Source organism: Pelmatolapia mariae, linkage group LG7, assembly GCF_036321145.2.
Source record: "Pelmatolapia mariae isolate MD_Pm_ZW linkage group LG7, Pm_UMD_F_2, whole genome shotgun sequence".
NCBI lineage: Eukaryota > Metazoa > Chordata > Actinopteri > Cichliformes > Cichlidae > Pelmatolapia > Pelmatolapia mariae.
Window position 1 is genome coordinate 10,687,830 of NC_086233.1, and position 267,788 is coordinate 10,955,617.

Here is a 267,788-nt window from a genome sequence, read left to right on the forward strand (position 1 = left end):
CACCTGGTCCAGCCCTAACTATATGCTTTAGCAAAAAGGAAAGTTTTAAGCCTAATCTTGAAAGTAGAGATAGTGTCTGTCTCCCGAATCCAAACTGGAAGCTGGTTCCACAGAAGAGGGGCCTGAAAACTGAAGGCTCTGCCTCCCATTCTACTTTTAAATACTCTAGGAACAACAAGTACCTGCAGAGCGAGAGCGAAGTGCTCTAATAGGGTGATATGGTACTACAAGGTCATTAAGATAAGATGGGGCCTGGTTATTTAAGACCTTGTATGTGAGGAGCAGAATTTTGAATTCAATTCTGGATTTAACAGGAAGCCAATGAAGGGAAGCCAATACAGGAGAAATATGCTCTCTCTTCCTAGTCCCTGTCAGTACTCTTGCTGCAGCATTTTGGATTAGCTGAAGACTTTTCAGCGAGTTTTTAGGACATCCTGATAATAAAGAATTACAGTAGTCCAGCCTGGAAGTAATAAATGCATGAACTTGTTTTTCAGCGTCACTCTGAGACAGGATATTTCTAATTTTAGAGATGTTGCGCAAATGGAAGAAAGCGGTCTTACATATTTGTTTAATATGTGCATTGAAGGACATGTCCTGGTCAAAAATGACTCCAAGGTTCCTCACAGCATTACTGGAGGCCAAGGTAATGCCATCCAGAGTAAGAATCTGCTTAGATACCATAATTCTAAGATTTTCAGGGCCAAGTACAATAACCTCAGTTTTATCTGAATTAAGAAGCAGAAAGTTAGCGGCCATCCAGGTCTTTATGTCTTTAAGACATTCCTGCAGTTTAACTAATTGGTCTGTGATACCTGGCTTCATGGATAGATAGAGCTGCGTGTCATCTGCATAGCAGTGAAAATTTATGCTATGTCTTCTAATGATGCTGCCTAAGGGAAGCATGTATAATGTAAATAGAATTGGTCCTAGCACTGAACCCTGTGGAACGCCATAATTGACCTTAGTGTGTGAAGAGGACTCTTCATTTACTTGAACAAATTGGAGTCTATTAGATAGATATGATACAAACCACTGCAGTGCAGTACCTGTAATACCTACAGCATGTTCTAATCGCTCTAATAGGATATTATGGTCAACAGTATCAAACGCAGCACTGAGGTCTAGCAGGACAAGCACAGAGATGAGTCCACTGTCAGAGGCCATAAGAAGATCATTTGTAACCTTCACTAAAGCTGTTTCTGTACTGTGATGAGCTCTGAAACCTGACTGAAACTCTTCAAATAAGCCATTCCTCTGCAGATGATCTGTTAGCTGTTTGACAACTACTCTTTCAAGGATTTTTGATATGAAAGGAAGGTTGGAGATTGGCCTATAATTAGCTAAGACAGCTGGGTCTAGAGATGGCTTTTTAAGTAAGGGTTTAACTACAGCCACCTTGAAGGCCTGTGGTACATAGCCGATTATTAGAGATAGGTTGATCATATTTAAGATCGAAGAATTAATTAATGGCAGGACTTCTTTGAGCAGTGTTGTAGGAATGGGGTCTAAAAGACACGTTGATGGTTTGGAGGAATTAATTATTGAAGTTAACTCAGAAAGATCAATTGGAGAAAAAGAGTCTAACTTAACATCAATGGTACTAAAAGTAGCTGTAGATAATATTACATCTGTGGGATGATTATTGGTAATTTTTTCTCTAATGATAAGAATTTTATTAGTGAAGAAGTTCATGAAGTCATTACTAGTTAACATTAAAGGGATTGTTGGCTCAGTAGAGCTCTGACTTTTTGTCAGCCTGGCTACAGTGCTGAAGAGAAACCTGGGGTTGTTCTTATTTTCTTCAATCAGTGACGAATAGTAAGATGTTCTGGCTTTGCGGAGGGCTTTCTTATAAAGCAACAAACTATTTCTCCAGGCTAAATGATGATCCTCTAAATTTGTGACACGCCATTTCCTCTCCAGCTTACGAGTTATCTGCTTTAGGCTACGTGTTTGAGAATTATACCACGGAGTCAGGTACTTCGGATTTGAGGCCTTAGTTTTCACAGGAGCTACAGTATCCAGAGTTGTACGTAGTGAGGAGGTAAAATTATTAACAAGATAATCGACCTCTGTTGGAGTAGCGTTCAGATAGCTGCCCTGCTCTATGTTGGTACAGGGCATTGAAGATGATAACAGTGGGTGGATTATATTCTTAAACTTAGTTACAGCACTTTCAGAAAGACATCTACTTTGATAAAGTCTACTCTCCACTGCTGTGTAATCAATTATTGTAAATGTAAATGTTATCAGGAAATGATCAGACAGCAGAGGGTTTTCAGGAAACACTGTTAAATGTTCAGTTTCTATGCCATATGTTAAAACAAGATCTAGAGTGTGATTAAAGTGGTGGGTGGGTTCTTTTACATTTTGACAGAAGCCAATTGAGTCTAATAACAGATTAAATGCGATGTTGAGGCTGTCATTTTTAGCATCTACATGGATGTTAAAATCACCCACAATAATTATTTTATCTGAGCTGAGCACTAAATCAGATAAAAAGTCTGAGAAATCAGAGAGAAACTCTGTGTAAGGCCCAGGTGGACGATAGATAATAACAAGTAAGACTGGTTTCTGAGTTTTACAGCTGGGTTGGACAAGGCTAAGCATCAGGCTTTCAAATGAATTAAAAGTCTGTCTTGGTCTTTCGTTAATTAATAGGCTGGTGTGAAAAATTGCTGCCACACCGCCCCCTCGGCCTGTGCTTCGAGATTTCTGGTAGTTAGAATGACTCGGGGGTGTTGATTCATTTAAAACTAACATACTCATCCTGCTGCAACCAGGTTTCTGTAAGGCAGAGTAAATCGATTTGTTGATCAATTATTAAGTCATGTACTAACAGAGACTTGGAGGAGAGAGACCTAATATTTAATAATCCACATTTCACTGTTTTACTCTTTGGTTCAGATGTGGATACTGTATTGTTCTTTCTTTGTGATTTTTTATGTTTAAGTTGTTTATTGCTGGTTTTTGGTTTGTTTTTTGTCTTTTTGGGAGCTGACACAGTCTCAATGGAGATGGGTTTTTGGGGGGGTAGCAGGAGGAGAGAAGCTGCAGAGAGGCGTGTAAGACTGCAACTCTGCTTCCTGGTCCCAACTCTGGATAGTCATATTTTGGGGGGGTTTAATAAATTGGTCCATATTTCTAGAAATGAGAGCTGCTCCATCCAAAGTGGGATGGATGCCGTCTCTCCTAACAAGACCAGGTTTCCTCCAGAAGGTTTGCCAATTATCTATGAAGCCCACATCGTTTCTGGGACACCACTCAGACAGCCAGCAATTTAAGGAGAACATGCGGCTAAACATGTCACTCCTGGTCTGATTGGGGAGGGGACCAGAGAAAACTACAGAGTCCGACATTGTTTTGGCAAAGTTACACACCGATTCAATATTGATTTTAGTGACCTCCGATTGGCGTAACCGGGTGTCATTACTGCCGACGTGAATTATGATCTTACTGTATTTACGTTTACCCTTAGCCAGCAGTTTTAAATTTCCTTCAATGTCGCCTGCTCTGGCCCCTGGAAGACAATTGACTATGGTTGCCGGTGTCTCTAGCTTCACATGTCTGAGAACAGAATCACCAATTACCAGAGTTTGACCCCCGGCGGGTGTGTCGCCGAGTGGGGAAAAACGGTTAGACACATGAACAGGTTGGTGGTGTACCTGGGGCTTCTGTTTAGGACTATGCTTCCTCCTCACCGTCACCCAGCCGCCCTCTTTCCCCAGCTGCTTGGGGTCTGCCGGGGAACAGCTAGCTGGGCCTGCGCTATCTTCGGCTGCACCAGCTACAGGGGCCTGGCTAGCTACGGGTGAATGAAGGGTGCGAAGCCGAGTCTCCAATTCAGTAATCCTGGCCTCCAGAGCTGCAAATATGCTACATTTGTTACAGGTATCATTACTGCTAAAGGAGGCCGAGGAGTAACTAAACATCTGACACAATGAGCAGGAAAGTGCAGGAGGGACAGGTGAAGTAGCCATGGTGCTAACGAGTCGGCTACGAGCTAAGCTAAGCTAGCGAAACAGTAAAGAGACAGTGATTGAATACTTTGGCTATAAATTAGGTAGTGAGTACACAGAAAGGGTGATTCAGATGAAGCACGTTAAGATTATACTATGAAAAAGGGATGTATCAAAAGATTTAAATTAAATTGCTAAGCAGAAAAGCTACTCAGAAACACCACTGTGTCCTTCTATTTAAAAATTGTTATAATTTATTTATTTTAACTAGAGGTGCAGCTTCTCTCAGTGGCTGGGGGTTAAGTGATCAGGATATGGCCCAAGACTTGTATGTTCCATAACTTTGTAGATGGAAAAATATTCAACTACAGGAATAAGACAAATGAAAAAAGTGTCTAACACATATGTTTAGATTCTACGTTGTCTGTTATATGTAGAGATGACTTATTCCTTGAGTTAGATCCTTTTTCTGTGCTTGCATGATTCATACGAATGAAAAAGCAGTCAGTGCCCAAAGAAAATCTTTGAAAGATATTTGAAATCTTTGAACCTTGAAACACATCTGTTGAGTGTATCAGCTAATGGGCTGCTTTTAGATTTAAGGTGCTACTCAGGCACACTAGCCTTTTTTTCCACACTACAACACAGCTATAGGTTTGCTTTACAAACGGGTAAAGCTGATTGTATCACAGAACTGTTTAAACACAAACAACATACAACAATAAAGAAACATACACACATCATCTCTGTTGTGACACAGGACACTCCTTTAATGGAGCCAAATATTGTTTTCATTATTGGCTCCATCACAGAGGGGAAAAAAGCAACATCTGATACAATAACTGATTTTAATCATTGTTAAGATGGGAACATGAGAATACACCAGTCTTTGGCACCTCCTACTCTAAACAAACATGCTGCTTACAGATAAACATCTGTTCTTTTTTTTTTTTTAAAGAAATATTAAAAATACATTTGACATTTTGACACTGATAATCACAAGCATGTGACACATGTGGGTATAAAGGAAAAGTGCTCCCATCTTTTGGACAATTTTACAAGTAGAAAACAGTAGAAAGGACCCCTGCACATCTGGGGAGGAAATCAGAATTGATCAGTTGGCAGTTATTTGTGACGTGTTCTGCATTAGCAGGTTGCTGACGTGGAGTTGGGGCTTTGTGCGTCCATGTCAAAAACAAGTTTATTTCTTGTGCTCTGCTGGATTCTAATACTGCCTAGGCAGATTTCACCCCCATGGCTGGCCTTCAAAAATCACTACATCTTCTGTGCATTTTTACTTTGATTACTTTGAAATGGACTGATTTCGCATGGTTGCAACAAAAATATAAAGTGTTTTATGTAGCTGAGACCTGACCGTGTGAATTCTGGAAAATAAAAGAGTGAAACCTTTCAAAATAAGGCAAATTTATGTCACAAAACGCTGAACATTTGTAATCCTTGAACACCCAACATGTCAGATAATTATGACAGGAATAGCAACATGACAGCAGAAGAGAAAGAAAAAGTCTTTTGTGGTTTGAACAGAATTGGATTTCAGGGTTTAGATTTCCATTTTAGTTTACAGTAGTATTGTAATATCCTCTGTATAATCCTGCAGATTACACATTCTGATACTCATTGCAGTAATGAACAACAACATAACACACAACACATTAAATTTTGTGTCAAATGCAGAAGCAGAGGTTGAAAAAGTAGGCACACTTTAACTGCTTCAAAAGGAATTAAGATGGCAAGCAGCAGCCAGGCACTGCTAATCAAATTCACTTGATTATCTGATCATCAGCAAGTGTTAGCACCTCTATATAAGCTCAAGTTTTGGCAGTTTGCTGCTCCTGAACATTCAGGTGTGTTAACACAACGCCAAAGAGGAAAGACATCAAGAATGATCTTTAATAAGACAATGTTGCTGCCCATCAACCTGGCAAGTGTTAAACGGCCATTTCCAAACAATCTGTTGTCCACTGTTTGACGGATTATTCACAAGTGGAAAACATTCAGGACATGTGCCAATCTTTCCAAGAGTGCATGTGCCACCAAATTCAACTCACAGTGAGACCGTGCAATGCTTAGAGACACTGCAACAAACCCAAGAGCTCCATTTCAGAACACCAGCACAAACACCTCAGACCAACTGTCAGCACGGTGGTGGAGGGATGATGATTTGGGCACCTTGCGGTCACTGAGTGGAGCATGAACTGCTCTGTATACCAAAATGTTCAAGATTTAAATGTGAAGCCATCTGTCTGACAGTTAAAGCCTGGATGAAATTGGGTCATCAACAGGACATTAATCCTAAACACAGCAGCTAATCTATAACAGAATAACTAAAAAAAGAAAGAATCAGTGCTGTGGCCCAGTCAAAGTCCAGACCTCAACCCGACTAAAATGCTGTGATGGGACTTTCTGATTACTTTGAGTTATTGTTGTTAAATGTGGTTCTACGAGTTTCCGAATCATAGGGTGTACTTAGCTTGTAACACACTCTGCTTTTACATTTCGACTTGCAGTGTATAATGTGTCATTTGTTTTTGTTCATTGCTGGTAGTATTTAAATCCTCCTAAAAACACTGACCAAAGGATGTAAAACATGTACTGTGACAGTCTCTTGTTTATGCAGTGATGTGTCCCACACCAGTCATCTTGGTCATATTATGCCTGTAAAAGTTCCATCCTTCTCACAGAATCCACCTTCTTAGTAATTTGTTTGCACAACTTGCAACATGTTGTTTGCATAATTTTATAATCTGTAAATATTTCATTCTCACAAGCTACCTTATTTAAACAAATTCATACATATCATACAAGATGAGCTTGTTAATATTTTGTTCACAGAAGCTATTTTAGTGATACAATTTTAGTACCTTGTTTACACAACTTGACGTTTTATTTAACATAGCTGTTATTTTGTGTGAACTACTGATGGGGTTTTTGTTCTATTGTTTAAAAAATAATAATAATTGTGCAGTGAATTTACCTCGAGAATATTGCACCAAAAAACATTTTAACAATCTAGTCTTCACATAGCCATTAAATCATGTGACTCACGACCCATTTCCATCATACAGAATGTTATACACATGTTATCGCACCATGCTTCATATGCTGCTGGGTAGAGTAGTATAAAATTGACTGCAACATGACACCACCCCCCCCCCCCCCACCCCCACCCCCCCCCCCCCCCCAAAAAAAAAAAAAACAAGTTTCAGGAAAGAGAGGCAACTTTAAATAATACATACTGTTTGCATCAATGATCCAAGTGCTGCTACATAACAAATGTTGCATTTGCGGTGATGTTTTGAACATGAACAACAGAAACAGAAGTTCCACAAACGGTTAACAGAAGCTCAAAGTTATGTTCTTTGTTTCTTTTATTTATCAGGTTTCGTCGTTATAATTCCGATGAAAGGGCAGCAGCAGTTTGTGTTTGGGGTTATTTTCCAATAGAAAAATGCTAATTTTGTGTCAGCAGGCCAAAGTGTTGAATCTTTTCAGAGATCTTTTGAGCTCTGAGAACTGAATGTACAGTAAGAAGTTATAACAACACAGAAACAAGACTTTTGGAATAGTACCTGACAAATTTGTCAGTATGCAGTGTTTGAGGATTTACTGTGTACCATTGATACAAAGTGTTAGAAAACATCATTGGTATTGCAATCCTCACCAACAGCATTATGTTTGAGCACCACAGAAATCTTTCTCATTCTTTTTCACACATTTAATGACATGTTATTGCTGCCTACTTAATACAGCCAACTGCTATTAAAAATATGACAAAAGATGAAAAGTTTAAAATCAGTGACCCACGTAACTTTTACTCTTCAAGAGAAAGAAGGTCACCAGTGTGTAGGGCTGGTATGAAGAACAACAACATGAAAGCATTTTTCAATTTCTGGACTAAAGAACAACTAACAAGATCAGAAGAACATTAAATTTCATAAAGTGCAAGCCTACAATATTTTAAATGTCATAACTGTCAATACAGGAAACACATTACGGTAAAAAGAAAAGAAAATGTAGAAACAGCTGACTTCCATAGACAAATGTAACACTGAGAAAACACTCGTCCTCTGCCTCTCTTCACATCCTCGCAAAGCTGGAATGTAACTAGAGAAAAATGGTCAAAGAACAAACTGGCCTCTTTACCATGTTGCTCCTCCTCGCTTTAACTTCATATTTCATTATGGATTACATAGTCTGGCAAAATACTGAACAAACACATCTCTGCGCAACACTATTATACATCATGTGTGCACACTCCAATGGTGGCAATAACAAAAAAATCAACACTAAAAAGTCAAAAGTCATTTCAACCAGCTGCTTCTTGCATTGCTGTATCATTCCAACATTTCAACAAGTGCAGTTAAATTTCAGCAGCCATGTGCAGTCACTTTCCCCTGCTGCTGCCAGGAATAAATCGACAGCAGTTCCTGATAAACCTTTGGACCTTTTACATCTGCCCCGCTACATTGAAGATATGAGGCATGCATATTAGCCAATGTAATACTGAAAGTTTGAATATAAAGACAATTTTACTTTTTAGCTAATACCTCTTAGATGTTAGAGGTTTCAATGGAACTGGTTGGTGATGTTATATACTATATATATATATACACACTTCTATTCACAAATAATCACATAAAAAGACCAAATCAACAATGAATGCATTTCAGTTTGTGAATCCTTCAGGATTTTCAAAATCTACTCAAATGTGACCAAAAACATCAAACATTTTCTCTAAAAGACAATTAAATAATCAAACAAAGAAAGCTACCAATAAGTTAGAGGTAAAATTGAGCTAAAATTCCTCCAAGCCTCTGTGAGAGACAGATTGTGAATTGAGAATTAAACATTTAATGGCAAATGGGAGGCGGTTTTCCACTGCAGGAACTCGCAGGCTGGTCTAGTGCAGCCTTCTCTTTAGTATTCATTCTGAACTGCTACAGTTTTCAGGATCGCTAACAAACCTACTGCATTAGCAGCCCTTACAACCTACTGTGGACTCACTCACTGGTTAAACTCTAAGATTTCAACAACAAAAGCCAAAGTCTATAGGTAGCAGTCTAATGCTTTTAAAGCACAAACAAATGTGCAAAATTTGCAACAGACACTAATATAACTGATCGCAGATATGTCAAATTGCTCTTTTTATACATTTATGTATGCTTTTATGAAGTTTTAGTACTGTGCTATGCAAGTTCTCATATGGATTTGATATTAATGTAGGTTACTAAGATTAGCTTTCCTTTAAGACACAGCTAACAGGGATTCTAATATCTGATAAATAGGATCCTTATAAATAAACAAACAGTGACTATTTTGGTTTCCTTTACTGGCATTCATAGTAAACTTTTGGGGCAGCCCTGAATTCCTGCGGTGCAAAGTTGCCTGGAACCATCTTTGAGCTTAAAGGAGTAAAAGCCACCAGCCAGTATGGTGACAACAATGACTTAAGGACATAGCGAGAGGAGCACGACTGGTATTTCTTGTGCTTTATAAGAAAGCAGCTAAGGATGTTCTGATTAGGTGGCAGGCCACACATTAATGCTGTCATCATGAAGATAACAGATGCCTGGCCATTTCAGTAATAAAAGTAACGATCTGTGTTATCAGAAAGCACAACAATTTGAACCTCTGACAGGTCACCACCTCTCCGATCTCTCACTAGATTGTCTTCACTGATTGACTGAACTAAACTGTACAGGCCCATGCAACACATGCACTACTTCCCTTTACTTTCTCATTCCATGTCATCTGAACATCTACAATTTCTTTTGTGTGGTGGAGCATCCTCTTTGGAGCAAACAACTAACTGACACACGTCTTTGCCTTTTTTAGCATGCAAGTACAGCACAGTGAAATGGGAAAGAAAGCACTATCACGTCACACAAGGCTGAAAAAAAGTCTCCGAATTAGTTTGTTAATGATATGAAAGCAAACAACTAACTCACAACATGTGGCGAAACAAAACCTCATGCACCTTTAGCGTGCTGCAAGTTGATACACCAAGCGCTGTTTGGCAAACACAAAACTCCAGCACTAATAATATTTTTGGTGAATAATGTGCTCATATAATAACTGTTACATTTCCTGATGTATTTTTAGCTCTACCATGCTTGTCTTTTTACAGGTGGATCAAAAACCACATGAAAGCTGCCAAGAATGTTTCCTTTCTTTGTTCCTTTACGTTAATAAATGATGAAAAATCTTTTTACAACACACAACCAAGGCTGTTATCATCTTGATGATAGTCTGCTGTGATGAAAAAAGTTAGAAGCTGATAAACAAGAACTAGTAAGCTGAACGGTAATGTGGAGCGTCTCATTTGTTTTACTCTTATGTTGCTCATATTTACCAGGCAAGCCAATGAGAGTCAAAATGGGGAATTTATGAGAAGAAACAATGTGAACATCTTTCTGTTGCATGACATTAACACTTACATGGAGGACATGAACTTGCATGTTGGGTTTTTTTTTTTTTCATTACCTGTTAAAAAACAAAATGACTATGAGGGCTTTGGCAGTGGAGTCTGTATTTACATATACGCCATACTGCCCTGTGTGAAGATGTTAGTAGGCTTCCAGTGAATCATCCCAAAATAAGCTCTGCACGTCCAGCATGGTCGCCAGCTCCAAAATATGCTTCTGTAGAAGGCTGCTCTCCACTGTGTCCTGTTTGGGGAGCTCTGGATAGGATTCCGGGAAACTCTGAGATTCCTGCAAGCACACAAACATCCAAATTGTGTTTTAGCTACCTGACAAAAATTCTTTGGTGGTCACTGAAGGGTTCTCACTCTAAAGTGAGAATCAAAGGTTTAAGTGTTAAGAAGAGCTTCCTTCATTTACGAGAAATTTAAAAAATACATGATTTAAATAGCATTTAAATACATTGAGAAGGTTAAAAAATTATTGTATGCAGGTAAACTATTATAACATTTAAAAAAAAAAGCAGTTTATTTTGAAAGTCATCTGTTATTCTCATTTATTAATATTATTTGTTATTGCCCCCATAATAACATAAAAGTGTTTTTTATTGAGTTACTCGATGGAATAATCAATATTAAAATACTGATTATTAAAATAATCAATAACTGTAAACCTGTAATAATCTGGGGACTTTAGTGGATTTGCTGACATGACATGATTTCCTGATGATGCATAAATACGACTTACTGCAAGTGCTTAAGAAACACTGGTTTGTGGAAATGCATGGTGCATTTTTGGCATATAAACTTAAACAATGTGGCTCCTTAAGGAAAGCAGACTTACCCGAAAGAGTTTATGCAGTCTCAGTGCAGCGGAGCAGAACACAAAGCGGATCAACAGCAGCCGCAGGAACTCGTCACCAAAGAATTGCAAAAAGGCTTGATCTGCATTAAACAATGTGTAAATAAGTCGATCAACAGAAGATGAATGTATCACAATTTATTTCAGTGCAGCCTTAAATCCACCATAGATTTAAACTTCTCAAGAAAGAGAAGTTTATTTTCATGCAGGCACCTACAAAGCTCACCTGACGGTCACAAATACAGTACACATGGGTCGTCACAGTAACCCATTCATAGTCCATGCTAATCTCCATAACATACCTATGGTCCGCGATCGTGTTAGCATCTGCCCAATGTCACGGTACACTTTGCGAAGGAATTCTTGAGCTCTTTCCCAAAGACCTCGTTGCACACTGTTTAAGCCACACACGGAGGAGAAAGCCAAGAGCGGACTGTAGAGGAACAGAGTGAAGAGACTCCCACGCTGAGACTGATCTAAACAGGTGAAGCAGAGACATTGTAAACTGAAAGTAAATTCGATGCCTGAAAAGCTTCCACTGAAAGCAGCATCTTTACCAAACATAAAAATACTGGTAGATACCAAAGACACCCATGTTAAATGTGGATTAATCAGCTGCTAAAAATGGTCCAGAATTTACTTTTGTCTAACTAACATTAGACTAAAAGCCTCTTTCTCTTTCAACCAAAACACTCAGACAGCGGAGCCACAGAGAGGAAGTTAGGCAAACAGACGAAGATGGAGTTAGTTTAGGTCTTCTGGTTAAAGGAGTGTGGTTCTGCAGTGACACCCACCTTGTACACTCTTGGGATATACCGTAGGTGATAGTAGGCACACCAGGGGCTGGCCAAATAGATTTGTAAAATTCTAATAAAACAAAGACAGAAACAAGCATTTTAATTATGGAAATATACTTACAAACAAACAGTGACATGTTTGATATATCTGCTGTGGACACTAGTGACATTTTTATCTTGAAGACAGATTGAGGGACATTCATACAAAAGCTGAACTTTTGTATGGATGAAACTGACACAAATTTGTGCTGTGTGATGTGAACAGAGGCGAGCATCTGCTCAATTTATAAATATTTCGACTTTGGCAAAAAATTAGCTTCACATTCGGTCAGGAAACCCATGAGCAGATTCTCTCATAGACCTTCATTCTCAGCATCACTCTCTCCCCTTTAGCAGTAATATCCCCTACATTTTAATTCCCTACTCTTACCTCGACCCCCCTAGTCTAAAACTAAGAAACACTGAAATATTAATTTAAATTTATGTATGTAAATCTATGTAAGATGAGACAAGATGTTCATTAATAAAATGTAACAAATGAATAACTAAAAAACTATTCAAATGTGATTAAAGTGTGGCACATTGTGCCATGCTTTATGAATGATGCATGCACCATGACAACCACTTCAATAAAAGTTCAAATCTAAAATAACAAAACAAGTTATGCAGCCATTTTTTTCCCCGCTTATCTGAAGTCGGATCGTGGAGGGAGGAGCAGAGAAGTCCTGCCTCCACGATCCGCCACCTCCTCCAACTTATCCTGGGAAACATTGAGCCATCTCTCCAAGTGTGTCCCAGGTATACACTGGGGCCTCCTCCTAGTAGGACGTGCCCGTCTGAACACCTTGTCAAGGAGGCGACAGCATTAGCCGTCACCCTATTGCTAAGAGAGAGGCCATCGACCTTTTGGAGCACCAATTAAAACTTAAAAATTAGATTAAACCACTAGTAACTCTGGTACTGACTAGTGACAACAGTGTTGATTAGTCTGCTAGGAGACAATATGTGCACATCCCTGGAAACTCATGAATATTCGCCCCTAACATTCTACAAAAGGAATACAATTTATAAAGATTGAAAATTACCATAAATTATTTTCTCTTGCCGTCTTGGTCCAACTGCTCTCACTTTTTCCCCTATCTCAACATAAAAGTCAAGTTTAATCCTAAAGCTACATATGGCCTCAACTGGCATCAATAAGGTTGCCCTACATTGTAGATTCTTGCATTAGGAGAATACACAGTCTATGAGAGAATTCCAGCTGAGGCGTCTTTATATTGCACCACAAAGCAAATTTTTTGCCAAAGAACCGAAGAATTACTGATCTTTTCATATTGGACAACACAAGTTTTTGTCAGTTCACCTCTTTCCAAAAGACTTTGTATGTAAACTTCACGTTGCATTTTGTTTGAACACACTAGTAGTGATGCAATGTGGCGGTATCCACACAGATAAAACTATTCTCAACTTTGAGGCAAGTACTTGTTACTAATGGAGTGAAGAAAACTATTAATTGACATAAGATAGGGTGTTTGTTCATGCAATTTATAAAGGAGGCATGAGAAAGACCAAACAAACATATTCAGTTACAGGTTTCAAGTTGGCCCTGTCATCATAACTTGCACATCCCCTGAATTAGAGTATCTCCCATGCAACCATATGTCCACTAGTGTTCAGCTGCCAACTACAAGGTGATGCGTAGTGAGCGAATTTCTTTTTATGCTGATTGGGCTTAAGTTATACGGAATCTGTTCTCACCTCACCCTGTGAGGTGAGAACAGATTCCCTCATCACATTTTTCCCTCCATTTGCCCATCAACAATTCCTCACCATTTAAACGTCTCAGAAATGGAAGGTCTTAACTTACATACCTTGTAGGCCGTGCTGTTTGAAGAATCCACAATGACAAAAAGAGGCTTCCGGGTGAAAGGGAATAAGTCTCCTGGATGAAGGCTGCAATATGCCAAGCAAATGTAACTCAGCAAACCCTCAGTGAGGTTCTGCACTTTTCAAGTAACATAGATAGATTCTTAGTAAGCTCTCTCACACATTATGACTTCTGTAAACATATTTAGAGTCAGGCTTTCAGCACGAAAGCCTGAAAGTCATTTACTTATTAGTAAAAGTAATAGGTAAAATCACTTCCTCTGATTTTGGTTTAGATGCTGTCAACTGAATAAACAAAGCAAAGTTAGAAGTATTGCTAGGAAATTCTCACCAATGCATTTCCTTCTGGGCCTGATTCCTCTTCTGCACCGTCTCTCCATTCACCACATCTCGATTTGTATTCGTGAGAACTCCTCCAAAATCATATGGTCCTGTGGGAAAGGGTTAGACGCTTCTTTGGTGTAACTCGAAAAGACTGTATCGGTCATAAATATGCATTGGTAATGCTTGGTAGAAGCCACTGTCCACAACATCTTCAACTTCCACCTGAGGTACAAATTTAACAGCATTCCGAGGGAGGCTAAGTATACTGAGTCTGAACAGACCTTGCTCTGCATTAGGGATGAGACTTGAGAACCGGTTCCCAGTAGTTCAATTTCTATTAATTGTTAGTGTGCTTGCCTATCGATCCTGCTTAACGGTTTCATTTGCACTTGCTGTAAACAGCTGATTTCAATTGTATATTGTTAAATGGTAATTATAAGACAATGCATTTCAGGTCATTTTAAAGTGAAATGCAAAAGTAATGTAACGAGTAGTGTAACAAATTACTTTCTCCCGGGAGTAATTAAGTAATGCACTATATTACTTTTAATTGTAATAAACTTTAAATAATGACCCCCAACCCTGATCATAACATAGAGGGGAAATACCTATGTGTCTTTGATATACTGCTTAGCAATGGAGGTGACTCTCAAAACTGAGCCAATGGGGACTCATTGAGAATTGATAAGGAACCAACGGAATCAGAATTGCTAAATTCTTATCAATTCCCATCCATATTCTACATCTCCTTTGTTGCGGCTGCCACATGAGGATGTGGCGGCAAAGTGATTGGTGCCTGGTGTGGTGGTAATCCATGAAGGGAGCCATCAAGCTGACAAAGGAGTCCTGTTGGGCTTGATTAGCCTGTAACACATTGGAGGCAGTTGATGTCAGCAGGCCGAGCAGAACAAACTGTGGTGTGGGAGCGGTGAAGCCATGGAAAAAGATTTTTGGATGGACAAACCGTGAGGCGACTCAGGAGGGAACTATAGGGGCATCGTACTCCTCAGCCTCCCTGGGAAGGTCTATGCCAAAGGAAAGGAGAGTTTGTCTGTTAATTGAACCCAAGATTCAGGAGGAACAATGCGAGTTTTGTTCTGTGTCTGGGAACACTGAACCAGCACTTTATCCTCTTGAGGATATTGGAGTGTCTGTGGGAGTTCGCACAGCCAGTCTCCATGTGTTTTTTGGACTTGGAGAAGGCATTTGACTATAACCCTATGGTACCCTATAGGGAGTGCTGTGTGAGTCAGGGTGTTCAGCACATTGTTATGAGGAATCCAGTCCCTTGGTCTGTATTGCCGGCAATAAGTTTGACTTGTTTCTATTGGGTGCTGGACTCTCTCAGGGCTGCCCTTTGTCACGTTTCTGTTCAGACTTTTTATGGGCAGAATATCTAGGTGTAGTCAAGTGGTGAAAGGCTTCCAGCTTGGTGACCTCAGAATTTCAGCTATGTTTTTTGTGCACGATGTGTTCACAATTGAGGAAAGAGGGGAGCAGGAGATCGACAGACGGATTGGAGCCGCAGCTGCAGTGATGCAGACATTATACCGGTACATGGTGAAGAGAGAGGTGAACATGAAAGAGAAGCTGGTGATTTACCAGTTAATGAAGCCAAAGCTGACCCATGGACACAAGCTTTGGGTACTGACCAAAAGAACGAGATTGGGAATAGAATCTGGGGAAATTAGCTTTCTCCAAAAGGTGGCTGGAGTCTCCATAGGTGAGGAGTTCAGCCATCTGAGAGAGACTCAGATTAGAGCTGCTACTCCCCCCACATCGAAAGGAGCCAGTTGAAGTGGCTCGGGTATCTGACAAGGACGCCTCCTGGATGCCTTATGGTTAAAGTGTTCTGCGTATGTCCTACTCGGAGAATGCCCTGGGGTAGAACCAGTAGGACACACTGGAGAGATTATACATCTCGGCAGGTCTAGGAAACCCCGAATAAATTGCAGGTGGTGGCTGGGGAGAAAAAAATCTGGGCTTCTCTGCTCACACTGCTGCCCCCGCGATCCAGCCCCCGATAAGCAGAAGAAAATGGAAGGAAGGACACGAGTGTTGCAAACATGTTTACTATAACAAAAAACTCTTGAAATGGCAGTGTTGCATTTGCTGTTGTCTCTAATTTATTGTTATTAGTTACATCCATGACTTTGCTTGAATGGTTTTTAAAAACTTTACATCAGATAAAACCTGGAAGCCTGTCTCATGAACCAGACATTTGACTTTTTCAAGACATTTCATCAGATTTCTTTCACTTATTTTCACTTTTACTTCCTACCACAAACATGTGCTAACAGCTAATGACATTACTGATCTCCACTCCAAATTGGTCTATTATCGTATTCAGAAATTCCATGAAATTACAGACAAACAAAACAACAACAACAACAACAACAAAAGAAAAACAAAAACTTACCCTCATAATCTGAATGCCCAGTAGGGAAGACTCCAGTAGCTGACAGGTAGATGAGCAGAACACTGTTAGCAGGTAGCTCCTGGAAATAAAAGTGGTAAGATAAAAAATTAAGTCTCAAATTCAAGTATTTCATTTTACTATAACTACTAATCTTAAATAATTTACAGCGCATGATAACCGAAAAACTCTGAATCCATTCAATTCAATTGAAATTATATAGTGCCAATTCACAACCACGTCTTTCTGAGTATGATAATACAAGCTTGGCACACCCATTTTTTAGACAGTTTCTCCCATTCTTCTTTGTAGAACCTTTCAAGCTCAGGTTGGACAGGAAGGGTTGGGGCCAATGTTCCCTCTAAGCTGCGCACGTGTGCAATTGCGCACTGCTGGCACGGTCTCTGCGCAAAGAAAATCTGTGTTGCGCACAAAAAAAAATCTAACCTGAATTGAAATTAAAATAAATACGTTAACAATTCTGTTTTGCAGTGTTAGTCAGTAAGTGACTGGCTGCTCCCGTATGGGATTAGAACGATGCCACCTTATCCCATAGTCCAGCCAATGATGCGATTCACATTCGTATATACGCAGCTAATCAACGTCGTTGACAGGCTATGACAGCGTTCTTATGTGCCGACACCGGTGTTTTAGCTGGCAAAGCAGCGTGGCTGATGTGGAGTGAAGCCACGTTAATGACAACGTGTACAACCATTGGAGAGGTGAGCAGGACAGACGGAACAATTGAAAAAGGGAAAAGTGTGGACTTTATACCAGTTTTTAAATTGTGTTGATAGGCCACGTAAAACCAGAGTTACGATAAAAATATATACAATGTTTGGTTTTCTTCCTGAATACTATCGTTGTTTATATTTACTGCGGGAAGAAACAGTAAAAACGGCGTTTTATAAGGAAAACGCTCGAAAGCACTCTCCGCCTGTGAGCAAAAACAAAACCAACCCCCACCCTTTCCTATTGGTCGAAAAAAGTACCATGTCGACCAATCAAAAAATGATATGGCAATGTGGCATCTATTGTTAAGAAACGGGGGGAAGTTTTAGGAGTGACGGCGGTGTTTTGAGATGTGAGAGATTTGAGACGTTTAGCGCAAATCTTGTGTAGTTAGTGTGTAGTGTAGTCAATAGTTTTGTTGTGTGTGTCAGAACAGTGAGGCGACTGCTGAATGTTACAGGTGTTAAAGGAGTCATACATCTGTTGTCAGGCCTGCAGGTATCAGGCTGTTGTTCTCCTTTATCTCATAGTGGACAGAAATTATTTTTCGGAGTGGCACAAATAATTTGTGTGGCATCAGATTTGATGCAGAACAGCTGATTGTTCTGTAAATAGTTTGAAATGTTTATTTAAAAACGCCTTGGCTGCATTAAAAAAATAGCTGCAAAAAACTTTGTTTGCCCAACTCAGTTACTTTTTTGAAGAAGTAACTATATAATTAATTGCCCAACATTGGTCATTATATACTGTATTTGGCAGACAGAGTTACAGGACTCTCTCCCAGACCACAGACTCATAATACAAGTCAGAGCTTTATGAAAAAAAGAAAAAAAGTGTGTTTTCAAAATTGGAGTTCAAGTTATTTTTACTTCCAATAGTGTTAACATACTACACAGGTCATGAACAAGATTTTTTAAATTTTCATTTATAAGTGGGCTAAAGCAGTTAATTAAAAGTAGTCTAACATAAATGTAAATGCTGTAATTTGATTATTTTAATAAACCATGTAACTTGGATGGATTCGATGCTGGCGTGACCACAGTGCACACGTCTGATGTCGCTCACAGTGGTCCAAGGGATCGCTCAGGGAGTTTGTGTGTTCGCTCAGACACATGAAAAATTAGAGGGAACATTGGTTGGGGCAAAGCCATTTTCAGATCTTTTCAGAGACGTTCAATCGGGTTCAGGTCTAGGCTCTGGCTGGGCCGTGACTCCTTTGTTATCGTGACTGTGTGCGCAAGGTCGCTGTCCTGTTGGAAGATGAGCCTTCACCCCAGACCAAGGTTCCAGAGTGCTCTAGAGCACATTACCATCCAAGATATCTATGTACATTGCTACAATCATCTTGCCTTCAAGTCTGACTAGTCTCCCAGTTGCTGGTGCCAAAAACATCCCCATACCATGATGCTGCCACAACCATGATTCTCTATAGGTATGGTAATGACCAAGTGCTGAACAGTACCTGGTTTCCTCCAGACATGATACTCAGGCCAAAGAGTTCAATCTTTGCTTCATCAGAACAGAGAATATTGTATCTCATGGTCTAAAAGGCACCTGAAGGACTCCAGGTGGGTTGTCATGTGCCTTTTCTGAGGAAAGGCTTCCATCTAGCCACGTTACCACACAGGCCTTAATAGTTGAGTGCTACAGAAATGATTGTGCTTCTGCAAGGTTATTCTCTCTCCACAGAGCAATGTTGGAGCTCTGTCAGAGTGAGCATAGGGTTCTTGGTCACCTCCTCAACTAAGGTTCTTCTACCCCGAATGCCAGGAAGCCACAATTAGGAAGAGTTCAGGTGGTTCCAAACATTTTCTATTTGTGAGTGATAGAGGCCACTTTGCTCATTGGGACGTTCAATGCTGCAGATATTTTTCTGCACACTTTCTCAGATCTCAGAGATCTACAGATGATTCCACTCCATGAACTCCATGGATTTGTTTGGGCTCTGACATCAATCATGCCCAATCCAATCCCACCGATTTACCTGATTTACTGACTTGAGTAGATTATTATATACACACATATATACACACACACACACATATATATATATATATATATATATATCTCAAAAATACATGTTCAAGAATTTCAAGCAAACTGTTTCAATTTGTCTTTACATGGTAATATGTATATAACTTTGAAGTGAATGAATGCAATCCAATTTGGATTAAGGCTATAACATAACAAATGTTTCCCTCAACCACTGTGTAATATAAATAATTAACCTCAGTGTGTGAAGAAGACTCCGCATATATATAAACAAACTGGAGGCTAATGGAGAGACATGATTCAAACCACTGCAGCGTAGTACCTTTAATACCAAAAGTGTGTTCTGATCTCTGTAATAAAACATTGCAGGCTATGGTCAATGCTTGGTCTGCATTGGAGTACCTATGTTCCCTTTATGAGCTTAACTTGAAAACAATGCCCAGATAGCAGCGGAAAGAAGTGAGAATATAAATATTAACAATGCAAATAATGTAAATATATAATACATCTTGGAGATAAAAATCTCAACTTATTGAATATTTATTGAGGAAACCTGCGATTAAAGTTCATACTGACCTTAAAAGAGGCAGACAAGAAAGTAAAAAGCTGGCTGAAGGTTGGCTTATACAGCAAATACTTGTGAGGGTTTTCTCTCTTCGCTGGCTTTTCGTTGGGTTCCTGTGGAGAAACATCAAACAAAACATTGCATGTGTAAACAAAACATTGTAAAACCTTATGTAAATGCAAGTGAAATCAAAAGGCTTCTAGGCCAGGGGCTGAGGCACACTGCTGTGTGTACAGGTGTATTATGTGGTTTTATCATCCCATTTGTGCATTTATACATGTGGTACAGTAATAGTATCTTCATTAACAGACAAGCAGATTGGGATTGGACAGTAAATGTGTTCTTGTGCAAATATATACAGTTTATACAGAGGAACAGTTTGTCCTGTGGATAAATCCTATGCTCCAGCTCAGTCTCAGAGACCCACACGATGGACATGCGTCAACCAGCATGCAGCCTGTTTCAGTTGCTCCTGTTTTTTTAATCCATACTTTAAACTTTTTCCTTACTTTCTTTGTCTTTTACTTATTATTGTAGCATGTTAGTTTGTTTTCAATAGTTTTCTCTCAAACATGTGGGTTGAGAAAGTTTTTCTTCTCCTTGTTGCCGCAGAACTATTACTTTCATTGAGGAATGGGATTGCGGCATGGCAGTTACACACCACACGCTCTGTGGCTGAAATGGATGCAGAGGTGGGGGACAGAAGAGAACGAGGGAGACGGTAATACAGTGGAGGCTTCAAGCAATGAAGAGCTTTAAGCCGAGTCTCCCATCTAGTATAATGGGGAATGTTAGGTCGCTAGCAAACAAGCTGCACGAGCCAACAGCACTCGCCTGGAGTCAGAGAAGCCTGATGTGCTTCACTGAGTCATGGATTAACCAGGATATTCCAGATGACAATGCATCTGTGGAAGGCTTCCATACTGTTCGGGCCGACATGGACAGCACCACAAGCAGGAAGGAAGGGGGCTTGCCCATCATTACCACTACACGATGTGCCTGACACTCACCATCGTTCCTTGCTTGGAGGTCTGTGTGGCCAGGTTTACTGGTTCCCTCTCCAAAGCTTGAAGCATGCGGAACATATCTATGGTTAACTCACTGAACTTCACCTAAAATAAATGACAAAACAATATTAATATATCAAGTTACTGTTTCAGCCTTCATTGTGGTTTGAAAAATGATTCAAAGTCACACACAAACACAACTGTTTGCCATACACAGAAAAATGAGAGCCCTCAAAGATAAATCAGTGCTGCAGTTATAAAGAAAATGAAACAAAAACAACTACTGGTTATATTGTAATCTTCTCCTACAAAGTTTGACAAAGATTTTAGTTTTTTGGGTCATAACAGCCAGGAGTGAGCAGTGCAAATACTATCAGCACTTCTGAAACTGAATGTTAGTGTAAGCAGAAAAATATCAGATCAGAGGCCCAGAGAGAGGACGTATATGAAATAATAAAATAATCCATCCATCCATATTACTTGTTTTAGAGTCAGTGTCTCAAGTTTTCTCTGAAAAGAGTTGCAGCAATTGTGGAAATAGAAATATATTGCTTTTCTAGTCTTAGTACCCAGTTAAGCCACTTTAGATTACAAACAACATTTAACTAGAACATGCATACAGTATCCAAAGGAAACCCACAAAGGTACATTGAGGAACATGCAACTTCTACATCGAAAGACCCCAGCCAGGGTTCAAGCCTTCTTGCTGTGAGGCAATAGTGCTGATCATTGCACCTCCATGCTGCTCATGCTGATGTGTGTCAAGTTTGAGAAACCATGAATCAGATTTAGTGGGTTAGAACCTGGTTGTTACAGTTGCCGATGATTAGTGCGTCAGCAAGGATGAGCTGCCCAACCACCATGCCTTGTTCCAGTGGAGGCACACTTCCCTCCTGTAGCCGATTGCTGATGGTGACGACAGAATTGTTGTCGTTCAGAACTACCACAGGGTCTGCCTGTTACAGACAAACAATTGAAGAAGAGCAGTTGAAGAAATAGTGCGGATCCAGTATATCACCCAGCAGACAAGAGGAAGAACAGAGACATCTCTGTTTACCTCACTGTATGTGCACAAACATGACAATTATACCATAATGAATAAAATACTAACACAATGAAATAACATCAAACAGTATTACGCTTGGAGGGTTATTTACCTCTATAAAAGCTGCCACTTCCTGCAGAACCAGGTTCCACTCCAACTGGTCCTCTGTGTTGAAACGCTGTGTGTAGTCTTCAATTTCCTCAGATAACTCCTGCAGATGGCAGATAGGCAGGAAGAGCAATAAGTGGTGTCATGAAAAAAAATGAACAGTTTTGAATTTTTGCACAATCATAAAAGTAAATCGTGAACAAAATTCATGAAGTAGACTACCTCATTCACATTTACAGGGAGAAAACCCCCAAATATTAGCACAATTCAATACAATATCTGCAGCTCCTTAGATCTAGAAAATATTCTAACGTAAAAAAAAAAAAAAAGAGAACCTAAAAGAGAGATTTGCAAAACCTGTTAATGGTACCTCAACATGTACAAAGTGTTGATCTTTGACAACATGAGCAACATACCTGATAATGATAAGATAATTAAGATAAGATAAGATACTCTATTACAAATTAAGAAAATACACTTCTCAGCAAAAACAATAAAACCACTGACAGGTGAATGGATTTACATTGATTGTTGTGTTTTGACTTGTTTAATTGAGAAAGATAAGGCTTAATATAAGAAAACTTGGCTTATGGTATTCATGTAGATACTACTCCGACTTGCACAACCTACCTAAACATTTTGAAGACCACGCACAACCTTTTGGATGTGAGTGGCCTCATTACTAACTACTAAACTATTAGCCCAAAACCAAGACCTTTTCCTCCTCACCCAATTCAGCTTAATATTTTTTCATTACTTTGAAACGGAAACAATAATGAAAATATAAGGGGGAATTTTTTTAAGCATTATAATACAGCATCTTCAACTTTGAAGTTATCGAGTGGACTGTAGACAGGTACTACACTTGGCAAATTATAGTTTCTCCTATTACTAAATGATTTTCCCTTATAGGTACAGTTTGAATGTTTCTTCCTTTATTTAGCTGTTTTTGGCCCTTTTTTTTTTTACTCTGTCACATGCCTTTCATTCTAGTATTAATAGTCGATATACTCATTAATACAAAGTTATTACTTTGTAATTATAGTCATGTGAATGTACCTCATTATTAAAACGGTTACCTAATGACTGAAACCCTGCATACCAAGCTGTAATATAAAGTACTAACAATATGGCTTCCATACCTTCACCAAAACTTTGACAAGGTCCATCTTGTTTAAAAGTAAACAGACGACTATGTAGCGAGCATAATAACGAAGCTTCTTCACTACTAATTCAGGCCTGATGAAAGACAAGAAAAGACAATATGAGCGTGCAAACACAAACAAATCAACATAAAGCACTATCACAGTTGAAGCCATGTTTATTAAATTGACTGGAGGCACCAAATGGTTCACCCTGTGTTTCTTAAGACTCCAATAAACATTTTTGTCTTTTCAACAAATATTTGATGTAAATATCTACACTCTGGGGAGCGTGAAAAGAGAAATTTTGTTCATTTTTGGAAAAAAAAGACATCAGATCGTGCACACTCACATAAAAAGTAATATGACTCTTACACACTTAAATGATCCCCAAGAGTGCAGTCCAGTCCGCTCAGACACATTATCAAATAATGATTAAATGGAGATAAAAATCTATAAGGAATGTTATACACTTAAAAATGTAACAGTACAAGAGCAAATAGCACAAGAGTTTAATGCTGCAGAAATTCATTAATCTTGGGATTTAGCATAACGAGCAAAAAATTAGACATTTTAATTCCAGTTAATTATTTCAACGCTGAGGGAAATCTTGGTGCTGCTGTTTATATCAAATGTGATAGCTGCACGTTAGAGCTCTGAAAGCTTAAACTGGATCATTTTAAACATTCTAGGTTACTAGTAGCTGCAGTTCCAACTGTGTAAAAGAGACCTGGCAGCAGATTATAATAAATTATAACATTTATATATTTACAGCTGGGCAACAACTTGTACATTTGAGACATGTTTGTCCAGCAGGGAACCTATATTGCACTTAAAACATGGTGCAAATAAAAAATTAGTTAAATGTGGAGGTTCCAAACGACTAAACTAAAACATAACCTACTTCTAACCAGGTTATGTCTGGAGCATAAGTCACCATGGTGACCCAGCCAGGTAATAAGAAAGCCACTTTCACACATAGTTGACAAAGTAGTACACCCCTCTGAATCAGCAATCATACTAACTTCATTGGGAGTTTTTTCGCAGTATGATCTCATTTCTTAATACAGATAAATTTAAACAGGCTTGTTATACATAACAAAAAGACATCTTACAAAAACTGCAACTTACACTACTTTAACAAAAAATATCTGGAGCTTACCTGTCCTCTTTGTTGACCTGAAAGTAGTAGGAGCGCTGACGAATGGCTGAGTAGAATGAAAAGGCCTCATTCAGGTAACTTGTTTCTGAGGTACGAAGGCTGTCAACAAAGAGGAATACATATTTCAAATTTGCATCTTTTTAAACAAATCTGCAAGTGGTAATTGATAAATTGAATGAATGCAGCAGCATTCATTTGCTTTTCTGTGTTTAGTTTAGACACCAGGGACAATGAGCTGAGCTGTTTGAGGCTACCTGAGAGCTCTGAAAGTTTCATAACATACCAGATCTACCATGTATTCACTGTTTTACTTCAATGATAAAAAAACAAAAAAACATAAAGATGTGAAAACTGGACTAATGTGATCTCTTTTCTATCTTCTTACAGTAGAGCTGTCTAGAGATTCTTTGCTCTAAACCTTTTCTAGTTGGAATTTCCACAAAGCACTGATTTCTGTTTTTCCCCTAATTTTTAATTTGGATTACATTCTCTAAAGCACTTTCTGAGTTCTGTGTTTGAACAGCTCTACATAAATAAACACTGCTTGCTTGCAGTTAAGTAATGCAATACTTAAAGTTATAATGACTAGAATACTCAAAGTAGTAACAAGAAGTGGATAAATATGGGCACTTCCATTGTGGTGACAGACTAGCTTTTTCAGATGTAGTTGCCACTGAATTAAATTATCATTATTATTTTTTTTATTTTTTTGAGTTCCATGCATTTAAGGAGTTTTGTGGGCTGTAAAAACAATGTTTGGACGTTTCCTGCTTATGCAGAAGTGGCTAATTTCATCACGTCCAACACTTTGCCAGTTCTTTTTTTTCCCTTAACAGTTGCTGGAAAAAACCTAGGTGCAGTAGGGATGGGAATGATTTCAGTTTGTGTGCAGGAGGAGTAAAATAGTGGTGCAGGCTGCGGCGTGTATAAGGACATAATTTTTTTTTTTTATTGCACAAAAAGAAAATTGCGCGATGGTAAAGTGGAGACTGCATCCAGTACAGTAACAGCTGCATTGTGCTGCTAACACAACTTCAGCTCTTTGCAAGCACCTGCACAGACAGCATGCCAACGCTAAGCCAGCCAAGAACAATAATTTTATGTTAGTGTTTGATATTTTAGTGTACTGTCATTTTCTCAAAGAATGTACGTGATGCTGAAATAAAATCAGTGGCAAGTCTTCATGAAAACGGTAAAATATACTGTCGTCTTCCACCATCTGAGTTAAGGAAGGTATGCTGATACTAAACAGACATGGAATTTTCGGGACCCTATGTTGGGACCCCAATAAGCAGTCCACTTCATTCAATAGGCAACAACACATGCATCCTACCTGATGACTACCCTATCCTTAGTCATATTAATAATGTTGCAAAACATTGATACATGACTCAGGAGGCCCTGTCACTTACTAGTAGTGGTAATAAAGCTGTCCAATTTTGGATGCAACTTCACCAATCTGCCATCTCTTCAGTCCATACCGACTGTCCAGAACCTGCCTGTCAATAAGTATAAAAAGATGTCAAACTTAACATTGAGACAATGATAAAAGCAACCCTTAGAAAGAAAAAAAGAGCATTCTTCATTCAACTATTTAAACGGTACAAGAAAAAAATAACCTGTGTTGTTGCTGGAATTTCCATAGCTTAGTGTAGACGTCAAAGGTCCGTCCAAAGTAGGACTGCCACTGCTTGTGTCCATATTGAGGAAGGTCTCTGCAGCAAAAGACGGCATAAAAGAGGATAGAGAAGGCAAGAAAAGCACACATAAAATTCAACTGATTGCCTTTCAAACAAACTCCAATAAAAAGAACAGTGAAAACATTCGTGAAAGAGTTGTTAGCACTCTTGGTGCTTTTTGTGACCCCAGCTACTTTTTTTGTTCAAGGAAAAGCAATGACCTTTTTGTTCCATTACATGCAACACACATTATACAAATTTTTACATCTTTTTACGTCTTTTTACACAGAGCTCAGTAATTATTTGAAAACTATTTTTTCAATTGCAACGATGCCTTCCAGTGACTGGTTTTTGAGAAAAGTGATTATTAAGCCACATTTAGTTTTGCAAAGATGCTCTCTGTTTGTCTTGAGTTTTAAATCCAGCATATCCCTTCCTGAAAGCTCAAGGATATCTCACATGTTCAGCTTACAATTATCCTTGTCTTATCACTCGAAGGGCCACACACTGGGCAGCTTAAAGCCTTACCTTAAAATTTTAATGAATGCTATTAATTAGATTTTCCTTTCTCCATGCTCCAATATTCAACCAGTAAAATGTGCTAAACAGCTTTTTAAAGCATATTAACAATTACAGTAAAGAAAATGACACCATGCTGCACATTGTTACTAGCTATAGTTAATTTTCAAACCTTTTCAAGCTTTTAAATTTTCAAGGTAAACTTAAAATACAGTTTTTATTCTCATAAAACCACCATGCACTAAAGACAGAAAACTACAATAAATGCACATTAACTGAGAAAAAACCCCAACATGGATAGCATACATAATTAGTGTATTCTGATACACACATATGAGAATATATTGATGGTATTAAATTTGATCCGGTAATGCCTAGCTGATCTCTTCTTACAATGCTCACACGCCAACATTACTACAGTGAATGGTGAACAATCAAAATTAAACTGGATGTTTAATAATGGTGCTTCATATTTCAACATGGCTCTGAATTTGTGCGCCCTCTAAATCCTAACTTTGACCTGATGACCCGCTCCCTCTGTCAATGATTCAAATGTGACCAGAAGGCAGCGTCAGCCCTGACTAATGCATCACAAACCCAGTGCGTCACTCTCATCTCAGAACAAAACAAGCAGAAGGCACCAGGGTACAAAAGGATGGCTGGCTGATTATCTAGCTCATAAGACACTTTCACAATACTTCACTAATAATTTTTAAACATACAATATGATTATTGTATGAGTATTGCAATAACATATACTGAGATTTATCACCTTTTCTAAAAAAAAATAATAAAATAAAATAAATTATGTCCTAAAAGTTAATCTGTTTTATCCAGTAAGATGAAGTTATGATGGGCATTATTGTAAGAGCTAGGAAGCAGGCACTTTCAGTCCTGCCTGTCTGTAAAATTAACAGAAAGTATTAATTTACCAGGATAACACAATAATTTGTGTCTGAAAAGTATTGTGTTTCTCTTTTCATCTTAAAGTCCCAGATTTAAGCTGAACTAAAAAACATTCTATTAGCAACTAGACATAAACAGTGGCAGCCTACCTTACCAACATTGATCAATAACAAAAATATGGTGCCAAGCCACAGAAAAACAAACAGTAGGGCTAGGGGATGTTTTAGAAATTTCCCAACTTCCAGCCATTAACCACAATCGCTAGATCCCTGGCTGTACGAGACTGCATGCCAAAGATCCTTGGGCAAGATACAAACCCCAAGTTGCTCTCCGGTGCAACGACTGGAGTGAGCATGTCTCTTTTCACACCTTTCAGTCTTTAACTTATTAATGGGATGCTTTTGCAGACTGTTAGTACATTTGAAAATAGCAAAATGAAGCACCAACATCGGTCATGGCTTTGGTTTATATCTGTGTCAGTTTTTCATTCAGCAGAACAGAGTCACTAAGAGCTAGACTTCAAAAGGCATTATGAGCTAAAATTTTACTATTGGAAAAGTAAATGCAAGTTAACTTGATACTTTTCATAAAAACTGGGAGTACCCAACATATCCATGTCAGTCGGGGGCCTGGCCCCATTTTGTACTCAATTTCTTAGTGTCAGTTCTGGCCAGCTTGGCTTATATCAAATGACAGGTTTACCAACTCAGCAGGAAAACTCCTGCTACTCCAGATGGCCAGTCTCTGTTTATTCGACAGTTTTTCTGAAGCTTTCTGAAGCTGTGATAGCCACTCTAACAATATCGCAAGAAACAAATTCAAAAGAAATGTGATTAGGAATGCATCTGAGGACTAGATTAAGTGTAAACTACAATATCTTGCTTGGTGTATGACAAAAAGAAAACAAGCAACCTTAAGAACCAAGTAAGGCCAAGGCTTCAGTCAGGGTGATTTGTGTGTGTGTGTGTGTGTGTGTGTGTGTGTGTGTGTGTGTGTGTGTGTGTGTAGTTGCCATTTTTTGAATTGTTGTGAGCAGCATGACCCTTGTCAGTTTTTTTTTTTTTTTTTTTACAACTCCAACAGCAAACTCTAATCTTATTTTAGAATCTTTTCTAGATGTAAGGAATTGTGTACAAAAGACAAAAGTGTAAACAAACCAAAGAGCTTCTAAGCTTAAGTGCTTTAAAGCTTTGCTGTATTGATGACAGCTTTGTACATGCTTGGCAACATCTTAACATTCAGGTTCTCACCCAGAATGGGTAGTGTTATTGATAAACTTTCTTCCTTTCTTATTGTGTGTTCAGACCCAACACAAAAGGCACTTTTAGATTCAATAAAGGACTAGATGTTACAATCCCAGTTTGCAGCATAAAATCCTCTTCTGTTGTTACATTGTATTTATATTAAGTCCCATCAAAGCAAACAAACCACAGTGACAATTTTGCAAATGAAAAGCGTGAGTAGTTAATTTTGCTGTGATTTTATGCACAGGACAAAGTAACAGTAACTTTATTAAGATGTGGATTGCCATCTAATTGGGTCTGCCTGTTTTTGACATATTAATTTGTCCTCCTTTTAGTAGATTGCCTAACTCATGCCTGAAATGAACAGGCTACTTCTGTGCTTATAAATAAATTACTTAGTGAAAAATCTAGGACCAGTACTGCTTCTTGATCTCAGGAGTTCTGCTCAGAGTGTGAGGGACACTTCTTTTTCCTTCTGTAACATTCAGTAAGCTGCAGCAACCATTCAGTCTGGGCACTATATAAGTAGAAACATCGTAGAGACATCATGTTGCTTCTAGCTTTCTCTCTAAGTGATCATCTCACTTGTAAAATGTAAATAAAAGCGCAGTTGGTATCTTTGATTTATGTCCATGATCATTCTGTCAGCTGACATTGCGGACGAGAAGAAGCAGCATAACAAGAAGGTGGAACATAAAATGCAAGTGGGACAAACTCCAACAACGGGTGGAAATAAATCCACTAAAATGGCTTGCACTCTATAGCAATCACAATTAGTTTCTAAATAGTGTAAATAGGTCAGCAATGCTCAGGTGATAATTGCTTCAGTTATAAAATGTTTCAAACTCCAAATCAGGAAAGTACGACAAATAGCCATAAGTGGCACGAGTTAGTTAATTGTGTTGATGCATAAGTGTTGTCCATCTCGTTTCCAAGACCTAAGTTTATAAGAAAGATATTAAAGATTGGAGATCGCTAGTGATGTTGTCAACATTAGCCATGGCTCTCACTCTAGATGAATCACAGAGATTATATCTCTTAAAACGGGAACCTTTATTCATTTTTTCAGCAGAAGACTAATAGCAAAGACATACAGGAAAGCGCCTAAAGGACATCCCTGTTTCACCCCACTGGAAACATTAAAAGGTTCACTCAAAAAGCCATTTACTTTTACTTGCACAATGGACTTTTATGAAAATTCACATATGTCTTTAACACTGTCTACAAGTAGGAATGTGAAACATAAATGCTTTCTTTTGATGCAAACCTATATAAAGAAGCCTGTGTCATTGCCAGTATATACAATTTCTCTTAAAGTTATCTCACATCTGATGACTACACACATCATTAACTCCATTCATTATAATTTTAGCTAATATTTTATAATCCACATTCATTATAGATTGCTGCCTGTAATCATTTAAATCACATTCATTGCCATTTTTATGAAATAAACACACGACTATCTATCTTACTCGTGTGTAACACAGGTCTATCCATCCCTGCCATTGCTCAATCTGAATGAAGCCATGAAGAACATTACCAAAAAGGCGACATTCACAGATTACTGAAGCCACCAATGTGGCACATTCCAGGTCGTGCCACAATCCTATTGTCCAAGATAATACTGGTATACATTTTTATGTGATTACAAAAAAAAAAAAAAGTCATATTACGATATGAATGAAATAGCAATGCAATAGGTGGAAACTGGTCTTAGCATTTGAACCAAAATGCATCATTTAGTACAACCAGGGTTTAAAGCATGTGAGGAGGTGACAACAGCAGCTGTAGATCTGCGACCCAAAAGGAAACAAAATACTCCACTGTGCAAAGCAAAGGCAAGTGAGCCAGTGTTAGCAACTCTGCAATATGCCACTGCTAAAACCGCCAGGAAGGTTTCTTCTTCAGCTGCTGTATGTTTGATTAAACACAGTATTTTGGGTTTCGTGAGCACCAAAAATGTGTCTGTGAAGGAAAATCCTGAGCGTTCTAAATTGAAATTTATGAAAAGTATTGCTCAGAGTAAAAAGAAAGAAGTTTAATTTCCCAGAGAAAGAGCGTTTTCAAACTTTTAAGAAAAGCAGAAAAACTTGGAGAATGCTAACTAAATGTTTCATACGCATGCATTTTATTCATTTTATCTGCCTGCAGAAGTTTCAGGATATCAGATTTTATGTTTAAAACACAATTGTTTTGACTAACATGATATTCTGCTCAGTTCATTCTTAGTTATAATTTAATAAATGAATGTAAGCACCCCAAAATGTTTATGCTTTAAATTGTATTCATTTTTTTAAGCCATCAAATAACAAATTTCCAAATTTACATGAGCTACACATCAATCCACCCCTCTAACACACAGGGCACACCACTGGTACCGAATGCTGCAGAATAATCCAGTGAAAACACACTCTTGAGGGGTATCTGTTCAATGCACCCATTCACCAGAGTAATGCACTGTAAACCAATGTTAGAGTAGAAAACACAGTCCAGCAGACAGAAGAAAACAAAGTAAATTCCAACCAACCGTAGCCCATTGAAGAGTTGCTTGGACTTGTCCAGGAGATAGCAGAAGTCTGTGACAGTCTTCCTTTCACCTAATGGAATATCATCCTCAGTCTCAGCTCCAGTCATGACACTGACTTTTCACACCTGAATTTAAAGAGAAATGCAGACCGTATACGGTCGATACTCTATAGACTGATGGTGATGGATTAAAGAAAAACATTTCAGTTACAAAGAAATATTAGTACTCATTGAAACTGATGGAAACTACATGAAAGTCAGCCAATCAGAACTTGTGACTGACTAATGTATCTAAGAAGAGAAACAATTTAGACTGTTAAAATGAAGCAAAATATTGTTGTTGTTTTTTTTGTCTTGATTTCTGGAGCAAATTCCTGATACTGTCTATCCTGTAACACTTACATCATGATTTAGTAAATTCCAGTTGTTTTTAAACATCTATAAATAAATTTGATTTGACTTGAAAATAATCTAGTCATATGTAACATGTTGATATGCATGGTTGTACTACTGAACAAACACTGCTGATTGGAGTTATCCAAGCGTCTTACTGGTGCCCTACTTACTTATGAATAGAAATAAGAAACTATGGAGGAGGAAATGCATCACATGGTCACCTTTTTTTAGGTTGACCTGGGATGTCCCATATTTCATTCTCACAGTGGCTGCAGTCTCCAGTTTGCTAAGGATGTACAATCAGGTCAAGGCAGCAGACAGCTAGGGCACAATGTTCAGCTAATGCTCTGCCTGTTAAAATCATTTGCAGCTAATGACAATTTTACCGTGCTATAAACATGTCTGGCTATAGCTGTGCATGTGTGTGGATCTACATCTGTTTGGCTTTTAGGTAATGTAAATCTATAATTTCAAACTGAAGAGTTAAAAAAAGGAAATTTTTTATACATTGAAATTCAATATAAACCTCACCTTAACAGATTTTTCAGATTAATTAAGCACTGCCTAAAAGTATAATTTTCTTGTACTTGTGTGGGCATTTGATGCCATGACAGTGTATGTGGTGAGAAACAGCAATAGCAGCAAACAAAGCCCTGTCACATTGAGTAGTTATGTATGCAGCTGTACATGACAGCTACATACATAACTACAGAAATACAGTTAACAGTCCATTAATCCTTTTCTGAGTGGGCGTGCCTGCAAAGTTCAGTGTTTGCAGTAGCAGAGTCTGGATGTTAACTGAACTGTTATGTATGATGGATTATACCAACTTATTCCAGAATAGATAGAATAGCCCTTTATTGTCATTGTAAGTATTTGTACATTTCTAATATTATGATTACAGTTTAGTCCAATGCTAGACTAGCAACGTCTAGAGTTAAGTGAGTTAGTGGGATGGTGACTATCACTGTGCAAACTTGTGAACGGAACTCAAGCTATCTTTACTTAACTTATGTAATGAAGTAAATGAGTGTAATGACATGGAATAGCACGTCATTACACTCATTTACTTTGGGATGCTGCTTATATTTTTATTTAAATAAATACATTTAGGTTATGGTAAAAGTTATGCGAGATAGTTGATTGAAAAATAAGGTTTTTCATGTAAAGATTTTTCAGAATATGCTGCGAACACTTCTGTCTTGTAAGTTAGAGTGTTCTAGCTGCTTCTTAAAAAAGACATGCGAAGACGGCACGTTGGACATTTTTGTATTGTCTAATTATTTTCCTCATGAAACAACTGATGTTCTTTGTATGAAGTGTGTGAAGCCTTATTTTACTTGTAGTACCTGAAACTTCTGCTCAGTTTTAAATGAAGGCGAGAAGCTGTGAGAGAAGGTCTGCATGACAATCTCATGCTATACATCATGTGTACCATTTTTTTCTCCCGCTTTCCCTTGTGGCTTACATATCATGTTAACAGCAGCAGAGTTGGTAAAAACCTGTCTCACCTGTGAACATCTCAGTGGCGAACTGCTTTGTTCCAAACCAACACAACACGCAGCACAAGTAGTATTTGTCACTATGTTTGGAAGAAAGATCTCCAAAAATAACAATCAAGTTTGGAGAAATTCTTTTTAAAATTAGGTAAACTGAATACCAATATTATTATCACTGGTAGATGGGTGGCATTCATTTAAATGCAATTCAAATTTCTATCTTTGCCGGTAAAAATCTGTATCAAAGAGCGTGATTGTGCTGTAAGCTCTAATAACATAGCTAATTCCTGATATCTACCATCAGCATCATGAATAAAATCTCAACATAATAAGCATCTGGATATTAATAATGTGAAGCACAAAGATAACAGAGAATACCTCATATATGCAGGTGACACTGAGTGCTGGCGGTTGCAGGGCTTTAACCGCCTCTGCTTGTGTAATTGCCATTTGTTCTTACCTGTGCAGCCGGCTAACGGTGACAAACTGTACTATCTTTCACAGAGATGCTTCTCAAAAATCACAGCGAAAGCCTCGACGAGCTCTACTGCTGAAGCGCGACTTTCCTGGCATCTCAGTGCGTGGAAGTGACACCAGACCGGCTAACGAGTTCCCCCGCAGCGTTGATTGGACTGCTGTCTGTCCGAGCTTGAACGCTGCTCAAAGGCTGTGACAGGCGACGAGAAACAGAAGGCAGGGTGAGGACCGCCGCTGGCACTGCTCCACTCCAACTGGCTAGCTATTTCCGGGTCAACTATTTCAAAATAAGAGCTTCATATCGTTACAGTTTTTAATAGCCAAAACTTCAACCAGTAGCAGGATGATCCTATGATTCTTTAATGCCATTTTAGATAATGATTAAAAAATACTGGTGGCTCAAAGGTGGACTGTTTCAATATTAACATTCAATTCAGGCTTATCCATACACTGCCAATTTACAACAATAGGGTGGGAGGGTGGCTTCAGGGTCACCTGATCCAGCCCTAACTGTAAGCTTTATCAAAAAGGAAAGTTTGAAGTTGAAGAATCTTAAAAAGCAGTGGGGGTGTCTGTGTATTGAATCCAAACTGGGAGCTGTTTCCACAGAGGAGGGCCCTGAAAGCTGAACGCTCTGCCTCTCATTCAACCTTTACATATCCAACAAACCACATATAAAACTAGGGTGTCGTGGGGTGTGGTTTGTGGCTCAGTTCAGGGGAGGGGTGGAGCAGCGGATTCAGGGTGTGGTGACAGGGGAGGCTGGTTGGTGCCTAAAAGGCCCCGGGAAATGGATTTTCCAGGCGACTCATTACAACCCAATGGCCAGTCACATGGGATATGATAAAGCTCTGGAGCAGATAATGGCCTGATTTTATTGGGCGGTCATCCTAGCGGATGTGCGCCAATGGTGCGCATTCTGCCTGGAGTTTCAGCTGGTTAACCAGCCAGCCATTCCAAAAGTGCCTTTGCACTCACTGACATTAATAGAGGTCCCTTTTGAGCGCATAGGTATGGTCCTCATTGGGCCATTTCACTGGAGTGCATGGGAATAAGGCTTTGTACTAGTTGTGGTCGATTACACCACACCAGGGGTCGGCAACCCTAGGCACGCGTGCCACAGTTGGCACGGGAAGGGTTAACTGATGGCACGACCATAGCTGGACTGGCCATCGGGGTGGCCCGATGCTTTTTCTTTTCTTTTTTTTTTGTAACGGTATAAACAATGAAAGATGGTGGATTGGCCAGATGTTGGCCAGTGTGTAAAAATAACTCAATTGTTTGGTGGTGGCTATGGCGGAGCTTCCACAGATTCAGTAACATTAGCAAATGGTGGAGGCCAGCAGGCGGATGAGGGATAAGGGAGGCAGGAGGAGGAGAGACCCGAGGCGGCCGCCGGTCCGAGTGTCAGGTGAATTGAACTTAAGGTAAGAAGTTATGACCTGCAGTCTATCTGTGTCAGATATAAACCAAGTTTAGGTGGAGTTTATTTTCGTTGTGCTGACTTTTTACAGTCAGTTACAATAACTCGTACTGCCTACTAGCTAGCATGACGGAGTTTCTATACAGCTGGGTCGGTGCTATGATGTTACTGATAGTAAACTTTATTTTATTCATAAGGTTAGTTAGTAGAGTTGCCAATCGTTCCGTAAAAAGACGGAATGTCCCGCATTCAGAGAAATTATTACGCGTTTTGTGTTGAGCTGGGAAGGGACGCAGTTTGGCCCGGACTTCAGCTAGGATGGAAAAAGACACCAAGGTGGATTTATTCTGTCGTTACGCTGCACAGCTGCCTCTTCTTCTCTCATTCTCTCCCCTCTCTCTCCTGTTGCTACTTTAATCATGAAACTGATCAATGATCAGCTGATCGGCTTTTCTCTCTTGTTTGTTTATTGCCCACTTTGCGGCAGAAAGAGGACACTAGAGGATGTCGCGCTAAACAACAGCAGCACGCTTTAAGCTTGATCAACTGTTGTTAGAATTTATTTAATATTAATTTCTAGTATCAGCTGATGTTTGCTGGAGCCACAGCTGTAAAACCTGCTGGTCATGATGTCGGTTTGTATATCTGGTGAGAAGGAAACATGAAGATGAAACCAGGAGATGTTCTTACTGAATCATCAGGGCTGAACAGGTGATGGAGAAACAGGTTTACCTTTTAGGTGACATGAATGAGTTGAAGGGAAGTTATGAACTGTTTCTGAGAGACAGATAACACCAGCATCCTTTTCTAAGTAGCTGACAGCTGGTAACTGTGCAGGGGCGGATCTAGCAAAGTTTTGCCAGGGGGCCAGGTAGGGCATTAACAGGGAAAGGGGGGTGCAAAGAAATACTTTCTTATTCTCATTTAAAATGTCTGGCTGTTATTAAATAATTATCTGAAGCTTACAACCAAAGTTTTTATCTGATGTAAAATGTATAGAAATCATACATATACCAACAAGACAGTGTACATCACTGTCACAACAGCGTTTGTTTTCATTCAATGGCTTTATGGCTTTAATACCTGGTGGGCCGGTCTTTAGTCAAAATGCTGGCTGAGTTAATGCCAGTTAATGCAACATCGAAGCAGCTGGAATCCACAGCTGTGTGTGTTCATGGAGCTGCATTTTCACCTGCTGGACATCACTACCTGACAAGTTTAACTGTCTTCAGAACATTACAGAGGCCTTATTGACAGTATTTGGCTCTACATATCTGTGTGAGCAGATTTTCTCTCACATGAGTGTCCTCAGGCAGCCGTCTGAATGCTGGACACTCGGAGACCTGTGTCTCTGAGTGGGAGACCTGAGATCACATTAACATGTTTGTCTCTGTATTAACAGACATGCCATATTGGCTGAGTTAATTTTTCTTATCATTGTTGTGAGGAGACCATAAATAGCATTTGTATTTTCTGTTGTACAGTTCATTTGCTGTTATGGAGCTTTTGTTATGGATAAAAAGTGTCTTTTTTTGTTTCAAAGTAGCTGATAACTATTCGCTGATAGCTGCCAACATCTGCAAACAAATATAATTCTATAAAGTGGTTCTATATATTGTGTAACTGTTCATATAGAGCGTTATTAAATTTATTGCTAATGCAATCATATGGCACTCTGACTTCTGAGGAAATTTTAAATGGCACTCACCATCAGCAAGGTTGCCTACCCCTGCGCTACACGGTATCTCGAAGCAGTGCTGCTATGCACCATTTCTGCAATAAGTGTGGGGCAGGCGGTGTTAAAGATCCTCAAATAGATACTGAATGACCAGGGCACACCATTCTGTAAATCTGTTCGGACCAGTATGTACCACCCTCAGACTGATGGGCTGGTGGAGCAGCTGAATAACACTTTAAAGTTCATGATTTGTAAGTTTAGTCACGAGGATGAAGGCAATTGAGATCGCTGGTTAGCACATCTGTTGTTTGCGGGAGGCCTCCAAGGGATTTTCTCCCTTTGAGTCGCTGTTCCGCAGAAAGCCTCAGGGGTTTTTGGACCTAGTTAACAAAAACTGGGAGGAAGGTCCAAGCCTAGCAAAAATAAAATTTAAACACATTTAAACTTTTTTTAATCACATTGATTTTACATCCTTTCCAAGTGTCACAATGTAAAGCCGAAAAGGATATTTTTTAAAATAACAAACTTTGAGCTTGTTTTAAGAGTAAACCCACACCAAATTAATACCTATAGAAGAAACAGAAGCAAGCACTGGTGCCCTGGATGTTTGATCTGTTAAAGTGCATTTTGAGTAAATTTTGAAGGGTCACATGAGGTAAGAGAGGTGGTTGCTCTAGATACCGGTATCTTCTGTCATTTGAAACCTCTCCCTTTTACCTACATTGAGCCTCAGTAAATTTGAGTTTGGCAATCCTGGGCCAAAATTACATCATTAGTAAGGTTCAAATGACAACTACTTGCAAATATTAAGGAAGAATGTTTTATTGAAATTAAAGCAACAACAAAAAAACAAAAACAGGAAAAAAATGTTAAAGAGGCCTATGCTCTCCTAGAATTACAGCTACTGCTCAGCTATTTATTTTTCCACAATTAAAGATTCTGCTTATAAAATGCCATAATTCATCACACTGCAGAGAGGGATGGGAAATTTTAAAAAGAAAGATACCTGTGGGAACTTGCCATTTAAAAAAGAAAAAAAAAATCCATGTGCAGTAGCAAGACACTTTTTGAACTGAATAAATAAAAGGAAAACTAAACTGAAGCTAAAGTATGAAATCAGCAGTTAAGGCAAAACGCTGAGAGAATTGCTCAGGAGCTTTTTACACAGTGAATCAAAGGAAACAATATTTATCACTTCACTTATATGCATCTATTGTTGGCACGAGCTACTATAAATATTTGTCAATTACTTTTCTTGGGAGGGATACATAAGATCAAAAATTGTAATTATTTAAAATATGAAGTCATTTAACAGTATGAGTGTGGCATTGGGTGTATAAAAAGATATTTTTCCTACTTTTATGGCAGCATGTGGGTGTGGTGCAAACAGACTGTAGCCTTAAAGAAACTCCTTGCTACTCAAAACACTCTTAACTTGAGTTAATTTCCTAAAACATGTTGTGAGTTTACAAAAAAGGAAGGAAGCACGTCATGGATCTGATGGCTGACCCAACAGGTGCTCTTCAGCTGCACAGAGAGAAGTGCAAAAAACAAAATCCAGGAAGTCTTATAAGATTTCCTGCATGTAATCTTTTGCTGAATAATATTTGAGGGATGAAAAGTCCAGAGGGTAGAGCTAAGAGAAAACTTCCGCTTTATCATTAGAGGAAGTAGGGGGTGGTTGTTCGAGGAGGTATCACACGTTCAGAGTCGGGAACGGCTCGAAACAGCTTGGGCTCTCGTCTGTTGACGTCCTTGAAGACCATGATGGAGGCAATGTTCCCACAGCGGTAGCAGTAGTTGGGCGCTGACCACACGGTCACCAGTTTCTCATCAAACATGAACTTGTAGCCTTCGTGAACCAGCTGGTGTGCACGGCAGATGAGTTTCAAGTTGTTGATGTGAACAAACTAAAACACAACAGATTAGAGAAGTAAGTAAAAGGAGGTTGACACACCTGGGTTAAAGGATGCTTTCCAATGACTGGTTTTCCAACACGGATGGCTCAACATACCTCATTAGTAACCTTGGAGCCAAAAAGCCAGCCGGCACCTCGTGGACTGATAGCCCAGGTGTCCACATCCTCTGGATCTGACCACACAAGATCACAAAAAGCCCCCTTGTGAGGAATCTCCTGGTTGCGTTCGATGGTTCGGATCTGGTCCAAAGTCTTGATGTCCGGTGAGAGACCACCATGGACACACAGGATCTGCTCATCTATCAACTGGGATTAGGGTTTAAAACATATTATTATGAACAAATCAATGAATAAACCCAAGTCAATAGGCATCTCTATTAGCAACACTTCAAAGTTGCCATCTGCTTGTCTCTGTTCTAACCTTTCACAAACTGGAAAATCCTGACAGCAGAACAACTTTCAGGAAAGTTTGAAGTAGGGCTGCTCAATTAATCGAATTTTAATCGTGATTACGATCTGGGCTTTCAACGATCATTAAAAATGACTGAGCCGATTATTAGCTCCTCCTCTCGCGCTGCTCTGTGTGGCAAATCGAGCGCACCTCTCTGCGTTTCGAACACGCATCACAACAATTAAGAGGACCCGAGGGAAGCTAGGAAAGCTAAGCAGAAGTTATTTGGTGAGGAGAGGATAATGGCTGCTGAAGAAAGAACGCCGTTGGTTGAAAAAAGAGGTAAAACGACTTCAGTGGTGTGGAAACATTTTGGGTTCGCGGAGTCAGACGTGGATCAAGTAGACATAGTGTGGAAACTTTGCTACGGTGTCGTAGCTGCACCACAGAGCAACACTACAAATTTATTCAATCATTTGAAGACCACTCACAAAGTGACATATGATCAAACAATGAAGGAACATAGAGAAAAAACTCTTGACAACACCTGCTTCATCCTCACAGACTTCCATTCACGCTACCCTGTACAATGCGACTAAATATCCCACCAGCTCCCAGAGACACAAGGAGATAACAAACGCGGTAACGTTTTCCTCGCCAAAGACCATTGCTCAATTAAGACAGTGAACAACCAGTATTATGCAGTATTTTGAAGTTCACTAAACATAGATGTTTACATTTTTCATTTATTTTTTATATTGCAAACATTTGCACTGTTATCAGTATTTGCACACTATTTTATATTATTTTTTGACATCTTTAAAGCCATTATTCAATACATTGTTATTGTTAAATAAATATCGTCAAATAATCGAGATCTCAATTTCAGTGAAAATAATCGTGATTATCATTTTTGCCATAATCGAGCAGCCCTAGTTTGAAGTGCACTACATTCAGTTGCTAAAGAGTGCTCATGAGATCTGGTAGCAGAACTGAAGAGGGCAGTGTCAGAGTGTTTTCACACCTTCTGTATTTAGTCTGTTTAAAACAAAGTCTGGTTTGTTTTCCTCCTTGGCCAGATTCATTTGTGCAGATGTGAATCGCCAAACAAGCACACTGAGACCATTTGGAGGAAGTGTCCTCAGAGCAGTTCTGAATCAACTCCAGAACGGTTTTGTTTATGGAGTGAACGTGATCTGACCTCAATCTAGGGCTGCAGCTATCAATTATTTTTGAAATCAAGTAATCTATTGATTATTCCATTGATCAATCATGTAATATGCTAAGAAACACTTTCTTCTTATTAATAAGCAATAAATATTCCAAAAAGAGAAAAAAACCCAAGGCTTTCAGAATGAACTGCTCACTGGTTTTTGAGAAGATTTTAGAAATTGCAATGTTTTAAAACTTAACTGCATACAACAAATTTGTGAACAAATTTAAACTAAACTCTTCGATTGTATGTATGTGCCATATTAAAATTCTTTTAAAAGAAACATTTTCTTAAATACAAAAATACATAAATAATCCCAATACAGTCAAAAGATATATATTCAATCTAAACTAAGGCATAACAAATTACCTTTACTATGTCTTCTTTCTGGCTTCCTAACATTAATAGGAGGCAAAAAAAAAAAAAAAAGAGTTCTGAAACGAGGCAGTTCTGGTGTCCGCTCATGTTTGAGTTCAGTGTGCAAGTAAACTTGGTATCAGACTAAGTTAACAGTTCATCTGCATATTTTAATATAAATCTAGGAGGCTCATTGGTGCATTGGTTAAACGTCTCCATCGTTTAACACATTGGCAGGCTACACAGCCGTGTGTTAAACAATGCATCGAAGCAAAGAATGTGTGTCGAAGATTTTTTATAATCAAATTATTTGAATTACTCAATGGATCCTTGCAGCCCTTGATCCAAACCAACTACCAAGTGTGCATTGTAGCCATGTATGCTTTGTATTCCAGATTGTGGAAAGGTACTATAGATGCAAAAATGATCTGTATGAGCTAGCAACTAGCTGTGAACGTAAATTCTCCAACGGTCCCGGAAACAACACCTTCTTCCTGTATTTGCTCACGCCCCAGATACACCTGGCCAATAAGTGGACTGAATATTCCCACATGGTTTCTAGTGGCTCATTCTGGTTTCCTTTGAGTTCACTTGGATTTTTCTCAAACCAAATCATAGGCAAAATCTACAAGTTTACTAACTCATAAATTGATTGGGACCAGAATAAACCATCTATAGATGTGAAAACACCCTTACTCTACAAAAACGTCTGCCACACTTTACTGTTCTTACTCTTCTCTAAAAGCAAGAACACATCCAAAATCATGAGCGAGCTGAAGCCTTGGATGCATAATTGCTTGAAATCTCTCTTCCTGCTGTTGAAACAGACTAGCTTTAAGACTTGCGATGACGGTGACTGTGTCACGACCATTTTCAATGGGTTTAGCACTGATTGCATCTAGCATTTATGTATGGAGTGAGTTGTTTTCTGGCGTTCTATATTTTTGTGTTGGTAATACACCTGTTACAGAAGCTTATATGGATACTTATATATCCATAAGATCATTAAAAGAAAGAAGTAACCTCAGAGTACTTTTTAATTGAATTCCTGGAGAATTATTGCCTTGATCCTTGTGGGGCTCTGTCCGTGATGATGAATAAATATTTAATGCAAAGCTAACTGCCTGCTGGATAAAGGCACCTTTTAATATTAAAACCCCCCAAAATTAAGAAAATGTAATGTAAACCAGTGTGCTCTTTGTTTTGTTGTGATGCTAAAGACGCAATGTTTTAAATTGGAGCTTATTATGATAATGAATTAAATGAAGTAACAAGCAGTCATTTATGTGAAGATAGCATACAGGGGGTGTATAGCTACTTAAGATGTCTTTATGGTTGCACTGGTTCCAATTACGCTGCATTTAAAAAGGAACAATAGTTAAATGTTATGTAACCGGAGAGAAGGAATCAGACTTACAGCTGCCACAGTCAGCATATCAAACACTTTCGTGCAATACCGCCAGGCATTTGCATTTCCATACTTTGTCTGACACTCATCTAAAACAAACAACAGACAAACAGAAAATGTAAACCATTGTTAATAATGAATTTTGAACTTAGTAAACACACAAAAAATGTATTTCCATAAATACATGAAGTGAAGTACATACCATAAAAGCCATACACTTGAGTTATCTGTCTGCTCTCATGGTTCCCTCGAAGGAGAGTGATACGATCTGGCCACTTGGCTTTTAAAGCTAGCAGGTGTGTAAAAGTCTCCAAGCTATAATATCCTCTGTCTACAAAATCTCCCTGGGAAGAAGAACAAGAAGACATTAAAGACTCAGACACTAAAAAGGTTCTGGAAAAGGTGGATATTTGTATGAGAACACTGTTTGGTACAGAACACCTGCTTTTTATTTTAATTAGTTGCATTAAACTTGCAAATGCATACTGGTTAAAGCAACATGTAACTAGGGATGTTCCTGGTGACCAATTTCTTAGTCGACTAAATGAAGAAACAATATAAACTAACCCACTAGTCTAAAAGTAAGAAACGCTCCGATATTAAGTTAAATTTGAGAACCGTTTAATGGGAAATTTCAAAAACTAACAACAAAGGCATCTGAAACTATTAATCACGTTCTTCAATAATGAGTCCTGCCACTTAAATGTGTGGCACCTCACATCGTGCATTATCAACATTACACGTTATTCAAAAATTCTCAATGATAGGTTTTCATGGGCCGATTCAGCTGCTGAGAGGCATTACATTTTTATGTAATGGTATTACAACATGCCTAACAGCCTTCACCATTCAGATTTATTTGAATATGCTACAGCTCAGGCAAAAGTAAAGGGAGCTTACTTACCATGAAAATGTAATTTGTGTCTGGTACTTGGCCTCCAGTTCTGAAGAGCTCGCATAGATCATAAAACTAGAGAGGAACATTAAGAAGAACTCATCAATCAAAATATTAAAATTAGAACTAGCACACTTACCAATAAAGCCTGAACCAAAATGAACTAAACTGGGGTACGAAAAACCCCTTTTCCACTAGTAACTACTTGATTCAACTTGGTTTTTAGGGTTTCCCAACAGGTACCAGTACTGGTAAAAGTACCTGATACCAGGTACTTTTTTAGTACCGACTCAGCCGGGGTTCCAATGAGCCGAGTCGAGCCTGACGTCAATTGACTGCATGCCATCACTGGATAAATCAAGAGAGTGACTCCTTCACAAGAATCAAACCCGGAATTTGTGAAACCAGGCAACGAGGGAAATGGCTACACACAAACTAACACCGTGGTCCAATGACAAGGTGCAGATGTTTACTAATGGTTTAGCAGCGAGTATATTATTGTCTTGATGTTCTCAGTTGTTGTGTGCCATAACGACCTCACCCACATTAATTGCAATTAAAAATGACCGGAGCAGAGTAGAGCAGAGTCAAGTTGAGCAGAGCCAAGTAGGTGCTAGTGGAAAAGAATCCTAACTTAACTTATTTCCAAATGATATTCGTATTATAAATGCTTTTTATGACTGCAATAACATATTGTCACCGATCCTATATTGGGGTGGCTGTAGCTTTAGAGGTAGAGGTAGAGTGGGTCATTTACTGATTGGGAGGTTGCCGTTTCAATCCCTAGCTGCTCCAGTCTGCATGCCAAATATCCTTCAACAAGATACTAACCCCAAGTTGCTATCTGATGCCTCCATCAGTCTGAATGTGTGTGAATGTTAGATGGAAAGCGCTTAAAGCATAGAAAAAAGTGCTTGTGTGAATGAGGCATGTTATATAAAGCGCCCTGAGTGCTCTGGGAGAGTAGAAAAGCTCTACATAAGAGTCACTCCATTTACCATCTAAATGGAGTGATTCCATTTAGATGGTAAATGGTACGCTTTTCTTGTTAGCGGTTTCTTTCTCTCTCTTTTTTGCTACAAGTTGACTCGTGGCACAGGGTACACCACTGCTCATGATGGAATGAGACCTGTTATCCTGGAGGAGCTACAGAGTAGACAATGGTGCTGCAGAGCTGGAGCTAAACAAAGAGCTGAAGTGGAAGAGTGGGATATGAAATGTCCATTCCAGCTATCATATGGGGAATGTGAGGTCCTTGGATAATAAGATGGACAAGCTTCTAGTGGTGATTAAGACCCAGAGCGAATACTGATTGGCTTCCCAAACTTGCAAAAACAGTTGAACAAATCTGTCCACCTGAAAAAAAGTGGTGAAGTCTTGGACAACTTCACATCAACAGCACGCTAACTGAAACTGCAGACAAGAAGGGGATAAGTAAAAACTGTTTCCTAAAACAGAAGTTCTTCAGGATGTGCAGCAAATATTACAGATGCTCAATCAGTCTGTTGTGGTTTTATTGCCATTTTAAAACTCAATTTGCTTTGATGATGATTAAATATTTTACTGGTCAATAATAATAATAATAACAATAATAATATTCACTTCTGTAATCAAAGTATTATCAAAATATGGGATAAATAATGCATTTTTTTCTTCTTCTATATTTTGCCCATGGTGAAAATTGTGTATCACCCTGGGAGAAAATTATAGAAGAAGAAAAAACAAAAACGAAAATCACACAGACCTACCTGACCATGAATGTCTCCACAAACTGTAACCGGAGTAGCGACTGGCTGAACATTTGATTCTTCAAGCAGCAAATCACAAACATAATCACATAATCTCTACAAGAGGAAAAACACAACACGGTTAGTGGACACAGGCACCTGGAAACACACTAGGGCTGCCACAAACGATTATTTTGATAGTCGACTAGTCACTGATTATTTCTGCGATTAGTCGACTAATCAGATCATGCATCCATTGGACGTAAAACGTACAGCTTATTGCACCAGCATGCATCTGCTCTTATATAACTATCATTAGCTTACAGCTTGAAGTGTTTAAGGTATGTGCTAACTAAAAATAAAGACAAGATGATAGTTTATTAAATTTTAATGACATTTGCAGATTGTTTAGGCGGAGTTTAATAAACTCAGCCGTCTGCTCCTTGCTATCTAAAATATAACAGGACACTGGAGTATATTCTCGAGCATCTCACACTTCTGATAATCAGTTGTCTGCTTGACGTTTATTCAGCTGTGTAAAAACTATAACTTTAATCTCAGCCAAACCGATTTACTCAGGAACAAATAAAATACTAAAAAAAGCCAAACAATATCATTTTTAAGTTATCTAAGTGACTTATATATCATGTTTAACCTGAGTAGCGAAAGACGGCGGTGGATTTGAAAATGATTTGCTGGGAGTCCGGTGTTCTCACTTTAAATCCTACTACTTATTCCTGCGCCTTTTGGGATCTTACAAAGCTTCAAACAACGTGTCAACTATTAAATTAGTCGTCGACGATTTTAATAGTCGACGTAATCGTGGCAGCCCTAAAACACACTATATTAAAGGCAGCGTGTATATCACACAGCCCATTAAATTCTATTCTTACAGATGGACTGTAAAATGGGAAATGGGTTGGGATTTACATTCTGTGCTGTATCTTGTGCAACAATACTTTTACATGCAGACTGAAGGATCTTCCACTATCTCCCGAACCACAGCACTAGAAACTTTAGAACTCTTTAAAGGCAATTTGTAGGCATGATCTGTGACAAGGTAGGCACTCAGCTGAGTGCTGTTTCTGCAGTCATGTGACTTTCACATTTCATATTTCTGTTGTAATCTTGTAAGTAGTTTAACTGCTAGTTAGCGTTAATTAAACTAGCTGTAGTCCAGATTTCTCCCTATGTCAGATCGGGCACTAATAGAGACCATCTATTTCCAAGTATGAAGTAATTAATGTCCTACTGAATATTAACTTGTTTTTTATGTGAAACATTTTCACAGCAGTGTGACTAAAGGACTAAAATGGGGTGTAAAGAATACAGTTAGGAACTACTTTGATCTCAGTTCATTCTGAGACATTTACAAAGTCAAAATGAAGAGCTCCTTTTTCTTTACAACGCACTCAGAGTCTGATATTTAGCTCTGCTCTGATCGCCGTTTCAAGCAAAGCCTCAGAGCAGAGGGATGAATAAACGTATAGATGTTGTCTTCCTTATGCTATTTGCACCCCCAGTGCACATTTCACCGGAATATTTCGGCTACCATGATATCTTTCCACAGTTAAACCTACAGCTTATATTTAAAGTTAATACAGCTTATGGTAACGACAAACACTAACACAGCAGTGGTTCCCATTACAATGTTTTAAGTGGCACCTTCCTCACTATTCACACCGACGTGTTTAACAGAGTCAACATGCGTTATAATTCTGTGAGATTCATTTTTAAAAGCTAAAACAAACAACAGAGTATTACTTGAGCGTGAAACCCAGTTAAAACTACCGGCCACATTTGTTGAACAAACCTCGTCTAGTCGCACCATGACCTTTTACGAATACTAACAGAGCTTATCTGAAGTTAAATCCAGCAACTCCGACTCACCTTTAGATCATTTTCAGGCAGATATTTGCACTGTCTCGCTATTTCTACGTACTTATCGAGGTCTAAAGGCGCCATTATCGAAACGCTAAAAGCAGCTAAATTGCAGCTAGCTTCCTTTTCTTCTTCCTGTTCGCTCGCCGCTCCTTCATTTTCAACTTCAATTTCCTGCATCAAGTCAGCCTACCACATCCTGCCCACATTTTCAAAATAAAAGTCTTTACCAATGACACAGAGGCTAGTAATGAACAGCAACTAAATTAAACTTAGAAATGTGAAAAAAGAAAATATATAATCTACCATAAGTGCTTATTTAAGTAAATTTCCGGCTGATAACAGCGAACGTTATAATACCTTTATGTCGAACGTCGCATTGAAAGGAAACGAACTGAAGCCAACTTGACTCTCGTCAATGGGCTTTATTGTGCAACTAAACGAAACATCGCCCCCTGTTGGTACGAGCACTATGTCATCCATTTATTTACATACAGTATTATGGAAGCCACACGTGGGGCAACGAAAGCAGTCACGTTACATAACAAACTTTACTAACATTAAATAAATAATAACTTGACCCAAAAAAGAAATCAATGATTTTATTTAAAATGTTTCATCTCCTGCCTAGGACCTCTCCAAACACTTGCTGGTGTCCTTCTACTGTGGTTCAGTAGAAAGCACATTTAGTGCAGCATATGCCAGGTGCATGCCAGCTGCACTGAGGGTGACACTGCGGCTTCTGCAAGAGCTATCGTATCAGCATACAGAATCACCAAGACTCAGCTACCAGCACAGAAGCCGAAACTTCAAACATCAACGGCGCTACACATCAGTAAAGGCCCTCACCCTGCAGAAGTCATTAAAGTGTCTCATAAAGTGTCTCATATAGCTAAAAATAAAGGCTGATATTTCATTTTAATCACATTCACACTTGGAGCCACGTGAAATCATTAAAATGTGTGCAGGGCTTCTGGGAAACTCTTTTAGCCTGAATACATCAGAGGAGAAAACACAAAGATAACAAGTCAACATTACACTTATAAACTAATAAACTGTAACCTTCTTACACACAATTTTAGATAGAAGTTAAAATGTATGATATACCAGCCACCAGAAAAGACAAAATACTGATGTAAAACTAGTAACCAGGTTTACATTTGCAATAATCTATTGTTAATTTCTGGTTAAATCAACTGTAATGTGGGTTTTTACATGTAGCATTACATAAAAATCTTTTATATCTAATAGATCTGTGCACTTGGAACAAATCAAGAGAGAGAAATATCAAAAGACAGTAGATCAATAAGGATGACAACAAAAACACCACAAAACGAGTGGATGAAAATCCTTAGGTTGCACAAAACAAAACATGAAAATTTTCCTGTTTAAAATTTTCCAGATAGACTGCTTATATGAAGTGCAAATTGAGTATTCAGAAGTGATTTTACATAAAATGTGTATTTCACTTAGCTTTATAGATTGTAAAGGTTACATTTATTAAGATATTAAATTTACTTTAAAAAAGTAAAAAAAGTTTGTTTATGTCGCACATGTAAACACAGACTTCGACCAAAGTACTGCACAGCAAATAAATCTATAAACAAAAACAAAAAATATTAATTACACAATAATAAAACAATATAACAACTAAAAGATACAAATAAAGTTTTAATATAAAAGAAATAATCAAAAAAACGATAAAGAAAGAAAGACATAATGAGAGCGATACACTGCAGAAATCATCTTGAAATTAGCTATATTTGTTTTTACAACAACAACGTCCATGCTGCTTATCTGAGTGTAAACATTTACATTGTTTGCTCTTATACTGGCAGTTTGTCCTTCTTGGCCTTGTTCGAACTAACCATCCTGAATGTCTTGATGCATGCTCAATCATCCAAGTAAGTAAATCCCCAAAAGTTGATTCTGTTCATCTGGACGTTTTCAGTTTGAGAAACGTTTCGTCACTCATCCAAGTGACTTCTTCAGTCTCAGCTGACTGCAGGTTTCCCCAACCTTATAATAAACAGCACCTTTGCACAATTACTGAAACAAGCACCACTGAATGAACAATGGACTGTGAGGTCAGTGCTCAGTGACGAAAATACTTAATCTACACCAAGTTTGTGTGGTTTACTGAAGATACATAAACAGGGTTTACCTTTAAGACCAATTGTCTGTATGATCAGCTAGGTCACCTATAACATCTCAAAGTTTCTGGTTTTGTTCCTCAACCCGTTGAGGCCACCTGGCCATACCCCCCGATCTGCTCTGTCTCTGATGCCGGTCTCCCGGCCAGCCCCGAGAGTTCCATCATCACAGCCATCTGCCTGCTGGCAGACCTGCTGAACTGAGTTGCCAGCATTGGCATCTCTCCCTGGACAGTGGGACAGTGGGTGGGTGGTGGGGTACTGCATGATATTGGGTTTTGGACCTAGTGTTTTCAGTTTTGGACTTTCAGTTTCTGTTTGATATTCTCTGTTTGACCTGGTTTGTTGTAGTTTTTCAGTTTTGAGTGTATCTAATATTATATTTTAGCTTAGGTTGTGTTCTCATTCGTATTTGGTATTTCTGGTTTTTCCTTAGAGTGATCATTTATGTGTCTGTGCTTAATATCATGATTTGCTGGGTTATATTCTTGACATTTGTTGGTTTGTATTAATGCCCTTATTTCATTTATCGACCTTTCCCTGTGCTCTCCATTCCTTGCCAAGTCATCTTCCCCATTTGTGATTCTATCTTTTGTTACTTCCTGTTTTATTTTATTAGTTTTCGTCTTGTGTTGTTCAGTTTTGTGTCCCTCTGCCTTTTTCCCTGATTTTGTTCAGCTGTCTCCCCTGGTGTGTTCCATCTCCCTGATTACCACATGTCTGTATTTAAGCCCTCAGTTTTCATTTGTTGCATAATACTGTTTGTATTGTTGTCTGCCATTGTGGCCTCTTTGTACATTCTCATTTGTTGTTGTCTGGGTTTGCAGGCTCACCTTTAAATAAAGATTCATATTCATTTATTTGAATGGAGTCTGCATTTTGGGTTCAAACTCCACACACATTATGGACTGGTTCTTATAGCTACAACGCTTTTCTACTCTTCCTGAGCAATCAAAGCACTTTATACAACTTGCCTCATTCACCTATTCACATCGATTTATACAAGCACTTTTTTCTATGCTTCTCATTGTGACAATAATATAAACACCTTGAGGCAACTGTTGTTGTGATTTGGTCATATATAAATAGAATTGACTAGAGTATCTATTTGAATTTAATACAGAATGCCAGAGAGCCTCGCTTCATTAGATTCATGTATATATGAGCACCAGCTCACTCAAGTGTGAGCAGGTGCCTGCCTGACTGTTGTTTTCAACCAGACATTTCCACCTAGGCCAATAGAAAACTGTTCATTTTAACAAGAAGCTAACATATTCACGTGACAACCATTAGGTTTGTCACGTGAATATGTGACATGAATATGTAATATAATATCATGAATATGTGAAACTTCTACACCAAGTTAATAATTTAGTAGTTTGGAAATGGGTGCTTAATATTAACGTTCAGTGTGTAAATTAGCAAATGTGAGATGTAGCTGGTACAGACTGAGCCTGTCATTAAACTCCAACCAAACAGTAATTATACAATGTCCTCACTCTTTTAAACCGAACACATTCAAACGTCAGTGCATGCGTTGGTGCATGATGAACTGTTTCTGTAAATGTGCAGTTAGCAGTCAGACATTTCCAGTCCTGTAACTATGAGACAGTCTTATATTATTAGCCTACAGTGTCCCTTTCAGACAGTACACCTATATCCATAAAATGAGTCACAGATGCATCAAAGTTAGATGAGCAACACAAAGGAGACAGAATCACGTTTTCCACTCACCAGCAGTGCTGCAGGTAATTCAGCCTGCTGCAGGAAGATTTGTGATGAACAGATGGCTTGAACAGCAAATATGTTCCAGTCCTTAAAACATTTTTTTTCTTTGATCTAATCAGCTGTTCCTTAACAAATTAATAGTTTGAAACAATCTTGAATCTTGAATGTAATTTCCTTGTAGTTAAGTACAGTAGTTTTGATTTAATTCACCATTAAACCCCAGAAATATATTGAAATGTCAATGCTATTTCTAGTTTAAAGCAACTGTTAAATACGTGATTATAACAACTTAAACCAGGTTATGGTAAGATTTAAGTTTAAGGTGCACCCTCTTTATGTAAATATTCAAATCTGAAGGATTTAAATGATTATTAAATTGAGATCCTGTATATTTGTTTTACAAAAATAAAATGAATCCATAAATCCTCAAAAGACATTTTTTTCGCGATGAAAAAAACCGTAGCGAGATATATCCTTGCAAACAGGAGAAATGGTTCATGTCACTGATTTCAGTTTGTTAGTTTTACTGCTCAGATTTGGGAGAACATGCATTTGAAACATATTTGGAACGCGCATTTATTCGTTAAACTTTTTGCAGAAAGGAATATAAAGTTTTGAACATGTGCAAACATCTGAGCTATTATAGATCAATGGTTCATAATTTTAAGGGAATGCATTGCTGGTGTGAATACGTGACACACGCACATTTGCTCCTACTAACAGAGAAAAGATATCAGACCGAACAGTTACGTCCTCCTCTGGACCAAAAGAAGGCAGACAAGTAAATCATAACCATATGCGTGTTGTGTCTGAAAAGCATTAACGGAGAAGCTGAAAAAAATATCTGAGAGTAATAAAGAATGTCTTTACATAAATGATTTTCGCCAAAAGCGGGGGAAATTGCACATTTTTCCAGAGAAAATCCAAAAGAACGAAGGATTCGACGTTTCTGACGCACAAGTTTCCCTTCTTTCTGAATCTACAGCGTATAGTCCGAGTGCTACGGAAGAGGACTGGGGCGACCGGAGAGAGGAACAAATTTTTTTGGATTTTGTTTTTCTTCCAGAATTCAGGAAAAAAACCCAAATGCAGAATTTTTTTTCAGAATTCTGGAAAAAAGAATCCAAAAGACCTCCCAGTGGTCCTTATCCTCCTCTGCAGAGTGTAATACTCGCTTTGATTTATAGATTACAGCAGTTTGCGAAACCCATGAGTTGCACCGCTGGGAGTGTAAGGGGTTAAATCACGTGTGTGGTAAACCTGTTACCTGAGTAGGACAAAGACACCGGGGCCGACATTCATTCGCTCCATCCACGTAGTTCCTGCGTCCGCTCTGTTGCACGGTCGCCGTCACAGCGTTGAAAAGATGCTGCGAGGTGCCGTGTTTTACGGCAGCATCCTGCCTTTGTACCTTTTCCTCTGCGTCTGTTCTCTGCCGGTACACGACCACAGGACCGCCAAGCAGCTGCAGGTGAGTCAAAGCATCTGAAGCGTAAATGCACTTTTCAGAGATCCTTATGAATGGGAAAGTGTTCACAGATGCAATGGTGAACAAACATCCAGTAATACAGAAGTTGACATGTTAAAGTGACCTGATATTTCTAATCTCTCTCTCTCTCTCTCTCTCTCTCTCTCTCTGTGTGTGTGTTCAAAACTGTGCTGCATGTATCGTCACATCCACTCGTTTTAGGGATGCTGCTGTAAGTTCCTTTGTTGTTCTGCATACCTTAATGTTTCTGCATGCGCTGCCCTTAAAGACATCAATGGTCTCACTGAAAGCTGTTGATGGTTGAACAGCTGAGATTTGTGAGATGTGAAGTCTCTTTGAGTTTCTGTCACAACTGACTCAGGGAACTATGATTTTCATAGTTAGAACATCTTCAGAGGACCATTATGATTTTTCTGTTTTGGAATAACACGGTCCTGTTTGTGAAGGATTAAAAAGAAAAAAAGGGGGGAAAAAAAGAAGTTTTATTGTTGTTACTGTGTACTGTACCCTGGAGGGTGCCAGAGCTGCTTTCCGGTGAGTGAGAGTCAGATTATGCAGGCAGAGGCACGCACCTGGTAACTCCGGTGCAAACGCTACTTATTTGCTGACTCAGGCGAAAACCGCAGATAACTATTTAAAGACAGAAACACGAAGACGCAAGGTAAACAGGCAGTGAGCAGCAGAGTAACACCACCAAGACTTGTTTGTAAGCTTTAAGTGTCCACAGACAGGAACCGGCCCTGGCAAAAAGGACCCTGTGCAGCTGTCTGGCATTCCTATTTATTCCTTGTTTGAGTCCAGTGATTAATCATAATAGCTGAAGCAGACCTGCTGCTTGTGACAGATTCATGTTACTAACAAACAATCAGTCCCTGACATTCTTTTGTGTGGGAGGCTTCCTTCTGGACTGACAATGATGAATTAATTTGTTTATCTGCAGGTTAAGCAGCAGAACCATTAAGTCAAATACTAGCATTTTATACAAACCCTGTTACCCAGAAAAGGTGCTGTTGCTAAAGAAAAATTGTTTTAAAGATGTTTTTTTTTAGTCAAAGTTTATGAAAGTAGATTAATATACCAAAATCCACTTTAGTGATACTTATAATTGCAGTTTTTGTGTAGTTCCCTGACTATCCAACTTAACATCTTATGCTCTAATATTCTTTGGATCATGTAAACACATTAGTTTACATGTGTTTGAGTCTGGTTAATGAAAAAAGGTCTTCATCCAAATGTATACAGTTAAGTGCAAATATTTTTGGAGACTGACACAACTGTTAAAAATCCACATTGAAATAGCAACCAACCATCAGCAATCATTGTTGTTAGTAAGTGTTGTGCTGCTTCAACACTGAAGAACATGTCTTCAGGTTTAGACAGAAAGACAGCGGTGAGATGCAAGAGCGCAAACTCTCCACATTATGTTCAAATCTTCTGTTTATGAGGAACATCTAACTGATTAAAGTGAAATAAAAGAATAAAAAAAAAATGCTTCAAACAGAATAGCTACACAAATGCCTTGTATACCGGTATATGATGTCTGAGAATACAAATGAGGTAAAAGTTGAGCAGAATAGGTCATCTGAATCCTTCAAAAATGTACTTTTTCACAATATGAAAACCTGGAGAAGACAAAGACAGCTCTGTGGTTCATACTGCTCTAACAATGATGTAAAATGCAACACACAGGAAATGTCTGTGTTTTTAACTGCAGAAACTTAGCTTGTTCAGACGCGTCAGACCAGAGTGTGCATCTATAAAAACAAGCAATATTGTTGTCCATTTTATGCAGTGCATAATCTCAGTTGGCTGTACTATCATGTTGTTTTCACTCACATATTTTAAGAGGCAGTTTAAGTGGGATAATCGTGCTGTTTGGCTTGTGGCCCTTGAAGCCATATCTTGTTTGGGCCTCTTGACATGTTTTAGAGGTCTTTCACCAAAATGTTCAGAAGATGTTAGAATGTTAGAAGCTGAAAGGACAAAAGAAAACAAGAAAACATAGTTTTAAATGTAAATTTAGCTTTAAATTTATGAATTAAATTAATTTTTTCCCTCCATTCCTCTGTACTCTAGATTTATTTGAGCTTTTCAAGTAACCTCGACCAGAACCGAAATGATTTGATTTGTTGACTGTTAAAAATGGACTTGTTAATTGTTTCCTTGGTGAGAGAGGTGCGCTATTTTGGTTAGTCAAAACAAGACATTTGAACACATCAATTTGGACTCTTGGAAAAAATAAGAAAAGATGTATTTTGACATTTTCTAGCTCAAATAACTAAGTGATTGTTTCCAGAAGATATCCAGCAAATTAATCAACAATGAAAAAAATGGAGTTGCAGCTTTTGCTGAGCTGGGTATATATGGATGGAGCTTATAAAGTAGCTAAAACTAAGTCTAACTTCAAGAACTGAAAAAAGTTGCTCATTGTATTAACAGTACCGCTCATTTTAGACACTTCTAGTATTTTTGCTACTCATGATAATATATCATCTGGATGATATATTATCATGGTATTTTGAATGCAAGACATAGAGAAGTAGTTTTATTTTGGTATTGAGCCAATCACAGACCCAAATACTTTCACTGCTGGAGACAGTAGTTTTCACTGTTTCTATAATCACACTTATGCACTTTTATCTGGAAACTGTTTTCAAATGAAATCACTCTGCCCTACATCCTCAATTATGGATGGGGACTTTTATCAAAGGAAATCGGCAGGGTCTGCGTGATACGCTCACAATTTCCACCCTGAACAAAGGAGTTTGGGACTGATAAAATCTAATCAAAAAGCAAACTGTATGCCTGCTTGATTGTTTCCAAACGTCTGAGTTTTTCCCTGTCCACACATGGCCAAAAGAGTGATCTGTGTGGCATGAGGACAAAAGGTTAAAATCTGTTGAAGTTTGTTAAGGTCTATTTTACAAGAGCATCCAATATACAGACAACAGAGATTTGCAAGTACATGGGGGGAAATAAAAACAACAAGTGACTGGTTTAATGACAGGCCCTGTGTAGTGAGCCAGGAAAGTCCAGTAAAAAAAAAGAAAATCCAAAAAAGCACGGATCACACATAAGAAACAAGCACAATGGAGGGAAAAGACATGCACTAAATAGACACCGGGGAGAGAGGGGTAATAGGGCAACAATCAGGTCAATCAGACAGAAATATGTAATGATCAAAATAATTTTAAAATAATACAGGAAGTAACCTAAAATGGATTAGAGAGAAAGGCAGACGCAGGCACACAGAAAGAACAGAAGAGGGGAAAACCTTCAAAAGCACAAAGGACAGAGAAAACTAACCATTCATATTAGAAACCACAACACACAGAAACTGCAATGTTTTCAAAGGTTCCTATGGAAAAGCTGATGTTATCTAGAGTATGATGGGGCTTGTTGACTGAAGGTTTACTGATAGATGTTTACCGTGGAGAAGCAGCCTCTCATCTCTATTCATGCTAATACCCTTCATCCTGCAAACATTCCCCACACTTGGCACAGTCAGCTCTCTGTGTGCAAAACACTTACAGCCTGCTGATATTCAGGACTTTTTGTAGTTAAATATTTACCCTGGAGAAATTTCTCCCACTATGTGCATCATTTATCTAAAGTTTGGCTACTTTTTATCTGCCAAGGGATATCTGTGGGATATCTCACTGCATGTGTTTAAGAGGGAGTTGAATCAAATCCTGCATGTTTTTTGTGTCATTGTAAAAATGATAATTCTCGCTAATGTTTAGATTACCATCCTTAACAACCTCCCATAAAACACCCCCGGTATTATAGTGCAGGTGACCTGATGTCATGACTGAAGAGGGAATTTCCAGACATCTGCTCACTGTGTGTGATGCAGCTTTTTGTAGCTTTGATGAACACATTTTCATCTGTGTGTGTGCACATTTTTTCTGTGAGCAGGTTCATACTTGCACATATACGTGTAGTTGCATGTTTGAACATCATCAACAAAGAGTCCTCAGTGTAACCACCTATTAGATAAAACTATAATGCTCCTTTCTGCAGATGGGCCCAGCAGTACACTTGGATTGTATCTCAGGCACACTGATTTGGGAAGCAGGAATCACACTATCCTGTGGGGACATGTTGGCCCCATCGGCAGGATTCCCAAGCATACACAATGCTTTCTTTTAGTGGCATGTGACTCTGTGTTTATGCCTTTTAAGCAAACCTGTACTCATTGCCAACATACTTACAGAACAAACTATAGTTTTGTCACTCATCCTAAATTGAACGATCTGCTAGCTCCGCATGGCTCTGGCTTCAGCATTGTTCAAACTGTCTAAGCCTGGGGTGCCAAACTCATTTTACTTCTTAAGCAGGCCGGACCAGTGAAAATCCCCTTTTTGTTAGTATAAAGAAGTTACATATTTAACTTTTTTCTACATGATGAAGAAAACGCCGCTGTGACAAGGAAAGAAAACTGTGACCATGACTCTTTGGACTTAAAATGTAAGAAATAAATGTGTAAAATTGCAGAAAAAGTTTTGGTTGCTCATTGTTTAGATTGTCCAGTTTGTTTGTTTTTTGTAGTTGTAAAAAACTGAAATTTCCATAGTAGAAAATAGAAACTTTTCTGTTTTTCACAAAGTTACAGAGGTTTTATTAGACACATAGCTAAGCATTTTTCTAATTTACTGAAATTTGTGAAAGCTGAAATTTCTTGGGTATTGAATGGAACAAAATAGGCTTTCTCATCAGAGGGCATTTTTTGGGAAAAAAACAAAACTGTGGCCAACAACACTACACAACGATAGACTGATGTGCGAATAAGGTATGAGGTAAAAATGACTGAATTCCAAATAGGGGTAGTGAATCCTTATCTTCAGTTACTGATCACGTTACTTTTTAGTATATTAGTAATAGAAGACATGATTGCAGTCTTCAACTGTTGTTGCACTACCCACAGTTTCAGTGGATTGAACTACTGTAAAAAATTGCCTGTCAGATTAAAGTTATGATGTATGAACCTATAGCAGGAAAGCCCTAGAAGCCATTAATCTGTTAGCAAAGACAAACACCCATGCTATTTGTTCTGCAAAGCAAATAGGGACATTCTGATTTAAAAGACAAAGGGTCAGTTTAAGAATTAAGTTCAGTCAGCCTCCGTCATGTTAGTAAGTGCTCTCCACCCAGTATAAGGTAGAATTAAATGGTCTCTATTTTATTGAATGGCCTTTATTGTCACGATCCTGGGTCTTTTGACCCAGCGTTTTGAGTTTTAGTTTATGGTTTATGTTTAAGCCCTTCAGGTTTTCTAAGTTCATTTTTTATCATGCCTAGGTTGTTATAGTTCTTTGTTATTAGATTCCCCTTGTGTCTTCCACCCCTGTTAAGTCTCCCTTGCCCTTCATGTGTTTCATGTCTGTGTCTTACGTTGTCAAGCTCAGGTTGTAATGTCTGCGTCTTATGTTTCCTGTTTTATTTTGAAGAGGTCTTGTGTTCCTGTCTTCATTGTGTTTAGTTTTACTCTTCCACTGTGACGTCGTTATGTTCATGTGTGTCAGCTGTGCCCCCATGTGTTCCCACTTCTCTCATTAGCCTCCTGTGTGTATTTAGTCTGTGCCTTCTCATTCAGTCTTTGTCTGATCGTCTGCGTTGTTCCCATGCCATGTCCTGCGTTCAGGTTTTCATATATCTGCATCACATTGCCATGTATAGAGTTTTTGTTTTTCTATTTGCCAGGGTTTTTCATAGTTCATGTTTCCTTTCTAGTTTACCCAGTTTAGGTTATTGCTTAGTTTGCATTGTTTTCGCCCTTTTACTTTGTACTGTTCTGTCTGCCTTAATAAACGGCTCATCATCAGTTAAGTTTGAGTTTTAGAATGTCTGCACCTGGGTCCACTCCTCACACTCCACGCAGTTTGCCTCAGCAAACTGTGACATTTATAAGTTTAAAATCAAATAGCACAATTAAAGCTTCAAAGGTTTTGAATGTATAGTAAACGGATTAAGACCTGACATTTGATGTTGATGATTAACAGCTTTGCTTGCTGTGAGTGAGCCTCAGAAACAAGGTCTTTTGTAAAGTAAAGGTCTAAAGCAGTGGCGGTGGTTCAGCACTGCTGAACAAAACTGAACTGCTGTTCAATTCAAGATTCATACTTTTATACTTGGACTCTGCTAGAGTACCAAAAAGCAATGTAGATCAATGTAGCTTCAGAATTGACAGGGAAAGTATATTCTTGAGTCTATCTTTCCATCCATTTTCTAACCTAAGCAGAGAAGTCCATACCTCCCCATCCCCAGCCACGTCCTCCAGCTCTTCCGGGGTAGCACTGAGCCATTCCCAAGTCAGCTAAGAGGTATAATCTCTCCAATGCATCCTAGGACATCCCGGAACACCTCACCCAGGAGGCGTCCTTGTCAGATCCGCGAACCACTTCAACTGGCTCCTTGTTATGTGGAGAAACAGTAGCTCTCTGACTTAAGTCCTCACCTTGTCACTAAGAGAGAGGCCAGCCAAACGTCAGAGAATGCTCATTTATGCAGCTTGCATCTGCAATTTCATTCTTTCAGTCACTACCCACAGCTCATGACTATAGGTGAGCGCGGGGACAGATTGACTGGTATAGTAACAGCTTCTCTCAGTATCTGCAATTGATATAATCCACCTGCCAATCTCCCACTCTCTTCTCACCTTGCTTGTGAACAAGACCCTGAAATACATAAATTCCTCCACTTGAGGCAGGCACTCATCCCTGATCCGGAGTGAGCACTCCACCCTTTCACAGCTGAGGGACATGGCCTACACAGGGAGACGAGGAGCCGGATTTAAATGCAAGCATGTCAGAAGAAGTGAAAAAACAAGTGAAAACGTAAAACGAGCAGTATCTGGCTGCATTTCAGTGATATTGGGTGTCTGAGTGTCTAAATGAGTTTTACAGTGCTTGAAGAAATTTATAATTCTTGACTTGTTTGATCTGTTGCTCACCGCAAACAAGCACAAGCTGAAATGTTGGACTTTTAACTGTATTTTCATAAGTTTTGCAGTTTTTCCTACTGACAAAAACCTCCCTTATGGCCATTCATGCCACACAACATAATTAAGCAATAAACAATTAACCTGTTGAACTCCAGTGCTCCCGGTACTGGAGGCATACAGTACATACCATTAAACATCTGGTTTAATGGGATGTACTGTCAGATGTGTTTTTAAATATAGACACGTGTGGTATCCACAGAAACATCAGAATCTCAGCTAAAAGCTCACAAAGTCATTTCAACAACCACTAACAGCTGAAACGGCAAATGATTAAAAAGCAAGTAAGCGCAAGATGTAAACACAATGCGTGGATCCCACCGTTCACCCGATATACATGGACATACCTTTGGTGCTGAAAGCAAACACCTCACAGAATTTCAAACTGCAGGTTTCATCACTCCGATCAAAATTTACTGAACCAGCAGCAAAAGTAGACCAAAAGTACACTTCACGTTTGAAAAACTGAATTGCCTCTTACTTTGACTTTCATCCTTCCATTAATAATATCAATTTTCTGCCTTATTTGCAATTTTACACATTTATTTATTACATTTTATGTCCAGAGTCTTGCTGACAGATTTCTTTCCTTGTCACAGCAGCTTTTTCTTAGCATAAACTACACATGGCAGCATATTAGCACAGCTAACTGTCTTCTCAGTGAAAAACAGGCCACTCAGCAACTCTGAAACTGAACTGTACCAACAATCATTGGCTGGCCTGGACCAACTTACATCCCTCACATCAGACAACAAAAACCAACACAAGTGAGCCAGCAGCTGACGTCAGCATGTAATGAAGGAGTGTGACAGACGCCCAGCACAGCACCTTATGACACTTCAAACATCATATGGATAACTGAGCTGAAGCTCATACACTGATGCCCTTCGTGGCTGGAGCTCAGGAGGTTCATCTCGTAAGGCTGATGGTTTGATCTCTGGCTGCTCCAGTCTGCATTCCAAATATCCTTGAGAAAAATACTAACTACAAATTCCAAAAGGTTGATTCTGGACGTAACGTTTTCAGTTTGAGAAACGTTTCGTCACTCATCCAAGTGACTTCTTCAGTCTCAACTGACTGCAAGTTTCCCCAACCTTATAAACAGTACATTTGCATATTGACTGAAACTAGCACCACTGAATAAACAATGGACTGTGAGGTCAAAGACAACTGATCAAAGCGCTGTGATCAATGGCCATAAGTACCATTCACAGAGAGTTGGGGAATGGCTGCAATCGCAGCATTTTAAGGCTACGTAGACACTAGCCCGGATAGATTTGAAAACGGCGTTTTCGTCTCAAAACGCTCTGCGTCCTCACTAGCGTTTTCAGTTGTTTTCACAGAGTTGTGCGTCCACATTGAAATGGCCGAAAACGCTTACGTTGCAGTACTGCGCATGCTTGAAGCGCAAGAAGATTCGGCCTGCCTCATTTCTGTCAGCCGTTTGTTTACTTTCCAGCTCTTTGAAATGTCACAGCAAAATGCTGAGGAAAAGCACCGAGTCTTTTAAATGGACTAACAGTGAGGTGGAGTTGTTGCTGCGAGTAACACAAAAGTACAAAGTTGCAAAAGCGAGTGAGAATTAAAGAATTTGAAGAAAAGCTATCTGAAGCATGTACAAACTGATATTAATCTTTAATAGTGCTGTCAAAATTGAGAGCAAACAAAACAACTGCTGTATAATGCCCTCAGCTATCTTTGTTTAATTGGTCACATGACTAAAATGCATCATCGTTTTCGAAAGTCTCCATTTTCGCTGTCCACACTGCAACGCGAAACCACCATCTTCAAATGTGTTCAAATGTGTTCAAATGTATTCGTTTTCAAAACGCTGTGTTTTTCTTCGGGGAAAACGCTGTCTCAGTGTGGACGGGAGGCCAAAACGGAGAGAAAACGATGCGTTTTCAAACAAAAACGCATTAGTGTGGACGTAGCCTAAGACGGTGAAAGATGTACCCTTAGGCCCCCTCCTCGATTCAGAGATGGTTTTTCCCTTTTCACGTAAATGGCCTCCTTGACTCCCCACTTAAACCAGCGTTCCTCCCTGTCCAGGATGTGTACATCCTCATCATTGAAAGAGTGTCTACTGGCCTGTAGGTGTAAATAGACTGCGGAGTCTTGGCCTGACGAGTTAGCTCTTCTGTGTTGTGCCATCCACTTTGTCAGAGGTTGTTTGGTTTACCGATGTAAAAATCATGGCAGTCCTCCTGGCACTTAACAGCGTACACTGCATTACTCTGTTTGTGTCAGGGGACTCGATCCTAGGGGTGGACCAATTTTTGGTGCAGCATGTTTTGAGGTTTAAAAGCCACAGAGACATGGTGTTTAGACTGTTCAACTGTAACAACTGTTCCAATACTCCTGACACATAAGGGATCACTAAGGGTTTTCGCTTAGGCAGCAGTTGTCCTTCTCTCCTGGATCGGCTGGAGCTTTCTTTAGGTGCCTTCCCAGCTTTGACAAATGCCCAGCTGGGATAACCACATTTACTCAGGGCCTTCTTGATGTGCTGTTCTTCTGCCTCCCTGGCCGCTGTGTTTGGGGATGGTGTATGCTTTGTGTTGTAGCGTCCTGATGACACCCAGTTTGTGTTCCAGTGGATGATGAGAGTTAGACCATAAATACTGATTCGTATGCGTAGGTTTCCGGTACACATAAACTTTTAACTGTCCCCCATTACTGATGGAAATCTAACAGTCTAAGAAGGCTAACCCGCCACTTTTCATATCTCCCCTGGTGAATTTGATCTGTTGGTCCACCAAGTTAATGTGATCTGTGAATTGTGGTACATCATGAGATTTGATTTTTTCCATCTTAAAATGCTGTGATTGCAGCCATTCCTCAACTCTGTGAATGGTACTCATAGCCATTGATCAGTGATCAATGGTCTTTGGTTTTGATCAGTGGTTGTTGATCAATAGTCATGACAATTTGCATATTAATGATCAAGGAACTGACCTCACAGGCCATTGTTCATTCAGTGGGCTAGTTTCAGTTATTGTGCAAATGTACTGTTTATAAGGTTGGGGAAACCTGCAGTCAGCTGAGACTGAAGACGTCACTTGGATGAGTGACGAAATGTTTCTTCCACTGAAAATGCTACGTCCAGATCAACAGAATCAACCTTTTGGGATTTATTTACCTGGATGATTGAGCATGCATTAAGACACTAACTCCAAATTGCACTCTGATGCATCTACTGGAGTATGAATATGTGTGAATGTTAGATAGGAAGCACTTAAGCATAGAAAGACGTGCTTGTATAATAGGTGAATGCACCCATCACAAAATGAGGCATTTTGTATAAAGAAAGTACTTTGAGTTCTCCAGGAGGGTGTGAACGTTATGAACGTTATGTCATCAGCATCAGTATTTTGTGATGATTTACTTTCAAAGAAGTGTGTATAAAGTCAAAAGCCAAGGATAACCTGGAATTTACCAGTAGAAAGGTGGCAGAAATGGTACATAGCCAACATTACATCTTTATGTATCTATTAAAACTAAAAAGTACTCTGACTCTGTTTTCTTTCCCCCAGAGATGGAGCAACAGTCATGCCAGTCTGAAGAAGAGGCCAAGTCATGAACAGGACACACTAAATGAAGAGTACGATTTCAAGTCCCCAAATGACACAGATTTGTGGAATCGTCCTCGCTGTGGAGTCCCAGATTATCCTACATTAACGCAGCTCAGCACGACATACAACAATGTGAAAAAGAGGAGGGACACCCTGAGTAGACAGCAGCGCAGGAAGCGATTTGCGCTCTATGGCAGGCGATGGGAGAAGACAGACTTAACTTACAAGTAAGAAACACTAAAAAGTCTCTAAATACAGTGGCTTGTTTGTTTGTTTTACTGATGTGTTACATGGCTGCCTACATGGCCATAATTTGCCCGAGTGCAATGCAAAGCTGATGGTTTTAGTTTAGTATGGGGATCTAATGAAACAAATATGTTTGTTTAGTTTCACATTAAGACTTGTGATGTAGATTTGTTTTTAGTTTTCATTTGTCAAAAGAACTAGCAGCTATCTTATAAATGGTGGAAGCACTGGAACTTTAAGCTTAACAAATTAATTTCATCACCAACCAGTATGAGGTTTATGCCATAGCTGCCCTAAATGTACAATATTGGCAATTACCATAATAACTTGTTATGTTTCTATAGAATAGAGAATAGAATAGAATAGAATAGAATAATCCTTTAATTGTCCCACAAGGGGAAATTTGGGTGTAACAGCAGCAAGAAAGACACATATACAAACAAACAGTACACAAGACACAGAACAGAAACATACACAATTTTTGCATATTTACATCAAGGACGAAGCACCTATAATGGTTTATCCACGAATAATCACAAGCTCTTTAATCAGAATAATATTTTTATTGCTAAGAAATGTATTTTTATTGATGAATTTTCAAATTTACTGTTTGAAAAATGGGCCACAAACCAGTGCACTCTTAATATCACTCCCAACCCCGGATAAACAGGGAGGGTTGTATCAGAGAGGTGCATCTTGCATAAAATCACATAAAACATGCAGTCGGGGCCCAGGCTGTTAACAACATCCACCGTGTTTGTGAAAATTCATCCAGGTTATCTTAGCTACTCATCCGAGAAGAACTGAAGAAGTTTCTCGGATGAGAGGTGAAATGTCTTCAAGAAACTTAAAGAAGTCCAGATGCTTTTGATCTTTCCGAGCCCTTTAGACAACATCCAACAAGGTGCTGGTGGCCAAAGACAAACATAGAGGAAAGGAGGAAGGCGTGTTAGGAGGCAGCACGAGAGAAAGAAAGGCAGGAATGGGGTGTGGAGGTGAGAGTAGGGACTGGTAAAAGAAGACAACTGAAGAGAAGGAAGGTCTTTTTATATAAGACACAGTTTCTTAAGCTATTCATTTATTTATTTATTTATTTTAAACCGGAATTTACCTATTTATGACAGCTCTTTGCAGTCTTAAAGAAGTGTGGTGCTTGTACAGATTTACTAGTGCCTGTGTTTGAGCAGGGTGCCACTTCATAATTGCAAAATAAATAACAAGGGTACTAATAAAAGGAACTTGAACTTGACGTACAAGTCGTCACAGTTGGGGGTGGTGGACTAACCACCAGGTTATTCCCCAGAAAAACATGCATGCCTTTAATTGGTATTGCTAACAGAAACAAAGCTCTACTCTATTGCCCAAATACACAAAACTGACACAGAAGGACCAAAAGCAGAAGCTTAGCAACAGAGAATTCACCACAGCCGATCCTTCTCACTGCCTAACCAGAATCAAATGAAGCTCCTCCCTAGTCTTCAGGTGCTACTTATGCACTGAAACTCATAAGCCTGGAAAAAGCAACCAAAATTGCCTCGAATGTATTCCCAAGACCACTGCTTTAACCACTTTGGACACCACAATTAAAAAAATAAAAAAATAAAAAAATAAAACCACCCCCAACAGACTTCAAAGGGAATCCACTCTTAGGCCTACCAGGGACAGAACACCAGCAATCATATGCAAATCAAAAATAGACAGAGACGAGCCAAAGGCAGCGATGTTGATTAATACTATTGATCCACATAGATTTGGACCAGTTTCTTTCCAAGAGTTTAAGAAGTCTAGCATACCACATGAACATATATATTAAATTTATGTTAAAGCTTGATAAAACACGATATTAATGTGTTTGTGTCAACCAGGATCATACGTTTTCCCTGGCAGATGAGTGAGGACAAAGTGCGGAGTGTTTTCCAGGAGGCGTTTGGTGTGTGGGGTGCTGTTACTCCTCTCAGGTTCAGTGAAGTAACCAGTGAGAATGCTGACATCACCATTGATTTCAACAGGTGAGAAATGTCCACCAGTGAGTAACACAACACTGGCCTTTAAGAATAAAAATTCAGCTAAACTGAGACATTGATTTACCTAAGACAACAACCCAATGACAATTTGCTTTGTCACTCATTTATTCAACAAAAATATTAATAGGAATGAAAAATAAATACAGAGCAATCCTCGAAACCATTGCAGATCCCCCCCAGTTGCAAGATGCCTAAATGCTTTCTTGCATGCTTTACCTATTTCAAATCCACTTGCAAATTTTCAGTGAGATTCAAATCTGAGCTTTGACTAGGGCATTTCATGAACCTTAGCTTCAACTTTTCTAACTTTTCCCTGATGGAATTGCTTGTATGATTAGATATGATTATCCCGTTCAAGCTCAGCTTCAGATTTTTTTGATATATACTGTCAATAATGTGAAGATGGAAGACGAGATACAGCAGAAATAAAGCTGTGATAAAGGAACTCTGTGATTTGTTGTTTCTTGGACAAATTCTAGATGAGCCATCTTAAGCATGTGTGTCGAATGAAGCAGCTCCAAGTATTCTGATTTAAACATTTGTATAGATGAAATCTTGACCATTAACAATGTGTACAGTAATCACACATGTGTTTGCACTTTTCTTCATGCTCTAGCCCTTTGAAACCTCCAAATCGTAATCAGCATTAAGCAGTTTCAGAATTGCGATAAACAACAAAACTAGTGCATCACTATTTAGATATCAAATCACTTAAACTCTGGCCTGCCCAGATGTAGCTGTGGTGTGGAGCGGTGAGCACACATGCCAGTCTAAGCAGACAGTAGACACAGGCACACCTCCAGAGCAACTGCAAGGTAAGAAACTAGCTGGTACAATTCAACAAAAAGCAAGAAACTAAGTAACCTATGTTTTTACCAAAAGTTCATTTGCCTTAAGATGATTTTAGTTTTTATATTAAATAATATGTGGTGCCATTCTGATGTTTGAATCCGCACAACTGCAAAGATGGTGGCCAAAAACCACAGCAAAGAACAGTTTCTTTGAGCACCTGGAGCAGGATTAAGACTACCCTGTATGGTACAGGTGGGCTCCATGATCAAAAATCTTTCACTTAAGTTTTTTAAAATCATACTTCCTAAACAAATGCTGACATGTTCAGGCAGAGGCTTAGCAAGACTTGTAAAACCAGAACCCCAATACAGGAAGTCTGGATCAGCTCTCTGTCTAACTAATCCTAATCTTTGATCCTATGAATCTTACCCAGTGTGGAATTCAGAGTTTAGATTGACCCAGTATGTGCGGGGATTAGGCAGTAATAACTGCCTTGAGGCCCTCCGGGTCTCTACCCTGCTTTCTGATAAGAAAAACCGGGGACCTGACCAGCTACACCCATTAATGGCAGTTCCCCTCTAGATGGGTGCACTTGGTAACTAACTAGAGGGAATTTGGTGGCTTTGAAAACTAATTCCCAAGGGTCTGCTACTTTTAAAGTGCTGGAGTAACCCATAAGATCTAGTTATACAAATGAGGAACAATACTCAGATTTTTACCTTTACTGTTTCACAAAGGGTTGAAAAGGGAATGTCTATAATTTAGATTTTAATTGCAGGACATTTTATTAAAGCAATTTATCAAGAGCAAAGCATCAATTAATAACAATCACAAAATAATATTGAAATCGGCTGAATTATACTTTTCTAATTAACCAACTCTGAGCTAATGCTGACCTTGTTCTAATCCTTGTGAGGGAGGAGGTTAGGGGGAATGAGCCTTGAGCACTGATGCCCTTATCTCTTCCATGTAGGTATGACCCATTAGGAGACACATCAACAGGAAACAAATGAAATCCAAATCCTTTTGAATTAATATTCTAACATGGCAAAAACGAGCAGAGAAAAAGCCAAAAAAATACAAAAACAGTTTGCAGGTTCACAGTCCAGCGGTCGATCCCTCTGGGGTCTCTGCTGGAATCTTCAACATCTTAGGTCCGATCTTCTGAACTGCTCATCTTGCAGAAGACAAAAGGAAGAACCCTGTATCACTTTTCACCTCACCCCTCTCTCTATCTGACTTTTCCAGATATATTATTTAAAGAAACTTTAAAATCACTTCATTATTTTTCTTTTCTTTTCTATGCAGTACTTAATTTGTCAATAATTCCATCAATTCAATTCAATTCAATTCAATTTTATTTATATAGCGCCAAATCACAACAAAAGTCGCCTCAAGGCGCTTTATATTGTACAGTAGATAGCACAATATTAAATACAGAGAAAAACCCAACAATCATATCATATGACCCCCTATGAGCAAGCACTTTGGCGACAGTGGGAAGGAAAAACTCCCTTTTAACAGGAAGAAACCTCCGGCAGAACCAGGCTCAGGGAGGGGCGGCCATCTGCTGCGACCGGTTGGGGTGAAAGAAGGAAAACAGGATAAAGACATGCTGTGGAAGAGAGACAGAGATTAATAACAGATATGATTCAATGCAGAGAGGTCTATTAACACATAGTGAGTGAGAAGGTGACTGGAAAGGAAAAACTCGATGCATCATGGGAATCCCCGGCAGCCTACGTCTATTGCAGCATAACTAAGGGAGGATTCAGGGTCACCTGGTCCAGCCCTAACTATATGCTTTAGCAAAAAGGAAAGTTTTAAGCCTAATCTTGAAAGTAGAGATAGTGTCTGTCTCCCGAATCCAAACTGGAAGCTGGTTCCACAGAAGAGGGGCCTGAAAACTGAAGGCTCTCCCTCCCATTCTACTTTTAAATACCCTAGGGACAACAAGTAGGCCTGCAGAGCGAGAGCGAAGTGCTCTAATAGGGTGATATGGTACTACAAGGTCATTAAGATAAGATGGGGCCTGATTATTTAAGACCTTGTAAGTGAGGAGCAGGATTTTGAATTCAATTCTGGATTTAACAGGAAGCCAATGAAGGGAAGCCAAAACAGGAGAAATATGCTCTCTCTTCCTAGTCCCTGTCAGTACTCTTGCTGCAGCATTTTGGATTAGCTGAAGACTTTTCAGCGAGTTTTTAGGACATCCTGATAATAAAGAATTACAGTAGTCCAGCCTGGAAGTAATGAAGGCATGAACTAGTTTTTCAGCATCACTCTGAGACAGGATATTTCTAATTTTAGAGATGTTGCGCAAATGGAAGAAAGCAGTCTTACATATTTGTTTAATATGTGCCTTGAAGGACAAGTCCTGATCAAAAATGACTCCAAGGTTCCTCACAGCATTACTGGAGGCCAAGGTAATGCCATCCAGAGTAAGAATCTGGTTAGATACCATATTTCTAAGATTTTCAGGGCCGAGTACAATAACCTCAGTTTTATCTGAATTAAGAAGCAGAAAGTTAGCGGCCATCCAGGTCTTTATGTCTTTAAGACATTCCTGCAGTTTAACTAATTGGTGTGTGTTACCTGGCTTCATGGATAGATAGAGCTGCGTATCATCTGCATAGCAGTGAAAATTTATGCTATGTCTTCTAATGATGCTGCCTAGGGGAAGCATGTATAATGTAAATAGAATTGGTCCTAGCACTGAACCCTGAGGAACACCATAATAGACCTTAGTGTGTGAAGAGGACTCTTCATTTACTTGAACAAATTGGAGTCTATTAGATAGATATGATACAAACCACTGCAACGCAGTACCTGTAATACCTACAGCATGTTCCAATCGCTCTAATAGGATATTATGATCAACAGTATCGAACGCTGCACTAAGGTCTAGCAGGACAAGCACAGAGATGAGTCCACTGTCAGAGGCCATAAGAAGATCATTTGTAACCTTCACTAAAGCTGTTTCTGTGCTGTGATGAGCTCTGAAACCTGACTGAAACTCTTCAAATAAGCCATTCCTCTGCAGATGATCTGTTAGCTGTTTGACAACTACTCTTTCAAGGATTTTTGATATGAAAGGAAGGTTGGAGATTGGCCTATAATTAGCTAAGACAGCTGGGTCTAGAGATTGCTTTTTAAGTAAGGGTTTAACTACAGCCACCTTGAAGGCCTGTGGTACATAGCCAATTATTAGAGATAGGTTGATTATATTTAAGATTGAAGAATTAATTAATGGCAGGACTTCTTTAAGCAGTGTTGTAGGAATGGGGTCTAAAAGACACGTTGATGGTTTGGAGGAATTAATTATTGAAGTTAACTCAGAAAGATCGATTGGAGAAAAAGAGTCTAACTTAACATCAATGGTACTAAAAGTAGCTGTAGATAATATTACATCTGTGGGATGATTATTGGTAATTTTTTCTCTAATGATAAAAATTTTATTTCTGAAGAAGTTCATGAAGTCATTACTAGTTAACGGTAAAGGGATGGTTGGCTCAGTAGAGCTCTGACTTTTTGTCAGCCTGGCTACAGTGCTGAAGAGAAACCTGGGGTTGTTCTTATTTTCTTCAATCAGTGACGAATAGTAAGATGTTCTGGCTTTGCGGAGGGCTTTCTTATAAAGCAGCAAACTATTTCTCCAGGCTAAATGATGATCCTCTAAATTTGTGACACGCCATTTCCTCTCCAGCTTACGAGTTATCTGCTTTAGGCTACGTGTTTGAGAATTATACCACGGAGTCAGGGACTTCGGATTTGAGGCCTTAGTTTTCACTGGAGCTACAGTATCCAGAGTCGTACGTAGTGAGGAGGTAAAATTATTAACAAGATAATCGACCTCTGTTGGAGTAGCGTTCAGATAGCTGCTCTGCTCTATGTTGGTACAGGGCATTGAAGATGATAACAGTGGGTGGATTATATTCTTAAACTTAGTTACAGCACTTTCAGAAAGACATCTACTTTGATAAAGTCTACTCTCCATTGCTGTGTAATCAATCATTGTAAATGTAAATGTTATCAGGAAATGATCAGACAGCAGAGGGTTTTCAGGAAACACTGTTAAATGTTCAGTTTCTATGCCGTATGTTAAAACAAGATCTAGAGTGTGATTAAAGTGGTGGGTGGGTTCTTTTACATTTTGAGAGAAGCCAATTGAGTCTAATAACAGATTAAATGCAATGTTGAGGCTGTCATTTTTAGCATCTACATGGATGTTAAAATCACCCACAATAATTATTATATCTGAGCTGAGCACTAAATCAGATAAAAAGTCTGAGAAATCAGACAGAAACTCTGTGTAAGGCCCAGGTGGACGATAGATGATAACAAGTAAGACTTGTTTCTGAGTTTTACAGCTGGGTTGGGCAAGGCTAAGCATCAGGCTTTCAAATGAATTAAAAGTCTGTCTTGGTCTTTCGTTAATTAATAGACTGGTGTGAAAAATTGCTGCCACACCGCCCCCTCGGCCTGTGCTTCGAGGTTTCTGGTAGTTAGAATGACTTGGGGGTGTTGATTCATTTAAACTAACATAATCATCCTGCTGCAACCAGGTTTCTGTAAGGCAGAGTAAATCGATTTGTTGGTCAATTATTAAGTCATGTACTAACAGAGACTTGGAGGAGAGAGACCTAATATTTAATAATCCACATTTCACTGTTTTACTCTTTGGTTCAGATGTGGATACTGTATTGTTCTTTCTTTTTGATTTTTTATGTTTAAGTTTTTTATTGCTGGTTTTTGGTTTGTTTTTTGTCTTTTTGGGAGCTGACACAATCTCAATGGAGATGGGTTTTTGGGGGGGTAGCAGGAGGAGAGAAGCTGCAGAGAGGCGTGTAAGACTGCAACTCTGCTTCCTGGTCCCAACTCTGGATAGTCATATTTTGGGGGGTTTAATAAATTGGTCCATATTTCTAGAAATGAGAGCTGCTCCATCCAAAGTGGGATGGATGCCGTCTCTCCTAACAAGACCAGGTTTCCTCCAGAAGGTTTGCCAATTATCTATGAAGCCCACATCGTTTCTGGGACACCACTCAGACAGCCAGCAATTTAAGGAGAACATGCATCCATCACATATGAATGTTCAGTTGCACATGAATATGCTTCATGTCATGCCTTATTTAGGTTATGGTATTTCTCTTCAATTACATTTCTCTTACTTTATTTTATTCAGAATCATGTATAATTATGGGTTGGCAGCACATTTCTTATCTTTCACGTTTTTCCAGACACACATAAATCTTAGGCATTTTCCAGACACACACACACACACACACAGCTGCCAAGGTCAAACCTGGATCATGTCTGTGCAGACACAATCTGGACATTAGAGTAGTTTTCATTAATCAAACTGCATTTCTCATTCAACATATTAATCAAACTTATATTTGGATTATATCTTTAATTAGGAATAAAGATGATTTACTATTAGCAAATATGGATAAGGTCTGTTATAGCACTCTTTATCAGTTCAAACATAAAAGACCTTTTACTCTCTCGCACTAGCACCACTGGTGAACAATGGGCTGTGAGGTCAGTTTCTGGATCATAGCCCAGTGTTTGCCAGTGGTGCTAGTTTCAGTCATTATTTAAATGTACAGTTTAAAAGGTTGGGGAAACCTGCAGTCAGCTGAGACTAGATGTCACTTGGATGAGTGACAAAACATTTCTCCAACTGAAAACGCTACGCCCAGATGAACAGAATCAACTTTTTTTTTTTAAAGACCCAGACATAAATCTTAGGCATGACTCTTTCTGTCATAGTAAACCAGGAAACACTAAACCAGATGTCTCCCAGCCAAGACTGAGAGAAGATTATGGAACAAATGCAACATAGGACTTGTTTGGTGGGATTTTTAATAGCATGCCTCTGGCTACATATTGTATCAAATCAGAAGAGTCATTTGGCATCAGATTCATCATACTTACAATGTCATAACAGCTCTCTTGTTTTTCAGTGTCCTGCCACACTTCACTTATTCAGCAATTCAAGTTCTAACGTGTGTACAAGTTACTTTCACGAGTCATTTTTAGAACTACTGCTATATTGTATTTAACATTATGTACTCAGTTAAAAACTATCACTCTGCCTGTCACGATGAGTTGTGTGGCTGTCAGTGGCTGCACCCACGTGCAGGACTCGGAGACAAAACATTAACTTAACGGCAGCTTTATTGCTCGTGAGACACGCTTGTGACACTACCATTTTTTGTGTAACATACTTTGTACACATTAAAATAGGCTAGCCACTAGTTTACTAGGTGCAGCGTAGAAATGCATCATGTGCCTAATATATAGCTTATTGACATACTTTAATGTCAAAGCATGTCCTACATAGTTTTCTTACAGAAACATTGGTCCACTGAAATTTCAACTAGTCAACAAGTCCACATAAAAAGTGGTTTGACCATTGTATCATTTCGTCTAGCTAAATAATGCAATCCAAGTATAATTCTACAAGCAGACATTCCCTTTAACAGCTACTCACTTTTTGGCATATTTAATTATACCAGTCATGTCCTATTGTAAAAGTAAAATAAATATTTAATTTTGTTCTTACACACGTCTTCATGCCTCGCAGAATCTGTTTCAGAGTCCTGAACATGATGACTCAATAGCTGAAACCAGTCCATTTAACATTTACCAATATCACTAAAGGCAAACTAATTTAGGACACAAGCAGTTCTCATTATTACCATATGACAACAAAATGAACCTTTTCAGGGACTGGCAATACATTAAATGTTGTGCTTTTGTGTGCTTCAGATTTTGTAAATTCAAAATATTTTTGTGGATGAGCACTGCCGTTCAGCAGTTGGGTGTTTGACATGAGGTGACGTGGACCTGCTCCCTTGGGCGCCTGGGACCCTGTTCTTGGCTCGTACCAGGGTGCCCAGCCTCTAGCAGGTTCAGCTTGGCTCTAATGGATCTATCTCTGGCTGGTTCTGGCTCCTGAGGGGCATTATTGTGGCTTCTCCCACTCATTTTCAAGTACATTTCATGACCGGCTCTGAACCGGCTCTTCAGATTGTTTTGTTACTTTAATTAATTTATTATTAACAATAATATAAAATTATGTACAAAAGGAATTACTAATGTAAAAAAAAAAAAGTGGTTTTATTTATATATGTTTATATATAAATATATACGGTGGCCCCTAGAGACAAAACACGTACAAACTCCAAAACACATTTCTAGCGTTAACTGAACTTCCAAAACAGAGCTACCTAGATCACTTAAATTACACAATTGAAAGCATATGTGTATTGTTTGTGTATTTATACACAAGCACTCATATATATTCAAATAATTAAAAAAAAAAAAAAGTTCATTTACCTGTTACTACCACACACCAAATCTGGTCGTTGGTACTTGCTGGCTTGTGTAGCCACTACACTGTAAGAAGTCATCTATAGAATTTACCCAATAAATCTGAGGTAACAATTTGCATAGACTTTTTTGTGGTAGATTTAGTTCAATATATTGTGTATAAAATAGCTTCAATAAAAAACTATGAAATACTTAATTAAATTGGGTAAAATTTACCCCATATTTATATATACATTCAACAGCTACTTACTCATTGAAATTAGGTAAAATTATCTCTTGTTTGCTAGTTGGTAATACCTGATAATTACTAATAAAATTTAATTATTATCAGTTGATAAACATTACCTATTCATATAAGTTAAAATGTACCCCCCCAAAATGGATATTCAAATGGTTCATCATCTCAATGTTTTTATTCCATAAAAACACGGAATAAAGTGCAACACAACAGCTAATGCAGACAACACTTTCAAAGGCCACTTAGTCCATTTTAAAAGCCAAAAGCACATACAGAAACTCTACAAGGTTGTTTCTGTGCGTGTACGTTATCAAACATATGGATAGATAGAACAGAACACTAACACCAACATTCAATAGTTTCTGTTCTTGCTGTCAGAAGAAAAATTACAGCTCCATCAAGCTATGTCTGGACAAAAGATCCTCTGGGAACAAGAGGGGAAATGTGTGTGCATTGCATAAGCTTATTTTTGAGGCCGTGGACCTTGTTCAGTAGTTTCGCCCCGTCAAGTTCCAAAAATAGTTTTTGAAAAGTGTCAAATGTGTTCTTCAGCTCCTTCGGATATTCGAGGTTGAGGGCATATATCAGTCCCATCAGTAGTACACATGCCTTTGTTCGGCTTCCACATCCCTCCATCACTTGGTTTCCCTCAATCACAATGAACACATCTGATGGATCCTCCTCAGCCATGATGTTGTGGATCACGATCACCTTCATCATATTGTCTGTGTAATCCTCACATTCCTACGTGTTAAAAAGAAAGAAACAAAAAGCATACACACGTTTTATTTTATTTAAGATGCTTTTTCAATATATTTCAGTTGATCTAAAGAGGGGAGTGGACAGAAGATGAATGGAGAAGGGGAGAACAGGGGATAGGAGAGGACAGGAGAGAAGAACATTAGGATCCCTTGAGTTAATAAGTAATCTGTTATCAATATGACATACCTGGCAGTCATGAAAAAGATCTTCTTGTCTTTCCCCGAGGTAGCTAATGAGGCAGCAGATAACAACATCCCTTTTCTTCTCAATGCTCTGTGTCTGTAGGGAGATACAATTTAGTGAAAAGACTAAGTCGAGTGATTTACTTACATTAAGACTGAATTCAAAACAAAAACGTGGCTGATGTCTATCTCCAGCTTTCAACAGGTGAGAGGCTGGGTACACCCTGGACAGTCAATCACAAGGCAACATAGAGACAGACAGGATAAACAACCATGCACGCACACACTCAAACCTAAGGACAATTTGGAGAGACCAATTAACCTAACAGCCATGTTTTCTGACTGCGGGAAGAAGCTGGAGTACCTGGGGGGAACCCACACATGCACAGGGAGAACATGCAAACTCCATGAATAAAGACCCTGGGCCAGGATTTGAACCCAGGACCTTCTTGCTACCCACTGCAGCCCTCCATAATTACATATTTGTGAAAAAAGTCAAATAACATACGTCATTCAAAGTGTCCAGCAGAGGTCTCAACTTGGAACCAGCAGCTCCTCTTTTGGCATGCATAAGCTGCAAAAGACCTGGTGTGTACTCATCAAGTTTCAGCATGAATGTCTCCACCAAGGAAACTGTGGTGATGCGTCTGAACTCTTCGATGATCTAAGAAGTAAGGGGACAAAAACAATGAAATTTTAAATGACAGACCAGGTCTCATAGTTATAACATGAATGTTTTTTTATTTATTTGTTTTGCTGCTGAAAAATCTCCCTATAGCTGGAGTTCATGATGCTGCTGTGTCCCAGTGTTTCCACGCAGTGCGATCAGCTGAGCGGATAATGAAGCATATACGTGAGCAAAGCTGTATCTGCATGACAGAACAAGCGACTACTGCCGCGCACATTTTTAAATACAAGCAAGCTTCAGAGCTTTTTCAGAAAGTTCTGGTGCTGCTAAAACAAAGCCGCCAGTTACAGCTGGGAGAAAGCTTTCAGTGAGCTCTCGGCGATGATGAGGAGCTACAGATCAATGGGGAGACGCAGACAGATGCAACAGCTGACTGTTGGGAATGATCTGCCCAATGTTCATAGAATCTCAAAGACATATAGGATTTAAGTTTGTTTACCTGTTTTATGTGCTGACCCAGAAGCAGAGCCACCACAACTTAAGGATTGTCCCTCTCATTTCTCAAAAAAAAAATCGTCTGACGTCCATTTTCTTTTCCATCAAGGCAGGAAAGTAGTTTGCAAAGACCGCGATTGTAATTATTGGGGATGTCCAAATTCATGGGCTGCATCCTCCTGGGTACGCATTTGTAGACCGATTATGCCACAGCGACGCGCCGAAGGCTGTCCAAATTTGTGGCCTCCTCCGAATGTAGCCGACAAATGCGTCCTCCTTTTCCTCGAATTTGAAGGATGGGTCGGGTGTGTCCTTCGTGGCCCACCATATCTCAGAATTCATAGCGCGGCCCAGCCAAACTCCAGTTTCCGGCAATGGCGGCCGCTACTAAGTTTTAAAATTACTGTTATTAATCCTTCTGGGTCACAAAATAAACCTTTAACATATTTTCAGGCGAGAATGTGGGTGTGCAAACTGCAACTATCTGCTCCGTTTATCGAGACATTGCATATTTGCAAAAGTGCTTCAACGTTTTGCAAATATGCAAAGTAGCTCGATAGCTAGCCGAGAGCTCGAGGGTTACTAGAGCCGCCGAGAACGGCACAATCCCGGCACATCATTTTCAGATCACCGCGGTCTTTCGCTACTCTGGTTAAACATAGGTTTACATCCGGCCTACCCGACCTTCTGAGGACCAGCCCATGTAACCCGCGAAAGCCGGTGCACCGGGTCCTCAGGAGAATTCAGCCCATGAATTTGGACACAACCTCAGCGTTCTGATTACCAGTCCGGGACTGGTCATGCATGCTGACTGATAAAAAGCGCACCACGAACACATTTCATTGCAACTTACCGGCAGTTGTCTAGACAGTTAACAGACAGATTCAAAGTTTTATTTCAAATAATGGTGCATTACACAGACGCAAGCAATACAAGTGAAGTGTAATAGCTCATTACTTCAAAAATTACCATTTGCATGCGCTATTATATATTATTCACCCTGTTTAAATAGCTTACCTTCACTTCTGTGGTTCGCTCGGTTCGATGGCAGCCGGAGAAAGGACCCAGAATTTGCTTGCTGCCCCGCTCAGTCAAAAAGCGCGGTCTGGCGCATGCGCAATTAGGAACATAAGACTCATTATTTGGGGGTATATTTTACTGCATTTTTTAATGTAATGTTGTTACTGTTAGGAAAAGGGTATAATTAACCCATTACTTTATAATTCCTTGGCTGAGTGCAATAATGGAGTAAATTTTATATGATTTGCATAGATTATATATACCTCTCTTCAAAATAGCTTTTATCAGTGTAGGTAACAAAAGCTCAACACTGCGCCTAGCATTCTGGAGCACTTCTGTTGTCTTTTGTACGTGTTTTGGAGTTTTTACGTGCTTCTGAGTTTTTACGTGTTTTGGAGTTTTTACGTGTTTTGGAGTTTGTACGTGCTTCAGGGTTTGTACGTGCTTCAGAGTTCGTACGTGTTTTGAAGTTTGTAGTGCTTTGTCTCTAGGGGCCACCGTAAATATACTTCTTATTTATTCACTCCACATAAAATGTAATAAATAAATCATACAAAAACCAACTATTCACATTTCAACTTTTAAATATTTAAATTTTCAGCTTTTTCCTTTTAAACAAATTTAAAGTGAAACAACACAAAACACTGCAAACCACAACACAATTAAATATAAATTAAAATATGAAAACAAAAAGAAGATGCATATTCTCTGTCATATGGGCCTGCATGAATAAACTTTCTGAATCCTTTATCATCTGCAACTGAAAATAGTTGTGGATGATTACTATACCTTTCTAATGTGACGTTGTTATCCCTGGCTCTCTTTCTCTCTCTCTCCCTCCCGCTCTGTTCCTGTGCTACTGCGAGTGTAACTACCGCCCCTCCCCCCTCTTCCCAGCGCAAAGCACAAGGCTCGCGTGCGAGTGAAGCGGAAAAAAAAGTGAGAGAGAGAGGGTGAGAGAAAGAAAAAAAAAAAAACACGGCTCACGTCGTTCACGTCAAAGATCCGGCTCTAAGAGCCGTTTCGTTCGCGACCGACACATCACTAACACACACACACACACACACACACATGTCTGGTTTGCTATCCTCGTGGGGACATCCCATTGACTTAATGCTTTCCCTAGCCCCTTACCCTAACCCTAACCATTAAAAATGAATGCCTAACCCTAACCCTTACCCTAAACCTAACCATAACCTAATTGTAACCCTGACAGTAAAACCGCATTTTGAGTGTGAAAATTGCTTTCAACCCCGAGGGGACCTGGATTTTGGTCCCCACGGTGCAGAAAGTCCCCACCAGGATAGTAAAAGTCAGATTTTGGTCCCCACCAGGATAGTACGAACCCGTACACACACACACACACACACACACACACACACACACACACACACACGCACGCACGTGCACACAGGAAGATTGTTGATTTATGTATCTGCACAACACTGCCAATTGGATGTGTATAAGGGTATTAGCTGAATCACTGAATGATGTGTACTGCGATTTAGAACTAATACTTAGCATTAAGAGTTACACTGTACTCAATTTACAACATGCTTAGCATAGAGAAAGAGCATCAAAAGAATGATATGTGGTAGGTTTACCTTGTCCTCTAAAAGAAGTAATTGTGTAGGTACTGGCATGGGGACAGCTTACCATTCGATGGTCCAGGAGGAATCCTTGCTCACGCCTATTTCCCCCAGACACAGAGAGAGGGAGAAGTCCACTTTGACTATGATGAGCACTGGACAATGGGCAATAATGCTGGTAAGTACATTTGAAAAACTTTGAGCTGAATGGAACCAAAAATAACTACTCTAAGTTTGACTGCCCTCCTCTGTTTGCTTTTTTAGGCACAGACCTCCTCCAAGTGGCAGCTCATGAGTTTGGCCATGTTTTGGGCCTGCAGCACTCCCTTGAGCCCGATGCTGTGATGTGCCCATTCTATAGTGACGCTTACCCTTTGCAGCTGAGTGAGGATGACAAAAGGGGCATTCAGTATCTGTACGGATCCCCTCGGCACACACCACCTGTGATGACAGAGACCAATGAGATTGAGACTGAACTGGTGAGGCCCTTGAAAATACATGTATTTACTTAAAAAATATAAGCCATTCTGTATTTTGCTGCTTTGCATGATAGTTCATAGACAAAAATATTCAGACTAAGTTTGTTGCTGTGTTCCAGCCAAATGCTTGCAAAACAAACTTTGATGCTGTATCCATGATCAGGGGAGAGCTCTTCTTCTTTAAGTCTCAATATATTTGGCGAATACGTGATGGGCAGCTACAAGCTGGCTATCCAGCTTTATCATCACGCCACTGGAAAGGAATTCCAGAACACATTGATGCTGCATTTGAAGACAAGACTGGCAACATCTGGTTCTTCCAAGGTACAGACGCGAACTACACAATTTTTTTCTGGGAGACATGGGGGAAGGACACATTAAACAAGTATTTCCACAAAATATCCTTTGTTCCTCAAAACTAGTCAAGCAAAAGTGATTTTGATAACTTTAATGATATGTAGGGATTGCTAATTAGGAAGCTGAAAGTTAAAGTTGTTAGGCAGTCAGAATGTAAAGAAAACAGCTATCAATGACTTTGCAAATGTAGTTTACCTTAAAGGAAGATACACATGGACTGTAAAATTCTTAACTGCCATGTGGAAGTTAAAATAGTGAGTGAAAGGGAGTGAAGTCTTTATAAAATGTGTGTCTGGTGAGTTCAGTTAAGGGAGAAAGAAACTCAGGAGCCAATCAGTGATGAGAAAGTCAAGAGAGGAAATGAGGTAAATCTGGTGAAACGTGGGAACATGAGGAAAAAAGTTAAATAAAATAATAATCTTCACCACAGTGACACACGAGTTTATGGTAGAAATATGTAGCCTTGAATGTTGTTGTTACATGGTTGTACTTTTTCACAAGGATGTGCTTTACATGTATTCAGCAGGGATGATTTCTAGAAACAACATCCTGGTTACTTATTAATTGTAATTAATTAATTATTTTTAATTAATTTTAATTATTACTTATCAGGTGACAGCTACTGGGTTTTTGATGCTGAAAGGAAGATAACAGGGCCAGATTCAGTGAGACGGCTGGGTCTTCCTGTAACAGACATTGAAGCAGCTTTGAAGTGGGAAGAGGACCATACTGAGAAAGTCTACTTCTTCAAGTCGAGTTACTACTGGTCCTTCAATGTTCAGGATAATCGAATTAATGACTTACACCCTCGCAGCATTTACGAGTGGAGGGGAATGCCCAGCCACATCGATGGAGCCTTTTTGGACAGATATGGTGAGGAGTGTAATCTCTGCCTCTGTCTTAGTGACTTGTAGGTCTAGAGAAGGTTTTAACATGTACATCTGGAGTTCACTGTTGCATTCTTTTGCCCTTTGACAGGCTATGCCAATTTCCTGAGTGGAATGCACTACTGGAAGTTTGACCCTGTGGCACTGAAGGTACTGGAAGGCTATCCCCGGAGCATCGGCATGGATTTCTTTGGCTGCTCTGCCTCTCTGTCCAAATAAGTCAATATACATCTGCATTACTTTTACAGATCAATTTTTCTGTTAAATTTCCCATACAAAACACTCAAGATGTTTTGGATATATTCAATCTGATAGATTTCATGAATTTGACTATAAAGCAAGTGTCTGTATTTGCCTTTTGCAGAGCCAGAAATGTTTCTGTCAGTGTCAGAATACAATCTGGAGAAAGCTAGTTAAAATTGTTAGTGTCAGTTCAATAAAAACTTCAGATCCAAGCTTATATCCCCCCATCTCAGCTGACTGCAGGTTTCCCCAACCTTATAAACAGTACGTTTGCATAATGACTAAAACTGGCACCAGTGGCTAACAATGGGCTGTGAGGTCAGTTTCATGGTCATTAATATGCAAATTGGCATGATGTTTTGAGAAAATGCATCTCAGCTGTTCCGATACTCATGACACATAAGGGATCACTAAGGGTTTTTGCTTAGGCAGCAGTTGTCTGTCTTCTCTCCTGGATCGGTTGGAGCTTTCTTTAGGCACCTTCCCAGCTTTGACAAATGTCCAGCTGAGATAACCACATTTACTCAGGGCCTTCTTGATGTCATGTTCTTCTGTTTCCCAGGCATCATGGCTATTGATCAATGATGAAAGAAGTCACTTGGAAGATGAACAAAACTCCCACTGAAAATTCTACATCCAGATAAACAGAATTAACTTTCTGGAATTGCTTAAAATGATAACTCATAGTACTCATGCACTGAGTATTCAAAACCCACACACTCATAAACTGTTCTTTTGAGTGTTTGACTAGTTTTAATTAAGGGGTTAAGGCAAACACTTTCTTACATTAGTCTAGCATTATTGATGAGTTTCAAACTCACTTTCAAGGATTCTGAGTTATTTACACGCTTGAAACATATTTAAGAGTATTCTCCTGTTGTGTTAGCTGTTCATTAACCATACACACCTACTGGAGCCACCGACTATATTGTTTGATACAACCACAGATTGTATCTAAAAATGATAGATGTAGCTTCCTGGTTTGAAGAGGGAAGTCAGTGTGGATGTGCCTGAATCCTAAATTCTACTCCAATGTTCAGCAGGGAGCAACTCCTCTGCTTGCAGAGCCATTTTTTTTGCCATTTGATAGCAACAGTGGAGACAGATAGGAAAGCAAAGAGAGAGAGAGTGGAAGACATGCAGCAAAGAGTCCCAGGTCAGATTCAAACCCGGGCCACTGTATTCTGGTCATGCGGTATATATGTGTATATCTGACCATGTATGTTTAGGGATGGCTACATCTCGGGAGGTAGAGCAGGTAATCTACTAATTGGAAAAGTGGTTATAAGAAGTGGTTATAGCTGTTCTAATAGGATAGCTACAGATGGCAGGTTCAAGTATCTCACCAAATGCTGCATGGATTGTACAGAGGACTGGCCGCTACAAGTTCTGATATGTTTTTTGTTTTTTTTTTAATTTCTCTGAGTAGAATAAAAAATGAATAAAAATGTAAAGGTTTTCCTAAGTAGTAACTTCAACCACAGTTTAGTTCTGAGAAAAATTGCTTTAACTAAATTCCCCCTCAGCTGTCCCCAAATGTGTGTTGGCATTGTATATATACACATGTACAAATCCAGTTTTACAGAACTGTGGACACTGTGAAAAATGTAAATAAAAACAGAGAATTATGATTTGCAAATATCAAATACATTTGCAAATAAACCCAGAAATTATTCAAAGTAGAAGATACAAAACATGGTTAAACTGAGAAAATGTACCATTTTAAGAAATAGGTATTTTTAATGGGAGCAGCACATCTCAGAAAACTTGGGACAGGGCCATAATACATCTGTGTAGTGTCCCTTCCTCTTTTCACTACATTCTGTAAATGTGTGGGAGCTGAGGAGAGCGGAACGTGGTCCCGCTCTTGTCTCATAGAGGATTATAGGTGCTCAGCAGTCCTGGGTCTTCTTTGCCATATACTTCATTCCATGATGCTCCCAATGTTCTCAGTTGGTGAAAAGCCTGGACTGCAGGCATGCCAGTTCAACATCTGCACTCTTCTACCACGAGGGCATGCTGCTGAAACAGATACTGTATGTGGTTCAGCATTTTCTTACTGAAACATGCAAGGCCTTCCCTGAAAAACACGTAATCTTGGTGGAGCACACGTTACTCTAAAACCTTGATATATCTTTGAGGATTGATAGAGCATTTCCAGCTGTGCAAGATGCCAATTTCATAGGCACTGATACATATCTAGACCATCAGATATGCAGGCTTTCAACTGAGTGCTGATAAAAAGCTTGATATTCCTCCTTCCTCTTTAGTTCAGAGGACATGACGTATGTTCATGTTTCCAAAAACGTATTTCAAAGTGTTCTGAATTTTTTCACTTTACCTCAGTCCATTTTATCTTAGCTTTGGTATTTTAGGGTCACGTTCACATATGATTCCTTCTTCGCACAACAGATAATTAACTTACTGAAAATGATGAGCCATTCAAAGTTTTACACTGACAATATCTATTCTGAAATTGTTCCACAACTTGAAGACTTTTTTTTTGTAGATAGACGAACCTCTGACCATGTTTACTTGCAGCTCTAAGATGCTTCTTTTATACTCAGTCATGTTTGTAACCTGTTGCCAATTAACCCAGCTGATTTTTTTTTAAAACCACTTACTTTTCCAGCGTTTTGTTGCCTGTCCCAACCTTTTGAGACATGTTTTTGGAATCAAACTCAAAATGAGCCAACATTCTTACAGAGGTACATTTTCTGAGTTTAAAGGGCTGATATGTCCTATATTGTATTGCAAATAAAAATATGGGTTTGTAAGATGTATAAATCATTACTTTCTGTTTTATTTAGATTTAACACAATATCCTGACCTTTTGGAATTGGCTTTGTACATACATGTGTATGGCTGGCCCTGTGAAACTGGGTTAGTGGTTTTACTGCTTCACTCTCCTTTGACCTCATCCACGGGCCATTTAGCCCCTCGGAAAATGATCTGCAAGTCATTTCTTTAAAAGAAAAATCAGGACCAGCCAGGAAATGATGCATTACTATAATAATGTAATTGTTCACAAAAGCAATTTCTAGCCTTTTATTCAGCTTGAGCAGAGGTAAACTGTTGTTCTGGCGCTGGCCTGATGTGAGAAACGATTGGTTTGCTTTTGCATTGTGTGGCACTGACAGCCTGTGTTGCAAATCCAGTTTATCCATTTTTTTTTTTTAACTAAACTAAATAGTATCCAGAATAAATGAAGCTTTGTGGTTAATCTTAAATTTTTAAGGTGCTACTTAAGGTTCTGTAGACAAGACAGACACATGCCTCACATCTGCTCTTTTCAGTGTTAATGTTGTCTGCTGATTCCTCGGAAAACCACTGAGTGAAATTTTTAAAAACATAAACAAACGTAAACAAAACAAAAAGTCTGTGGTTTAGGCCTAATCAGAGACAGAATTTCACTATGGCTTCACTTACAGTAATGCATATTTTTATGGATATTACATATTTTAGTTTGTATTCAGTACTGTTTGCTATTTTTTGTAATAAACAGTGCAGGACACTGAGGATTGCAATGATTTGTAAAATACACTGGTGTGCCTGCAAAAAACAGCAGTCCATCATAGCATGGACAATTAGCTGTAATTTTAATCATTGCAAATGTGCCTTAATGATATTTTATTGGGGTATCCTTTTTAACTCTCTGTTTACCATTATATTCAGGGGTATTTCATGTGAATAAACCAGTTCTGTATTTACACAAAAACAAGCTAATTTTCCTGTTTTTGAATTCAAGCTTAATAATAGAAAAAAAGTTTGTATGGAGGTGCTGAGTGAACTGAAAGAAACACGTCGATACTGTTCAGTGAACAGCATTGTGGTAAGTTGTCTTTAGCCTGCTGCTTTGATTCATATCAAGAAACCTGATCTCATTCCCAACATTTATGGACCATTTATGGACAATTCTTGCTACATTTAACACATCCCTTTAGCACTATTCTTAAACATACATGGTGCAACCACAGAATGGCTACATATATAACAACTAACAAAAGCATAAGGAGGCAGGTGCTGTATAAGCTGACACAGTCATGAGTTAAACCCAGAACACAGAGTTGGCTGTACGGTCTTATGCCGTCTATTTGGCCTATTAGCTGCGTGTTTGAGTCTTCCCTCTACACTATCTAGTGCTATATAATATTATACCTGCGAGGCATAATCAGTCATGTGCAGCATGTCTCCTCAGACTATACATACAACATAGATGTGGACACCACGGCATCCCGCGCAGGGACATATCAAATTTTACACCATAAAAGCAAACTACTCTAATACAGCATCTCACCTTCAAAAAGCAGCACAAAAGTGTACAAGGAATAGAATTTCTGAAAGTGGATACATTTAAATCTCCAAAGCAACAGAGAGTGCATAAGAGAGAGGAAGAAGAGCATGCCGGCTAATTTTCCTGTTTTTGAATTCAAGCTTAATAATAGAAAAAAAGTTTGTATGGAGGTGCTGAGTGAACTGAAAGAAACACGTCGATACTGTTCAGTGAACAGCATTGTGGTAAGTTGTCTTTAGCCTGCTGCTTTGATTCATATCAAGAAACCTGATCTCATTCCCAACATTTATGGACCATTTATGGACAATTCTTGCTACATTTAACACATCCCTTTAGCACTATTCTTAAACATACATGGTGCAACCACAGAATGGCTACATATATAACAACTAACAAAAGCATAAGGAGGCAGGTGCTGTATAAGCTGACACAGTCATGAGTTAAACCCAGAACACAGAGTTGGCTGTACGGTCTTATGCCGTCTATTTGGCCTATTAGCTGCGTGTTTGAGTCTTCCCTCTACACTATCTAGTGCTATATAATATTATACCTGCGAGGCATAATCAGTCATGTGCAGCATGTCTCCTCAGACTATACATACAACATAGATGTGGACACCACGGCATCCCGCGCAGGGACATATCAAATTTTACACCATAAAAGCAAACTACTCTAATACAGCATCTCACCTTCAAAAAGCAGCACAAAAGTGTACAAGGAATAGAATTTCTGAAAGTGGATACATTTAAATCTCCAAAGCAACAGAGAGTGCATAAGAGAGAGGAAGAAGAGCATGCCGACAGTGTGGAGTGGGTGGAGAGGGGTTTGACAAGAGGATAGCAGCAAGAGTGAAAGGGAAGATTTCCAAGATGATAGTAAGACCTGTTATGGCATATGGTTTGGACGATGGCAGTGACCAGGAAGCGGAACTGGAGGTTGCAAAGTTGAAAATGCTAAGATTTTGATGGTGACTGATGAGAACTGACAGAAAAGAACTGAGTACATCGCAGCTCAGCATTTAGGAGACAAGGTCAGAGAGGCAAGGCTGGGGTGGTTTGGGCATCCCGAGCAGGGACAATGGATATACTGTTAGCAGGCAGGCAGGAGTAAAATAGGAACATCACAGAGAAGATTCATATGTAGTGAAGGAGGACATGCAGAGGGCTGATGTGAAAAGGAAAGCTTATAGAGACACGGTAATTTTGAGGCAGATGATCCGCTGTGGTGACCCTCAAAGGCAGCAGCCAAAAAAAAAAAAAAAAAAAGGTAGAAGGAAAAATTGCATCACAGTAATTTCTATATCATATATTTACATCTTGCCTTGAGCATTTTAATGCATATTATGATTAATGACTAAAGAGACAAATGAAATCCAGCCATTTTTTCACCTCCCATAAATCTCTTGTAAGTAGAATGATAAATGTGCTGTTCTCATTTTTAGCTTAAAAACCCCCTTGCCTTTAGGGTTAGCAGGTCTGTGCAAGATGTTTTTATAACACAGATGAATATATTTTTAGGCCCAAGTCTAAACTGTCATAGTTCTGTTCTGTGTTTGTTTATTGTTGTTTTGATCTTGATTATATTTCCTAGTTTAGTTTTCTTTGTTTCTGGCTTTGATTATGTGTTATCTCCATTGATTAAGGTTTATTTTAGGTTGTTTAGCATTTCCCTTTCTATCAAGTCCTTAGTATTTTGTCTCTATGTTATGGATCTCCTTCTGTGTCCCTGTCTAACTTTGTGTTTCGTCTCCCTTACCTTTTCCCATGTTCCTCTCTTTGTGTTTCATCCTTATCTCCGCAGCCTCTCGTGTGTTCCTGTGTTTGCTTATCCCCGTCCTAGTGTCAAGTTTGTGAAACTTCCTGTTTTATTTTGTTAATCCTTGTCTCATGTGCATTATGTCCAGTTTTGTTTCCCTTGTCTCGTTACAACTAATTCGTTCCTGCTCGGGTCCCAGGTGTTTCCACGCCCCTTGTCACCCCTCAGCGTATTTTTCTGTCTTCCTTTGTTGGAGCGTCTGTTAACCTACCCATGTGTCTCTACGTCCCAAGTGTTTAGTTGGATTTCTTATTTTGTGTTTTGTCAATCAGCCTGAATAAGCAGCTTGTCTTTTGTTAAAGTTACTTCCTGCTTCCATTGTCTGCATTTGTGCTCTCACTCTCCACTCCACACCATCTGCTGCTGCAGATCTTGACATAAACTCAGATCTGCTACATGTGTCTTAATTTGTTTAGCTAGACATCTGCTCTTTACCTGCAACTTCTGACTGTTTTCATTGAATCACAAAGCTATCAACAGGACAGGGATCAAACACATAGAAAGATATCAATCTGAGGGAATATGCAAATATAGTTATACAATTGTATCACTTAGATAACAGTGATAATTTAAATTAAAATGCTATGTCTGGGGAGCACATGTGAAGACAATAAAAATGGAGCCATTATTCTAGCTTCAGGAATTTCATTATATGAAGAAAGTTGCTGCAGTTGGATGTTACTTTCTGAATCAGGACAAGGTTTTGGCGAGAAACAACTACTTAGAAAAACCTGTCAGTTTGGAATATTCTTAAGTATGCACCAAAATTATTAACCAAACAAAGATATGTTCCAGTCTCAGAGTGTGGAACCATGTTCACAAGACTATGTAATTTGTTACATAATAGTTAGGGATAGTTGCTGCTGCTCAAACTTGATCCAATGTATTGTCTGCTGTGACTTAGGGCTACAAAATTACATTATTTTAAAAACATACTACAAATCACACAGAGATTTGTTTTTTGTAACTGAGGGCTTTTATTTTGAACATTTCACATTTTTAAAGCATACTAATCTTCCAATAAGAAAGTTTTATTTTGAAAATCTGACACACCTTGTCCCTCCTGTTAGTCATTGTCAGGGTCTGGGACTGTTACCTTTGTGCACAACTGCGTGTATGTGTGAGAACGAGGGAGAAAGGTCAAGAGTTATAAATAGCAGCTTACGCACATATGACCTGAGGTGGAATTACATCATTTTTTCCAAACTATAAATTTTTGTGCTTCCCATACTTATATATCCATACTCAAAATCACAGACAGCCTCTGAGACACTGTTAGATGGATAAATAACTTTAAATAGGTTGAAATGTGTGTGTGGAACACATTGAAATGGAGGCAAATGACATGTTGCGGCAACCCCTAAAGGGAGAAGCCGAAAGAAGGGGATTAGTGGGAGACGTGTGTATATATTTGAGCCTGTATGGTTTAGAGAAAATCCAAAATATTTCTGAAGAGCGTGTGAGAGAGTAGATTAGGCAGACATTCAGGATGGACTTCTAGCTGGCACACCAAACAGGATTCACTACAAAGAATGAGCGGTAAGCAGGTAAGCACTGGTCATCTGGCCATTAAAGGAAAACAAACAAGCAAGTAAATTAAATTGCTGAATCATAAATTGCCTGAGCAGCAATACCACTGTTGTAGATCAAAAATCTGGGAACAGGTGGTGTAGAAGACTGGGCTTAGGTACTATCACTGATTGCAGGTTAGAGAACAGGTGCACCTCCTGGGAGCTCTCTGGACCATGCTTACTCCTGAAAAACAGTGGTTAGTTCCAGCCATATATGCACTCATGTACAGAGATAGCCGAGAAAAAGAGATAGAAGAAGGGGAGATAGACAGAGGGCAGATTGCAACCTGGAGGATGTGGAAACGTGACACATGCATGGTCTCATCAGGAGAACAGTCACAGGAAGGCGCACACATACTGCTGCGATGCATCTCAGCCCACAATTTAAATTAAATTTTGGATTTATTTGTGTGAATCCAGCACTCAGAGGGATGGTGATTTTTGTTTGCACTGGCCGCAACAATTCATCGAATATTTCGAATAATTCGATTATAAAAACTTCTCGACACAAATTCTTTGCTTCAATGCTCCGTTTAATGCACGGCTCTGTAATACTGCTCCTAAATAGTGTGTGAATAAAAACTGTGACAACATTAAGCCCACACAGCCCCCAGTTTTGAACAGAAACACTGATAGCACAACAGCAGCAGTGTTGATGACGCTGGCACAGTTTAATGTGGAGCCGGAGTCAGTTTACACATCGTGGTGAGGTCGGGTAGAGCTTTACTGGGAAAAAGCTGCGGGAGTCCTTCATCTCACACCTGATCAACAAAACTCTGACATGAAGAAAAGCAAACTTTTTATAGCTGCTCCACGAACCAACATCTGTTTTACACAGAGAGAAATCTCCAGTAAGTCTCAAAAAGTTGTATTAAAATATGCAGATGAACTATTATCCCAGCCCATTGTTCCTCAGTGGGCTGGTTTCAGTCATTATGCAAATGTACTGTTTATAAGATTGGGGAAACCTGCAGTCAGCTGAAGCTGAAGAAGTCACTTGGATGAGTGACGAAACGTTTCTCCCACTGAAAACGCAACATCCAGATGAAGATAATCAACTTTTGGAAATATGGCCTAGTGTACATCATGCTCCTCTTTACTATCACCCCTGTTTGCTTCTATGTAAAATCAGACAGCTGCTGTCAGCCATGACCAAGCTGTATAATTTAAACATAGTATCAGACTAAGTTAACGCTATGTCCAGATGAACAGAATCAACTTCTGGAGATTTACTTATCTGGATGATTGAGCATGCATCAAGACACTAGACCATATTAATTTCAAGGCTTTCATAAAATGTTTCAGATTGAAAGTGAAATAATATAAATTGCATTAATATTTAAAAATAAAAGCTCTTTTACAAGCAAAAATAAAATAAAATAAAATAAAACACATGGGCAGTAAAACACTGGGCCACTGACCTGAGGGTTGTTAGGTTGGACACAGATGATTGGTGTGGAAGAATAGTGGCTCTATTCTGAACCCCTCACCCTGTCACTAAGGGGAAGCCCCCTTTAGGAAAAAGCTATTTTCTGCCATTTGTATCTGCAGTCTCATTCTAATAGGGTTAGCAAAAAGATCAGGGCTATATTAACTTATATATGGTGTTTCTCAACAACCGTCTGGTGGCAAATGGCTGATTAACATTTAGGACACAACAACTAGTAAGTTTGGTACCAACTAGTGACAATAGCGCAATTAGTCGACTAGTCGCACACATCCCTAATCTTACTTTATACGTCTTTTGACCCAGTTGGTAACACAAGTGCTTCCCTGTTTATTAAAGCACGACTAAGGAAAAAGACCTGCTAATAATCGGGACCTAATACCTACTGCCTAAAAATAGAGCTTTTCTTCTTCTTTCATTTTTAACGGCAGCTTGCATCCAACGATGTAGCACTACTGCCATCTCCTGGATTTTACTGCTACATCTCTTCCACATATTTAGATCCTCTTGATGAGTCCAGTATTTCTCAAATAACAAAGTCTTTCCTTTCCCTTCATTATGACTTAACTGTTCAACCACCATTTCAAACTTGGGTTCGGTAGTAATACCCATTTCTACCCTCAACATTCTCCTTTGACTGACATACTTCCTGCAACGAAAAAGCACATGTTCAATCGTTTTTATAGCATTACACCGATTACACAAATCAGTAAGATGTTTCCCTTTCCTAAAAAGAGTGTCATTTAGAAAACAATGACCTCTTCTTATTCTACTTATAATTATAATTACCTCCTCCTGCCTACTTATTCCTCTATTTCTTGTAACGTGAACTGTTTGTACTTTATATAAATGTCTCCCTTTTACTTCATTATCCCACGCCATTTTCCATAAATTCTTACTTTCTTTCCAAACGTTTCCCTTCAGAATTCGACAACGGTATCTGCATATCAGTATCTACTTTTTTAATAGCTTCTTTGGCCAGCCTATCTGCTCTTTCATTACCCACAATACCTATATGAGCGGGAGTCCACAATATTACTCTATTTTTGCTTTTTTCCACACACAAAATCTACGATTTTTCAATGCTTAACAATGCTTAACAATGAATCCCTATTATTACTTTTGAAATTCTGTCTACCACCCGTTCTAAAGCCAATAATATGGCACATAACATATATACTCAAAAAACTGCCACCTGGCGAAATCACTAATGCGTATGACGTAACGCGATCTACGTGCAGGCACGTCCGTGACGTAACTAAAAGAGGGCGCCCCGGTGTTGGCGGCGAATTTAAAGAGTCTCGGTTGGAGGGCTGCGATCCAAACAGTCTTGCACTTTTCGGATCGTACTTGTTTCGAGTTAAAGGAAATGCCAGGCGACAGGTATCGTCCTCAGTGGTTCTTACTTTCTGTTACTAAACATATTTGAGGTATAGCGGTGCATAAGTTATCTCTCAGATGTGTTGCACATGTGAAAACGAGCCGCCATCCCAAGGCTAGCTTGGTGCTGTTTAACTGTCCCGACTCAAAACTGTGCTTTTGAGCGGTGTGAACAAGGCGGTTTTTGTGCGAAATTGTGTGTTCGGTAGACCGTCAGCGTCTTTGCGTCGTTAGTGTAAAACTGTACCGATAGCGCGCTTTCTCCCCAGCGCTTTCCCTCCACGCCTGTCAGCGGCTCTTTTCTTCCCGGGGTACACACTGTAAGCTAACCGACGTCCTGGACCACCTGCATGTGTCTGTGTACTGAAAGACAGGAGACGGTGTCTGTCGTTTGGTTTTGCAGTCAGTTTGCGCGGTCACTCCGCTGGTAGCTACATCAATATGGCGGGCATGGAGAGGTTTTTTAGAGGAAGCTAGGCCGCTAAGTAGCCTTTCTGTGGGGTGTCCCTGTAAGACAGCATGATGAAGCCTTGTTTAACCATGCCCACATGTCTGATTAACCTCTGCTTCCAACAGTGTCCCACTGCAGGATCGTCCCTGCCTTAGTCTGCAGGACTCCATGCTGAATCAGCCCAAGAAAAGCAACAAATGCAAGTCTAGAGGCATTCTTAGCGAGGGCCTGGACACTGAGTGCACCCCAACAGATTTCATCCTGCAGTTCACACCACCGCGCAAGCAACAGCGGCTCTTCAGCAAGGGGAAGGAGAATGACAGCAATCAATTTGTTCTTGGCAGGAGATCAAGGAGGAAAGACTCCTCACCAAGTAGGAGGAGATGGTTTTCTGATGTTTAAGATGAGGACTTTCACCTGTGATCAACAACTTTTTTTTTTTTTCCCCTTTCTCCTTCCCTCTGCAGACATTTCATGGGATCAACTACCAGACGAGGTTGTTCTTAGGATTTTCTTCTGCCTTCCTCTGCAGGACCTTGTCAGAATATCTGTAGTTTGCAAGCGCTGGCAACGTTTGGTGTGAGTCATAATGATCATTAACAAAATCTCTGGCCCTGCTTCTTCCCGCTTGAAATTTTTTTTTTTTTCTCTCTTTTAAGTGCAGGGCGGATCCTAAAGATTGAGTTTGCATACTTCAAACCACTCCTCTGGTTCTTTCTCACATCTCTGTGTTTAAACTCATGACACTTATCACAGTATTCAAAAATATGGAAATCTGTGGCCCTGTGGATTCCTCATTAAAAGATAACTCGTAATTCATCCATTGAACAGCTGTCACAGCTACTCGCACACCATCACATTCAAAAGTATTAAATTCTGACAAACTGGTAGACAAACAAGTTTGTGCTGCTTGATATTCTCAGTGACACACACAATGAAACCCACATTCACATTTAACAGAACGGGTTGCTGTGTGCAGGTTATTTATTGCAGGCTGCTGTAGGGGTTTGCCTCCATGACACCTCTTTGCTTGTGCATTCATCACAGGTTTGATGAGTCTCTGTGGCACAGTGTGGATCTAGAGGGGATGACCCACACGGGTCTGGCTCTGCAGCAGGTGCTGAGGACTGGCATCCGCAGACTGCGCTGCCATCGCTCCTTTGTGGAAGAGTTGCACTTAACAGGCAGAGGGTTAGTCACATATATCATGGTGTGTCCTGATTTTCTTCTTCAGTGGAAGACTTATTCTGAGTTTTCCTTGCCTGTGAAAAATCTGATAAACTATCTAATGTCTAACTATTTAATTCTCCTCCACACCACAGAGCTCTATTAAGTATTAAGTTCTGTGGCACTTATTAAGTGGAAAAAAAATGCTCTTTTCTTTCTTTTCCATTATACAGCTCTTTGCAGGTGGTTCAGATGGATCTGTCAAGCTCAATCATACCAACGTTGGCTCTGGAAGACATCATCTGTCGCTGCAGACTGCTAGAATGTCTGAGCCTGGAGGGTCTGCAGCTCTCTGACACCATCATCAGGTGAGATCTGAACTATTTGCTACTGATTAGTGCAGCGGGGATGTCACTGATTCCCAGTGTCTTTGCAGCTGCTTTTCTCTTATCAAAAATATGTCTGAGCTTTTCCTGACTTCAGATGCTGAGGGAAACATGCCTTTGTCAGAAAAGTCAGTGATGCTGTTTGTAGCAGAGCCTCATCAGAGGTGGAAAAGTCGTGCTGTAACTGTTGATTGTAAACTGGCAAAACACTAAATTCCTCTCAGTAAATGCATTTTCTGAATCTGTTTGAGCCTTAAATCTGTACTGTGTGTTTGGAGCTCATGTTTGGGTGTATTTGTTAATCTCTCTCTTTCTCTTTTACTCAGCTGTCTGGCAAAGAACACCCGCCTACAGGAGCTCAACCTCAGCGGCTGCTCTGCCTTCTCTGCTCCTGTGCTCGCTAGGATGCTTAAATCCTGTTCCCGGTCAGCTGCTCAGTCCTTATTCACTTTGTAACCACAGTTTCAGTTTCTCCTCTGCCTCAGATTTACTCATGCTCTGATTTTGTGTTTCAGTATACAACAGCTGAACTTATCATGGTGCACCTTTGATAATAATCACATAAAGAGCGTCGTTGATAATCTGAGTTCCAGTGTTACACATCTCAACCTCAGTGGTTACAGAGAGAGCCTCACCCTAAATGGTGAGTGGTGGAGATCTTCAAGTCACTGATTTCAACACTAACAAACACAGCTGGTTTGTCCTTAATGATGTAACACAGAACAAACTGCATAATGATACAGTAATTTGATTCACTTGACAGCTTGAACAGTAACACTGAGGGTGCATACTGTGAAAACTATATATGGATCTATATCTTAAAAATTGTTTGAGTTGCATCATTCTGACAGTGTTGTCTAAAATTTGGTCTAAAATTTGAGATAACAATCTCTAAACTTTCTTTTCTCTCTAAAATTTTTTGAAAAAGTAGCTTTTATTCAGCTCCAAGCCTTTCAGGAGACTAAGGCTACGTTCACACTGCAGGTCTTAATGCTCAATTCTGATTTTTTGATCAAATCTGATTTGATTTTTTTTTTTTTTTTTTTTTTTTTTTCCACACTACAAATAAAATGTGACAGCAAACGCGCTCTAGTGTGAACCCTCAAAGCGGCCCGCATGCGCAAAAGAAGACGTCACATACAACGCGCTCTGTTTAGACCCAGACCAAACAGTATTGTTTGACTGATGGCCCTTAATATAAAGACTTGTTTCGGACTTTACGTTTCCCAATTTTGCTTTAAGTTGTAAAGTTATTTTGTTATTTACATATGGCCTAATAATTATCCTTATAATTATCCTTATTGTTTTAGAGAGGAGCGGTGCTTCAAAGGATAGTTGCAGATTTCTGTCAGAATCTGCAGATTATACACTACAAATAAAATGTTCACGTTTCTCCAACGCTGTCTTCCCAACAGTTTCACTAACATCTACACGGGATGGCCAGGAAGCGTTCACGATGTCTTCTCCGGCGCTGATAATTGGCGTCTGTCTTGTGTCAGTGACGTAAAGGACGGATTTAATGCGACATGACCATTCAAACAGCAGTCGCTTTCTAAAACATCAGATATGTATCGGATTCAGTACCACATACGAAAGTGACCCAGGTCGGATTTGAAAATATCGGATTTGTGCTGTTCACACTGTCATAGCATGATTGGATATGGGTCGCATAGGGTCAAAAAAGTCGGCTTTGATGCACTTTCGCCTGCAGTGTGAACGTAGCCAAACACTATCTTAGAATAGTTTCAGTCTGGCTTTAAAGCGCTACATAGCACTGAAACCATGCTTTTAAAAGTTCTTAATGATCTTTTATTGACTACAGATTCTGGTAATCCCGTTAGTTAGTGCTTTTAGATTTGAGTGCGGCATTTGATACAGTGGATCATGCGATTCTGCTATCAAGATTGGGAAAATTGTGTGGGCATTAAGAGTACTGCACTTAAATGGTTCAGATCCTACTTAACTGATAGGAGTCTTTCTGTCAGATTCGATGGCTCCTCTTCCGCATCCACCCCCCATACGTGTGGGGTCCCACAAGGGTCTGTCCTTGGTCCAATACTTTTCCCCCTGTATATGCTCCCTCTAGGTTCTATTTTTAGAAAATATGGATTCTCGTTTCACTGCTACGCTGACGATTCTCAAATCTATTTTCCCCTTAAAAAGAATTCTGCAGACCCTTTTAAAGTTTTACTTGACTGTCTTGATGAGATTAAATCTTGGTTTGCTTTAAATTTTTTGCATATAAATGATCAAAAAACTGAGATTATATTATTTGGACCCTTTGACCCCCGTTTTTCCCTTAATGTTGATCTTGGTCTACTGGAAAAGTTCAGAACGCCGTTTGCTAAAAATTTAGGTGTGTTTCTCGATAGCTCTCTCATTTGAGAAACAAATTCTGTTATTAAAACCAGCTTTTTCCAGTTGAGGGCCGTTGCAAAAACAAAGACTATGTTGTAGTCTGCTGATTTTGAGAGAGTGATTCATGCATTTATTTCATCTAGGCTTGACTACTGCAACAGTCCTTATTTTGGTATTACCCAGGCGTTACTCTCTCGTTTGCAGCTAGTTCAGAATGCGGCGGCCCGACACCTAACAGGCACTTGCAAATTTGAACATATTTCCCCAATACTGGCACGTTTGCACTGGTTGCCAGTACATCATAGAATCGAATTCAAGATTTTTTTTTTTTTTTTTTTTTAAATCTTTGAATGGATTAGCTCCATCTTATCTCTCGGACTTTTTAACTAAAAATACTCCAAGCAGAGCTCCTAGGTCGGCAGATAAGTTGCTTCTGGATATCCCAGAACCAGACGGAAGAACAGAGGTGACCGAGCTTTTGCGGTTGCTGCCTCCAAGCTCTGGAACAGTCTGCCCCTTAACATTAGGTTGTCGCCAACACTTGACATTTTTAAAACCCGCTTGAAAACACACTTGTATTCTTTAACTTTCAATTGTGACTAGTCTTCCATTGTTTTTCTATGAATTTTTACTATTTTCATTATGTACAGCAATTTTGGTTGAACCCGTGTTGTTTTTAAATGTGATTATAAATAAATTTGATTTGATTTGACAGTGTCTGACGTGACTTTGTCATTTCTCATTTTTAGATGTGAAGGTGCTGGTGGAAAAATGCCCGCAGATTAAAACTCTAGATTTGAGGTAAAAGTTTAGTCATTGTTCTGTGTTTGGTATTTAACTGTGGGGTTTTTCTTTAGTTGTCTCGTTTTATTTGCTATTGCAAATTAAATTGTCATGGTTGGAAAAATGTCTTTTCTGTGGCCACAGATGACTGCAGCTTAAAACCTGTGTTTCTGTGTTGCAGTGATAGCACTCTGCTGACAGCTGACTGCTTACCTGTCCTCAAACAACTCAAGCACCTGCTGCATCTGTCCCTGAGCCGCTGTTATCACATTCACCTTGCTGCTCTCACGTAAGTTTTTGTCTGCCTCCCACCTCTATCCATGTCACTGCTAGTTAGTGTGTCCCATCTGATCGGATCTTCTAGCTTATTTTTTTTGCCACAGATATGTAGATGTTTGTTTGTGATTATTATTCAGATGGAAACGCACTGTCTAAGGTACTAGTAAAGTAAAAGGATGATGATTACAGCACTAGTCTGTTTGGTAACTAGTGCTAGGTGTGGTGTTCATTTACAGTTGGATTTTGGTACAAAAACTCTGCTCTAACCTCGAGCTCTATATTTGGGACTTGTTTGCATGAGTGAATACTGAAAACTAAATGCTGGTCTAGATTTTATTTGGGGCCTAAATGGGGAAAATCTGTTAAATTTAATTTATAGTTTTCTAAAAAGAATACAAAATCATATTTGAATAGCTGAAAATCATGATTAATACTTTAGCTGGTGTGATTGCAGTGACGTGGGTGAGATGTTCCCTGTGCTGAGCCAGCTGGATGTGTTTGGGCTGGTGCAGGATAGCCAGCTGCCCTCTCTAAAGAAGGGGATGCCTCATGTGAGCATCAACTCCAGACCTTTTTCAAGCATTGCCCGGCCCACACCGGCCAGCAAGTTTGTTGGATCCACCAGCGACCACACCATGTGGAACAAGAAGTGTCGACTGCGGTTTGGACTGTAACAACCATGGCTCCTTCTTTCTTTAGTCCAGTTAGTTTGTAACGCAGAGAGTTTTGTCCTGCAAAATTCCAGTGCATTCAGGTCTGACCTGGTGTGCAGTAATGGAACAATGTTTCAGTGTTTGCTGCTAAAGAATATGCTTTCTAGCCTTGCTTGCACATTTGTGTGATCTTAAATGCAGAGCACGCAAGCTTGTGAAGAAATGTCAGGTTTGTTAAGTGAAACGTTACATTGTTTTAGGTTCTAATAATGTGTTAATTCATTTAAAAAATGTATTAAGCATGGTTTACAAGGGGGTAAAGTGATTTCATTGGCTAAATACTCTTATTAGTTTTGCTCACTAATATCTACAAATCAGTAAATACATAGTGAAGGTATGTTAATGAGGCATTTACTGTGCTGCCTAAATGATCACAGTTCTTTTGATAAGCTTAATGATTTTAAAATGGCCTCTTCTATTTTACAAAAGTCAAATATTGACTATCGTCCAAATAATTTTAACTTGTTATCCAACATTTAACAGTTGCATCCTTACCTCCAGCTGTCGACATATTTAACAGTAAGTGTTTTGTGTGTCAGCTGTAAGAATGAGAGAACATTTGATTTTATTAATTGAACCAGTTTTAATGACAATTGATATATGTGGATTTGTCTCAACACATTATTGCTAAAGAAACTACCTTGTATGGACTTCCATATAATCTGTGTTGCTTGCAGTAATCAAAGTAGCTCAATAGTGTGGATGTGTTTGCCCTCGTGTCAGCTTTAACTCTAGAGGAACATGTGAATAACTTATTTTCACCTCAGAGCCCTTGCTGATGAACCACTTTAAACTAAAAGCTATCGAATTTTTCTGTAGGATTTATTTAACTTAAGGAAACTTAAGATAAGGAAATGTACAGTTTGTGCCACAGGTTTATGTAATTTTTGCCTCTGCAGCATCAGTGGATTATTAGATCAATAAAGATGCGATTGATGTTCAAATGTTTTTTGTTTTAAGTTTTAAAAAGTATTGCTTTTCCTGTAGAGAAATGAGTTGTTATACATTGTCCACAGTTTTAAGGCTCAAAAGTAATTGGACATTTGGACAGTGAAGAAGTAAGCAGATAATTTTGATTTGAATTTGATTGCTACTTATATGTACCGACAGGAGTGAAGAGATGTGAATGTGAATAAATTGAAAACCCTGAGAAATCATAAAACACCTGTTGGAGATCCCAAAAGGTTTTCTGTTCATCTGGACAGTGTTTTCAATGGGAGAAATGTTTTATCACTCATCCGAGTAACTTCTTCAGTCTCAGCTGACTGCAGGTTTCCCCAACCTTATAAACAGTGCATTTACAACACATACATATAACAGTACATGTATGATTTATAAGGTTGGGGAAACCTGCAGTCAGCTGAGACTGAAGAAGTTACTCGGATGAGTAACAAATAGGCCTCGGCTGTTTCCCATGATGCACTAAGTATTTCTTCTTTCCCTCTCGCTGTGCTATGTTCACTCTGCTGAAACTGGTTGGGCTGAGGGAAAAAACCCGAACCAAAGAGCAAATTGCTGCCTCTCCCTAAACAGTGTCAAAGGATTCTTCCTGTTAAAAGGGGGTTTTCCTTTCCCACTGTCAAAGTGCTTACTCTGTTGGGGTTTCCTGTTTTCTCTGTAATATTGTAGGGTCTTTACTTTACAGTGTAAAGTGCCTTTAGGCGACTGTTGCTGTGTTTTAGCGCTATATAAATAAAAGTGAACAGTGTACATTTGTGGGTATGGCATCAACTGTGACATACTTGCAGTGCTGACAATGCAAGAAACGGATGATTTTCTTCTGCAGTTACAGCAGACGGACTAAAATCGTACACTTTGCAGATGATTAAATGCACTGAGCATAACCAAATGTATCAAGGGCAAGGGAAGTTGCTGCAGAGGGATAGTTTTTAGCATTTGTTCCAGCAGACAACTTCTCAAATCTGATTTTGTGTGGTTTTTTTTTTTTTTTTTTTTAAATTAAGGATGACTCCTCCCACAATTTGGACCATCATTTCAGCCTCCAGATTTTTAATTATTAAGAATCATAGATTTCCTGTTAAAGTCACAATGAAAAACAACCTGTTTGATACATTGAAGACAGGAAGGTAATAAGATGAGCTTAAGGGGGGGGGGGGGAAGCAGCACACAGAAGCACTTGTATTTCATATCACTTTATCAAGTTCCAAAACAAAACACATTCCAACAGAGTGTGTTTCCATAGGGAAATTTGCCTTTGGCATGGTGCATGTTACACTTTCCAGATAACTTTTCAAACAAAACATGGTTTTTGCAAGAACCTGACCTGGCTCCAAGTCTCTTGGATTTGTTGGGTTAAAAATAACTTTGTATCCATCAGATACTGTTTCACCTATAACTTTAGCTATGCCCACCACAGACAAAACTGATTCAGTAGTCCTTCAGTTTCCTGTCTTGGGAGGTGTCAAGAAACAGCCCCTTTAACTCTACCAGAGGGGAAAAAACCCTTTAAACATGGTAGTTCTCTTTGCTGCACTACATTTTTTTTCTCTAAAACATACCGTTCTGTGTGGCTCAGACAGCTAGAAAAAATAGACACTATATTCCAAAAATATCTTTACTCGGCAAGCCGCTGTGCTTCAAGTCCTCTGCATACATTTACAATTATAAAACTTACAGCGCAAGTGAATATATGCTTGGAAACATCAGGATTGATGAATCTAGATTTTTCTCTAGTGTTAACGAGGCCCTGAAACCAACAGAAAATGTCTCCTGGTAATAAATACTGTACCAAAGCCAGATGTAGCATATCCCACAATTGGCCACAAACTTAGGTTAAATGCATTAGTGAATGTTCTTTCATTACCATCAAGACATCCTGTAGATTATTTCCCCCTCAATTTATAGGATAGTAGATAGTAGGATGAGTAGGAAATGTGGATTAATCCACCACTGAAGACAGTTGGCTAGCTTATAGTATTGGCTGATAATAACTTAACACAACATATCCAAATATATATATTTAAAATGGAGTGCTTTGAGTGGTCTGTAGGAACAGAAAAGAACTTCCATGCTAGTTGTGCCATCCAGTACATATGTCCAGTGTTAACATAACTGTTTTGTTTTGGTGGGGTGTTACAAACCCTGTCACAGTTTGACCAGCAGGGGGCTTTGCTTCCACAGTCCTCTTAGCACTGCGCATCACATGTAACAGGAACGCATCACAGAGCCAGATGGTGGTGCAGTAAGTTACTAATCAGTTTGAAAAATTGATTCTTAAAGCTCACTCAGTAGTGTGAAACCACATCAAAATCTTTGTCCTGTTTCAGTGTGGGGCAATATTCACAAACAGTCTGCTGGATCGGTGTAGCTTTTATGTCTGACGTTTCCAAATGACTTCAGGTCTACAAAGAGTTTTTACATTCTTTCATCTTGGCCTTAGTTTCACTGCTCACTTTAAGGCTTGTGCTGATATACTGTAAATATAATCAGAAACGGTATCTAAATAATGGATCATCATCTTTGTAGCTTGGAATAGTGACAAATATTAAAAATGAAAAAGTGTAAATGGGATTTTTTTTTTTTTGGAAAAATATGTATAATAAAACAAAAGCAAAGGACAAATACTTCCCTTTGAACACATCCACTTGTGAACACTGTTAGTTTGAGAGATATTCAGACTTGTCTCAGTTTTCTAACACAACAGTCCGGAGCTGGTCCTCCTCGCTCATGCTGATTGTAGCGATAGCACCATCGTTGAATTCAAAGGAAGTCCCACCATCCACCACCATGCAAGCATCCCAACAGCGAGAACGGACACACAACCTGAAGGCAGAGAAGAAAAAAACCCAAAACGATCAAAGGCTTCAGTTACAGCACAGACTCATCGACGTTGTGCTCTGCCTGAGACTGCTGATCACCACTGACTTTGTGGCAAAGCCTCTCTGTCGACTGCTGGAGAAGACCCTGTTCACGATGGGCTCCCTGACGCTGTAGAACAAACGGCTGTCATCTGGGCTGAACACCAGAGACTTGTTGTATTCCTCTGTAACTGATCACACAGACACGAGAGCAAGATAAAAAAAGGCTATAAAGCTACACAAATCAACAATAATGACAAGTGAAATAGGAGCTCACCTTTTTCAATTAATTCTTGGTTAAGTGGGATATCCAGACCTGACTGGGATTTTCCTGGAAGAAAATAAAAAGGCATTTAGGAAACAAATTGGGTTTTATGCATGCAAGGACCAGTTACAGCTGTAATGACAGTAATCATTAGAAAAAACAACTAAATACAATCTACATTTCCATAACAGTACAACAGAGGCCAAATATTATTTAATACATTTTGGATTCCAGGTAAGTGGGATCACTGCAGTTTAACTTTTTTTTTTGAAAATTTGGGAAGTTTAGCATTAACCTTACTGGATGTGTTATAGTTTAAGTGAAAGGTCCTCAGCATAACTAATAAAATAATACCAGGTTTGATTCTTTTTCTCCCCTCTTAATCCACATACTGGTGGAAAGTGGACCTTTTGTACCTCCCCTTATTTTCTGTCATGAATGCTGTTCCAGTGGGGGACACCAGAGTTATTAGAGTCTTTCATTTTTATATTTTATTATTTGGACTTTTTGCTTTTAATTGAATTTAGTTTCAGTCAGCTGCCAGAGTGGAAAGTTTAGTTTTATTTGTTTCAGTTATTATTCTATGAAGTGGATAAGTCAGAGGCAAAATTTCTTGTAGGCAGGCAAGTCTCAATAGAATCTTTACCAGACTAACACATACTAAAACTGAGGTCTTGATGCATTCTCAATCATCCAGGAAAGTAAATCTCCAAAAGTTGATTCTGTTCATCTGGACGTAGCGTTTTGTGGGAGAAACGTTTCGTCACTCATCCAAGTGACTTCTTTAGTCTCAGCTGACTGCAGGTTTCCCCAAATCTTATAAACAGTACATTTGCATAATGACTGAAACCAGCCCACTGAAGGAACAATGGGCTGGGAGGTCAGTTCCTTAATCATAATTATGCAAATTCTCATGACCATTGATCAACAACCACTGACCAAAACCCACTGATCAAAGACCACTGATCAAAGATCACTGATCAATGGCCATGAGTACCATTCAAGCTGTACCATTCAGCTGATCACAGCCACAGAAACAGCAATTCGTAACAACAATATTGCAGAAGTGGAAGCAGAGCAACTATGGACAAAAGTTTCGGCCTGTCTCAGCAATGCAAAGCCCCCAGCATCCAACATCACCATAAAGGAGAGGAAGGCACTCACATCACTTAGTGATGACAACAACATTATCATCCTTCCGGCAAACAAGGGTAGGTGCACAGTATTGCTAAACCAGAAAGACTATCATGAGAAGATTTTGTCACTACTCAGTGATGAAAATACTTATGAGCCCCTGAAACGAGACCCAGGAAGTGGCTACAGGAAGAGGGTGATAGACTGAAGCAGTTAGAACAAGACAAGGCTATTGACCGGACCTCATACCACAGGCTATACCCAGGGGAGTCTACACCAAGCCTGTATGGTTTACCGAAGATACATAAACAGGGGGCACCTTTAAGACTGACTGTCTGCATGATCAACTCTGTCACCTATAACATCTCCAAGTTTCTGGCTTCGATCCTCAACCCGCTGGTGGGCAGCTCTGAACACCACATCCAGAACACCCTGGATTTTGTTGAGAAGGTGAGAGATGTCATTATGGAGGCAGATGAAACCATGGTCTCGTACGACGTTACATCTCTCTTCACTTGCATCCCAGTCACGGAAGCGTTGGAGGTAGTCAGTAAGAGATTACAGGATGACCCCAACCTCAGCAACAGGACCACTCTCAGCATTGACCAAGTGTGTTTGCTTTTGGAACTGTGTCTTCATTCCACCTACTTCACATACAAGGGTCAGTTCTACAGGCAGAAACATGGGTGTGCCATGGGCTCCCCAGTTTCACCCATCGTGGCCAATTTGTACATAGAAGAAGTGGAAAAGAGGGCTTTGCTATCCTACCCTGGAACACCACAAAGCCATTGGTTCAGATATGTGGATGACACCTGGGTGAAAATCAAATCTCAGGACGTACTACATTTCACAGATCACATTAACTCAGTGGACCGACACATCAAATCCACCAGGGAGGATATGAAAAGTGGCAGGCTAGCCTTCTTAGACTGTGAGATTTCCATCAGTAATGGGGGACATCTAAAAGCTGACGTGTAAATGTGGTTATCCCAGCTGGACTTTTGTCAAAGCTGGAAAGACACCTAAAGGAAGCTCCCGCCGATCCAGGAGAGATGACCTGCATCCAAGTTTCGTCACTTGGATGAGTGACGAAACGTTTCTCCCACAAAACGCTACGTCCAGATGAACAGAATCAACTTTTGGAGACTAAAACTGAGGCTCTTTCCTTTAACAACATAATTTCAGTTGGTTTTAGCGTCAGTCTAGTTTTTATTTTCATTTTGTTAACTAAAATGTTTTTTTCCATTTCTAGTTTTAGTTTTCGTTGACAATAATAATAACCTTGGGTGGATACTCAGTGTTAACCATGTCCACAGTTTTAAGTTATGAGGTAAGTGTATGTGCTTTAGCCCTAAAAAACTCCAGACAGTTTGGTATGTACGGATCTGTTTGACACTAGAATGTGCAGTATGTTTACCTCAGGCACACAGCTCTGGGTAATGTTACACCCACCTGCTGTTTAAAGCTCCTGCTTACAAGGGTCAACTATTCAGAAAAAGATGCTTAAAGGGAAGGGTGGCTTTAACAGTAGAACCGCCAAGGGGTCATTAAAAAACAAAAATCATGTAACTCTGGTAAATAAAAACTGAACTTTATATTTAATCAGTTTGTGATAAATAAATTTAAAAAATCATCAATAGATCATTACGGTTTTATTCATCACAGTGAATTTTGGGGTGTGTCAGAGCAGTGGGGGAACCATAGCTGAATTGAGGAGGTGAAGGGCTTCAGACTGAGTGGTTGACAGTGAGTAAGAGAGCGGCTGCATCGGGCAAATAAAGAAAGTCGCCTTTTTCTTTTTCACATATACACAAATTGTTTAGATTGACAACCAGGCAAATGGAACTACACATTCTTCTTGAGAGTTTAGGTGTTACTATTTTGCTGCATTTGCTGATGAGCAACATTAAGACAGACACATCTTGCAAGTCTCTGCCTGCTACTCTGCAAAGTTATGATGATATCTGCAGGTCATGCACCTCCAAATTTGTACATATACAGTACATACCAATTTTTAGAACTTCTTCCACTGCTTGCTCAGCAAGTTTATTGATGTTGTATGACCTGCGGAGCACAAGAGAGAAGATCGTGAGGGAGCTGACAAGTGTAAAGACACGATTCTTTTCATTCTTATTTGTAAGGCAATATCATCAATGGCTTTCATAATTTATAGGAAAAATAAAAGTGGCAAAAATAAAACAATATCTAAGTAAAGAATCAGCATTTTTAGTAGTAAATCACAACTGGGCCAATATAAATTTTATATCTATCTATATATCTATCTGTGTCTGTTTAAGTCTTGCTTGCATCTCCTTTCAATGTTAGGTGAAGTTTAATAATATTAATCTGAATATTAAAAGCTCTTCACGGACCAACCAAAGATGAATCAGGTGTTTGGAGCCAACTAAGAGAAATTTACTTAAGTTTGGTTGATCCACACAACATTTTTCCAGTGACTTGAAACTTTTCCCATCACATCACACTTTTTACAGTCCAGTAAGAATTTGCTCACTTATGTGAAGAGACTATGAACCTATGAGGTTCATTTGCACCTGACTCAAGCATCAAAGCTTTAAATGGTGCAGGAAGAGCTATTCCTGGTGCAGGAAGGTGATTAGGAACTACTTTTTTAAACATTTAAAGTTGTTTTGTGTACCAGGCTTTGGATCCTGTTCCTGTGCAAATGTTCAGTCCAGAACTCTTCTGTTTTTCCCATGGGCCATCATCCACGGAGATCTCGTAGTAGGAAGCCCTATGGAGCAAGAGGTTAACATGGGGTTTGAAGGATTTTAACTTCACCCTGTGGTGGACAGAGATTTTTCCTGATGAGTGCTGGGAAAGCGTGCAGCATGCCAGTGAAGGGACTGAGGATTTATGAAAATTAAAATATGCAAACATGCTTAGATGGGAGTAAGAATCTGTTTCCACGATTAAGGTACCTGGAAGACAGAGATTCTCCAATGAAGATTTCATTTAAGCTTCTAACAGGCAGAAGGCTAGGCTTGTAGAAGGTCTCATGTAGTGTTCCTGTCCCTAGAAAGAGTAATTGAATTGGGAAAAGGACGCAGGGAAAGAAATCAAGAAAACATCAATATAACTCCAATCTCACGCCATGTTTGCACAAACTCAGGGTTGAGTGACACTGGAGAAAAGAGACTGGATCAGACAAGCATGCTGAGTGGGTCGTACTGTTTAAGTTGTCCATGGAGGTGAAGCGGTGAGCTTGGTTGTGCTGCTCCAGGCTGAGCTGCTGTTCGTGGAGGTCCACTGGATTGGGATTTATTCCTGTGCCCTCTAAGTGCAGACGGATCCTCTGACGCCACAGCCACCTGAAGACAACCAGGGAAATGTAAGGGGACGAGATCTGCAGTCTCAAGAGGCGTTAGCCTTGTGTGTGCGCCATTTCTCCATTTTCTATATTTGTCTCTGAATCCTCTTTAAACCACTTTTATGAGAAGAGGAGGTCTACTTTGAAACATAACTACAGAATCTGAGGAAATAAAACGGTGACACTAAGACAGCATCCCAAATATCACCATATTCATTTTTACTGGACACTTTTACCAAAACTCTTGACAGTGGGCTGGTCGCAGCAGATGGCCGCCCCTCCCTGAGCCTGGTTCTGCCGGAGGTTTCTTCCTGTTAAAAGGGAGTTTTTCCTTCCCACTGTCGCCAAAGTGCTTGCTCATAGGGGGTCATATGATATGATTGTTGGGTTTTTCTCTGTATTTAATATTGTGCTATCTACTGTACAATATAAAGCGCCTTGAGGCGACTTTTGTTGTGATTTGGCGCTATATAAATAAAATTGAATTGAATTGAATTGAATTGGGCAGCAGTGAACTCTAGTAGCAGGCGAGTCATTTTTACAGGACAGTGTAAATGGATTTAGGATATCCGACTGAGTTTGACGACACAGCTTTGGGGTTTTAGACATCATGTGACTTTTCCCCAGACACACAGATTTAAACTCCTGAACTCTAAGCTAATGACATGTCAACAACTCCATGGTGTTCAGTACGCTATAGCCAGCAGCAAAGAGTTATGGACTATTTTCTGTACAACTTTGAACATAAAATAATCCACTGGTATTAGTTAATAACATAATGCAGTTGTCAGGGCCTTCAATACAGACACAATGATACAATTTTGCATTTTTACCTCGCAGAACCACAGTACATTTTAAATCAAACATGTTATTAAAGTGCAGAGTTTTCACTTTAACTCAAGGTACTTTACACTTTAACAAAAGGTATTGCATTAACTGTTTAACTACACTCATTTCATACACATTCCCCCATTTCCATTGGTAAGTTACCTGATTTAAAAGCAACTGTGGTTGTGCACAGAGGCAAAACTGCAAAAAATTCAGCCACTGTCCAAATACTACATACCATAACTGTAGATTGTCACTACTGAGCCAGAAAAAGCTGCTAACATTGAGGAAGGCGTGAGAGCAGTCAGCATTTGTAGATAAAAATACACACCTGAACTCACCACGGCACAGCTTCTCCAGTGCCTCTGGGAAGGCACGAGTGTATCGCACAGGCAGGCACAGATGACCTTCTGACCTTCAGTAGAAAGACAAAACTTCAATATACTCACCTGGAAATGTTAACCAGCAATTGGCTGGCTTAATCCCATGAAAATTTCAACTTATTTAAATACTTACACACCACTGCACTGAGAAATTTACATTAATGACTTATTGAGTTTTTCAATAAAACACAGACTTTATTATTGTGGACCTACTATGCTTTTCATCTACTTTCTGTTGTGTATATATACACTGTTCCAACAGTGGATGTGGCCAAAATTTCAAAGAATGAAGTCAGTGTACTTGCAAATAATTATTGCGAGGTAAAAACTCATGGCTGCTCTAAACACTCATTTTCAGACAGTTTTTCCCTTCTTCTGGCTCTGCGACAGTGAAGAACCCCAATACATGTAAGACAGAGGATGAACTAAAGGGGCGGACGAAGGTCCAGAATAACGATGGTCCAGCATAACGATAAAGATCGTCTCCAAACCATGCAGAACTAGTGCTGGAGGACAAAACGATCACGCTATTTTAAAAATGTTGATGACAATGATAAATTCAATCAATACACATGGCTTATCGGGCCAATAGATGTTCTCCCTCTCAACCATGGTACCAGGGGCAATGAGGTTCAACAGGTTAACGTGGCTCTAATACTCTGCCGCACCCAACAAGTAATGCCGAAAAGCCAGCTGCTCAGGAAGAGATAATACAGGTCGCAAAAAGTCAAAAGTGCAGAAGTCGTTCAGTTTTCTCCATTCAGACTGAGCACAGATAGACAGGTTAAAAGACACAGCGCCGACAGGTCCTGACAAAGTTCAGTAAAATGACACACCTCTTTCATTACTTTCAAAAATATGCAAAAGAATGTCTATTAAACTTGAAACCGTGAACAGGCTAGTCTTCTTAATTGGAGGTACAGGTGCAATTATTCAGATAGAATACATTAGTCTCTATGTCGTGTTTTTACTTGAAGATTTTTAGATGTAGACTTAATTTACATTTTTTATGCTTGCACTGTTAAACAGTACAGCACAGTGTTATACTGCCAGTTAATTTGAGTTAATAGTATTTTTTAATGCATGTAAACCAGTAATTTCCCCATGTTTCAGGTAATTGTATCCTATTAGTTATTAATACTTTTTCTTCAACTTTCAATTTGTATTAAAACAAACAGCTAGCTTAGAATACTAACATGTACCTAGATCTATATTAATAATTACCAAAATTGTTTAATAAAGAAAAAAAAATAACATTAATAGTGATAATAATTTTGTCTATATTGCCCAGCTCTATGCAGAACTAGCCCAACAACAAAAATATGGAGTTGTACACTATCATAATAGGTCCACTTTAATTTAACAATACAATTCATATCCAACAATGGTCTGTTCTGTGCTTTACCTTTCAGGGTCTGTGTTAACTCCAACGACTGGTTTGTCTTTGCTAAAAACCTTACTGGCCACAAGTAGCATTGTTCCATCACCTAATAAACAAAAACAAAAAAACCCCACACAATTCCAGTTATTGAACTTGGATTGTGTTAAAGAACAAAGAAAGTGAAAGACAAGGAAGAACCTTTTATTCTGTGGTTATTACATTAACAGAATATATACTGGTAATGACCATATAAGCCGTTATTGATGTTCTACATTTACAATGAATTACTGTCCCAAGCAGACAGCTTTGTTGTACAAATGATACCTAGGATGACAAAATATTCCTACCTCCAGCAGAGATAATGGTATCTGCCCACCGCACTACATCTTCATTGTATTCTCCTCTTTTTACCACTTGTACAGTAATGCCTTCTCTCCTGAAAACAAACAGAATACAAAGAGAGTCCCAGCTGCAAACACTTCCCATTTTTCTAAGAAACATTGCTGTTGGACGGTATCTTACTGCAGGCTCTTCACAATGTGTTCCACATTGCTAGTGTGGATGTTGTGTCTTTCCAGCAGGCCATTGTAGCTGGAGCCCTTCATAGCAAGCTGTAGAACACAGATTAAGTAAAACACTGAGTGAAGGGTAGAATGTAAAGTGGCGTGTTTGCTTTGTGGTAGTCACATGAATGCAGTCTTACCAACTGCTTTAGATCTTCTTCAGAAACTCCTGCATAGCGATACCGCTGCTGTTCAAACTCATACCGCGTAGTCTTTGTGACCACTGCTACCTTTTCTGGTCTGAACCCAGCTTTCGGTTGTGGTGATGCGCTGCATACTGAAGCGTGGAGGGGGCGAAGAGTGTTTCCATACAGCAGGCTGATGGCTCGACTCCCGTGGCACAGCACCGAACGGCGAGCCATCCTTATTAAATGAACCTACAACCAAAAACTTCACAAAGGTCCGGTTAGAGTTACTGAGGGTCCTGCGTAGTGCAGCTGTTAGGGAGCGCACATACTGACTCCTGTCAGTACTCGACAGATGTTTCACAGTCAAGTGAGATCCACGCGGACACAGCAGTCAAGGACGGTCACCACCACTCTCGCCCCGTGTTGCTAGATGAAAACGTTAAGATTTAACTGTCCGAGTCAAGTATCTCCTCAGAACAGCACTAAAACACCAAAAACAGCAGTAACCTTGCTGCTAACTAGTGATTCTTCTAACCATATTTGGCAGAACCGGACTTTTCCAGCTGAGCTTAACAAGCTAAAAGTAGCTAGCAGCTTGTTCACAAGTCGTTAGCCTGTCTGCCTATCACATCTTTTTCACTGGGCTAACTGTTGTCGCACGCCACATTCAAGCCGTGCCACGCTCCAAAGCTCCTTAAACACGAGATAACACCCATAAGAAGGTGAATAATACGCGACAACATAGAAAACAGTGGAAGCACAAACCATGCAACCGGGCACGTACTCAGGCTGTACGTGCATGCGTGCGTACGTTACGTAGCATCTGATTGGCTGGTCGAAGGGGCTTGGATCAGCTGGAGGCAGGCCTGGGACAAAAAACAAACAAACGGATTTCTTGGTGTAAGCGCCCCAGCATGAATGATCAGTCAAAACAAAACAGACACACACTCTAGCTATCAGCAGTGGCTCATTGTCAAAGTAGCTATTTATTTGACTTGAATCTCTCTCTAATTATGTCAATATGTAATTATGTTTAGTAATTTGATTGGGCAATTAATTGTGAGTACTGAAAATGACCAATGGTCAATGCTTGATCTGCAGGATTTATGGTCCCCCAAAATTTTCCGTCTGGGTACACTTTTCGGTCGGACAGACGGGGGAGAGGGGCTCTCACCCACATGCGACGCGCTGCAGTGCCTTGAAACAAAAATCAAGACGTGCACGACCGGGTGTTGTGCCAAAAAGTGATCGGCTGACAAAAACTGATTTCCTGTATTTGCCAAAAAGTGATTGACTGCTTTCTTACATTTGCACAATATCTCTAAAATCAGAGTGACGCTAAAAAACTAATTCATGCATTTATTACTTCTAGGCTGGACTAGTGTAATTCATTATTATCAGGAGGTCCTAAAAACTCACTGAAAAGCCTTGAGTTGACCCAAAATGCTGCAGCAAGAGTATTGATAGGGACTGGAAAGAAAGAGCATATTTCTCCTATTTTGGCTTCCCTCCATTGGCTCCCTGTTAAATCCAGAATTGAATTCAAAATCCTGCTCCTCACATACAAGGTCTTAAATAATTAGGCCCCATCTTATCTTAATGACCTTATAGTACCATATCACCCTATTAGAGCACTTCACTGTCACACTGCAGGCTTACTTGTTGTTCCTAGAGCATTTAAAAGTAGAATGGGAGGGAGAGCCTTCAGTTTTCAGGTCCCTCTTCTATGGAACCAGCTTCCAGTTTGGATTCGGGAGAAAGGCACTATCGCTACTTTTAAGATTAGGCTTAAAACTTTCCTTTTTGCTAAAGCATATAGTTAGGGCTACCCTTAGTAATGCTGAAATAGGCGTAGGCTGCTGGGGGATTCCCATGATGCACTGAGTATTTCTTTGTCAGTCACCTTTATCACTCACTATGTGTTAATATACCTCTCTGCACTGAATCACACTTGTTATCAATCTCTGGCTGTCTTCCACTGCATGTATTTTATCCTGCTTCCTTCTCTCACCCCAACTGTTTGCGGCAGATGGCCGCCCCTCCCTGAGCCTGGTTCTTCCGAATGTTTCTTCCTGTTAAAAGGGAGTTTTTCCTTTCCACTGTTGCTAAAGTGCTTGCTCATAGGGGGTCATAAGATTGTTGGGTTTTTCTCTGTATGTATTATTGCAGGGTCTACCTTACAATATAAAGCACCTTGAGGTGACAGTTGTTGTGATTTGCTGCTGCATAAATAAAATTGAATTGAATTCAATTGAATCTTGAGAGTGGAGTAAAATTTTGTTTTACACTTTTGTATAATGTATCATTTTTGTATAATTTTTCTGTATAATTTTGTATAATGATAAGTATCTTATCCGGTCTATAGATTGAGATCACTTGATGCTAGATATGAGTGGGGGTTGAGGCGTCTTGGAAGGGATTTCAAAACAGCACTGTAGGTGATGTCATTTGTTCTAGTAAGCCAAGCCCTCTGTTCATTGATTGTTCACAGTCAACATAGATCGCCTATCTCACTCTACGAAGGGGTATGATTGCCACATCAAGAAAAAAAATATTATTGATCATTTTGAGAATAATATTGATGTTCTGAAACAGCGTAGCGCATTTTTAATTGCATCAGAATAATTCATACACTGACCTGATAATAAATGGATTGTGGAGCTCCATTATGATAGAATAGAAGAATAGAATAGAATAGAATAGCCTTTATTGTCATTGTACAGGGTACAACGAAATTGGAGTGCCACTCCCTTGGTGCAAAATGCAATAATAAATATAATAAAAAAATAGTAAGATATAAAAGGTACAATAAAACAAACATAAGTACTCAAACAAAAGTAAGTATGATATTTACAGGATAGCAGCATTAATATAATGACAGTATGACAGTATGAATAGCAGCATAATAATAATAGCATAATATAATGGCAGTGACAATATGGTATGGCTAAGCAGGTTCAATTGTTTTTGTGCTTATTTGCAATGGTGATAGCTCTGGGAAAGAAGCTATCCCTGAATCTGTTTGTTCTGGTTTTATGATGCGGCGCTCAGAGAAGATATGACCCTGCTGGGTGGGGTCCACGATGTGATGTTCCTTTAACACTAATGATGTATTACGATCATTCTTTAAATGAACCTGAATGCACAAAAACACATAAAGCATGTACGTACTCATCGACAGCAACATCATATTATATCATATCTACACCTACCAGCTACACATGACTGAAGCCTCCAAGCCCCAGAGAACAAATGATTTCGAAATCACGAAGTAAAAAACTTGAGGACTCTGCTTTCGCTTGCAGTCTACAGAAGCACAAGAATGGCACCAAGCAGTTAGTCTTCTGTCAGCACTGGAAGATGAATTCAAATTGATTAGTAAAGGTAACCGAGGTAAAAGTGTATACATTCTCCATTATTAACAAAACAATTATTGCTGTAATACTATAACAAATTTAGACTAAGACTAAGACAATAAGATTCAGACTTAAAAAGTAGATAATAATGACTATAATTATTCTCTTTTTTAATTAAATTTTTTTTATAGCATTATTTGATATTGTTTTTTGTTTTGTTTTTTTACATTAAATCTGACTTATATTCAAATTCATTTTCTGTAGATAGACTATAGGGACACACTCTTTGAAATTCTATACTACTTGAGAAATACTTGAGTGAACTTGAGTGAGTGCAAATTATTTAAAAGAGCTACTTTTAATTTTTCTCAGCAATGGAAACTAAGATCAGTCCTCAATAATGGCCAAAGTTTACCATCAAACATTATCTTCAACTGATTTAATGAACATGATAGTGAGTGCAGTGAGTTCAGTGAACTTCCCAGTCACTAGATGTGATGTGATGTGTTTAAAAATGGGACATCAAGAGTGAAAATGTGCAGCGGAGAAAGCTGCAGAAACGATGCAAGCTTGTGGGGGTGGAGGAGATAGTGGATTCCAAAGTGTTTATTCAATTTTCAATTCAATTCAAATTTATTTATATAGCACCAAATAAAAAAAAAAAAACAGTTTCCTCAGAGTGTTTTGTAGACCCTATAATAACAGAGAAAACCCCAACAATCATACGGTCCCCTATCAGCATCACTCTGATGCAGGACATTTCTAATATTAGAGTTAAAATGCAAATGGAAGAAAGCAGGCCTACATATTTGTTTAATATGTGCATTGAAGGATATGTCATCTAGACCTGTAGTCAGATTGCCAGACTACAGGTCTATAGCTGGAGCCTAAGTTAGCTATCATAGGGCGAGAGGCAGGGTGCACCCTGGACAGATCACCAGTTTGGCACTACAACTATATGTTTTAAATATTTCCTCCATACTGCAGCCTCAAGGACAAAAAATAAAAAGGTTTACAGATGTGTTGCTCCCTCACTCAAAACTGAAAAAGATGCTTGGATGACTTAAGGCACGAAATCAGGAAATAGTCATGGTTAACTGGTTGGCTGCAAAACACTCTAACTGGTTTTGTAAGTTTTAGTAATCCCTGTTTTTACCTGATTGAACTAAATGAACCGAATTGAATTCAACTTGTCTACCTGGATATGGTAATCTTAAAGTGCACTCCTGGTCAAAAGTTTTAGAACACCCCAATATTTCCAATTTTTTATTGAAAATTATGCAGTTTGTCTCATTGCACTCTGAAATGAAAGCATAGTACAAATAAGCAATTGGAGTTAAAAAACAAATCATGGAATCAATTTAGAGACCGAAATGTATTCTAAACTTTTCACTCATTAAAGTAGCCAACTGTGGCATTCTTTCTACAATAGAAATCAAATATTCAAATATTCAGAAAGTTCTTCCCATATCTGTTGCAGAAGTTCCCATAAATGTGTGGCACTTGTAGGTTGCTTTGCTTTCACTCTTCTGTCCAGTTGATCCCAAACCAGCTTGATGGGGTTTAAGTCTGGAGACTGTGCTGGCCACTCTATTTTTTCAAGCTTACCATCTTGTTCTTTTTTCCTGAAGTAGTTCTACAATTGCTTGGACTTTTGGGCGATTATCTTGCTGTAGGATGAACCCTTGATCCACTAGGCGCATACCAGAGGGTATTGCACGGCACTGCAGAATTCTGTGGTAGCCGTTTTGGTTCAGGGTGCCTCTCACTCTGTACAACCAACCCTGGATCCAGCAAAACAGCCCCAGACCATCACACTTCCACCTCCATGTTTGACATTTGAGGCCACACACTGTGGAACCATCCTTTCGCCTACTCTATGCCGTACAAAGGTCATGCGTGATGAACTGAAGATTTCAAATTTTGATTCAGTCTCCAGTAGTCCACTGGTGGTGTTATATGGCCCAGGCAAGCCTCTTTGTCTTATTCTGACATCTTAGCAATGTCTTTCTAGCTGCAACTCGTCCTGTCAAACCTGCAGCTTGAAGTCTTCCCTTCACAGTTGAAACTGAGATTTGCTTACTACCATCACTATTAAGCTGTGCTTGAAGCTGTTGTCCTGTATATCACCTATTACGCAAGCTGTTGCGTGAAGGAATCTACTGGACTATCAGGTTTCATCAGGCTCTTTATGTGCAGTTACAACAAGGTTTGTTCTTATTTGCTGTCTTTTCTAAGGGCTTTTTAAATGTAGTATTTTACTTTAGTAGAAAACTTGTGTCTGAGTAATTAAAATCTTAAGATCTGAAGATCAAATCAACTGAATACAATCTGCTGTAGACACCAGAACGTTAAACAGTTATTGACAATATACTGCAGAATGCGGTATGTTGATACCAGCTGAAGTCTGCTCATGCAGAGAAAGTAACATGTTAAAGTAGCACCCATAGGAAAGCAACGAGAACTGTAAACATAACTTCCTGTATGTCAGGAAGTCACTGACGGCACTTAGTTCCTCTTTCAGGGTGTGAAACTGTTGCTGTTGTTGAATCTGGAAACATTTGTATATTTGTCTCCAGCCAGAAGATCTGCATCGCTTATCATAGATGAAAGAAGCATCAGCCAACATGGCTCAGGGGGAGCTCAGAGAGTCTGCCCTTAAAATCGAGAGCCTCACTGCGCAGCTAGTTGATCTGCAGAAGGAGGTTGGCTTTTTATCTTACGTATGAAGGCTTTAATTTTTGTCAGCCAAAATGCATTTGTTTCTTAGTGCTAAGTGTGAGTACTGACCATGGTTCCATTCCAGGAAGGATGTTAAATAATCTGAGATTAGAAATAAACTGAGCTGATTAACTTTGATGATGAGTTTGCAGTTCCATAAGGGCTGATCAGAGTTTGTTCTACATATGTTCACCCTGAGTTAAGTGCATGCATGAGTAGGGAAAGAGAATTCAGGAAGCTTTCAATAGTTGAAACTTTGATATGATATTCAGAGAGATTTTTCTAATGCTCTTAATTTAGAATTTCAATACAATAATAAATGTTCCAATGTCACAAGCATGTATAGACTTGTAAAGCAATAGGTGTTTGCCTCAATGTTTCTTAATTTAGAAGATTGATGTCATATAATGACTGTCTCGTTAGCTATCAGTAAAGTTCAGTATGAGTTTTTACAACTGTCTTCCATACATTGCCATAATAGCTGCAGAAATTTAGAGACATAAATACTGATCATGTCAGAATTCTATTTTTTACTGTAGCCCATCCAATCCTATGACATTTTTAAGATGTCATGAAAAAAAAATGATGCCAAAATATAACTTACATGCCAAAGAATCTGCCTCTACAAACTACCTGTGTTTAAAAAGTAAAAAAAACCCCATCCTAACTTACTTACATTTCAGTACTGATTAGTATTGAGACCTAACGTAAATCCTAAAGAAAAATTTACCAAATACATTTGAACAATGCTGTCACGCAGATCACAAAGCTAAGATAATGAAAGCACTGCTGAATGACACTGTGGACTTGCTTGTTCACCTCTGTCTTCTTTGCAAATATTGAGACTCATGGTTGGCGTGAACGTATAGCAGAGCTGGAGGCAGCATTGGTAAAGGAAAAAAACACGAGCCGCAAAATGCTAGCAGACAAAGAACGTGAGGTGGCTGAGATCCAAGCAAAGATGCAGCAGCAACTTCATGAGTATGAGGAGTTGTTTGATGTTAAACTTGCTCTGGACATGGAGATAAACATCTATCGTAAGCTTCTGGAAGGAGAAGAAGAAAGGTGAGGAAACAAAAATTTTGGCTCATCTTTTGACATCCCTTCTGAAAAGCTTTGATAACGCAGAACTCTTTAACTTTGCTTTTCTTTAGGCTAAAGCTGTCTCAAAGTCCTTCATCTCATGAAACCATGTCTCGAGGCTCATCCAGCAGTGGAAGTGTGTGCACCACTCAGGGAAAGCGGAAGCGTGTTGACATAGGGGAACAAAAAGCCAGCAGCTCAATGTCAAAAGTGCACACTGCCTCAGCCACAGGACCCATCTATATTGACGAGATTGACAGAGGTGGCAAATTCATCTGCCTTCAAAACAGTGGAACTGAGGCAAGTTTGACATGATTCATGTCACTTCATATGTATGTGGATTTCTAGAATAATTTTTGTGTATCAGACTTTCAAACTAAAACTATGTATGTGACAAGGCTAGTATTCTGGGTCACACTTGTTGGGATTTCGTACAGTTTAACAAAATACAATTTTTTGAAAACATGAATGTTTCCAATGTGTGCTATAAAACAGTTTGATTATAGATTTGGTTGATTTTGCAGAGAGTGCCTCACACTGCCAAGACAGCCTGCTTAATCATGTGACTTGGCTGCACCAACCACTCCTCATTACTATCACCTCTGAGCCCAACCACTCTGCTGCCAACTGTAACACAATAACTATTTTTCTATCTTTTGTAGTAAATTTCAGCAAAAATGCATAACTGTGTGCTAAAACTGCATTATTTTTTTTTGTAGATATTCATGTGAACAACCAAAAATCAAACAGAACTGTATTTTAAAAGTTTCTCTTTTTGTGTCATTTTATTTTTGTTGATTTTTTTTTACAGTTACAGAAAAGCCACAAGTGGTTCATTTTTTTCTGGTCTGGTAAGCTGTAAAAGTTCTATATCATTCTGTTAAACTAAAACAGGGAATCAAAGGATCTTAGTTGCCCAGAACTGCAAGGATATACTTGCTCTCAGAAATCTGGACCTTATGTGGACAAAATTTCCAATTACATAACACAAAATACTGTCATTGGCTGGCAACAAATTACTAGACTACAAACAACTGAAAATATTACATGATTGTTGATGAATATACGTATATTGATTATTAATAAGGAAGTAAGGACAGTGTGTTGCAACTGTTGCAACTTTTTTTGGTAAGGATGAAAACTGACTTTAGTCACTCCTGTGTTAGTACTGGGTGGTAAATGATTGGATCTAAGACACTATGAACATTCACTGAAAGCAAAAGCTTGCATTTTTAAACAGTATGACTCATTTCTGTGAATTAGTGTGTTGTGTATACAAATGCCACTGTATACACAGATGGCTTAATTGTGATTGTATGTAAGTTTCTGACTATGAACAAGCATCACTTTAACTGTTTTTTAAAAAAATATTTAAAGTACTTTCTGTGTGATATTTTGCACGCTATGGGTATATATCTGAATAAATGTATTCCCGAACTTACATTTGTCTGTATATATTTCAATTCAATTTTATTTTTATTCAATTCAATATTTGATGTCTTCAGTATGTAGCTACAATGTAAAAAGTAGCAAAAATAAATAAAAAACATTAAATGAGAAGGTGGACACATCTTCTCATTTAATGTTTTTCAAATACATTAATGTAATGTAAATACATTACATTAAATACATTACTTTTGACTGGTAATGTATTTCATAAAGTACTAATGGCAGAGGGGCAGATAGTATGCATTTTTTTTTAAAAAAAATATCTTTTTCTACCTTGTCTCATCCAGTGGCTGCAGCAAGGAGTGTTGCAGGAAGCTCGAGATGACTGAATGAAGAGCCGGCCCTTTTACCTGCAGGTAACTGATGATGAAAGCTGGTTTGCCAGCCCGAGTAAACAGGGACAGGTGAGGGGAAACTCCCACAGCCTATACACCAGGAAGGTGACTTGACATACTCAGGCAGGAGAAAGGGAGAAAGAGAGGACACTGTGGAATCAGGACAATAACTTCCAGAAGCTAAAGCTACTATTCTACACTACTATTCAGCCTCTGCAGGGAGCTAACATAAATGCCTTCAGTAAGTACTCTGGAGACTGTGTTGCATTCTTCAGAGCTTTTACTGATGTACCATGTGTGATCCTTTTTTGTAAAGGAGAAGGGTTCATCTCTTCAAACCTACGAATTATGCCACTTCAAGACCAACAGATGCAAGAATTATCAGAGAAATGGAAAACCTGACTTTCCCTCACAAATGCTTGGAGCAAAGCCCTGCTCTAGCCCTTGGTGCTTTCGCTATTCAGCCCCTAAATGGCAGACTTCGACATGAGCGAACCGCAAAATAAACATATTTACTGACACATAGATTCAATTACTTACAGTACGAATGACAGTGAAACAATCAAATAACAAACTTATAACAAAATATATTTCACAAAAAACCAGAGGGACAGAATACTGGGGCAAAGTCACATTTTTCCTGTTTTTACCAGATTTGACTGGTGATTCTATATGCGCAGTTTTTATGAAGAGATGATAATGCATCCAGAAGCCTTAACATGAGTCATAAGAGACTTTCAGAAGGAGAAACTCACTTCTAGAAGGACTTCTCCCTTAAATAATTGATTATATTTTACAATTTCTTTTTACAAAATTCTCTTTTTTTTTTTTTTAACTTAGTTTAGTCTCTTTCTACACACTTTATCCAGATTGGCTGCAAGGATTTCTTTGAGGTCTTTTTTTTTTTTTTTTTCAGAGACATGAGAAAAAAGTCACCTTTTCAGAATTCTGACTTTTGTCTCAAAATCCTGACTTTAATTTCAGAATTCTGAAAAAAAGGACATTCCTACTTTTTTTCTTTTTCCAGTGGACCTAATCCTTTTCTGTACAGAAATGTTAAATGGAATAGCTAACCTGATAATTAATCTGTTAGCTAACTCTATAGGTAATCCCATAGTTGATTGTAGAGCTAATATATTTGCTAATATGATAGCAAATCCATGAGCTAACAGGAAAAGCTTCTTCAGCTCTAAGACCCCAACTGTCTGCCATCTATTATCCAGTTTTGAGATCCCTTCCCAAACGCCTTAACGCCCACTCACATCCTGGGCCATTTGACCTCAGTAAATCACATGATAGGGGTGGGGCTAGGTCTCACAATGGGATCATCTGAGACCTTGGCTGATTGTGACCCACACCCGTTTTCACACCTTAGCTCGTGTGATTAGGAAGACGATCAATAGGGGGTCCACGACCCTCTTGGGGACACTCCCATAGGGCTTAAAATCTGGGACTCGCCACCAATTGCTCTTAGAACTAAAGCTTCTCAGATGAGAGGTGAAACATCTTCAAGAAAATTAAAGAAGTCCAGATGCTTTTCTTTCTGAGCTCCTTAGACTATGATGACCTGGATGACTGAAAAAAATTAACAGATACACCACAGGAGTAACAACCCTAAACATAACAAATACTGAAAAGGTATTAGAAATGAAACAGGCTACACTGAAAAAAATGAATGGTTAGATTGGATATTTTGGACCGCCTACCAAGCAAATGTCTCATGCACAACCGTTAGACTAACCCTAGCCACATCACAATTTCAACTCACATCAGAAAATAGTTCAGCCATCCTGGCACGCATGCCGAAGTTGTTCAAGTTGTTCGCTGCCCCCGAATGGAACCTGCAAACTGCTGCACTATCTTTACCCACCTGTAAAACCACAAACCTCTCCAAATGTTGATTACTACCCAGGAAATTACACCTGTTTTTATAGGAATGAATTGAATTGAATAGTGTACTTATATGAGAAGAATGGGTTTATTTTACAGGATAATAATTTTGGTCACGTGTCATGTGATGGGCCAATGGTATGACTCCCTTTAATGGGTTCCATTTATTTCCCCACAGCATGAAATAGCAGAGAGGCCAGTAAGAAATAAATCACATTTGTTTTGGCATATACAGCCTTTTTCCATCAAGGTAATTGAGGAACCAGCTGAGCTGACCCAGACTTTCAAATCAAAGTCAGGGTTTTCACTCAAACCTGTAGTGTTGGAATAATAATTTCCTGTATTTACATTTTCTTGCAATGAGAATCATGGTTATGTGTACAAATGCAATAAAATGATGCAAAAAAGTGTCGGGTTTAAGAAGGTTGTTACACATTCAAAATCAATCCTATTTTATTGGTGAAATATCTAAACATCACATGCTAAAAGCAAGTGAAAACATTCCATTGAACATGGACCCTGAAGCAGCAGGGTGGGTAACAAGTTACTTTTTAAAATAAAACTGTGTATAACAGCTAGAATAGCCAGGTATCTAGCTCAGAAAAGTTGTAAATGACAATAGGGGCCACAGAGTAATGAAAGTGACTGCTGTGCAATATGTATAACTGATGGTATTTATGAAGTAGAATAATCACAAATGAATCATTACAATTTGAAATTAAATGCAATGCAATCACCTTTTCCTATATGCTGTATTTAATCACCATAAAGAAAATATCTTATAATTAGTGGTAAATTACTGAAAATCATAGTATTCAAAACACTGTTAGAATGAGAATCTCAAAACTTCATGTGTTATGTACAAAAAATAACAAACAAAAAAGCAAACAGAAAAACAAAATGTTTTTTAAATGGCACTTTGGTTTACTTGTGTACTGATAAAACATTGACTGCATTTGATAGGATTACTAGGGATAGGAATGCTGAGAATTTAGTGATCCCTGTTTCATTATCGATAACACTTATCGATTCAATCCCTTACCAGTTCAATAAGTTCAAAACTTATCAATATGTTTTCATTGGCTCTGCTTTGAGAGTCACCACCATCGCTAGCATATAAAAATATATCACATCTCATGTGTGCATTATTGATCACACAGTGTGCGCATGTTGCAAATGTTTGTGCATGTTGGAGATATTTCTGCTCTTTTTTGTGATCAGTATTGGGATCCATCCATCCATTCTCTTCTGCTTATTCTTGTCAGGGTCGCGGGGGGGCGCTGGAGCCTTTCCCAGCTCAGTATCAGAAAAAGTAATTATTACACATATTACACAGAACACTTTTCACACTTTTAAAAGAAATGCTGTACGTTACTTAATTACTCCCAGGAGAGAGTAATTCATTGTACCACTCATTACATTACTTTCTCTGTAAAATAGCTGAAACACACTCTCTCATAATTACCATTTAACAAGATAAACCTGATACTACAACTCAACACAGCAACACAAATACATGTTCTAATGAGGACACACATATGATCTTTCTCTTAGTATTTAGGTATGAATACAAAGCAAAGATGAAAACCGGCATGAAGAGACTTTAAAGTAATGACCACAGTGATTCAAACATGAACAGGTAGAAATAGAGACTGCAACCTGACTGCTCATTTGTATGTTACTGTTGATGTTAAGGGTCTTGGTGCTTGGCCGGGGTCGGCATTCACTTAGTTTTCACTCTTGGTTCTTGGCTAGCTTAGCATTAGCATGCTGTCCGTGCAGGTCTTTTTGTGCAGGCCGAAGTTGTGTTAGCAGCATACTGTGGTTGTTTTTGTCTTGATATAGTTTAAAGTTTACCATCACACTCTTGTCCTTTTGCGCAATAAAAATAAATGTCCACATCCATGCTGTAGATTGTGCTGCTATTTTCCTTGTCTGACACACAAACTGAAATCAGCTGATTGTAGTGCAAGAGCAACTGGAACCGGTAAGTGAGATCGATGGGCAGGCAGACTAACAATTCTAACGAATTGGACTACTGGAGCAGGTTCTCTACAAGAACCAGTTTTCTATATAAAAACATCAAATACATTTTCAGCTGCTATAATCTTCAACATTTCATCTTAAAACCAATCATGTAATCTTTCAGAAATTTGCTTAAACTCAATCAAATAACCCATATACAGTTCTGTTGCAATAAAATAAAAAGAATTGATGGGTATCCCATATCATTTGCAATGGTAAATGGACTGATTCTTATAGAGTGCTTTTCTACTCTCCCAGAGAACTCAAAGCACTCTATACAACATGCTACAATTACCTTCTTCTATACTTATACTGCTTCCTAACTACATTCAGACACATTCATATTCCAACGGACTGGAGGAGCCAGGATCGAACCACTAACCGTCCGATCAGCAGGTGATCTGCTCTACCTCCTGAGCTACAGCTCAGCTACTTCAGTAAGCTTGAAACAAAGTGCTCACATTTTTTTAGCAGCATACCCTGGAATTGTTTGGGATTGTGAACATCAGATTTTGAAAGTTATGGGAAGGCCTATGTTAATTAAAATGATGGCAGGTCACTGGTTGTTACAGCGACAGCTGCAAAAAAGCCTGAAAACCAACCTCCAATATAGGCTGAAATGCAATGCTAAAAAAATAAAGGAACACTTGAGAATATAGCATCATATCATTTACACTTATGGCATATTGATCCAGTTACTCAAGTAGCAGAGGGAGTTGTTAATCAGTTTCAGGTGCACTAGAAAGACAACATTGAAACCTCAAAACAGGAATGGTTTTACAGGTGGAGGTCAGATCTTTTTTCCCCTTTTCAACTTTTGACTGTTTTTTCACTAGTTTTGCATTTGGCTGGGGTTAGTGTCATTACTGATTGCATGAGGTGATATTTGAACCCTACAGAGTTTGTACAGGTAGACCAACTCCAACAGATGAGAGCAGGTTCACCCCGAGTAGATGTGAACATTATGCTGCTACTTGTAACACTGTTTAACATCACCAATTTGGGGGTGTGTCAGTGACTGTCTTAAGGAGTCATTTCCGTGGAGGGATGCGCAGACCTCTGCAGGCTAGGCAACAGTACCATGACTGCCATTGGGTATTAAGGTGAAATCATGGGATCCATTGTCCAACCCTGCACTGTTGCTACCAAGTTGCAGGAGGAGGTTCCTCAGGACACCATCTGCTGTCTCATTAGGAGCATGCCTCCACATTGTCTGGCATGCATACATGCATGCAGGTACCATACAAACTACAAAAGTGGTGCTGAAGGTTCTACTATGCTTTTTTTAATTGGCAAGTCAAAGGCCAATTAAATTCTTGTTGGTCATCATAATTGACTATAACAGGTAGTTTCTCTTTGATAGCACAAAAAGGATTTGTACTCATTGCGCTACAAAATACTGAGACAAATGGAAAACCAATAAACGTAGTGAATATCTAAGGAGGAGAAATGTAGATTTACACAAGTTGGAAAGATCTTTGGAGTCATTTCTAAATAACTGCAGGTTTCAAGATTATTGCTTCAAACAACAATAGGTAAATTCAAATCATTTTGATGTGTAACCACCAAAGACCCAAGTTGTCACCCTCAGAGGAAATGAAATTGGTTAGAATGTTCATGAACAACTCAGGAGCCACCAAACACCAACCTGCCATGAACTGGAAACAGCTGGAATATTAGTGTCATTATCCACAGTGAAGTGTATTTTCATCACCGCTTATCTAGTGCTATCTAGGGTTGTGGAGGTAGCAGCCCAAGCAAGGATGCCCTCATCTTCTCAGCCAACTCCTTCAGCTTATCCAGGGGAACACTGAGGCGTTCCCAGACCAGCTTCTCCCCTTCCCTTGTATACCCCATACTCCCAAAGCACCCGCCACAGAACATTCTGAGGGATACTGTGAAATGCTTTCTCAAAGTCCAAAACACATTTAAACTGGTTAGGCAAACTCCTGGTTCAGCATTCCATGACCAGGACAAAAATCTCACTTTTCCTCCTGCATCCAAGATTTAGTTAATAGACACTCCTCTCCAGTACCCTGGCATAGATCTTCCTAGTGGGCCTGAACCCCTGTAGTTGGAGCACACTCTCCGGTCTCCCTTCTTAAACATGGGGGCCACCACCAGGGTCTGTCAGTCCACCCCAGATCTCGATGCAACATTGCAGAGGCAAGTCAACCAGGACAACCCTACGATACCCAGGGCCTTTAGGAACTCACTGCAAACCTCATCGATTCCTGGCAGTTTGGCCACTAAGGAAGGTATCTTACCACCCAACTATGTCACGTAACCTGTTGAAGTCAACAACAACCCACCCACACTATACTCATATGAGTAAAGTACCTCTTTCTCCAACTGGTGGTTTCCCAAAAATGCAGACGGAAAGTCTGTTTCTGTGCCCTCACCAAACTGCTCCCACTCGTGAGTTTTTGCTTCAGCTATCGCCCTCACCACATTCCACTGGGTATGTCAGCAAGACAATGATTCCAAAGAAAATCTCTTCAAAACTCCATCAAAGCTTCTGGAATGATCTTTTCAAAGCCTCAAACTCAACCCTATTGAAAACAGTGGACTACACATAAAGGCCAGTTCTGTACCAGTAAACCAACCAATTTAAATGGTCAAGGTGTTACTTGGTAAGGAGGTTTATATATTTGATCCTGTATGTATAATTTTGACCTTGTGTGAATCTGAGAAAAATCCAAATAAATACAAACTTGTGCACCAACATCTTGTTTTTAAAGTCATTAAAGATTTATGCTGTATGATAATTTTACCCTTGAAAAAGGACAGCTCAAAGAAATAATAAAAAGACTATAATTACAATGACGAGTGAAACTTTTGACCACAATTGTATATATCCAACTTGTAGTCATAATCCATAGTTATAATAATATTGTAAAATAACACATAAGGACTAGCATTTTATGAGTACAAAGTGTGCCAGTTTGTAGAAGACACAGTGCTGAAGCTACAGCCTTGTGGTAAGGCCTAATCTTGGTTCAGAGTTTCTGTGGGATTATTCACTGTCCAGCTTCTTGAGCTCTGAGGAAGGACTCTCTCTGGATGGCAGGATATCGTAGTGGCAGGGGATGTGGCTGTTTCTTGGTAAATCATATGGATCCTGCCCGAACTTCACATGGCCACTGCCATCTCTTGTGGACTGGATGGTGCTTACCGTTGAATCTGAAATCAAAGAGATATCAGTTGGCATAGTATAAGGTACAAAACTGTTAATATAAAGAACCAGAACACTATTTTAAGATGCTTACTTTTAATTATGTACCTCTATTTTTATTTGATTGAACATTTATACAAATAGAAATAAAACTTCTGATAAATATGCAGAAACAGTGTCTAAACCAGATAGGAACTGTGGCAATTTGTCTATTCAGTTCTTCTATTTTTTGGGACAATATTAATGTATTTCTTACCTCCACGGGCTCTTGACACAGTGTAAATGAACATGTCAACCATGAAAGTATTGTGAAAAACTTAATACAAATCAAAGCAGTGGTTTTTACAGTGTATGTATGCGTAGTATGGTGAGACTAGCGCCATGTTACAAAAATCAAGAGGTTCATGACCGGCCCATGTGACACATGATGTGACGTCAAAATCCACACGAGACACTCACAGCACATGAAGTTTATACATGATAGTTAGAATGTGCTTAATGGTACAGCCACACTAAGTAAAATAGTGGTTGGAAACTGGGACAAAAAAGTACTGTGACCAACTTGCAATCTTTCAAATTGTTGCTTCAAAGAGTGTGACCAGGTTTGTGGCCACTCACAGCTGGTTGCCATCATATAAGTGACTTTGCTGTTTGCCATGTTTGCCATGTGCCAGGTTTGCTATGCTTATTCTACTGTAGAAACATGAACAGGTAGAAATGGAGGCTACAAATCTGACTGCTCATCACTGCCTGGCAACTGGGCTGGGTTCCCTCGGCTTTATCATCACTCTGGGTTCTTGGCTAGCTTTGTATTAGCAATCACTTTTTTGTTATCAGCAACAAACAAATTTTTTACTTATTTATTTATTTATTTTACCTGCCTGGTGCACAGATAACTGAAAAAATTTACAGTTCCAATTATGCTGTAAAGTGATTACTGAATTAAGTATAGCAATGCATTATATTACTGCATTGCTGAAAAATGTAATGTCAATACTGTGGAGTGGAGGGTTGAGGGTATTGTGTTTTCAAACTACAGGTGACCAGTTGGCTGCAGTCAGTCACCAAATGTGAAACAATCCAGTGCAATTACTGTACAACCAGCAATTTTGTTCTACCTGCAAGGGCATAGTTCCGCTATTTTCACTCTTAATGGGTTTTTAAAATGTTCATTAGCATGATATAAATCAATTGACCATGTTTTATTATTGCACATTGTATGAAGACAAATAACTGATGAATCTGCAATCTACATCTACAATTCACTTCAAGTGTTAAAATGTTAACATAGTGTTAATGTCGCAGAAAGAAAGTAGACGGCGATAACAAACAGAGTACAGTCCTCACCAATTTCATAGACATTCTGGTTATTGGTTGGGCTTCTGTTGCTAATCTCAGCATATGGTGAATCCCGCCTAGCTGGTGATTTCATTTCCACATAGCCACATTCTGTGTTTTTGGTTATCAGCATGGGAGGATCCTTTATTGTGGCATATGGGTTTTCAGAGCTGCTGAGCGAACAGGAGCTGGCATGATAGGGTGTGCCCTTCATCAGATCTGCACAGCACAGACAAAGGATCCAGTGAGAACTGAATATCAACATTAAAAATGACAGTTCATAGTTATGTATAGGACTTGCCTCTTAAAGATTTCTCCATGTAACTTCTATCACCTCCATAGGCTCCTGAAACCAAAAAATCTAAATCAGTAGGTCAATAACTGAACAGTAAAAGTAAAAATAATGTGAGAGATTTTATTAAATAGATTAGGCAAAAATCTTTTATAATATTAAGAACTGGGGATGAAGTAGAGCAAAAGTATTCTATTTCTTTCTTCTTTTTTTTTTTTTTTACCAGTTTTAATGTCAATACAAACACTATGCCAATAAAGTCTTATTACATAACTCCACCCACAAGCACTAGGTATGTGGACTGGTGACTGTAAGGTGACAGTGTTTGTGTTACATCGATTCAGTTCCTATGACTGGATATCTTATTCATGGTTACAGAGCAGCTGGGGCTTATCTCAGCTTTCCTGAGAGAGACGTATGACACATATAAGAGAGACAACCATTGCTACTCACATTCACACCTGCTGTTAACTTAGAATTCTCACAGTAGGTGTGTCTTTGGACTTTAGAAAGACAATGAGTAAAAGTACCTAGCAAGATCTAAATTATTTTCACAAATGTTGAATATTAGATCAAGAAAAATATTGATCACATAATACTGACCAACTGTCCAGCTCAAATAAGCATTTACACAAAACAAACTCATAAAATTGACATATTAGCTCAGACTTCTCTGTTAATATAGCCCCACCCGGTGGCATTAACCAGATATTGTATGTTAGTCACTGATGGTGCACCAATTAACACCTTAACTTACAGAAACATCATATTACACATGTGGTAGACCACAATATTTTTCCACAGTCATCCTAAACTGGTAAAATTTATTACAAATTATAATATAATTCTATCATCTTATGTCTAAAGCGAGCAACATAAAACTGAATTCATAGACAAGACTGAACGAAATTAACATGTTTTCTTACCTTATACCTGCTTAGTACACACATAATATGTAAGTGTTCACTCAGAACTATACAAGCAAGAATCTACTCACTGTAGGTCAAAAAATACACATCACACAACCTGGATCCTCTATGTACAGCAGCCTCATTCAAAGTGAATGTAATAATTTAGCCTTTCCTAGGTTGTTCATGTCTGTCACTATATAGTAATGTGGAGTAGGAAATCATACAATGTTAATTTTTTTGGTTTTTTTGATAATGAGCACACACACACACACACACACACACACACACACACACACACACACACACACACACACACACACACACACACACGACAGCTGATTATAATATTTGCAGTCCACAACTCACCCAGTTGATTTAAGCAGTCCCCATGTTTCCACTCTGCATGTAGTGTGCCAGTATGATCAACAAGAAGAGCACATTTTCTCTGATCCATATTTTTAACGTTTACAATAACCTGGTTGTTCTTCGCCTAAAAATGGCACAAAAATAGTTGTTAGTATGTTGTTTTACAGACAGTCAACAGAAATTGTACTCTGCAATCTCTTTGTCCCTCTGTCTTAGAGGATTTAAATCTCTACCTTTCCATTTGGACCACACTGGGGGCTGATGCACTGGGTCAGAGTATGGTAACTAGGGTTGGAGAAATAATTGCTTAGATGGGGCTCACATGTTGCTGGATAACCACCTGAAAAGTTACAGGAACTGTTAGATACAAAGTATGTCATGTATATATATAATTTCTTCATGTCATTGCTGTCTGGGGCAGTCTATAAAACAGTCATGTCTTTGGTTAAGCTTCACAAATGTAGGAGACATCTGTCCCATCGTCTGTTGTTTATTTGCATTTACCATGCATTCACACTTATTCATAGAATACATCTCACATTACAAAATGTGAAAGCTTAATTTCCTCAAGAATCACGAAGACAAATGTATTTTTTTCATAATCGCAGTAAATTTAACCTCCTAAGACCCGAACTCTTTCATGGCATGCATTTTTAATTTGTCTTTGCTATTTGCGCTGATTGGGACCTGATGAATGTAAAAACAAAGAATTACCTGATTTTTTTTTTTTTTTTTTTTTGCTTCTGAGAAAACTGAGATCCACATATGAGAACATTTGTTTTAAATTTCGATAGAACAGTGGCAGTATAATGTCCTCGTAAGTGGACATCAGGCCCTTGTAGAGCATAATTTATTATTTTGGTCTATACAACCCAAAATGTGATGTCCACATATGTGGACAGTCCTAGGAGGTTAATTTAAAAAGTATTGAAGACCTTTAGCGATGAAAAACTGGATTATGTTCAGGTGCATCAACTTCACTTGAAATATTCTTGAGCTGTGTATGTGCATGATATTAAACTAAATGGATATAGTTTAGAAAACATTTATAAAAGTAATAAAGTATTTAAAGTGTATAGAGTAAATGGATGAATGTGGATTGTAGTGCTGTGAGTAGAAAGAAAACTTCAGGACCAAGACCTGTGAATGGCTTCTTTTAAATCTGGTGTGTGAATAGTTTTGACTTTTGATGACTATCAAAAAGAATTTTTCCAGTCAAAGTTCAAGGAGGAACGAAATACTATAACAATACTACACATTTTACCAATTTTTTTTTAGCAATTCATGCAGACCATAAGGAAATGTTCAGAGCTTTTAAAAGTATAGGGTCAGGGACAGAAAAACACATGTTCTTCTTCAGGCTCCAGGACTGCTACTGCCAAAAACTCTGGTTAGTCATGGAGTGAAGGGACTGTTCATCCATGATGTCATTGGTACCAACTGGAAAAATTAGTGTCTGAGTAGAGAGAAGTCTGTGAATAATGGCAGAACTTCAATCATATCTGCCACTTTGCCACCATGGAGATAGTTAAGCCTTGATAATACTCTGTGGACACAGATACAGACAGCTGGAGAGATTCCTGTTGTACACAAGTGAATGTGCATGCGTAAGCTGGCATGCAGCCGGTTTCAGTTGCTCCTGTTTTTTTTTTCTCCATACTTTTCTTACTTTGTTTGTCTCTTACTTATTACATAATTTCTTCTGGGATTAATTAAACATTTTGATTGTGATCATATTTTAAAGTCTACTATCTGGGAGAAATACAGGGCCATGGATATCCACCTCATACTTGTGGATAAAGTATAACCAAGGCTTAAGTGATAGCACAAGAGATCTCAACAATAAATCACCAATAATGATAATTACAGGTTGCTTGTGCTTATAGCCCACATTGTAGACAGAAAGTTTGACGAAAAGAAGAACACTGACTCTAATCAACTGTAACAGTTACAGCAGACTCAAAAACAGAGGTAATTGAAACAGTTTTGCCTGTGTGCATGGGAGGAGGGAGAGTGTCACTGGAGATGATGATGCCAGTAAAAACAAGTTTTCAGGACACTGTTGGGCCAGTGGGTCAGTGGCTTAAACCCAGCAGAAATGACTTTGACTCCGGAAAGGAAGGAGTGGAAAGACTCTTTTGAAGTACTCAGTGAACATGTAGCTCACTTAGACAGCTTGCTTAACTTAGACCTGTTAGCTGTCTAACTGAGGAGCAAAGTAAATCGTGTCGCAGTCCTCGGTTTTACCCCAGGGTTCTTAACTCTTGGACTTTGATTTCTTGTTTATTGTTAAATATTCTCTATTTGGTGTATCTTCTTGTAATTCATACGGCTTAATAATCTGCACATATAAAAGGTATTCTCCAAAAAAGATGTTGCAAATGAAAACTTGGCACACATCCTATTTTAAACTGAAACATAACCTTCTCCTAACACTTTTTGTTTTGATTCTCTCAGCAACAGACTCAGTGATGTTGAGTAAAGATTAATATAAAACAAAATTCAACATTCATATAGGCTTAGTTTAGTACAGCTATTTTATGTACAAATTTGATATGAGATCAGCAAGGACAGTGTAGGTGTCCTGCTTAGGATCATATATTACTGCTTATAGAACAATACAATTGTTGTATTGTTCTCATGAATTGTTGTATTGTTGTATTGTTCATACAACATACATCATGAAGGAATGTTTCTTTCATGATACGCATGAAGGAAACATTTTTTAGATCTCTTTCTCTCCCTGCAGAGGTCTAGCGATCTTCCAGGAATGGTGGTGCTGTTTTGCTGTTTTGTGGGGAATTAACTGGTCAGTAGGCAGTGATTTTATACCTAACCTAATATGTGTTGCAAATCTAACCTGCACTGCAGCAGTTTAGTTTCACAGTATAAATTACAACCTAAATTACCCCTTGAAGAAGTGACCCATCTTCATAGTACAGAAACCCCAAGGTTAACCTTGAAGTTACACCCCGATAAGCCATAATCCTGCATTATAGTACAGGGTTTAGGAAAGGAGAAGCAATTGCCTCTGGAAGGCTCTCATTGGAATAGTTCTGATGTCGGGGTTATCTCATAACCCTGAGATGTATGAGGTGCTTCAACTCTTCAGTGATAAAAAAACAAACAAAACAAAACAAACAAACCTCATTTATATTTTTAACAGCTAAAATGTTATTGCTTGTCACCATGTCCAACATGTGTGATGATGAAGAGATAGAGTGCATTGTGAAAATGTAATTCCTTTACCACGTAGCAAGAAAAACCTTCCCAAAAATGATTAAGACCACGAGGAAAGTCAACTCCTGCTATTTTAGCTTCGCATAACCAGTGTTCCTTCCCTTACTATGAAAGGAATTTTACACCTCTGGTATTTAACAATATAAGCTTAGCAATATAAGGTTTAGAACTGTAAATTTGTAGTGAGGTTAACCATTTAAAATCAATAAAACAAACAAGGAAAACAGTATAAATATTAGAAGAAATAATGCTGGTACAGCACAATGAGACCTAGTTGCAGTTTAAAACAAGTAAATATGTAAATGTACCTGTTATATTGTAATCAGCAGCAACACTCACAGCAGGAGTGTAAGTCACAGATGGCATGGTGGGCTCTTTGCCCTTCTGCTTTTTCCTGAAGATAATGAAGAGGAGCAGAAGGAAGAGCACAAGCAGCACAAGGATAATGATTCCTGCAATGGCTCCAATCTGGTAAGTGTCTACATGCATCGCTGCACTAGTCAAAGTGTTGAGGCTGCCCACCACAATCACACCAGCTGCACACAGGAGGAGGAGGGAATGTAGAATAAGAGTTAGACGTTTTAGAGTCTGTTAGGTTTAAATGAGTTAGTTTTTCTAATGGAGAGTGATTAGAGAAATCAGTACATTTGATTAAATTAAACCTCTATAACCTCAATCCCAGAGAAGGTGGGATGCTGTGTAAAATGTAAAGTAAAACAGAAAGCAATAATTTGCAATGAAAGTATGTGCAGTATTTTTTAATAATATTGCCTAAGCAAAACATGTATAATATAAATAGAATTGATCCCAGCACAGAACCCTGTGAAACTATGTGACTAACTTTTGAATGAAGAAGACTTACTATTTACGCAAACAAACTGAAATCTAGCTGAAAAAAACTACTGAATTATTGATCAGTGAAAAAGTGTTTGCCCTCTTCCTGATTTCCTATTTTTTTGTTTGTATGTTTGAAAACTTAAATGTTTGGGATAAAATGTAAATATTAAACAAAGATAACACAAGTAAATGCAAAATGCAGTTTCTAAATGAAGGTTTTTATTATTAAGGGGAAAAAAATCCAAACCTACATGGCCCTGTGTGAAAAAGTGATTGCCTCCTAAACCTAATAACTGCTTGCGGCACCCTTAGCAGCAAAAACTGCAATCAGGCATTTGCGATAAATGACAATGAGCCTTATCGTTATAGTGCTGTGGAGGAATTTTGACTCACTCATCTTTGCAGAATTGTTGTAATTAAGCCACATTGGAGGGTGTTTGAGCTTGAACCATCTTTTTAAGGTCATGTTAAAGCATTTCAGTTGGATTCAGGTCAAGACCTTGACTAGGCCACTCCAAAGTCTTTATTTTGTTTTTAGGTCTAGGATAGCACATCAATATGGCCTATTCCTATTAGGACAGACAAGGCTAATGTTAAGGATTTCAGAAAAAGTAAATCTCCATCTAAGTCTTTGAGTGATAGATAAGCTCATTACTGATTTGCAAATGGTTGTATTCTGTTTATATTTACATTTTACACAGCATCACAACTTTTTTGTTTTTTTGAATTAGGTTTGTAGTTTGTGTCATTAAACAACGTTTGATTCCATTTTTACTGAAGTACATTCTCACCTTGGTCACATCGAGCTCCCTTCCAACCTGAATTGCAGTAACATGAACCAGTCATGTGATCACAAGTGGAGTTATTTAGACAGTCACAGACCTGATGGCAACCATAACCATATAAACCAGGAGGACACTCTGGAAAAAAGAAAAAGAAAAGAAAAAGGTTAATTCTGTTCATCTGGATGTAGTGCTATTTAGGATTGGTTTGACTTTAGCCACATTCTAAATCAGTATAAGTATTGCAAATAATGGACCATCAATGATGGTAGGAAAGAAGCTGCAGAACTGCATTTGTGGCTGGTCAAAACTAACAACAGACATGGACCTTAAAATCTACCAAGGCAGGGAGGCAAAAGGGCAAGTTCCCCCCCCCCCCAAAAAAAACAATGTCCAATGTACACTATACTACCAAAATATTCGCCCACCCATCAAAATAACTGAATTTATCCATCCGTTTATCCTTTTTCAAGGTCGCAGGGTCACTGGAGCCTATCCCAGCTGTCTTAGGGCGAGAGGCAGGGTAGACCCTGGACAGGTCACCAGTCTGTCGCAAGGCTAACACATAGACAGACAACCATTCATACCTATGGGCAATTTAGTGTTTCCAATTAACCTATCCCCACTAACTGCATGTCTGTGGAAGAAAGCCGGAGTACCCGGAGAGAACCCACACAAACACGAGAAGAACATGCAAACTCCATACAGAAACCCTGATGGTGGAATTGAACTCAGGACTTTCATGCTGTGACGCAACAGTGCTAACCACCGTGCGACTGTGGCTGTCCGAGTTGAATTTAGGTTTTCCAAAAACTTCCAGAATGGTATTGTGACAGGATGCCACCTGTGCAACAAGACTAGACTTATGAAATTTCCTCGATGCTAAATATTCCACAATCAACATCATTATTATGACAAAGTGGAAGTGATTAGGAATGACAGCATGTAGGCCACAAAGTGGTAGACCACAATAAATCACAGAGCAGGATCAGCGGATGCTTAGGCGCGGAGTTCGCCAGCTTTCTGCAGTCAGTCGCTACAGACCTTCAAACTTCATTTGGCCTTTAGATTAGCTTAATGAAATTTCATTGGCCGAGCAGTGTAAAGTTAAAAATTTGGTGGAGGGGGGATTATTGTGTGGGGTTGTTTTTTAGGAATTGGGACTGTCTCCAGTGAAAGAAACTCCAAGACATTTTGGACAATCTCATTCTCCCAACTTTGTGGGAGCAGTTTGGGGATTGCCCCTTCCTGTTACAAGATGACTGCATACCAGAGCACATGTAAGGCCCGTAAAGACATGGGTGAGCGAGTTTTGTGTGAAAGAGCTTGACTAACCTGCACAGAATCCTGACCTCAGCTCGTTAGAACTGATAGAAAGGGATAATTTAGAGCAGAGACTGCAAGCCAGGCCAAGCTCTGTGCAGGTTATTCAAGCTCTTCTACAACGGAGTCCTGACCTCAACCCAAAAGAACAGAAAGGGATGAATTAAAGCAGAGCTAGACCTTCTTGTCCAGCATGAGTGTCTGGTCTCATAAATGCGCTTGTGGAAGAATTCCCATTAACCTTAAACCTTGTAGAAAGCCTTCCCAGAAAAGTTGAAGCTATTAGAGCTGTAAAAGTTGGGTCGGCAGCATATTAAACCCTATGGATGAGAGAATGAGATGTCACTCAAGTTCATATGCACGTGAAGGCAAACGAGCAAATACTTTTTGCAATATATCGATATATCGATAATCAAGAATGCACAAAGAAAAAAATTTAAACCTGCCAAGTGAGTTGAACAAAGATAATCTGGAAAATGGGGGATATAAGGCAGGAGGTATTTATACAAAGGTGACTGACTAAAGGTACCACACTTGTGTGGCACCAAAGGCCGGGATAGTGCAGCTTCCAACTTTTGTTTAAAAACTTGAAAAATAAGACAAGATTTTAAAGTAAAACAAAAAGAAAAACAAAAGAAAAACGGAAACTTAATATGATTTAAAAAAAAAAAAACATAACACAAAAAAGCAAACGAAACAGGCAGCAATATCTTGTAACCTACTTTGATCACAGTATTTCCCCATGAAACCAGTTCGACATGTGCACTGTCCAGAAATGTGGTCACAGTCAGCTCCATTCCTACATTGACAAGTCTGAGAGCAGTCCTTCCCAAAGAAACCCAACGGACAGCCTGCAAAGAAGTTATCGTCATTATATTCTGTACTTTTAAAATATGCCGTTTTTTAAATTAAAAAAGTACCTTTGACAAATTTATCCAAGATTATACCAGTATCATCTGGATCAGTCATTCCCAAAGAGAAGAGTGCTGCACCCCCCTTAAAATCCAGATAATCACATGGGGCCCACCTAATCTTATATTTTCCCTCTAATCAAAATTTTGTTAATAAATAAACAACACAGGCTAATGCTACCTAATCATTTGTGTTATGGCCAACATGTGACCCGCCTGCCACTGGGACACAAATGTCAATACAAGAACGATGAGTATTATTACAAGCTAGCTATCCAAAACGATCCAAAAGTATGACATCAATTGACAGCATGTCATCAATTGGCTAGTCAGTCTTATGGCCATGGGGGAATCATATGATTGTTGGGTTTTTCTCTGTATGTATTATTATAGGGTCTACCTTACAATATAAAGTGCCTTGAGACAACAGTTGTTGTGATTTGGAGCTGTATAAATGAAACTGAATTGAAAGTTGCGTCACTTAATGAGTCATGAAAGCATCTTCTTCACAAAAACCAAAACTGCAATTTTTGAAACCCGTCAACGTGGAAAATGTTCTCACAAAAACAACACCATGGTTCAAGAGTCTGACGAAAAGCCACAGACCAAGCAGCTGGTACAAACATCGCCTCGACATCCACGTATTTTGTAGCATTTGTGTTGCATACAAATGACCTCACAGGACGTTTGACCGTGTTGCTATAAGGACACCACACACATAAGATGGTACTCGATTGTAATAGAAATAGAGTCAAGCCAAGTTGTATTGCCTTGAGCTGCATCGAGTCGATTCGAGTAGGTACTAATGGAAAAAGTGCTTCCATCTTAACCCAGTCAGTTACCAATAGCATGGACTATATGCCTATATATGAGGAATATGGACTCTGCTGTTAACAGCTGAGGTTGAGAAATTTCCCTTGACCTGCAAGGTCACTCAGAGACAATAGTTCCTCAGAGATAAGCGGGGTACTCATGGGCACGTCTACTGGGTAATACTCATAGGATCCGACTTGGACCTTTAACAATAAGGTCCGTCAGGGTGCTGGATTTCGGATGAAAGCCCCCATTCATGGTAAGTGTGATGGCATCAGCCACACATGGGTAAATCAAGTCCATTTGTTCACTTTATTAGTTTGGTTTGCAGTTTTCTTCATTAATATAATTCATTAATCATTTTATTTAAACCTAACACTGATATTATGAGGCATGCGCATAATAGCATTGTGGGGTTTTTCTAAAAATGTTTTCTGTTTAATTATGTTTCTCTTTCTTTGAGTTACCTGGTTTTGGGTGGTGGCTGTTTCCTGTCTTGGCAAAAGGCGTGGCTGAGGATACTGAGAACAAAATGCCTGCTCAGCAGGACCAACCATGTGCTTATCAGGAACAGGGGTGTTTTAGGTTTACTTATGTTATTCTGTGCTTAGTTAATATTAGTGTGTGTTTTTGTTTTCCCCCCTACTGTGTGTAAATGGTTTGGCCAAACCACTTTAAAAGCTACCCTCATGTGTCTTTGTAATTAGGTCAGTTTGTGGGTCAAGTTGTGTCCACTTTGTTTAAGTTTCTGGAAATTACTTTTTGTAGAGTTATATTTAGTTGATCTCTTTTATGGGCCTGCTAATTATGTTTTTGAATTTTGTCTTTTTGAGGGTTAAAATAAAGAAAACCCTTTCTGAAGACATTTTTTCCTGTGTCCTCTATGCCTTGGCTGCTTGGTCCCTCGCAGTAAGGACCTTACTTGTCTTGATGACAGTGGCTTCTAACAGTCCCATCGCATTTAGATGTTACTGGTCCCTTCTGGGGATCAGGACTGTCTGGCCTTAAGTTAGCCAGTCTGGGTGCATCTTAGCACTTAGCAGCTTTTTCCATTGTGCTGTCAGAAACTCATGGAGTCCAGTTAATTTTAGCCAGTAGGTGCGAATCATGTCAGGGCCTGGTGCTGTCAAACTCTTCATGCTTTAGAATCTTTCTTGGATGCCTGCCACTAATGTTTACCTGTTCAGGTAGTGCAATCCCCTCAGTTCTGCTCTTAGCTACACCAGCCACTGAGCCGTCTCCAGCCTTGGTGGTGCATTTCTCATATCATTCCTCTGCCACTGACAGTACAGATTGAATTATTTAGTGGAGAACAGCTGATTTATTCTCCTGGCTACTATTTCTCTGGTATACCATTCCAAGTGGGTAGCCAAGGCTTGGTAATCGGCCACGGAGGGTCCAGGTTTCCAGCTTAGCCATGGTCTTCTCTTTCAGCTCAGCTTCTTTCAAACTCAAAGCCTTCAATGGACCAGTTGTTCTTGGGGTTTGGTACCCAATCTCAGAGAGATGATGATATCTCCCCCATGGCCTGAGGTCCTGGCCATAGCATTTGTGTTGTACCTCATCAATCTCGAGTTGTAGCAGTTGCTTCTTCTGGATGTTGGAACACTGAGCTATTAGTTGATTCGCTCTTAATCTAGAAGTTGGGTGACAAAGAAGCCATAGGTCCCACATCCTATTCATGTAACCCCTTTTGCTGGAATTCTTTGCATAGCAGCATTCTAACAGCTCCTTATTCTCGTCCCTTGCCTTCTTGTTCCGGTAGCCCACTTCTTGTTAAGGTCACTCCTCTTTAAAGTCAAATAAACGCGAGTTTCATAAAAATTCTAAAATGTCTTTTATCTTTTAAACTATGCTTAAAATTCTAATGAAGCTTATGCGTATTAGCTTCCACTTTGTGTGGTTTAAATCTCAGTGCCCTGTCATTCTCCCTCTCATGCTCTCATTCATGCAGCCAGCATCCTCAAATTTCCACCTCACCCGAGTCACTCAGAGCACCATCAAAGCTCCTTAAGTCCAAGGGGTCCTGTCCTAAATCCTGTTGTCACTGGGATTCTGTTCTGCCATGATGAGTCATCGTATCTAATCGCCAAATGCATTAATTTTTCTATTGCAACAAATCATGTTAATTTCTTCCAAATTATTTCTCCTTATTGAACTACCTTTGTTTGTATTGGAAACATTTAGGAAATGATACTGGTATATGGGGATTCGACATATCACATTAGAGTTTGCATCCAAATATCCTGTCACATTTGACCTCTGATCTCATTTTTACAGTACACATCCTATACATAGCCTTTCTTTCAAGTTGACAACAAAATGTGTTAAATCTTTAAAGAAAGTATTGCTAAGAGAAAGAGAATGAGGTGCAAGTTAGTTAGAAAAATTGTAGTATAATATTATATAACAAGTTATATTTATATATATTTATAACAACTTTTCCATGTCCAGTTATTTACAAATCAATACTTTTTACTTACTCCTACATAATGTTTGTCTAAACATCTGTCATGCCACCTTTATCTGATTTTTACTGCACTACAAACTTAAAGTATTTTCTTAAAGTAAAAAAAACAAAACAAAGAAAGAAAGCAAAATTAATATATAGAAATACAATAAAAAAGTAAAAACTGCCAAGAAAGGTTTGCGCCCTTGGATTTGTTCTTAACTTTTGTTTTTTCAGTTTGAGCATGGCAATGCTCGAAAACGGCAGAACAAAAATTTGTCTTTCTCTTAACCATTTACAATTTGGACTAAATGACATAACTTAGGTGTGTGTTTATGTGTATGTGTGTTTGCAATTTGACTGACGCTGTGTGCAGTAGAGGCCAGTCCATCCTGGGCTGCACTTGCATTCTCCATCATAAGCGCTGCAGTATGCTCCATTGTGGCAGTTACATGTATGGATGCAGTTGGGTCCCCAGTGACCAGTTGGACAAGCTACAAAATGTGATAATCAAACGTTAGTGCTAGAACCAGTTGATGGCTAAATAATCTTTTCTAAAGAACCTTTCACAGCACAATAATTTTTTCACAACCAAGAATAATACAGGACGGTAACATTATCAAACATATATAAATTGCAATATATAATTATTTCCAGAGTAAACCCACATTGAGAGCAGTCACTGCCAATCCATCCTGGATAACACTGACAGGAGCCATCAATAGGATGACAGGTTCCATTGTTTGTGCAGCTGCAGCTCTGGGCGCACTTCTTCCCAAAACGACCGCTGGGACACACTGTATAGACATGTGTTAAACACTGTCCTTAACTGCATAGTATTTGTGTAATTTGGCATCCTGGGATTGTGGTGATTGGGTTCATTGTGTTTTTCAGTTATAGACAAATCGTCAATATCGTGTCAATTAACTGTGCTTTATTGAACAGTGCATTGCATCATGTGACTATGTTCAAACATTTCTGAACATTTAGTGTCTATTGCCTTTAACTAAAATGTGTATGCACACAAATATTGATAGTTATTCTAATGACTGTCTTCAGTCCTTGATTAACATGTGTCATACTTTACTCAGAATATTACATCAAAGATTAACATTAACAGGAAGCTTGACCACTAACCCTTTACCTACACTAGTTGAATTCCGTGACCAGCATTTGTTTCTTGGAAGCAACAGTATGTGGCCTGTCACTCACCCTCATTACACAGTGCTCCCTTGAAGCCTGGCAGACATTCACACTGTCCTGTCATGTGGTGACATGGTCCATTACTATGGACACATTGTGGACAGGTCTGACTGCAGTGGTGACCAAAATAACCTGGCGAGCAGACTGCAAGCAAAACAGAGCAAACACAACAAGCAATTTATAAAATTGTTGGATCATATATTTGTGGACAGCGAGGGGATATTTTTTGTGGTAATTTTATTCCTCTGTCCACCATCCTAGTGGATTCTACAGTACCGTGCAAAACTCTTGAGCCACCTTAGATGTATTTATATTTTAGTTAAAAGGAGCCAGAGAAGTTATCTTCTCCACGCTTTTTGAAGGTCTTTTAAATTTCTTTTTTGAAGATTGGCTTCTTTTCCACCCATTTTTAGTTCAGGCCTTGCACCTGACCATTTGCTGAGTGATGCTATTAGGCCATTTAATCATTTGACATTAATCACTTACTCTTACTCAAGAGTTGCTGTTCTCTGACTTTGTTGACTCTACTTTCTGGGACAGTGCCCAAGCCTTCCCACTCCTGATTATAGCCAGTGAAGAGTGCTATATAAATCAATAAAGTAAAGTAAAGTAAGTGATTGTATATTAGTTGTTTGCCTTCTGTATTTAAATGTGTGAGGGTATTTCTTGATTATAGACTTTGACAATGATACCCAACCTCCTCGAGAATGTTCACGACTTGAGTAGGTTTTGTGAAGCCTGGCAGACATTTGATCGCTCCTAAAGATTTTGGTGTTTCTGATAAAATTGGGTTTTCCACCTTATGTTGACTTTATTTGCATTGACACCTCTCAGCTCCACATCTTTCAACTTCTCATGGAATAATAAGCCAACAGGCCTCACTTGGCCATGAAACTGCTTGTTATTAAATGCTCAGATCACTTTTGAGCCTGTAAAAATATGTGACTATGTATATGAAAAGCTGCAATTCCTGAACAGTTAGTGTAATACTTTTGTTAAACTCCTTACATTAAAACAGAAAATCTGTAGTTCTACTACATCTTACGTGTTTGACTTAAAATACTTGTGTGTCATCATTTGTGTCATTGTCCAAATACTTATGGACCTTCCTGTTATATATTTTAATATTAAATGAGTTAAGATAATAAGTACAAATATTTTAATTGACCCATGTCAAAATATTTTAAAGCCCCTAGTTTAAATCATCAGATGCAGGTTAATCATATCACATTTTGCTTTTGATGTTCATTTTCTCTTCCAAATGTGAAAACAAGGTTTATTTCTGTTCCAGACTCTTTTTTTTTAAACAACACTGATATTAATCATGACTATTGATGACTATAATAACTATTAAATCAGAGTGAAGTTAAATAAACCTATATATCATTTTAGCTCACCACAACCTATGTGATGATTTTACAGTATTGTGTGGTGTTGATGGAGGACTTACTTCTCTGACAGGTTGGGCCTCTGTATCCTGGAGCACACTCACAGGTTCCTTCATCTGGAGAGCAGGATGCTCCATTCTTACAGTTACAGGGGAGGGAGCAGTTTGGACCCCAGTGGCCCTCTGCACACACGCTGTCACAGTGGATACCTGTTCACACACACAGATGTCTTTCCATCATTGCAGTACATTCTTACATTAATTTGACTATCAAAGACTGCAATCCTGAATGCGAACGAAAAAAAACCAAAACATCTATTGATGCTAAAGGAGAAGTGAGTCCATGGCTATGTTTTAGAGAAGGTCTAATTGAGGATCAGCAGCAAAGCCCCCTGCCAACCCCCCCTGGTGAAGATGACAAAAAGAAGAAAAAAAGGGAGAGTAAGGCATCATAAGCTTTTAATTACGCCTTACAGTAAAAAACAATGGCCTGGACAGAGGCCATAATACTGGAAGTATACTAAAGAAGGCAAAGACCCAAAAGAGTGTCAGTTTTAAAGCCCAATAAATATGTTAAATGCAGACCTCCGCATTTTAAATACAATCTTAGCATGCAGACTTAATTGAATAATTAAGGACATTATACACCCAGATCAAGCTGGATTTATTGTTGGGAGACATTATGCAGATAATGTACAGCGGATGCTAAATACCTAAATACCTAAAAATTAAGATCCACTAGCTGGGCCCATGTCCTCATTTTAGGTTTGACAGTGTTTTTATTAGATAAAGGTGAATGGCTTAAAAATGAATTGAGCTGCAGTTTGGGGAAGGCCTCGGAGGGGACTGGTAGTAGCTGCCGGGCCTGGCAGATCCCCAAAGAAGGCATCCCCTAGAAGCAGTAATAACTGTGTACTACGAAGACCAAAGGCCTCTGCAATATTTAATTAATTTTCAATTCAAATTGTTTAAACAGTGCCAAATCACAACATCAGTTGGCATTATTGTGAGGTAGACCCTACAATACAATCTACAGAGAAAACCCAAGAATCATATGACCCCCTATGCACTTTGGCGCAGTGGGAAGGAAAAACTCCCTTTTAATAGGAAGAAACCTCTGGCATCATGAAATACTCAGTGCATCATGGGAGTCCCCCAGCAGCCTACACCTATTGCAGCATAACTAAGGGAGGATTAAGGGTCACCTGATCCAGCTCTAACTATATACTTTGGCAAAATGGAAAGTTTTAAGCCTAATCTTAAAAGTAGAGATAGTGTCTGTCTCCTGATCCAAACTGGAAGCTGATGCTTCCAAACAGGGGACTCAATGTTCACACTACCTATTGAACCACCATTGCTGCTTGGGCAAGATACTGAACCCTCAATTGGCCTTGTAGCATTCCTTAAGAGTATGAGTGTTTATGTGAGTGAATGAGACTTAATTGAAAGACTTTGAATTTGCCAGACTTAAGATTGCCCTTGACAGAGTACTTTAAGTATCATATCCTGGTGGACCATCTAAAATATGATCTCCTCATAGCATTTTTGTTACATTCACATGTTCTGTGATGCCAGCATGACACACAGTTACACAGTGTTGCAGGGGAGGTAAAGGTTTATTTTCCCCAACAACAATTCATACTTGTTACACTCGCAGCATTTCCGCCGTCATGTCTCTGCCTCAGTTGTCTTTCTCCTCTCCAGTCTCAGTGGGCTACTAATAACAGGGAAGGCATGAATAGACAATTGATCCCAGTTGCCCTGCCAGCCTCTCTAGCACTGCCCCCGAACCCACTGCACCACCCCTCCAAACCACATCCCACCACAATCTCACTACCTAGCTCTCTGGAAATTTACTGACATAGTACTTTGAAAATGAGAGCACTTATTGGGATGATGGATCATCTTGGAGTCATGGGCCTGAGTTCCTGGGCAGTCTGAGGTATAACCTGGTGGTGTCAGATGGACTAAAACATCTGTCACATGTGCTCAGTGTGAACCTATTCTCATTTATGAAGAGCACAGCACACTAGTGGTGGACATGCCAATTCTGGTATTCTATAGCAAATGCTAATTAGGCTCCACAGTGCTGGGCAGTGAGCATAGGCCCTGCTAGAGGATGTCAGGCAATCAGGCCACCCTTATGAAGTCTGTTTACAATTATTTGGTCAATGACATTCAGAAAAGGTTCCTCATTTTGATAAGACAGGGAACTTATCAAAATAAGACAGAAAGAAACACATATACACACGGTGACTCACACTAAGACACATAAACTTAACAATAGGACAGGGGATAAACAGACATGGAGACTTGACAGACAGGGGAGACAAAAGAACAAAATACAGAGACATTGAAGACAGGAAATGAAATGAGACAGAGACAGATCAGACAAGAAGAGGAACTAACATAACAAAACAAGGAACCAAGAACCAAACTCAGAAGCACAAGAAAATAATAAAGTGAGGAACAAAAACATCTATTATCTCGTCAAAGAAATAAGTCCAGGCAAACTCAAATACTGGTTCAAAAGTCCAAACTTCGGCTTACTGGATATTTGCGCTTTATTTGACCATACCCTGCAAACCCTAGAGATGTTTGGGATCTTTTGACTGTAGTAGTGAATGAAATATAGTTTAGCATATTTTGATAGTAAAATAAAAGTTGAAACAAATTACACATTAATTTTATCCAGCACCAAATAAAAGACATAAAAAAAACAATGTTTAACAAGATAATTATGATCGTTTGCATTTACATTATATTAATTACAGCCCCATCTCTCATCACAGCGACACAACGAAAGATAGCAGGACGAATTGAATGCTATATATATATATATAAACACCCAGCACGCCCCTACGGGCGGTTGATCCTTCAAGCTCGGGTCCTCTACCAGAGGCCTGGGAGCTTGAGGGTCCTGCGCAGTATCTTAGCTGTTCCCAGGACTGCGCTCTTCTGGACAGAGATCTCCGATGTTGTTCCCGGGATCTGCTGGAGCCACTCGCCTAGCTTGGGAGTCACCGCACCTAGTGCTCCGATTACCACGGGGACCACCGTTACCTTCACCCTCTACATCCTCTCGAGCTCTTCTCTGAGCCCTTGGTATTTCTCCAGCTTCTCGTGTTCCTTCTTCCTGATATTGCTGTCATTCGGAACCGCTACATCGATCACTACGGCCGTCTTCTCCTGTTTGTCTACCACCACTATGTCCGGTTGGTTAGCCACCACCATTTTGTCCGTCTGTATCTGGAAGTCCCACAGGATCTTAGCTTGGTCATTCTCCATCACCCTTGGGGGCATCTCCCATTTTGACCTCGGGACTTCCAGGTTATACTCGGCACAGATGTTCCTGTACACTATGCCGGCCACTTGGTTATGGCGTTCCATGTATGCCTTGCCTGCTAGCATCTTGCACCCTGCTGTTATGTGCTGGATTGTCTCAGGGGCATCTTTACACAGCCTGCACCTGAGGTCTTGCCTGGTGTGATAGACCCCAGCCTCTATGGATCTTGTACTCAGAGCTTGTTCTTGTGCTGCCATGATTAGTGCCTCTGTGCTGTCTTTCAGTCCAGCTTTGTCCAGCCACTGGTAGGATTTCTGGATATCAGCCACCTCCTCTATCTGCCGGTGGTACATACCGTGCAGGGGCCTGTCCTTCCATGATGGTTCCTCGTCTCCCTCCTCTTTCTTGGGTTTCTGCTGCCTGAGGTATTCACTGAGCACTCGGTCAGTCGTGGCCATCTTCCCAATGTATTCTTGGATGTTCGTTGTCTCATCCTGGACTGTGGTGCTGACACTCACCAGTCCTCGGCCCCCTTCCTTCCGCTTAGCGTACAGCCTCAGGGTGCTGGACTTGGGGTGAAACCCTCCATGCATGGTAAGGAGCTTTCTTGTCTTTATGTCAGTGGCTTCTATCTCCTCCTTTGGCCAGCCTATTACCCCAGCAGGGTACCTGATCACGGGCAGGGCGTAGGTGTTGATAGCCCGGATCTTGTTCTTACCGTTCAGCTGACTCCTCAGGACTTGCCTGACCCTCTGCAGGTACTTGGTGGTTGCAGCTTTTCTAGCGGCCTCTTCATGGTTCCCATTATTTGTCCTTTATTTATCCAGGTTAAAAAATCTCATTGAGATTAAAAATCTCATTTTCAAGAGAGACCTGGCATCATGACAACAAAAGTCAAAATACGCATACCACATAAATATACAACGTTCAAAACAAATACAATATCCCATAACAACATGTGCAAAATATACAACAGCAGATCAAACCAGGAGTACATTAAAAACAATCACACTGAGTAAAAGAGCCACTCTCTCGTTCCTTTAAAACAGACTTAAACTCTCCCAAAGTAACCAATTCCGATAATCTCAGTTCCTTCTGCAGATCATTCCAGGAAGCAGGGGCAGCGTATTTAAAAGCCTTTTTCCCCAATTCTGTTCTGATCCTAGGGACAATCAACTGTATTGTATTGTGAGAACGAAGGCTGTATTGATTGTGGTTTCTACACATATAAACACATAAATAAGATGGAACCAGCCCAAGGAGAGATTTATAGATAAAGATCAACCAATGGGAGAGTCTGCGAATATGCAAAGATGGACATTTAGCAGCAGCATACAAAGAACAATGATGTACACGATTTCCATTCGCCTGCGGGATCCCCAGGTACTTGTAACTGTCCTCTATGTCTGCAATGTTGCCTTCTGGTAGTTCGATCCCCTCAGTTCTGACTACCTTCCCTCTCTTTGTTACCATCCGACTACACTTCTCCAGCCCGAACGACATTCCAATGTCATTGCTGTATAGCCTGGTAGTGTGAATCAGTGAATCGATGTCTCGTTCACTCTTGGCATACAGCTTGATGTCATCCATGTACAGGAGGTGGCTGACAACCGCTCCGTTTCGTAGTCGGTATCCGTAGCCAGTCTTGTTAATGATCTCACTGAGGGGGTTCAGGCCTATGCAGAACAGCAGTGGGGACAGAGCATCTCCTTGGTAGATCCCGCACTTGATGGTGACTTGTGCTATGGGCTTGGAGTTGGCCTCTAGTGTTGTACGCCACATCCCCATTGAGTTCCTGATGAAGGCTCTTAGGGTCCTGTTGATCTTGTACAATTCTAGGCATTCCAGTATCCAGCTGTGGGGCATTGATATATATATGTGTATATATATATATATATATATATATACATATATATATATATAATGTGGCTATGTGGTGTGGTTTCTGGGCTCAGTTGTAGGAGGAAGAGGTGGAGTGGTGTGTTTTGGGCTGATGAGGAGGGTGGCACATGTGTTGAGCACGTCTAATTAACCTCTCATCTGATACTAGGTGCAGGGCTGGAAATGGATGCGACAAGAAGGTAACTAATGAATTGGGGGAAGAGCACCCCACAGCCCGGCACAAAGAAGTAAAGGATAAGACTGTAGGTAAAAAAGTGTGGAAAAATTAACAACTGCTTGTGTGGAACCTAGCATTCTTATGTATCCTTAGTGGTGGGAATTCACAGTGGCAAGGTCAACTGCTACAAATATGCATGCAAAATCTGAGTTAGAAAAATGTGAGATGCTAGACATGGTGTCATGGTCCTGGGTCATTTGATCCAGTGTTTTGAACTCTTGTGTTTTGGTGTCTGTTATGTTATTTTAGTCTTAAGTTTATTCTCTTTTAGTTTCTTGTCCATTTAGGTTCCCCTTATGTCTTTGTCCTCTGTATCCCTCTCTGTGTTTTTGTTTTTATGTGCCTGTGTGTGTCGTTGTGTCTTGTTTCCCTTTTCTGTCTCATGTTCTCCTCCTTGTGTTTCATTCCATGCCTCCCCCGTCTGTCATGTTTATCCATGTTTCTGCAGTCCGTCATGCCTCTCCCTCACCCTCTCTCATCATCTCTTGCTCTCTCTCGTACCTCTCACTCTCTTTTGTTTCCTTGCCTTCTCTGTTTCTTTCTCCCTCGCCTTCTTAGAGGTGTATATGTTTCATCTCCCTTATCTGTTCCAGTGTTTCTCTCCTTGTGTTCTGTCTCCTCTCCCGTGTTTCGTGTCCGCATGTCCTATTGTCAAGCTCGCGTGTCCATGTCTGCTTCTCACTGTGCATGTCACTTCCCGTCTTACTTTGAAGGTACCTGTTATGTTCAGCTTTGCCTCCTTTGTCTCGTCGTGTCTGATTAGCCCCAGCTGTGTTTCCCTCCTGTTTCTTGTTCCCTCATGATTCCTTGTGTATTTAAGCCCTCTGTTTCCCTCTGTATGTTGTTGTGATCTCCATCATGGCTGTGTGTTTCTCCGCGTGTTCTGTTCGTAAGGTTCTCCTGGTTTAGTTTGTATTATTTTATATCCTACAATAAAAGCTGTGTTTTTGAGTTAAAGTTCTGCCTGTGAGTCTGCATTTGGGTCCTACGCTGCCTGCTTCACAGCCAGTTTATGACACATGGCACATTGTAATTAGGTATTACCCGTCCATCCAGCCAAACAGCGGCAGTGACCAGTAGCGTGGTGACATCCATCAGCATGATTGCAGTCACAGCGTTCTTTACAATCCAGACCATAGGTACCATCCTAAAGGAAAAAAAAACCCCCAAGGCAATCCATGATGAAATGTAGAAACATGTTCACTCATATGACATGTGGCAGTTGGTTATCAAGATGATCAAAAATATGGTGTATGGTCTGAAAAACAACTGAGGTGTGGTTTGGCTCCGTTTCAAAATACAGATGTTTAGTGTTATTAAAAGCTGAGGTCCAAAAACAGTTCAAAAAAGTTCAAACTTCTCAATACCAGATTTTTTCTTTGTACTATATTTATTCAAATATAAAGTTCAAATGATTTGTATTTTTGTTGTGTGAATTCTATTTACAAATTTCATAAGATACCAATTTTTTGAAAGTAGCGATAAAACATAGAACAATGATTTTCTTTTTCAAAAAATTTTGGGAGCTTCCATATAATCCTATAACTCACCTGACAGTGGAGTTCACATCTCTCTCCTCTCCAGCCCGGAGCACAGGTACAGTGACCATCCAGTGGGTTGCACGCTCCTCCGTTCCCACACATGCATGTGGAATCACATCCCAAACCCCATGTGCCACTGGGACAGTTGATGGAGCAGTCTAACCCATGCCACCCTGATTAGACAAGGTAATTTATATTTGAACACATGTAAACCTTACTTTTGATTAACTTATGAAAGCATTTTTATTCAGTGCAGCACAAAGATCAAAATATTTCTGTATTAATATAACACACGAACTGAGATTTGTATTAATTTGATAAACTGAACTAGTTGAACTAGTGCTCAAATATAGTGTAGAATATTCACTTCATTTGACCGAGTTTTGAAAGAGAGAGGGAGAGAGAAAACTCGAAAGCCTACACAGAATGATACTGTACCATAGAAATAAAAACATAACTATGACCATCGATGAAGGTTATTTTTTATATTGTGGGGACAAAAGAGACTATTGAAAAAGATCCGTAAACCAAATGTTAGTGAAGAGAAGCAAGGTGAGCATCACAAAATGTGTTGCAGGCTCTAATGTGTGTACAGAGGAGATAAAGGTGTTGCTGGACTAGGAAGGCAAAGTCTCTGACCTCGCATTTTCATTCTAGGCTTCTACAGGCAGTGTTCATGAATTTAGAAAATACTTATTTAACTTTTGCAATCCTTACTTTGACTTTAGTTTAAATTCTTGGATTCCTATATTCAGTTATCATTCAGAGCAAATACTGCTTTATCTCAGCAACAGTGCACTATGGACCTGGGAATATTTTAGATGTGATGAGTCAAACGTTTGACTCATCAAGTGTTTATCAGAAGGATATTAATAACCAATCCAGGGGAACTATATAGAGAAACGGCTGTAACTTGTAGCAAATGCATGGGTAATATTAATAGTAACTAACCTGGCTTACATGAACAGGATCCATCTATGGGGGAACACTTAGCTTTGTTCTTACAGTTGCAGCTGGAGGAGCAGTTCACACCAAATGTTCCTGCTGGGCATGGCACTGAACATATGGGACCCTGAGAAGGTTAACAGACAAAATGCTAAAAGTGACGATGAAAACAACACAGTTTCATTTTTTGGTAACTTTGCTTGCTTTTGTCTTTTGTGTAAAGTTTGATCATTAAGAGACCTGAAGGGACAGTTCATCAAACTGTCACTTTCTTCTGATCCACTCTTCTTTTACTCTTGTTTAGATGAGGATCATATTGCCACATCTATACAGAACCCAAAATGCAAACAATTGCTCACTGAATCTATTTGGATACGACTACTGTGGCTGGAGAACTGGTTGCCTTGACACAATTCTTTAAGCACATAATGTAGCCTCACAAGCTACATTATTCAAAGGAATTGATGTTGTGAGGAATAATTCTGAGCTTTGACTACACTCGTTGCTAAGCTAACCCATTTTGCTTTCACTTACAGAGTAGGAGACAAGTAAGTAGGAAACCTAACTCTAGGAAAGGAAGCAAATATTTAGATTTTCTAAAATTTTCAACAGTCCCAAAATAGTTGTGTCCAGACAGTGAACAAAACTATCATGTGTATGTGTGTGAGAAAGAAAAATAATTAAAAGCTTTTTTCTGAAAACAGAATTGCACATTTTGTCGACGTTTCAACCTGTTGCCACTAGATCTTTCTACAAAGCCACATATGCAATAACAGTACGGGCAGAGCCTCACATTATCCATTTGTTTGTTTGTTTGTTGGTAATTTTTGAAACATTAATCTATACTGGAATGATGGTTGTGAATAAGGCAGTCAGTCGGGTTAATGGGCCCACACAGTGTTGGGAAGTATATCTTGTGCTTGTATTATGTATCTTACTTAAGAAAGGCAAATAGATTTCCCATTAACAACATGCATAAACAATTCCCAGCAGAAAATACTGCTTGCATTACTCTGCAACATTTCCTTCATTGCCAAATAACTCCCATTTAAATTGCCAGAAATATGCACCCCTCTGCCTTCACATCCCATTCTTAATGCATAGGGTTTACAGTAGCTATAACAGCTGATATTTACACCTATAACAGCTTCAACGCCTCTGGGAAGGTGTTTATGGGAATTTTTGACTATCTTTTCTTCCAGAAGCTCATTTTTCAGGTCAGACACTTATGTTGGAGAAGACCCAGCTCAGAGTCTCTTTTTCATTCCAATTAGTTCTTTCGGGTTGAGGTCAGGACTCCGTACAGGCCTATCAAGTTCTTCCACACCAAACTCTCTAATCCATGTCTTTATGGACTTGTGTGCAGTCATGTTAAAACAGGATGAGCCCGTAAAAAGACTGTTCTCACAGTGTTGGGAGCATGTCCAAAATGTCTTGGTATGCTGAAGAATTAAGAGCTTCTTTCACCAGAACTCAGGGGCCGAGCCCAACCCCTGCAAAACAACCCCACAACTTAGGCTACGTTCGCACTGCAGGCGAAAGCGCATCAAATCCGACTTTTTTGACCCTATGCGACCCATATCCGATCATGGTATGACAGTGTGAACAGCACAAATCCGATATTTTCAAATCCGACCTGGGTCACTCTCCGATACATATCTGATGTTTTAGAAAGCGACTGCTGTTTGAATGGTCATGTCGCATTAAATCCGTCTTTTACATCACTGACACAAGACAGACGCCAATTATCAGCGCTGGAGAAGCACCGGAGAAGACATCATGAACGCTTCCTGGCCATCCAGTGTAGATGTTAGTGAAACTGTTGGGAAGACAGTATTGGAGAAACGTGAACATTTTATTTGTAGTGTATAATCTGCAGATTCTGACAGAAATCTGCAACTATCCTTTGAAGCACCGCTCCTCTCTAAAACAGCAATAAGGATCATTATTAGGCCATATGTAAATAACAAAATAACTTTATAACTTAAAGCAAAATTGGGAAACGTAAAGTCCGAAACAAGTCTATATTAATGGCCGTCAGTCAAACAATACTGTTTGGTCTGGGTCTAAACAGAGCGTGTTGCGCTTCTTTTGCCACTTTGAGGGTTCACACTAGTTTGCTGTCACATTTTATTTGTAGTGTGAACAAGCAGACAAAAAAATTGGATTTGATCAAAAAATCGGAATTGAGCATTAAGACCTGCAGTGTGAAGGTAGCCATAATCCCCCTCCGCCAAACTTTAGACTTGGTACAATGCAGTTAGACCAAATACATTTCTCCTGGCAACTATCAAACCTAGACTTGTCCATCGGATTGCCAGATGAAGAGACTCATCACACCAGACAACATGTCTCCACTGCTCTGGAGTCCGGTGGCAGTGTGCATCCAACATTTTGCATTGTGCTTGGATGCATCTGCTTGGCCATGAAAAAGGAATTCCATGAAGCTCTCTATCTGCTGTTCTTGAGCTAATCTGAAGGCCAGAGGAAATTTGGAGTTCTGTAGCTACTGACTCTGCAGAAAAGTGGTGATCTATATGCCTCAGTATCCATCGATCCCACTCTGTGATTTTATGTGGCCCACCACTTTTTTGCTGTTCTTCCTAATCACTTACACTTTGTTCTAATACCGCTAACAACTGAATGTGGAATACTTAGAAGTGAATAATTTCATGACAGGTGGCATCCTAGCACAGCCTAGCTTTATAGGTTATTAATGTGTTATTATTTGGAAACAGACGGTTTTGCATTTTGCAGCTCTGTTTACGCTGCTTACTAACTGTAGTGATTACTGAATTTAGACAGTAATGCATCACATTGCTGCTTTTCAAAAAACATGCAATGTGATTACAGCAATGTCTTACAATATTGCATGTACCATGTGCAGTATACTTAGATCTGATATCATGTATCACATATTTATGATTTGTGACATAAAACACTCACTGGCATTTACACATATTAATATATGGGTTTACCGTGAAGCCTGGAGCACAGATACACTTTCCAGTCACACTGTGGCAATCAGCACCATTCTGGCACTGGCACACCTGCTGACAGGACTCGCCATAAAATCCTGGAGTGCACGTCTCATTGCAGTAGAGACCTGACCAACCAGGCAGACATGTGCACTCCCCTGATATCGGGTGGCAGCTGGTGACAAGAGAGAAAAAGATAATAGTTATAAACTTTGTTGAGGTGTTTCCTACAGTCAAGATTCCTACTAGTCAGTACTATTTCCTACTTAAAGTATTTAGTGTGCTTGAAACAAATTTTTCTATGACCTGTTTTTTTTTTTTTTTTTAAGATCAGTGACTATCTCTAGTATTTAATCCCAAAGATTAGCTAACACATTAGTAGTATTTCTGCAGTTATCTACAAATATGAAGTGCACTGTCATGCTTCCCTGTGGGACTGAGCTTAGCTTTTCTTTTAGCTTGTACAACTTCTCTACATCCTAACAGTGCTCACTGGAAACACACTGAAAGCCTAACAGCAGTGGCAACAGGCAAATCAGGCCATAAGTGTTTCTTCTAGCTGTCTTGGACTAAATCTGAAAAAACAAAAACAAAAAAAAACCCCAACAACCCCTAAACAAACTATCTAAAATCTAAATCTAAAAATGAATTACAATATACCTGAGGAAGACGTTTTTCATTTTTCAGTGTGTGGGTTAACTGTAGTAATACAGGTGAAATGTGGCTATATTTGATAGTAACAGAGTTTGACTGACAGATGGTGTATCTGACACAGCAGTCCCATTGAGAAAGAAGCAGTACAGCTGTTATCTGCAATGACACATGCAGCCCACCAGCTGTGCTAAGCTAACTGATCACTACACTCAGTTGTCTACAGACACAGCGGTCATATACACAAATCTATACATGCAACATGTCAAACTGCTAAAACCCAAAAGATACAAAGGAAACACAGAGTTATATTTTGGAATTCAGGGAACCGTGAGGCAGCATTAATCAAATGGCTTCAAACTGACCCTGATCTGCAGATCAAAGTTTGTCAAAGATGACAACACGATTTACTACATACCCACGAGTGTTCTGGACATAGCACGGACATCTCCTATCGCAACGCAGGCCGTAGATTCCTTCAGGACACAGTCGGACATCACATGTCTTTCCTGTGTATCCTGGCTCACAAAGACACATTCCATTGCTGTGGTAGCACTTGCTGTTGTTTTTACAATTACATGTCTTTGCACAGGCAGCACCATAAGTACCAAGGGGACACTCATCCTGGCACCTGTTTATAGAGACAGAAATATCCAGAGACAGTGATTAGGAAAAAGAGGTGGTGATCAATGACCATTCTCTCAAATGAAATATGAATTGTTGCGTATTTAGCTCCGTGACTATGGAAAGAGGCCTATGGTTAATTTGTTTTTTACTGGCTGCAAATCTGGAATGTGTAGTTGTCTGTCTCAGACAGTCAGAAATATTATAATTCAGATCATTTATCAGTACATATCCATATTTTATATCTATGTATAAAAACAAAGAGTGATGAAACCTGCAGCTTCAGATTCTGTGAGACGTCGGCTTTCAGCACGCGCATGTCGATGCCCGTCAGGTGCTTTGTGTTTACATCTTTTCGCAGAATCCATTTACCTGCTCTCATTTGCTGTTTTAGCTGTTTGGCAGTTGTTGAAATAGTTTCGTGACCTTTAACCTGAGATTCTGGCGTTTTTCTGGCAGAATACATTTATATTAAAAAAATCGATTCAGGATCTAATGAATCGATATTTCATTATTCAAACTAAAATCAGTTTGAATTGGGAAATCGATTTTTTTAAACCACCACTAGATAACGAGCAACCAGGTCGAAAACCACATTGTGCTTCCGGTGTCCGAGGTTCAAATAACAGAGGGACTCTCCTTTCCAGCACCCTGGCATAGAGTTTTCTCCCTATAATTGGAACACACCTTCTGGTCCCCCTTCTTAAAGATGGAAACAACCACCCCAATCTGCCAATCCAGAGGTACCGCCCCTGACCCCTCCACACAACATTGTAGGGGCGTGCCAACCAAGACAGCCCTACAACATCAACAGCTTTCGGGAACTCAGGGTGAACCTCATCCACCCCAGGGGCCCTGCCACCAAGGAGTTATTTAACTACCTCAGGGACCTCACCCCCAGAGATAGACGAGTTGTCCCCCTTGTCCCTATTCGGTCTTTAAGTCTGACATCATTAGACATTTCTGGGCACAAACTCTGCTGCAGGTCCCTAAGTCAAATGATCACTGCAGCATTACTGAGAGAGAGAAAAACTGTCTAAATTCTTTCCTCTCTAATAAAATGATCAGTGTGGCTGCTCTACCAGGTGTAACAATTAAGTTTAACATCCAGGCATCCATGAAAACAGAATTTATGACATTTAACGGCTTTAGAAGTTAGCTTCCATCTAAATATAATTAACCATGTTCTGACTGAGGGATTTATGACACAAATTCAAACGTACAGCTCTGCTATCACTTCCAACATAAATGAAGACAGAAAACTAAACAGCAGTGACGTTTGTAAGGTTACTGAAGTTGGGCTAGCTGGTATATAATGATGTGCTACGTGATCGCTAGCGCGACAAAGCTTTTTAAGCATTACTTAAACAGTAAAGCTGGAGGACAAATGCTAACGAACGCAGGAATTTTTCCCACTCGATAAAAGTTAATGTGAGGGCTTCCAATGGTTAGGGGCAAATGCCATCGCATGGCAGGATGCTGTAAACGGACCAAACCTCAGTCAGGAGAACAACTGAGATAATCCATCCACAATACGAGGTTAGTCATTAATATACTGCTGCAAGGGCTGGGCTGTAGTTACATTGTAAGGTTTTAAAAACTGAGCTTTAAAATGATTAGTGGTAATGAAAACCGAGAGAAGCCGACAGTGATCACTGACAGTTTTTTAGGGGCTTGTTGAGATTAAATAGAACAAGATACTAAGCATTAAAACATGTTAAAAACACAACAGCCTTATTAAATGCAGACTACTTTGGGCCCGGAAGCAGGATTCATCACGTCATCACTTAAAGACCGGATACTCCGCTTCCTCCACGGATGACGTGCCAGTGGGATTAAGGAGGTCCTCGAGTATTCCTATTCTTTACTATCTAAATAAATTCACTGAAATTTTTACACTAAGTCCTGCATTTGAATCCTGCTTTGCCTCGTGGTGTCAGGGTCCTTGGGTTTTGGACCCAGGGTTTTGAGTTTTTTGTGAGCTCATGATCTGTTTTGATTTTGAGAAAGAACTTATGTTTAGCTTTTTTTAGTTTTCTGATAGTAGTTGATCATTTGTTCCTCTGTGTTTGGTCATTCCCATTTTTGATCCCTCTCTGTTTCCCATATCTGTCTAGTTCTGTGTTCTTTGTCTGTATTTGTCTGGTCTCCCTGTTCAGTTGTGTCAAATTAGTCTTCTCCTCCCAGTCAGTCATGTCTCTGTTTATCATTTGTCTGTGTCAAGTTTGTACAACGGGTAAAATAAGTATTGAACACAAGTAAATATATTTCTTAAGGTGACATGAAATTCTCACCAGATGTCTGTAACAGCAACCCATCCAATCCACACATCCAAAGAAATCAAACAATAAATGTGCATAAATTAAATTGTTTAATACTGAAAAATGGCACAAGGAAAAGCATTGAACATGATTACTGAAATGTATTTAATACTTAAAATAAAAAGCTTTTGTTGGCGATGACAAGATGCCTCATGTATGGAGAAACTTTGCTCAGGTATGATTTTGGCCCATTCCTCCACACAGTCTTCAAATACTTAAGGTTTTGCAGGCCCCTTCTATGCACTCTGAGCTTTAAATATTAGTCATGCAGATGTTTGGTATTGAGCATATCCTGATTTTTGGGTATAAAAAACCCAGGACTGTACTGTGGGGCTTTGTTGTAAAGGTCTCTCTTACCGTTCTCCTGTGTATCCAGGGCTACAGACGCACTGTCCAGTAGATGACACACAAACGCCATTGTTGTGACACTGACATTCCTGGGAACAGTTTTTTCCAAATCTCCCTTCTGGACATGGCTGACCACAAACTGTTCCCTGCAGACAACAGCACAAACATGTATTTATCGTATACAGAATCTGCAATAATAACTTCAATAATTATAACTTCAAAAATAAATTCTCTTCCTAGAAAATATTCACAGAGCTCCTGTATCAAAAGTTCCTCTCTGGTTTAGCTCATGCTTGCATATTACCATAAAATACTAGCATGTCTAGTGAGCTGATTTTCTTAAAGAGTTAAGGAACAGTTAGTGTTTGTACCATCCATCCTGCTGGACAGGAGCACTCTCCGGTTACATGGTGACACACTCCTCCATTCTGACATGGACATCTCTCCTCACATTGCTGCCCATGTTTACCTGGTGGACAGAGTTCTTCACACCTTCAGGAAAAAGAAAACAACACTTGGTACATCTTTGCACTTCTGAATTTTATTTGAGATTACAGACAATTAGCTGTAATTTTATAGAGCGAGTATAAAGTAAAATTGTGCTGACCCTTGTTTCACTAAAACTTTGTTTTAAAGTTGCACCTTCTGGCATCAACTCGACCTGCCATGTTTGATGGAAGAAAAATGCCGAATATTACCTAAAAGAACAGTATCCCTATAGTCAAGCACAGAGATGGAAAGACTGTACTTTGAGTACTATTAGTCTTTGCTAATGATACAGGACAACTTCAATAGACCTGGGCTCTGTACTGAAAAATCTTGGACGAGAACCTCTTTCCCTTTCCCAGAACATGTGGATGGGTCTTCCAGCGTGACAATAATGGAAAAAATCCCACCAAGGCAACAAAGGAGTGGTTAAAGTAGAACCACACTTAAGTCACAGTGTGTCCTAGTTTCTGTAAAGAGAAGTGGGACAAAATCTGTCCTTTGTGCAAACCTTTAGGGTAACTAGAAGTAATGTCTTACTACTGTGCTTCCCAACTAGGGTTTCTCCATCAGTTAGTAAGTCAGGTTTTGCGTGGTGATCAAATAGAAATTAGAGACTGTTCATTTATTCATAAGTGAGCAGTCTAACAAATTCAGTGGACAATCAAATAATTATTCCCCTGACTGTAGATACTATATATCTATCTATATATTGGAAAATTCTGTGCTTCAACAATGACATAAAATTAAAAAATGATCAGTATAACTCTTCCTTTTTATTGTCATCCATTAATAAACTAATCAATTCCTCACTAGTGTCTGAACTTAATAAATGTTCTATTACTACAACAAAGTTTCTAGTAAAAGGAAGAATATTTCTTGTAGTTATTTATTCAGCACTGCCACACATTTTTTTTCTAATCTTTTTCATCATTTCTACATTCAATTAAATTTCAGTTCAATTCAGTTTTATTTATACAGCACCAAATCACAACAACAGTCACCTCAAGGTGCTTTACAATGTAAGGCAGATCAGAGAGAGAAACCCAACAATCATATGAACCCATATGATGCCCTATTTGGTGACAGTGGGAAGTAAAAACTGCATTTTTACAGGAAGAAACCTCCAGCAGAATCAGGCTCAGAGAGGGGCGACCATGACTGGTTGGGGTGAGGGGAGGAAGACAAGACAAAAGACATGCTGTGGAAGAGAGCCAGAGATTAATATTTACTAATGACTAAATGCAGAGTGTGTCTTTAGTGAATACAAACTAGGATGTGGTTCCACAGAAGAAAGTCCTAAAACCTGGTGGCTCTGCCTCCCGTTCTAATTTTAAATATCCTAGGAACCACAAGTAAACTAGCAGTCTCAGAGCAAAGTGCGCTATTGGGGTGATACGGTACTATGAGGTCTTTAACATAAAATGGGGCCTGATTATTCAAGACCTTGTATGTGATGAGAAGGATTTTAAATCTGATTTTGGATTAAATGGGACCCAATGAATAGAAGCCACTATGGGAGAAATATGCTCTCTCTTTCTAGTCCCTGTCAGTACTGTCAGTGTAGAGGTTTTTAGGACAACCTGATAATAATAAATTACAATACTCCAGCCTAGAAATAATAAATGCATGAACTAGTTTTTTAGCATCATTACTGAAGTCACTTCAGAATTATCTTTAAAATCTTTCTATTAATTTGTAAAGCTCTCAGTGCTTTGGTCTCTGACTTGCACTGTAACCATGTCAGATTTCTCATCTGGTGCAAATCTTTTAACCGTCCAGAGAACCGTCCAGTGTGTGCACACAATGTTTAAGAATAATGATATGTGCTGTATAAATGAAATTGCCATAACCATAGATACTAGGCTTTAATGTTATGTCACTGTTGGCATTAGACGCACTCTGGTATTCTCCAGTTGCATAATAACAGGCAGCACCAATCTACGATTTCTGCTGGTATCCATTCTTATAGGTGCCTACCTTTTCTTTTATGTCACTGTTGGTATTAGAAGCAGGAAACCAATTTAACAAATGATCTCTCCTGACTTACAAAGCACCAGTGTATCCTGGTGGGCACTTGCATTCTCCGGTCACATGATGACAGGCAGCACCATTCTGGCATTGGCATTTCTGCTGGCATCCATTCCCATAAGTGCCTACTTCACACGACGCCTCACAGCGCCAACCTCTGTATCCAGGAGTGCAGATACAAGCTCCAGTGATAGGGTTACACAGAGCTCCATTCTGGCACTGACATCTGTTACTGCAGTGGGAACCCCAGTGATGATTGTCACAAGCTGAAAAGAAAGAAAGAAAAAAATCTAAATATATATTTTTTATCTTTCATGTTTGTCTTACTTGACATGTATCACAGAACTGGACATAGGTTGTCATTTCTAATTGCATACGAAACTATAATAGATCAAGATGTTAGAGATGCCGTGAGTCTGCAAGTAAAATCTATTATAGGGAGTTAGCACCTTATTTCGGCTTGCACATAAAAACTCACTCAAAACACTCATCAATATCACTGTCCAGATCTTTTTTCAGTCCCCCAGAGTGCTGAAGTGGATTTAAATATAGCTATAATTCTTATTTTTTATTACCTTTAAAGCTGTCTAGGAGTAAAATAGCAGAGAAAATAAGTGACATAAACATTTACAATATGTGATGTGCCACCAAATGCTTCCAAGATAATAATAATCATCATCATCATCATCAACATTCTTCACTACAAAATGCCTCAGGCTCTCTTAGGTGTGCCTTTCTCGGATGAAAAATCATTGTGCTCAGCATTGTGTGGACTTTCTGGGCTTTCCTAATTGCTTTCCTAAATAAATAAATGCAGCGCAGCTTTATTTCTGCATCCTTCATTATAACCCCCATCTGAGTTGTAAGTGTAATCTTTGCTCCTCTATACTGGAACAGAATATCCTTTTCTGGCACGTCATAGTCTTCTGCCTTTGGTTCTTCATGAATATAGCACCATCTACAGGTTTTGAGGGTTTCTATCAGGCCAAATGGTTTGTGGGTGGAACACCGAAGTTTTCTGTATATTCTGCTGTCAGGAAGATATTCATTTTTTGTTATATACTATACACATACACATCTAAATTTAAAGAAAGAAAGAAAGAAATAGGTGCCATTTAAGCTACGCAAGGCTTTTCTGCATTTGTCAACACATGGAGTGTTTATTAGCGGTAACTTATTCATCTTATTCATTGTCCTATATCCATGATTTGTCTCTTATCATCCATTTTATTTTCCTGTGGTTGTCCTGCTAAATTGACATATTGACATAGCTGGTGTTGGTGTCAAAGTCTTCCTGTTTATTCACATTTCTTCTTCTGTTCTCAAGTTATTTGTTCCCTACTTCTGTCTCTTGGCCTCCAACGGCCCTTGTGCCTTATTGCAGTGCCTGCCCTAATTCCTATCACTGTCAATTCCTATGACTGATTTAGTAAATCTTGTTCTATCTGTCCTATACATCACAGTTATTAGAAGTTTAAGAACTGTAATGTATAGAATCAAGTGGCTTAAGAGTACTGGCACCAGGATGTATACATGCAAATTACATCTGCAAAGTTAAGGACTGTTAAAATGTTGCACAATCCTCAGCCTACTGCTAAAAGACAGGCTAAAAGACTCATCAGACGCTCAAAACGAATATTACTTTTTGTATGAAAAATCCTTGCACATCAAGAAGCCATGCTCAGCCGCCATTAACAGATTCTCAGTATCAGTCAGTTCATCCACTATCACCTTAATTACACTCGACTTCAACAACAACACTTCTGGGTCTCAGTCAGTGTAAGTTCCAGCAATCCCCTCACAGCATCCATGCCAGGTTTCCCAGCCTATCTTCCATGAAGCATTTATACCAACCCCTGGAGCTTGAGGGGTGATGACTGGTTTTGTGGATTGCTCTTTCGGGTTTCATTAGTCTTTGGTCAGCCGCCTCAGTTCTCTGCTTCAAATATGTCTAATGTAGTTTATTTTGTGTATTTATTCAAGAGAACAGTATTAGATTTGGCAGAAACAGTATTTCCCCCCAGGGATATTTTCACCTTTTCATACTGGGAGTTTTTGACTAAATTATAACAGCTTATGAGTATTCCCTGTCAAATGGATGTTGCACATCTTAACAGACTCTTAAGGCCATTGGCAGTGAATCTGCAGCATTGCAGGGTCTTTGGTGGATTTCTGCATATTAGCTGCCAGGTCAGCATATAATGTTGCAGAGGGAAAGTCTCAACTAAAAATGAACAAAAAGACAACATATCTACTAGGGATGAAGCACCAACCCGTCAAGCTCTCATTAATTTATGTTTAAAGACTGATAATTGCCTACAGGAACTGACTACAAATCTCATCAGTCCAGTGCATGACCTTCCACACCATGTCCTCAGTGCAATCTTGTTTTGTCTTAAACATGAGCAACTGGCTAATACATTTTGGCTGTAATTTTTTGGGCTTCAACTTTTATTCTCCAAGCCTGGTGTATCTGCTAACTAATGAAAAGCTGCTGGCTGTGAAAAATCCACAGTAAAACCCACTGATTGCAGTTGTATCCTTTTACAAGCAACTTTATTTCTGCATGTATTAATATGTAGTGCAATGAAGCACCGCAAAAAACTCAGGGACTCAAAAATACTTGTGGTTTCCAGTGCTACCTTAGCCTCCTAGTAGATGCACCTATAGTATAAAATTGAAAGTCTTTGGTGTCATCTTGCTTGATTTTCAGAAAAAATAACAGAGAGTTTGACTGAGAGTCTGACTGAGACTCAAAACTAGTCCAAGATTTTTAATAGTTGAACAGAAATCTGAACATCGACATTTTAAAAAAGATAGGATGCTGTGTAAAATGTCAATAAAAAGGTAGTAATACTGCAAATACAACTTGCGTTGATGGTGAGAAGGTATAGCCCTCAGTTACATTTTAAGTTAAAATAAATTATTATTTTTTTTTTATTAGCAATGAATTTTATTTAAGGTCGAGCTCCTTTATTTCGACTACCACAAAATGCTTGGCATTTATATGCCTTGCATGCAGAGTAATGCTGCCATTTCCAGCTACTCCACTATTCTGAAGTTGTTCAAGTGATTAACAGGCTCCTTTTCTTCCTTCTGCATTAGAGCGCTTCACTCTGGCCTGATAAAATGTACATGCTCTCTTACCTCCGGCGGTTTGGCCTTGTGTGACAAACAGCAGCGGGGCTGAAGGGGGAGGAGGAGAATAGAGATACTAACATGTACATATAAAAATCTCTTCCATTCAAGTCCGCTATCACGATACCTTTTTGAAACCTGACCTAGATTGAATAAAAGCTCAACTCCCGGAGCTTAGGGCTCTTCATCTACTTCCCGGAGAAAAGATTGTTCTCTTTCATCAGCCTATTCAAAACAGCCACACACACACACACGCAGAAAAAATACTGTGGCACGGTTTTGTCACAACGCTGGTTGCATCACAGTCTCAAATAGGATCCTAAGGATTTTATTTTCTAAAATGTTCAACATGAGAAAAATTTGTCAGACCTCACATTGTTATCCTGAGCTCTCACTTTCTGCCACAGTAAATTTGACTGTTTTAAGTATATTCACTTGAATCTGCATCAGATAAATTTTAAAAGCTTCTTCTAATCACAAACCAAGAAAGAGTATAAAAGAGTTGGGTGAGCAGAGAAAAGACTGGGAGCCAGTGACTGCCAGTTGTTCAGAGTGGGTTCAGATCTTACTCTCCACACTGGGGAGCCTGGATGTTTTTCCATCTATTTAGTGATTACCCAGCCTGCCAAGAATGGTGCACTCATGGGAACAGAAAGCAGTGTCATACTAATACGAAGGATTCCCAGTGAGAAGAAACAGCTGTAGCATTCCTCCAGTTTTCCTCTCTCAGGAGGTGTGTGTGTCATCCTCCAGAGTTTTTAATTGTCAAGTTATTTTGTTAAACATGTCTGTAGACAGGTAAATCAACCCAGTTATTAGACATGTTCACAATTTAAGGAAATGATCAGACAAGAGAGGGTTTTTAGGAAACACTGTTCAATGTTCGGTTTCTATGCCACATGTTAAAACAAGATCTAGAGTGTGATTAAAGTGGTGGGTTCTTTACAGGCTGTCAGTTTTAGTATCTACATGAATGTTAAAAATCACCTACAATTAAGTATTTTATCTGAGCTGAGCACTAAATCAGATAAAATGTCTAAAAGGGGATGATTTGGGCTTGTTTTAGGGCCACAAGACCTGGGCACTTTGCAGTCATAAAGCCAACCATGAACTATACTGTATACCAAAGTGAGGCCATTTCTCAAATAGTAACAGCGACGTTTTTTAATGATTTAAATATTAATTCAATATTTGAATAATTTAAATAACAGCAATACTGTAATTAGTTATAAAGCATTTTGTTGGCTTTTAGGGCTCAGATCATATTATGTGAAATGTTTGGGTATTATACAAAATATTTTTGCTGTTTGAGGTGGAATTATGTTTAATAATTTCTGTCATTAGCAGACTACTGAGAGTCTTTGTTGACATCTAAGAGGTCAAAGTGATCTACCGATATAAACACAAAAGAGAATATTTTTTACATAGACAGTGGAATATAGTCCATAATGTTGATGTTACTTTGATTTCACAGCTGAATTTGAGCCCCTCCTGAGGATCTTGTGTTATTATCATGTGTACTAAATCACAAGCTCCACTGCCTCAGGTCACTTCCTCACGCAAAAGTTTCTCCTCCTGCTATTACTCCTAACCATAACCCACCCCTCCCCACTCATAATCTCTCTCTCCCTCTCTCTCTCACACACACACACACACACACACACACACACACACACACACACACACACACACACACACACACACACACACATACACACATATTGCCTTTGCCATTTCCTGTTCTTGGTATGTCAAATTGAGCCTCAGACATATTGTTGTGGTTCACTGACCTGTATGAGACAGTCAACAGATTAGTCTTTCCTCGATCTTTAGGCCATTTAATACATATTATAGAAAGCCACATGAATATGAAGTGAGTGACTAGTTCAATATACTGAGCTATTTTTGCTACATTTTACAGAAAAACCTAGTCCCTACTTCAGCACCCATTTCAAGTCAAACATGTCAGTGTAAATTGATTATTGATACGATTATTGATGTCTTCCAAATGCAATACAAATTGTCCATCAGATATTAAAAACATAAAATCATTTTCTAACAATAGCTGTCATTACTGATGGAAAATATTTCCCTCAATCTTGAGCGCCTTGAGGTGACTGGTGGTGTAATTTGAATCTATTTCATCCAAGATAGGGTTGAGAATTAACTGGAAAAAACTTGAGTTCATAAATATCCTTGCTAACTCTCATCTGAGTTTCAGAGGACATTATTGACATAAATTCTAGCCGTACATTTTTAACTGTGTAGCTGTAAAAGAAGGTCGAACATAGATTTAAGGGTTAGTCCCAAAGAGCTCAGTGGTTTTCAGAAAGAGATCTTAATATGGATATGGACCGTGAAGGACTACTGCAGGGCAACTACTGCAGGGTTAATTGTGGAAGAAAAAAATGGCTTTGCACAAAAACTACCTAATTCATGTGCAAGTGATGAAAACAAAGCAAGATATTGTGTTTGAACTTGACTGTTCCTTCAGTCAACCACATATTATATATGTAACCACATATTTTTCCCCTCATGTCTTCTGGGTTTGCAACATTTTTTATCAAGTCATTCCTACAGCTTTTATTTTCAAATAAAATATAACAAGTACAACACCTGAGTTTGCCTTTCTGTGCAAGTTACATTTTAAGATTTAAAAAATGAATAAGCAGAAAAATAGAAAAAGAAATAATAATTAACAACTGAAGTCATTTGTTCACACTTTTCTATCCACAAAGAAAAATGTGTGTGTGTGTGTGTGTGTGTGTGTGTGTGTGTGTGTGTGTGTGTAAGCAGTAAGCAGACAGGCCTGCCCTAAGGGACAGACACAACAAGCTCTTTTATCACAGGGTGAAACTGAAGACGATGGGACACACCGTGTGAGGCCCTCTTTCATTTCAGTATTTCAGTCTACATGAACGCACATTTACAGATTCATAAGAACAAAAATCACCTCTTGGTAAGTTTGCATCAACAAAATAATTTAGGCAAATGACTGTTAAAGGCAACAAACACGAACAACAGTCTCAAAATAGTGATGAGCTCAAGCTAGTTTACCAGATGCACTAACATTTGCTGTTGTGACGTTTGGGACATTTTGGTGTCAACTGATGAAGACACAAGAGAGAAGAGTCAAATACTTCCCCAATTTATGCACAGTCGAAAAACTGAATTTCCACAGTTAGAAGATAAAATCAACAAGAGACAAAGTAGACAGGCCAAACGTTTCAGTGTCCATCTTATCAGTCTAAACGACTGAGTTTGGCAGCAGCACAGACACACGATTTTTGAAAATTATGACAAAACCATTGCTTTCTAATTAAGTCTTTTCAGTTATGACATTTCCATTCCTGTTGATCATTGAATTTAGCATGTAACTGTAGAAGTATTTAGGTGTTATAGTTCTTTATTACTTTCACTTACTTTTGAAAGATCATGATCATTATTTCAACAGTAGAATATAGGAATGCTTGATGTGTTTTAAATCATATATTAGACCTCGGTGTTGGTGAGATATAAAGATGATCGCTTTTTGTTGTTTTCGTTGAGCCACAAGTAAGTAAGTAAAGTTGATTTATCTAGCACCTTTCACAGACATAACAGTCACAAAGCGCTGAACGACAATTAAGATACAGTATCAACAGTGAACCATGTTTAAAAACAAATGTCTTGGATTTCATTGTTATTTATAGTTTCTAGTCTCTTGGTGTCTGTCTCTGTGCTTCCCCTGTGGTCCTTGGGTTACGTCTAGTCAAGTTATTTTTTCATGTCTGTGTTTCACATTGTTTCAAGTGCCTGTCTCATGTTTCCTGTTTTACTACGACAGTCTCGTGTGCTATGTTAGTGTTTTCAGTTTTGCTTCCCCCATTCTTATTGTGTGTGATTACTCCCAGCTCTGCTCTCCTCCTGGGTCTCATTCCTTCGTTATCCCTCTGTGTATTTAAGCCCTTTGGCCATGTCCACACTAATACGTTTTCGTTTGAAAACACATCTTTTTCTCTCCATTTTAGCCTTCAATCCACACTGAGACGCCGTTTTTGGTCAAGGAAAATGGAGCTTTTTGAAAACGCTCTCCAAAGTGGATACATTTGAAAACATTGTTTTCACATCGCAGTGTGGACTGCGAAAACGGAGGCTTTCGAAAACGATGACACATTTTACTCGTATGATGCAGTCATGTGACCAATTCAACTAAGATGGCGAATGGTATTGTACAGCAGTTGTTTTGTTTGCTCTCAATTTTGGCAGCCCTATTAAAGAATAATATCAGTTTGTACATCCTCCAGATAGTTCCAGATAAAACTTGACACTTTTCCTCGACATTTCAAAGAGCCGGAAAGTAAATACACGGCAGACATGACGCAGGTTTCACGCATGCGTAGTACAGGAATGTAAGCGTTTTCAATGTGGATGAAAACAATTGAAAACAGTAGTGTGGACACGGAGCATTTTTAGACTAAAACACCGTTTTCAAATTTATTCGGATTAGTGTACACGTAGTCTTTGTCTTCCTGTTTGTTGCTGGATTGTCTGAATATCATCCACTGAATTTCCCATGACTCAGGTTTTTAGTTTCTTTATACTTGCTTCTAGTTTCCTCCCTTCTTCCACCCCTAGGTTTAGTCGTTTTCTTACTGCGCTTTTGTTTGTATTTTTTTTCTGCCTCAAAAAATGTCCATTTCCGAAGTGTGCATTTGGGTCCACACTCTCTCCACTCCACATGTCTGCCACAGCAGACACACAACAAAAGAAAGTCAGCAAAAAACCTGATTAAATGGAAAAAACTTCTTCTTAAAAGACTCCACAGTGTCAGCTAAACAGAGCTGAAGTGATAAACTGTTCCATAGCCTGGAAGCTTTGTCCACTCTAGTCTTCACTCTTGTATGAGGTACTACTAATAGATTTTGAGCTTGTGAATGGAGGCAACAAGCAGCAGTGTGTTTAAAAAGATGTTTGGGACAAATAGTGCGGAGCTTGTCTATTTATTGCTCTGTATGCAATTGTGAGACTCCTAAAATGAATTTTAATATCAACCAAGAGCCAATATAGAGAAAATAAAATGAGAGTGTGTCAGAAATCTGACTGCAGCATTTTTTATTGCTTGAGGTGTGACAGAGATGATTTAAGCCAAAATAAAAGGCATTACAGTAATCTAAGTGCATAATACAAACGCATGAAAATATTTTCCCATTTCATAGGAGGAAACTATAGGTTGCAATTTAGAAATACTCCTTAAATAAAAGAAACAGGATCATAAGCAAAATTTTATATTTGAGTCAAAGTTCGAGGAGGAATCAAATATTACACCAAAATGACCAACACTGGTTTTTAAAGATGAGTAAAAAGAAGCAATCATTTGACTGATTCTTGATTGTATATCAGGAGGAGCTATAATCATGGCAGTCTTGTCAGAGTTTAAAAGAAAGTAATTGTTGGAAAGCCAGCCACTAATGAGATAAACAGTCAACTAGGGTAGACAACCTATCCAGCTGGTGAGGCTTAAAACACATAGTACAGTTGAATGTCATCAGCATCAAATTAATAAGAAATGTCTGAGAAAGATTGAATAATACCAGCTAAAGGAAGCATGTGAAAGGAGAATAGCAATGGACCCAGGATGGAACCTTGAGGAATGCCACAGGTTAAACAAGCAGTGTAGAAGGAGAATCTGCTTGCCCTAACAGAACGTCCTCTCACATAAATAGGAGGAAAACCAATCTAGTGGTGAGCGAGAGTTACCAACCAAAACCTTCAGCCTAGTAATTAAATATTATGGTCAGTATCAAAGGCAGCACTGTGGTCAAGCAACACAAGCACATAGCAAAAAGATCATTACAGACCTTTAAAAGAACAGTTTCAGTGGAATGCTGCTTTTGAAAACCGGACTGAAAAGGGTCAGCAATTTGTAGTGTGCATAATAAATAAATAAATTGATTTGACAACTTTATCTAATAATTTGCTAATAAATGGTAATTTTGAAATAAGCCAGTAATTACTAGGAGACCTGGCATCAAGACTAGGTTTTTTAAGTAATGGAATGACCTCAGCATGCTTAAAGTAAGATGGAACACAACCTTGCTTCAGTGAGCTGTTAATGATAGAAAGCAACGAAGGACCCAAACAGAACAGAGGGATGCAAGATCCCTAAAGAGGGTGATGAAAGTTTCAGCTTAACCATTATTCTAACTTAGTCACTTAGTGTAATTGAACAGAATCAGGTAAATGAATCAAAGCACTGAGGGCAATCCCCATTAGTGTCATGGTCTGACCAGCCCTGCTGGGCGACCTGATCGTTTATGTTTGTGTTTATTTTGATGGAGCCGCGCTTCCCCCGGAGGCAGGTCCGCCGACCCGGAAGTAGCTCCGTTCGGAGCTTCGGCACACCGCCGATTAATTAACATTCACCAGCTGCCGTGAATTATCCACCATCAGACCCCGCTTTTTTGTCTTTCGCACCAGGAGGTGGAGAAGAGAACTCGGGAGCTGGGTGAATGGACCACGGGGAGCCACGGCCGAGGGATTTCACTGGACTGTTATTGTTTCACTCTGTAAATAAATTCACTGTCTCATTGCAAGGAGATCTGCGCTCGAGTCCGCTTCTTCCACACACCACGACAATTAGGCAAGGAACCTAAGGAGAATTTCGAGCTTAAGTCCATCACCCTATTTACAAAATCATGGATAAATACATTAAAGTCATCGTCAGAGGCTATCAATGCATGTGGAGGAGGGGAGGATATAATGCTATTAATGGTGTCAAATAACACCCTGGGATTATTTTTATGATTTTTAATGAGGCTGTTAAAATAAAAAGATCTTGCCTCTTTGAGTGCCATATTGTAAGAAAAAAGAAGTTCTTTATAGACAGTCACACCCATGGTTTTCCACAGTCTTTCTGTTTTCTGATTCAATTCAATTCAATTCAATTTTATTTATATAGCGCCAAATCACAACAAAAGTCGCCTCAAGGCGCTTCATAGGTACAGAGAAAAACCCAACAATCATATGACCCCCTATGAGCAAGCACTTTGGCGACAGTGGGAAGGAAAAACTCCCTTTTAACAGGAAGAAACCTCCGGCAGAACCAGGCTCAGGGAGGGGCGGCCATCTGCTGCGACCGGTTGGGGTGAGAGAAGGAAAACAGGATAAAGACATGCTGTGGAAGAGAGACAGAGGTTAATAACAGATATGATTCAATGCAGAGAGGTCTATTAACACATATTGAGTGAGAAAGGTGACTGGAAAGGAAAAACTCAATGCATTATGGGAATCCCCGGCAGCCTACGTCTATTGCAGCATAACTAAGGGAGGATTCAGGGTCACCTGGTCCAGCCCTAACTATATGCTTTAGCAAAAAGGAAAGTTTTAAGCCTAATCTTGAAAGTAGAGATAGTGTCTGTCTCCCGAATCCAAACTGGAAGCTGGTTCCACAGAAGAGGGGCCTGAAATCTGAAGGCTCTCCCTCCCATTCTACTTTTAAATACTCTAGGAACAACAAGTAGGCCTGCAGTGCGAGAGCGAAGTGCTCTAATAGGGTGATATGGCACTACAAGGTCATTAAGATAAGATGGGGCCTGATTATTTAAGACCTTGTATGTGAGGAGCAGGATTTTGAATTCAATTCTGGATTTAACAGGAAGCCAATGAAGGGAAGCCAAAACAGGAGAAATATGCTCTCTCTTTCTAGTCCCTGTCAGTACTCTGGCTGCACCATTTTGGATTAGCTGAAGACTTTTCAGGGAGTTTTTAGGACATCCTGATAATAATGAATTACAGTAGTCCAGCCTGGAAGTAATAAATGCATGAACTAGTTTTTCAGCGTCACTAAGAGACAGGATATTTCTAACTTTAGAAATGTTGCGCAAATGGAAGAAAGCAGTCTTACATATTTGTTTAATATGTGCGTTGAAGGACATGTCCTGGTCAAAAATGACTCCAAGGTTCCTCACAGTGTTACTGGAGGCCAAAGTAATGCCATCCAGAGTAAGAATCTGGTTAGACACCATATTTCTAAGATTTTCAGGGCCAAGTACAATAACCTCAGTTTTATCTGAATTAAGAAGCAGAAAGTTAGCGGCCATCCAGGTCTTTATGTCTTTAAGGCATTCCTGCAGTTTAACTAATTGGTGTGTGTTACCTGGCTTCATGGATAGATAGAGCTGCGTGTCATCTGCATAGCAGTGAAAATTTATGCTATGTCTTCTAATGATGCTGCCTAGGGGAAGCATGTATAATGTAAATAGAATTGGTCCTAGCACCGAACCCTGTGGAACTCCATAATTGACCTTAGTGCGTGAAGAGGACTCTCCATTTACATGCACAAATTGGAGTCTGTTAGATAGATATGATACAAACCACTGCAGTACAGTACCTGTAATACCTACAGCATGTTCTAATCGCTCTAATAGGATATTATGGTCAACAGTATCGAACGCTGCACTAAGGTTTAGTAGGACAAGCACAGAGATGAGTCCACTGTCAGAGGCCATAAGAAGATCATTTGTAACCTTCACTAAAGCTGTTTCTGTGCTGTGATGAGCTCTGAAACCTGACTGAAACTCTTCAAATAAACCATTCCTCTGCAGATGATCTGTTAGCTGTTTGACAACTACTCTTTCAAGGATTTTTGATATGAAAGGAGGTTGGAGATTGGCCTATAATTAGCTAAGACTGCTGGGTCTAGAGATGGCTTTTTGAGTAAAGGTTTAACTACAGCCACCTTGAAAGCCTGTGGTACATAGCCGATTATTAGAGATAGGTTGATCATATTTAAGATCGAAGAATTAATTAATGGTAGGACTTCTTTGAGCAGTTTTGTAGGAATGGGGTCTAAAAGACACGTTGATGGGTTTTTTTTTAAGAAAAATCAATTGGAGAAAAAGAGTCTAACTTTACATCAATGGTACTAAGAGCAGCTGTAGACGATATTACATCTGTGGGATGATTATTGGTAATTTTTTCTCTAATGATAAGAATTTTATTTGTGAAGAAGTTCATGAAGTCATTACTAGTGAACGTTAAAGGGATGGTTGGCTCAAAAGAGCTCTGACTTTTTGTCAGCCTGGCTACAGTGCTGAAGAGAAACCTGGGGTTGTTCTTATTTTCTTCAATCAGTGACGAATAGTAAGATGTTCTGGCTTTGCGGAGGGCTTTCTTATAAATCAGCAAACTATTTCTCCAAGCTAAATGATGATCCTCTAAATTTGTGACACGCCATTTCCTCTCCAGCTTACGAGTTTTCTGCTTTAGGCTACGTGTTTGAGAATTATACCACTGAGTCAGGTACTTCGGATTTGAGACCTTAGTTTTCACAGGAGCTACAGTATCCAGAGTCATACGTAGTGAGGAGGTAAAATTATTAACAAGATAATCGACCTCTGTTGGGGTAGCGTTCGGATAGCTGCTCTGCTCTATGTTGGTACAGGGCATTGAAGATGATAACAGTGGGTGGATTATATTCTTAAACTTAGTTACAGCGCTTTCAGAAAGACATCTACTGTGATAAAGTCTACTCTCCACTGCTGTGTAATCAGTTATTGTAAATGTAAATGTTATCAGGAAATGATCAGACATGAGAGGGTTTTCAGGAAACACTGTTAAATGTTCAGTTTCTATGCCATATGTTAAAACAAGATCTAGAGTGTGGTTAAAGTGGTGGGTGGGTTCTTTTACATTTTGAGAAAAGCCAATTGAGTCTAATAACAGATTAAATGCCATGTTGAGGCTGTCATTTTTAGCATCTACATGAATGTTAAAATCACCCACAATAATTATTTTATCTGAGCTGAGAACTAAATCAGATAAAAAGTCTGAGAAATCAGAGAGAAACTCTGTGTAAGGCCCAGGTGGACGATATATGATAACAAGTAAGACTGGTTTCTGAGTTTTACAGCTGGGGTGGACAAGGTTAAGCATCAGGCTTTCAAATGAATTAAAAGTCTGTCTTGGTCTTTCATTAATTAATTAATTAATAACCATGAGGATCTCTATTTAATAAGGGTGAGAGAGACAGACAACAGAACTATATCTAATTTTGTAAGGAGCAACCTGATCCATAATAGAAAGGCAATGTTCATTAAAAGAATTTACAAGAGACTCAACATTATCATCAAAAGAGGGTTCCCTGGGTGTCTCTGTGTGTGTCCATGTCTGGGTCTGGGGCTTGCTGAGCCTTGGCCGCTGTAGGACAAGGTCATGGAGGGTGAGGTTACCCCTCCCTATTTTTCCCTGCTTGATGTTGATGCCCCTCCCTGGTATGCTGGTACTTGTTGGTTCCAGAGCAAGTGGCTGAATGTTCTGGCATTCTGGAGTGGTTGACACAGTTTGGGTGGGTAGGAGCAGTGGCTAGGTTCAGACTCAGTTTGACCCTTCTTGTCCTTGTTGATTGAGCGGGTTACTGGCTCCATGTGCAGATGGGCCCCCAGATTTGGGGCATGTCTGCACATGTTAGAATACTCTTTATAGTGGCGTCAGCAGTGTGCCAGTCTTTGGTGCAGCGGTGGTAGGGTGTGCCATTTGCACGGGCCCCTGGTTCACTTTTTGTTGCCCTGCAGTGTCATAGAGGAAACAGAAGTGCTTACTGAGCCAGCGGAAGTGGCTTTCTCCTTCCAGGGTAGTATACTGGTCTTAGAGATCCCATGCCTTCTCCTCCTCAACCTCCTCTGATTATCAGTCACTTTTACACATAGGGTCGTGGGGAGGGATGGAACATGTGCCACATGGGCCAAAGTTGGTTGGATGAGCACTGTTAACCAGCTGCCACATTCTCATGTCGCATCTGTTCCCTCATCAGTAGTGGTTTAGTCTAGATTTCACACAGTCCTACTCACTATTTACTCGTACTGTGATGTGCACCAACACATGGACCCAAAAGGCCTAACTTTGACACTAACAACTGTTAAAAGTGGCCTACACCCCTGTTTCCTGCACCCTGTCTTTGGTGGTGAGGTTGGCTGCTGGTCTGGGGCCAGTCTGCCTGCGTCCCAGGTTCACTGCTGGCTGGAGCTAGCACTCGAACGGCACCCTGGGTGGAGATTTTGGCGTTGGCTGGCCTGCTCCCTTGGGGTTGTGGTATGGGGAGGCTTGGACCTCTCATCAAGTCGGCTCCGTCAGGAGGTTCTCACGCCTGGGTTCCCATCCTCAGCTCATGCTGGGAAGGCTGGCCTCTGCCGCGGTTGGCTGCCTGCTGCCTCTGGTTGTCTGGCACTCCTGCCCTTTGGCTGTGGGCCCTCCACCGAGTCCTCCACCAGGTCCTCCTTCTTCCCCCTGCTGGGTTGGACCCATGGTTTTCATCTAGGTGTGTGACCTCAGGTCTTCAGCACTTCTGGGGTCTGTGTACAGTGCAGCTCTCTTGAGTCTTTGACTGTCTGCCTCTGGCTCCCAGGGGTTGTTATTGCATTCTCTGACCCTCATTATCAAATATGTTGCATGACAAATGCTCATACACAGAGATTCACAATTTTTCCAATTGTTCTTTCTCTCTCTCTTTCACACACACACAGACATACACCGCAGCAAAATTGTATTTTTGTTTGTATACTACCCGTTTTGTATTTCAGGTGCTGTGTGATTTTTGTTTTGTGATTTTTTTGTGACTGAAGATGATAAGGACGTGGTTTATAAATATCACGTAGTAAGCTATGTAAATCTTCCTTAATGCCTCCTGCGTTGTGCAGACAAAAAAAAAAGTGTTGGTGAAGTGGAGGCGAGTGATATAGTCCTGATGTCTTGCTGATAAGAAATGCTCCATGTGAGGAGAGTGCAAAATGCAAATCAAACAAAATTGACTCGAAACTATTATCCGTGCATCATGTCACCTTTAGCATTTTAGGAACTTGATTTAAGTCAACATTTAGAGAATTAATCAATTGCTGCAGCCAGGTTGCACAAAAAGTCTTGTTGCTAAACTGGTCTGTTTACATAAAAAATCTGCCACCCACTAAAAATGCCCGATTCCCTGTGAAATTAAAATATATATATATGTCTAAGGAAGGCAGGTAGTTAAAATCTTATAACAAGTTCATACGTAAGAACATCTGATTATCAAAACTAAATCCACTAATTTCCTGAGTTCCTACATGCTCACGTTCCAACTTTTGACTGGCATGTGTTGTGACTGACATCAGTATTTTGGCCCTGCAGTATGTCTAGCCATTGGTGTGGTACAGTAAGATGAGAACAGTCTGATTCTCCTCTTGTGAGTTCAGAGTGTTTTTACAGAAAACCAATCCCACTCACAAAGTCATTATTGTGAACAGACAGCAACAACTGGAGGACTTACCACTCGAGCAATTGGAGCCCCCCCAGCCTGGCTCACACTGGCAGGTGTTGGGTGCCATACAACGGCCATGAATACAGCTCTCTGTACAATGAGCTAGACATCGAGGAGACAGGAAGAGAGGCCAGGGATCAGCACAGTCCCCCCAAAAAATAACCCATCAAAACACATCTACATTAGAATTAGTCATGTAGTAGTAATCACATAAATGTTCATGTCTAAGACATAAATCTGATTTGTGAAATGGAAACTGGGACTTGCTATTCTTTGTTGAATGCTCTGTGACTTGACTTAACTTAACACTTTAAAGAGTTTTTGTGGCCAAAAACAGAATTGGACTTTAGAAATTGTTTTCTTTTTCAATAAAATGTCAATGTTTCTTTTTGTTACTTTGTGTTTTCTACAGCAGACTGATTTAATGAGTTTTTCAAGCAGATTTTTCCTCATGCAAACAAATATTTCTCATTACAAGAAACTCTAAATACAGTCCTTGTAACAAACAACTCCCATCAAGACTATGATTTATTTTCACTGTCCACTAATACCAAGCAAATGCCACTGATTTTAAAGATTATTACTCTTTTTAAAGCTAGATTTGCATTGATTAACCCACTTCAAACAAACAGATTCTTCTCTGACTTTACACAAACAAAAAGTAATAAATCCTTCATATAACTGATTCCTTCTCCAATACAACTTCCAACAGGAAACGACACGATGCCTAAAGTGTCTGGCAAATGAAATGTGATTCTCAGAGCAGCATGTGATGCTTAGGCTACTTATAAAGCAGAGTGTTTTCACACTAGAACAAATTCCCCTATGAACTCCTGGGGGACATTAACTGTTTTCTCCCTTCCACCACAGCACACATAGCTTTTTCATCACCAACTCTTTCCACCATGAGAACAGGCTGTCTTGACAGAAAGCTTTTTTTTTTATTTATTTATTTATTTTTTTACTGCTGTTACAATTGTTAGTTTTGCCAAACTAACACCTGTCACTGCCTATTAAAAGGGAGGGATATGGGTTGTGTAATAGCCTTACTGGCAAGGTAAGTGTGACAAGATATTTGAAAAGAAATATTCATTACAGCATTTAATAAGTTTAATAAATGGCTGTAAGGAAAGTGTTACTAAAAATTGACCTTAAGCAAAATCACCATTTGTCTCACAGTTACATGAGCACTGAAACTTGTATAAGATGTCTTCCTGACTCTCTTAGTGTTTAAGGAAATAGCTTGAAATCCTCTAAAATGATAGAAACATGGCTGGCTGTGTGTGTGTGTGTGTGTGTGTGTGTGTGTGTGTGTGTGTGTGTGTGTGTGTGTGTGTGTGTGTGTGTGTGTGTGTGTGTGTTACTCACGAGCACAGATCTCTCCTTTCTCATAGAAGCCTGGGCAGCACTGAGACTTCCTCCGGTACATGGTCTTGTTCCCACTACGATATGCTGTTCTATAGCTCATCCTGCAGAAAGGAATTTAAGTCACATACAGAATTAGACGCTGAGTAACCAATTATTTTGTTTTTCAGCTTTTATTATATTGTTAAAATGTGTAAAGTGGATCATTCACATTAATAACCAAAAGCATCATTTAACTCTAACTCTTCTCCAAAGAGAGCAAAACTACTGCAAAATCTACTTTATGTAGTGTTAGTAGTATCTCATATTCCAGTCTGAGTTGGGCTTGTGAGTAAGACTAGAAAAGCTCTATATACAATACTTTTTCAAAGTATTGTATATAGAGTGACCTCTCTCCCAGAGCTCCAGTTTGGTCACATCTACATGTGTCTTGTAGAGGATCCCTAACATTGTAGCCAGAATGAAAGGTTTCAAAGTATGGACAGCAACATGTATTTTGGATGTGGATGGGTAAGTAATGCCACCGTGTAGGATGTGAAGGACAAGAAATTGTTCATTGTTAAAGCAAAGGTTAGCGCTACATAACTTGCTTAAATAAACTACCACAGGTAAATCTTACATTTTGTTGACTTGGACAATTTAAAGTGCAGGGCCAGAGAAGTTAAGGTATCATTAATTTTTTACATTGATGTCATGTCATAACAGTAAAGTTGACCTAGTATTTTTCCGATGTTGGGTAAATCATTCCTACAGTTTAAATGAGCCGCCACTGACAACCTGGGTTGCTGTGGAGAAGCAGGGATTGGTGCAATTTGTCCTGTAAGGCAGGATTATGAGAGGTGTGCTCACATGCTGGTGCCATACTCTATTCCCTTCTGAAAGGTGTAAATAAATGGTGATTAGTGCATCCATTAGCCAAAATGCCAGGTAGTTGCTAGGACCACAGTACTTGATGCATGCTCAATCATCCAGGTAAGTAAATCCCAAAAAGTTTATTCTGTTCATCTAGACGTAACTTTTTCAGTGGAAGAAATATTTAATCACTCATCCAAGTGATTTCTTCAGTCTCAGCTGACTGCAGGTTTCCCCAACCCTCTAAACAGTACATTTGCATGAAACAAGCTGAAACTAACACCACTGACTAACAATAGGGGTCAGTTTCTTGATCATTAATATGCAAACTGTCATGACGACGAGTGCCATTCATCGAGAGTTGGGGAATGGCTGCAATTACAGCACTGTAAGATAATGAAAGATATACCCTTAAGCTCACAAACAGTAATATAGTGAACAGTGTTAAGTGCCAGGAGGATTGTTGTGATTTATACATCAGGGATAACAAGCAACCTCTGGCTAAGCGGATGGCACAACACAGAAGAGCTAACTCGTCAGGCCAGGACTCTGCGGTCTATTTACTACTACAGGCCAGTGGACACTCTTTCAGTGATGAGGATGTACACATCCTAGACAGGGAGGAGCGCTGGTTTGAGCAGGGAGTCAACAAGGCCGTTTACATGAAAATAGAAAGACCATCTCTGAATCAAGGAGGGGGCCTAAGGGTACATCTTTCACCACCTTACAATGCTTTCTGTGGATGCAGGCAGGATTGGACACAAATATTGCAAAAGCAGGTGACAGAGACAGACAGTGGGAGCAGACAGTAATGGTCAGAAATTCAGTGGGAGCAGAATTGAAAAAAATAGTCTTGTTCAAGGCTCTAATTCCCAGATCCTCTTGCCTGCATGTTGAAATGCCCCCGGGCAAAATACTGAACCCCAATTTGCATGCATCGGCATGTGACTGTCTTAATTGTTAGATAAAAGTGCTGTATGAATGTGAATGTAACTGGGTGAATGAAAGGCTCTATTTAAGTTCCAGTCCATTTAGCATGTCTACATTCTTCTGTAAATTTTGTCTTTATTATAACAACTTTTATTTGGTAAAGAGGGTAAGCCACTTTCAGACCTTGTTTTTGACACTGACAAATGAGACCACAATGAGGTAAATATACAGCGACAATGTCTGATTTAAATAAACAAAAAAAGAAAAACAACATGGAAAAACTGTGGTACTGCCATTTAATCAAACCCATTATCATCACACATTTCCATGCGTATCAGGTATCATTTTAATTGGTTCTTACCTGTGTCTGGTGCACTTAAACCAGTTGAGAATGTCAGTGCAGCTGGTGTAATAAATCTGATTAAAAGAATGGGCATATGACTCCTGCACTGTCACAGAGTAACTGAAACCACAGAAAGTGAAAAAGAATGGATCAGACATGAAACCAGTGTGTGGCTGATGATAGTTCATGGCTGCCTCATTAATCTTCTCTGTTAAATTAGCTGATTTACTCCAAAAGAGATTGACACACAATAGATTGAAACTCAACCAACTTTTATGTCCTTAAAATATCTGTGAAAACGAATTGCTTGTTTGTCCAAAAGCTTTGTTTTCTTAGAAGAGATAATGATACAATAAATAGTTTATAAGTGTTTTAGTGACGCAACAGCCCACTTATCAGCCCAAGATTAAAAATTATAGGTCGTAACATCTTTATGCTATGCCTGCAGGGCAACCAATTGAGGTTATTGGCCTTCATATAGAAATATAAATAGGTGTCATTTGTTTAACAGTGGAAATGCATATGGTTTCTAATATCTTATGCAAACTGTTACAGTGCTGGATTTATATATTAAAGTGAGCCAGTCAAAAGCTCAGGTTTCAGCTTTTGGTTTCAGCAGAGAGCAAAAACTGAAAGTACTCTGCAAACAAAGTACCCTGCAAGTTTTGACAAACCTTGACAGAGAAACTTTTTGTGTTCAGCCTTGTTTTGAAGATATGTTATGAGGCTGAACAGAACAGATTCTCTCAAGTCATGTAAGTCTCATCAGTAACTTCTTCTTCTACAGGTAAGTCTGTGTGTGCACAAACTCCAGTAACTGTGTCTTTAGCATTCAGTGGAATGATGGTACTAAAATTAGGAAAATGAGCGATGCTCAGCTTTACTGGGATAGTCCTGAACATAGAAGTTAAAAGAGTGATTTTTATTTATTTTATTTTTTTCATCCTTGCAAATGGAAAAAAAGACTGCTAAGTATTGACACTTTAAACACAGCTTAAGAAAGTTATCAGGTTGATAACACATTTAAATTTTCACTGTTAGTGCATTGGTATGTAGTGTTAGTATCAGGGGCGTAATTTCCAGGGGGGCTAGGGGGTTATGACCCCTCCCAATAATCAGACCCAACCAATATAATATTTAATCATCTGGGAATTTACCCAAATTTATTTATTTATTTAGACAGAGAACTTGACCCATAGGCCCCCGCCCCCCCCCCCAATGTTCAGCACAAAGTTACGGCGATGGTTAGCATAGTCAGTTTGGAGGTGGGTAAAGGACACCTAAGGCTGAATGCCTTTATTGCCCTTTATGGGTTATTATCGTGACTAACCTCTCCCAGTGGCTGCAGACATTGGGATCCTCCAGGTTGAGGGAGGAAGCGATGCAAGGCAAGTTACAGACGACTACAGTCAGCAAGACTGTCCTGTGGAGCAACAGTGATGTAGTCATCTCTGTGAGGGCTGCACCTTAAGACAAGGAAGGAGGAGAAAACACCATTTAACTTTCTGTTGTCTGAAAGACATTCTGTAAACTCTGATGATTGTAAGCTACCAACAATTCCTCGGGGTATTTATTTATGCAATGACTTATTTTTGTACTTATGTCATTCTGAAATTTCCAAATCCAATATCATTGTCAATTCCTAATACATTCAACAGGTGTGAAAATTTAAAGAAAAAAAAAGATTAATTTAAAAATTTGTATTCCTCTGTTTTAATTAAAAAAAATAAAATAAGTAAAACATCTGTGCTTTACTATGTTTGTAGTCTATATGATCCTGTTTAATTTTGTTCTCGACATAATTGTTAAAAGTCAAAACCAACTACAATGTTAAGATTCTGCTGAGATCTGTACTTTTTTCATGTCTGAAAGGGCACCAAATATAGCACATCCTTCAGAGTGTAAATGGTAGATAGAAAGCACTTAGATTTAAAAAGTGTTCGTGTGAATGGATGTGAATGAGGCTTTGAGTGCTCAAATAAAGTAGAAATGTGTTATATAAGAAACAGTCCATTTACCAGAGGTATGAACATGTATTTGACACAATTAATTATATTGTAACTGACATAATTTGACTTTAACATAGATCCTGTTTTAATCAGCTATTCCAACCAAATGCTTGAGATACAGAATCTGAACTTTTCAGCTGATACAGACAGTGTTGGGAAGGTTACTTTTAAAATGTATTCCACTACAGATTACAGAATACATGCCCCAAAATGTATTTTGTAATGTATTCCGTTACGTTACTCAACGAGAGTAACATATTCTGAATACTTTGGATTACTTAATATATTATCATGCTTTTTACAACTACATGAATGTACTATTGCTGTGTGATTTATTACTATTATTGAAGGTCCGCGGCTCCGAACCATAGTAAAGGGACCTCTGGCTAATATGTCGGGTTCCGTGTCGGGCTCGTAGCCGAAAAATAGCTTTACTTTGTTGTCTGGGTCAACTTTGCTAGCGAGAGACAGAGAGAGGGTTGAAAGGCTGCTGCAACGGAACTCATTGTTTCGGAGGAAAACACGAACAAAGTGTACAGTCGAGTCTTAATAGCTTACTTACAACTGGGCTCGTCAGGCACTCTTCTTGGCTGCAGTGGTTGTTATTATTATATTTACATGCTTCCAGCTCCCGTTTCTGCTCGGTGACAGCTCCTACTTTTCCACTCTCCTTTTTCTCCCTCCTCGCGCTCACAGACACATAATGCATAATGGGTATGGCAGTCCATTCTTGCTGCAGCACGGACTACACTGCCCATAAGGCTACATTCTTTAGAGCTATACCTGTAGCATTCTGCCTATTAGCTTAGCACAGCAACAACAACAAAAAGGCGCTCTCTCACCCAGGAAACACACAGTCGCAGAGAGAGAGAGTCACCACCGTAACGCTGCCGCCTGGAACAACAGAACATAGCTGTCAAACAAAACCCAAACAGGCCTGACCCGCCACAATATGAAACAGGAAAGTACCGCCGTGTAATCCATTTATTACAACAAAGTAACTGTATTCTAAATACCACCTTTTTAAACGGTAACTGTAACGGAATACAGTTACTCATATTTTGCATTTTAAATACGTAACGGCGGTACATGTATTCCGTTACTCCCCAACACTGGATACAGATGTGTACAAGATTGTTTGCCCACATATGAAAATTTCTTTTGTGCAGGGAAACAACCCAGACCCAGTTTTTGCTAAATCACTGTTTGAGGTTTTCTTTCAAAATCTTTACAATTTTCTTTCCTCATGGTTCTTTACACTTTTATGTGAACCTGTTCCCAGTTCCAGATGCACTAAAGCATTCCCACAGCATAATCCTCCCACTACTGTGTTTCACTGTGGGGATGCTGTTCTTTGGGTTGAACACCTCTCCCCTATTTAAGCATAAATATAAGCAGTGTCTCTGCCAAAGAGCTCTTGTTTTTACATGGACCAAAGAAGGCACTTGCAGTATGCATCATCTTTCTCCAGGTTGTTCTTAGCATACTAAGGAAGGACTTGCAGCTCTCTCAATTGATTTCACATGCAGACCGTAAAATACATTTAACCCTTTCACACACAGTGGTCACTACAGTGCACAGCTATTCAAAGGCTGTTTTCTTGTATTTGTGTCAGTGTTGATAGTATACTTGCACATAAACCACTACGTTGGACACTGGTGCGTCAATCCATACCCTGCCAGCCACTCCAAAGGTGATGTTGTCCACCTAAGTGGACATGTAAAAAACTCTTTGAAAAGTACATGTTTAAATAAAATGAAGCCTAAAGGTGAATAAAAATACTTAAGAAAAAATCCTGATTGAGGTTGTCATAATTCATGCATGAAAGGGTTAAATGATTTTCTGACATCATTACTGGGAACTTGTTCTTGTTTTTAATATGTCTCTTTTAGCTATTTTAATGTGTTTTTTTAATTGTAATTTTATTATGCTGTCTGAAACAAAACAAGTGACAGCTCAAAATCTTGTTGAAGAATTTCTATTTCAAAAACCAGGACCGCCAGGCTGGTCTCGCCACCGGAGATATGAGCGCCTACAAAGCAGCTTTATACGCCGTTCGGCGCATGGTGAGGGATGCCAAACGCCGGTATCGGGAGCGCATGGAGTCTCGCTTCCACCAGGGCGACACACAGAGCAAGTGGCATGGACTGCTCACCATCACAGATTGCAGTTTTGCTGCTCCACCACTGAATCTATTCTCACCTCCTTTAACACTTTGGCATACTGCTGCCACTGCAAAGGACAAAGGCAGACTACAGCATGTAATCCACTCCACTGAAACGTTGAATGACTGCAATCTGCCTTGCCTACAAGACATGTACTCCTTCATGCAAGTGAGACAGGCAATCAGGATTGCTACTGACTCTTCACCCGGGCATAAATTGTGATATTTCCCTTTTACGGGAGGTTGTGGTCCATCAGAACCAACACCTCATGGCACAAGAAGATGTCGGACTACGGACTACTACAACACCCCCTCACTTAACATGTTACAACAAGACACTTATTTACTCAGGCTACAATAACTTTCACACTGGACTCAATACATGCAATTTGCACCCCCCAACACACACACACACACACACACACACACACACACACACACACACACACACACACACACACACACACATACATATTTCTTAAGGTAGGTAGTTAGTATATAATCCTAATGTATGTATTTATATTAATATTTATTTTGAGATGTATATATTATATATATTGTAAATACCATATATTCTATTTCTGTTTTTTGCACCACAAGACCAAGACAAATTCCTTGTTGGTCACAAATTTGGTAATAAACCAAATTTTGATTCTGAATACTCCAAGAATACCTTAGGTAGCTGAAGACAAATGGTGATGAAGAACAGGAAGAGGAATGATCATGGATGACTAAGCCCCTGCATAAGATGTACCACAGACACATAGAGGAAATCCCTGACATAAAGAAATCCTACCAGTGGATAGAAAAGGCTTGCTTAGAGGCCAGCACAGAGGCAATGATAACAGCAGCACAAGAACAGAGCCTAAACACAAGATCCAGACGTTTACCACAGCTGACTGGATCTAAGCTGCCAACTGTACAAGGGTGCCCTGGAGGCTATCCAGCACATACGAGCATCACATAGTAGGATGCAAGCTTGGACCAAATATAAGAGGCAAAACCATGACTGGGATAGTGTGGCTTGAAGACTCGAAGTCTTCAAGTCTCAATCGGAGAAACCACCAAAATTTGTTGAAAACAATGGGGATAAGGTCCTGTGGGATTTTGAGTTGTAGACAGACGAGAAGCTGCTGGCCAACTAACCAGACATAGTGGTAGTTGAGAAGGACCAGAGGACTGCAGTTGTGATAAATATGGCAATCCCAGTAGATAGCAACATCAAGAAAAAGCAGCACAAGAAAATAGAGAAGTAATAGGGGCTGAAAGAACTGCTGGAGCAAGTCTAGAAGGTAGAGTCCAAATTGGTTCTTGGGGTAATAAGAGTATTAAGAGCCAGGCACAACACTGGAAGTCTCTATCCAGAATAGTGCAGTCCTAGGAACAACTAAGACAGTGCGCAGAACCCTCTAACTCCCATGTCTCTGGTTGAGGACCCGAGCTTAAGGATCAAACACATACCACCCCCAGAAGAAGATTTTAACATTACGTGTTGTTACAGATAGAAGGAAATTGTGAGTTACTTTTGCAAGCTAAGTTTGCCGATGCACAAAATGTGCCTAAATAGAATACTTTGGGTAATAAGTTTATGGGTAACTTTTTTTTTAATCTAACAAACAAATATAGATATGAAAAGAAATAACCTAAAATAGAAAACAGCTGTAGTCATGTTGTTTTTCATACATATCAGCTTCTTCAGTGGGGTTTATTGTGAACATTTAAAAAAGACTTTTAATGAGTTTGGCTAGCAAAAAGTTCTCATGTTTACTCATTTTTATCAGTCTGATAGTTTAAAAGTGTGGCAGGGTGTGGTTTGTGGCTCAGCTGCAGGTAGGGGTGGAGCAGTGGTGTCAGGGTGTGGTGTCAGGGGAGGCTGACACACCTCAGCTCCATCAGCTGATCATGTCTTCCATGTAAAAGATGTGCTGGGACCTGAAATGGTGCATTGTGTGTATGTGGCAGCTGAAAAGCTGCAACAAAAAATCCCAAACAATAAAACATGTAGCAACGTGCAAGCTGTCTGTGTGTGTGTGTGTGTGTGTGTGTGTGTGTGTGTGTGTGTGTGTGTGTGTGTGTGTGTGTGTGTGTGTGTGCGTGTGTCCTCATTCATGTCGCAAAAAGTTAATCAGATTCTCAGAAAAAATGAGTGGACATATTGTTATGTTTCCTTTTGTGAATGCTGTCTGTAAACAAATTAATGACAAATTACTTTAGCTCTAACTTCTGTTATCTGGGTTCTCGAGAAAGTTAGAACTCAAAATGTGCCACTTCTGCACAGGTACAATTCACACATAGTGATCACAAATATTTAATGATCTTTATAGCTACCCACCTTGCAAAACACAAACTTTATGATTCTACATCATGTGACACATTTAGGGGACATATGTAAATTGTACCAAAAAAAGAAAGAACTGGGTTACAGTATCCTCAAATGGGAGGGACCTGAGAAAGCGTTGTAGCCTGCAAACACACCATTATTTTTTAACTTATTTGTAGTCAAACTGAAATTAGGCTTAAACTTCCCTTCAACTCTCCCCACCACTAACTATCTTTAAAACACATAACACAAAGTATCATCAGTTTAGCTAAACTAATAAATTTAGAATTAAATACTAAACATCAACCTCAACTCAAACCTATACTATAAAGAAATGGTGTAAGAAAGATCAGTGAACCAAAATTGTGCTAAACACTCATTCAAATTATCAATGGTTAAAATCTCCTTAAGAGTTTCTAGAATTTGTATGAGTCCAAATTGAGTATGAATGACCTTTTTTAATAGTACACAGACAGTAAGTGACTAGCGCATCACACTTCATGGCAGTGGTGGCCAAGCAAAATCTTTTGAGGTCAACACAATTAGTGTCTTCTGGCCAGCTTTCTTTCAAAAATACTGGCTAATGGAGTAAGCCTACAAGATGTCTCTAGTAGCTGTATGGGTAGTAACATTGTGTCTGTTCAGGCAGTGTATTGGAAACTGGAGCCAGTCATCTCTGATTTCATTCTGCTGAAAGTGGGCACAGCTGCACTGACCAATCCTGAAATCCTCCCCACCCCAAGACAACTGCACTGCTACACACATAAGGGCTATGCTGTATGCGTGAAAGAGCTCCAGGCACAATGTTAATGAAATGGATTAAGCTAGGCTGCATAACTTTGATATACTAGCAGTCAGGCAGCACAGCATTGATGGCTCTCTCTATGCACAAAGGAATTCCAGAAAAGCAGATCTGCTGTTTGAAATCCCTGAAAAAACAGTCAGGCTTTAGCACAGTATTTATTTGCAAACACATGCAATTTTGACGTCAATTTTCTCTTTTTAGAATGGGTGTAAATGGAACTAAATGCCGTCACTATACTCAGTTTTCTTTAAGCTAATTAATTTATAAAGTTTTTAAAGCTATAGCACCCAAGTCTGTCGTAGAGTTGTCTGTCATTAGAACATATATTCAGTACTGCTAGGGAAGTACTTTTGCATTTTCAGTATGCTACTCTTTAAAAACAAAAGAAAGCAAAAGGAAACAAAAAAAACAAAACAAGAGAGAGTTTCGAAGCTAGGAGCTTTGTACTGTGATTTCAGCTACTGTGAAAGTATTGAAGATGTCAAAGATAAGTATGTAAACAAATAGGTCTGAAACTCTTAAACGGTTCCTATCTGACCATTACTCAGTGTTTACAGCTACTAACCTTTGCAGTTGGTGGTTTAAACCACCAAAATATGGAGATGGGTGATTTTGAGAGGTGCAAATTATTAAACCCATTAACATCTCTCGGTCACTATTTTTTGCCCTCCTTTTGCAAGATATAGTTCAAATCTAGAATTTAAGATTGCAAAACCCCAACAGCATTTACATCTATGAAAGAGGTCCAAATTGAAAGCACAACAGGAATAAAGTTGTTTTTTTTTTTGTTGTTTTTTTTGAAGATCATAAAAGAAAATTTAACATCTGGATCGCTTGCCAGCTGGCCAGCACACATCAAAAATATCGTTGTTCAGAAATATTTTTTAACTTTATCTATAGCAGATTCTTGTCCAGTCATTTACAGTTATTACATAAAAATATCACATAAATCAGTACAATACATTACCTTCTCTATGAGCAAAACACGATCATGCCACGGCTGTCGATCCGTCCTTCGGTGTATGAGGTTGATATGTCCAGTAGTTAAAAAAAAGACAAGAAAAGAAAAGAAAAGAAAAAAGTGTTATCCCTCTGAAACCGCATAAGAAATAAATCATAAACTGAAATTAAAATTAAAAATAACTAGTGGAAAGCGCATTAGTCGAATCGTTTTCTCAGATGTCTACAACGTTTCCTCGCCAGAACGATAAACTTTTCCCATTGTCAAAATACTGGTGACCAAGTATGTGACGTCATTGATGCGGCATCAACAGCATCTTTCTGAGGGTTGTGTAACAACACTTTGACTCTGCTGCCACCTGCCGCAAAACACCATCCCATTAGAAACACATGATGAGTACGTCTCATCTACACAGAACAGGAACACAAACTAAATATACAATACAAACCAAGGACTCATAATAGCATAATTAAAACTTACACGATATACTGAAATAAAAACAGTAAAAGAAAATGATTTTTTTTCTTTTACATTAAATTCTATTGATATAATTATTCCAAAAGATAACAGGGATAGAAGTAATATCCCAGTGATAGACGTTTTAATGTAATAAGGCCCCAGGTAAAATTTCTTGCTCAATAAATTGTACGTATAGTCTCTGTTGTCAGCAAATCAGAGAATGATGTTTAAAATTAAACACTTAAACAGCCTAAACCTAGAGAGTTGTTGGTTTTTTAGATTTTAAATATGCATTTTGACATTGATCAGAGTAAGTCGAGCATCACATTTATTTATGTGTTCAATAAATAAATATTAACGTTAATCATAAAATAAAGGAAACCTCATTGTGAGTAGATGGAATTGCATTGTTTGCTGTAAAAGGCAAAACAGTAATCTGCTAGTAAACAGTAAGCTGCAGATTAGAAGGAATGAAATTGTGCTTCTTGTAGTTCTAGACAAAATAAATAAGCTGTGCTTTGGTCTCCCTCTGCTAACCATTGCCTTCTAGAGCTCACATATGAGCTTTTGCCTTTATAAAGATAAAGGTTGTTAAGTTGGTCATTTAAAATAGCTACATCTTCTTTTTCAGGAGATATCATTTGGAGTAATGAGACATTCAATTTTGGAAATCAAAGTTTGTTCTTCCCTTTTTATGTTTCAGGCTAAATTACTGCTTTAGTTCTAAGGAATTTTGTCAACTCAAATTTAAAGATTTCCCAGTGAACACAGAAGCTGTTTTCTGCAGTTATTTTGTGGAGAAAGAAGGACGCTAGTCTCAACATGAGGTATAACAGCCTAATGCTCTAAAGCAGATAGCCCCTCACTTCTCCCTGGGTGATTTTGCCTGGTTTGTTTTCCCTCTGTCTCTCCATTTTGGTTATCTCTCTCTTTCTCACTCCCTCTCTGTCTGTTGATGTTGTTGTCTGCATTTATGGGCATGACTAATCCAGGGTTCCCCCTCTGGCAGTTCAGCTGGCAGTCAATCTTTGCTGAATTGTTGAGCTACACAGTGAAACCCTGGCTTCTTCTTTTCTGTGTATTTGCACAGCTCCTGTTTTCCCTGGATGTTTACCATGTGTTAATACAACCTGTAACTCGGGTGTAAGTACCCTGTAACCACATGTAATTTTCAGTCACAAGTCAGGTTTTTACAGGAAACACTGAAATAATGACACTGTTAGACATGCAACTAAGGCGTAAGTATCCTGTAATTGTGCCTAATATCAAGTGACAAGTCAGGTTTTTACAGGAAACAATGACATAACTACATTGTAAGTACCTTGTACTTTCCGGGGCATGAGTCGTATTATGGCGTCACTTATTATATTGTTCAACACTCAGAGTCCCTGCAACAGTATTTGATAGTTTTCTTTTCTAGACATGAAAAATCTGAATTTAATAATATTACTTTTATCATTGGGTTCAACAATTCATAAAAGTTACAGGGTTAATTTTTATGCTGTGCAAGGCAAGTCTCTAAGCTTGTTGTTAGGTAATACTTTAAAATTTAACTTAGCTGTATGTTATTAACCCATCCTAGGAGCAAAAATCTAATTTTGTAGCTAAATAATTTAATTAAAGGTTGTCTGTCTCTATGTGTTAGCCTTGCTGTAGAGTTGCAACCTATCCAGGATGTACCCTGCCTTTGCTGTGTGTCAGCTGAGATAGGCTCTCTAACTAATAGTCATTTCACATATTGTCATAATGCTTTTTTATTATAAATGGTCAACTATACAACTATACTTATGATGACTGATTTTGTTTCAATAATAAATATATATATATAAATACGGAGTAATGAACTGTAGTCAGGTAGTGGCAGTACAGCTATTATGGAGTGATCCAGTTTTTCCATTTTAATCAATAATCATAATCAGCAATGCCCATAGTTTAATGGCACAATTTTTGGTTTAAACATTTTTACATACCACACTTTCTTGTATTAGGGAAGGATTGCAAAGTAAGTCAAACTATAAAGCATTAGAAAATATTTTTTTAAAGAGCAAGAGTAAATAGTAAAGAGAGTAAATATTAAGGCATTACACTCATTTAACTTCAGTAAGATGAATAGTGTTTCTCTTTTCCAGAAAAAAACTATCCTGTGACTCTTTTTCTTCAAACTTACAGTACGATTTAAATTCCATGCTGTCTTTCAAACAAACATCAACATCTCCCTGTGTGTGCTAGGACCTCGAAAAACTACTGTGAAATATCTAAATGACCAGAAAATATAATGACGAAAAATATATCCAGTTGTTTTTCTGACTCATTTTCAGCTGTCCAGAGATTGTGGGGTCTAATCTACTAACAACAAGTAACTGCAACAATAGTACTGTGTGCTACATATGCAGAGTGATGTCATCTCTTCCACTGTATTCAGAACTGCAGGGCAATGTGGCGGCTTCCACATTGCTATGTATTTTTAATGGATTAATTCAAAGTTTATGAAGGTGCATCAATTTTCTCTTTTTGTTTGTTTTGGTATGTTTACTTCACAGAATTGATTCTACAACGGAACATGTATAATCATTTTCTCCATCTGCACTGGTTCTGTAGATTGTCAATAGCTTGACAGAAAAAGCTACTTTGTCACATAATATGAACCAAGGAAGCAGTTGTGAGGATAGTATGTGGTTAAGACTGAGACTGCTTTATGATGAGATGGGAAGGCATAGTGCTTGGCTTTTCTTAACAAAACACAAAAACTTTAATCATAATTACATAATCTGAGTGGAAAATAAAGTGACTATATTTTAAAAATTATATTTTCGTACATCAATCCAATACAGTAAGGAAGATTATCCATCCATCCATCCATTTTCTTCCGCTTATCCGGGGCTGGGTCGCGGGGGCAGCAGCCCAAGCAGAGAAGCCCAGACCTCCCTCTCTCCAACCACCTCCTCCAGCTTATCCAGGGGAACACCAAGGCGTTCCCAGGCCAGCCGAGAGATATAATCTCTCCAGCGTGTCCTGGGTCTGCCCTGGGCCCTCCTCCCGGTGGGACATGCCCGGAAAACCTCGCCCAGGAGGTGCCCAGGGGGCATCCTTGTCAGATGCCCGAACCACCTCAACTGGCTCCTTTCGATGTGGAAAGATTAATATATTTAAATCTGTGAGAGCCACAGGTGTTGTGATAGATTAAATACAGAAAACCTATCCGGTGTTCCAGGTTAACTGGTTGGATTTGTTTACATATTCCACGCTCTGAGTTCCAGATGTTTGATCCTGGTCTTCTCTCTCTGTCTCTCTCTCTGTCAGTGTGTCATGCGGTTTGACAAGAGGTCTCCATCTCCAGCTCATGCAAATATTATCTTCAGGCAACAATGAAATTATTTTATTTTGTTTTTTTAAATCAAAAAGTCTTCTGCTCTGTCTCCTACCACTGTCTTTCTATAACATAAAAAACGAGCCAACATTTTTTTTCCGACTCGATGGACCCTCGTGTTGACTGACTCAGGAAACACGCAAACGTTACTTGGTGATGTGAAAATTTTACTTGGGCAGCTGCTGCTCTATATAACGCGATGTTATGGCAATATTCTGCACAAAATCAGCAAATGTAGCTTGTTACTCAGGGCAGAGCTGCAGCAGCTTGTGTTTGCCCTCAGACTGACTGATCTGATTTAAAAATGCCAAACGGAATTTAAAAGGAATGAATCTTGTCAAACCGCATGACACACTGACAGACAAAGAAGCCCATTCAGTAAAAATGACGAATCTGCGGATCCAACATCTGAAACACTGTGGAATATGTAAACAAATCTAACCAGTTAACATAAAAACCAGTTAACCTGGAACACCGGAACTATTACGAGGCTCCATGATCCGCAATTGCAGTTTAAAAAAGAAAGAAAGAAAGGAAAAAAGGTCCATTGGAATAAACGGAGATGACGCGATTCTTCCATTTAACCGATCTGCTTTAGCCCAGATCCGCTGAAATGAGATCAGATCCCTGCGCCTCGACCATTCCATTTAACCGACCAGTTCCGCGCGAATGAAACGGACCGCGTTGTAGGACAGCTGATAATGCGTTTATTTTTCAGCCTAACCAATTGGAATATTGCGGGTTTATTGTGAAGAGATGGTTATAAAATTGGGGCGTGGTAAGGTCTTATAATGCTCATGCACGTCAAATACCAGAGAAAATATATATTTGTATGATTCGTCAGTCTACGGTGATAAAGCTTTTATTTTGTATTGGCAATCATTTTAAAAGTTGTTAGAGAAAAGGAAACTTTCAAAACAAAAGTATTGACATTTTGTTATATTTGTTACTCCTTAGACCAATGTTAATTTTTGAAGGTTTTATACACCGTTGTAATTTGTATGTCGTGGTTAAGCAGTTGGTTGTTATTAAAACAAACAAACAAAAAACTATTGCTGCAAGTTTATGGACATTTGCTTTTATTCTGAAAAGGAAATACGACTGGAAGTCGATTTGTTTTTGTTGACGGACGACAGAATGACTACAAGATAGCGGTCCCAGATGAGGACAAAATCATTTAACCCCCAAAGAAATTAAAATACAAATATTCAGTACAGACGTCCTGGAACGGCTGGGGACAGGCTAACATGTTTCTTAATGTTGTGAAGGAAATGCCCCGCTCCGTGCCTTATGCTACTAAAACGGAAACTTCCGTCTTCCACATCAGTCAGACACTAGTGCTCCATAGGGATAGCGTGCTTCACAGATTAGCACCACCCTTACAGCGTCAGCAAGCATACATTTGGTCCCCGTTAACCGCAGAACTGTACTCTTCGTAGGATACGAAAATGGCTGTTAAGTCCAGAAGATCGTGGACGACCGTGATCTTCGGCGTCTTTCTCGGATTCACAGCGTCCTCTTGGCTCATTTTACCTCAGGTTCTGGAAAGTAAAACGAAAAGATCTGCCATGTGTTTGTACTACAGTGACTCCGCCGTTGCTATAGGTGCTGACATCCACGGGAAGTCCGTGTCAGTCAAAGATCTGGACAGTCCGCAGGAGAACAGGTTATTCAGTACGAAGAACAGCAGTGGACATTTAGGCAGAACCCAAAGCAAACCAAAGCGTTTTATTTATGTTGGCGTGATGACAGCCAAAAAATACCTGACGTCTCGAGCACAGGCTGCGTATGAGACATGGGCGGCTTCTATACCCGGGAAGGTGGAGTTCTTCTCGAGCGCTGGGTCTGGGACCGTCCACGCGCCTGCTCCCCTCCCTGTGGTTTCACTGGCGGGTGTTGATGATTCCTATCCACCACAGAAGAAATCATTCATGATGCTAAAGTACATCCATGACCATTACCTGGATAAATACGAGTGGTTCATGCGGGCAGATGATGATGTTTATATAAGAGGTGCTTATTTTGGGAGTGAATTTGATGCCAGTGCAGTTTGTTTATTTGTCACAGTAAAATGTAACATGCTATGCATTATGCAATATTGTGTCGCTTTAGTGAAAGCAACATCTCTTTGAAATTACTGAGATAAATTAATGTAGTCTCATTTTAGGCAACCAAAGCTATGATTGTACAAGTTGCTAAGATGTTAATATTTTTCATCCAGCTACAAAGTGTAAAAAGAGTGTTTTAATAAAAAAAACAGTGGGTTACATTCTTACATACTTTGAATCTTTATCTTGAGAGATAAGTAAGATAAAGACTTAAGCATGCCACATACACATGTCTAGAATACATACATTTTACCATTTTTGATAACAGTTATTTCTTACAACTCACTTTCTGCTAGGTGGGAAGCTGGAATTGTTCTTGCGGTCACTCAACAGCAGTCAGCCCCATTACCTTGGCCAGACAGGGCTGGGCACAGCTGAAGAATTAGGACGACTGGCTCTAGAACCTGGAGAAAACTTTTGCATGGGAGGTCCTGGGATGATCTTTAGTAGAGAGGTGTTACGCAGGATGGTCCCTCACATCAGTACCTGTCTAAGGGAGATGTACACCACCCATGAGGATGTGGAAGTAGGGCGTTGTGTACGACGCTTTGGAGGCACACAGTGTGTATGGTCTTATGAGGTAAGACTTGAATCTGCGTGTGTGTATGTGTGAGAGATTGTGTTTCAGATTGTTAGCATGTGGCAGATCGAGAAAACTTCACATGGGGAGGCAAAGGACGGGCAGAGGTGTAGGCAGGGTGGCACACACTTCTTCAGTGGGGTATGTGAAAATCCCCTATATGTACATGGAGTCAACAAAATAGCCACAAAAACACTTTAAAACTATTTGCTATATCATTCTTCTAAGAAAACAAAGACATTTTTTGAGTAGGTAGGTTTAGAATATTAGTTTTTACAAGTATTTTCAAGACATAAAAGTTGTGGCGGGCCTCTACAGCAGAGGGGCAGTGTGCCCCTCACACCCCCATGTAGATCCACCCCTGTTCTTAGCATATTGGATTATTTCTTTTTTGTCAGACTTCTAAAATCTGTGAGTGATCCTTCCAGTCAGTATTTTCCTATATATTCACAGATATTAATTGATATTTTCTTGGAGGTCACCCAACTGTACTGTCCCTCTGTGAAATGGTACCTTATCGTAGTGGAGGGGTTTGTGTGTCCCAGGGATCCCAGGGGCTGTGTTGCCCTGGTAGGGTCTCCTATGGCAAATTAGTTCTGGTTGAGGGACCAGACAAAGAGCAATTCAAAAACCCCTATGTGCAGAAGATTGAGGGAACTGTGAATCCTGCCTGGGATAGGGTTGCTGGGGCCCCGCACTAGAGATTGGGACCTAAGAGGGTGCCCGAGGGCCAGGCTTTAGTCCATGGGGCCCAGCTGGGCCCAGCCTGACAAAGGGACATAGGCCACCCTTCCGGAGGCCCGCTTCCCGCATGAGGCACCATAGGTGTCAGGTGCAATGTGTGCTGGGTGGCAGCCAGGACGGAGACCCTGGCAGACCAATCCCCAGCTACCAAGGCCAGCAAGCAATTAGGACATGGAATGTATTTTGTTTCGTGAAGAAAAATAATTGTCTTGTTGTTTAACAAATTTGAAATGCTAATGATATATATCATCCAGCTCTAGTCAAGAATGTTGTGTGTATTGATGCTTGGACATCCATACTCTTATTACTTTTAAATTCTTTCCGTAGATGCAGCAACTGTTCTATGAAAACTATGAACACAACAAAAAAGGCTTCATTGAAGAACTTCACAGTCGCAAGATCCACAATGCCATTACGCTCCATCCCAACAAAAGTCCTGCCTACCAGTACCGGCTCCACAACTTCATGCTCAGCTGTGAGATCTCAAGGCTCCGTTACCGCACAATCCTACTCCACCGTGAAGGCCTACATATGAGTCATCTTAGTGATACAGAAATACTGTGGGAGGACCAACAGCTGGGGTCTCCACCTTCCTACATGCGCTATGTGCCCAGTGAGAGAAATGATGTCACTGAGTGGGATTTCCTGACAGGCCAACATATTTATTCTGCCATTGAAAACAAGATGGCTAGGCAAAGCCTTGGAAAATTGCTTCGGACTGCCCTTGAAGACAATATTATACTAGAGGTCATGGAAATGATTAATGAAAATTCAAAGACACGTGGCCATGTAATTGACTTTAAAGAGATTCAGTATGGCTACTACAGGGTGGATCCAATACATGGTGCAGAATACGTCTTAGACTTGTTGCTTCTGTACAAAAAACACAAGGGACGTAAAATAACTCTGCCTGTGAGGCGGCATGCTTACCTTCAACAGTCCTTCAGCCGACCTTTCTTTAGTGAAGCTGAAGATCTAAATGTTTCAGAACTTATGGCTGCCATCAACTCTGAATCCCAATCCCTGTCATTCCTATCCAACTCTCTGAAGTTCTTGTCACCTTTCCAGTTCTATGAGTCAACAAGAGAAATGTGGGAGCAAAGCCAGAAAAAGATCAGCATTCTTGTCCCACTGTCTGGTCGCTATGGCACTTTTATTCGGTTTATGGAGAACTTTGAGAAAGTGTGTTTGATACCTAAACAAAATGTTCAGCTCTGCATCATTTTGGTGGACAATGTAAACAATAAGAATATAAAAAAGCATATTCATTTAATAATGGACTATAAGAGAAAGTATCCTAAAGCTGATATGTCTGTAATCCCCATGACAGGAAATTTTTCACGAGGGCTGGCTCTAGAGCTGGGTTTGTCACAGCTTGATAATGACACTTTAATGTTCCTCTGTGATGTTGATCTAATCTTTAGTGGTGATGCTCTGCAGCGCTGCAGAGATAATGCTATTCAAGGGAGACAGGTCTATTTTCCTGTTATCTTTAGCCAATACAGCCCTAAGATTGTGTATGGTGAAAAAGCCCCAAGTGAAAACAACTTTGTGCTCACCAAGAAAAGTGGCTTTTGGCGTGATTATGGCTTTGGAACCACCTGTATTTTTAAGAGCGATTTACTAAAAGCTGGAGGTTTTGATACATCCATCCTAGGCTGGGGGTTGGAAGATGTAGACTTCTACACCAAGGTTATTAATTCTGGTTTAAAGGTTTTACGCAGTCAAGAACCAGGAATTGTCCACATTTATCATCCTATCAATTGCAATTCAAGCCTTGAACAGAAGCAATATAAAATGTGTCTTGGTTCAAGAGCAAGTGCATTTGCATCAGCTGTGCAGTTAGCAGAGATGTGGCTTGAGAAACACATAGAGGTAGGCTATAACAGAACTTCATCCTGATACTTCAACCTTCCAGGACTCCTCTACTTTCTGTTCTGCTTAAACGCAGATAGCTATGCACTGTGGTGCCCAAGGCAGTCATGTCTCTAAAACTGAGTGTACTCTAACCAATGAAATGGTACTAGACACAGCTTAACCAGCAGGAGATAGACCAATGTTGAAGACACCAAAAGGAGATAGAACAGATCTACACCCAATTTAGTGCAGAAGCAAGGCCAACTATCTGCTTCTTTACTTTCTTCCAAACCAGCTGGAAAATTGGACAAAATGAGAAAAAGAAATATTTGTTATATGTAATAGCTAAATGTAGCTGATTGTTATTTTGTACAGTTATGCATCACTCTCTACTAGTCTCCTTTTTATACCAGTATAAATGAACTACTTGCTAATCTGGGTAAGTTGAGGAATTAATTAAATGACCCAAAGAACAAGTTGCTCATTCATAGAGTGATGTTTTACTTTGCTACAAGTTTGAGTCTGTAGCATAATTGTTGCCTACAACAATTATGTTGCCTACAACTCAGTGAGTCAGTGAATTGGATAATTTGTTGTTTCTCTCCATAAGTTCTCGTTGAGCAGCATGGTGTGCTGCGCTAAACAATCTGTATGTATGTTTAGGTGAGGGATTTGGTACTGCTGTATTGATCTAAACTAATCTACCTTAATCTCCCACTGCGGTTTAGAAATAGGCTCGTGCAGAAGCTGGAGCTGAGCCCGTGTAGTTACTGTCTGTCCACATTTCTTGTATGCTTCTGTTCTAGAAATAAGTCCTGCTCAGCTGTCTTATTTCCAGTCTCAAGTCTAACTATAGCCTGTTTGTTTTCATTAATTTTAGAATATCATAATTCAGCAGCTTCACTGCCATCATTTTACTCAATCAAAACCTAGGAAGACGCACTAAGACAGAACCTCATTCTCAGTTACCCAAGGTGCATACAATAAATGTAGGCACAGCTTAAATCAAATACCAATGAAAAATGATATTATAGCTTTATAAATTAAAAATTATTGTAAACACCAGAAGGACCCGAGACACTCAGCGTTGCACATTGTGTGCGTTTATGTAAAACTGTGCCTTTCACTTTGCTGCCCCAGCAGCTTCCCAGTTGTTGCCACCTCCAAGTCCCAGTATCACTGAAATAGGGAGAGAGTGATTAACGAATTGATCTCAGCTGGCCTGCCAGCCTCCCTGGCACTACCCCCTGAACCTCCATCACACTTATATTTTTACATTATGAATAAATAAATAAATAATAATTTCTGTGATTAAACCAAAGGTAAAGTGACACGCTGCATCTAAAGGCTTGAAAGTGGAATGCACTACCTACCAATAAATAAAATACTCAGTTAAAGGCAGGATAACCACTTTCACAATACTTTCTTATTCATGTACAAAAGAAGATTTTTTTTTTCTGCAAAACAAATCAAAAACATCTTACAATTTCAGACACAGCATTTATAAGCTTAGATAATTATGTGTTATAATGCACTTTAAGTTTGCCATGCAGCCAGATGGCGAGGTATTGTTTTATTAATATGAAGAATTACAGTACTATGCTAACCAAACAGTTTTTGCATTTCAAAACAGACATTTTAACTTTTGTACAGTTTAAGATCAATTTCAGCATAAAGTTTATAGCTCTCTGTAACTCTTGAGCTGATATAAGCAGTAGTATTTATTATAAAAATGAGATTTGATTGTAAAATATAAGCAAATGTCTAAATCTTGTTTTAGACTGAAATCCTGTTTCTGAATTAAATATAGGCTTTCTCCCCTGACTGATTAAGCAATGATTGGGTGACCTTTAAAATCATTTAGACATTTGAGGTAAATCTAGTACAGGGTTGGTTGAAAATTAAATTTTTAATTATTTCACGTTGATTTAATGATGTTCATATGGAAATGCAAAGTTTGAATGCTGTTAATTTAGCTGGCTCTGAAAAATCTTTATTGTTTTATTGACCATTTTATTGTAATTATCCTTAGTGTAAATGATTGACTTTTAATTCTTAATAGAAGATGTGTGATTATCCTTTATTGATTCTATTTTTATTTTTGTTGTTAAATGTGACTACAGAAATCATTAGGACAGACTCTAGAAAAGCTAAAATTAAACACAAATGAAAAACAAATCAACTTTTCAGTTTTCAAGACAGTGATCTGGAACCAACTGAAATTTGAGTGTCATTCTATTTCCTTCCTTTGCCCACTACAACAGTTAGTTTAACTTGCTAGTTTTTGCACAAAAGAGTCAAAAGAGTGCCCCAAAAGGCTCTGCCTGAACTTTTGCACTGGTGGCAAAACAAAGCTCTCCACCAGATGTCACAGCTCCACACAGTTGGTTTTTGAAGCTTGAAGTTGGTGAGTTCTTGGCCAAGCCTTTTGATTGGTTGACTGATTATGCAGCACTTTCTGGTATAAATATTTTGAGCCACCCCTGTTCCTGTCAGTACAGGCAGACTTTTAGCACCTGTAATAAAGCTATTTTTCGCTGGCGTCTTTCACGCATGGGATGTTCTTCTGATGGTGCATTCTGATAATGCTGCAGTTTCTCTTTGTATGTTTTCTTTGTATTTTGCCACAGAAAATTGTTGGGCTAAATAAAGGACACTTTGTTAGCCATAAGCCATTTTGCATGAATTTGTATCTACAATCAATCACAGAGATAATATTGTATGTCATTACTGCGTCTGGACTAAAACAAATCTGACCCAAGTTTCTGACCCAAATTTAGTTTGTTGGAATGTTTTTGTTTTTCAAATCCTGTGCCAAAGCACTGCTTGTAGAAACCAGCATTTACTAAATTTTACTTTTGTTCTTTGATAATTTGTTTCAGTACAGTCAGTCAGTTTCGAGTATTAAATTCATTAATCACACTAATGCTTTATGTAGTTATTCATTTTAATTAAATTTAATCATTCAATCACCTTTTTGATATTAGTTTTCAGTTTTCAGCTATATTTGTCATAAGCAAGTTAGCACAGGGTCAACATTGCAATGAAATGTGTTAGACGAGCAGAAGACAAGTCTCTCAGCAGCATAGTACAATATAGCACTGCAAGTTAAAATTATAATGCAATATAACACTAAAATTACAGTTCCAAGAAATAAAAGAGAAAACAGAAATGTATTGATGGACCACCTTACCTCAATATTCATGTATTGAGGTGGGGTCGGACAACGTGATTGCACATGAGATAAAGTGGCAAGAGTGAGCAGCAGTGCAAATTTTCAGAGCAGTACAAGATTTAAAGTGGCATTTAGTACAGTATTGCATAGAGTAAGAGGTTTTTTTTTTTTTTTTATTATAATAAAAAGCTGTGCAATTATACTTGGGCGGTTTAATTATTTGACTTTATTTTTATTTTTTTTAAGAAATATAAAAATAAAGTCATTATCGTGAGATAAGGACAGTAGCAGTGGTGGGTGACGTAATAGGGGTGTGGCATGATTGCGAGTGACGTTTTAGGAAGTTAAACATGGCGACCGGACAGCAATGGGTGTTGGTGGAAATGGTCCAGGCGTTTTATGAGGTAAGTGTTTCTTTTCCTCAGTTGTTGGGCCGAATTATTCCCTGACGTTTACTCGATTTTTCTTATGCTTGGCTATACGTTGGTGCTGTTAAATTTGTCCCAGGTTGTTAACTGTAAAGTTCTGGGTTACGACCCGTTGAAAGGCTCAGCCCGTAGCTGTTCAGCGAAGAGGTAACTCATCAAGGAAGTATGTAGTAGCTAGCTACTACTTACACATTAGGTGAGCTACAGCGCTGGAGTTAAGTTTCTAAATGCACATAGTACGATAGAGCTGCTACGACAAGAGCTTCAAACTATGCTGATCATGTTAAGCTAACTGTTGTAGCTTTTTAACGTCTTGATGCATGCTCAATCATCCAGGTAAGTAAATCTCCAAAAGTTGATTTGTGAACAGAATCAACTTTTGGAGGTGTTGTAGCTTTTGTTTATCAGTGCTATGATTGGCTGTTTTATTATTATTAATATTATTATTATTGTTGTTATTATTATTGTTAGAATTACTCTTGTGGTCTGACTGTAGATTTCTGTCTTCCTTCACATGTTTTTGGTTAGTGATCGGGGAAACTTATCAGAGTGATCGGCTAGTTGTGTGTGTAGAGGGCGTCTCTTCCGTCATTTCGTAGGGCACTGTCATGATGGAATGAAGTAGGAGCATACTTTATCTTTGAGATCTCTTCAACTATTCACAAGTGTCCATGTTACATTTTTTAAGCAATGACAAGTAGAACAGTGGTTAGTGCTATCACTTCAGAGGAAGGCTCTGGATTTGAATCAAAGAGCCAGCTGTGGCCTTTCTGTAGAAGTTTGCATGGTCCTGTGGGGTGGCTGTAGCTCAGGAGGTAGAGCAGGTCACTTACTAATCAGAAGGATGCGAAGTATCTTTGGGCAAATACTAACCCCAAGTTACTTTGAGTGTGTCAATGCTTATAGATAGAAAGAACTTAAAGCATAAAAGAAAGTGCTTGTGTGAATGGGTGAGTGTGGCATGTTGTATAAAGCACTTTGAGTGCTCAGAGAGGGTAGAAAAGCACTATATAAGAATCAGTCCATTCATTTAACACTTGTGCCTGTGTGGTTTATTTCTAGGCACTCCGGCTTCTTCCCACAAAGACATGCAAGCTACATTAATTGTTGATTTTTAATTGGCTGTATTTGTGAATTGTTGCCTCTTTCTTTCTTTATGTCAGTTAGGCTCTAGATTCCCAATCTAGGCAGTTAGAAAAATGTTGACTTGTCTTGGACATGCAAGTATCCTCATCCTCAGTTTGTAACATCTTCATATCTTTAATTTTCTGTTATGATGGTGTATGAGGTTAATAAAGAATGTTAATAATAATTCAGTGTCCAGCATAAGACATTAATTTTGGACATAGGACATTTCAACTGTCAACTGACTCCCCCCTGCTTGCTGCAGTTATCACTGTGATAGAAAGTGGGACGGCTGCCATCAGCCTTCAACAGGCTGCCTAATTTAAACATGTGTCAGACTAAGTTGACAGTTCATCTGCATATTTTAATATAATTTCTGCAGCTTTACTGTAGCTTCTCGCTGTATAAAGCAAACAGTGGTGGATGGAGAAGCTACAAATTTCACTTTTCTCCATGTCAGCGTTTGCTGATCAGGTGCTTTCATAAGGACCACTACCCTTTCCCAGTAAAGGTTTCAATGGCAATTACAGGAGCAGCACTGCTGTTTTGAACACTAGAAAAACGTTTTATTTCACTCTTCCTGACTTTATCACTGCTGCTGTTGTGTTATAAGTCTTTTTGTTGAAAAATTGGGGGCTGCGTAGGCTTAATGTCTTCATACTACTTATTCACATGCTTGTTCTTAGATATGTTCCTATTGCAAGTCTATTTTTAGTCACAAACATGGGTGAAAAGCTCACGTTTACATGGTAACAATGGCACACTACAGTGCCATGTATTAAACGAAGCATCGGAGCAAAACATTTGTGTTGAGAATTTTTTATAATTGAGTTATTTTAATTGTTGAAGCCCTAGTAAAAATGCAGCAGTATGCTTTGGACCTCACTGTTGTTTTAGCTGATTGTGTTCCTCTTAATTTTTGTAACCTTGCACATGGTGGTGCAGCCAGCATGATTGGGTTGAAGACATGAGTGTTCAACAGTGTTGAACTTGTTTTTACTGCCATTTCAGTTATCTTCCTCTTCTTCCTCATCCTCCTCTTCAGCATCCTACTCTGTTACACTTACCCCTTACATGTCCTCTTTTACTACATCAAAAAGTATTGGGCCACCTACATTTATAAGAGGTGCTTGGCCGTGGAAATACATGCCATGAAGTTCCTGATGCACAGTCCATGTGCTAAGAGGAGGTTTGGAATGCTCAACTTTTACAAGTGGTGTGCCTTAGCACTTAACACCACCGCTCTAGAACTTTACATGGTCTGCAGCGTTGCAGCTAAATTTCTTTGGTTTATAAACATTACTACTCTGCACTAATACCGATTACAATTAATTATGGAATATCTCAGAGGCAAGAAATTTCACAAACTTAATTGCTACATCATATTACAGTACCATGCTCAAATTCAGTAATCTCATTAGAGCAACCCATTCTTTTGTAAATGTTTGAAAAGGCCCATTTCTTGGCTAGGTACTTGCTTTTTGTACACTTGTGGCAATGCGACTGAAAACAGGACTTCAAAGATTTAGAGGTGGGATTTTATACAGCTATCCGATGGATGTATTAAGTTCTCTACAGCTTAGTTGTTTATGTTGCATTTAAATTTCATTCAGGCATTTGCAATGTTTCTGAAATGTTTCCACTTATTTTAATTATTTCCTATGTAAAAATGCATTTTTTTGGAGCATGTTTCAAAAACAAGTATTTTTTTTCCTCAGGCTCCTGCTTACCACCTTATTTTGGAGGGAATCCTCATACTGTGGATAATTAGGCTTCTATTCTCTAAGACCTACAAACTTCATGAGACGTATAAACTGACAGAGAAGGTAAACCGTGCGGTGAAAATCAAACAGTATTATTTTTTGTTACCAAACTCTTCTCACATGATTCTACATTACAGGAAAAGGAGGAACTGATTGAAGAATGGCAGCCAGAGGCGCTAGTTCCTCCCGTTTCCAAAGACTATCCCACCCTCAACTATGATGTTGTCACAGGGTAAACACTCTGTTACCTCACTGCTTTATTTACAGGTTTTAAGTATTCACTAAATCTAAATGTCTATAAAAGTCAGATGACGAAAGAAATATTAGCCCCCCTGTGAAAATAATATTATTAGTTTTTTTCCTCTGAACCAGGATTAGCATGACTTTTCCAAATATACTAGTTTTAGTTTGCATGCTTAAATTAATTTGCCAACAGAATTATCCCACCCAAAATGCTAATAGTTAATTTTGTTTCTTTTTAACTGGATGACAGCCTAGTGATAGTTTCTTTTTGTTTTCAAGCAGTCCTGCACTTATCTCCTAAGCAATCACATCCCATTGTTTTTTGGCAAATCTCTCAAACTCTTTTATGGTCTTCTGGAAAGGACCTTAGTCATCTGACCAAAGGATGTACTTCCAGTGTGATTAATCTTTCTCCAGGTTATCTTTAGCATGTGTCAGTCTAGCTTGAAGATGTTTCTTCTGCAGAAGCAGGGGTTTTCTTGATCTGTAGTCCATTTATGTTCAGGGTTCAAGTGATTGCCTTTTTTAAGACTACAATTTTTGACTTGGCTAAGTGATTCGGTAGTGTCTTGGCAGTTGCTCTGGGATCTTGAGAAACATCTCTCCCTAATTACTTTTAAAGATTTTTCATTGATACTCTTAAGAAAAAAAAAAGTCCTTTAATATAATTATGGGTAATCTGCTAGGCAGGTCCACAAGCAGTTGGACAATGATAGTTTTTATCTTTTTGCCTTTCCACACATGGTGATCATAGGTGCTTTGAATATGCAGTCCAAAGCTTATGCAAGGGAAAGAGGCTAAAATTAAGTTGCTAAACATACCCATCAGAAATGGTACAAGATTTTAACAGGGCTATATCAAAAATTGGGTAATGTCTTTAATGGAACCAATATATTGTTGAAAAGTCTTGAAAGACAATAAAAACAGGTAGGGAAGTAAGGAAAATTTGTAAGTAATAGGCAGTTGTATCAAGAGATGCCTAAGCTGAAAACTGCAAATAAATCTATCAGGTAGATATCCAAAAATTTAAAGTGGCCAAATCAGTTATTTAGCACATTCATACAAACAAGGAATTAACTGGTCAAGCTCAGACAGACGGAAATGTCTAAAAGACCACAGAAGATGAAGAGCATCATTGGAGAAGTCTTTCCTTGGTTAAGAAAAAACATCACACTATCTATTCAAATAGTATACTCGATGTAGAGAGCATATCTTTGCCAAAGTCTATAATCAAAAGTCACTATAATGAATGAAGATTTAAAACAAAGTGTAAACCACTGCTTACGCTCGAGAACAGGAAGCCCGGGTTAGTCTTTGCTATATAATATCTAAAACTGCTGTGTGACTGCTGATAGTAGCAGGATAAATACGAAGGGTGTAGCATTTGAGATTCAGCTAAATGACCTTCACAAAAGCAGCCCAAGGGCTTATTCAGGCAAAAATTGAATACTTGTAAATGACTGAGTCACTTACTTGATCTCAAACTAAATGATAATGTTTTTCATATACTGGAGAAAAAGTAAAAGGAAAAAAAATCAATCTGAATTTAAATTACATCTTGACAGCTTGGATGAAAATGAAAATATCAGATTTTTGTAAATATCTGATTTGTGCCTTGAGTATGTAAGATGATAAAATAAAGATTCAAATGCAAAATTTCTGTTACAGACCTCCCAGCCACAAAATCACAATCAATGGAAAAGACTGCATAAACTTTGCATCGTTCAACTTCCTGGGTCTCCTTGATAATGAGCGGGTTAAGGTCAGTATTTATTATTTAAAGGCAACCTTGTAATTTCACTTGTAATTTCAGTACGATATGTTCTTCCTCTAATGTGCTAAATTGTCCATTTACACTTATACTTAAATCTTTGTCTAGGCAAAATTTATGTTATGAAGGGAAAATCCCTCATTTAAAACAGCCACGCACACAGCTAGGTGTGCCCAGTGAATGACTTGCCCAGTGGGCAGTGCAGTTTTTATCAGAAGCAACTATTAAGTTGTATTATTGCTAGCAACAATAATTCTTTGAATTATGCACAAACACAGTGTGACATTGACAGTATGCCTCAGTCATTGAGTTTTATTAAAACTTGAATTTGTTCTAATTTTAGAATTATAAGCTAATTTTTCATTACAGCAAAAGGCTTTGGCATCACTGAAGAAATATGGTGTGGGCACTTGTGGTCCAAGAGGCTTCTATGGGACCTTTGGTGAGTTCAGCTTTTCACCCCTCAGCTGTAAAAGGCTGATGGGGTACTTTTATCTTCTATTAACATTCCACCATTTGATGTTAAGCTACACTTGCAAGAAAAGTAATTAAACTCTTTGATAATCTAATTATTTCCTAAAAATACCCTTAATTTATTCTTTTCTTGGTTTGAATGAATATCTCTCTGACATAAAACGATGTGTTGTCAGAGAAATCAAACCCATTTATACAGAAATGTGGCTTACCTCAAGGGTTAACTATAGGACAACTTCTTTTCTGCAGTTATAGCTCAGCCTTAAACGCCTGATGAGCGGCATGGCCACCCGCTTTTGTAAGGATTTTTAAATTGACACCATTTCTTAGAAGTCTTAGATTGGATTGACCTTAAAGTCAGAGGTCAGGTTTTCAGAAGATGTTGCAAACACGAAAACTGAAGATCGTTCAGATCAATTTTATACCAAAAAGAAATGATTATCCCGTGCACTTAAACATAAACTCATTTTATTAAAAAGATTGTGTTTTGGTTTTTTTTGGTTTTTTTAATCTGTGACATATTGGTGTCAGACTATTTATTTGTGATTTTTAACATTATATTTTTTTGACAGGACAAAGACTGAAATATTAGGATGGCTGCTGAGTAGCCTTATTACTACGGGGCATGACATTAGTTACGTTATGTTAGCTTAAGCATTTATATGTTAGCTCTTGATTTGCAATCGAAATTCCAGCTGTCTAGGGATAATACAAGGAGGATAATTTTGGAAAAAGCCCTAATGACTCAATCATCAGATCATGCAACAAGTTAATTCAAATGAATTAGTGAAACCTCAGTAGTAAAGCAAATACCAATAGTCATACTCATTCTACCTTAGTATGGACATTTACTTTCCATCACCGCAGCAACTTCTTTCACACACCAAGAAACATTCACTGTTCAGAGCAAACCATAGTTTTAGAGTCACTCGCGCAACTATATATCCAAGTATATCTTATTAAGTTCACTGGAGTTTGCAGTTTCTCAGATTTTCTCTTGGTATTATAATTTTGTAATTATCCTTAAGTCTTTCTGCCATGATAAATTGGATAGACAGCCCTATCATATTTTTGATTGAGCCTTGTTAAGCTGTCAAGGGATAAGCAAGTGAATGTATCTAATGCTAAGTGATGAACTGAGACTTTTCTCAGTCAAGCACAAATATTTAAAATCATACTGTTGTTTGGTGTCTTCAAAGTGGAGTAGTTTTTCACCTCTGATTAAACCACATCCACTAAAAACTCAGAAATACTAAAGGTAATGGTAAGTGACATCTAAAAAGTGTAACCAATTAATAACTAATGTTATGTTTCCTTGCCCCCAGATGTTCACCTGGAGCTGGAAAGTCGTCTCTCCAAATTCATGAAAACTGAAGAGGCCATTCTTTATTCATATGGCTTTGCGACTATTGCTAGTGCAATACCTGCCTACTCCAAGAGGGGTGACATCATCTTTGTGTGAGTGTTGTTTCTCATAATATGTATACCAATATTAAACCAATATAACACCCCTCACTCAATTAAACCAATCTTCAGTTAGCTTTAGTTTTGTTAATTTTATGTGGCCTTTGTGAGGACAGAGATTTTAAGTTCTGGATTTAACAGGGACTCAAAAAGAAACTAAAATGGGAAACATGTCTAAGGTGTCTTTCTAGTCCATGTCAGTACCCTTGCTGTGACATTGTGATTCAAATGAAAGCTTTAAATAGAGGTGTTAGAGCATACTAGTTTAATGTGAATATGGAAGGACACATCCTAGACAAGAAAACGCCCCCAAGATTCCTCAAAGTGTTACTGGAGGTCAGTGTAATACCATCCACAGAAACTAGTTACATGTAAACATGAGCCAGAGCTAGATGTAACTGATCAATCAATAAAAGAGGAGTGTTTTTTAGATGAAAAAATGAATAATTACCGCCAAGCCGAGGATGGGCCTTTTGAGGAACTAATATGATCAAACAAAATAATTTAAAAAATGTCAAATCATTCAAATCATGGGCTGCTCAAAACGTTTGGATAACATTTTAGATGATAGTAACTGGGTATCATCTGTACAGAAGCAGAAATGTGTAAATTTTTTTTAAAATAAATTACCTAAGGAAAGCATGTCTAACATAAAACGTTTTCTGTGGAACTCCATGACTAACTCCTGTATGTGAAGGAGACTTCTTCTTTAAATGTACAAATTGGAATCTGTCAGACAACAGCACAGTGTTTTGCCTTTATAGCTAACAGTGTATTCTAGTCTCTGTAAACTGTTGTGATCAACGGTTGAATGCGGCACTGAGGTGTAACAGGACAAGCCTTTTGATCAGGCCACTGCCAGAGGCCATAAGACGATTATTAAGCTTCACTAGGTTTTGGTCTGTGAAACTGATCTATATTTGACTAAGCTGGATTATGTAAGAGCTTTTTAAGTAATGGTTTAACCACATTAAAAGCCTGTAATATGTAACCTGTTATTAAAGATAAACTGATAATACTGAAAGGCAGTAATTACTGTTAAGAATTGTTTGAGGAGTCTTGTAGGGGTGGGGTTTCATAGACATGTTGATGGATTGGATGAAGTGATTGTCAGTCAGATTTTGTTTGCACAGACAGATTTACCTGCCCGCAAATGTGTAAGTCTGACTGACTCCAAGTGTGTGATATTTTGGTTCCATAGTTTAATGTTTTCTCTTTTATTTTCTGTTCAGAGATGAAGCAGCCTGTTTCGCTATACAAAAAGGTCTTCAGGCATCCCGCAGCTTAATCAAGTACTTCAAACACAATGACATGGAGGACTTGGAGAGGTTGCTTAAGGAGCAGGAAGTAGAGGACCTGAAGGTTAGTAGAGGACCGTTTGAGAAACTCAAGTGTCACAAATGTGCTGTAATGATGTTAGAGGTGGTACAGGATGTTAAACGCTTCTACATTCTCTCTATTTTCATTGGGTTTTAAAAAAATCTCCAAATAAGAATGTTTCTCTTGTAGAATCCTCGCAAAGCTCGAGTGACCCGGAAGTTCATTGTAGTGGAGGGGCTCTACATCAACACTGCAGATATCTGTCCTCTGCCTGAACTGGTAAATGGAAAACAATTTTATTTCCAATTTAATTTTGTTTGTTTTGCAGAAAAAAATTTAAAACCCCCACAAAAAACAGGCAAGTATTATGGCTTAACATCGTTCACCTTCTGTAGTTGAGCCAATGTCCATCTACTACAGTAGACTAAATCATTCACCACTTGCTTGATTCTTGATTATACCAGATAGTGTACACATAGATACTTTTTGCCATTTATTGACTTTATGTTTTGTTTTTTATGTTTTTCTAACTTCCAGGTAAAACTCAAGTACAAATACAAGGTGCGGATCTTTCTTGAGGAGAGCATGTCATTTGGTGTTTTGGGAGACCATGGCCGAGGAGTCACAGAACATTTTGGGGTCAATGTGAGTAGTTTAGCTTGAAATGCAAAAATACTTAATACTGGCAGTAAAAAGTTTAACAGCTGATTCAAAATGTGTTACTAACTTTCTCTCTTGGTAGCTTTACCATAGACAAACTAGTCTAGGTCAGCTGATGCAATCAAATAAATAAAAGTGATTGAAATATAAATAAAATAGAAGGTTTCTTTGCAGACAATGGCTATGTGACGTCTGGAATCAATGGACACGATCAAATGCTGAATTTTATTTGTTGTAAAGCTTTGTAAGATTTACCATTACATTGAGCTTCTTGCACAAATGCACAATCCTTTCAGGCTCATTTTTTTAATGGCAATATCTGAATCTTTGCTTAGCAGACTAGTGATTTGCACTAACAAAAAAAAAGACAAGGAAAGAAAAGAAAGAAATGTGTGTCTCCTCATTTATGTGTACCTCTTCTTTGCCAGTATTCTTGACTTGGCTGTATGTTTTGAAAGGGTTTTGCTTGCAAAGGGAAAAGTTATGCAGCCATCCATTTTAGCTGTCTTCTAGCACTTTAGGTACTTAATGTACCAGTCGGTTACAGCCACGCTTAAAGTTTCTGAACTCTCTTTAGTAGGCCTGTAGATGTTTGTCTAGGTCTAATGATGGTCTGCTTCATTTAGATTAGTGAATCTAATGTGGGCCTTCTGCTCAACCATTTTCTGATTGGCATAAAAATGTTGTGGTCCAAGTATCTGGTGTGTGTGTGTGCGTGCGCGTGTGTGTGCGTGCGTGCGTGTGTGTGTGTGTGTGTGTGTCAGCCTACTTTCAGGCAGTTTGCCTCAGATTTCAATGTGGGAGGAATGTTTGAACATGAATGTCTCAAAAGCGATTAAAGATAAAAGTCTCAAACTTTCATTTTAGTGGTAAGAAAGGGGAGTGAATCGCGACAGATAGATCAATAGATGCATCAGTTGCTCAGAATTGACTTGTTAAAATTTAACAAAAACTTTCAATCCATCCTCTACAGTCTTGTATTTTGCAGAGGGACTAATAATAAACTTCACATTGCAAAAGACAGCTAGTGACAGTTTTGAATGGTGTATAGTTTTGTTTCACAATGATGCAAAAATAAAATGTGTAGAATACTTAATAAAGTAAAATTTGTAGTCCCAAAAATGAAGAAAATCTGTTTTTATTTAACTTTTTAAAACAAATATGGCAGTTTGTCATTAAATTGCACTTTGATTGCTTCATTTTAAATCTATCTTAGCAAAATGAAAAAACTCTGTTTCTTGCAGATAGATGACATTGACCTGATAAGTGCTAACATGGAAAATGCTCTGGCTTCCATCGGAGGTTTCTGCTGCGGCCGCTCCTTTGTCATCGACCACCAGGTACTGTAACATCCGTGTTGGGAGTCTCTCTTGTAATGCATCATCAGATAATCAGCCAGCATTTTTACATGTCATTGTCAAGATTAGTGATTAATCCCATGCTTGACAAATCATTATATCTAGTATAAATCTGTAGCTTTTTTGAAACGTTTCACTTATTTACAAGCCTAATTACATTTTACGCTAAAGTACAATTTAAATAAAAACAGAATGCAACGATTTGCAAATCTCATTGACCCATATTTTAATCGATATAGAGTAGGGGTCTCAAACTCGTGGCCCACATCACCCCTACTGTGTAGCAGCGCCACAAATGTCTGTGAACTGAGGAGACCAGTTGCTGTGACTTTGCGAAATGTTTTTTATTGGTGAAAGGTCTGGACTGCAAGAAGGCCGGTTAAGCACCAGGACTCTTCTATTATGAAGCTGTGCTGTCTTAATAGGTGAAGTAGAGATGCAGGCTTTTGAACCGAGCACCGAGAACAGGATGGTGTCTCTCCTCTCATTCCATCTCAATTGGTCGAATTTTATGATAGAAAATATAAACATTTATAATGAGTGCATAATTATTATTGCATAATGCTCTGTACTTTTCCTGGATGGTATCTAAATTCTTTTAATATGAAACAAAAGTAAACTACTTTCATTGTGGATGTGTTCTCAAATCTTTTGGGAAATGTTTAAAGACACATTTAATAAGGTACCAACAGTTTCTAGGCCTAACTGTAAACTCAGACCTCAGTCATTACACCTAGCTGAGTGAAATGAATCTGGAGAAACTTCATAAGCTGAAATTATACTGATATGGGCCAGAACTGCTGGTTTGTTATTCCATTAATCAATAGGTATTTTTAAGTTGATCAATTTTAGCGTGTTATTCATGAAGATATGATTTAGTAAAACTATTTAAAAAAAATTTTTTAATGTATTTTGTAGCGTCTCTCAGGTCAAGGCTACTGTTTCTCTGCCTCTTTGCCTCCCATGCTGGCTGCTGCTGCTATCGAGGCTCTCAACATCATGGAGGAGGACCCAGGTACACAATCTGTTCTCATCCACTCCAGCTTCGGAAAAATACATTATCTCACCTGATAACCTGTTCTTGGAGATTGAGATTTCTACTTCTTACTGATTTGGAAGCATGTTTTATTAGAATTTTTGTAATTTTTTTTTTCTGTTTTGCAGATGTTTTTAGAGTCCTCAGAGACAAGTGCAAACATGTCTACAACGCTTTACAAGGGTACGTTTGTGTTTATGGTGATTTCTTTTTTTCCTTCTGTGGGTGGGGGAGGTGTCCCTCCACATCAGTTTTCTGATTCAGCATCATTATTTGCATCCCCAGACACTACAGCCTTTCACACATAGAGGAAACACATAGGCTTACATTCAAATCACACTCTGGCTTTGTCTTCCTTTACAGTGTCCATAATAAATTGTGTTTTGGTATATGTTTGCTTTATTTTCTATGTGAAACAGAACACCAGGTCTAAAGTTAGCTGGAGTTCCAGTGGCCCCAGCTCTTCACTTGGAGCTAGAGAGAAGTTCTGGCTCCAGGGAATCTGACATGAAGCAGCTCCGTTCAGTTGTAGATTATGTAAGTCTAACAGTACCAGATGATTCCATCAGACGCACACTGAAACTGTTATTTAAAGTTTTTGGAGACCTGTGGGATTTCATATATAACTTCAGACTGAGAGTGTCAAAGTCAAGATGAAATCCGGTAACACTTTGTAACACGACCTGCAAAATGCACACAAGTACCCTGTACTTGTGTGCATTTTGCAGACAACAAGTCAGGTTGTTGCAGAAAACAATAAAACAATTTTCACTGTAAAACCTGCCACTAAGGCACAAATACACAAGAAACAATGAAGCAATTCACTGTAACTACAAACCAGATTCCAAAAAAGTTGGGACACTAAACAAATTGTGCATAAAAACTGAATGCAATGATGTGGAGATGGCAAATGTCAATATTTTATTCAGAATAGAACATAAATCACGGAACAAAAGTTGAAACTGAGAAAATTTATCATTTCAAGGGAAAAATATGGTGATTCAAAATGTCATGGTGTCAACAAATCCCAAAAAAGTTGGGACAAGGCCATTTTCACCACGGTGTGGCATCTCCCCTTCTTCTTACAACACTCAACAGACGTCTGGGGACCGAGGAGACCAGTTTCTCAAGTTTAGCAATAGGAATGCTCTCCCATTCGTGTCTAATACAGGCCTCTAACTGTTCAATCGTCTTGGGCCTTCTTTGTCGCACCTTCCTCTTTATGATGCGCCAAATGTTCTCTATAGGTGAAAGATCTGGACTGCAGACTGGCCATTTCAGTACCCGGATCCTTCTCCTACGCAGCCATGATGTTGTGATTGATGCAGAATGTGGTCTGGCATTATCTTGTTGAAAAATGCAGGGTCTTCCCTGAAAGAGATGACGTCTGGATGGGAGCATATGTTGTTCTAGAACCTGAATATATTTTTCTGCATTGATGGTGCCTTTCCAGACATGCAAGCTGCCCATGCCACACGCACTCATGCAACCCCATACCATCAGAGACGCAGGCTTCTGAACTGAGCGTTGATAACAACTTGGGTTGTCCTTGTCCTCTTTGGTCCGGATGACATGGCGTCCCACATTTCCAAAAAGAACTTTGTGACTCGTCTGACCACAGAACAGTCTTCCATTTTGCCACACTCCATTTTACATGATCCCTGGCCCAGTGAAAACGCCTGAGCTTGTGGATCTTGCTTAGAAATGGCTTCTTCTTTGCACTGTAGAGTTTCAGCTGGCAACGGCGGATGGCACGGTGGATTGTGTTCATGGACAATGGTTTCTGGAAGTATTCCTGAGCCCATTCTGTGATTTCCTTTACAGTAGCATTCCTGTTTGTGGTGCAGTGTCGTTTAAGGGCCCGGAGATCACGGGCATCCAGTATGGGTTTACGCCCTTGACTCTTACGCACAGAGATGGTTCCAGATTCTCTGAATCTTCGGATGATGTTATGCACAGTTGATGATGATAACTGCAAAGTCTTTGCAATTTTTCGCTGGGTAACACCTTTCTGATATTGCTCCACTATCTTTCTGCGCAACATTGTGGGAATTGGTGATCCTCTACCCATCTTGGCTTCTGAGAGACACTGCCACTCTGAGAAGCTCTTTTTATACCCAATCATGTTGCCAATTAACCTAATTAGTGTTAATTGGTCTTCCAGCTCTTCGTTATGCTCAAATTTACTTTTTCCAGCCTCTTATTGCTACTTGTCCCAACTTTTTTGGGATTTGTTGACACCGTGAAATTTTGAATCAACATATTTTTCCTTTAAAATGATACATTTTCTCGGATTAAACTTTTGATCTGTCATCTACATTCTATTCTGAATAAAATATTGACATTTGCCATCTCCACATCATTGCATTCAGTTTTTATTCACAATTTGTTTAGTGTCCCAACTTTTTTGGAATCCGGTTTGTACCTTCTTACACTTAATCCCCAATGGGGTTAAGTTTAAGGGGCGTCCCCATCAAAACGAAAAAGTATGGACATGTCATTTGCACATAATATTTTAGAAGACAGCAAGATAGTACCATAACTTCACAAATATAGTTTTGTTTTGTTTTGTTTTTTTTAAAGGCCAACAGTGATGCTGGTATGTGTTAGGCTTGTTTTGCTCACACATTTGGTTGTTTCTGCGACAGACTCTGGGCTTTCTGGTATCTTTTCATAATACACTTGTATCAGGGGTAGTCACTAAAAGAGGAAAGAAAAATTTAACAAATTCAATCTGTTTACTTATTTTGCTTTTTTCAGTACTGCCATACCATGTTTATTATCATTATTATTATTATTTCACACTCTTCACTGGTTTTGTAGATTGCCAATAGCTTGACAGAAAGGCTGGTTTTATTGCTCCGTATAATATGAACCCAGGAAGCACTTGTGGGTGGCTGTGGCTCAGGTGGTAGAGCTGATTAGCTACTGATCGGAAGGTTGGTGGTTCGATCCTAGGCTTCCCCAGTCTGCATGTCAAGTGTCCTTGGGCAAGATACTAACCCCAAATTGCCCTCCGATGTGTTCATCGGAGTATGAATGTGTGTGAATGTAGAGGTAGTGTTAGTTTGCACTTAGAAGTGCTTGTATGAGTGGGTGTGAATGGGTGAATGAGGCGTGAATATAGAGCGCTTTGAGTACTCCGGGAGAGTAGAAAAGCGCTATATAAGAATCAGTCCATTTACCATTTACTTGTGTGAATAGTATGGTATATGGTTAAGACTGGGACTACATTGTAATAGGATGCGACTGCATCGTGCTTTCATCATTTGATCAGTAGTACACAGTGTTTTTAGTATCTGTATTGTCTTATGCCCAAAACATTCTTATAATTCACTTTAGAGTCCCCATCGATCACGTGATGGAATACTGTATAAAAATGTGTTTAGTTTCTCATCGAGTTTCCATGATTTCTGTCTTAGTGTATGGAAAGACATGTGGCTCTGACCCTAGCTCGGTACCTGGAAAAAGAGGAGCGCTTTCTTCCACCTCCCAGGTAAAAGACCCTATGTTTCTATGCACCTGGCACATTATGAGTTCTGTCATGGGGTTTAACGTTGTTTAGAACTTTAATACATTTGTATCTCAATGGTCCATAGTTTTTTTTTTGGCGGTGGACCAGGTTTAGCCTGGGGTAGCCATCTGCCATGACCCGTTGGGGTTGTACGTGCTTTATTATTTGATGGGTTAAAGTTTCATTTGAGGGTGATTTTGTTTGAAGCATTCAAACATTTGATTGAAATAATTTGTGTAAATAACATTACCTTTACACAGTCTCAGTGTGTCTCACTGCTCCACCTGTGTGTCTCCAGTATCAGAGTGGTGGTCACCATTGAACAAACAGAGGAAGACATCCAGAAGGCTGTGGCTTGTATCAGAGAGGCAGCTTCAGCGCTCCTCATAAGTTAGCAGACATCACTGGAGCTTTAACAGAAGTCTACACCACTGGTTGGGTAAAACAGCAGTTTGATCCGTAAGATGCGGACCGACTCGTGAGATCTCTACTAATGAATGAATGTCAATGATTCCTTTTTTTCCTTATTAATATTGTGTTATATGTTCTACATGTTGAAAGTTAGTGTGGGCCTTTCTGCTCTGAATAAAAATGCCCCCCAAACACTATTAGAGAACATTTTCATTTATAACTAAACTTGATTTCCACAAAACAAATGACTTGTTGCTTTTTTATTTAATGACCAAAAAAGCCTGTTGTACTTTTTGATTGATTTGTGTCTGCAGTCTACTCCTACTTGAACTGTACACAGTTGTTCCACTTTTGTAACAAATAAATACAGATTTTTACACCTTGGATCATTTTCAGGTGAATTGAGATGATTTCATTGTGTAGTTTATGATTGCGCATAACAGATTTTGGAAAGCTCTTTGAAAACAAACAGAAATCTCGATGTTGCCTGGAGTCCAGCATATAACTAGATGTGACATGTGAAAATACTAGCTTTGAGTTTTCTCAAGGCCCAAACTGAGACAGAGAGGACATCCATAGAAGACTGGAGTAGAAACTGAGAAGTTCTTATTGCTAATAACACTATTCAACAGTGAAGACACAGTGTCCAACTACTAAAAGATTTTGATGTACTGAATTGAAATATTTTAGATAAAACAGCTGACTGGCTGTTGTTTCTACCTGTGAACATTTATTTTTAGATGTCTTCTCACATGTTTATGGTTTCTTTGTACAATATTTCACCTTTCTCAATTGTGCAACCATTTTAGTTCCATTTGGTTTTATTTATAAAGTGCCAAATCACAACAACATTTGCCTAAATGTGAATTATTATTCCTCGTTCAGAGTTTATCTGATCCAGCCCTAATTAATATGCTTTATTGAAAAGGAACATTTTAAGCCTAATATTAAAAGTAGAGATAGTGTCTGCCTCCCAAATCCAAGCTGGGAGCTGGTTCCATAGAAGAGGGGTCTGAAAGCTGTAGGCTCTGCCTCTCATTCTACTTTTAAATACTCTAGGAACCACAAGGAAACCTGCAGTCTGAGAGCAAACTACTTCATTAGGGTGATATGGTACTATGATTTTTAAGATAAGATTGGGCCTGATTATTCAAGACCTTGTATTTAAGGAGGTTTTTAAATTCTTGATTTAACAGGGAGCCAATAAAAGGAATCCAATAGAAATGTCCTGTAACTTTTCTGGCTAGAGGCTCTTCAGAGAACTTTTAGAACAACCTGATAATAATGAATTACAATAATTCACCCTAGAAGTAATAAAATAATTTTTATTAGCATATTAGCAATAGCATATTTATTTTTATTCTGAGACAGGATGTTTCTAGAGATATTTGGTTCATGTGTTTGTTTATCCACCTTGAGGAATCACCAGTAAAACACTTCCTCTTTTTATGATTATTTATTAAAGCAAGTTTGAATAATTAAATTGCGAGGATGAATGATTTTCCAGGGAACAACTGAGAAGACGAGAGCAAAGGTAGGTATGAAAACTATGAATAAACACGAGACACGTGAAGCCATGAACTAACATAGGTTAGCAGACAGTCTGGCAAAGGCTCGTGGGCTTAAATACAGCTGGCTGATCAGCTCCAGGTGGACGAGCGATGACTGCTCCGCCCCGAAAAGGAGAGCAGACAGTGTGGAAAAATACTGTGACTCACCCAGACCATGACAGAAATCAGCTGCAAGTGCAAGTAAAACCAATAAGGGCGAATGATAGGAACGAACAATTCCAAGGAAGTGAACCACTGGGAACTGATTCTCTACAAGAACCAGTACTCTTTTCCCATCCCTAGCTATCTGTACTTTACCTCAACATTTATTGTTCTGACAACTTTTTACTTTTACTCCCTACAATTTAACAAAAATATCTGTATTTTCTTTTCCTTAAACTTTCAGAACAGGCTTGTTACTTTTGATTTGAGACATTTAAAAGGCATTATTATTATAGGCATTATTATTATTTAACATGACTGCGGACATTAGAACATAAGACTGAATTGAGCCTAAAAAGAAAGGGAAAAATCATATATTTAATGTATACTCAGATAGCAAATGACTCCAGCATTTAGTTTGTTCTAAAAAAAGAGGAACATAAAGGAAGTAACATGGCAGGTAAAATCAAATGCAATGTTTCTGTCTGCTCAACAAATATCAGCAAACAGACAAACTCTTTGTGTGAAGTTTGTTGCACAGTGTATCTACTAGATACAACTGCTGTATTCTCCCAGAGAGAGAATATATATATACACTAATATATAATAAACTGTTTGTTATTGAAGGGTTGCATGAAAATACTCTGCAGTTTAATGCAGTATAAACAGGTAATTGTTTTTGTTTTTTGATTTAACTGCAATTTAAAGTAAAGAACAGTGTGTTATACTAGTGTACTATGGATGTGGAGTTTCTGGGTTTTGTAATGAATAGCAGAGATTCATTTGAATTTAAGCTGATGATGCGTAGATTCAGTCACTGAAATAGGCATAACATAGTGATGTTGGACAGCTATGTGGTTCGGCCTCCCCTGACACCACACCCTTAACCCGCTGCTCCACCCCTTCCCTGCAGCTGAGCCACAAAGCACAGCCCGCCACACTTTTATTGTATTTATATAGCACAAGGTTGAGTTAGCTTTTCACAAAAATTGCTGGTAGAAACATCCTTAAAAGAACTATTTTTTACTTTCTTACTTAGAGTAAATTTCGGAGCCTGCACTTTTCAATTTTACTTAACTAAAGTAATTGAATCATGTATTTTTTTGACAAAAGTATCTGTACCTCTACCTAAATACAGCATGTCTGTCAATGTTTTGCCACCTCTGCTGCTTTAAGGCGTGAGTTTGTGAATTATACCAGGGAATAAAGTACTCCTGTGAAGTGAACACTTCAAGTGGCTATTCAGAGCCCACCCAATACCAGTAAAAAACTCTCAATAAAAACCTCATTTCAAAAACCATTTTTGAATTCCAAATTAAAAAACAGGTGTTCAAAATTGTTTTTCAAACACAATTTAAAAAAGAGAAAAACGTAAATTGTTTCAAAAATCAAAGATTTATTTCTGACATTTAAAATTCTACTCCTCATTTGAAAATCCATTTCCATTTCCTGTTAGCTCATGGATTAGCTATTATATTAGCTATTGGATTAACTATCTGATATCATGCATGATATCAATTCCTTCATACTCCAGGGACTGCCTGTATATTCCTGCCATAATCCTGGGGTGGCTGTAGTTCACCCACTAACCAAAAGGTTGGTGATTTCATCCCTGTGTGCTCCAGTCTGCATGCCAAAAATCCTTGGGCCAGATACTAATCCCAAGTTGCTCTCTGATGCATCCATCAGAGTATGAATGCATGTGAATGTTAGATAGAAAGCACTTAGACAAAGCATAGAAAAAAACTGCTTGTGTGAATAGGTGTGAATGGGTGAGTGAGGCAAGTTGTGTAAAGCGCTTTAAGTGCTCAGATAGAGTAGAAAAGCTTTATATAAGAACTAGTCCATTTACCATTTACTACATTGGGGGGGGGGGGGGGGGGGGGGGGGGGATTGTCATGCACCAGATGGAATGCAGGATCCACTGCACCAGTGCATGTTCTGACATTGGTCCAAGAATTTTCATCCCAGTACCTAGTCAGGGTGCTGTTGCCTAGCTTATAGAGGTCTATGCATCCCTCCATGGATATGCATCCCCAGATCATCACTAACCTACATCCAACGTGGTGACGCTTAACAATGTTATAGGCTGCATAAAGTTCTCCACACCCTTTCAAGAACCTTTCACGTCTGTCCCATGTACTCAGAGTGAACCTACTCTCACTTGAAAATGGAATTTAATTGACTTGTGAAAATAAAAAGGGTTTTAGTGAGGCAACGAGTATAGAGCCTATTAGAGGACATCATAGGGGGACAATTCTGTTAATTGCTACTATAGATTAACAAGGTCCACGTCATGTCTTAAGGAACCAGGACACATTGATGAGAAGTGGGCTACTGGAACAAGAAGGCATTAGAGGAAACAGGTTGAGAATACGGGGCTGTTGGAATGTTACTACACTAGTAATCTCAGTGGAAGGGGTTACATAGAACTATGTACAAGATAAACAGCCACAAGGAGCAGTACCCTCCATGGAGAAGGAGACTGGAGGCCAAGATCAAGGCAGCACAGAGGGAATTTAGCCAACTATCAGAGCTGCAGAAAGGTGTGATGAAGAAAGGGATGCCTAAGAAGAACAGCAAGCTACCCATATCTGAGGCCTTGGAAACTCCCTGGCAAAGACTTGCAGCCTTAAAGGGGCAACCCAGCCGTTCTCTACTGTAGCATCCAAGGTGTATGTTTAGGGCAGGGGAACAATATGAGAACAGCAGCCTGACCAAGGCTTGTGACAGAGCAATACTGGAAAAGCATATGACAGAAGGATGCAATCCATAACATTAATGTTCAGTGGCTTGCAGATCTTAGAGCAGATCATAACAGCAACCTCTCTGAACAGTGCCAGACATCCAAGAAAGGGTCTGAAGCATGAAGAATTGGTCAGCACTAGGTCCTGATATGATTCACACCTCCTATCTAAAGAAGCTAACTGCACTCCGTGAGTGGAGTGCAGTTAGTTACATACCAGCCAATAACCTGACTCAGTAGGAGCTCTTTCAGACATCACAGCGGCTAAGATGAATAGGCATATGACTCAACACATGAGCGGGGCACAAAAAGGAATTAACAGAAAAAACAGAGGGGCAAAACATTTCTTGGATTGCTTACAAGAAAGTCTATGACTCACATATGAACTCTGGAGTGCCTAGAACTGTATAAGATCAACAAGCCCTTAAGAGCCTTCATCAGGAAATCAGTGGGGCTGTGGCGAAAAACACTAGTTAGCACAATAGCACAAGTCATCACCAAGTGTGAGATTTAGCCAGGAGATGCTCAGTCCCCACTGCTGTTCTGCATAGGCCTGAGCGTAAGTGAGATCCCTGACAAGACTGGCTACAGATACTGACTACTGGCACAATCATCAGCCACTTCCTCTACATCAGGGGTCTCAAACTTGAGGCCCAGGGGCCACTTGCACCCCACATCACCCCTACTTGAAAAATTGGGGTGTTCTAAATAGTTTGGCTGGTAGTGTATATGTGGACCTCAATTAACATATTCAGTGATGCATAAGCCATTTAAGAAACTCTTGAATTGATACATTACATCTAGTACCACTGCTAAGCAGAAGCTATTAGACATTCATGAGCAAATGGGAAAACCTGTGATGAAACTCCTACAGGAAGTTGAGACTAGATGGAACAGCACATTAAATAGGTTTCAGCGCCTGTGAATGAGTTGCAGCAGTCTTGTCCTCCCTGAAAACAACTTTGACTCCTTTCAACAGTGCTGACCAAGAAACAGTCAACTTCTCAAGCGCAAACAAGTGCTTGTGTACCATCAAAATCAGCCACTACAGTACAAGAGTGAACATCATCAAGAGAGGCTGTGGGATGTTTTTGACCGCAGGGTAGATGAGACCAACCAAGAACAGAGTCTTACTGCTGATGCTATTGTTGAGGTTTAGCGCTATCCCTCAGCCTCATATCTACCAAGAGGAGATGACCCTCTATATTACTGAACCCAACATGCCACCATATTCTCTCATCTATTCCACCTGGTCAAGACATAGCTTTCTACTCCAGCCACATCAGTCCCCCTGTGAAAGAATATTTGCCAAAGCAGGAGAGAGCAAGACATGAAACCTTCTCAGCTTGAGTACTGTTGAACAGATTGTCTTTCTTAATAAAAAATACTCAAATGTGTAGAAGAACCCCATACAAATACTGATTGGTTCAAATAAAATATCCATCCATAGAAATAATACTATAAACCAACACAAAGGTTAGAGACAAAAAGACACAAGACACACAAAAACATTGCAGTTTATTGAGTGCAATGTTTTTAAATCACATTTATTTGGTCACCATATGTAATAAGTGATGTTTTTAAAATGTTCCAAAATAATGTTCCATCTCTGCCATCACTACTGAGATGTGTGGAATCAATACAGATGCATGGAGTTCACAACATGAGGGAGGACATAACAAAAAACAAAGGGAACGTGAAACAATACATACAAGTATGGGATAACAAGTGGTCAGGAAGCCAGTGGAAAAACAGTTGGTAACAGTTAAGAAAGACAAAACCGAGGAAGCAAAGCTAAACATGAAACACATGAGATAAAAATAACAAAAAATGTGATTGAGACTTCACAAGGCAAAGGGGAGGCAGGATGACACAAGGAAATAAACAGAACCTGACAACTGAAACCAAGAAAATCCACAAATATGAATATTAGAAATGACAAGAACAAAGAATAGAAGTGAGACCTAATGACCTAAAGGAGAAGTCAGGAACTACAGTGAAAATAACTGTGACTTTACCAAGAAACTACTACTAATAACTCAGATGCCAAACTATAAAATAGAGTTAAAAAAATGCAAAATGATAGAACCATGAAATAATTACCAGATTTTTTTTTTTAACTGTTCTGTCCAGCAGTTGTAACAAGCAAAGGTATGGTCTGAACGCTACGCTGTGTCTAATATATTTGCTTTCCCAAAATGAGCACTGCAGACTCTAGATTCCTCATGTTAATGTTTTTGTTTTATTTATTTATTTTTGTTTTATTATTCATATTATTTTTATTTTATTAACCGTCGTAGAGGGTAGGGTACACCCTGGACAGGTCGCCAGTCTGTTGCAAGGCTAACACATAGAGATAGACAACCACTGGCCATCTATCCTCACTATTCATATTATTGTCTAGTGAATATTATGCTGGAGCGGAAAGGGAGCAAGGGCCAGATTGGAAAAAGATAGGAGAAGAAAGAGGAAGAATAGAAGAAGAAAAGAAAAAAGAGAGAAAAGAATGGGGGTGGGGGGGAGATTGAGGATGAAATAACGAGACATGCTGGATCTCCAACTGCGACATCTGCAACAAAGCACACTCAAACGATGAACAACACTTGAAAGGGGTTTTTCATGGTAAAAATAAATCAGAGTGGCCAGTGTTTTCTGTAGGAAATGAAAAGTGCTTGGCGTAATTGCAACAAGCCCATGGTTCGTGCGATTGTTGTATTTGTAAGGAGGCTATTGACAGGATAAGGTTTGTAGATCTGGCAGTCTGGTTGTTAGAATTCTTGGGTTCTGTCTCTAGATGGTGCACTCTTCCTAAAACGTGGTTTGCCATATTGCACTTCATGTGCGCGTCACTGCTCGCATTTCAACGCGAGGACAGAGGCCAACGCAGGACTAGCAGCTCAGAGGCAGCCGCTCAGCCCGTCTCTCTTGTGGACTGTAAATGGGATGAACGACCGCCTGATTCCCTCTCCGAACCCGCATCTGTCCTGCACCTTCGTGTCTGACTCTCTGACGATTTGGAAAGTAAGCTTTCTCTCCAGCTACGACTGTGGACAGAAAACGAGAAGTCAAAAGAAGGGCATCGGCTCAAACAGTGGGATAATAAAGTTATCAGTCTTGTTGTAAAGTTTCCTTAGAGAAAACGTACGCCATGGTCACCTTCCTAAGGAGTTTGCTCTGGATACTTGTGTTGTCGCCCAGTCTGAAATGTGAAGGTGAGTTTCTTTCAGACTCCAAAAGAATTTGGATTAAGGTGAGAAGTGATGGGCTACACAACATAAAGACCGGCCAGTAGGTAAAGATTTGCTTAAGAGTCCTACACATTTAGAATTCTCTGGCTTGAAAAACAGTTTGTGATGTTTCCACGTTGTTTCCACTCCTCCACACACAATAGATTTTGTTGACCGCTTTTGCAGTCCGAGTTAAGAGATCTGTTTAGAAATGGAGTTTCCGTTGTTTAAAGAGAATATCAATATTTTCGCAGAGAGCAAGGATGGCTTACTACCGCTTAAATTTCCTACTTTACCCAAACTTGGACACACAGTAAATATAACGAAGATTATTCTCTAAATCTCTTTATACATTCTCTCCTTTAATCCTTTCGAACTTTGCCCTTTATGCTGGTTGAATTTTGTAGTTGTGTATTTATATTTTTTAAATATACACGGTTCACGATTTTAAATGGAAGGAGTGTGTGTGTGTGTGTGTGTGTGTGTGTGTGTGTGTGTGTGTGTGTGTGTGTGTGTGTGTGTTGGATTGGTGGGGGGGGGGGTCTCCCGTAAGTATCTGTGACCACTTAAGCACTCTTTGTCCTCTTTCAGCTTGTTGACGTGTGTTCTTGCAGCTCCTAGTCTTCATAAAAAGGGGTGCTTGTGTTGGACTCAAAGGACCACTATGTAGTTGTCATGTTAATTGAACGCATAGCTCGAGGTGATCTCACGTCTTTGTCAGTCATGCTAATTAATTTACTCCCCCTGTGGGAGGTGAGAGCTCTGCAGATTTCCTGTTTTCAGCTTTGGCTCTGAGGACTTACCATTTGGTATTAAGGGAAAAGGGTGGGGGTGGGGTGCAGAGAGCTAAATGATTAGCACATTCTCCTCCTGCTCTCTGCTGTTTGGCGTTGTCGCGGCATTTCTTTTTAACTGTGGCTACTAGGATGAAGAAGCTGTGCAGAGGTCTGCGATTTAAAAATAAATAGATGAGAACATTAAGGATTTTCTCTTTTTTTGTGTGGGGTGGGGATAAGGAAAATGAGTTCTTTTTTTTTTCATTTTTCCTTTTAGTAGTTTTAAAACTCATACATTTGTACATACATAACCCTCGACTTACACTGTTCTTGTTTTAACTGGACTTTTTAAAGTTTTAAAAATGGAGGCATTGCAATGTGTTGGATCCCTGCTTTAACCACACTAAGATATATTTTCTGACATTCTTAAGGAATTTCATATGTGCTAAGAACAATGCATGTGATACTGAACAGATTTCAAAGAAGAATTTAAAAGAAAAAGAGAAACTTTGCTATATTTTATTTCATTATGGGAATCTCAGTCTCTCTGACAATACACAGAGCAGAGTTCAATTTTACATTTCTAGATACATCCACAAGCATATTTAATTGATGTCAGGCTAAAAAACTAGAACTCCTGGTCTTTAGTTAAGTTGGATGCATTTTAGGGTGACGAGCCATACCAAATCCTCAGAAACACTACGGGGTTGCATTATTATTTTGTCAGTCTGATGCCCTCTGACCCCTCTCCTTGAAGAATGTTGTCAAACAACTGTATTACAAGGAAAATGAGTGTAAAGCTTAGGACTTGAAATATCCTCCCTTTTGCATCTGTACTGCAGTACTGCAAAGTGAGCTACAGACATGTATCCTATGTTAACAGTTCATGTCTCTCAAGTTCATATTTGGAGAGAGCAGGGATTGTATGAAATGAACAGGCTGTTTATCTAAAGTTAAACACAGGAGGCTGAAAAGGGACATGCTTGGAATTACTGAGACTAAGAGGAGTCCACAGATGCATTGATAACAGGCTTATGAAAGTAAAAGGTGTAAAGACTTTAATGTGCTTTGAAACAGTGTTTGTTGGATCGGCTAACAGCATCTGAGAGAACTGTCTGAATTTGTTTTGTAAAACTTACAGAATGATTTAAAAATCATTCTGTACATTTTTAATTTAGCCATCTTCTGTAGTCTTTCAGAAAGCATAGAACCACCCATAACCATAATTTTAGTTAGGTTTTGTAAGCGCTAACAAAACCTAATTCATTTCAAACCTAATTCATTTCAAACCTACTATGGCCTCAAGGCAGGCAGGTCATTCCTTATAAAATTGGACATGTTTTTAGCCTGCAGCCAATGATCACTGATGCCACTTTCGGAGTGAATGTTCATAAGAAATTATTTAATTGATAGCAACCTCACGTAAAAGAAGCTGAGATGTGAGCAAATAAACTACAAACAATCATAACCAATCTTTTAAATATCCTCAGTAAATATTTACCCTATTTTCATGGCAGTTGGAGAAAAAACAGCCCTATACTATCTCCACAAAAGTGTGTTTTACTAGTTGTTCGGTGCTATCAAGGTACCAAACCCACTTGATTAAGATTAGAAAACTGCAAGTTTTAGATAAAAGGGAGTGGACAGCTCTCTTTCTTTTGTTGTCCTGGTAACAAATCATGTCAAATGACAGTTTAAAAAATGTATTCTAGCCACAAAACATTTTTTTTCTACTGAAATACAACAGGTTCAGAGTCTTAAAGATCTTTATTTGTGATTGAATTGTCAGATCCTTAAATATAGATGGACACATCATTCATTGTTCTGGACAGAATAATACAACAGGACTTTTAAGAGCTGGATAAAGATGGTTGATTATTAAAAAAAATTAGATGTATCGGTCCATATGTTAGTTGTGTGTGTGTTTTTTTTTATTTTTTATTTTTTTTTTATTATTATTATTATTTCAGACATACAGAACCATGCAAGTATAATATTCACATCTCCCCATTACTCTAGTGACTAGGTGGAACCAGAGGATCAGGAAAACACATGTTTGTAGTAGTGAAAGCAGTATGAAATAGTCAGACTGTTGAGGCCTAATGCTAAAATGTGTTGCTTCAGCAATCTGTATATGTCTGAGTGCTGATGTGTAGAGTATAAACAAGGAAGACATTTTGTATCAGAGGGAATATACTGACTAGTTTAACAGGAACAATGAAAAGGCTGCAAAAGAAAGTTTCCCAAAGTAGGGAGCTTTTTGTATACAAACGAGAAATCACACTTGAGGCTTGGTTGAAAGAACAGATGATTATCTGCCAAACAGATGTGCTTCAGTGTACAGAGTTATTGCAGTAGGTATGAAAAGTTTCCTGTAGCTGTCCTTGTAGCCCCATTGCTAAATCAGCCTGTTATGGGAAGTGCCCTGCTGACTGTCCAGTAAGTTGTTCAGAGAGTTAAACCCAGTTTAGACTTATGCGGAAATCTACGTTGTAACTTGCGAGGTAATTGGAAACCCCTCTTAACCCTACACCGCAACCTTCCGTGCTATTCGGTTATTGCAGGCTGCGTTGACCTGACATGTCCTTACATTTCTCAGGAGGTGCACATCAGGGTACGTGGAAGGTGGTGTTAAAAGGAGTTTCTGGTTACGACATAGATTTCCTGCTGAAGCATAATTTAGGCATTATACTTGATAGAAAAACAGTTTTTTTCGGCGACGTCAACCACATCATCAAATGTATCCAGTTTGCTAGAAACCACAGGGCACAGCTTTTCTGATAAATTTGTCTTTTCTTCAGTTTGTTGGTGACGTCAGCCTCTGTGCTGCTCTCCTTGCAGACTACAGAACTTGCTACAACAGACTGATGAAAAAAAATAGTGCACATGTTGAAGGATCTTTCCCTTCTTGTATACAACCCCAGTTTTGGTGTTGGCCTTCCAGTACAATCTATTCACTTTGAGGGGAAAAAGTCAAAATCACTGAATGCAGTTGAGGTGTGTGGTTGGAAGGAGGCAGAACTAATCCTGTTAGATTTTATTTTTAAAGAAATTGTTTAGCTTATTTGCTCTCTCCAGGCTGCTCACTGGTTGTCTCTCACCTTAAACCCAGTCATTTATTTCAGGCTATTTCATACTTTGACTTTTGCTGCCATGATGCCAAGTCCCTCTTGGAAACTAGATTTTTAATCTCAATCAGTTTTTTACCTGGATAAATACAGGACTAATAAAAAAAAAAAAATAAAATTCCACAAATCCCTTGTGCTAATTGGCTTAAATTTAGCCCCCCGCTTCCTCCTGTAGGAGTCTATGAATTTGATCCAGGTGATCCAGGGATTGTTGTTCTCAAAACAACAGTCAGAGCTGGTATGAGTTTGTGTTCACGGAATTTCATATTTTTTGTTAGAGATCCAGTAAAACTGGTAATGTCCTCTTCATGTGTTTCACAGATAGCCCTTTTCCAGTATTCCCTACTCGACTCAACTCTACTCTGATTTGGTTGTTTTATATTACAGTTGAGTACCACCTAATGTTGTTATTAGCAATGCGGGCAAAAGTCCATAAAGTCATTTGCACGGGACACAAATACAACAAAGCAATGGAGCACATCAAGGCGATGCTATACCTGCTGATAGGTGTATGGCTTTTTGTCAGACTCAGGAACCACTACGTTGTTTTGTGTTTTTGTTGTATTTTGTTTTTTGTTTTTTGTTTTTTAAATGGTGGTTTTGATTTTTGTGAAGGCATTGCTCATTGCTCTCATGACTTGAGTGACATCAGTGACTAGCCAATAGGTGGCATGCAGTCTATTGATGTCACATTTTCGGATCATTTGGAACCTTGGCCTAAAAACCTTGGTACTAAAAAAAATATCTGGTAACAGGTAGTACCACTTAAAGGAAAACCCTAAGAGTCAAGTCGAGTTGAGTAGGTACTCAAAGCATTCCTACAGTGCCCCAATAGTCTCATTTGTCCACCTCCTAGCAACTCTCGAGGATACAGGTTTTTCAATTAACTAGAGGAACATACTTTGGGGTCAGCTGGACTAGACTGGTCAGAAATGCAAAGGAGGGATTGAAATGGCACTGTTTGCATTGGTGGCATACATGAATACATATCTAGTACTCTGTTTTCTTTAGTGGGACAGCTGGGTTACTGCTAAAAGGTTATGTTCTGTCCAGTAGCACATTTTTAAAGTCAAGGGTAATAATGATAATAATTTATGCAATATGGGCATATTCCAACTGCTACCAGTTCAATATCCAGACAACACAAATCTTCTTTTACACAAAGATTCAAGGCTCCAACCTACAATGATATAAAGTTTCATTTACCTGTGCTGCTAAATATGTACGACAGCTGTGCACCAAAGACATATTTTTTGCAAATGGATAAATGTTTTTTTGGACCACCCCACTAAAGTTGGTGAGGGTCTTCAGTCACGTTCAATATGATGGCCTTTGGCAAAAAGTGGGGCTGGTGGTGGTGAAGAGGCTGTAAGCAGATGGATTTCTTACTTTGGGCTTTGGAGGAACCTTTAACTAAAAGATCATTTAGATTTTTCTAGTTTACAGTGGATTTTCCACCAGCACCCCTCCTCCCAAGAAAGTTCTTTATGAAAATAAATATATCTATAGAGTGCTGAGACTTGAAGGTAGAGCATGTATTTCTTAGTCTGGCTCGATTTCCTTAGACATACACATTTAGTCTGCAGCAGAGCAACACATCATAGATTATACTCCCTTATTGCATTTGGGAGGTTTTCTCAATTCTTTGGTTACCTGGCTGGATCAGCTGTTAAAATGTGCTACATAATCTGTCTGTTAAGTAAGAGAGGGTCCATCCCATCAACACATCCATTCAAGGCCAGAGCTTTTGTGAAGTAGTTTGAATGTGTATGACATCTTATCAGAACACACAATTAAAAATATGTTGCTTGTAGGAACTGACATGTGGATTGTCAGGTCTGTGTTTCCAGGAAGAGATTACGGATGTTTTCAGTCTTGCTGAAGTCCAGCATCTGCCTGGCCAATGTCTGTTTACATTATAGGATATTTGGAGCCACAGGCACTGTTGTTGAGCCTGTTCGTAATTATCCTGTTAAAGTGTCCCAGGATGTGTTCTTATTTTTTATGGTGCATATTTCTCTACTTTTGTAACTCTTTTTCTTTTGTGAGTTTTTAACAGAGCAAGGGATTTTCAACATAGCATTTCTGGACATATTAGTTTTCTTTAGAAAGCATACATTATTTTTCTTTGCACACAATAAAAGAATTATTTAGAAAAATACAAAAAATTACCAGGGTCAGTATTATTAGCCCCCTGAAAAACTGAAACCAAGAAAAGCTCAACTTCTGCAGAAGAGACTCCTTTAAACCAGACTGAAGTATGCTAAGGACAACCTGGAGAAACATTATCTATAAAAGCATGTCTTTTGGTCACCTGAGATAAATCTAGAGTTCTTTGGCCATAGAGACGCTGCTTATGTTTGGAGAAAGAAGGGCAAGGACACAACTGAAACAACACATTCCCCACACTGAAACGCAGCATAAAACAAAATACCGCAAAACAATCAAACAAACAAAAAACCTCAAGTAGTAAACAGTAGAACTCGGTTTGAGTTGTTGCTTTGTCTTCCAACATGACAATGACCCGAAATATATGTTACTCCTGGTTTAAAAACAAACGAACAAACCTTTTCTGTTTGCTTGAGCCCCACTGAAAATCTGATAGGTAAAGTTAGCAGAACCTAAAAACATTAAGGAACTCATTGCTTTAAGTTTTTAAGTTGATGAACTTGTCAGTTGAAGTCAAAGGTTATCAGAACTGTAGTATTTTGATTACTTTTGACTTTCGGTAAATTGAATTCAAATTTATTTAAATAGCGCCAAATCACAACAGTCGCCTCAAGGTGCTTTATATTGTAAAGTAGACGCTACAATAATACATACGGGGGGGGGGGGAACAAAACAATAATCATAAGACTCCCCCCTCTAATGAGCAAGCACTTTAGTGACAGTGGGAAGGAAAAACTTCCTTAACAAGAAGAAACAAACCTCCAGCAGAACCAGGCTCAGGGAGGGGCGGCCATCTGACACGACCAGTTGGAGTGAGAGAAGGAAGACAGGACAAAAGACATGCTGTGGAAGAGAGCCAGAAATTAATAACAAGTATGATTCAATGCAGAGAGGTCTATTAACACATAGTGAGTGAGAAAGACCGAAGAAGAAATACTCAATGCATCATGGGAATCCCCCAGCAGCTTACACCTATTGCAGCATAACTAAGGGAACATTCAGGGTCACCTGATCCAGCCCTAACTATATGCTTTAGGCTTAAAACTTTCCTTTTTTCTAATCTTAAAAGTAGAGATAGTGTCTGTCTCCTGAATCCAAACTAGAAGCTGGTTCCACAGAAGAGGGTAGGGCTGTGCGATATGACAAAAATCTCATATCCCGATATTAAGAAATCTATCGTCGATATAACGATATAAATTGCAAAAATGTAACATTTCCTGTAAATTCTGTGAATCTCGGGCATCTCGACTTGCGTGAAGTGTTTCCAGCTGGGCGTCGTGTACCTGGAGTCGAGTGTTTTAGCTGATGCATGGAACTATACATTTTTAGACATAAGTTGTAACGGCCACTGTTTTCTTTGTAAGTATTTATTACACAGCATGCTGCGGAGAAAAGTCTGTTCTAACGTTTGAGTCTAAGGTTTATTTTTTAGCACCTGGCGGCTCTTTTTTGCTTCTCATCCGTAAATACTCTGCATCTTTCACGTGACTCGTTTTATTTTGAAAAGCCTCAACAGGATCTTGAGCTTTATTGTGAAAGGTTTATGTGGAAAATAAACAAACGGACACGCCGTGGTTTTACCGTCGTTGTTGCTAACGAAAACGCATAAAAAACAAGCGCTTGTCCGTCCGTAGTGTGGTTATATTAAATATAAGAGAAAGAGAGAACTTTAAGAAATTAATATAGCCACTACAGTGACCATCAAAATGATGAAAAAATATTGCCATAAACAGTTTATTTTGCGACACCACGAAACAAACGATAGCGTAAAATGAAACGATAGACGTTTTTCTATCGTCATCCGATATATATCGTTATATCGAACAGCCCTAGAAGAGGGGCCTGAAAACTGAAGGCTCTCCCTCCCATTCTACTTGTAAATACTCTAGGAAGGACAAGTAAGCCTGCAGTGCGAGAGTGAAGTCCTCTAATGGGGTGATATGGTACTATAAGGTCATTAAGATAAGATGGGGCCCGATTATTCAAGACCTTGTATGTGAGGAGCCAAAGAAGGGAAGCAAATGTAGGAGAAATATGCTTTCTCTTTCTAGTCCCTGTCAGCACTCTTGCTGCAGCATTTTGGATTTACTGAAGGCTTTTCAGGGAGTTTTTAGGACATCCTGATAATAATGAATTACAGTAGTCCAACCTAGAAGTAATAAATGCATGAACTAGTTTTTTTTTTTTCAGCATCACTCTGAGACAGGATATTTCTAATTTTAGAGATGTTGTGCAAATGGAAGACGGCAATCCTACATATTTGCTTAAAATGTGCACTGAAGGACATATTCTGGTCAAAAATGACTCCAAGATTCCTCACAGTGTTATTGGAGGCCAAGGTAATGCCATCCAGAGTAAGAATCTGGTTAGATACCATATTTGTAAGATTTTCAGGGCTAAATACAATAACCTCTATTTTATCTGAATTTACAAGCAGAAAATTAGAGGTCATCCAGCAGTTTAACTAATTGGAGTGTGTTATCTGGCTTCATGGATGGATAAAGTTGGGTGTGAACTTGTATGCTATGCCTTCTGATGATATTGCCTAAGGGAAGTCCATAATTAACCTTAGTGTTTGAAGAGGACTCTTCATTTAAATGAACAAATTGGAGTCTATTAGATAGATATGATACAAATCACTGCAACGCACTACCTGTAATACTTACAGCGTGATCTAATCATTCTGATAAGATATTATGGTCAACAGTATCAAATAGGGCTGGGTATCGTCACTGATTTCTAGAATCGATTCGTTTCCGATTCACAAGGTCCCGAATTGATTCGATTCAATTCGATTCGATTTGATTCGATTCGATTCGATTCGATTCAATTCGATTCGATTCAATTAAATTCGATTTGAATCTGGGAAATTTTGACAGTCAGAAATATTATAATTCAGATCAGTACATTTACATATTTTTGTATCTATAAAAAGGAAGCTGACACACGCAAGACTTTATCAAAGGTGTAAGCGTCACAGCAGATGCCTTTGTGTCAAAGTAGCTGAAGATAAAACACAGAAAAACATGAAGGTGGTTTTCCTGGCCTGGGATTTTATAAAAATATTCTGCAGTACATCAAAAACGAAAGAAAACCATTAATCAACATATGAACGTTACCTCTGAAGTTAAAGCGGTTTTATTAGACACACGGCTAAGCGTTTTGCATTTTGCATAATTTTAAAAAGTTTAAATTTGTTCAGTATTGAACGGCAGAAATTAGGTTTTCTTTTCGGAAGTATGTAAAACGAAAAAAAAAAACAGCGGTGGACAGCGCTGTAAACAACGGTAGACTTGTGCGTAACAAGCAAGTGAATAATGCAGAAAACAGATTTTTAGACGGGAAACTGTTCTTGAAGTACAGAGAGAGAGAGAGAGCGAGCTGTGCATTAAGTGTGATTTTATCGTGGGTGAAGCAAAACAGTAAAAGTCAGAGTGATTTCATGACAATGTTTATGTGAAGCGTAGTTTGGATCTTCTTTTGCTGCTGGTTCGGTCAATAGTTTTATCTCTCTCCAAACAATAACAGATTTAGAATCAGCGCAAAAAGGGCGTGAAAACAAAGCGCGGACTCGCCGAAACATCAGAATCAGCGAGCTGTCCGTGCAGTTGTTGTGCCAAAAAGTGATTGCCGTCCGCGGGAGCGCGCGCAGCCGCTTAAAGCCGCAGCGCCCGTCGTGTGAGAAAGGCGACATCTCACTGATTCTGATCCGCGGGTCCGCGCTGTGTCTTTACGTCCTTGTGCAGAATCCGTGTACCTGCTCTCATTTACTGTCTTAGCTGTTTGGTGGTTGTTGAAATTTTGCGAGGTTTCACCTGAGATTCTGGCGTTTCGGGCAAAATAAATTTATATTGAAAAATCGATTCAGGATTTTAATGAATCGATTTCACGTTATCCAAGCCAGAATCGATTTTAATCGATGAATCGATTATTAAAACCCACCCCTAGTATCAAACACTGCACTGAGGTCTAGCAGGACAAGCACAGAGATGAGTCCACTGTCAGACCACAAGAAGATCATTTGTAACCTTCACTAAAATTGTTTCTGTACTGTCATGTGCTCTGAAACCTGACTGAAACTCTTCAAATAAGCCATTCCTCTGCAGATGATCTGTTAGCTGTTTGACAGCTACTCTTTCAAGAATTTTTGAGGTGAGTAGAAGGTTGGGGATTGGCCTATAATTATCTAAGGCAGCTGGGTCTAGAGATGGCTTTTTAAGTAACGGTTTAACTACTGCCAGCGCTAAGGTCTGTGCTACATAGCTGACTATTAAAGATTGAAGCATTAATGTTAGGACTTCTTTGAGCAGTTTTGTAGGATTGGGGTCTAAAAGACACATTGATGGTTTGCAGGAAGTAATTACTGAAGTTAACTCACAAAGATCAGTTGGAGAAAAAGACTAAATGAATATCAATAGTACTGAAAGCAGCTGTAGAATGTTAGGTTGTTACATATGTAAGATGAATATGAGTAATTTTTTCTCTAATGGTTAAAATTTTATTTGTGAAGAAGTTCATGAAGTCATTTCTAGTTAATGTTAAAGGAATGGTTGGCTCAGCAGTGCACTGACATCTTGTCCGCCTGGCTACAGTGCTGAAGAGAAACGTAGGGTCATTCTTATTTTCTTCAATCAATGATGAATACTAAGATGTTCTAGCTTTACGGAGGGCTTTCTTTTAAAGCAGCAAATTATTTCTCCGGGCTAAATAATCTTCCAAATTGGTCATATGCCATTTCCCCTCCAGCTTACAAGTTATCTGCTTTAAGGTACGTGTTTGAGAATTATACCAGGGAGCCAAGTACTTGTGATTTGAGGCTCTCTTTTTCATAGGAGCTACGGTATCCAGAATCATACGCAGTGAGGAGACAAAATTATTAACAAGATTATTATATATTAATATTAACAACTCTGCTTATACAAAAGTCATTATCATTTCTTTAGTGCAGTAGAAAAATACTAAAATATATATGTTATATTATACAGTACAGAAGACACAATGTCACACCATTAAAAAAGCAGAAAAAGGACACTGGATCAAATATTGTTCCGGTTGCTGACCCCAAAAGCTGAATGGGATATTGCTGACAATGAAGTAATTTGTGGTCCAATCTTTTAAAGTCAGTTCTATGTCTTTACTTCACGATACCACAGCATATTGTGGCAGAGCTAATGGAGGACGCTAATAACACAGGAACAGCAGTTGCGAGGCTTTTCCGACTGCTACACCAATAGGTTCTTTTTATATATTTACAGTCTTTCACTTAACTGCAAAATGGTCAAAGTAAGCTTACACAAGAGAAAAGATCTAATGATGATGTTTTGTTTTTTCTTTGCTCATTTACCTTCACTCTCTTGATGTTCAGAGACCTTATGTAAGATGCTAGGAGGATGTTGGTTTGGTGTAACTGTTGTTAGTAAGCTTTTATTATACCTATGATAACGAAGTCTTGTTGTCAGCCTGATTAAATATAGCGGAAACGAATGTTAACTTACTTCAGCTATTAAACTCTATTGTTGACATGGACAACTGGAAACCCAATAGCTGTCCATGTTTAAGTTATTCCTAATATTCTACTTCGATGTCCGCTTGAATTTTTCTGTTTGAGGTGCATTAGTCCTTTATAATGTAAATTCTGCATGGAAACATGTGTGCGATCACAGAAAAAAGGGCAGGCATGTGGATGTACACATGGAGGAGCATAATTATTAGTTGATGACTAAAATTTAGGCCGTGTTCATGACCCAACAGTAAGAAAGAAAGAGGCTGGGTAAAAAGGGATCCATCAGACAGTCCTGAGTCAAAAACCACTGTTAATCAAAAAGAATCCAAAGGGTTATCTCATATTTCTCAAAATAAATATCTTGATGATCCCACAGACTTGTGGGAAAATATTCTGTGGAGAGATGGGGGGAAAAAATAACTTTTTGGATGGTGTAAAACTAACACAAAATTGCATAAAAAGGGCATCATTATCAATCATGAATACTCCTTTCCTGTGGTCGTCACCTTTACTATCTGTCAGGAGTCTGTAGAATGTAGAAAGGATGCTTCCTCTTCTTGCTGCTCTTCCAAAACATCCAGCAGATGCTTAGTTAATCATAGGTCAGAGACTGGGCCAAAGGGTTTTAAAGAAAATAGGAGAAGAGGTTTTGTTCACAACTAAATGAAATTCTGCTGCTGCTTTTCAGTTCTGCTTTACCGTTCTTCCCTCAAACTATTTGGATGGAAAGGAAAGAATGACTAATAACTGGTTTGGAGAAAGATAAACAATTGGCACATACTAGTGCTTCATGTGCATCAAAACGGCCTCTTTTCCACAGCTAACTCTGGCTTTTGAACAGAGCCAAAATGGTATGCACCTACTTATCTAAGATCCAATGAAATGGAAATAACTCAGCTCAGTCCTCATCACAACCTTCCCAGTGCCATGTATTGTCTTGTATTTGATTACCCAAACGGTAAAATAAATAAAAAAAACTCCTTGGTATTTTTTGTTTTTTGTTGTTGTTTTTTTTTTTTTCAAACGAGTTGTCTTTTGTTGTTTTAACTCAGTCATGGGGATGGAGTTACTCTTGTGTAAGCTTCAATGATGAGGGCTTGTAGGGTGGAAAGATAGCATCAGAGAAAGGGGAAATTCCATTGCAGGCAAGTGATACCATCTGACAATCCATGATACATTATGTGAGAGAGACTGCAAAATAGTTTTTCATACATGTTTATGTGTAGATGATAAGCGTGAATGACCCTGTTAGTCACATCTGGATATAGTTTGTACAAAAGAAGAACTTCAATACCTTTGATTTCCAGTTAGAATTTAGTCCTACAATCTCAAAAAGTGCTTACAATATACAGCTGTCTAAAAGTTTCCATCCCCTTTTCACATTTTGCACACATCTTTATGGTATAGTATACATTTTAAAATGGATTAAAAACTAGCAAATTATTCACCTGCAATAATTAACTAATATCAACAGCAAAATACCATTATAAATATATTTCAGATTTAAAAAGTAAAATATTTAATTCGCTTAAATATGTTTTTTCTGCAGTTTTCTCTTATAATGAGAGAGAACAATACACAAAGAAACACAACTGTCAACTTTAATGACAATGGAAATTAAAGTGATTTGGAAAAAATGCTTTAAAAGAACTGCCCAAATCAGTGATCAGAGATTGGACTTAAATTAGCTTTATCTACCAGTGTGTGTAGAAGTAGATGAATTAAATATAGAATTTACTAAACAATTTGACATTAACAAACAGCAAATAATAAACAGGCTGCTATGACATAGTAGTAGTAGTAATAATAGTAGTAATTTGTCATGGTAAATAGCAACAGAACCATGAATGCGCACAGTAGTGGTTTTTGTTTGTTTTTTTTTTAATAGATGTGTCTTCTTTTGGGGCCACATAGCAACCCGACTGAGTGGCTACTTGGTATGATGCTTCAGGGTATTGTGGTGTGTTTGTCAGCCACACTAACCTTTAACTTTTATGAATTATCATAATCATTTATGTGTCCTTATTCTCAGTGGTGAGTCGATAAATGTTTGACAAGTGAAATGATTTGTTGTACTACCACACATTCCGGCACGTTAGATTCGGAGTTTCCAGTCTACAGTTGGCTTAGGGGAGTAACAATTTTGGATTTCCGCTCTCATTTTTTCCCTGTCTAATTTGGCTTTTGATTTTACCCTCGTCCCCTGGTAGCTCAGCTCAGCAGTTTGGATGTTGCATGTGTGTAAATGACTTCTGAATAAAAATAGCCTTTTAATTTGGAAGGGTAAATGACCATTTCTTGCTTCCTGCTTTTAACCAGTATCAAAGTTGAACCCATTTTGTGTGCTTACCCTAATTTCACAGCACTTTTGCTCTAGTTTCTACCAAAAAAAATTAGGGAAAATGAACAAAAGATAAAACAGATCTTTCATCTCATGATAATCATTGGAAAATTCTTGATCCTGTGGTTACCTAATCTTCCATCTAGATGTATGTGATACACTTAGGTACATGTTCAAACATGTAGAAATGATCTACAGACATGAGAAAAATACTTAGTCAACTTACAGTTATGGCACAACATTAATGTAAAAAAATTAATACTACCAGAACTTTCCTGGCCCTAAACTGTAAATGTCCAGGCAAACATAATGTAAGATTTACGTTTGGTAGTTTGCTTAAGCTAGTTAAGTAACGCTTATCTTTTTTTATATACGGATGAACGATTTCTTGTTCTTTACCTCCTACATGGTGGCATTATTTACCCATTCAGATCGAAAATGCAAGTAGCTGTCGGTACTTTAGCTTTTGTCCTGGCAGCAGTTTAAGGTGACAGATTCTCTACAACATACATGTAGATGTCACTGAACAGGGAGCTCTGGGAGGGATGTTGCCACTTTCAGGGATTTAATTAAAGCTATCGGGGTAGAATATGGATCATAAGACTGCAAAATTTATGGTTTCCCTTCGTATCTTTGTTTTTCCTCCATGGATAGATGATCCAAGTACTCTTGCCTTGAGACAGGTGAAAAAAAATAATACTTCAGTCATGCAGTACTACCGACTGTCCTCTATTTGCGGTCATGGTGAAGTAGTTTTGGCTGAACTTTGTGTATTTTAAGAAATGTGACAATGTCTAGCTCTTTGCCTTCTTGATTTATAGCGATTTAAAAATCTTTCCAAATATCCAATTTTCCTCTTTTCTTTAGTTTTATACTCTTCAACCTGTCCAGTTTTATACTCCAAAAATGTTGTTGCAGTTATGGTCTCTTAAAGTTCTGTTGCACTCTCCATCCTCCTAACAATCTTGGGACCTGCTATCTATTTTTAGCTGCCTGCTACCGCCTGTGGCGACCCTATAACCGCTCCTGCAAAATGTGCGTTGGGTCTGATCCCAGTCCCAATGCAAGGCTCTAGACTGGGGAACCATGACAGTATCTTCCTCATTATAGGAGATTCCCAGCAACTCACTGGCTTATCGGGATGCCTCTGGTTTTGTCAGGGATAGCAGACCATGCCATCCATGAACTCTCCTCAGAGATTTGTGCTTCCATCTTAAGGAGCCAGTAATGCTGAACTGAGGGAGAATTTTGTCTTTGGAGGTATCTATGAAGACAGCTTGTAGGAATTGAAGCACTAGGAAACAGGTCTATTGCGTGGTGGGAGCGAGAGTGCTAATTTTTTTTTCGAAACGTCCAGTCAATATGATGGTTATATTTACTCAGCCATGGATGACCTAATAACAGTGGTATACGGGTGCTTTGAATAGATATAATTGGATTTGTATTGTTACCAGAAATGGAAAGTGATAGGTTCAGTTCAGTGTGTAATCTCTAGAAGACGGGTTCCATCAATTATCCATTTACATTATATACAACTGCTTTCATTGCCTCTGATATTTATCTACGCTCTTTTTCTTCAGTTGATCGTTAGTTAGTTAACTTCACTAATTACTTCATTCAAAGCATCAACATGTTTATTAGACCCCATTCTGCCAAAGATGCTTAAAGATGACCTACCAATGATCAACCCATCTCTATTAATGGGCTATGTACCACAGGCTTTTAAGGTGGCAGTAATTAGACCATTACTTAGCTAGAACATCTATGGCTTTTTAACTGGTGAATCTCCAACCTTCCTTTTATTTGAAAAGTTCTTGAAAGAGTAGTTTTAAACAGCTAACTTAGACTAATGGTCAAAAGTTTTGGAACGCACCAATTTTCAGTAAATCAAAGTGGCCAGGGGTCACTGACTATCTTCTATGCCTTCACTCTTCCAGCTGAGCAGTACTCCTTCCTCTCTGGGTGTCTTAAAGAGTTGCTTCATACCTATGGAATATGTAACTGACTGAAGAGGGAGCCTCTCATCAGAGAACCAACATTACAATGTAACTTTTTTTTTTTTTTTAATGTGATACATACCATGTATACATAATGTTGCTGGCTTGGGTCCTCAAAGCCTTATCCCACAATACTGACAGAATGAGGATTTATTAAAAGCTAAATTTTGGCATTTGCTTTAATTATAGAGTATGTGTGGTTATGTATGTAATTATAGGTAAATAATAAATGGTGTTCATTTCAGTAAATCAAAATGCTTAAATGAACACAGAGTTTGTAAATTAAACTGTCACTCTTTCTTAGCTCACCTGTCTGACGCTATTAGATTGTGATCAGGATAACTTTTTAAAAGTAATTTGTGAAGTTACCACTGTTGTGCCATATGTGTAAATGCATATAAGTCTTTAGCCTTGGAGATGTAAAATAGGCTGAAAGCAACAAAACATAATTTTGCCTCTTGTTAATGCCCTGAACACACATTTTATTTGTTTTCTTTTTCTTTTTTTCTTTTTTCTTTGTATTAGTAAGTCATTATTCTAGCCCTCCGTGAATTGCTACCATACCGTGGTGGAGGGGTTTGGGTGTCCCAGGGATCCGAGGGGCTATGTTGTCCGGGGGCTTCTGACCCATGGTAGGGTCTCCCATGGCACACCGAACACCAAGGGGACAGTTCACCCTGCCCAGGATGGGGTTACCGGGGCCCCCGCCCTGGAGCCAGGCCCGGGGAGGGTGCCCGAGGGCCAGCATCTGGTGGCCGGGCCTTAGTCCATGGGGCCTGGCCAGGCACATCCCAAAAAAAGGGACATGGCCCCACCTCCTGCAGGCCCACTACCCACAGGAGGTGCCGTAGGATTTGCGTGCATTGTGTGCTGTGCACGGCCAGGAGAGGAAGCCTTGGCGAACCAATCCCCGGCTACCAAGACTAGCAATTGGAACATGGAATGTCACCTCTCTGGTGGGGAAGGAGCCTGAACTGATGCGTGAAGTTGAGAGGTACTGGCTAGATATAGTTGGGCTCACCACAATGCACAGCTTGGGCTCTGGAACCAGTCTCCTGGAGAGGGGCTGGACTCTGTCTCAGTGTGGAGTTGCCCCTGGCGGTGGGCTGGAGTGGGTGTCCTAGTATCCCCCTCGGCTTGCTGCCTGTACATCTGGGTTTCTCCCAGTGGACAAGAGGGTTTGTTTCCTGCGCCTTCGGGTTGGGGACTGGGTCTTGACTGTCATCTGTGCTTATGTGCCACTCGGCGCATAAGTGATGACGACAGTGCGCCACTCTTCTTGGAGCCCAGCCTTCTTGGGGTCCCTTGGTGGGGTGCTGGTGGGTGCTCCGCCTGGGGACTCTTTTATCCTACTGGGAGACTTCAGTGCTCATGTATGCAATAGCAATGAGACCTGGAGGGGCGTGACTGAGAGGAATGGCCTCCTGGATGTGAACCCAAACAGTGTTTTGTTGTTGGACTTTTGTGCAAACCGTAATTTGGTATAACGAACACCGTGTTTGAACATAAGTGTCCATAAGCGCACGTGGCACCAGGACACGCTAGGCCGCAGGTCAATGATCGATTTTGTAATCGTATCACCAGACCTGCGGAGTGTGTAAAAGCGGGCAGATCCAAGTCACGCTGGAGAGATTATATCTCTTGGCTGGCCTGGGAACGCCTTGGTGTTCCCCCGGACAAGCTGGAAGAGGTGGCAGGGGACAGAGAGGTCTGGGCTTCTCTGCTTAGGCCGCTGCCCCCTGTGACCTGACCACTGATAAGTAAAAGAAGACGGATGGATGGATAGTATATTAGTATTAATGGTGTATTTTATAAGCATTTCAAGCTCTAGTAGATGGAAAATTTTTAAGATTGGGCAGCGTGAGTGAGGTAATAAAAAGAGTGCATTTACAGAGGTTAGTTTAAGCCTGTAGCACATGTTGAAAAAGAAAAAAGAAACTGTACAAAGTAGTATCTTTGAGGCTTCTGTATGATTGGTCAAAATAGTAAATGGACTGATATTCAAACTGTTTTTTTTTTTTGGTTTATTTTGTATTTTTTACCTTTTAAAATGCTAAACCCTAGAAATATATATCACGGACAATTTGGCGTTTATTAGTGCCTATGGACCCTTTGATTAGTGGATGTCATGCACCATCTCCTTAGTCACTGTACATCATGTAACCAGACTTTGTTCCGGTTCTCTTTGCGGTAAAGTACTGCTTCGTGTCATGTGTAGTCTTTTTTTTTTTTAAATAAAGTTTTTATGTAAAAGCTTGTATTTTATATTACAATCTTCACATACTTTATCCAATGCAAACTCTTTTTAATCACCTGCTAATTATATTCACAGCTCATAGCTGATGGACTATTCACCTGTCCCTCATCTACCTTTCTGCTCAGTGTGTAAGATGTTTACCCACTCCTCGGCCTCCATTAATAATAGTGATACCTGGATGTCCTCTAATTTATTGCTTTTAAAGTCGAATAAAACTGGGGTTATTGCACTTGGCCCTTAGAAACGTGGTATCTAACCAGATATGTACTTTAGATTGGCCTCCAGTCACATTGAAGAACCTTTGAGTCATTTTCTTGTACTTCAAATATGCAGGACTGCTTTGCTTCATTTTGTACAATATCCTTAAAATTAGAAACATTCTGTCTCCGAGTGATGCTGAAAAACTGGTTAATCTATTCATTACTTCTAGGCTGGATTATTGTTATTGATTATTATCAGGTTGTCCTTAAAACTGCTTGAAAAGCCTACAGTTGATCCAAAATGCTGCAGCCAGTGTACTGCATGGGACTAAAAAGAGAGCATATTTCTCCTGTCTTGGCTTCTCTATATTGGCTCCCTGTTAAATCCATGATCGAATTTAAAATCCTGCTCTTCACATTCAAGGTTTTGAAAAATCAGGCCCCAGCTTATCTTAAAGACGTCATATTTCCGTATGACACCAATAGAGCACTTCACTCTCAGACTGCTGGTTTACTTGTAGTTCCTGGGAAATTTAAAAGTGGAATGGAGTTTTCAGGCCCCTCTTCTGTGAAACCAGCTCTCACTTTGAATTTGGTAGACAGACACCCTTTCTACTTTTAAAGTTAGGCTAAAACTTTCCTTCTTGACAATGATTATAGATAGAGCATAGTGTTTCTTCTGATTGTCAATGTTTTCTCCGTTTTGTTTTTTTCCTTTTTTTTTTTTTTTCTGTAGGGTATTGTAGGGTCTTTACCTTACACTATAAAGTGCCTTGAGGTAACTGTTGTTGTGGTTTGGTGCTATGTAAATTAAATAGTACTGTCAGCGTTAATCTTGTTAAAATGACGTTAACGCTATAACCGCATTAACGCTGCAAATCTCCGTTAGTGAGTTAGCGTAGATCGGCCCGTGCACGGGACTGCACGGCGTCAACGCAGTTAGCTCGTTTACGCGTTAGCGCCGTGCAGCCCCTTGCAGAGACTACTGCTGACATCACTAAAATTTAATTTAATTGAGTTCAAAGTGATATATACATAACCTTACAGATCTAAGTAACAACAGTGTCAACGTTTACTGAAGAGCATGATGCTCATTCATATATAAAGCTGATAAGAACTTTTTATTCCAAGAGCAATTTGCTCTTGCTGGACTGCGTGGGGCTGTAGGCTCCCTTGGATGCTGGGTGAATGGGATGGGCTGGGCTAGAGCCGGGGTGTTGCTCATGCTGCCTTTGCCCTCCCCTAATGGCAGGGTCACCGGGGGCGAATGGGGTCGTGCCTCGCGGCCATGGTTGTGCCAAATGATGTCCTTCCTGGGCTCTTATTAGCTGTCCCTTGGCTCTTTGCAGTGCTTTGGACTTTTCTTCCTGGCTGTTTGTGCTTCCGGGGTGGGTCTTCGATGAGCTGTCTGGCCTCTGTTAGATCTTGGTGAGGGTGTTTTGGGTTTGATCTTGATCATCACTGTGGGTCGCAAGGCCTGAGGTCTCTAGGTTTTTGTGGCTGTCTGTCACCACCATAGGTTTTAGTGTTCTGTCTTTGGTGATTTGGGTGGCCGTGATGGGAATGGGGATATCCTCACCATGTGAATCACCATACTGACTGCTGTTGTTTCCTCTCTGTCCTTGGGTGTGTGTTTATTTATTTTTTTTATTTAGCTGACATTATCACTTCTTGACAATTTCATCAGGTGGTGACAAGATGACACCATACTCAGGGCTCGCAAAATTTTAAAATCCCTGGTAGCCCTTCGGGCAGGCACTCTTCAGTTTTTGGTAGCCCAAAATAAATTTAAGTAGCCCGAATAAAAAAAGAGGACAATTTTTTGATTGATGTTTTGTTTCCTTTACAATATTATACATTAAAGTATAATATTGTAAAGGAAACAAAACATCAATCTAAAAATATTTAAAACACATTACAACAGCAATTTCAACCATCAACTCAAATATTTGGTTCTAATTGAACAGAAATTTCTATGAACTTGCAAGAACTGTGTAGAACATGAATCAGTCTGTGTCAGATCCTGAATTTGAAATTTCCACTGAAATCACGGGTAAGAGGCAAGTGAAACCAAGATCTAGGACATTTGCTTTTTGAAGTTTGCAAAGACTGCTAAATTTTGCCAGTGGTAGTTCACTCTTTGCAACATAGTACGCTATTCTAAACAGATTTTTCAGGTCTTGTTATGCTTGGTTTACTTTTAGTATGCTTTTTGCAATTGGTGTTTGTTCTGGGAAAGATACTGCAGACTGAGCAATAATGTATTTCTTGCATTTCTCATGGGTTCTGATGGGGTCTTTCTTAAAATGACTGGTCCCAGTAACAAAGGCGCTTGTCGACTCAGAAATCGAGGGAAACTCACAACACACCCGGCAGAACATTGTTATTTAGCTCGTCATATTCCAGCCACATAAATTCTTTTGTCCATGAAACCAAAAAAGCTGCGCTTTCTTTTTCCCTCATTGTCTGATTTGTCATAACTTTTCCGTTTTATGGTCGGCTTTTCTTTGGCTGCCCCTTCTTCACCCTGACCTCTCTTGTTTGGCTCTGCAGAACTAAAATACCTGCCTAAAGCCATCTGCTCTTACACACATACTTACCTAACGATCAGCAATTCTCTGCGCAATCAACCTCTATCACATGTTTAAGCTTGCTGCAGGAGATTTCACTTGTCATGTTTGATAGTAAGCTAACGATTGATAAGACGATGTCAGAGGAATTGGTGCGCAATTAATCTGTGACTTACCAATTAGTGCTGCCGCTCTCTACACACAGTTCGCGCGATCGCAAAGTGACGCAAAGTGAAAGCAAAAAACAAGCGCAAATTCAAACGCGATTTCAATGTGTCACATATTGACAGTGGCTCATCGATGCCGATGACATAATTACTCAGCTACATTTGTGAAAGAATGCAAAAGCATTGACATATCTTTCATTCCTATGATAGCCCGACGGGCAGGGCTGAGATGGATTTTGGTAGCCCGACTGGAAAAATCGCTAGCCCCGGGACGTCGGGCTAGCGATTTTGCGAGCCCTGATACTAGCTGATCAACAGATCTCCGTAGCTCTCTGGAATGTGTGTTAATTAAACAAAAATATGTATTGTTGCATTTTCAGTATGCTCCTTGTGGCTTTGCAGAACTCCTTCAACCACAAGCATTCTTCGTGAGAATGAAGACAGTAATTAGATTTCAAATCATGATTTCCTCCTTTGATGCTGTGGTTCTTTACCTCTCCTTACTAAACTTGAGATTTTATTCAACTAGCAACATAACTTCTCTCTGAAGTAGCTCTGCTTTCAGTACATTTTTGTAGAACTCCAGCCTGCTCTCTGAAAATATTAGAAATCTCAAAGAATAAGAGTGTAGGGCATAAAAAAGGCATAAAAGTGTAGATGAGTGTAGGATGAAGAATAACAAAGACAAGGGTCAATACACTATGCTACAGGAGGAGATCAGCACACACATTTTCAGCAAGATAGCCAGGAGAGGGAAGGAAAGTGTTGTGATGTGCCAGACAGCCCTCAGTCAGAACCCCAGCACATAGAGCCGTGGCCTGGCCTCTTAGCGCTCAAAGGGCCTTTTCATGACAGAGGCAGCAAGCTCTTGGAATGCAGCAGCCAGCAGCCCTATTCAGCTGCGGATGGAAAAGCATCCCATTGCCCCAAGTCCCTCATTTTCCAAGGCATTTGATACATGTAATCAATCACAGCTGCTGCCTGGTTTGACCAGGCCTTAGGAAGCTTAACTCAGTTTTTGGTTTTCTTGGTTTTTACTATAGCGCAGCAAAAAACATTAGTTTATTAGAGTCCTTAATACTACTCGGAACACAATTATAAAGACCTTTGACAGCACTTATTAAACCTGACTGTATCCCCATTAAGTGGATCCTAGAGGTTTTCATGATGATGGTTTTGTCTTCTAAGGCTTTGTCTTTCTTTCTTGTAGTGGATGATGTAAAATGTAAATTCAGGACTGAATGTGATTTAACAGAAATGGCATTTCTCATTTGACACAAATGTGCAGGAATAAAAAAAAAAAATTACAACATTGTACTAGCTTGTCTGTGAAGGTTATCGGTCATCCAGATCATGGTAGTCTAAGGAACTTGGAAATAAAGTGACTGGATTTTTTTTTTTTTAAATTATCGAAGATGTTTCACCTCTCATCCAGCCTGTAGTGGTAATGGCTCACATCTGTTTTCACACCTTGACTTATGTGATGAAGCACATGATTAATAGTGGGTCAACGACCCTCTTATAGCTGATTATTATTATTTATTATTATTTTTTTTTATAAATGGTTGAACAGACATAGCACATATTTGTTGGTTTGTCACTATATCTTGGTATACCATGAAAAATATATTCACATTTATCAAGGCACGTCTTACCTTTAACAATGATATGCCTACCTCCTCAAGCATATTTTTGCATGGGCTACATGTTGTGGAGGGGTTTTTCTTCGTCAAAAAGACAGTTTTGCAGGCATCCACTTTAGTTTAGTTTGCTGAGGGCCTCCTTCATTTACATGAAATGAAAGTTCCACATTTAAAATTCTGGGAGGCACTTTTACATTCTCAGTACTTGGTACAAAGCAGAATTTTAAGCACCACCTTAAGGACAGAATGCAAAATTTTAGTCTGTATTTTTAAGTCTTTGCAACATCTTGGAACCTCCACCAGTTTGCATGGTCTTGTTTTTATTTTAGGTTTCACTTGAACTCATTCCCTCAAATTCTGTCCTCCAGATAATCTGGGCCTCTCAGTAGGCATAGGTGGTGTGGCTGAAGCTCAGAGTGGAGCTGCGCCAACAGTCGAAGGTGAGATTGAAATTCCTTTTGTTTTCTGATGCTGTTTGTGTCAGTTATGTACACACCTAAAGCTCAGTTACTATTGGACTGTTTGTATAATCCATATCAAAAATGACTTGTAGAAGTATTTTGCCGTTTGCTGTTACTATGCACTGATTCGTGAAGGGTATACTATGAACAAAGTTCAATGCAGCCAGGCTTTCTTTCTGTTGTGATTTTCACAGTGATTTAGCCTATTTAAAAGAGAGCCACATTCAGGAGACAGAAAACTCTGACTTTAAGCTTGACATAGCTCACCAAGCCATAATCTCACTTTATAGTTTCACCCAATGACTTGGTTTCACCCTACTGACCTCTGTCATCACATCAAAATGTCACATTTGGACTTTTTGAGCTTGTCTAGAGACTAAAATCAAATGCTGTGGTCACGAGCTACATCTGACAATGTAGATTATATCTGGAGAGCTACTCAGAAATAGTGACTAGACAGATAAACTGTTAATCAAAACATATTTCTGTCATGTAACAAACTCATATTTTACATGTATGTTCATGTAACTATAAAAGTGGATCTATGTGTGTTTTCACATGGAGTTGGAGATATAGATAAAATAGAAATAAAGAAATGAGCCCCTTTTAAACACATGAGAATATTTGTCTAAATGTGTGAAAACCTGTTTTTGAACTTCAGTCCGAATAAGGACCTACTGCTTCCATTGTTTGTGCTAAGCTAAGCTAACCACCTTCAGGGTCTTAGTCCCTCAAAGTTGTCCAAACAAATCCATGAGCACGGGCTTCACAAGAGTTCATATCAACATTCTGGAATGTGTTGCCTGAACGAATGAACTAATTACAGCTCAAATTTCCCCTGCCAGAGTAGGCAACAACAAGGACAAGCCTACTGCTTACATATGTGGTCACCTTTGTTTAAACTGATAAAGCTCTAAACATGCTCTTATTATGAACATATTACAGAAAATCACATACATACATGACAACTCATCACATCTTCTTTCTGACAGAAGATAAGTTACATACTGCATTGTTGTGGTAATGCTAATGCTCTGGTGAGGTGGTAATTGCACTTGCGTTCCAATAATTGGGTCTTGTTGAGGCACACAGTCCTTAAAGTGTCTCTTTGCAGGCTTTGTCTCTGCACTGAGTGTTTTTTTTTTTCACTCACTATGTGTTTATACACCACTCTGCATGTAAACATTGCTTATTATTAACCTCGGGATTCTTTCCATAGTGTCTCTTTTGCCCTGTCTTCCTCCCCTTAAGATGGGCTCCCCTCCCTGCGCCTGGTTTTGCTGGAGGTTTCTTCCTGTTAAAAGAGAGTTTTTCCTTTCCACTGTTGCTAAAGTGCTTGCTCAAAGCGGGGTGGTGGTGGTGGTGGTGGTGATGGGGGTGTCATAAGATTGTTTGGGTTTTGTATCTTTTTTGTATTGTTGAAGGGTCTTTACCTTACAGTATAAAACACAATGAGGCAACTGTTGTTGTGGCTTGGTGCTATGTAAATAAGACTGAATTGAATATGTAAGATGTTTTTAACATTTACATCTTTGGAAGGACCCATTGGTCTGTATGCTAACAATTATTTGGGAATGTTGCAAGTAGTTTCAGTTGTTTCCTTAGCTATGAGTGTCAGTACTTTAAGGGAAAGATTCAACACTGTTGCAGAAAGACTGAGTAGAGTGTTTCCATTCCTAATTAGAATATATACAGCATTGTCTTTTGACCCATAGACCCTGAGCTCACCCAAACTCTGAGTAAAGCACATGGCAGATTTAAATAATTATTTCATAGTAATATGTCAGACTCCCATCAGCAGATCAAAACATTATAATTCACAGTTTCTGTTGCTGTCTCAGTATCTTTGATTTAGGAATAGCTCCTCTGTGCAGTTATCAGCAGCATTCCTTGAGTAGTTGTTTCTGGGACAAACAAGCTGTTGCTCTTAGTGGGCCAGGCTTTTGAAACTTGCAGGAAAGTCTGTTTTGTTAGAAAGCTGCTTTTCATTACTTCTGTCTCTCTGGGATAAGCCTAATCAATCAAGTACTTGAGCTTTGATATTTGATACCTTACTAGCCCCAAAGTAGTTTGGACTTCAGCCAAGAATGATGATGGCCCTGTGGATCACTGAGTGTTGGCCGGCAGGCATTCTGCCCCAACCTCTGCTGGACTACATTACATTCTGTAAGCGACTGATAAGAGAATTAAAAATGTTGCTTCACAATAAAGTTATGCGGCAACACTCTTGAACCAGAATCTTAGTTGTGGCCTTAACTTTTTCATTTTTCGTGTTGTGAATTGCAGCAGAGTTGTGTATTTTTTTGACAGATTATCATTTGTCAAAATAAAGAATAAATTAGCCTAAAAAGCCGGCGATGCCCTTACACTATGCAGAGGTTAGCTTCTGAGTGTTGGACCAAGACTGTCATAGTGCAGGGACCTCTGGTCACACCACAACTTCAAGTCAGGAGTATGGGGTTTTGTTTTTTGGGGGCGTGGGAGGCAACTGTGCAGTTCATTGTTTGTTTTGACTCCTTTAATCACTAATGCTTTTTTCTCCTTTCCTAACTGCGCTGCCCTTACACACTTATTTTCATAACAGAAAAATTAACAATTTGTGATTAAAGACCTTTATGATAACATTACTCTTCTGTAGCCTGTGAATAGAAGTGCTGTGTCAGGATGGTAAATAGGCCACAGATCTGTTTTTCCACTGCATGAACTCCAGAATCTGTCTGCTGCTCATAAAGCAGAGGTACCAATAGCCATAATCTTAGAGTGTATTTATCATTATCTCTGCACCTCAGCTATTCCTTTTTATTCCCTTTCTTTACTTGTGTTAAAAAATATTTTGGTAAAAGTCCTGAATCAACTTATTTACTCAAGTAGAACTGAACAAGTTCAGGATCTGAAATGTGATACAGATTGTAAAAAGTAGGTCAAAATGTTATGACAAAAAAACAAACAAACAAATGTTATTGGAATCTAAATTCTAACTTTAATGAATTTTCCAAGATTGAATTTATTATGTAGGACACAGTGAAAAGAGAAAATTTAAAAAAGAGCTATTGTTGCGTATATTTTGGCGGGTGACTTTGCCTCCACATCTAAACAGAAAAATGAGTACAGTCGGGTGTTTTTAAAAAAGTGGGGCGTAGCAGGTGGGGGACCGTAAGATCAGTTGTTGTTGTTATGTGTTTTTATAAGCAAATAACTGAGGTATTGTACAACAATTCACAGTTCCTAGAGTGAAGACTGTCATGCAAAACTATCATGTTTAGTAAATATCCTCAGTCCAGATTTATCCAGAGAATCAAACTATTTTTAGTGTACTGAAAGGAGCTTGATATACCGTGCAATTATGGTAATTTTGAAAGTTGCCGTTTGTGAGGCTGTTCACATCTATCATGAGTGGGTGTGTGGCAGACGAGATGTGGATCCAAGTGCAAGACTCGAGAAACCGGAACTGACTCAGAAAAGAAGCTTTAAAGCTAAAATCAAAGAATTAAAAAACAAAACAAACAAACAAACAAAAAACCTAGCAGGGCTGGAGCAAGGAATCATAATACAAGGAATCATCAGGGAACCCAAGAACTAACGGACACACAACCACAAGGGGCGATGCGACAAGGGGCAAGCGGAGAATTGGACAATAATTACAAAAGATAATGAGCCTAGGGAAAAACACATTGAGAACAAATCGGGGCTACAAAAAAAGGGAAATGACACTCAGTACACAAGACAAAAGACTTTCAAAGTAAAACAGCAAGTAATTAAGAAGTTGAAACCTAACACAGAGACGGAGATTTAACCTACAAACTTGATATAATGGGATATCAAGGAAAACTCAGAAGTTAGGGTTTACTTTGCTAGTCTCTTAGTGGGTTACTATGAGCAAAACAGATAACAAGAACTAAGGCTACCATGATACCAAGTGAGTAGAGACAATAAAGTATAAACAATAAACTAAGAACCATACATTAGTTATTTACTTTTTTTTTTTTTTTTTTTTTTAAATTGTGTACATGGTTCATTAATACTGGACTGTAGATGATTGGAGGAAGGTGCTCTGAACAGATGAGTCCAAATTTAAACTCTTTGATCAGCATTGTCATGTTTATGTCCACAGTAAACCTAGAGAATGTTTTGATTATAGATGTCCTGCACCCACAGTGAAACACAGTGGAGATTCAAATGTGGAATTATTTTTTAAAAATTATTATTAGTCCTTTATTTATCCAGGTAAAAATCTCACTGAGATTCAAATTTCATTTCAAAGAGACTTCAAGACCTGGAAATGGAGTTCCATTTCTGTAAACTCCATGGGCAAATGAATGAAAATTGATGGTATCATGAACAAGATGGTCTACCACAATATCTTAGTGCTTCGTCATCCCTTCTACACTGAAATTGATTGGTCATGGGTCTATATACCATGAAGACAATTACCCCAAGTATGGTTCAAAGCTTTGCAGAGCTTTGACACGAACAAAATTTTTATGGAAAAATAAACCATCACGGATAAGTCTTTCCATCAATCCAGATCAAAACTTCTAGACACAAATATGCTTAAACGCCTTCAAAACGACTAAAGCCCCAACTTATAACTTGTACAATACGAAATTCTCCATAGAACACACTAGAAAGGACAAAGGATGTTCCAACATCTTTCTATACCCTTGTCTCACACCCCCTAGCTGGAGCAGTAATACTATGATTATGTGATGGTTCAGGGGTTGATCTGGCTGCATCCCAGTTTGCTGCTGGTTCAGGGGAGCCGTCTGCTTGTGTGCTCACAATTATTAAAATAGGTTTCACTGCAAAGAATAAAATCAGAGACACACTATACTAATTAACATTCAAATGCAACAAACTTGATGCTCCAGATGTTTTATTAGACAGAATGCTACTATCAGGCTTAAAACCAATGTTTTACTTCTTCAAGGATATTTTTTGGAGTTCCAGGAGCCAGTCAACAACATCACCCTCTTTCAGGGGCAGACAGCCACCCTTCATTGCAAAGTGGCAGGAAATCCTCGACCGTCTATCCGCTGGCTGAAGAATGATGCCCCTGTAGTACAGGAACAGGGACGCATAACCATCCGCAAGACAGAGGCAGGCTCAAAGCTCCGCATCCAGGACCTGGACACAACAGATACGGGCTATTATCAGTGTGTTGCATCTAACTCAGTCAAAGTCATTTCTGCCACAGGTGTTCTTTATGTCAAACTAGGTAAGACTGAAGTTTATTTGTACTATAACTTTTAATTTTAAGCCTAAACCGTATGGGTTAAATAATTAATATTAAGTGTTTATTTATACAACTTCTTTTTACACAAGTCTCAGTGAGGTCACTGGCTTGTGCAGGAAGCTTTTACTAATCATAAAAACTGCAATGTTTTTGACTGTAGAGCCAGTCACTCCTTATTTTCATGTACTTGTTTTCTTTCTGATTTACAGGACAGATGCCCACACGAGGCCCAGCTGAACCGTAAGTGGCCACCTTCTTGTTAATAGTGTGTTTGTCTGTTTGTGTTTATATGTTTGTAAATATTTTTAATCAAGGATTTTTTTTATTTATTTATTTAATTTTTTTTTACAGTTTTTTCTTTTTTTCTTTTTTGTTTTGTTTGGGGTTGTTGGGGTTTTTTTTGTTTGTTTTTTTTAGAAATTAGCGAATTTTAAGTGTCAACCTATAGCACACAGATTGTGGCTATAAGATGTTAGTGCCTTTATGTGTTTGTACAGTCGCTGATGGACATTAGCAACTGTGGCCAGATGGTATCAGTTCATTTGTCCTTCAGGAACTCCCTGCATACTTTTGTAAAATTTAATGGAAATTGAAATTAGTTTCAGCAGTCTCCCTCAAGCAATGCTACGATTGTTAGTCCTTGTATTAAGACCAAGATTGTTGTCTCTTACTGATAAATTCCAAAACTGCAGTGAAAAAATGCACAAGAAAAATTGACAGTACTGACCAAGCCAATAACAGTAGCCACATGCGGCATTGACTGGACATGTAGTTACATTGTTTTGATGGGTTTGTGGGGTTGTGGGCTTCAAGTTATGACATAGCTACATTGCAGATTTCCCCTTGAAGCATAGATCCCCAGTAATGTCTGATTTAGACTTCTGCAGCTGTAAGTGGACGCTGTTGTTGCTGGCATTTGTGCTTGTACTAGTTTAAAAACCTCACCTTTGCTCCTCCAGAAATGGCTTTTGTCATTGCAGCCAAATAGCTCAATGTTGGTCTCATCTGATCATGAAACCTTTCTCCAGAAGCCATTTGGCTTCTTCTGGGTAGATTCAAATTTCAGTTAAGGTTGAAAGGTGTCCATTTTGGAGCAGGGACTTCTTTCATGGTCAGTACACTCTCACTCCATGGTGATGTAAAACTCACTTCACTGTGGAGAGTGACATTAGTATTCCAGCAATTTTCAGTTCATGTTAGGTGTGAGCCTTGCTTGTAAACATCCCTACCAATTTCCTCTATCCTGAGTGTGACCATTTGGATCTTGTTCCAGACCTTGGTAAAGTGGTGACACATCTGAATAACTTGGGCGCAATTGTTTGAACTGCTGGTCTCAGAATCTGCAGTGGTTTAAACTTGTGTGAAACTTCCAACTTGTATAAATCTACAATTCTCCTTCTTAGATCATCACTGAGTTCCTTGGACTTTGTGAGTATTGGTCAATCCAATGAGTGCTTTCAAACTGCTGGCAAAATGCTGGCAAAAAGAAACTAGTAGTTAATCATTATCATTAGCAAGATGTTAATACACCTTGGTCTTGATAAGTTAAAAGAACCTGTACAACCTCTAGCACCACTTATTAAAATATATAAAATGTATGCATATATTTGAGTATATATGCATACTTACAATATTAGAGAAAAGTTGATTAAAAATGGATGGCGTACAAGCATTACACCCTAAAAGAACATTTCAAAGAATTCAAAGCCCAAAATTAGCATGAGATGAGTGTAGTGTATATAAATCTTTTGCCCCAATTGCATTTACCTTAAATACAGCTTTCTCTGTCTACTTTGTCAACTGTGTTGCATTAAACTTTTGTGTCATAAATCTTTGTAATGTTAGGTGACCTGAAATTACTGTTGAGGAAAGTCTTATATAAGGAGGTTGAATAGCTCAAAGTATGAACGGTAAATTAATAGTGGTGGAAGCCACTGACCTCTTTTGCTGCTCCTTTCTGTTTTTCACTAGTTTCTGCATTTGGCTAGGGCTAGTGTCACTACTGCTATCATTAGCTGATACTTGGACCCTAAAGATGTTTTACAGGTAGTCCATCTCCTTCATGATGGCAGAACAAACAGGATGAGCACTGCCAGAACCCTTCAAATTGACTTCCACTAGGCACTGGTGTGAAAGTCTCTGGCTAAACAATAACATACAGACTTCATCAGGCTAGCCTAAGGGACCAACATCTTCTAGTCGGCTCTGTGCTCATTAACTAGCACTTAAATGGTTTTCCAACAGTCTTGAAGAAGTTCCCAGAGATGCTGAGCACTTGTTGGCCCTTTTGCCTTCACTCTGTGGTCAATCTCATCTCAAACCATCTTGATTGGGTTTAGGCCAGGTGTCTGTGGAGGCCAGCCCATCTGGCACAGCACTCCAACACTCTCTTTCTTAGTCAAATAGCCCTTACACAGGCTGGAGGTGTGTCTGGGGTCATTGTCCTGTTGAAAAATAAATGATTGTTCAACTAAGCACAAACCAGATGAGATGGCGTGTTGCTGCGGGATGCTGTGGTAGCCATGCTGGTTCAGTGTGCCAGCAATTTTGAATAAATCCTCAACAGTGTCACTAGCAAAGCACCTCCTCCTCCATGCTTCACGGTGCGAACCATGCACGAGAGGCCATCGGTTCACCTTTTCTGTCGCACAAAGATACAGCGGGTGGAACCAAAGATCTCAAATTTGGACTCATCAGACCAAAACACAGATTTCAAAGATTTCCACTGGTCTAATTTCTAATCTCACATCTGTGAAGTGAGAACATTTCAGGTGAATACATCATCAAAAAAAACAAAGGGGGACTACTTTGAGGAATCTAAAATATAAGACACATTTTCTTTGCTACATAGTTCCATTTATCATGCTTCCATATATTTGATGTCTTCAGTAAGTATCTACAATGTAGAAAGTAGTGAAAATAAAGAAAAAACATTATATGAGAAGGTTTGTCCAAACATTTCCCTGGTTAGTTATAAGAATCTAAATTATACTGAATTTCTGGGTAATGTTTACAAAATCTAACTGTATAATATATCAGCTGACATTAATGCTTGATATGGATTATTTAAATATGCTTATTACAGAAGACCAGTATGCATGTGTAATGTGCAGCTTACATTGCAACAGACTACGTATATTTTTGAAGCAACAGGTTACATCTACAAACAGCAAAGATGTGCAGGGCGTATAAAGGCCAGACATCATATTACATCACATTTTCTCCTGAAGTCATTTAAAGCATTTAAACCTGTTTTTTTTTTTTGTTTGTTTTTTTTCTCTTTAGGTCACGTGAAAAACATTTTTGCCAGCCATATCGAGGCATTGCCTGTGCTCGATTCATCGGTAACCGCAGTATCTATGTTGAGTCTCTGCAGATGCAAGGGGAGAGTGAAAACCGCATTACAGGTGAGGAAATTAGGCATCCTTCATGGTTGACATATTCCTTAATTCTAAACTTTAATAATATCTGAAATTTCCAAGCAAACAGTTAAAACTTTTTCCACTTTTTTTAAGCTGCCCTCACTATGATTGGAACATCCACCCACCTGTCTGATCAGTGCTCTGAGTTTGCCATCCCATCCTTCTGCTACTATGTCTTCCCTCTGTGTGATGAGCAATCTCGGGGCCCTCGGCGCCGTCAACTCTGTAGAGATGAGTGCGAGGCGCTGGAGAATGACCTTTGTCTTGCTGAGTACACCATTGCCAGATCGAATCCTATGTTACTCATGCAGCTTGAGCTCCCAAGCTGCCACTTGCTGCCACAGCCAGGAACACCTGCTGCAGCTTCCTGTATGAGGATAGGAGTACCACCAGAAAAATTGGGTTCATGTAGGTGGATGAATGCACACACAAAAATATGTAAAAATACCCCAGTTATGAAACAAATGTGCAAGCATACACCCCATTACTGTGTACTATATTCAGTTAGGGCCATAAATATTTAGATACTGACAATATTTTTGTAAATATTCTTCTGTACACCACCATTTTGCTTCATAGTCTCATATTTTCAAACTAATTGGACATCTAGCTGATAAGCAGTTTCAGGGACTATTACATCATAAAATAAGCAGATAAAAGATCTAGAGATGATTTCATATGGATGCATTTCATAGCTGTTAACCAGCCAACCAGCCAATCCCATATTGGTTGTTTGATTTGAAATCCAATCTGGTGGTGTAGAGAGGAAAAGTTACAAAAAATTATGTGTTGTCCAAAAAACTTACTCGCCTAACTGTATTAAGCAGGGAGGTTCACTCACTGTAAAACTGACCAAAGCTGTGTCGTAGGCATAACTTCCAGCCCTGCATTTGTAATTCTAGGTACCATTTTAATTGTTTATATATTTTATATTCTGGTTGGTTATTCTGGTTATTGTGGTTATCTCTTTAATGCGCAAGAGGTCTACAGTGGCGTACACAGTTTAATTTTAAACCACCAAATTTCCCTAAATAAAAGGGCATTTTTTTTGTCTAAACCACTGATGCACTGACTGATACATTTCATAAATATAGCGGTTCACATTTACCTTAGAAATTATACTAATAAGGGAAAATGTTGTTTGTTTATGAACAGAATTTTATTTCGCAAATTAATACAATTTTTGTGTTTTTAAAAAATTGAGTCAATAAATAACCTGCAAGGGTAAACATAGAACTAGGAGCAGAGGATCATATATTTTACTTTAAATTATAATTAATACATCATTTAGCGCTCATTAAATTCTCAAAATTTCAGACACCTGAAATTCATTGTCTGTCTGTCATTGTCCGTTCTACAGATTCCCCCTCAGATCACAGCTGCTATAATGGAAGTGGAGTTGACTACAGGGGCACAATCAGCATCACTAAATCTGGTCACTACTGCCAGTCATGGAGCGCTCAGTACCCTCACAGTCACCACCTGTCCCAGGAGTATCCTGAGCTCTGGGGAAGTCAGAACTTCTGTCGTAATCCAGGAGGACTAATGCAGGCACCCTGGTGCTTCACCCTGGACCCTCTGGTCAGGGTGGACTTATGTGAAATCCAGCCCTGCAGTAAGTATCATAAGGGAATTTGCTCCTAAGTTATCAGCTGTTTAAGGAAATCCCAAAATATATAGTGTCTTGGTTTGGTTTTATGCCACCCCTTGTTTCCAGAAGTGCTGCAATACACCTAGGCATTAACTTTGCAAGCATAGTTTTGAAAGTACCTATACTGATGGGGTGGAACATCATTGTTTCATAGGTTATTCCCTCATTAGTGTTTTGATGCTGGTTGTGGAAAGTGCTCTCTTAATACCTTGGTGTTTAAATGAGTTGACTATGAAGACTATGGCATGTGAATCACATCATTTTCATTTTCATAAGACAATTCAGTGAGCTTGCTTGCTCTGTGAATGAGGCCATTATCATCCATCAAGAAGCTACAACCATCAGGTGATCACTTAGAACAACTCTGTGTTGATTTGCAATGACCCTTCCCTCTAAGTGACAAAGTGTACCGACCGGATTTCCTCATGGGAGGGCTCAAGGTTTTTCTGACCTGTCTTTATATTATCCATTTAAATTTAATTTAGTTTTTTGTAGAATGCCTCAAGGTGATTTTATATTGCAAGGTAAGGGTCCTGCAATGTTAAAGAGTAAAACCCAACAATCAGATGTTCTCCTATGAACAAGCACTTTTCAACAGTGGGAATAAAATTAACCTCCTCTCAAAAGGATGATAGATCTGAGAACCTGACATCTACTGTGAGAGGCTGTTTTTTTGAACCAGTTTTTGTCTGAGTGTATGGCTGGGTCTGAAGTACACTGGGACACTCAGACAAAAACTGGTTCATCCCAAGGACAAAACTCCTAAACACAAATTAAACTACATAGTATATGCTGTTCAGTGCAGCGAGGAATGCTACATTGGCAAGACTAAACAGCCACTTCATAAATGCATGGCACAACATAGACAAGAGCCACCTCAACAGGACAAGACTCAGCTGTACATCTGCATCTAAAGGACAAAGGTCGCTCTTTGAGGATGCCAGTGTCCACATTTTGGACAGAGAAGACAGATGGTTTGAAAGAGGAGTGGAGCCATGTATGTCCATTGTGAACGGCCATCTTCGATCAGAGGGCGGGGTTTACAACACGACTGTCTGCCATCTATACTCCAGTTATGAGATCCCTTCCTAGTTGCCTTAATGCCCACTCACATCCAGGGCCACGTGATCTCACTAAATCACAAGATAAGATGGTGCTAGGTCTCACAATGTGTTCACCTGAAACCTTGGCTGCCTAATCACCTTAGCCACTTTTCAAATAAAACTTCTTAATCTTTCAGTCTATCCAGAGCTCATAGAGGTGCCTTAGGTGCCTCAGCCTTAGAGGTGCTAATTCTTATTCCTGCCACTTTGCACTTGACAGCAAACTGCCCCAGTGTGAGATTGAAGCCACTACCTGACAGAGCCAACAGAATCACATTATGCACAAAAGGCAGACACAAGAATCAATTCAATTACATTTTATTTATGTAGTGCCAAATCACAAAAACAGTCAACCAAAGGCGATTTATATTGTACGGTAAAGACACTACAATAAGAGAGAGAAAACCCCAATAGAGATTAAAGAGGGCAGAGAGCTAGAGATTAATAATAGCTAATGATTAAATACAGAGTGGTGTGTAAACAAACAGTGAATGAAGAAGTTGAGTGAGTAAGAAAAACTCAGTGGATCATAACTAATGGGGGATTCAGAGTCACCTGATCCAGCCCTAACTACAGGGGCGGAGCGGGGGGGTGGCTTACTGGGCTTAAGCCCGGGTTGTTTTTTCAGAAGCCCGGGGTCTTTTGGAGTGTAATTTTTTCATAGTTGGATGCCTGGCTGACAACTGTATAAAACAAAAAACTACACACAATATTCGAAGCACGTAGTGCACACTGTGGGAATTTACGACTGTGCGTAAATCCCCCCTAATATTGGTATGATCCGAGCTCAGGCACTAAGCGACTGAGCGAGGGGGCGGGGCAGCTGCTGCCTGCGAGTGCGCTGAGAGAAACGGAGCCAGGCAGACAGAGGAGAACTGAAGTTTGACCAGGTACCAAAGCAAATCATTCGTACTGTACAAATGATGTAAATATGACGGTTTATCACGATAGATTGATATCAAACTGATCACTTGACCCATATTACCTTACTTGCTCTTCAAGTGAATCAACAAATGGCGAAATGAAAAGCCGAACAACAACAATGCTGTTTTTTTTTTTTAGAGAGTCTTAGCTTACATGCATGTTTATTTCATGTTTTCAGTTGTTTCCCTCCACGGCTAAATAAATCGGTTTCAGTAATGTACTGATATACAAGAATGGACATAAGGAGCTTCTCTCAAAGAAAAAACTCTGGTAGATGTTATTTTATATATTATGCTTTGTATGTTGTTCAGTATATTTCTATGCAAAACAAGAGGAACTTCAATACACAGCAGTATATTCACAGTTTAAACCAGATATTTACATACACTTTATGGAAAACACAAGAACATTTTTTTTACTGTACAACATCAATTTAGAGTAAACTTGTTTTGTTTTGGATAAATAAATATGGAAATATCTTTTGAATTAGTTAAATGTCAGAATAAAGAGAGACAGAGCTGTCTATTTTTTATTACTTTCATCAAATTTAGGAGTACAGATACACTAAGTTTATTGTTAATTAATAAGAAAACTCCAGACGATTCCATTCTGAGCTGAAGAAGCTTGTGATAGGTTAGTAGAGTCCATGTGAGTAAACTGGTGGCACACCTGTGGATGCATATAAGGCAAAACACAGAGCCTGTTTCTTTGAAATGGGAAAATCAAGAGATGTCAACCAAAACACCAGGAAAAGAATTTTGGAGATCCATAAGTGTGGTTCAATTTTGAATACAATTTGGTGCCATTTACAATTAAGAAATACAGATAGTTTCTCTCTTTTCTCTTAAAGTTAACAAATATGTTTTTTATATTTATCAATCTAAAAAAATAAACTTTTAGTCTGATTTGATGTTACAATTAAAAAAGTGTTTGTGTTTTGATCTGAAGAGTTTGTAAATATCTGGTTTCAACTGTATATTTGATGATTGTCAGCACAAAGAGGGGGAGAGAGGAGCAGAGAGGGAGAGAGGAGCAGAGAGGGGGAGAGAGGAGCAGAGAGAGAGATGGAGAATGACAGAACAGAGATGGAACAAGAGCACACATGACACACATGTTAGTCAAATATTTGTTTACCAAAAGTATCACCGTATCATAGGTACTCATGTATCTCGTAGCTAGTGTTTCTTTTTAGGTTTGTTATTTTTCAAATTCTACATTTATTAAGTTCTGCAGGCTTGTTTGCACAACAAGGCTAAATAATTATATAAACTTTTCTGAATCTAAATAGTGGACTTTGGTAGAATTAAAAAATAAGTGTAGTGCAGGTCTATGATGATTTTAGTGCTACTATCATCTAGTTCTGATTCTGGTTCTGTCTTGGTTAAGTCCTCAGTAGTCCTGATTTTGAACTGTTGTAGTCCTGTTTTAATTCTGGATCAGTTCTGGGTCTGGTTGAATTGGGGTTTAGTCCTCGTGTCTTGATACAGCCCCGACTTTGTTCTGCCTTGCTGCTTAATTAAAATACTAGTTTAAGGTGTCCTGCACATGTGGTACATATTTTTCCCTATATGAAGTCATTCTTTTTTTGAACAAAACTCAAAACAGAGCCAATTAATCTTTCAGTCATTTCTAACCCTCCCCCCCCCCCCCCCCCAAAAAAAACAAACAAACAAAAAAAACAAAAAAAACAAAACCCCACATGCATACTACCCTTTAGGCTAGCCCCGGGTGTTTCAAATGTCTGGCTCCGCCTCTGCCTAACTACATGCTTTATCAAAAAGGTAGGTTTTTAGGACAGCCCAATAATATTCATTTACAATACTCCGGCTGAGAGGCAATAAATGTATGAACTAGTTTTTCAGGATCATTCTGAGAAAGGATGTTTCTAATTTAGAGATATTACACAAATGCACAAAAGCTGTCCTACATATTTGTTTAATATGGATTGAAGAACCTATGACTGAAGATTCTTCACAGTATGGTGTCGAACCAGAGTAAATATCTGGTTCGACACCATGTTTCTAAGATTTTTAGGGCTGAGTACAGCAACGTTACTTTTATCTGAATTTATAAGCAGTAAATTATCAACATCGTCATTGTCATCAACATCTGTATGCTTTTAAGATATTTGTATAGTTTAACTAATTGGTGTATGTCATCTTGTTTCATTGACATTTGGAGCTGTCAATGAAGCAATCTTGTACAAAGCAATCAAAATGTATACTAGACCTTTGAATGATATGCCTAAAAAAATGATGTATAATGTAAACAGAACTGGTCTTAGCGCAGAACCCTGTGGTACTCATAATTAAACTTTGTGTGTGAAGAGGACTCCCCATTTACATTAATAAATCCAGTCCATTAGGTAGATGTGATCCATGTCTCATTGCAAGTAATGGGGCTCAAGTTCTGTGTAGTTGAGCAGGCATCAAATGGGTCACTGAGTCACATAATCCATACTCCCTCACAGGTCCCAAGAAGGACACAGTCAAATGTCTTCCTCATGTCCACAAAGCACATGTACACTGGTTGAGCAAAGTCCCATGCACCCTATTATAGAGTGGCTAAAGAGCTAGTCTAGCGCTCCTCGGCCGAGGGGAAAACTTAACTGTTCCTCCTGAAATTGAAAGATGATTTTCCCCTATTATACCTTTGTGTATACCTTATCAGGGTGGCCGAATAGCACAATCTCTCTATAACTTGAGCACAGCCGCTGGTCCTCCTTTTTAAAGATGGTAACCACCAATCCAGATATCCCGCCCACGGCTTTAACGAACTTACTTAAGAAAATCTCATACACCCCTTTGGGCCCATGCCACCAGGGAGTTTTTTTTTTTTGTTGTTTTGTTTTGTTTTACCTCCCTTATTGACCTTCCCTCCAGTGATGAGCAAGGCATCCCCTCGTCCTCAAACTTTCCTCTAGAGAAGTTTTGAATGTGGGATTAAAGAGATGAGTATTCCTTCCACCACTTGACTATATCCTCAGTTTAAGTCTGTAGAACATCCATATTCCATATTCCCATCCCCTCCTAAGTCACCCCTACTAAGACGGTTTACCAGAATTGTTTAGAGGCCAACAAAATGTTTGTTTCTGCTAGTCCCACAGGAGTCCCACAGGCTAGCCAAGCCTGATAGGATGACTTCTTCTCCTTAATGGCTCTTTTCATCTTCTGTGTCCACCATCTCGTTCGGGGATTATCACGTTCTAAATCTTTTAATCTAGAAGCAGGCAGTTCTCATTCACAGGAAGGCAAGCAGCTAAGCAAAGAAATCCAACAAGGGCAGGCAAAAGCAAAATCCCCCCCAAAATATTTATAGGAATTAGCCCACTGACATGGACAATGTTGTGAAATGGAAGATGCTGTGGTATCATTTGTTTTTTGTAAACAAAACAAAAAAACATGGGTTTTATTATTTATAATATATATTGCATCATTTGAGATTTTTTCCATGAATCTCATTTTGACAGGTACACTTTTCAGATATTTCAGAAATACTTAAATACTTTTTTAATGTTTATTCACACAATATTTGAAATATTACAAATATTCTACAAACCAGATATTTTCTAAGATTATGTTTAAAGCTATAACAAAAGAACGTAGGATTAAGAAAAACAATACAAGACATTGATCGTCATGACTAGAAATCTGCAGCATTTTTTCTGCAATGTAGACCCCATCAAGAAAACCCAGTTTTAAGACTGTACTGTACTCATGTATTGAAAGGGTAAGTAACAAATGTGTTTCCCCAAAACTGGGGTTAGTCTTTGTGCCAATGCATTTTGCCAGAGTAATGTGAAAAGCTACATGATGGTGGTAAATCTCTTGTCCAAATCTCTCCAGGCACATGATAGCTAATAGGGCAGTTATATATAATGATGTTTTGTCACCATGTGTGCAGCGTAGTTTAGTGTTACCAGTCGATTGTGTGTGAATGTCAAATTGTGTTAAAAATGACCTGTGTGAACAAAAGGTGCTGCAGTCTTTATGCAGTAGAATAGCAACAGTTTATTGCATCTCTGTCCCTCAGTGAATGTGTGAAACAGACACTCTTTTGTTCGATTAGAGCAAAAATCTTTCTTTTAGAGTGGAAGCAAGTTGAAGTTAGCTGTTGCTAGCTAAATAGTCTGTTCTGAAAATAATTTTTAATGTATTTTTCAACATTTCAAGGGTCAGCAGAAAATTTAATTCTAGTTAAAAAAAAAAAAAAAAAAAAAAAAAGGAAAACTACCCAGGTACTTAGAAATGATAACAATAGAGAAATTTAAACCTGCCAACAAAAAAGTTTTTGCTCAGCCTGCAGCGGACACATGTAACTGCACATACCATCAAAGTGAAGTCAGTGATAAATCAGTACAATAGAAACAACAGCTATATGCAGACTGGCAAACTTTACTTTAATTGAGAAAACAAGTTACTGATGTGAATCACAGAGCAAATCTTTCTTATAAATTTTTTATTTATTCATGAAAAGATATACTATACAAAGGCAAATATTTCACTGTGAACTCCATTTATCAGAATTAGATTAGCATAAAATACAAATGAGCTAATAAATGATGGTGTAATTTGGCTACAGTGAATTAGTTCTCAGTTGTGCTGATTCTTATATAGAATTTAAAGTATATTTTAATGCAAAACCTTTGTACTTTTATTTACAAAATGTACAACATATACTGTAGCATTATTGCTTTTAATTAAGCATGGAATTTAGTGATGGTACTTCTTCCACAATTGTAAAAAGTTACTTATCAGCATTTGTTCACTAATTTTCAAAACAGTGAACAATAATTTTACCAATAACCATAGATGGAAGTACCTACCCAAATCAGTTCTTTAATGTTTTTTTTGCTAGTCTCTTTATGAACAGTATTTCTGGATTTCTAAATAAACAAAAATATAAACTTATCAACCTTAGATGTGTGGCGTTTCCCTGTGGTCTTTAGGTTCAGGACAGAAAACTAGAGTGATGGGTCTACAACAGACGTAAATAAAGTTAATCTGATTGGTTAGCTGCACAGATATAACCACAAAGCATAACACTTGGCGTACTTGGTATGGAGCAGCTGCAAAGATGTTGTGTAATATTGTTACACAATATTGTTACAGAGAATATTGTTACAGAGAATCTAAAATATCTAAATCATGGATGACAAACTCATACCATACTACTCAAACCGCGTACAACCTGCTTTGATTTTAAGTGGGCCAGATGGGTGAAACTCCACTTTCTGTCAACATAAAGATGCTTAACTACACATTTAATCCCTGAGATTTCTTAATATAGGCTAAAGAAGTACAACTGAGTTTCTTGATATGATGAATGTGCAAAATTACAGAACGAGTTCTGGTAGTTCACTGCCCAGACTGTCCCATATTTATAAAACAAAAATTTCTATAGTAGACAGTGAAAAACAGGAGCTTTTCTGTCATTTAATTGTTTATCTATTACTTCACTACTTTAGTGTATAGTGGCTGGCTTTGTCAGGAGGAAAAGCTGTCCAAAAATATAAGTTGTTCAGAGGGCCAGATTAGAGTCTTTGCCGGGTATATTCTGGCCCCTGGTCCTTATGGTTGACACCCCTGATCTAGATGAATTATTGTAGCGGAGTCTGAATCCACAGTGAATGGAGCTCTGCAGCCAGAAGTTGTGCTTATTTGTTTCACCTAGTGACCAACTGGCAGCATCAAAAGCACATTTTATATATTTTTTTTTTCATTTTTGAAAATTAAGTTTACTCAATTGACTATGAAAACTGCTTTTCCCTTTTCTTAAGAATGATGTGTGCTGCTTAATATGATGATTTTTAAAAAAAAATCATAATAAAAGGTATGCAATATTGTATAACAGATTAATGGGAAAGCAGCGTGGAGGGTTAAGAACATGCCTTTGAAATCTCCGGCTTTAAAGACTTCTTAGTGATAGTTGTCAGTATTTCCCGTGCTGCACAGCAAACAATAACTTTTGATATCTAATTCGACACACTTTATTTTCCAAATTGTAAACAAATGTGGTGTAAAACAGCGCTGATGTTGCTGCCATGGTGAAGTGTCCATCATAACCAATCATATTAAAATAATTTTCATTTTGGATATAATTTGACCTTGTTTCTGTTATTATTTCAGAGCCACAAGAAAACCCCAGGAAGGAGATCCTGTTTATTTTAATACCTGCAGTTGCCATCCCATTGGTTATCGCTTGCCTTTTCTTTCTGGTTTGCTTGTGTCGCAATAAACACAAGGCTTCAAATGACACACCACCTCGTTCCCAGCTCAGCAGCTCACCCTCCCAGGACACGGAGCTGTCGCCCCTGAATCATCAAAAACAACAGGTAGCAATAATAATAACAAGGTAACATTAAATATGGTCACAGTAAATGTGATTTACATACATTTGTTTAAGTATTGTTGAATTCTGGTGGCCAGAGTCTTTGGTGACATGTATTTATTGTTTCATGGCTGCAGGCGAAGCTGCGTGAGATTAACATGTCAGCAGTGCGATTTATGGAGGGGCTCGGTGAGGACCGGTTTGGCAAGGTGTACAAGGGCCACCTATATGGCACAGTACCTGGTGAGCAGACCCAAGTGGTGGCCATAAAAACTTTAAAGGACAAGGTAGATTCTGCTCTTTGTGAGGAATTTCACCATGAAGCTATGGTCCGTTTCCATCTGCAGCACCCAAACATTGTTTGTTTGCTTGGCGTGGTCACCAAAGAGCAGCCAATGAGCATGATTTTCACCTATTCCAGCCTTGGTGACTTGCATGAGTATCTGGTAATGCGCTCCCCTAACTCAGATGTTGGCAGCTCAGATGATGACAAGACAATCAAATCCACTCTAGAGCAAGCTGATTTTATTCATGTTATCACCCAGATTGCTTCTGGAATGGAGTACCTTTCCAGCCACCAGATAGTCCATAAAGACCTTGCTGCTCGAAACATTCTTGTGTTTGAAAAACTCGGTATCAAAATCCTGGATCTTGGGCTATTCAGAGATGTTTACTCTGCTGATTACTACAGTCTCATGGGAACAAGTCCTTTCCCTATTCGTTGGATGTCCCCAGAAGCTATTAAGCATGGCAAATTCTCCACCGACTCTGACATCTGGTCTTATGGAGTGTTGCTGTGGGAGATATTCAGTTATGGTCTTCAGCCATATTGTGGCTACTCTAACCAGGATGTAATTGACATGGTGCGCAGCCACCAGTTACTGCCCTGTCCAGATGACTGCCCGTCCTGGATTTACACCCTTATGTTGGAGTGTTGGAGTGAAGTCCCAGCCCGGAGAACTCGCTTCAAAGACATCCATGCACGTCTGCGCTCCTGGGAGAGCCTGTCCAACTATAATGGCTCTGCTCAGGTGTCTGGCACTAGCAATAATACTACCCAGACCAGCTCTCTTAGCACCAGCCCTGTTAGCAACCTTAGCATAAATACAACAAGTGCATCAAGATACACCAGCCCTAAAAAGAGCTCACCATTCCATCAGCCCCAATTCATGCCAATAAAGGGTCAACTACATCGGCCAATGGTGCCCCCACAGCTCTACATCCCTGTCAATGGATATCACCCAATTCCAGCTTACCCATACCTGCAGAACTTTTACCCCATGCAAATACCGATGGCAATGCCACACCAGCAGATCCACCACCCACAACAAATGGTTACCAAAGCAGGTTCTCAGCATAGTGGCAGTGGATCCACATCTACAGGATATGTGACCACTATCCCTTCCAACACTTCTGCCACAGAGAGAACAGCAATGGTAAATGAGGACTCTAAGACCAACGATGAAGAATTGGCTGATGGGGCATCAGAGGAAGGACTGAACCAAAATGAGGACTTGGCAGTGCCAGAAACAGAATTACTAGGTGAAAGTGAGGCTCCTCAGACTGAAGAATTGGTGATCCACTTGTCTGACACATAAGTGAAGGACAGTAGATCTGAAATAATATGCCAGCTGTGCTATTTTTGCCCAAAATTCTATGAACACATTGAATGAAGGGAACCATTTTTCCACAACAGTGAATAAATGTCTTTGTATATGATGTCCCATGTTTGTACCTCTCAAACCCCTGTGTAAGTGATGAAGTAAAATGAATTGTGCTATTCCTCTTTTTTAAATGTTGCCATTTGGAAGAAGTGATATTCTTTCAGTTTCTGTGGAACATAAAACTTGTTCTTAACTTTAGAAAAGTATTTTAGAATTTTTCTTTACAATGGTAGATTGTTTACCTTCTGTAATGCTCCCGGTGTTACCAGATTTTAATTTTCACGTGCCAGTGAGACAGTTTGTGTGGAGTGTAATATGGATGATGATCTTGCCGTCAGTGCCACCATTAACTCTTGGATGCCATACCTTCGACTTACTAATGGAAACTGATTGTTAAACGAAGGCTGAGAAGATTCCTAAATGACTTTGTTCATTGAAATGAAAAAATGTATATTTGATAACTCAGAAGTGAAAAGTTTCTACTGTGCTGAACAAGTGTTTTGCTTATGTGCAACTCTTGTACCCCCAATTTTTAAGCTTGCTTTTTATGTTATCATTGTATTGTCTGACAATGCAGAACAACAGTTTTATGGTGTATAGAACTGATTCAGAATTGATTTTTTTTTTCATTAAAATGGTTGCGTATAACACACATTTCCATCCATCAAAACAATAAAGGTTTACACCTGTATTTTGATAATTTTCAGGCCAGAGACAGTTTTTATTCCACATGACACGTGTTCCATGAATTTGGTACTGTTAACATTAACTTTTATACCCAGCTGAATAGATCTGTAATTTATTACTTTGGTTTGATTTTTTTTTTTAGGTTTTTTTTTTTAGCTTTTTTTTTTTTTTAGCTTTTTTTTTTTTACAGGAAAAGATGGATAAGCTTGGTGTTAGTCCTTTCCACCAAGTTTGCTTTGTTAAAGCTGTTTTCTGCTAAACAGTATGTGAATATCAAATAAAGTCTTATGAATCAAATTATGCCAGTCTTTCATCACATGGATCACTTGTTTGTTTGTTTTTTTATTTTGTCATCACACATTCAAAGTTCAAACACTACAGATTTTAGACACTTTAGACCTAAAATTAATGCACATTTATTAGTCAAAAACATGCATTTGTGCTAGTAAACGTATAACAAGTGTAACAACCTGAAAGTCTCCATGTGGCAGTGAGAACATTGAGCTTAACAAGTAAGGTCCAGTTATTTGTTTTAACAAACCTTTCAAGCAAATCTTCTAGTCTATTTGTAGGATTGTTGGCTGTCCACTCAAGAAGTTCAGAATACAAAAAGCAGAACAGGAGATTTTTGACTACCTGACTTCTGTCTGTATTAAGAGTGGCCTTTGGTGTCATATTTCAGTTGCAGCACATGTTAATTGATTTTGTAACACCAAGACTTTATTATTTGAGACTGCTGTTAAGCAGGTCAAAAATGAAATTTCATGCTCATCCGAGGCTACATATATACAAAACCCGATTTACTTCAAACCAGATCATTTCTCATATGTAGGAAAAGGTAAATTCATTAAATGAAACTTAAAGGATCTTTGGCTCACGTCTTCATCTGGATGGTACAGCATAACCAGGTTAAGACATCTCTAAAAAAAAAAGATATTTTTGAGTGTTTTTCAGTGTTTTTAATTATTTGTTTTAATTTTGTTTATTTTTCATTGTTCACTGTGGCCTGGTAAACATTTTATCAATATATATTTCATAAGGCCATCGTTAAATATTTACAAGAAATCAGGCATTATACAGTGTGTAAACTTCAGTCCAGTGTGATTTGGATGCTCAGCAGAAAATGTAGCCAGATATCAGCTGGGTTTAGATACATTTCAGATAAAATAACCTTTGTTAGTCCCAGAGTTGGGAAATTCAAATTGTTACTGCAGCAGAGTACACAAGGCAGGAACAAATGAACACACACAGCATACCTAACAGCAATAATGCTATGCAAAAATAGAAGAATTATAGACTAAGAAATAGATATGTACTTATATATGTAAGTCTATATATCTATATCTATAGCCATCTATATATATCTACATACATATACTTATATATGATGTAATAATACAGATTACTATTAGAAGAATGAAACATTTCATAGTGCAGTGGTTGGGTGTTAATAGGTATTAACAGGTATTGCACACTGACATATGTAAATACCCCAGTGTGTGCATATGTGGTGTACATTCACTGCTGTTGTGCAGTGTACAGTCTGACAGCAGCTGGAGGGAAAGGCCTCCAAAATGTCCACTTGGCACATTGTGGGTGCAGCAGCCTGTCACTGAAGGGACTGTTTAGTGTTGTCAGGGTGACCTGTATGGGGTGGGAGCTGTTATCTACAGGGATAACTACCTCCACTGGGTCAAGAGGGCATCCCAGAACAGAGCTAGTTTTCTTGATGAACCTGTTCAACTTCTTCCTATCCCCAGCAGACCACACCATAAAACATGGACAATACCACCACTGCGTCCGAGAAGGTCTTCAGGAGCTCTCCCTGCTCCCTTCCAAAAGAGTTCTCTTTTGCAAATACAACCGTCTTTATCCTTTTGTGTAGATGGACTCTCTGTTGTTACTCCAGATCCGTTTATTAGTCAGATCACTTATATGAGTCAGCTATCTTAATGCCCATTCTCTGGATGTTCACTGGTGTAGGTGGAGTCCACTACCTGCTCCTTGGTTTTCAGAGTGTTGATCTGGAAGTGGTTCTGCTGGCACCAGTTGACAAAGTCCTCAGTCAGTTCTCTGTATTCCCTGTTGTCCTGTTGTCAGTAAAGTACACCGTGAGGAGATGCTCTCATTGCCCACTCATTATTTTAAAATAGAGATAGCCTACATAGTTCATACATATGAGAGACTATTATAAGCCAATTAGGAGAAAGCGTTAAATGAGCTGTGGGCCACTGCTGGCACTGTCATCACATTGGAGGGTCACTTTAGTGTTTAAGTAGTATAAAAATGTTTGTTTTTAAACAAGAAAAAACTCATAATATTTCAGAAAATGTAGTGTTTTGTTTGTTTTAATTTTCAAATATTGTATAACAAGGTACAATCTGTTATAAGGCCTCCATTGGAAAATTGTGTATTTGGAATATAATACCAACATGTAATTTGAAGATAACATATAGTATTTCAGTGACCAAATAGTATTTGGGTAAAAGTTACTGAATAGTGTTGGAATAAAGTGTGAAAATTGTGAAGGATTAAAATATCCAGGAGCTCAAATTGAATATTTTGTTTCAATCAAATTTTATCAACACAAATTGCACAGGTTTATTGAATATGAATAACTTGTGTTAATTCACCTCAATTGTTTAAGCTCCTGCCAAAGCAAAACATCTGTGTGCAACCAATGTCCACTATTGAATTAAGTAAACCCAACATGTTTTTTTTCAGTGCATAATCACATTTAGTGTAATAAACTATTAAACCAGAATTACATATTAGGATTTAGCCAAGTGTTAGGATGTAATGCAGAGTAGTATTTCTGGTAGGCTTGTTTTGATATGCCTGTTTTCATTTTATTTTCTAAATTTTAAAGAAGGCTTTAGAAAGGTCAAAATAAATCTTCTGTAAGGGAGTATCAGCTATTCTAGTAGAATTTATTTTACCAATGCAAGGGTGCATTAGTACCTTGTAATACAACATATGTATTTCATAAAGGGCGAACACAAATTTCCAAAGAGACTTCCTGGCAGCTGCCATTTTAAGTATAACCTCTGGTACGGGCACATTCAGTTTGCAACAGCTATACAACAGTGGCCTCTAGAGGTGTTTACACACTATGACCAAATCAGACAATGCAATACAACACGCAGGTCGCCCCAATGAATTGATTAAGCTGGTAGCAGTGACTTGTTAACTTATCATTTGTCAAGCATATCTCCCATGAATGATATGAAATAATTTAGAGACATACCACACTGTAAGAAATGTACATAAAAATTACAGTTAATAACTGTAAAATGGCAACGGAAAATTACCATTAAATCAAAAAAAATAATTGATTGTAATATGGACATTACATTTCTGTAA

The 267,788-nt window shown here is 39.0% G+C and overlaps 10 protein-coding genes across 13 annotated transcripts; 6 read left to right on the plus strand and 4 right to left on the minus strand.

Annotated features, from left to right (window-relative positions):
* Positions 1-7,193: 7,193 nt before the first annotated feature.
* Positions 7,194-33,933, minus strand: scai (suppressor of cancer cell invasion). 2 transcript variants are annotated; one of them, XM_063477885.1, is made up of 17 exons: positions 33,676-33,933; positions 31,322-31,446; positions 26,063-26,158; positions 25,856-25,942; positions 24,444-24,542; positions 23,282-23,378; positions 22,144-22,242; positions 21,790-21,942; positions 20,990-21,091; positions 19,991-20,092; positions 16,694-16,772; positions 14,282-14,381; positions 13,935-14,016; positions 12,061-12,133; positions 11,569-11,742; positions 11,249-11,349; positions 7,194-10,696 (listed from the first exon to the last, which is right to left on the minus strand). In XM_063477885.1, exons 2-17 carry the CDS (start codon positions 31,426-31,428, stop codon positions 10,550-10,552), a joined length of 1,698 nt encoding a protein of 565 aa, XP_063333955.1. In that variant the 5' UTR covers positions 31,429-31,446; positions 33,676-33,933; the 3' UTR covers positions 7,194-10,549. The 2 variants fall into 2 exon arrangements, with proteins under 2 accessions (XP_063333955.1, XP_063333956.1); XM_063477886.1 differs by lacking the exon at positions 33,676-33,933 and having other exon boundaries at positions 25,856-25,938; positions 31,322-31,431.
* A 3,664-nt stretch (positions 33,934-37,597) lies between these two features.
* ppp6c (protein phosphatase 6, catalytic subunit) lies at positions 37,598-46,760 on the minus strand. Its single transcript, XM_063477880.1, has 7 exons — positions 46,593-46,760; positions 44,724-44,819; positions 42,985-43,050; positions 42,283-42,424; positions 42,090-42,169; positions 38,808-39,017; positions 37,598-38,703 (listed from the first exon to the last, which is right to left on the minus strand). Exons 1-7 carry the CDS (start codon positions 46,665-46,667, stop codon positions 38,455-38,457), a joined length of 918 nt encoding a protein of 305 aa, XP_063333950.1. The 5' UTR covers positions 46,668-46,760; the 3' UTR covers positions 37,598-38,454.
* Positions 46,761-51,830: 5,070 nt separating this feature from the next.
* Positions 51,831-79,787, plus strand: LOC134631676 (stromelysin-3-like). Its single transcript, XM_063480235.1, has 8 exons — positions 51,831-51,935; positions 62,490-62,755; positions 64,640-64,783; positions 77,890-78,023; positions 78,110-78,324; positions 78,444-78,648; positions 79,294-79,554; positions 79,660-79,787. Exons 1-8 carry the CDS (start codon positions 51,831-51,833, stop codon positions 79,785-79,787), a joined length of 1,458 nt encoding a protein of 485 aa, XP_063336305.1.
* A 10,461-nt stretch (positions 79,788-90,248) lies between these two features.
* On the plus strand, positions 90,249-96,440 carry skp2 (S-phase kinase-associated protein 2, E3 ubiquitin protein ligase). The gene is made up of 10 exons (XM_063480533.1): positions 90,249-90,321; positions 90,895-91,142; positions 91,237-91,348; positions 91,817-91,960; positions 92,170-92,304; positions 92,649-92,747; positions 92,838-92,965; positions 95,430-95,481; positions 95,645-95,752; positions 96,197-96,440. Exons 1-10 carry the CDS (start codon positions 90,308-90,310, stop codon positions 96,414-96,416), a joined length of 1,260 nt encoding a protein of 419 aa, XP_063336603.1. The 5' UTR covers positions 90,249-90,307; the 3' UTR covers positions 96,417-96,440.
* Positions 96,441-98,592: 2,152 nt separating this feature from the next.
* nadk2 (NAD kinase 2, mitochondrial) lies at positions 98,593-109,071 on the minus strand. 2 transcript variants are annotated; one of them, XM_063477883.1, is made up of 12 exons: positions 108,296-109,071; positions 108,115-108,203; positions 107,940-108,028; positions 107,617-107,698; positions 106,160-106,243; positions 104,862-105,001; positions 104,612-104,705; positions 104,329-104,424; positions 103,681-103,736; positions 100,551-100,604; positions 100,341-100,464; positions 98,593-100,238 (listed from the first exon to the last, which is right to left on the minus strand). In XM_063477883.1, exons 1-12 carry the CDS (start codon positions 108,515-108,517, stop codon positions 100,100-100,102), a joined length of 1,269 nt encoding a protein of 422 aa, XP_063333953.1. In that variant the 5' UTR covers positions 108,518-109,071; the 3' UTR covers positions 98,593-100,099. The 2 variants fall into 2 exon arrangements, with proteins under 2 accessions (XP_063333953.1, XP_063333952.1); XM_063477882.1 differs by having other exon boundaries at positions 104,329-104,472.
* A 5,101-nt stretch (positions 109,072-114,172) lies between these two features.
* Positions 114,173-115,758, plus strand: LOC134631677 (lamin-B1-like). Its single transcript, XM_063480236.1, has 3 exons — positions 114,173-114,344; positions 115,205-115,425; positions 115,515-115,758. Exons 1-3 carry the CDS (start codon positions 114,246-114,248, stop codon positions 115,756-115,758), a joined length of 564 nt encoding a protein of 187 aa, XP_063336306.1. The 5' UTR covers positions 114,173-114,245.
* A 3,795-nt stretch (positions 115,759-119,553) lies between these two features.
* Positions 119,554-184,884, minus strand: megf10 (multiple EGF-like-domains 10). Its single transcript, XM_063477887.1, has 25 exons — positions 184,664-184,884; positions 177,729-177,864; positions 176,417-176,518; positions 174,277-174,377; positions 172,918-173,010; positions 157,519-157,765; positions 155,354-155,474; positions 154,992-155,128; positions 152,108-152,320; positions 151,039-151,213; positions 148,067-148,187; positions 147,125-147,288; positions 146,619-146,721; positions 140,233-140,379; positions 138,792-138,926; positions 138,248-138,376; positions 137,945-138,073; positions 134,129-134,257; positions 132,093-132,221; positions 130,773-131,000; positions 127,458-127,564; positions 127,225-127,348; positions 125,957-126,001; positions 125,665-125,874; positions 119,554-124,325 (listed from the first exon to the last, which is right to left on the minus strand). The coding sequence occupies exons 2-25, from the start codon at positions 177,845-177,847 to the stop codon at positions 124,159-124,161; spliced, it is 3,375 nt and encodes a 1,124-aa protein (XP_063333957.1). The 5' UTR covers positions 177,848-177,864; positions 184,664-184,884; the 3' UTR covers positions 119,554-124,158.
* A 4,670-nt stretch (positions 184,885-189,554) lies between these two features.
* LOC134630536 (chondroitin sulfate synthase 3-like) lies at positions 189,555-196,557 on the plus strand. Its single transcript, XM_063477888.1, has 3 exons — positions 189,555-190,496; positions 190,888-191,171; positions 192,243-196,557. Exons 1-3 carry the CDS (start codon positions 189,932-189,934, stop codon positions 193,815-193,817), a joined length of 2,424 nt encoding a protein of 807 aa, XP_063333958.1. The 5' UTR covers positions 189,555-189,931; the 3' UTR covers positions 193,818-196,557.
* Positions 196,558-197,263: 706 nt separating this feature from the next.
* Positions 197,264-213,230, plus strand: sptlc1 (serine palmitoyltransferase, long chain base subunit 1). The gene is made up of 15 exons (XM_063477890.1): positions 197,264-197,351; positions 200,219-200,326; positions 200,401-200,495; positions 202,175-202,268; positions 202,647-202,719; positions 204,077-204,209; positions 205,448-205,577; positions 205,725-205,814; positions 206,073-206,180; positions 207,440-207,535; positions 208,472-208,568; positions 208,718-208,772; positions 209,009-209,126; positions 212,012-212,085; positions 212,402-213,230. The coding sequence occupies exons 1-15, from the start codon at positions 197,298-197,300 to the stop codon at positions 212,496-212,498; spliced, it is 1,422 nt and encodes a 473-aa protein (XP_063333960.1). The 5' UTR covers positions 197,264-197,297; the 3' UTR covers positions 212,499-213,230.
* Positions 213,231-219,866: 6,636 nt separating this feature from the next.
* Positions 219,867-264,605, plus strand: ror2 (receptor tyrosine kinase-like orphan receptor 2). 2 transcript variants are annotated; one of them, XM_063480534.1, is made up of 9 exons: positions 219,867-220,184; positions 243,319-243,390; positions 248,339-248,626; positions 248,854-248,884; positions 251,930-252,051; positions 252,160-252,474; positions 253,427-253,681; positions 261,873-262,078; positions 262,212-264,605. In XM_063480534.1, the coding sequence occupies exons 1-9, from the start codon at positions 220,121-220,123 to the stop codon at positions 263,670-263,672; spliced, it is 2,814 nt and encodes a 937-aa protein (XP_063336604.1). In that variant the 5' UTR covers positions 219,867-220,120; the 3' UTR covers positions 263,673-264,605. The 2 variants fall into 2 exon arrangements, with proteins under 2 accessions (XP_063336604.1, XP_063336605.1); XM_063480535.1 differs by lacking the exon at positions 243,319-243,390.
* The last annotated feature ends 3,183 nt before the right edge of the window (positions 264,606-267,788 follow it).

What these genes read in the sequence shown, in the direction of transcription:
- LOC134630536 (XM_063477888.1), top strand. Translation starts at nt 189,932, where the DNA reads ATGGCTGTTAAGTCCAGAAGATCGTGGACGACCGTGATCTTCGGCGTC. An exon ending in TGATGATGTTTATATAAGAG is followed by an intron (nt 190,497 to 190,887) that starts GTGCTTATTTTG and finishes ACTTTCTGCTAG; the next exon opens with GTGGGAAGCTGGAATTGTTC. An exon ending in AGTGTGTATGGTCTTATGAG is followed by an intron (nt 191,172 to 192,242) that starts GTAAGACTTGAA and finishes TTCTTTCCGTAG; the next exon opens with ATGCAGCAACTGTTCTATGA.
- ror2 (XM_063480534.1), top strand. Translation starts at nt 220,121, where the DNA reads ATGGTCACCTTCCTAAGGAGTTTGCTCTGGATACTTGTGTTGTCGCCC. An exon ending in ACACGAGGCCCAGCTGAACC is followed by an intron (nt 248,885 to 251,929) that starts GTAAGTGGCCAC and finishes TTTTCTCTTTAG; the next exon opens with GTCACGTGAAAAACATTTTT. An exon ending in ACCAGAAAAATTGGGTTCAT is followed by an intron (nt 252,475 to 253,426) that starts GTAGGTGGATGA and finishes TCCGTTCTACAG; the next exon opens with ATTCCCCCTCAGATCACAGC.
- scai (XM_063477885.1), bottom strand. Translation starts at nt 31,428, where the DNA reads ATGACTGGAGCTGAGACTGAGGATGATATTCCATTAGGTGAAAGGAAG. An exon ending in TCTTGTCTGCCTCTTTTAAG is followed by an intron (nt 16,773 to 19,990) that starts GTCAGTATGAAC and finishes TTTTATTTCCAG; the next exon opens with GAGCTACCTGCTAACAGTGT. An exon ending in CAAACAGCACGGCCTACAAG is followed by an intron (nt 12,134 to 13,934) that starts GTATGTAAGTTA and finishes TTGTTTTATTAG; the next exon opens with AATTTTACAAATCTATTTGG.
- megf10 (XM_063477887.1), bottom strand. Translation starts at nt 177,847, where the DNA reads ATGACTACATCACTGTTGCTCCACAGGACAGTCTTGCTGACTGTAGTC. An exon ending in AGGCCCAACCTGTCAGAGAA is followed by an intron (nt 138,927 to 140,232) that starts GTAAGTCCTCCA and finishes TTTTGCTTGCAG; the next exon opens with TCTGCTCGCCAGGTTATTTT. An exon ending in AGTGTGGTCCAAATGGAAAG is followed by an intron (nt 127,349 to 127,457) that starts GTAGAGATTTAA and finishes TGCCATTTTTAG; the next exon opens with GCGAAGAACAACCAGGTTAT.
- LOC134631676 (XM_063480235.1), top strand. Translation starts at nt 51,831, where the DNA reads ATGCTGCGAGGTGCCGTGTTTTACGGCAGCATCCTGCCTTTGTACCTT. An exon ending in GGACCGCCAAGCAGCTGCAG is followed by an intron (nt 51,936 to 62,489) that starts GTGAGTCAAAGC and finishes TCTTTCCCCCAG; the next exon opens with AGATGGAGCAACAGTCATGC. An exon ending in ATCACCATTGATTTCAACAG is followed by an intron (nt 64,784 to 77,889) that starts GTGAGAAATGTC and finishes GTAATTGTGTAG; the next exon opens with GTACTGGCATGGGGACAGCT.
- nadk2 (XM_063477882.1), bottom strand. Translation starts at nt 108,517, where the DNA reads ATGGCTCGCCGTTCGGTGCTGTGCCACGGGAGTCGAGCCATCAGCCTG. An exon ending in CTGTGCCGTGGTGAGTTCAG is followed by an intron (nt 105,002 to 106,159) that starts GTGTGTATTTTT and finishes GGTTGTCTTCAG; the next exon opens with GTGGCTGTGGCGTCAGAGGA. An exon ending in CCAAGAATTAATTGAAAAAG is followed by an intron (nt 100,465 to 100,550) that starts GTGAGCTCCTAT and finishes CTGTGTGATCAG; the next exon opens with TTACAGAGGAATACAACAAG.
- ppp6c (XM_063477880.1), bottom strand. Translation starts at nt 46,667, where the DNA reads ATGGCGCCTTTAGACCTCGATAAGTACGTAGAAATAGCGAGACAGTGC. An exon ending in ACACAAATTACATTTTCATG is followed by an intron (nt 42,425 to 42,984) that starts GTAAGTAAGCTC and finishes TCTTCTTCCCAG; the next exon opens with GGAGATTTTGTAGACAGAGG. An exon ending in TCAAGTGTATGGCTTTTATG is followed by an intron (nt 42,170 to 42,282) that starts GTATGTACTTCA and finishes TGTTTGTTTTAG; the next exon opens with ATGAGTGTCAGACAAAGTAT.
- skp2 (XM_063480533.1), top strand. An exon ending in TTGCACTTAACAGGCAGAGG is followed by an intron (nt 91,961 to 92,169) that starts GTTAGTCACATA and finishes TCCATTATACAG; the next exon opens with CTCTTTGCAGGTGGTTCAGA. An exon ending in ATTCACCTTGCTGCTCTCAC is followed by an intron (nt 95,753 to 96,196) that starts GTAAGTTTTTGT and finishes GTGTGATTGCAG; the next exon opens with TGACGTGGGTGAGATGTTCC.
- LOC134631677 (XM_063480236.1), top strand. Translation starts at nt 114,246, where the DNA reads ATGAAAGAAGCATCAGCCAACATGGCTCAGGGGGAGCTCAGAGAGTCT. An exon ending in TAGTTGATCTGCAGAAGGAG is followed by an intron (nt 114,345 to 115,204) that starts GTTGGCTTTTTA and finishes GCAAATATTGAG; the next exon opens with ACTCATGGTTGGCGTGAACG. An exon ending in CTGGAAGGAGAAGAAGAAAG is followed by an intron (nt 115,426 to 115,514) that starts GTGAGGAAACAA and finishes GCTTTTCTTTAG; the next exon opens with GCTAAAGCTGTCTCAAAGTC.
- sptlc1 (XM_063477890.1), top strand. Translation starts at nt 197,298, where the DNA reads ATGGCGACCGGACAGCAATGGGTGTTGGTGGAAATGGTCCAGGCGTTT. An exon ending in AACTATGATGTTGTCACAGG is followed by an intron (nt 200,496 to 202,174) that starts GTAAACACTCTG and finishes TTTCTGTTACAG; the next exon opens with ACCTCCCAGCCACAAAATCA. An exon ending in TCTGTCCTCTGCCTGAACTG is followed by an intron (nt 205,815 to 206,072) that starts GTAAATGGAAAA and finishes TCTAACTTCCAG; the next exon opens with GTAAAACTCAAGTACAAATA.